This window comes from Carassius gibelio, chromosome B11 (genome assembly GCF_023724105.1).
Source record: "Carassius gibelio isolate Cgi1373 ecotype wild population from Czech Republic chromosome B11, carGib1.2-hapl.c, whole genome shotgun sequence".
Taxonomy (NCBI): domain Eukaryota; kingdom Metazoa; phylum Chordata; class Actinopteri; order Cypriniformes; family Cyprinidae; genus Carassius; species Carassius gibelio.
Genome location: NC_068406.1, coordinates 17,869,221 through 18,157,578, shown reverse-complemented (window position 1 = coordinate 18,157,578; position 288,358 = coordinate 17,869,221). Strand labels below are relative to the sequence as shown.

At 38.0% G+C, this 288,358-nt stretch overlaps 2 protein-coding genes and 2 long non-coding RNA genes across 7 annotated transcripts; 2 read left to right on the top strand and 2 right to left on the bottom strand.

Annotated features, from left to right (window-relative positions):
• Window positions 1-102,162: 102,162 nt before the first annotated feature.
• Window positions 102,163-104,421, bottom strand: LOC127968663 (uncharacterized). Its single transcript, XR_008156043.1, has 3 exons — window positions 104,017-104,421; window positions 103,725-103,761; window positions 102,163-103,115 (listed from the first exon to the last, which is right to left on the bottom strand). It is a non-coding gene; the product is annotated as an uncharacterized LOC127968663 (long non-coding RNA).
• An 8,246-nt stretch (window positions 104,422-112,667) lies between these two features.
• LOC127968119 (forkhead box protein P4-like) lies at window positions 112,668-237,115 on the top strand. 3 transcript variants are annotated; one of them, XM_052569029.1, is made up of 18 exons: window positions 112,668-113,477; window positions 152,212-152,389; window positions 173,223-173,312; window positions 187,038-187,160; window positions 193,540-193,626; window positions 200,137-200,290; window positions 205,403-205,607; window positions 206,200-206,295; window positions 208,092-208,196; window positions 214,322-214,409; window positions 217,695-217,778; window positions 220,731-220,932; window positions 221,028-221,104; window positions 221,356-221,457; window positions 226,289-226,410; window positions 227,764-227,830; window positions 230,617-230,789; window positions 231,595-237,115. In XM_052569029.1, exons 2-18 carry the CDS (start codon window positions 152,222-152,224, stop codon window positions 231,740-231,742), a joined length of 2,091 nt encoding a protein of 696 aa, XP_052424989.1. In that variant the 5' UTR covers window positions 112,668-113,477; window positions 152,212-152,221; the 3' UTR covers window positions 231,743-237,115. The 3 variants fall into 3 exon arrangements, with proteins under 3 accessions (XP_052424989.1, XP_052424990.1, XP_052424991.1); XM_052569030.1 differs by having other exon boundaries at window positions 112,669-113,477; window positions 200,140-200,290; XM_052569031.1 differs by lacking the exon at window positions 206,200-206,295 and having other exon boundaries at window positions 112,669-113,477.
• On the bottom strand, window positions 142,163-149,470 carry LOC127968120 (uncharacterized). Its single transcript, XR_008155896.1, has 3 exons — window positions 149,061-149,470; window positions 148,703-148,800; window positions 142,163-144,810 (listed from the first exon to the last, which is right to left on the bottom strand). It is a non-coding gene; the product is annotated as an uncharacterized LOC127968120 (long non-coding RNA).
• A 6,054-nt stretch (window positions 237,116-243,169) lies between the features above and the next one.
• Window positions 243,170-269,673, top strand: LOC127967806 (myoD family inhibitor-like). 2 transcript variants are annotated; one of them, XR_008155833.1, is made up of 6 exons: window positions 243,170-243,684; window positions 244,307-244,447; window positions 256,286-256,429; window positions 267,692-267,967; window positions 268,104-268,442; window positions 269,293-269,673. XR_008155833.1 is itself a non-coding variant. In XM_052568497.1 (5 exons), the coding sequence occupies exons 2-5, from the start codon at window positions 244,345-244,347 to the stop codon at window positions 268,355-268,357; spliced, it is 777 nt and encodes a 258-aa protein (XP_052424457.1). In that variant the 5' UTR covers window positions 243,170-243,684; window positions 244,307-244,344; the 3' UTR covers window positions 268,358-269,673. The 2 variants fall into 2 exon arrangements, 1 of the variants encoding a protein (XP_052424457.1); XM_052568497.1 differs by having other exon boundaries at window positions 268,104-269,673.
• Window positions 269,674-288,358: the final 18,685 nt, after the last annotated feature.

The following is a 288,358-nucleotide window of genomic DNA, read 5'->3' as shown; positions in this document are numbered from 1 at the left end:
CTGTAGCGTGCGAACAATGTCACAATTCTCCCCCTGATAACCTCTGCATCATGCAGTAACGGTGATGTACCTTACAACTTTACAAAATAGAGCATCATAGATGGTATGCCAAATGATCAAAAATTAACAGTCAGTTAATCTTTCAAGAGTGCTGTTATTTAAACCTTTCAATGTTCCATCACCCCAAATTATAATAGTGGTTATGATCAGAGCTCAGGGTTTCTAATTTGTCTGAAATGCATATTACATGATTCTAACTGATATTTAGCAATAGGGATGCATGGAAATCAAAACTCAATGGGCTGATAAACCACATTATGGCTAACCAATAGTGATATTTCAGTACTATTTTATCCAAATAATTGTTAAATAAAATACTAAACATGACTAAACAAGTAAGAAGATACATTAAATTGATCAAAAGTTGCAATAAAGAGATTTATGTTTCAGAATATTCCCATTTCAAGTAAGTGAACTTTTCTATTATTCATAGAATCCTGAAAAAGAAATGCAAAGCAGCACAACAATTTCGATTAGTGCAATTGTTTATTATTATTGATGATATTATTGATATATTTAAAAAAAAAAAATTGAGCTCCGGATCTGAAAATGTAATGTTTTCTGAAGGTGGAGCCATCTGATGACTGGAGTAATGGAGTAATCATTCAATAACATTTCAAACTTGACCCCAAAATTTGAATGATAGTGAATAAAAATGAAAATGTGATGAGATTTGCCAAAGATATCATTCAGCACTGTTAGTAAATATTTCGTCTTTTTAAATCGAAAACCTTTATTTTGTTTTACCTCTACCTGCACTCTTTATTGTTTGTTATAAGTCAAACTTCTCCTTAAGTTCCACTTCACATGTCGTATACATGTACTTTCCAAATGACGTTCCCGCTCTGGCTTTAGAATGTGATTGGTTGACAGTGCTCTGCTCTTCAGCCTGACTGATCAAGGCCATCTCTCTCTACGGCCTATAAGAAGATCTCCTGCACCTGGCAGACCATGTCACATGAGTGCTATATGCTGACAGGTAAGGGAGATCAGGGCCGTTTTCTCTGTTCTCAGGTTGGCAGGTATAAGGAGCAGGTGACAAGTTACATGAAGAAAGGGGGACTAGTAGATCCGTCATGACCTTTCTGCTAACCAAACCAACATAGACCTCTTAGAAGGGGTGATTTGCTCTCACTCCCACTGCTGCTTACCCTTCCAACCAACAACTGTGTGCTTGTGTTTGCTGTTGCCTTGCTACCCGGATTAATTTTAGAGGCAGAAGGAAGGGGCAGGAGAAGAAAAAAAAAAAAAAAAAACTTGTCATGCAAGTCGACAGGCAGTGATTAAGGTTTTAACTGATCATCCTCTCCCTGACAGCTAACCAGCTATTATCTTAAAAGAATCAAACGAATGTTCAAAGCCCTCGCCGGGCATGGAACATGAAAGGAGACGTCAGCCTCTGGCAGCTGACAAGCCAGGAGGAGAGCCAAGGAGTGCACGAGGAAGAGTGGGAAACCAAGAGAGAGAAGGGAAGACAAAGGAGGGAAGAGAGATCTTTATTTTCGTTTTACTACAGGGAGTTTTGACAAACTGATCCCTGAGCCCGAACACTGATGTATTAGAACAACACAACACAATGGCGTGTTTATATTGTGGGAAATCGGCACAGATGAAAGCAAAGAGCGGTAGAAGGACATGCAAAACTGCATATTTTTAAAATCAACTTAGGATTGTGAGTTGCCTGAACGAAGAGTTGACTAGGCGCCTGCATAATTAGTTTGGTTTTGGTTCGAGGACCCTCAGAGGGCCACAAGGGCACTCCTAAAATCAGTGTAAAGGAGTGTAATAATGAAAATAGTCCTAATACTAAAATAAGTAGAAATATATTCTAATTATTCTACCAAATGTGACATTTATTACGGTTTAATTCTGCCTTAAGAAGGAGGCTGTTATTAATAAATCTCATTTATGAATGAGATTTAATCATAGGAATTCACCTCCAATTTGCCAAATTGTAAAATAGTTAAGAATTGCCATGAGAGTGTGTTGAAACTTACAGAGATGTCAAAAAGTAGCAAGGTATAGTTTTCATCAGAGTTGCAAATTTAATAATAATAATAATAGTTATCTTGGAGTTTATTTGGTAAAGGTTTTTTTTTTTTTTTTTTTTGGTAAAGAATCAACCTCAAATGCAGTATGCTTTTTATAATAACTTAAAAAAAAATGTGTTATAATTAAACACATTAGTATCAAGCTATTTAATGGGATATTCCAAAATTGGCATATAAATATATGGATGAAAAACCATATGGTGTCACACTTATTATGACTAAAAACTTTTCAAATTATTGTTGTTACTGTATAGAATTTTAAATAGTTTTCAAATAGTTTTCTCTGTCTTTCATTTATATAGTTTAATATAGAGATGTTTTTGCTTTGTGAACGGTAAAGTATATTTAAAATTGACCCATTTATTAGTAGATTAATGAAAAGTACTATTGTAAATACTAATACTTCTTATGACACTGGCTCTGTAACTGTTTCTATTGTTAATTCATCTGTTTTATCTACTTAATCTGTGTACCACTAACGCTCATGCTCGACCCAAATGTTTATACTATAATTGAGATTAAAATTGGCTCCACTTTCCCAAACTTTATTTTTGATGTGCGGCAGTGACAATCATGCCACCAAACCTGGGGGAAATGAGCCTGGAGGGTATCCAGCGGTCCACTGATGCGTTTGAAGTGTTGAGAGGGGATTTAGAAAGAGACCAAGTCGCTATTTGTAGGAGCGAACAATCTAGAGACCATAAATATGGAAAATAGTTCATTATAAAGTTGTAAACGGAGCTGTAGATTACGCCATGTCCTTGCTTTAAGTTTGTGCTCTTAGACCCACTTTTCTCAAACTTCTGAGAAAACTTTCTGAAATAACACAAACATAAGAAGATAAAGAGGTTTTGTTGTTCATTGCTTTGGTTTAACAATAAGGCACTTTTAATTTGGGAGTGAATATGCTCTCGCAAGGTTAGAACATCAACTGAACTAGCATAGAAATCACCCGTGAAAGAACACAGCTAGTTCTGAAAGCCAGTTCTTTTACAATTTCTATTCATCTACTTGAATCTATCAAACCGACTGCAGGTTGAGCTTATTGTGGAGTATGTAAGAGTGACTCATCATAACAGCCTGGTTCATTCAGATGGAGAGCAGGCCTGTCAGAGAAGCACCAGGTTCAGCTCTTATAGCCTGCGGGTGTGATAGGATCAGCCTCAGCTGTGGCATTTACTGTTGCTCTCTGTTAACCACTATTGTGTAATGAGAGACTCTCAACTTGCGCTAATGACATTTTAGCCGACATATCCGGAGCTTAATGTCCTTCACTTTCCCTGCGTCAACTTTGTTTCCATGCCAGGCACCAGATTGATACTTTGATATTTGCTCTGATGGAATCATTACTAAATGGTCCGCTTGGGCCAGTGAGCATGTGCGTGGTTCAGCATGGAACTTTATAAATGTGAAAATCTAATTAGCTTAAAATTAGAAAACAGCTGACAAACCTTTTTTTTTTTTTTTTTTTTTAGATCAAATGAGATTATGTCAGCTAAAAGTCGTGTCCTCATTGCTGGATAAGCTCCTGACAAAAGAAGAGACCACCTGAGTGATATGTTATGTGACCAACCGCAGTTCATTTTGTGCCATTTAGAGACACAAATGATCTGAAAATATTTATACAAGGGGTTTTAAAACTTTTTGAATCCATGGTCTCACAAAATTGATGATCTGCTTGTTAGGGACCTTCTTAAAACATAAAGGCAGCTACATTTTTCATATATACAATGTGAGAAAAATATGAAGCATGATTTAACACAACATGATGTTTCCATGGTTATTTGAAGACAATCAACCATAAAGGTACTACTGATATATCGCCAATGCAAATATATTGGCCGATATTTGCCATTTTTCAAATCTCGGCATCGGCCCACACGTTTTTCTGCTTGGTCGATGTGTTCAAGTAAGGACTTTTATTTTGAAAGTGGCAGCACATGAGCAATGAGCACATAGTGCTCACATTCTCCCTCTTGTTCGTTGTTGTCATTAATAGTTCTGTCTAATACGGAAATAAATCTGTCTAATAATCAGATAGAATGGTTTAACAAAGGAATTAATGAATACAAAAAGTATTATAACAACTGCTTTTATATTATAAGTAATAGAAAGGCAAATATTATAATAATTCTTGTTTGCCATCAACATTGAGCAAATACACATTTATATCATTTAAACAAATCTTTGAATGACTAATGAACATTTAATATCACAAACCTTGCAAACTCAGTCGAATCCAGCTGTGAGGTCATATGAAATGTGCATTTTTATCCTACATGATCACGTGTTCTCTGTGTAATATGGTCAGTCTGTGTGAATTGAATGCCTTAAACTTTAAACGTGTGATTTCAAATTATACTGCGCTTTACGCATTTGCCCACTGTCATATTCATGTCATTTTTTTTTCTCCACGTGCTTTATGTAAAATGAGTGTTCCCCTGGCTTTATTTAAAAAATATGATTCCCAATGCACATAAACTTTCCAGAATACTCATTACCCTGTTGGTTACAGTGTTTACTTACTTTTTAATTATATTCTTTATTAAATATTAGTTTTTTTGGGATAAATAATAAAATAATAAAATATAAAAAATATCGGCTATCGCCCCCACTGCTTTCCAAGATATCAGCATCGGCTGTCCAAAAAAACTAAAACTAAAATAAAAAATAAACAATATTGGTCGACCACTAATCAACCATATTAAAGTACTTTTTTTCAATTATGTGAATTCAGATCCAGACACCCAAAAATTTGCACAATTTTTTTTTGAAAATGTGTATATGCTTTGCAATGAAAATTTCTGTCTTTCCAAAAATGTTAAGTATTGATCAATATCAATATTGACATAAATGTTTAGAAAACAAAAGTAAATATGCAAATTTATGTACATTTAATATGCATGTTTTAAAAAATATTTTTACTTGAAAGATTGTAGAGGCTTGTACTTGGAAAAAGTATTCGATACATCACTACTTAACAAGCGAATTAGAAAACCTGACTGCCATTACTCTGGGAAGTTGCATAAAGTCAGCCAGGTTATAAATGGTATTCCTTAATGATTTTTGTGTGCAGCTGTGGATGTGATGTCACATATAACTGAAGGTTTTGCATTATAAGTGTAAAAAGGAATAGCCTGCAGGACTGTGGATATATGGCCTATATATAGCCTTAAGAAATCATTTTCACCTCAACCTACTCCTTCTAAAGCTGTTTTTGGCCATTACACGACTTGGACTGAGAAACATTAACGCAGGGATGTTGGCATTTAATCCAGCACACATCCGTAAATCAGTGTGGGGACAGGAGCCGTGCTTTCTAATTGTCCTGTTAAGTGCTCCAGAGTGTGACATGTTAAACACCCGGTGTCCTTTACAACTGAGGATAACCTTGCAAGAGCTCACCGTAGTAGCCACTATTTTCATTGTCCAGTACCAGCACAGAAATTTTGCCTTTGTCCTATTTGTTCTTTTAAGTATTAGATTGTGTCTCAAATGTGTGTGTGTGTGTACCCTATTTTCCTCTTTCTAATCTCATTGGAACAAGTTGTCCCATGGCGTTGCAGTTTTTAACAACTCTTGGGCGTCTAAAGAACTGTGGTTGTCCCCAGGTTAATGCTTGCAGAAGTGAGGGCTAATAATGGAGACTAGTTCATCAGGTGCCTCTGAGCCTCTGAGCAGGAAAGCCAGTGACCCACTTACCCAACACACAGACCAGGTACTTTCAGTCTTATTTAGCCACAATTTGCACAGTGTCAGTGTAATGCAATGTAATAATAATAATTATTATTATTTTAACAACACATTTTTTTTTCATTTGTAAGTAATTTGAGATAATATCAAAATAAAAATAAAATGTACTGTATTGGATGAAATAGTGAAAAAGGTTGTAGGGCTGGCCTCACAGTATTATTGCTTGTTGGTCCAACTATAAAATCTATCATCTTCTACATTTGCATTTTAATTGCTCCACTGTTTGGACCCATTTTGATTTTGACACGTCTCAGTGTAACTCGTGCATTTGAACAAACAGTAGCGTCTGATGTGTCACACGTTGTCATTAATGTTAAACTCTTACAGCAACTCAGGAGATGTAGATTGTGTGGTAATATTAATTGATGAAGCCTAGTATTTGATCATCTGGTTTCACCAGCAGTAGCGCATTTGATAGAAACCTAACAATACATTTTTTTATGGTTCCGGATCCATTTAAATTGTGTTTGTTGTGAATCGGGTTTCCAGTCACCCATTACATTACATTTTTGTCAGACACATACATGTATTAAGATGTTAAGATGTTAAGTTCATGCATTATCTGGGAATCTAAAACATGTATTTGATGCTGCAAGATTTTTGAGTTACAGCAACACCCATTAACCGGTAGTGTTATTGAATATATTATGTGCATAAACAGCAATGTAATATGCTGTGCATTATATAATATTACACTAACATCAGCGAACATATGTACTCATATGTATGATAATTTGATGTTAAATCATAGTTGTGATCATACGTGTACAGTCATACAAAATTTAATGTGATCTACAATCAATGATACAGACATAAAAACAAAAAAACAGAGGTTTAAATTAGTCTCCAGGTTTTTTTTTCCTTTCGACTCTTTCAAAACCATTGTTATCACTTTGACTCATAGCAGTGTTGAAAAATCTTTCAGCACTTGCTGTCTAGACTTTTGTTGATCTTTACAAATTTATGGGTCTTCTCCAGCACATTCTGAACATCTTGTGTGTTGAACAGAATAGAATAACTATGGCACGAGCGTTAACTGATCTGATCAATTATTTGCCCTAATTTTAACACAAAAACACATGTCAAATAGTGTCTGTCACCCGATCTAAAGCAGATTTATGAAGCAGTTAAGCTTGTGCTGCTGTGCTTTGTCCTTGGCAGTGGAAACAATTGATGCATGAAACATTAGTTATTCTCCATGTATTTTAATCAGGGTGGTTTCAGATCCCGTGTCAAAGAGGGGATGTGTAGCTCCAAGGCAGTTTGCCCCCTAATGATATGGTTGTAGGCTGTGTATGGGTGACATTGGTTTGGCTATTTTTTATCATGTCATATACATTAATTAGTTAAAATTAGTAAATTTTATTGTGACTAGAATGGTACATAATGCTATATATTAATAGTATATTATTAATAGTTTTATTTCAATTTAAATATTTAAAATTTAAACTGTTATTCAGTTTGCCAGTTTTTGTTCATCTTCCATTTCCACAGCTCAAAATGCAGTTTTATATATATTTATATATATTGTTATCAAGTATTGACATGATACACATTTTTATTTTCATGTTAGTGTATCATTTACAAAATCGATATCAAAATCTAGAAAAAAAATATTAATGAACATCTTCATTATTTGATTCATTTATTTATTTTAATACCGTATTATATTTGCAGGGACAGTCCCATGATGCATTTAATGCCTCCAAACCACCCATGATTAGTTCAGAGCCTTCCCCACCATCACATCAGGTTCTATTATTACACAAGTTACATGTCAATGCATATCTCTAACTTGCAGTAATCAGACAGCATTTGCAAATAAATGTACCCCCCCCCCCCCCACACACACACACACTTTCCTCAATGTAATCCCTCAATACCCCCAAAAAGAATAACACAACCTCATTTATCATTATTTGTTTCCCCCCATCACTTCCCGCAATTGATTGACAAGGGCACCGTCGGGGTAAGGGGTATGAATTACCTCACATTCAAGTTATGGATAGTAAATTATGGGTGGCTAATCCCCCATAGGGAAACTCAACCCTTCTATTCAACCCTATTATTCTGTAATGGATGTCTGATTTGAGAATAAGACACTCTGCCTGTCGGCCAAGAGTTGATATAGCGCCGGGCCTGCGGACAGGGAGGGGTCTCCGGCTATAACTCACTTGCAACTTGATCAACGGCATATAAATCTGCCGCCGGCTTCCTGCAAGATGCGCTCGGGCCCCCTTTTCCTGCAGAGTTCTCCCTGAGGCTATGGAGAAAGGGTATACCGTATCCCCCCGGACCCCCAGCTTCCTGTCACTATCTGATGTATAGATACTGTATGGCCACTGTCACTCATTGGAATCCTGTAATTTTACATAGACTGCCTCAGGGCGGAGGGCTTTGTTGTCAAAGGACAGCAAGCTCCTTGGTCTTACCTTCGTTTTTTTATGAATATCTTGACATAGTTTGGACATATTAAGAATTTTGTAGCTCGCTTTGAATATTTTACTCAATATTTATCTATCGAGAGAGATTGCCTGGTGCAGTCTTGATCACTTCTCTTTTTTATTACGTCTTTCTAAGGCGACAAGTTTCTTTGTCTGTTGCAGAAATTGGACGATTATTTTTGTGAGAGCAGGGCACAATGCCATGTTCAAGTTGAGATCACACATCATTATTTAATTAGCTAAAATTCTTGATCTTATGCACCTTAGCTCAAGCACACTACTTTACAGTTGGACACTACAAGAGCACAAACCATTTAGATGAAGTGAACCTCTAGAAGATGATAGGTCATTCTCTTCATTTGAAAGATAATTGGATACACGTAGCTCAGGTTTGGCTGAGAGATCACTCTTAAAAATGCTCTTAAGTATAATAAATAAATCTTTTAAGGAGCAACTTTATTCTAGTCAGTGATGCTTACTTTTAAAATCCAGTGCTGTGTATTATTGATGAAGGCCGTTTTAAAGAACAGACATACATATAAGCCATATATAATATAACCATTTGGGGATATGTGATATATCAGTACAATAGTTATTGACTGTTTTTTAATTCAGTTATATAATTGTTGGATGTTAAAACTAATTTATCCCTGTTAAATAGAATTGTGTGTGCTTGTGGTTTCGTATTATTTATTTAGCCAAAATAGTATAAAATTTTAATATCAGCCATAACAAGCAGACTATTAGTATTCCAAGTGTCATCTTATATTTACTGCCAGTCATATATTTGTGTCCCTGGGTAAAGCATCCTGACCTGTCAAGCCAATCTTAAGTATGTTTACCTGATTTAAAAACTTGAGTTCATCTTTCTGTACACTGATATATCACTGGAAGTCCTGGTGAATAGAATCCGGACGCCTCGGTGGGTAATTGACAGGCTGATTCACAGCACCAGTGTTCTGTCAGTTTCAAAGCCCTGGTCTTACCTGTGGATTAAGTCAGATCAAGCAATGATTGACATGGACTCAGACGGGGGTAAGAGCGGGGTGGGGATGTTCATGCACCGTATTTGGGGTTGCCGGTGAAATGCTGGCTTGAAACCATGGCTACAGAGAGCTGAGTGAACAGACAGAGACAAAGATGAAAGATGTGGCCTGTCTGTCTCTGTCATGTTTTACAAGGCAGCTCTGCCCATTCTGTTATTATCTATTGATTCTGACTGTAGTTTGTCAAAATGACTCAAAATTTTTATAAAATGATAAAGCACTGTTGGTTATATATTTAGGGATGCATGATATTAAAATAGTTAAAATCACAAACTGGCGAGCCCATAATTATTTTAATATCATGGCTGTACTGTTTTATGTAAAATAAATAAATAACAATCAGTTTACAGTAAATTCTGCAAGTGATTTAGACAGTAGAGTAATATATAGTATGAAATGTGCATCTTGTTAATTTTAAGATTTGCTAAAGATTTCATTTAGAATGATTCTTAAATCATTAGTGCTGTTAAAATGTGGTTTGTTTTAAGGTAATGCAAATTAAAAAAATATAGATGTGCATGCATAATTTATATCCAATATTTCCCTTTGGGTAATAATTAAAACTATAGTGAGTTAGAATATTATTTAGGGATGAATTTCAGTTCTCACAAAGCTCCAAGCAGCACCTGTTCACTCAGTGTGTCTCTAAACTAACTGAGACCTATGTAGGCTGATCTGAGATTAGTGCGCGATGCAAGTGTACTTCCCCACAATGCACTGCAAATGAAGGGTGTGCCTGGGTACTGATCATCTCCATTCATAATCAGCTCATGTGTTTCCCTAATGATGCATGCAGCAGCAATCTCTACAGTCTCTCAGTTCTTTTAGCCAGCTCAATGCTACCTTGAGTCTGACATTTAAAGTCATGTGTGACTCAAGTTTCCAATTGGTTTCCTTCAGTTCCGCCCAATAGGCCAGAGGACGTGCTTGCCTCCAAACACTGAAATTAATTGCTTTTCAGCAATGGGCATATCTCTTTTACCCAGCATTCAACACTGTAATCAATCAACATTCAGAGTTAGACTGTGGTTAAACTTTTCTTTCTCTCTTTTTCCTTTGAGAAATAAAATTACATTTCAAATAAAAAAAAAATGTATTCCAGTGTTTTAAGACAGAAATTGAATAGTATAGAAATGCACTTTAGCTTGTTTATGAAATATATCAGGTTTGATCAAATGTATCATTTTAGAGTAACTGTAAGCAAAGGCTTTCTAAATGGTGTAACATTTATTTACTTACTATTTTTGCCAGATTTGATATGTATGTCAAAGTATTTCTGCGTTAATACCTAGGTTACATAATATGTATTTGGTTTGTATTCATCTAGGCCACACTGTGTTAGTTACAGTATTTAAATGTCATTGCTTAGGTCATAAAAGGCAGCATTGGTTATGGAGATGCAAGTTTGAAAGAATTAGCTTTGTTTTGTTAGAAAACTCCTAAAACCACAAGCTCCTTTCACTTTTAGAACATTCCCTCAACATGTGTTCTCTATCCTGAGTCAGAGGAAAACATTTTCAGCCATATTAGCTTAGAATCACAGAGCAGTTGAGGTGTGCACTTGCAAACACAGAGATGTTTATTTCCTTAAATTAAATAGGGAATAGACGCTCAACCCAAATAGTCCCCAATCTTTCTGTCCTCGTCCTGTTATATTGTTATTATTATTGTGGCCTTAATAGGGGCCAGATGGCTAATATTAGATGTAATCTGTTGAAACAGTTCTGTTTATGTAAATGTATTTTTCCAGGCAGATGTTTCCAATTAGGATGTTTGAAAGTTTTAATTGAATTAAATTGCAGATTTCTATATGGAATGGAATGGTACAGTAAAGCAGTGCAGGATATGCCATATGTGTGGTGATGTAATTCAGTGTTCTGCCTGTAATATTGAGCATCTACAGTCTGTCTGGCAGTTCGGCACAGATGTGTTAATCTGTTGGTATTGTACAGTTACACATCCAACAAGCTGACTGCTGACAGATTCCCTGTTATTGTAAGAAACTGTACTTTGTGTACATAAAAGAAGGTCAATTATATTTAATAATAATGATTTTAGTATGATTTTTAATTATTTTTATATTAAATAAATATACATTTATATAAAAACATTTATAAGTTGTATTTATTTATTTATTTAAACAATGACACATTCCTTACTGCACATACATTTTTCCCACTTTATTTCTAAAAGGTGTTTGAAATATTAAAGTGGAGACTTTACTTGCATTTAATATGCCTTCTATGCATATAAATGCACTTTTTTTAGATTCAACGCGGACACCAAAATGGGTACTACAGTGTAATATGTAGTAGTGTTTTTACCACTCTGTCCACTAGAGGCACACAATGACAGGTGCAATAGACCACCAGTCAAAGATCAGCCTGATTCAGCTTGTAACCACTTAAAGTTGCATGAGCATTAGCTTTCTTTTTTATGCTAACATTGCATAGATCAGTTTACTTCAGAGTTAAAGAATTAAGTCAATGAAACAACTCTACTGCCTCTACCATCTTTTCTCCCTCTCTCTCTTTTCTCGACACTCTACACATTCTTTTCGGTGCAGCTCATACTGGGGTTGGCTTCTGGTCGTTTGCACAATAAAAGAATTGACAGTACACAGAGGAAAAACCAGGGGCCTTTGGCCTGAGGAGGGGAGAGGAGGAGCCTGCGGGTTGCTTTGACAGCAGCCAAGCGAATATTGAAAAGGAACTTTGTTGTTGGTAATGTTCATCCCTGTTTGTTTTGGACTTCACACGGAAAGCAAGAAATTCGCAGTGAGTTGCCAGGTTACTGTCAAAGGGGAACATGGTATCAGGTACTGGTTATAGCTCAGTGAGATTGTTTACAAAAGCAGCGACCTGTCAGATGTCCTGGAGAAATCGAGATCACAGCATTCCAAAGAAAGTGGAGAGAAAGTAAAAAAAAAAAACAATATAGGAAGGAATAACAAGTATCCCCGTTGCGGGCATGGAAGTGACTCGCATTGCATAAACACAGATCTTTGTGAGAAGCTGAATGCTGCGCAGTAATTTGTGTTCTCACTCTGGTAACTTTAATATGGATGATTTAACGCTTAAGTGCAATCAGTGTTAAAACGTTCCCAAAAATCCTCATGCAGTCATAACAAGTTTGGGGGCTGTTTATAGAGAGAGGCACAATGCGGAAGACAGATGTGGAAAACTTGCGCCCACCAGACAAGGGCCTCCTTCAGTTCTCTGCTGTGCTCTTTTTCAAGATGGAGGGCTTAAGTTACAGAACTAACTTCCTGGATTACATCAAACAGAGTCCTTCCCCTCCTCCCTGTGCTTTACCCTCCAGTTCTCTTCTCTTCTCTTCTCTTCTCTTCTCTTCTCTTCTCTTCTCTTCTCTTCTCTTCTCTTCTCTTCTCTACTTCTGTTCTCTTTTTGTTTGTTCTCATCTTGACTCTTTTCTTCTCATTGCTTCTTTTCTATTCTCGCCTGTTCTCATATAACTTATTCTACTCTCTTCTTTTTTCTTCGGTTGTCTCTTGTTTGTTCACTTCTCTACTTGTCTTGTTTTTCTTTTCTTACTTCATCTCTTCTTTTCTATCATTTCATCTTCTCATCACTTCTCCTATTTATTTGTCTGTTCTCTTCATATCTTCTTTCGTCTGTTCTCTCTTCTTGTTTGGTCTGGACTTTTCTGGTCTCTGGTCTCCTCTATTCTCATCTATTTTCATCTTTGTTCTATCAGTTCTTTTTTCTACGGCCCCACTCTGTTTTTACATTGTACTTATATATTTTTTTTTAAATAGCTGCTGTGAGTAAGTAAGAAATACTGCTGCTGCACATATAACATATATGAATAACCCCCATAGCATACATGATCACCCCATAGCAGATCTATACAGGTGGAGCTGGGGAAGGTGGAGGGTTTCTGAAGTGCACTGCAAGTGCTACCACAAGCATTAACCAAGTATTTGAATGCTGAACAGCGAGTTCATTGGCTAACGATACAGGAGAGAACTGCGCCATATAGAGTTTCATGTCAGAACTTTGTATTTATATTTACACTGTTGACCCATCCTTTACACCTGGGGTGTCAAACTGAAGGACCTGATTAGCTGGAACATTTATGTTTAATTAGGATTGGAACTACACCGTACACCTTAAGACTAGAGTAATGGCGGCTCAAAATTCTGCTTTGGAATAAATTGCTTTTTAAAATATAATAAAATATTTGATGCTTATTTTAAATTGCAATAATGCGATAATTACTGCAGCCTTGGTGAACATAAGAGACTTCTTTCAAAAATGTTAGAAATGCACAACAGTAATGTACCTATTATCATTGCATGACTCTTTTGAATATTATTATGATAAACGACTATTATTCCACATACTATGTAGCAAAATAGTATTCAGCATTTATTGTAATGTCTTGAAGAGAAGGTTAGGCTTTCATAATTTTTCTTCTTTTCAATCGCAAATCTAAGGGATTTCTTTTGCCTCTACACAGTTGGCTCTGCTTTGCTTACTAGGGTCTTTAACGTAGGCCTGTCATGATAACAACTTTTTGTTGTGTGATATATTGCCCCAGAAATAATTGTATTAAGCATATTATTGTCATTTTAAGATCATTTTTGGCCTCTGAATATATCATCATACTATAACAGCATAATAATGGAAGAAGACCTAGACACTTCCAAATGACAACAAACATTTAATATGCAGCCCTTAATCCAAATTTAAACCTACACATACCAACAAACCCTAACCCTAGTCCCTAACCTAACCCATATCTCACCTCAATAGCAGAAAAGTGTTTCGCAATAGAATATAAACCCAGTTAGTACAATTAAGTAATTTTATTATTTAAGCAAATAGTAGTTAAGGCCACTTCATATAAAGTGGGACCTTTTCTTATTTCTTCTCAGTAGTTCTCATTTCTTATTCACTCTTCTTGTTGCGTCTATACACTTCTCGTCTTGTCTCATCTTGTATGTTCTGTTCTCCTCTCTTCTGTTGTCTTCTCTTGTTTCCTTTCTCGTTTTATTAAGTCTTGCTTCTTTTTATCTCCACTCATCTCCTCTTTTCTCCTATCTCGCCTCATCTCAACTATCAAGTGATATTTCTCATGTTGTCTCTTTGGCAACTTGTCACCTTCGCTTCTCTCCCTTTCTCCCCATTTCTGTGCACCACATGTGATTAGGGTACACGGCAGCAGTCCTCTGCTTTGAGACTCTGTCAGGTTTGTAGAGCGTTATGATCCCGGGCCACACAGGAGAGAGAGGGAGAGAGTTCTGCGTGTGGAGGAGGGGGAGGGGGTCACGGGATGGCACTGTGAAAGTCAAAGCGTGGCTATGATCCGCTCAAGCATGAAGAGAGCTGATCCTGGTCTTAGGGGAGAGAAGTGGATGTGATGGGTCGGGGGGCAACAAGGGGTCTTGCTCAGGAAGGGATGTGGCACGTTATCGGGCCAAAAATATGCAGCTGTATTTACCACCTCTGTTTGTTGTTCCTGTAGAAAGCTCCAGGATGGGAATTTTCTGTGTCACTGCCTCAAAGGATTTTGGCTGAGGCTTTGTTGATCCTGTGTTGTTGTAGAAAAGGGGAATAAGATTTAAGCATTAGCCATGTCAGGCAGGATTTAACACTCTGGTCCCCAGACCTCTCACCATTTAGGCAACTCTTCCCCAAGCGCTTAGCCCTCCGCGGCCTGCCCAGCGGCCCACCGGGTGGAGAGAGACAGGGTTGGTTCTCTCCCTCTCTTGTGTTTCCGCTTTTCCGGCATCCATCCAATGGAAAAATAAGGTTCAAGCCACTTGATTTTGTGTCATGCTTCCTGGAGCGTGCCAACTTTCAATTACAGCACCTCCAGTCCACCTTGCACTTTGGCCATGGCTATCTGACAGCTCCCCTGCTGTTGCTTTTGGCTGGTGGCCAACTGATTCCCAGCGCATTATGTTTCTCCGACCAACTGAGAGATAGTTGGTTGTTTTCTATTAGGCTATAAGTTATCACTATCTGATGGGACACTCTAACCTTGACAGATACCTTGTGCCTCCGAGTTCATTTGCCGTCGCCTCAACATGGGACTTCTTTGTCACAAGAAATTGTTTATTCTCTGTTCGAGTTTTACAGTATACAGTAGCTTATTATTAATATAAATAAAGTAAATGTTGATGAAAGTGTATTTTGTCAGAAGATGCCTGAAGAATACCAATCAAGGCTTATGTTAGTTCATAATGATCATAAGAGGAAAAATTATATGAAAAGAGGAAAGAAAGAAAGAGGAGTAAAACTTTATTTAGTAATACATAGGGACTGAAATGAATCCTAAATCAGCACTCTTGCTTTTAAACTGATTATGTGTTCATGAGAGACTTGATTTGATCTCTTTGTATTAAGCTTGTATTAAGCCACTATGATGTTTGATTAAGACTTGATGTAGTCCCATATCTCATGATTACTTCTGAAAGTCTGGGGACACCAGAATCATGTAAAAGGACCTTTTGAAATAGCTAGATCTAGAAATAGTTCTAGCAAAAGCTTAAAATGAGAAAGAAAAAAAAAAAACTGTTGGTTATTGTAGTTTTTGCTTTGCATCATTAAGTTCTCATATTTATCCAAGCTTTTTTCTGCCCCTATTTCTGATAAAAACTAAGGGCCAGGTTTTCTAACAGCTTGTGTCAGGGCAAACCATATTTTGGTGCATACTGTCAGGATTTACTAAAGAGATGCAGAGAAGAATTAGCAATGAAAAGGCTTGAACACAGTTATTTTTGCACCTGACCATACTGAATATGCATTTGTGGGAGTTTCCCTTTCAGACACAAAATTTATGGGAGCAGAGTATTAAAATGAATCAAGCAATGCAATTTACTAACGTTTCTGCTTGCCAAATAACTGGTATTTGCGCTATTTTTACACCCCAAAAAAACATGTCTTAACTATTTTGAGACTATTCATGGCCTAAGACTATTTTATGGCACTGAATATATATTCATAATATAACAGCAGAATAATGCAAGCAGGCCTACACACTTTCAAATGACAACAAACTTTCTTAAGAACATTAGATAATTGAAATTACATTTCATACATTTTATTATATATATATATATATATATATATATATATATATATATATATATATATATATATATATATATATATATATATATGAAGAGTTCAGATGCAAAAGCCTCTAAGTGCCATCTGAAATTTTCATCAAAAATTAGGATTTTTATCAGGCTCCTATATTTATGTTCAGTTATTTCACTTTAATAGCCTGGAAAAGGACCTTGATAGGAGCTTGATAAAAATTCTAATTTTAGATGAAAATTTCGGATGACACTCTTCATATATATATATATATATATATATATATATATATATATATATATATATATATATATATATATATATATATAATATATATATATATATATACAGTATGTGTTCCCAGGGAATTGAACCCACAACCTTTTGTGCTGCTAACGCAGTGCTCTAACACCGAGTTTACTTTTTAAATAAAGGGTGCACACTGTTTGCTGAAAAAAAAAAAAAAATCCCTTATCCATATACACAAAGGCACAGATTCCTAAACAAGGCCATTTCTGCAGATGGAACTTTTTTTTTTTTTGTAGAAGCAAATTTTTAATTTGAAGTACCACCTCATGACTTCACCAAGTTGCAAAAGACACAGGTGAAAGTGGAATGCAAAAAACATGGTGACATATTTTTTTTTTTTGTAAATATAATGGGCAATATATTGCATAACCAAAAATTATTGTGGTAATAGAAATATATTGTAAGTTGATGTACTGATTATTGCGACAGGCCTACTTTAAGGGATGTTTTACTGTAAAGCTTCTTTGAAACAATATGTATGGTTAAAATGTATATATTATATAAATATAATATATGTACATATATGAAATTTCTATATATTAAATATATTGTCAGATGGAGTAAAAACATACAATATTTACATTTTTTGTTTTAATATTTGTATTGTAAGATAATTTTATAAAACCAATAAGGTACTGTATTGTGAATAAGTCAAGGCTGAAGGGGTTGCAGACGCTCTCCTTTGAAACAATATGCATTGTGAGAAGTGCTAATTTACTGTAATGTCAGGAAAAAATTTTTTTAGATGAAGGATAGCATTTAATGAATTTACTTTAAAAAGTTCTATATCATTATATACAGTTTTTTGTTTTGTTTTAATACTTATGTGGTGTGGTTATAGTTTTATAAAAGCAGTAAGGTACTCATGGCATGCTGTATTGTGAAAAAGTAAAATCTGAAGGAACTGCAGGCACTACGCTTCATATCATGCCTAACAATGCCCTTAAGCCTTGACTTATTCACAACACAGCACAGCCTCTTGTACCTTTAATTGCTACATAGGTAACACATATGGCAGTATCACTCTTGATTAAAGAGCAATATGTGTGTGTACAGAACAAAGACATGCACTATGATTGACAGAATGAAACAAACTCCTCTCAAACCTTCATTTAAAACTCTCTCTTCGTTCTACTTTGAGCTCCATTGTGCAGTATGCTTGTATTCTGTTCAAGTTTTTCAACATTTCAGTCCACCAGCAAGCAACCAACTGTAAAGATCTTTCTAGTCCAAGGTTATCAGCAGTTTCTGATTGATTTTTGCCTGTGATCATTGGGAACTAAGAGTACTGATAAAAGATAAATAAATAAATAAATAAAAAAACTGTAAATTGATTAGTGATGCCTAGGTTATGTGGTTTACAAAAGATAACCTGTTGCAAAACTTACAAAATATTGAATATGGGTAACTTTAATAACTTTAATAATTTAAGCGACTGTTGTTATGAAAACATTCGCATATCAGAATGATTGGGAAAGATCACATAACAGCCTTCTGTCTGTTTTTATCACTTTTGCTTTAATTCTCTGCACTGATTCTTTCACTAAACTGAACATCCAATCAGAGCACTCACTCTCGCAGACGGCCCTGATGTCCCCGACAAGTGGAACACACCAAACAAACTAGCCCGTTACTCACCACTGGCTTGACGATGGCAAACGGAAGATTGTTGGCTTGGTGTTTACCCGGGCTTAAGGAGTTAAGTTGGGGGTTGGTGGTGTTTGAGGATGCAGTGGGGCGTTTCTGTGCTGTTCACTCCCTTGTTCAGCCTGGAAAGCTCTTCATGGGCCCTTGCCTGGGTCACCTGCAGAGGATTAGGCTGGGGCTGGTGGACAGTTGTTGTTTGAGGAGCATCTGGGCACATCAGGGGTACAGGAAAGGGGAGGAACGGAACGGGGTGCAGGGAACAGCACACCAAGGGACAGCAAACATAACAATCAGCCTCTTCACCAATACCTCTGCTTCTGATGAATTTGTGGATTTTTATTTATTTTGTTATTTTTAAGTCTTGTTGAGAGACTTCTTTAAACAAACATTTAAAAATCTTACCAACCCAAAATTTTTGTGTGGAAGTGTAAACATATATAATTAAAGAGATATGTCGTGGTAGTCTTGTGAACACGTGTCGAAGACTGACACAGAAGAAAAGAAAATTGTTGAATAAAGTTATTTTAGTGTTCTTTGCACACAAAAAGTATTTTCATAGCTTCATAAAATTACGGTTGAAGCACTGATGTCACATGGACTATTTTAACTATTTTATGTCCTTACAACCCTTCTCAGCCTTGGACAGCTTAGTTGTGTTGCTGTCTATGGCAGGGTCAAAAAGATTTCATAAAAATGTGTTTTCTGAAGATGAACGAAGGTCTTTTGGGTTAGGAACGACATAAGGGTGAGTAATTAATGACAGAATTAAAATTTCTGAGCCAATCCCTTTAAATATAAAAAGTGTTTCTTAAGAAATTTGTAAGGAATGTTGGCCTGGGACTGACTCATTAATCCAGATTAGAAAAAGATCATCAAAAGGAGAGAAACAGAAGAAACAAAGAGCGCATCCCTGAGCACAAGTATCAGAAACCTCCGGAGGGAATCCAGTATTGAATGTGCTGCAGCTTCTGTACTCCGTGTCCGTGTGAACGAGCCGAGAGGGGCACACACAAAACGAGCGGAGAGCCGCATCACTACACCCGCCTCCGTCAATAATGACAAGACAGCATTCATTGATATTCTCATGGAAAAATAATGTGTTAATAAGGACCCTCTCAGAAGATTACCCAACCTCGCCCCTCTAATCAGCCTCTTTGTAAAGGTCCATAAATCACCAAACTAATAGCGCGGCGGATATTAATAACTCAAATTATGATTTATATCTTTGTTGTCGTCCGTGAAAGGATCCCTTACCTCCTTACATTTTCAATCAATATCATCAAAATGCTAACGAGCGAACGGCTGTAATTACCTTCATGGGGGACAACACTAATTTAGTTTTCTCTCTTTCTTCTGAAATGCTATGAAGCAGACATGTGGAAACTGCATACCTGTTGCACAAACAAAGCAGGCTACGCGTTAGTCCATAAAGAAGACATTAGCCGTGATATTAGCTGTCAAACCAGGATCGTCCTCCTTTTTGCTTCTGAACACAACGTTGATGCACATAAGACATCCGTCAGAAATGAACATCTGCACAGAGACTATACCTGGAATTACAATAGATTAAGTGTAAAGTTATCTACAGTAACGTGTTTTTGCGATTGACTTTGGCATTGCTCAGGTGACCTTTATTTCCTTTGATAAGGGGATTCAGTGAACTTGATTTGAAACCTGAGTACATATACAGTATGTAATTCAATATTCACATCACTGTTCAAATACACACTACCTCTTTCATCTTCAGAACACAAATGGATAGATTTTTTATGAAATCGTAGCGCGGTCTGACCCAGCAACACCAAGACCAAGAAATATGGTAAGGACATTGGTAAAACAGTCCATGTGATATCAGTGGTACAACCGCAATTTTACAAGAATGCTTTTTGTGCACAAACCCCCCCCCCCAAAAGAATTACTTCATTCAACAATTCTTCTCCTCTAAATCACGTATTCCACCATTTTTAGAGAGTACCATGATGCATTCCTCTGCATGTAAACAAAGCACAGCGCATGCGTTGTTCACGTGCAGCGGCCCTCTCGATATTGGGTATTGTTTCTGTAAGAGAGCCTCTTCACACGCAGGTGAGAGTAATGCTTGCTTGTATTTTTGGCATTATTAAAATGGTTAATTTCTTGTTTAGCAAAAGTCACAATGTGATCCTGAGGTTTATAAGGGCTCACCTCATTTGACAATGCGGCGATTCAGATCTCAGGTCCGAACTTTTTTCTGTGGCCAGCATGATGTCAGCCTCAAGCTTTTTTTCAACTTCTGATAAGACCACTAACACAATGGGATCTTCTTGAAAGCTGCTTGGATGATAACCCATAGCAAAAAGGAAAGGCGAAAGAAGGGAGTATGGCAGTTTAATGAAAACTTTCCCTGTGCTGGGATTTCAAGGCTTTTTCTGAGGTGACTGAGGTTATCAGTCTTGTTTTTAGCCCCGTGAGCTGCCCAGCAAAGCAATCACACAAACAAATTAATTAGTCTCCCAACAATAGGGCCTTGATAAATTGAGCCACTTGCATCTCATAGACTGTCGTTCCATGTTGCCTTTTTTAATCTCAGTCTTTTCAACACAGACTTGAGAGGACTGTTTACATTTAGTCTTTGTAACGAGACATTGCACATCGGTTTGCAATAAACAGCTAATTATCATATCTCTAGCTACAGCTTAATTATATTTGCATAAAACTTCTTTGTCTTGCTGTCTCAACAGAGCCTGCATTACGTTGGCTTTTTATTGCTCAGTTATTATTTACATGCATGAAATATGCTCAGATTTACACATCTTTTTTTTTTTTTTTTTTTTGCCTTAGGTTGCCCCTAAAAGAAAATGTGAAGGTCGGGGACTGTTTCTCTCTCATTTTCATTTTCAGCAAACTATGCTAGTTTAAAGATTTGTGCCAAGTTGCTGTTTTCACTCATGCATGTTCAGTGATTCATTTTAATTATTCTTTTTTTTTCTTCTATTCAACAAGAAGCCACATAATTATCAGTGTCTTCAGTTTTTTAAACACGAGTGCTTTGCATGAGCACACGGCATAGGAAATTAGCAAAATAAGGCATTAAAAAAAAGAAAAGGAAAAAAAAAAGCATTCAGCTTCGGAAATGTATTTACAAATTATTTTCTCAGTGCTATGGCTCAGGGCAAAAGGAGACTGTCTTCATTCAAATATCAACTAAGCGGAGTGCAGTCATTAAAGCAAGCTCATTACAGGTACAGCCCACATGATTTAACCCCCGACTGACTGACTGTTCACATACGCTCAAAACAAAAAAAAAGAGCATGGAGTATGAGAGAGTTGGATTTAAAGCGTCAGTGAGTAAGATAATTAATCTAAGATGCTTAATTTTGCTTAACCTAGCCAATATACACTTTTTTTTCATGTATTTAGAAAAGGGTCCATCAGTTAAGGAAGTAAATCAAATGAAACATTAAATATTTACCCATTTTTTTGGATTTTTTTATTGTGTTGATGTCATAATCAGCAGCAAAATAAGAATCTATAATGGAATAGTGCATTAGTAAATAAAAAAAAAATTACTTGTGTTTATTCATAATTTAGTTTGAAAAATTATTCAGTTATGATTCGCCAATGTCAATAAAGATGCAGGATGTCATCCACTGGACTCACATAGCACAAAACATTTTGTTTCACCCATTGTCGCATGTCAGTGTTTCAGCTGGTTCGTTTTTCTATCTTCAGTTTGCACTGGATAAGGTTAAAAGAAGGTGGCCCAAGACTTCATATTCACCTTTCTTTTTTGAAGGTACTTGTCAGTGAATTAAGGTAGATAGGAGCTAAAAGCAAAGGTGGAGAGATGTATTTATGAACGTAATTTCTCTGAGCTGCATGCTGTGCAATTACTGTAGCCTCTATAGGCAGAGTTAAGGGGATTGACTGTAATCACGGGTATAATGAGACTCGTGGCAGAACTCTCTCACACAATATAAGGTCAAACATGTCGTCGTAGGCAGCCTTTCATTTTCTTTTGGAACTGTCAATGCTTTAATAGTTCCCTGACTGACATTAACAGAAAAATGAGGGCCTTATTGCTCAAATCTATGATAACTTAAGAAGAGAATGTGAAAGTGGAGCACCGTTCAGATGAGTGATTGGTAGGAGAAAGTCACACGTTTTTATTCTGACCCAGACCTTCTGTCCACACATGTGAAACTGGTCTTAGATCGCAATGAGAAGACAAGCTTTCCTGCTGGCTTGGATTTAGCCACCATTTTGAGAGATTATATGATATATTAATTCATTTTACTTAGATTTACATAGCAAAATTTCTCAAAGGCATGATGCTAAATGTTTCCTTCCTACAGAATTTCTCTGCAGATTTATGAAAACGAGCAATCTGAGACTTTGTTCTTGTTTTCCGAAAGAAGTCTGCAGGCTATAGAAAGAGCATTTGAAAGACGTGCTTTATATTTTAATGTATTTACAACCCTCATGATACCAGGTTTCAATAACCTTGCTGTAATGTCAGCTTAGATTGTTTGCTTCAAAGCAGCGACCTGCCGAGCTGAGGCAAACACAATAAACAGGCTTCTGTGCGTTATTCGAAGCACTCAGCAAGACCTGTTTCAGATTGGAAAACGTGGCTTAATAAAAGTTTCATATGATTTGGCTCCTCAAGCCACGTAGCATGCTAAATCGTTTATCCCGGGTAACTTCAGTCCAGTCTGTTTTGATGGGACGTGCGCCGTTCAGAATTGCAATAAGAATGTTTTTTAATTTCTTGTTAAATGTCTGAATGTTAGATAAATCTGAAATGAGGCAGCAAACAAGATGCAGAATTTCAATTAAATTTAATGTCAAATCAATTAATCGAGATTAATTGCATGCAAAATAAAGTTTGTATTTCCATGATATATGTGTGTACACTGTGTATACTTGTCTGTATTTTCTATATTTAAGAAATATTTACACACACACACACACACATATATATTTGAGACATTTTTTGCATTTCAGCTATAATTTGATGTTGTTTTATAATCCTCACAGCAAAAAGAAACATGCCTTTTAAAAATGCTTTAAAAAAATGTATGCTTCAAAGCAGTGCTGTTTTTTTGCGTGTGTGTGAAATGTGCCAAAGTTAAGTTGCTTTGTTGCTTGTGTTACCTATAAATCATGTGACTTCTGGTCTTTGAGTGATGATCAAACTTAATTTTGTCTCACAACACTCCATCAGAACTCCTCTCTTGTTTCCAAAAGCTCATCTGTATCTGATACAGCTCTATTTCAACAAACAATCTAACATAGCACAACGGTAAACACACTTCTGAAGGGTGTTGAATCACTGCGCTGTGGCTTAAAAGAGAATGAAGAGACATAACATGTGTTTGTGAGATCTACCAATCTGTGACTGGATTTGATGTTCTGCCAATGCTAATACAGAAGCATTTAGCTTCTGCTGGGAAACAATGATGCTTAGCTAAAAGAAGGTTCGCCTAAACCAGACGAAGCTCTTTTTCATGTACTCTACTTCAAACCAGTTTTTCTCTAGAGTGTAACCAAACATGTTAACGTATCTATATTAGGGCTCGCAATGTTTAGAGTGCAGAAACCAAAACTGGAAAACTTAACCAAAAAGCATGTGACGAAGGAAACGCTGAGTGAAAAAAGAAGACAGAAGAGAAAAGCAGCCCAGATGGTTCAATTAATTGTATTCATCATTTCTCTCCATCCAAAAAAAAAAAAAAAAATGACAGTGGAGGAAATTCATTTGTCTTTACCACACAGAAACATAAAATTGGTCCCAATGACCTACTTTTTGAGGTTTTCCTCATTCTCTCTGGTACGAAGCCTTTGACTTCCACAATGTGCCTCTATTGTCTTTATGCAATGGACCTTTTTCGCTGCTCACCAGGTGAATGAAAACCAATCGACGGGTCCGGCGTTCCCTCACCGAAGTCATCAGGAAAAAAATATTACCTCATTCCGAGCGGTGAAGAATCCTCTTTTATGGAGACATAATGACCTAAAGTTTAATCTCTTCCATGTTCACCTTTATGAAAAGAGCACAATGATCCATTTGAAGTAAGTTAAATTACACATTTAAATGGAGACATGTAATATACTTAGTTAAAGTGGGTTTGACCACTGCACCAGTTAATCAGGGGCCGCCCCATTAAAATTGGACGGGAGCCCAGGTTCTGTGACCATATTTTAGCGGTTGGAGGGGATTTTCTGTTCTGTGTGTGTGTGTGAGAGAAAGAGGAAAAGAAAGTCCAATTTCCCTATTTGTCCACACCCTTCTCTTTGAGCTGTGTATCGTAGAGTTTTGAGTGGAAAGAACATCAAAGCCATTCAGGACTGACACTTTCTTTTCCCTGCCTTTCAGAAGTCTTAAATCCCGCTAAAGCTCAAAGCCCGCTCTGTCCGGTCTCTGCATGCGCGGAGCAGACAGGTTTCAGGTCTGACTTCAGGACAGGGGAGACAGAGCGCCTCAGGGCCTCTCCTCTTCATCCTTCCATGCAAACATCTCCAAATGGCACCTAGTCAGGCATCAGAGGCCTGTGACATCCAGGATCTGGGTGCCATGCAGCTCTGAAGGGCCACATTGCTCTTTGATTCAGCGAGACGACGTTCGTGATTCATCTCGAAAAGCCTCACCTCCCCCTCTTCTTCAATGTCTTTTGTCTTATTGGAGAAAAAAAAAGAGATTAATTTGATACATTCCTCTCCACGTAATTAGAGGATCATTGCGGAGTCTGACACTTCTTTGCGGTAATTCGGTTTTTAATTTAGGAGGGTTTTGGTTGTGTTACATTAGACAGACTCCGGTGAAGTTAGTTAATTATTGTTACTGCTTTAAGATGGAAATGAAATGTGCCGTATTGTTTCTAAAAGATGAGCAGCTTCATTGCATTTAATCATTTAAAATAAGGTTCGGTTTGTTAACATGAGCTAATGCAAGTATAACGAACAACATGTTTCACCCTCTGCTGTGGCTTTTGTGCTTATGAAATATTTATTTTTATGTTACATACTGGGCTTTTAAACAGAGATTTTTGTAGCCACATTTATTGGTCTAATAACATGTTTAATTCTGATAACACAAATCAGCAGTGTCAGTACTATACCTCATAATTATAGTTTTTCTTTGCAAATTTTACCTAGCAGTTAAATATAATAGTTGTTCTGTAAGCTAGATCAGAGATCACTTAAGCATTTTTTCCCCAAATCAAATTGATTTACTGAATAGACTACTGTATGTATTATATCTGCTAAAAATCTGCTACACTTTTGTATGTAGTCTTGATTCTGCTCAAATCTAATTGAATCCTATTGAAATGTGGGGTTTGAAATCAGATTTGGACATGTAGTTTTGAAACTGCATTTCTGAAAAAGTCAGATTACATTTTTAGGTTGTTTCTCGAGTCCGAGAACGCAAGAACAGAAGGAGACTGGTATTGTCTGGCTACTCAACTGACCATTCCAGTAATGTAAGTAGCACAATGCATGATAAATACAACATAACATCACAAACAAATGTCATAACATATTATTATAGACCTGATTCTCTAAAGTCTGCATTTGGTGCGTTTTAATATCAATAACATTAACAAACATCTAGGAACATCTATGTCTTCACTGGTTACCTATTTACATAATCCAAAATACTCAGACACTTTTTAGAGTGTTTTGCTTTCGTCTGTCATCTCTGATATGATTTTGAGCAGCAGTAGCAGCTGCCTCATCTTTTTATGATGGGTGCTTGGGTGTCTACCAGGTTGATTATATACAATATTAATACATATTCAATCGTTTTTGGCCCTATACGTTCCCTATTTCTTTCAAATGTACTGTAGCATTGAGTGAATAAGTGGTTTTGGAAAAACAACAAATGCTACTGTCACCTGATGAGTTTAGAACTACAACAAGCAGAGGCAAACTTTCTTGTTTTCCATGTTGTCCTTTCACAATGACTTTCATATCTCTAGGCATTACTATGGAAACAAAAGTAGACGTATAGACTATTTCCTGCACTGTCTGAACAAATCAATGTGATTCTTTTTATCCTGCACAGTGCTTCTTTCATTGCCAGCCCCGTATTGCTGCCTCTCTTCCACGCATTGAAAACTTGCAGTAACCTCGTACCGTATAAAACCGTCTTTTGCGCTGTTCACTGAATTTGACCATATCACCTTTTAGATACAGTGTCCATGAAGGAATGAACAGGTGTGGGACCCTGGAGGACAATAAAGGCACAGAGATGCTCAAGAGAGCAATCCGTCTAACAGAGCCCCGGCTATAACTCACTGGCACAAATGCTTTTTATCTGCTTTGTCCTCTCTATGTCCCACGTCTCAGTCATTCTGAAGGATTATACTGTGTCTTCTGCAGTCGGTCCCACCTTTGGTGACCAGCACTTAAGCACAGTGTTTTTTAAAGTCAAGGAGCAATTTTTTTTTTATAATTTTCAACCTTACCCGCGCAGTGTCACAATCAAAGATGAGAAGCATAAATCGGTGAATAGGAACGCTTGCAAAATGTATACGCACACACACACACACACAAATGGGCCATTCAGATCACACAGTCGGTCAATCAAAGGCAGTAATAAAGGGGCCCACGGGGCCCCCCTGCATATATACACCACATCTGCACCTGCGGAGACAGTCATGACCCTCTCTCTGAAAAGCTACACTGTAATGATCACATGCAGATAGCATGTAATATCCAGCATTGCGTTATAAATTTGACCCTGAGGTCATAAATGTCATCAACACCTTTTAATACTGTCATGATTGTGGATTTTTTTTTTTTTTGTCAGTAAGACATGCTTTTTACAAAGAACCATACAAAGTGTCATTACAAGCAATTAATCTTAATTTGCTGTTTTGTAGATTGGCCGGCATGATTTCCCTTCAGTTCATAACGACTTTGAATGTATGAACCAACGACATCTTTATGTTTTAATTTATTCAAAATGAATTTGAATATTAACACATCTATACTGTGATGAGCAAGTCAAGCATTAAAAGACAGGATATCACATGGAGGATCTCTGAAAATACTTGTGAACATGTCAAGAAGTCTCCTAAAATATCAACTAATTTGACCTTTTTATGACATGACAAGAATAGTTCAGTTTTTTAAGCATTGTATGTGTGACTCATAAACAAATTATATAATATTTATGATTATAATTAATTAATAATTAATGCTATTTGTAAAAATTACAAATTTGTAATGGTTAAGACAAAGGTTTCAAGAAGATTTTTAATTAAAATAACTCATTTCAAGAGTCATTTAATTAAAATGTTACTTTTGAACGATTTTTTATGGTGGGCAACTATTTGTCATTGATCCTCATACTTTAGTTTGAGTTCATGCATCTGTCTGTCTGCCTGTGTAACACGTGAGATGTATTGAGACAAACTGTAGCAGAAGATCTATGAGCCCCTTGATAATGATGTCACCTCGAGCCACAGGCCAGCCTGAACGCATGAATGGGCTTCAAGCAGATTGAGTGTCTAATAGCTCTCATGTCCGGATTATTACATATTTCCTTTTACGGGCAATCTGAAAGTCTTCAGAATCTTGAGAGCATTTGAAACCGAGGAAGAGTCAGCTGCAGTGTAATTGCGTCAGGCCTTGTACTCCGATGAAACAAACATTTTTACATCTGGTTTATAATTTTATTTGCAGTCAAGCTAGATAACATATCTGTCTTAATCCGAATCAGCTGGATTTCTTGTTTAATTCAATGTATAACATCCGTATGCAGTATGTAGTACTGCATTTTGCTTTGTATGTGCGCACAAAACCATACGTGTTTGTTTTGCTTCACATGTGCTTGTGTGCATGTGTGTACTACGCCGGGCCCCGTCCCTTTGGGAGCATCCCGCCGGCATAGAGCTCCTGACATCGCAGAGAGGCTTTCAATAGCCGCCTTTCAATCCTGATGCAATAATGATGCCGGGTTGCATTTCAGCAAAGTGGAAATTAGGGGACTCAAAGAGGAAAGGCAGCCACCAGTGAGGAGATCCTCTCTCGCTCCCCCTCCTCCCTTCAGCGCAGGGGGACGTGTGGGCCCTGAACGCAGCCTCTGTGAGTGGCAGGCCTGCTATCACCACCATCACACGCGGCTGCCTGTGTTAATGGAGAATGCCCCGGACTGCCAGTGTCTTTGTTTGCCGGGCCACAGCAATAAATATGCATGAGTTTGAGTGGTGTACGTGTGTGTTTAATGTGTGCGTGTGTGTGTATGTGTTGTGGGGGGGGGTTCACTAATTACTAGATTCCTATCATGAATATGTATGGCCGCATCTTTTATTACGGGATTGGCTTAAACATATCACAGGCCGGCGAGAGGGCCTGCACAGCATGCGTAATTTAGGCCTTTTGGAGTGTTTGACTTTGATGGCAGTAAGATGCTTGACAGAAAGAGAAAAATAGAGAGAGAGAGAGAGAGAGAGAGAGAGAGAGCTTAAAGGGATAGTTCACCCAAAAGTGAAAACTCTGTCATTAGTTCCACACCTTGTGTCATTCCAAACCTGTAGACTGTCTTACCACTGAGGAACACAAAAGGGGATATTTAGAAAAATGTGCAAGTGGCTTTTTAACCCTATAAAGCCTACTGTATCATAGTTTATATGATATTTACATTAAATACTGTATATTAACTTGATCACAACTTTGAACAAGCTTATGTCATCTGACTGATAGTTTATAGATTTTTTTAGCAAGTAAAGCAGCTTTTAATATAATTCTAAAAAGGCACCCCTTCAGTTCGAATTAAGTATTTTTAAATCTTTAGATTTAAAAAGACTTTTATAAAAAAATTATAAAGTAAATAATTTTTTTTTTTAATATTGTTAGTAGTATTTAAACATGAACACTTACTAAAGTAAATTAGGTTTGATTGATTAGCCATACATAATTTTTATTTTATATATATATATATATATATATATATATATATATATATATATGTGTGTGTGTGTGTGTGTGTGTGTGTGTGTGCATATATATATATATATATATATATATATTTTTTTTTTTTAATTTATTAAAAAACAATGTGTACTTTCTTTTGTAAACTACGTGAGGTTGAGTTTATTGTATTGTACTATGCAATACATCACTCGCTTTTGCATTTGCCCCCTGAAAAATAAGAATACACCTGCACATCATGGACCTGAATCAAGGTCCGGTATTTTCTCTACAAATATCTGTGACAGACAGAAAGAAGGTCATCAATTCCTAACTACGCTCTCATCCATCTAGGTGTCGACGGATTCCAGATCTCTCATTTCCCCAGGAATAAAGCCCCCCGACCCCTCCCTCTGCTACTCGGCTCTCGCTCCAGTATGACGCTGCTCTGTCCGAGACTTTATCCATTAGATAGATAAATCTCTTTTTCTTTTTCTGTCGTGCCAGTGTCCATTTGCCGTGTCCCACACTCGAAAGTTATTACTAACCTCAGAACAAGAGCACCGTGCAATCTACCAAAAAGCTAGGGAGCTCCTTATCTGTCTGGTTTATGGCCACAGTGTAATAGATCAATCGAAGAAGTTAACTGGAAAGAAAGGAGCTGCTTTTGGCCTCGTGTAACCCCTATAATGCCAACAATGTCTCTGTCCGCAAAAGTCCATAAGACATCATGCTGTGATAAAGGTGTGTGCGAGAGAGTGAGTGAGAAAAGAGAGTGAGTGAGTGAGAGAAATACTGAGACTTTCACACTATCATCTAATTTGAGGACAGTGAGGTATTGGAGAAATCAAATCTAAATTGAAAACCATGATTCCAGCTGTTAAGCTGGTGTCATTTTCTACTCATTAGGTCATTTGTCTAGACTTTTAAAAACAAAGTTACCAGTCAAATATTTTAATAAATGAACAAATAGGTTATTTTTAAGAATTTATAAAAATACTGAGTCATATTATTACATTAATCTGAGGTATTTAAATATTTTTGTAAATTGTTTGTTCAACCAAATATGAATATTTTCTCATCATTGACCCTCACCTGTATTTTCTTAAATAAAACACACACAGACAAAATATATTTTGAATTTATTTATTTTTTTTTCATATAATGAAATCCAATGGGATCCAAAACTTTCAAGCTCCAAAAAGGACATAAAAGTAGCACTAAAGAGACAATTAACCCAAAAATGAAAATTCTGTCATCATTTACTTGCCCTCATGTCGTTCAAAACTTGTGTGAGTTGCTTTCTTATGTTGAACATAACAGAAGATATTTTGAAGATTGCAGTTAATCAAACAGTTAGTGGTTGCCATTGACTTTCAAAGTATTTTTTTCCTATTATGGAAGTCAATGCCAACCAACAACTGTTTGATTACCACCATTCTTCAAAATATCTTCGTTTATGTTCAACATAAGAAAGCAACTCATACAGGTTTGGAGCGACGTGAGGGTGAGTAAATGATGACCAAATTTTCTGTTTTGGGTGAACTATCCCTTTAAGTTAATTTAGTAACATGATTGCGATCTGAACATCAAAATGATGAAAATGGCAACATGATACTTTAGATGACACGATATTTGGTCAAGTGATGTACATGAGCCAGTGAAGTTTGACATTAGTTGGCATTTGAAGTTTGTGTCACTATAGTCAGTTTATTTGACTTGACTGAAGAGCGGCTTGTACATCTTTTCATCATTGCGAGTGATAGTGTTTTTCTTTAGACCTTTTTATAAAGCAGTGAGCTTTATAAAAAAATGGTTTTAATACCATTCCTTATGTGTGGTGACTTACTGCTTTAATAAAGTTCATATTTGAATGCTTAAAATCACACAGTACAGCATCAGCAATCACATTTTTATGTACAGCATAAAAAACAAGGTCCCGTCATAATTCAGGAATTACTTATTTGTCTTGGTTCATAGTGTTCACATATGTCTCTCGACCAGACAGAATGATTTCATCAACAGTTTTATCATTTATCAGAGCGCTGAGGATATGAGATGTGGACCGTTAGCTGTTTAGTAGTTATTGTACCCTCTGTGAGTCAGCTCTGTCCAGAAGCTATTGAGTTTATCAAGGCCATGACAGCTGGCTTACAGCTCAAATGTATCCTGTGTGAGTTTGTAAAAACCATCCGGGCAGTGTCATTTCAGAATTACAAACACAACTCAATAACACATATTACTTCAGATGTGTGGCAGCTTTTTTGGCTATTTCCAGCACATCTGTAATCACAGCTGTAGAAAGAGGATAGGACCTTGCTGGCATTAAGACCCAACGGAATTTTCTGATATTTCAGTACTCCGGTTTTCATTATTGCTGTTATTACTGCTACTCTTATTGCAGTGATTTGCAGCACTTATAAGGAAAGAAACTAATTAGAACTTTATCATTTCTATTTCGCTAGGCCACCGAGACAATTGTTGCATCTAAGTTGTATCTGACTCAAATATGATATTATTCATCTTTGAAATGGCATGGTTTTAGTAAAGCCAGTTCTACTAAATCCAAAGGACAGAACAGACAAATAAACTTTACACTCAGCAGCATAAATTTATCATTCAGTAGCATTAATACAACTCTTTGTGATACACAAAAAACAGACAAAAGTGAACTTGAGCATGCAAATATTTTCTTAAGATCATGTGCATGTTACTTTGGCTTTTCATAGACTACAGCTGTCAAAAATCACCATAAAGGATTGTCCATATCATACTTTTCTGAAGTTTATTATTATTATTATTATTTTAGATTTGTGTGAAGAATGATTTATTTGCTGAAATTCTGCTGCGGTTCTAAAATATCATCCTCCGTTGCTCATATTTGATCTATTACATTGAGATTGGCTACAACATGCTAGAACCATTGCATAACTTTACTGAAATAAGAAACGTAATGCACAAGTACGTTTTTAGGGGTTTTTAAGATAATTGTTAGAGTGGCCAAGGATCAGCAATCAACACGTAAAAACTTTTTTTTTTTTTGAAAACCTACTTTTGCGAACTAGTCCTAGGTTATTTGCCTGATCAGAATCAATCCAGTGCAGGAAGATTCTCTGGAGAGTGAATATCAAAAATTTTCCAAAAAAGTTGAAATATTGACTCTCTGTCACAAAGGGACATCAAAACTTTTAAAAGGGGCAGGGGCTCTTTTGCTAAAATGACTATAACTTTTGAACGGAATGAGATATCTTTGCCAAACTCACAACAAGTGTGTAAGAGCTGAATCTGAGGTCACATGAAAAAAGTCGCAGAGCTTGGACACTTTGTGGCACTCTAAGAGGGGGAAAAATACACAAAAATGGCCATAACTACGCAACCGTTTGTGCTCTTGACATGAAAACCAGTACGCAGTGTCTTGGTCAAAAGTGCCACTAGTGTCTAAGTACATTTGTGGCCCCCATAGTCCGATGAATTTTGAGCACCTATTAGACAAGGTTGACGGAGGTTGATCGGAATCAAACTCGGTGGACCTGTTTGACTAGCGTCCATATAGGTCTGTAAAAAAATTCGAAGAAATAGAATAAGGGAGGGGGGGGGTATCACACTAAATGCCTTAAAGCACTTGAACCCCGGTAATCGCTGCTTGCAGCTGTGTATTTTTCTTAATACACTACAATGGACACAATGAAATGACACTAAAAATGGTGTAGGATTTAAGTGTAAATATAATTACAAAGAAACAACAAGTTACAACAGGTAACAAATTGAATAAATGTGAATTTTAAGTAGAAAGGCTGAATAATATTCCATGTAATAAAAAGATAATGTACTCCAATTATCTTGTTTTATTTACATCTTCGCAAAATAATTTTTACAGTACTGTTATATTCATTGTGGATTTCACTGGACAGAAAAAGTTGCATTGTTAAATTGTCATATATTCCACTGAAAATCAATGTACAGATTTTATACGCATGAATAAGTAACATCATTTTAATCTTAGGTGAACTATCCTTTTAAATAAACTCTCTATAAATTAGTTTAAAGAGCTCAGATTTTACACACAAGAAGACTTACTATACATATTTATACATTTGCTTTTCTACCCATAATAATTGCATACAGTAGATGTGAGCTGTGAGAGCGAGATTAATGTCTGTATGAATCCCTCTTCCATCTCTTGCACACAATGCACAAATGGCCCCAATTTAACTTAACACTCATGTGATCTGACATGTATACAAAATACCAGGCATTAAGTATTTTTCTTGTATGTATTGTTTTTCCACATGGACAAATTCGATTACAACTGCAGCATTTCCAGCCATGGAATATTTTTGTATGTGCACAGTAAAAAAGAATGCCAGCCAAGAAATGGGGGAGTGATTTGCTCTAAAAGGAGAGAACAAACATAAGAGAGACCTCCATCCTCAAAGACAGACACAGCAGGTGATAGAGAGGGCCGTGTCTTTGCCAGAGTTCCATGTCGACTCTGACCTTGATAAAGAGGAAATAAGCACTGACGGCTGAGAAACAAACAGCAAAACCCTGCAAAGAAGACAACACTGATGTGAAGCCACGATAGTTGGCTGTCATTGTCGACACAATAGCACAGTGCCACCACGCATCTGTCAGTAGCTCTACCTGCTTTGCTTTTGCCCTGAAATCAGAGATAGGACAGCGTACAACAAGAGCCCACATTCCACGTCACTCCCATCCCTCCTCCCTCCTGTTCCCCTGACAGTTCTGAATCCTGATCTGAAGGAAGCGAGAAAGGTATGGGATGGATTGTAAAAAGAAGGAGAATGTCAACTGTCAGTCTTCCTCTGATGTCAGAATCTGTTGAAACCATCAAATGAGAGCGAGAAAGAAGAAACACAGATAGAGACAAAACAATAAAAGAAAAGTCTCCATTCTGTCCGACAGAATGTCAGCTATTCAAGAAAAAGTCCCAGCAGCCTGTGCGTCAGTCCCTTAAAATGCAGCCTTGGTAGTCAGATCACTTTGGTCTGTGAAGTCTCCATGCAAGCCATTTTCCTGAAATCTGTCGGGAGAAATAATTTTGAAAATGTATGTTATTGACCATGCTTTCAGAAAAATTTGTGGTCAGACACATAAAAATGGGAGAGGAACTGAATGAATCATATTAAAGGGATTGTTCACCAAAACATTAGCATTTTATGTTTTTCCAAACGTGTATTACTTTCTTTCTTCTGCAGAACCCAAAAGGAAATATTGTGAAGAATGTTTCAGTTGTTTGTTGTTCACATTTCTGGGGTTCTTAGAAGCAGAAGTCATAATTGGGTAAGGTTCTAGTGGTCAATTGAAAACTACAATAAATGTAACTTTTGCTTTCCCATTTGCCCTAATAGAAAAAAATTAAAATAAATAAAATACACATTAGCATTTCCAAAAGAGAAAAAAATTGATTATGTTAGTCAGAAGAGAGAAAGATTTCAAATTTGTCATAATTCCCTCAGCTGTTGTATTAAAATGAATAAATGAATAAAACTGTTCATACTTAGAAAAACTTAAAATATACCAGATGAGTTGTATATATTCATTTCACACTACCTTTAGGTCCTCACAGGTGTTTTTTGCTTCCCACTGACCACTGAACAGCTTCTCTTGATGACGAAATTCTAATTTCTGAATGATCGTTTCCTCTAAAGTGTAAACTACAGTAGCTGATGTGAGGAAACAGCTCCCTCTACCCTTTCTGCATTAATCTGTGTTCCCAAAACCTATTGAATGGAGGTAATAGGAAGGCCCCAAAGCTTTTCTGGGTTTTGATTCACATATATTTCTCGTTGTTAAGCCTCACACAGAGACACTTGACTTGAACTCATGTGGCTGCCTGGGTCAGGGCCATTTTGTACCCTGCCAGCAGGTGGCCTCTTCCCTCAGGCGGTGTGAATGACCTTGGCGCAGCAGGTTATTGAGCTTCCTGCCCCACCAGCTGTATCATCCACCCTGGAGGGGTCTCTATGATCTTATGGAGCGCACATCCCGTCACTTCTGACCTCCTCTGTGCCCTTACTGCACGTCTGACCTCTTGTACACTTTGCTTACATGTATGCTTTTGAAAGATATATGATCTGCTCTGGCTGTGCATGAATAGGAAATAATACTTGAAGCACACTTGAGAAATATTCAATTACTGTTTCGGTACTTAATGGAGAGGCTTTTCATTTATATATAAAGCTCAGTTATGTGGTTTCATTAAATACATTAACTAGAAGAAGGAACACCGTTAGGACTTTAAAGCAACTGTTCAACAAAAATGTAAATTTTGGTTATGTTGTTCAACAACCCAAAAGTATACTAAATGTTTGCATCCAAATTGAAAGATGGCATGTTGACAACCAGGCTGTTGGAACTTTGACATCATTAAATGTTGCTATTTAGGTTATTGTTGACACCACATGTTTGCATCAAGATTCAAAGATTCGTTCACATCCAGATTTAAAAAATGCCATTTTGACATCAGTAAAATCAAATGTTTGTGTCCACTTAAAAAGTGTTTTTGACACAAATTTTAAGATGACATGTTGACATCCACATCCAAAAAATGTTGAGTGAACTATTGCTTTAAGAGGTGCCTGGATTATTATTTATGAGAATGATGGCATGTTCACAAAAGTTTACAGTAGGACAAATTTACAAGAGATCATAAAGCACTCAAGATGCTCTGACCTTGACATGGGTCCACAGGATGAGAGAGCTTCCCTTCCACATTCTCTGACGCTTCTTCCTCAGTCTTTCGGGTCTGACACTACACACACTCCTTTCCCTGGAAGCTCCCTGCTTCACTCCGGGAAGGGCTGAAGAACGGGAAACTCTCTCTCCTAACACTAATGTGTAATAGCCACTCTGTTATTATTATCTGGAATATATCAACTTAATCACAGCTCCATTTTACTAGGCTTCCTCCCTCTACTCTAAAAAGTAAAGAGTTGGAAAGAAAATGAAAGGGGATAAAGTAGTATATATCACAAGGCTGGGGGTTGTCCGAGTTAAAAGATAAACCTGTTAATTTTTCATGGACATCCACCCTAATCTGTGTCCATAGTGCCTTTAGTGTCACGGAGAGAGAATGATAGAAATTAATTAAAAAAGACTTGGAAGATTTCCCCATGTTGTTAAAAAAGTGGAAGTGTTAAATATCGCGCCTGAGTATTAGGTCGTAATATCACTTCAAATTGTAGGCTGGACATAAGTGTTCATTTGACTTTTATTATCAATTTTCATATAGAAGATATAAACTTTAATTTAATGGTTTAAATTGACTGCTTACAGTGAATTTAAAGTTTTTTGCAATATGCAAAGAGAATTGAAAAGTGCCTTTTCTTATAGAAGTACCCATGCAATGGCCAAGTATTGTGCCCAGCAAACTATATGTCCTAAATTATGGAAACTGCAGATCAGAATATTATCCTAGCAAATTTTCAATGTTTTTATTCAATATCAACTCTCATTTTATTTTTGTCTTTTAAGAGAAACTCCTAAGTCAAAGTTAATACTTACTGAGAACCAATTGCGTCTCCTTAGTTATGAAAGAGGAACCTCTAAGCAATAAATCCCCTTTAGGCCAAATCCTCTCTACACTTGCTCTATTTCCTTAAGATGCTAGTTACATAAAACAGTCTGTACAGTGCAAGCGCTGTCACATCTGAACCGTTAAAGCCTTCCCAGAGTGTTGTTTACACTCGGCCTTTAATCTTAAAGGTGAAGCACTAATATTTAACGGAGTGGAACCGAAAGTTGTTTGCCGCAGCCCTGCTGCGGACACACAGGTCTGTCAGAATAAGTTAATAATGAGGGTAATTGTGCGAATCTATTTACCCCATACATAACACACCAACATGCTGTGCACCGCATGCCCATGTAAGGTGAAAACATGGACCTTGTTTACACAGAATTTCTGAATCGCTGAGCCACTGAGGAGAGAAAGCAGATATGTGTTTTTCTTGACAGAGCTTGAGAATCGAGTTTAAGCAGTTCAGAGGCACAAAGCTTTAATTTAGAGCGATGTTAGGTGATATAATGTCGGGAAGTGGACCACTTCTGGCCGCAATCCTGTGGGCTATTTCCTGCTCACTTTATATGCTTGTCATATTTGTTCCTATGTTAAATGTGTGATGACTTTTTTATTAAGTAAAATAAAAAAGAAATCTCTCAGGTTTTGAGTTCTGTTGCTAAGGCACGAGTGTGAATCTGAGTTTGTCAGTCTGAATAACAGTGACACTTGTTCGTTAAAAGCACTTGCCTTTGCTTATTTGGGTTCGGTGTAAGTTACCATGGAAAAAATGTGAGACAGAAAACAATGTTTGGTCTGCAAACAACCTATAAACAGCTGCTCTCCCTTTTTAGGGATTGTTTAGTGGGACGAGACGAGAAAATAAACATTCTCAAGCAGCCCTTGGCTTCCCCCATCTTCTAAATAAAGTGCAAGCGGCTACGTACTATCAGCAGAGATGTTGTAAATTGCACTTGATCCTCACATGAAAGATCCTTTTTGGGACACTATTCTGGAGATCTTTCACCCGAGTGTCCTACCCTCTACCCCTTCCCTCTAAAACCGTTGTAGACACAAGATATGTAGAGTTTACTTAGTCCAAAAATGTTGACAACAGGCACACGCACGCACGCACGCAGCTGCAGAATCTATCGCAAAGGAAATGTATCACGTACACAAATATGATTTAGAGCAGGGGGGGATGACAAATCGCAAGGGTCTCTGTCTGTTTATTTGAACCGGGAGCCATTACTTGAATCTATCAGCTTTATTTATATTGGTGGCAGGAACGCAGCGGCCAAATTATTACAGCTGTACGAGAGGGCCATTGGCTGGAAGATGTGCATAAATATGCTGCGCACGGATAACAAACAGCGATTATTTTGTATTTGTTTTTGTTTCAGCTTTCTTCCCTGATGCTAGTGTTCTCATAATGTGGGCCAGATGGAAAGCCAAGCTGTCACTACGCAAGCAGTGGGGAGCTTGTGCGCTCTATAAGAGTCCCTGGATGCCAGCAGGCTTCAGTGTCATTACTGAAGGGTTACCACTGCTTGTAAAAGGCTTGTTAACACAAAGGCCTGTTCAGATGTTAATTGGCTAATTGACTAATTAATTTTTCTATAAAGGCATGTGGAGGGAAAAAAGTGTGTGCTAATTAAAACCGACTATTGGTTTAATTACGATGGGAATGAGGTGGGGCTCTGTGATATGGCAGAATGACAGCTAAGGTTGGACTCAATGATACAGCACATGATATAACATATTTCTGCTTTTAAACTGTGACATATACATCATATTGCATAATGCATATTGCATTGTCTAGCACTTTTATCCAAAGTAATCTGCGGTCAATTTTGTGTATGTTTGTTCCTTAGCACTGTGTACAATTTCTATCTATCTATCTATCTATCTATCTATCTATCTATCTATCTATCTATCTATCTATCTATCTATCTATCTATCTGTCTGTCTGTCTGTCTGTCTGTCTGTCTGTCTGTCTGTCTGTCTGTCTATAAAATGTTTTAGCATTTTAGCATTAAATTAGCATTTATGATTTGCATTAATTTTTATAATAGCTTGGTTACTGTACTAGCAAAATATGTACTGTGCTATATTGTAAAATTATTATGGCTTGCTTGCAACCCCATTATTTATGTCTGTATTCACAATACAGCAATATAACACCTTTTTTCTGTAATTAAAATGATTATTTTAAATATTAAGCATGTATTTTTTTTCTTTTGATTAAAAAAGTTTATGAACTGAAGTCATCAAGTAAACTGCTTTTCCATATAATTTCTGCTATGCTATGTATTTTGGTACTATATATTTGAAATGCATTGACCGTTTTGAAGCCAATATGTCATTCTATTCTGGACTGAATGTAAATTGCATTACAAATGGCAACTTCCAGTCTGGCCAAAACATAATTGATTTGTCATAAACGCACCTTTACTATGCAATAGTGAATAAAACACTCTGTATGTGCACTGCCTTTGTGTTTACGAGTGAGAGAAGGCAAGAGAGACCGACAGAGAGGTCTCTATTTAATTACCTATCTTTAACTCTGTTTGTAATCTCAGTTGATTTATTGAGCGGCTCAAAAAAATGAATTGAGGAGAGGTTGACAACACAGACGTCGGTGTGTGGAGAGGTGTCTGCAAATTCAATTTGGTTCGCCAGCTCTCTAAAAGACAACCACAAATTAAATCCTCCATCTAGGAAGAGACTAATGAACAGAATTAACAATGATGCAACACTTTATATTGAGGCATATGGATTCACGGCATGTTTTCCGCGTGTCTATGTTCCTTGTGCCTGCGAGCGAAGAGAAGGGGGAAAAAGGCCATTTTTAATCAAGAAATCCATTCCACTTTTCTGCAAGCCTACCCTCCTCCCCTCCACCCGAGCCTTGGCTGTCTCCGTGAAAAAGCTGGATGGGGGGAGAATCACCCAGAAGCAGTCAAACAAAAACATCTTGTTCTGCTCTAAATGGCATTGTATGCATTTTAATTGCAGTGAAATCTCCGCAGTACGTTCTCATCCGTAGACAATACAGGGCACGACTGGAGGCCGATTACTTTGGCTGTGAGTGTAGGAGGATTCCAAGGTTATCTGTTATTGTTAGTTAATTGTAAAACTGATAATATCACTATAGGCTTGTCAGACGTAAGTGGGCATTTCACACAAATTAGCCCCATAATCGCAGATATTGGTGCTTGGCGTTATACAAGCACCAAATCTTAAGCCACAAAGTTTAGGAGTTAGTTATTGAATTGTGGTTTGGAAGTTTGCGGAATTCAATTACTTGTTTTTAATTACTGAAATGCTATCCACCTAACAAATGCAAAGTGGATGTCTTTTTTTTTTATTATGATAATCATAAACCTAGACCTCCGTCAAGCTAACACAAGCTGCACAGAATCATTTTGTTGTATGTTCTTGTTTTTCATGAAAACTTGTGTTCCATGTTTCCTTATCATGATTATTTTAAATAGGGATGCACAATATAATAGTTATTGGCTATTTTGTGGGTTATAAAGTCCCCACCTCCCCACCCCCCCCCCCCCCCCCCCATAATTTATTCTACATAATTGTAGTATTTTGATTTTCATTCCATTAATGCTGTGATGTCCCAGTTCAATCGCATTTGGTATTTTTAGTCTGTCAATGTTTTATTTGTAATACATTTTGGCAAAATAATGAAGAATCTTAATATTGGCCATTTATCAGTTAAGGCCTGTTCACAACAAGGACAATAACGATAATGTAAAAGATAAAGGTATAGTTTTAAAATTCATTCTAAATTTAGAAGAAAAGTAGAGTTCATAGCTATAATGATAAAAACATTGACAGCGAGTTAGGCTGATAATATAACTGCAACATAAGTAGTCGTCCATTATCGTGGGCGCTAATACAGTTAACATTATATACAGTATCCTTATAGTTATCTTTGTTCATTGTTCGTTTGTTCGTTTATCATCCATAATGTAATTATCAACATTGTAGTTATGTGGGTTTTGTTATTGTTAAATTCCAAAAGTTTAGAAAAAACTATTTCGTTTATTCAATGCATTTATTTCCCATTTACCAGCTCTTCCCTAAGCTCTGTAGCCCTGCCGCATGCTGAAATGCGCATTGTTCTGCGTTTGTTATTTATCTGTTCTGCTCAAGGAGAGGGATTGCTTATTTACGCTGAAGTTCTTTATCACCGTCTCTCCCCGGGGGAGCCTTGTGCCTCACTAACAGCCAAAATGGGAGGCAAATTAAAACGCTGGCCCTATCTGATCTGACGCACTCATTTCCCTTAATAATCACATTAAAGATGGCCACTCGTCTCGCTAGGCGAAATTACGCGCTAAATAGCGACATCACTCATCCAGAGTAAGGCTGATGTGTCTTTAAAGAGGTAAATCCTCAGGGTTGTTTTCAGCCTTCATCCACCCTTGCCTATGCATGCCTCTTCAATTAGAGATATTTATGGTTGTGGTCAGGAGTATAGGCTTCCTGCTGAATGCCTGTGTGTCTGTGATGAAATCGGGGGAACACTTGCGCTTTGTTGGCACAGTGACGCATGACAACAGCATAGATTTACAGTGCTCCCTAAGGCTGTTTTAAGAGGTCATGATTCCTGTGTCCTTTTTCAACAAGGTCACCCCCTTGTAGTTTCCAGTACAACTCTAAAATTTACTCAAATATATTTTGCCTAGTTCACCAAGTGAGCTAGGACTGCAACTTCTCTCTGAGAGACACGTGAAGATATGGAAGCCTGATTCTTCCTAAAAATTCAAAAAAGATAATTGTGGCTTTATGTTTCTAAATTACAACTTAACTTTCTTGTAATTGCATGATGTAATTATCTCACAATATGATAAAATATTTTGAAATACAGAATATGACTTTATATCTTATAATGCAACTTAATAGCTCAGAATTGCAACTTTATTTAGTCATTATTTGACTTAATATTTTACAGTTTAACTCTGTTCTACAATGCAACTTACATCTCGTAATAGCAGTTAATTGTGACTAAATCTTTAAAAAAATTTTTTACTTCATTTCTCTATTTTCTTGTGACAATTTTATTTTGTGAAGTGATGTTATATTTTGCAATTGCAGCTTTGTGTGTCAAAATTTGACTTATTTCACAAAGTAAGCTATATCTTGCAATGTGACTTAATATCTCAGAACTTTACATTTTCATTAAATAATTTAGTTATTTATTCACTATTTTCTTGTGACAATGTGACATTTAGCAACACAAATGTATACCTCAGAACTGCAATTTTATTTTCTTAGAACGTTGACTTTGTATGTCACAGTTTGACTTCATATGTCACAATATGTCTATATATGTCTTATATACCTTGTGATGGGGCTTAATATCTCGCAATTGCAACTTGCAACTATTGTATGTATTTTTGTAATTGTGACTATCACTGAATTGCAACTGTATTTGTTTAATTATTACTAACTATTATTATTATTTGTTGTCGTTTTTACAGTTTTTTACATTCTATTACACCACTTTTTATTCTTCAAATGCATCTTCATATGTCACAATTTGACTTTTTTTTACTATTTTTCACAAAATGTAACTACAGTAAATATCTCAATGAGATCTGATAATTACATTAAAAAAAATTTACATAATTGTGGATTTAGAGCACACAAAAAATACTTAATTTCTTCTAATAGTGACATTATATCTCAGTCATTTCTTATTTTAAACCTTTTCTCTGAACAGAAACAGCCGGCCATACTTAGCTCTCACCTAAAATGTCAAAAGTTTTTGCCGGATTTTGCCTGCCCTCTCATGACCTTAAGTGCGTGTAAACGTGGTTTTGTGTTTCAGTGTGTGAAGTGGCCATGACCTCTGTTCGTGATGGCACACAGTGATGAGGTCATTGTCTTTGGACCCTGACCAGCTCTCTCGCTCTCTCTTTCTTGCTCTCGTTTCCTCTCCCAGAGAACAGGTCCTCTCAGTGGTTGCTTCGGGATTCCCCGTCTGCCTCCCACCCAACTCCCTCTCAGACAGGGAGGGATTCAGAAAGTCAGACTCTCAATGCTTTTCCACAAGCCAGAAACTCAAGGGTCGTGCTTCCTTTGGCCCATGTTTTTTCCCAGTTGTTTTTAGTGCCCTCCCTCCCTCTTTTCTCTCCCTCTCTCCCCTGTAGGTCTTTCCTCATATATTCCCTGAGCCAGCCTTTTTCTTTTGACTCTTAAACTCTGGCGGCACGGCGGAGAAGACATCCGAGAGGATGTGGCTTTGCGTGCAGAGAGGTGGCAGAACACGCAGAACTCTCTGTGTGCTCCTACACACAACCAAAGTATGTGTCTGTGTGTGTTTGTCGCATTTGAAAATTATTCACAAAGTAGATGACGCACTCCATGCCATTTCAATTTCATATGGCCTGTAATTGCCATTACCACACATCAAAAACAATGAAGTGCTGAGAATCCACTGGCAAGAAAATCGAAGGACGCCAACGCTATATTTTCCTGTTTAGCGTGAAAGCATGTCTCATTTGGCATTCTATTTTCAGTCTTTGTAAAATTGATATCTTTAAGGGATTTTCAAGGAAATAGTGCTAAGCGGAACATTAATAGCCTTGAGACACTCAGTCCATAAATAATTGTAGGCTCAACAACAGATAACAGAATAAATTGTGCCGTACTACAGTAAGGGAGATACTGTTATCCAATAATTATGTGTGACCCTACAAGTAACTTAACAAATCAATTCACCTTCAGAAACATTTCATAACTGCGTTTAAATGTCATGCAATTCCATGTGCAAATGGATGCTTTATTACCTTTGTTATACAGGTATATCTAACGATATTTATTACCCTCGCTGTCTGTGATCATTATTAACTATACAGTTTATTTTAGTTGTGCATTTATTATATTAGCATTACACTTCTCAACTTAATTTAGTAGTTGTTTTTGCATGCACAACAGAAAGACATTTCTTAGCAAACCTTGTTTGATGTCTGAAATATGCATCGTTATCGTGCGTTTATCTCCACTTCAGAACCTAATCACCCTCAATCAACATCTGTAAATCACATTATGTATACATAATATCATCTGTAAATACATGTAAATACACGTATGCATCAGTAAACATACTTGTGCTGTTTAATACAGGCAGTAGTGCACGCCGTGAACCGAGGGTTCAGCAGCACCATGGGGTGAAAACCAATCAATGGGTCTATTCCTGAAGGAACATTAATTCCTGCCCATATTTCCATCTTATTAGTGTCCAGTTATACCCAGGACTAATTGAACATTAAATATAAAGAAAGTTAATGAAAATGTCCTTTATCCCTGTTAAACTGTGCCTGAGACTGCATTTATTAAAAGGAATTAATTGGCACATACCCTCTGCGCAGAGAGAGGGAGATGTGTGCGCACAACGCTCTCCATAGCGCTGAAAATTAGGATTTTTTTTTTTTGTGTGTGTCCGAGTAAATAACAAAGACCTCGTTGTTCCTTCGTTCCCAGAATCCCTGCATTCCATACCAAATTTCTCATTTTCCTGTCTCTCCCCCTTTTGCACTCGGCTCGGTGGTTGAAGACGTCTTAGACATCTGCCTAGATTCGACCATCACCGTTTCTCCAGCTAAATGTTCAGCACTGATCTCTAGGTCTATTATCAGAAGTGTGCAATTAACATTAGTACTTCGCTCAGATAGACACTATTGTTAGAAGCCCTATAGTGCAGGTGCCATTTCCAGCCATTGTTCTCCACTCTTTAGGTGACATTTGATCATATTCATGTCAAAACACACTCCTGAAGAGCGAATTACGGGCTGATGAAGAGTTCAGATCAAGAATATCTGACTTTAGTCGAGCACAAAGGTTGTTCCCAGGCATTCCTGGTTCTCTTGCCCTTCTAAGGCCCCTGCTCGTGTCAAACCCCAGGGTTCTGATAACAGCAAAAAGGCCAGTGGCTGAACAATGGAGGGCCAATTTCATTTAGATGAAAGAGGGAAAAAACTGAAGAATAAAACGATAATTTAACATTCTCAATCCCAGACCTCCAAAAGTATCCCGTCTTCAGATTCTCTCATTAACACTTCCCCATTGAATTGGCATGAACGGGGTTAAAAAGCCATTTAAGAGGCACCAAAAGAAACAATGCCAGCCAAAAAAGACAATAAATAAGATTCCGTGTGCATTTTGTAATTTAACATCAAAAGACCCTCCAATATAGACCTCTGTAGCTGCTGTTCTTTAATGAACAGACCCCCCCCCCCCCTTAATCACATTCAAATTGGTTAGTGTTCAGAAAATAGAAATATGTATTAGATAGCAATAAATTTTCATCATTGGCTAAGCCTGCTGCTTAATTGTCCTGTCCCAGGGCTTTGAAATTTCATTGTTCGTTAGGTGCTTAAGTCCCCCATCTCATTTTGTCTCTGTGACATTAGTGCTGAGGGCTCTAATACTCGAATAATTTGAATGGGGATTTGCATGATAGAGCGGGGGAGCATTAAAATATAGGGGGGAAAAATGAAAATGGGGGAAACGGCTCCTTTCACTTCAAAAGTCACTTTGTTCAAAGTCAAATCACAATATTTAAAGATGCGTTATCGTTTTTTTTTTCTCTCTCTCACACACATTTTCCCAGGGTTTGCACGTCAGAACTCATTAGTTGTCATGTTAGCGGTCACATCTTTCTTGTGTTGTCCTGGTATTGTATCAGTTTCTCCAGTTCAAGCAGAGAGTGATTTGGAATTAGCAAGTTTGTGGCAACAAGAGTCTTGGGCTGTTTTTTTTTTTAGGATTATTTTGTTTGCTGGCCCTTTCTGAGCTCTGAGAGTACATTTTACAAACTCTTTTGGTTGTTGAAAATGCTGAGTAGGCTTTTGTACTGTAAGCTTCTAACAATACTGCAGCACTTGCTGCATTTTTTTTTATCAGTTTTTTTTTTGGGAGGTAACCTAAATATATACATTATATGTTAAACTCTAAATGAAGTAGTTTCATTCAAAAAATTAAATAAACCACAGGTTAAGCGGTGTTTTCTGCGATTTGCAGAAACAAAACCAGCAGACATAATTTGTTCCCAATGGGAGTGGGTCGATTTCCAGCGTTAAAGACTGCTGATGATATGACAGTTATACTGGGGTCCCAAAGATCCCAAAGGCCTGAAAGAAGGTGTTAGGGGGTCTACAAGAGTATATTATTTATTTATTTATTTATTTATAAGTTAGTATGTTTAACATAAATTAAAATATTTTATGAATGTATTTAATATTGTTTACTACTATTGTATTTAATACAATATATTGTATTTAATACAGTCTATTTTTTTTAACAGTTAATAATAATAATAGTTATAAACAGGCAAACAAATCAGTATTTTTAACTTTTCCTCACATCTGTCACTTTTATCTTGCTCACTGCAGTTTTAAGGCAAATTCTTACAGTAATTAAAGTACCTGATACAAACCATCAGATCGGGTAGAAATTGTTCTTAAAAGTAAGAACTGCACTTTGAATGTGTATTTACATTTTTTACTGTGTAGAGAGGTATTTGAAACATATTTGAGGCAATTTACAAGGAAAAATGCAAGTAATTGTTTTATTTTATTTTATTTATTTATTTATTTTAATGGGCTTTTGGCCCCATAGAATTTTAATGAAAAGAGAGAGTTAACTGAAGCAGAAACAACAACAACAAAAAACATAGTTTTTTCCATTCCACTCCACTGCACTGTCTGAATTTGTTAGCTGACTGGGACACAGTGGCAGGCTGGTTACTGAAGCTACCAGAGTGGAAAAGTTGTTAAAATCTGGCACTGGACACTGGAATCATTGACCACACTGGTCCTGCATAATATGGTTTCACCCTCATTTCCAGTGTCCGTAATTAGACACTTTGAAATCACCGTTAATAAACGGTCAGATTAAAAAAACAAAACAAAAAGGGGAAATATTAATACAATACCTTGAAGCCCCTGAAAGGGATCATTTGCATAATAACTAGGTTAAAAACTAATAATTAAGTCCAAAAAAAAAAAAAAAAAGAATAGAAGGAGAATGTGCCTCACCCAAGACTAGGCACTCGCTCTCTCTCAAACCAGCCAAGCAGAGATGGCCAGGCTTTTGTTGCTGAGATTTACTAAATGAATTTATTATCTTAATGCCCTTCAACTGCAAATTAAACAGACGTCCTGGCCATTGTTTGAATGAGAAGTCATTCCTTGAGGCACTTTTCAGCCTGTCATTCAGCGGTAATGAAGGGGGAGAGTGGCTGAGAGCAGAGAAGTGGTTGTAGAGAGGTTGCTATCCTGATCGTGTGACGCAGAGATGAAGATAAGCATTCCACAAACAAATATCTGTCTGAAAGAATATCTCATATATTCATTCCACTAAGAAGCTGAACTATTTGAGCGGTTGCTTTTTATATAATTTTTCTTAAAGGAAATGAAAACCCCTGTCAAGGTGCTGGGAGTTTTTTTTCTTCTTTTTTTTCTGTGTAATACTTAATAAAGCAATAATCCCCAAGAGGCCGTGGTTTACAGTGAATTTATAACAGCTAATGGGCATTGGCACAATGCAAAGTTGTTATAAATTCACTGTAAACCACAGCTTCATGGGGCTTATTGATTTTATAAAAAGTTTATTCCATATTTGTAGTGAGGTTTCACAGAATTAAACAGGGCAAATAAAGTGTAATGATAAAAAGAGTATTCTTCCACCGAACCATGTAGTTCCTCAGAAACAGTAACCAGTCAGAATCAAAGACCGGAACTATCTGTTTTATAAGATGCATTTTTGAAGCTGATCCAGGAGGACTTTCTGTGTGGAGTTTGTATGTTCTCTACATGTTGATGTTGGTTTCCTCTGGGTTTCTCCCACAATCCAAAGACACACAGGAGAGGTGAACTGGAGATTGAGTGAGTGTGAATATGAATATGTGTGTTTGTCATCTCTGTGATGGACTGGCCATCTGTCCAGGGTCCTTTCCTGCCTATGACCCAGGAAATGCTCCAGCCTCCCCATGACCCTACATCGGACAAGTGCTTTGCAAAATGTATGAAATATATGGATGTACAGTAAGTAGAGTTGCATGGCAAGTGTGATGTAAAGAAAAGTGAACACTGAAAATAGATGATTCAAATGTGAATGGACTGAACAGTTTTGAGTGAGTGAGTGATACCATCTTTGTTATGGATGTTGGTTCGCAGTGAGTTCATGGTTTTAACGTTAAGTTTGCTTTAGTCTAATTTATTTTCTGAGATCTTAGGTAAAATATATATTGAGTTTTCACTATAATACTAATATTCAAACTCACATTAGACACATTTAACATTGAATAGTGAGATTATCACTTGTGACATTTTGTATGTTGTTCCTGCCGTAACGTTGCAGAAAAAAAAAAATCTAAAATAGAATTTCGTGACTTGGTTAGGACAAAAACTACACTTTTTATTACGTTGCGTCACGTCTGGTACTGACAAACGGTGTTACAGTTTGATCACCCAACAAAATCTTAAGTATTAAAATATTAATGCTGACGAATCTAATAATTGAATCCGCAATTAGGGAAAGTGGAGAGAAGAAGTCCAGTCTGGAGATGAGCAGGAACAGTTGATTTGCATAGCAGACATGGAGATCAAGATTTATTTATTTATTTATTTTATTTTTTTTAGCAAGCAATGTTCTTGTGTATCTAAATGCAAACATGCTCATAATTGTTTGAACACACTAAATCTGAATATGTATCGTGTTACCATCTTTTGATTATTTTAACAAAAGTATAAATAATGTAATAATTGTAATATATATATAGGTTAGTGGCCCTTAGCTTGGTATTGTTGGCAGAATTTGACAAATTGAGGAACCCTAGTATAGTGTTTTACAGGTTGCTGAGTATGACTGACAAAAGAATGAGGACTTTGAAAAATGTCCCAAAACTGTCTGAAAGGAATGAAAAATGATTCACAGTTTGTTAAGCATAGACTTCTGTCCGCTGTTTGAAAATGTGGCTTCAGTATTGCACAATGTATGTTTGCAATTGAAAAAGCCTTAGTGAATATCAGCTTAAATATTCTTCATGTTTGATTCGTTTGTCATACAAAGTGTGAGAACTAGAAAATGGATCTTTTTTATTATTAAAGTCCTCCTCTTCAACAACTTCCTTCTTTTTATTCTATCCGTACAATCACTGCCTTTTTTTAATGCCTTTGCCAAATCACTTCGTCCTAAATGAAACGACTCATTTGTTTGAACGTGTTTGTCTGGTTTTGCCCTCTGCATTTGGTGTGTGTCTCTACAGAACCGCCAAACTGCTCTTCAGTCTCTTTCCTTTTCTGAGAGCTGGTGTTTTTTTGCGTCTTATTGGTTATTTTCAGGGCTATTATTTGCAGGCAGACTCAGTTATTAGTTAATTTCATCATGGAATCCAAATGTCATATTCTGGCAAACATAACCAAGGCTCTTTTCCTTTGAAGTCACTGTAGCTTTATTACTGGGGTCTGAGATAATGAGCTTGAGCCGGGCGACACTAGAGCAGACACTTTCTCATTTTTTTTATTTTATGCGGGTGAAGGGCAGGGCGCCTCAAAACAACAACAACAACAACAACAACAACAACAACAACAAGCGATCGTGTTCAGCTCAGCGTGTGCACTGAAGCTTCATGTGGTAGCTTTATTGGATAAACTGCACTCTATTAGACACTGTGAATAAGCTCCTAATTAAAAACAGTTTGGGAGACGGCAGTAATTGCATCTTGTTAAATCTGGCTTTTATTTCAAGCACAAAGGAGGTGGGAAATATGGCAACATGATTTGACTGTGAACAAAGACATGCAACTAAACTATAACACTAATATCTGACCCTGGAGAGGGTCTTGTACTCTTTTACACACTCATGTGATTTTTCCGTATATAATCCCAGGCTTTTTTCCCTTTAAATAAAACTACTTAAGTAAGCTATTATACCTGGACTCCTCTAAAGAAGTCTTTTAAATAAATGTCCCTTTATGACAAAAGTTTGTCTTTTGTTTGAATAATAATGTGTTCTCATAATCTGTCTTTTTTAAGTCTGTACCTCCTCCTACTTATCTCACTTTATTCCAATTCATATTGAGATGCGTCATTCCACCCCCAATATCCGCCTTTTATTCCTTCTCATTATTTTGTCCATGGCTTCTCATTAATATGCATCAGGAATAATGTATCTAAATAATGCTGGAACATGGTGAAAGAATGGAACTGTAAAATGTCCAGAAATGTCTGGTAGATGGGAATTGTGATCTTGTCATTAAGAGTTAAACGAATGTCCAATCACAATTACCTCTGTAAATGTACGTACACTTTGAATGGAGATGGGATGGACAGGGTTAGGGCAATCTTTTTTTTATGCATGAAAAACATTTCAGTCTTCTTTTTGTAGTCAGTGCTTTGCTTTTTTCTTTGTCCCTTTTTATTGTTTTTTTTTTTTTTTTTTTATTGTTCTGAAGTAGAATTTTTACTAGATTCAAGCAACCAGAAATAAATAATTAAAGAAGCACTTTCTCACTAGTTAAGTGAACGTGATAGTTATCCGCAGTGTACAAATAGGTCTATCTTCCTTTCCCCAAGCTGTCTGTTTATATTAATGGGCTTCTTCAGTGCCGTGCCACACAGGGATTCCTGTTTCCTTATTAGACTTGGGAACATCAGGTATTTAAATTCTTTTTCTTTTCAATTTCATTTTGATTAAAAACCCTGTTTATGTAATTTAGGCGTAAACAAATCTTATAAAAGTGTGTATTGTCATACTGGATTTTAAATGAGACTTAATGAGCAAACTGGGAACAGACATTTATCCCAGACTCCTCTTGAATATTCAATGGGAAACATATATATGTATATGCTAATGGCTGAGTTTAGACATATGTAGTGTGCTCTTAGCATACTAATAGGTCATAGAAGACATAGGGCATGAATCGTAATAAGACAATCATAGATGTAAGGAGAAGAGAAGAGGTCAAACACAGAGATATATGTGAATAGGTAATGATAGCGCTTTCATTTATGATTTTAATGCCGCTAATTTATAGAAAATGGTTTGTGTTGGTGTTCTGCTGACGTTTTGAAGATAATATGTATAGGCATTATGACATCTCTAATTTGCCTTATATGATTTTCTTACACTTTAACCAATTTGACTGTTGCTTATGCATATATCAAATTGTGGTTCAGGAGATGTTCAACTTAAACTTTAAGGCATAAATGTAAGATTTACACCAGCTAGCACAAATATAATGAATATATTGTTATATAGTTATAATTGTTTTAAATTATTATTTTATTTATTTATTAGTGAAAAGTTGATACAGGAGGCTCGTGTCCATCTGACAGTAAAAACAAAAGTAGTAACTGCAACCCTTTTTAAAATATATCTACATTTATTAATTTATTTCTTTGCCCTGAAGTGAGGTGAAATGGGCTTCTACTGTATAGCATATTTATGTTAACTTAAATGTGTATATTCAGTATGTAAAATCATTATATTATTCATTATGGCAAGATTAGCATGTAGCATTAGCAGTCATTTCCACCAAAAATACTAATGTTCACACACTGAATCTGCATTTCCCTTTATCTCCTCCTTAAATGGCCAGACATTCCACAGTGGCTCTGGATCGGTACTTTTTTTTAAAAAGAAATTGTACATTTTTAATTGTGCTAACCCCCTGTCATCAAAACTGGCCCACGTTAATCCCTTTTAAGGGGAAAGAGAGCAAATGTTTTGAATTTTGAACACCTTTGCAGTAACTGTTTGATAGCACAGTGCTATGTTGCGGTCAGTGTGTGTCCACATTTGGAGAGATTAATGGAGAATACTGTTCCTGTGACCTTTCTTCATAGAGATGGAGGTGAGGCGAGTCATTAATGCTTCTTATGTGGTAATTAACGAGCCCCCTTCCCCCATCCGGCTGTATTACCCACCCCCATGTCAGAAAAGTGTGAGAAAAAAATAATAAAAAAATTAAAAAATGACCGCAGAATGGAGGTGATCATTTAATTAGGCTTATGTGCATATCTGGTGATAGCCAAAGAGAGGTGTCAGATTTTAACTGCTGCACTAAATTACAAGCCCTACCACCTAGAGCTCACAACAATTGGACACGATATGACACCAACACGTTAGTTACTCCACAAATAGTCCAAGCATGCTTCCTGTGAGGAGATTAAGTGGCATCAGGAAATCTAGAGAAGGTCATGGGTGTCCACAGCTTTGAAGTGATGCTAATCTGCAGGTATTTTCCCAAGCGGGTGAAAAGCAATTATTTTCAACAACCAAAGGCTTGTTTTGTACATACAGTTTATGGTGAAGCAAGATAGATGTCAACTGCTGTTTTTTAACTGGATAGATCAGCCAGAAGTGTCCATCACTAAAACTACACTGTAGAAACAATTCTGTAAAATTTATGGTAAAAACAATGGCAGCTGTGGTGTCCAGAATTTTACCGTAAAAATACGGTCACAACATTTTAGGTTTTACAGTTTTAACTTAAATTTACAGTTAAATACCGTAATTTCATTAACTGATATAATGTTAATATACCAACCTATTGAAATACTGAAATCTGTTTTGTACATTTGTAATACACTGATAACCATCAAATGCAGGTTGTGATGAGAAAGTCAGATGAACCAAAGCCCATCACAAGCAGTTTTTAAATAATTACATATGTATAAAGGGATCACAGTGTTATCCACACAAACACTAAACACCATCATGGTAACTGAATGAAACTGAAATAATGCAATAAACATTAATTTAACAAAATTAGGTGTAACACACAACAAAACTGAAGAACTAAGAAGAAACATAGTTATTTCAATAAAATTACATCAAATTTGAAATGTAACGCAGGGAATTCTGGCAATATTATTTTACGGTTCTTCACCGTATATACTAGGGGAATTTACCATTAACCATTTAACAGGTTTTTACTGTAGCATTTTTACAGTCTTTTACCATTAAATTCACTGCCATTTTTCACAACCATCTGTACGGTGTGAGCTGATTTGTCAAAAACATACAGTGTGGTTGTACAAATACATACAAATTAGCCACAAATTCACCAAAATGTAACTTGGTTATTAATGACAATGTGAGCATTTTCGTTTGTTAGCCCAAACAGTGTGAAATTACAGGAGTGAATGGAAGCGATGTCTGAAATAAATCTGAATGAATTCATTTGTCAGGTTTGACCACGTCACAAAACTGGAGTGATCTGAATCTTGAACTCACTGACCCTGTTTCTGACACTTGAACTGAAAATCCTCCCATCATTTGCTCACCTTTCTTTTTTTTTAGTTGAACACAATAGAAGATATTTTGAAGAGTGATGGAAACCAAAACGTTTCAGTCCATAGTATTTTTGTCTAGGGTTAGGGTTAGGGTTAGGGAAGTCAGTGGGAACCAAAACTGTTACAATATCTTGAACTGCTCCTTTAAGGCCATTTCGACCATGGAGCTGGAGTCAGTGGTGGGTCATGACCTCTGAAAGAGACACTTCAGCACTCCACAAGCCACAGTACTCAGTCCAAACAGAACAAGATGCTAGGTTGGTTGGCGTGTCCTTCCCGCATAGCTACCTGCACTCTGATTACCCCTACAGCTCTGCCTCATCCCCTTTCTTACGTGCTGATGATTGATGTGACTCATGCTTCGACCCAGCTTCATTAGTGCAAATGTCATCCCTGCCACCGCAACTAACGCTTCTGCCTCTGCCATATTTTACCATTCCTCTTCTAATTGAGTTTAGAGTTAAAAATGTATGAGTGTATTAATTGTTTTGTGACATTGGAGGGGAGTTTGGGTGACAAAGAGGACCTTCCATGCAGAGTAGAAGCTCGATGATTCCAGTCCGTTCCAGTCCCTCTGTAAGCCTGTTCCCCGGGGGAATAAAACAAGAGGGACATTTAAATGCCAATTTGGGTCTGACGGATACTAAAATTTACATGCTCAGCTCTTTTAAAAATGCTTTGCAAAGTGGAAGAATTGCACCAGCTACAGTTTAAATGTACTCAGTTGGTGCTTTTTCACTGTTAATTAATTAGAAATTTAATGCACAGTGATTTTTACATTGCATTTCTATTTTTCATTTATGTGATTATTAGCAGCGCCTGCTAAGGCAAAGATCACCCGTACTATTATTCACATTTAAGACTGTTATTAAACATTTCAAAGAAGTATTAAAGTTTTGCATGTACTATTATTTTTTGACACATTAAAGCCAAATTTAAAGACTGAATATTGTATCTTTTCTTTTTTTCTTGAAGAAGAATTATATTAAATACTTTTATCCAAAACAGTTCAAGGTATACAAAATCTGTTTATTCTATGGGAATAAACTCATGAACACATGAGCGATTTAATCAATTTAAATTGTTGATTGAATTCTAGCAATTTTATTGAAAATTTGTTTTAATGCCATTTCAAATTTAAAAAACTGTTAACTAAGTAAAAAAAAAAAAAAAAAAAAAAAAAAAAAAAATATATATATATATATATATATATATATATATATATATATATATATATATATATATATATATATATATATATACATATAACAAGGCAATGTGTGTTAATTTGTTGTGAAATATTGTGACAATTATTAATATTTTATTTATAAAATGTATGAGTGGATATTTCCAGAAATCTCTGTATGAGTTTTTTTTTCTTCACATATATTTTGGGTCATGTGTGTTGCATTGATGGTGTTGAGCCATCCCAACGCTATCTCACAGCCAATTTTTACGTATTTTACGAGGTGGCTTATTCGTATGAATTTGTACGACCTCACTCGTACGATTTTATACGTTTTCTCTAAACCCCAGTGACGGTTAGGTTTAGGGGCGGGGTTAGGTGTTGTGCAACTCTTAAAATACGTACAAATTGGAAAAAATCGTATGAATTTGTACGAGTGTGGTCGTACGAATTCATATGAATAAGCCACCTCGTAAAATATGTATGAATCGTCGCTGTGAGATCGGGTTGGCCATCCAGATTGATTGATTGCATTATGATTTATAATTATCCACATTAAAATATTCTATACTCAATTGAAACTAGACAGCAGGATAACAAATGTGTCCTGAAATCTTACACTGTTCTTTGTCTTTCTCTTCATGTTCCACCTAAGTTCTCCTTTCCTACGTTCAATCCCCTTTCTTTTTCCTCCTCTCTTTTCCAGTCAATTTGAGCCAGCTGTGAAAACTGTGCCGGTGGTGCGGGTACTGTCTGGCAGGTTTGGTCGTGCAGTAGGTGAGGGGCCGGCAGAACGGCGCGGACTTCTGAGGCAGTGTGCCTAATGCTCTCCACATGTTATTGTCTGGAAAACAGCCCTTGGGTTAGGCATCCACGTGGAAAACGCCCCGTTAGCAAACAGCTGGGTCAAACTGTGCAGCCACACACCTCCCGAAATTGTAATTCTACAGCTGTTGGAATATCCAGTACAACTGCACTCTTTGTTTTTAATATAGTTCACGTTAGATATATTTACTGTTCCACAAGTCTTGGTCATCATATTGTTTTGTGAGGACTTACCTCACAGAGGTCACAAGGTCAAGGTGTGCGCATGACCCTAATACGGCTGCCATGCCAGGCCGTCCTTTTGAAGTGCAAGGGAAGCTGTTCTATTCCTGTCCTCCTTCTTCCAGCGACACAAAGAAACTGTTGAAAATGTAATTGCCTCCCTGATCTATCCACCACATGCCGTTCAAAAGCCCCTCACTCACTCCAATGGGCAGCCGCTCAGATGATCTCACCCCAGTGTACCCGGACAAAAGAGTGTTCTTATTAAAGAATGGCGCTGCGGAGAGATGACAAAGACCGTGGAACATGGACAAGAGAATTTTTCTGACATTCTCCAAAAATTGTGTACATGGTCACTGTCAGTGGCGAATTATAATTACTGAGCTCCAAAGGCATGGCTGCTATGAATCGAGGCGACGGTAGACTGAGTGTTACGCAGAGATTTGAGTGAATAAGAGAATAGCTGGTGGTCAAGCTGCTCCAGTGGATGAGGCTGACACAACAGGCCAAGTGTTATTAGTGTTAATGAAACTCAAACATAAAGTAAATGAATACCATTGGAATAACTGGAATTCAAATAAAATGCATTTTCGTCGCTGTAAAAGCAATCAGCAAATCAACTTACAGGAAAGTCAAGATATATAAAGTCCATTAATTCTATGGGAATTCAATGAAACTGTGACAGTTCACTCCACTATTTGCACTACTGAAAATGATGTGTTACCTAGTTGTTGCTTCAAATTTGTGTGTGTAAACATTTTTATTCTTACTGTAAAAGAGTTTTGACTTGTAACTGGAAAAAAAAATTGTAAATAAATAAAACTAGAAAACATTAAAGGAAACGGAATGAAAACTAAATTGAAAACTAAATTTAACTAGACTAAAGGTTAAATTAAGAACAAAAAACAAACAAAAAAACCTATTACAGCCCTGACTTCTGAGGGCCTCCCAAGAGTTCTGTTTATTTGAACATTTAGTGAATTGTTTATGGGAAGTGCTTGTACTTTAGTTTGCATGATGACACAGCTCATGCGGAAGCTTTGGCTGAAAAACCCGACAAGTTCCAATAAATATTCTCCCACGTGCATTTCTGGAACAGTGTGCGTAACTAGTTTATGCAACCATCTTGGATAAACATTTTGATAAATGATAATGTCATTTTGAGATTTCTGTGAATGTGAGGGGGTTCTGCCTGACACACAGAGAAGGGGAAAAAAATGGATATCAAGAGATGAAATGAAAGGAGAAAATCGAGAAAATGAAAAGCACACAAGAGGGAAAAAAAGTGGACGAAAACAGTAATAAATGTCTTGCCTTGTGAAAGCGCGGCCGTGGTATTGCTATTTCTTTCCAGGCTGACTGGTGATGTCTGTGTTAAGACTTGGCAACAAGTGAATTAGCCTCCGGAAGGAATCAAACAAAAGCGAGGAAAATCAATACGGACAAAGTAGAAGTTTTTCATTACGTTCCACAGCTATTGAATCAATGCTGGGCTGTTATCACTTTATCGGTTTGGGGTCGCTGTACCACAGTCATTAACATCCTCTAGCCATGCTAGACTCATCCGCTCCCGCTAGCGACGTCTCATCTTTGCCTTGTGCTGCTTGTACGGTTAAAGTGATGAAATATTGACCAGTTGCTCCAGGATCCAACTCTATTGATCTCAACTTATCCAGCTGTTTATATCTGAACTTAAGGTTTAACTTGCATTGATTTTTTCACCACCTTTGAGTTCTCAAGGTGCTGGCCTCTGCTACCTGCTAATTGGCTTAAACAAGAGAGGATTGTAGTCCGCATCCAAGGCAGCAATACGTATGTCCTCTCAAGGTTCTAATAATCAAAAACTAGAGATATAAAAAGTGTTCTTTGTCCAGGACTGATTATTTTAGTCATTAGTTATTGAAAGGCAACAACCCGCAATTTTTTTTTTCTCATCAATGCATTGGTTTGTGAATGCTAAGTACTTTTTCTTTTCGTAAACTCTTATGTTATACATTATATAGAGGTCAAAAGCACAAAATGTATTAGTAAATGCATATTTCGAAGATCCCTCGCCCTTTTGTTTGCATGCTTTTCGAAGAAATTGCCTTTCACGCATTGAGATATTTTTGAATATTTGCCTTAATGGTGGTCGTCCCTTAATACTGTTAGCTGACCCTGTTATTGCCTCAGTATGTTAGCAAGGTTTTGAAAAGATTACGTCAAGTGAGCGTAGTGTTACACCGACACAGTATTGACCGGCATGAGTAAACTCAATGCAGTATCCGAGGAGATAAAATGCCAGTGCCTTTATTTGTTTTCTGTCAGGTGACAAGGTTAAAATGCAAGCGTAATACAGACGTGAAATCAATTCTGTAGTCTATTTATCTGTCTGTCTGAGGTCATTAGACACCGAGTGCAGCTGGTCTTTGTGAAAGAATTACGATCACATAATTTATTTGATTTTAAACCTTATTTTGCTTTATTTTAATTATTTGTTACTCATTTATTTATTTTTACCCATCAACCTTGGATGCCAATATGTGCTTAACTACAACATGAATGCATGTGCCCCCTCCATGCATGCTCATTCAAGTCTTTATAACACGCTACATTTCATATCTGTTTAATGCTGGTTATTGTACCAATTAAAAGCAGCGAGGCCTTGCCTTAGCTCCATTTGAAAATGCCATTTATACAGGTGATTAATTTGAAAAACTATAAATATGCATTGAAGTTTTATGTATCATTGAAGTGTATAAACGTTCAGATGTGCATTGATTCTGTGATTTTTCTGCTCTCTGAGGACTAATTCAGACATCTTTTGGTTGGAAGAGCCATCCTGCCATATTTCAGTTCTCCATGGGAAAGGTCTCGACTGACTGACTGCCCCCTAATGAATATGAATGTTAAAAAAACAAGGCGAGAGAGGGTTCTCATTTGATTTGAATGCAAACAAGGCACCACTTACTACCCTTTGGCCTCTATTCAAAGTCGCTATGCTTGTGTCAAGCCCTTAATATTCAATGACGGCACTCAAAAGATTTAGTCATGATATATAAAATCATCTTAAGCACATTGACATCAGTAGCGTTTTACTAAAAATCATGCAGTTTGTTTATCAACTGACCTGGAATTTTATCAAAAGAATCTGGCTTTTTAACTTTCTGTTGCACTGTTTTTGACTAGAGGGAATGTCTGATTTGTTCTTTTAGGTTTTTTTCCAGTTCATAAAATTGCTAAAAATGCTGTTCTGACTGATCCGGTTCTACAGTTCGACTCACCAACTCTTAAATGTCAGAATGACCTCATCGATTTTCTATATGCATATTACTGATCTTGCTGATCCAATAAAACTGTATTTTGTATTTATCTAACATAATGTTTAATCTGAATGTCATAACTGATAGACTTCTGATGCACGCCAGCCATCTCCAATCATTTAGTCCGCATAAAGCCACCCGTTTCTTACGATCAATTGCAAACTCGCATTCAGACCTGTTCCCATCCAATCAACAACTGATGAATAGAACAAAACTCCACTCTCCTTTTTTTCTTTTTCACTCGGATTGCAATAGGGAAGAAAAGATCTCACTCAACTGGCCTTAAAATATCGACTTTCAATATCATTTCGAAAAAAGTTCCAGGGGAAAAAAGAAAGTGATTCGGATGAACTATTTCTGTAACGAAAAGTGATAAAAAGCTCTTCTGAGAAGAACTGTAGTTGTAGCTGTAGAATGAGTGTGTGTTTTGCTAACAACTCTCATCAGTGTCTTTATTAAACATGTAGCAATAGATGTGACGTGGAAGTGCCTCAGACAGCATAAACTCACTGTGCCCCCAGAGAGCAGAGTTCAACCACACACTCAGAGCTAGAAACATTCCTCAACAACTGTGTGTGTGTGTGTGTGTGTGAATGTGTTTGCGTATTAGGGAGGAGGTCTGTCTTTTCTCCCCAGCCTGTTTCCTCTGTCGGCCTTGTTGTGTCTGCTGATAAGGCTTTGCTCTCTGTGCCCACTCCTCACACAGATTGTATTTGTTCACCGGAGTGTGTGTGTGTGTGATCAGACAGGAGATTGAGAGAGTGTGTGTGAGTGAGTGAGGGCAAACACACCAAAAATAAACACTTTGCAAATTGACTCCTCCCACTGTGTCACATTTGGATCGAAATCTTTCTTTCATTTCATACACACACACACACACACACCCAAAAGCAATTATTCCCAAAAGAATAGAACACAGCAAAGGATTCTGGGTGAAGGGGGGTTTCAACAGTGTGTGTGTGTGTGTTAAGATCATCATTCTGTCTAACTCTTCAGCCTCACTAATCTCTTTAAAGGCAGAAGCAGGTTTAATTGCCAATCGCTGTTGCATATTTAAAAGATTTAATTTAGGCTGTTTGCGAGGAAGCGGCGGGCAGCAGTGCAGGCCTTTGTTTTGTGACGTGTGTGTGTGTGTGTTTGTGTGTGACATGTGGCAGCCCTACAGACGGCAGGTGAGGCCAGGCGTGCTTGAATGGTATAAGATAAGACCAGCTCCTTTTCTGCTCAGATGGTTGGTCATTATCACGCCACACCACTCATTAACAAACACACATTAGCATCTCTACCGTTCATTATTCCTCTAGTCTCGCTTTCTGTGGCCAGATCCTGTTCATTGCTTCCCGTCTTTTCACCCTGGACTCTTCTGGCCTTGCCTGTCACCTCTTTTTCTTTTTCACATCTTTCTTTCTCACTCTCTCACTTTATTTTTATTTTTGGACTGTGAGGTTTAAGGGATACTAATAAGGCTAAAATAACTTAAATCCATTTTTTCAGCAAACTTTACCAAAATTTACCAAATTTTCTATTTTAAGATATTTTAAAACACGATTTATACCTGTGACGACAAAGTCTTCAGTGTCACACGATTCTACAGAAATTATATTATTATGCTGATTTGGTGCTTAAAAACATTTCTATTTATTCTTAATGTTGAAAACAGTTGTGTTGCTTAAAATTTTTATGAAAAACCCTGATGTATCCCCCCCCCCAAGATTCTTTGATGAATAGAAATTTTCAAAGAACAGCAGTTTTTATTTGAAAAAACAAACAAACAAAAAACAAAAAAAGTGTAAAAAACGGTTTGTTTACTTTTATTACTTGAGAATCACAATGACAACAGGTTAAGGTGAGTAAATTATGAAGGACGTTTCATTTTGAGGTGGCCCTATCCTTTTAATCTTCTCTACTGAACATTTTCTACGGTTGTAGAACCCAGAACCTCACAAAGAAAAAGAAAGAGAGAAAGCATGCTGCTCTATCTCTCCATCCCTCTCTCTTTCTGTTCCCTTGTGCTAAAGATTTATAAAGCCATCCATTCAAATCTGTCACTTTTATTATTTCAGCTCAGAGGAACGTCATCTCAGACATGCTCTTTAATGAGTCAAGGGGGGAAAGGTAATATGAATTATTAATCCTCAATCACCATACCTAAAATGAATTAAAAATGACCAAGTTCCGAAATAATCCCCACTCACAGATATTCTGCTGTTTAATAGTCACACACAAAAATGAAATCTTAATTGCTTATCATACAAAGAAACCAATACCAGTTTCGATTCTCACGTCATCTAAGCTACTTGATTTCTGTCCATCCACGGCAAAAAAAAAAGATACATATTACATTTTTATATTATTTTTTATATATATTGAATGATGCTTTTACAGTTATATAAGTGAGTTAAAACACGACAAGCAAATGACCTTTGAAAGGAGCAGCTCAATTGAACTAACCAGATTTAGACAATGATATAAATTAATTGTTTTTTATGATTATTTAAGTAATTTTTTGGTAATTTGCTTTTAATATCCGCTTGGCTCAAAAATGAACTGGCATGACACTTCTGGACATGATTACCCTCAGACAGCAAATCAATCAACTGAAGCATTGTGGCCATTTGTGTTCAGTGACCAGCTGACCTACACTATGTGTCTGTTCATTTACAGCACAATACAGTTGACTGTGCCCAAACACGCACAAAGAGCATTTTTGTTCACGCGTGTGAGGTAAGCAGTGAGGAAGACATCCTTCATCTCAAACTCCTCCCAGCACACTCGTATTTACTGCTTCAGAAGAGACTCAACGTCCAGCACTCATATTTTTCACAGCTCTTTATTTCAGGGTGAATTATTACGCACATCACACATCCTACCAATGAATAAAACACGCTTAAAAGATTTTTATTGCTTCTGACATCGATTCTATGCAACTCAGATGCAGAGTAATAATAATGTTAGAGAAAGAGTGTTGTGTAATGTTTTTCTTGGACATGTACTAAGTGACACATCTAATGCAAGTGGAATTATTTAGGTTAAAGGTGCCATATTCCAAACATTTGTTGCATTTTTCTCCCTGAAGTCTACTTATAATGTTAGTCAAGGTTTCCTGGTCCAAAAGCAGTCATAATTTATCTTTGTCTTTTTTTTCTGCTTTTGCTTCTGTCCCTTTAAGTCTTCAATATGCACAATATCTCTGGTTTGATTAGCCCCGTGCATACCAGTGTAGTTTTCTTTCTCTCTTGATATTTTATTATCTCTCTCTATCCATATTCCAAACATTTGTAACATTGTTCTGTGAACTCCACTTGTAATGTTAGACAAGGTTTTTTGGTCAGTCAGAATACAATACAAGTCATCAAACAGTCATAATTTCTCATTTTTGCTTTTGGTGCTGTACCTTCTGTATGTAAATGATCTCTGTTTTGATTGAAGTTTTTCTTTCTTTCAGTTTATATCCTACTCTTTATCCAAGCATTTGATGTCTCTGAGCATCAGCAGCTCATAAAAGATCTCGATGGAAAACAAAAGAACCAAAAGATGTTTACATGGAATACAAACTATGAGTCTATAAATAAGCGACACAGCGAACAAGGTGAGAACACGGGGTACAATGACCTCACAAACAGAAGCACATTTCCAACTTCCCAAAACAAATACTTTTGTACAGACAAACAATCTGCTCTCAGACACATGGTTTTTACAGAGTTTTACCATGCAGATGAGAGCCCTGGTTTGTTAGGAGAGCAGGTTTCATGTGGTGTTTCAGTTCGATTAGACAATGGAAAAGCGTGAAATCCGTTGAAACCCAAGTCCCACGTCTCGTTTGCGGTGTCAGATTTTGTCACTGAGTGGTCAGACTGGGGTTTATGGCTTATTGAAATACAGTCTTTTACAGAAGTTTCTGCCATAAACTTCGGCTAAATAGGAGTTTTAATAACAATGCAGGCTTGAAACACATTTTCCTATTCTCATTAAAGCTTCATGTTTGTTTGTGGTGTTTACTGGTGCATTTTACAGGCTGTATTACGGTGTTCCTGTTAGACATTTATGTCAGCCCCTGCCCTGTGAGGCTGTGGTGTGTGGGATGTCCAAAGAGTGTGTGTGTGAAGTTAGCACAAATTGGAGAGTTAGTATAACCAAAGACTATTGACACACTATGCTCTTATACAGTATGTACTTATGCGCCATTTTATCATTAATAATCAGAGGCTGATAGCTCCTCCACCCTTCACAGCATAAATAAAGTAGTGACATTGAGTGCATTAAGTGTTCAATATTTAATACAGCTTTTTTTTTTTTGTGGTAATTTAAGTGCAAATCAAGGTATTTTTCTTTTTTGGAATTTTCAGTGTGAACGCACTACTGTACTCACACCATTTACACTACAAAACATCAGAATAGTGCAGAAGTACACAATTTGGGATGCACCTATAAAATACTCAAGACATGTCACTTGTATAATTTTGAATGGGGGGTGGGGGGAGCAACATGCTGAATAATGCCTCATCGTCACAACAGGAAAGAGATGGACTAGATTGGTACAGGCTGTACAATCTTCTTTATTTCCTCAAACAGAATGCCAAAAGGGTAAGTCTCAAAGCTCAGCCAATGGAAGATATAAATCCTTTTTTCTTTCTTGCAGGTAAATCCAACAGGAAAGTCACAGTCCAGCAGAAATGGGATCTAAATGGCAAGTAAAGAAAGCTATGGATGACTACAACCTCAAGACTAGACAACCATGTGTGTTTGGTGCTGGCTCATGAAGATGGATTAATAAGGCTGATAGCAGGCAGGTGTGTTGATTGATGAGTGTGCCCAGGTGGTAACCAGAGGGGATGATGGGAAATGTAGTGTGTTGAGATGGCTGAACTGGTGGCTGTGACAAATATACGCATTTCCCTTCAATTTATAACCTTTCAGCTTTTTGTAGATCTGTCTTTAAAGGTTTACACAGAATCATTAAATATCTGTTTCTCTTTGGAGAAATTAATAGGATTTTTACTTCCAGAATCTAGCTGTTGCACTCTGTTGATATCCTACTAGTAATCCCCATTTGTACCAAATTAGTTTTCTGAAGTCTTTTTTATGTAACTACAACAGTACTAAACTGTTTTGTGTTTGCTTGCTTGCTTCTTTGTTTTAAATTGCAGAACACCATTCCATTTTCCGAAGCCTGGAATCAAGAAGAGAGACAGCAAAAGAGTGGTGCAGGAGGAGGTTAGCTGGATGTTTCGGAGATTATTACTTAGAAAATCAGCATGTCAGATGTCAACCGCTGTGATGTGGAGGGGTTTGTGTGTGTGTAAGCATCCTCACTGGGCTGTATTGATATTCAGATGCTTATCATGAGGGACTCCTACAGGGGTCTTTAATGTGGCGTTCTGATAAGTTGCGCAGTGAAGGCCATGAAGCATGTAAACGGCTGTCAGCGGATCCGCATCTCTGATCCTCCCTGTCAGAGCAGAATTGAGTTAGCACATAACGCAGGAGCTCATCCAGGTTATCTGATACAGGAAGATGTGTACACAAATGATGCTACGCTCACTGGGGCTCAGACACGCACGTCTCCACGCGCCGCGGATTTAAAGACGTGATTAAAGAGCGATTGCGAATCGGCCCATGAAAAGAACTGGAATAGAACTTCCCAAGAGTACATTTTCTAGGTAGGAAAAAAAAGAAGCTAGGTAAGCTTGTGTAGTGTCTTCCCACAGGGCAGGTCTGGCGACTGGAGTCCATCTGAGGATCTTGACAGTGTGTGTTTGTGTGATAAATGCTTATCAGCTCGTCTTTGTCCAGATGGACAGCCTTGACAGCTATATCTGTGCTAAATTTAATGTAGATCGTACTGATGTATATGCACAGGGGTTCAATTGGGATTTTGCAATTGGTGGAACCCAAAGGTCTATTCTGGGTTCTAGTTCAGCGATTTTCACACTGTGTTCAAGGAGTCGAAGTAGGGCACTAGGTGATGCAGTTTTTACATTTATTTATTTATTTATAAAATGCTGAGATTTTGCTGTTGATAATTTTATATATATATATTAAAAAAAATAATAATAATAATTTTTAATACTAATACTAAAATAATAAAAAAATATTTGTGTAATGTTTTAATTGCATGCTACTCTTCAAAAGTTTGGGGTCAGTAAGATTGTTTGGAAAAAATGAATACTTTTATTCAGCAACATATATAATGTCAGAAAAGTTTTCTATTTCAAATAAATGTTATATTAAAAAAAGAATCGCTAAAAAAAAATTAAAACAGTTTCCACAAAATCATTAAGCAACTGTTTCGACATTGATACTTATAAGAAATGTTTTCTGAACAAATCAGCACATTCGACTGATTTCTGAAGGATCATGTGCACTGAAGAGTCATGGCTGACTCCAAACTTCTGAACGGTAGTGTATTTTATAAGTTATTAATTAATTAATTTATTTTATATTATTTAATCTTGGAAACAATATCTTACAGATCTCATGCTTTATAATTCGCTGGTAGAGTTTAAATAGATATTTAATGTATAGTTGTCTTTCTATTTTAGAAAATAAGAGGGCTTCCTGCCCAAATGAAGCCCTCTATATTCTTGAGGTCTGCCTCACACAGATTCCCCAAACAACTGTAAACAGTTTATTTCTTGGTTTATCATTACACACACACACACATCCATCCACTCTTTCTTTTTCACATGGCTTTTTGAGTACGAAACCACATTCAGGTAATACATTCCTCTGTTGGAGGACACTTTGGCGTATAGTTTGCTAAATATGTTGTCAGAGTAGAGCTCGATCTATAAGTCTAAATGAGTGTTTATAAAAGGTAATTTTATCAGCTAAACTGCGCCAAAGCAACTTTTGAGCGTTTGAGCTGTAAGACACGCATGAAAACTCTACAAAGAACTACCCAGAGTCTCAGTGGTTTCCTCCAGAGTGCCAAACCACACTGTTACGGACACCTTGCACATACCGTTCACTCTTGTAATCACTGACTGTCTGAGTCCTCTCGGCCAGTTCATTAAGGGAGTAAATATTTCCGTTTGGAATGGGGCAAGGAGCTGGAGAGCATCCAGGGAGCTCTCAGAGCAAGACATGAACCCGCAACTAAAACAACTATTACAGACCACTGTGCTGCCAAAGTCTACTCATTTATTTAGCCAACAGAAACCCTAAAAGTAGACATTGAACCATCAGCACACCAGGTATGCGGCGAAGTGAAGCTGTGGAAACACAAAGTCTTCAATGTGTGCATTAGACAATGGATAATTAAAATAAAACTGAGCATTTTGTCAGCTACGCAGGAAACGTGGCTGAAAGCTGAGCTCGGATCAGAAGTAGCAGACCCCCGTGAGGATAAACGAGTGCGTAAAAAGAGAAATAAAGAGCGTAAATGGAAGAATACGTTATTCAGTGGTGATTGAATAGTAGTTTTGTTCAGGCCTTGTCCAGATGTTGAGTCTATGTATTTTATTTTTACATTCTTGGCCTCTGGCCCATATGTATTTTGGATACGGCCTGGGAGTATATAATATCAGTGGAAAATGATGTGGTCTGGTACCTTTTAAATAACATTTCCGCCTTTTTGTGCTGCTTTCTTGTTTTTCTTTCCATGTTTTCTTTTATTTTGGAATCAGGTCGAAGAGGTGCTGTTTAGAAATGTGCTGAAAAGGGAGAGAGTTTGGAGCGCTAGGGGCTTGGACCACATTCCCCGCTCTCCGGACACACTGGCCCCCCTTTTATTCCTCTTCAGAAAATATATGAGATAAAGAAAGGTGGGGGTCCTGATAGATGAGGACAAACCGGTACAGCCTGAAACCCAGCTGTAGTTGGAGCACAGACATTTACACCTCAGAGTCTAATTGACTAGTCTTGGCAAAGAGGGGATTACAGAAGAGGAAATTTGTGCCCCAGTTGTTGTTTTTCCAATTTTCCTTTTTTTGTGTGTGTGATTTATTTCAGTACAAATTTCAGGGGAAGCCGGGTAAAATCAGCGCAAGAAAAGTTAATTGAGTCATAACAGTGTGGTACACTCTTGGGACAAGGTATAAAACTCAAAGCCTGAGGTCTGGCCACAAACTCACACACATACACACGGCCCTTTGAGCCAAGGTGACAGAATGAAGAGGTGAGGGAAGTGTGAGGTGGCCTGTTTTTTTTTGGGGGGTTTTCTTTACTGCATTTGACCGTGACTGTGCCGTGTCCCTCTACAGCTCAAGCCTGGATGAATTTAGTGGCTAGTGAATGTCATGCATGGTTGAGGTGATGGGGCAGGAGTTGCTTAAGCATGTCTAGAGAGTTGGATTTGGCCTCTGCAGTTGATCAAAAGAAAAATAGGATATTTATAGAAATCAATTTCCATAAAAAAATAGGAATTATGAGATAAAAAGTCATGCTTTTGACAATGTCCGTATTTTTATATGTTTACTTTTTGTATCATAATTAATCATTTTTATGTCATAAATTTAATTGACCAAAACCTGATATTTAAACAAATACAGTATATAAAAACACACAAACATTCCAAGGTTGTGACAGTTTGCCCCCCTTCCGGAAGACGTGTCTTCATGCAGCAGGACCAACGAAGGGAGGGATGAAGGGGAACTCTGGAAGAGGTTCTGGTGGAGAACAGACACCCGGGAGGAGGATGGCAGGAGTCCAGGGTGGAGATGACGGAGGTATCAGTATTTTATATCATACTTATGACTTCAGTTGTAATTTCAGTTTTTTATGCCAACAGATTAACTTTTAGCTCATAATTTATAATTTTTTTATGTCACATGAAAATTTAAACAAATATTTAAAAACATAACAACCGTCCAAGGGTCCTGAAAGGCGTGTCCTAGCGGCACAGGAACAGCAAAGGGAGGGACGGAGGGGAACTCAGGCTCAGCTGGAGGACAGACAACCGAGAGGAGGATGGGAAACAGAGTCCAGGGTGGTGACAACAGAGGGAGGAGCCATGGAGAAGCCAGGTCCGACCAGATGAAGGGAGGAGCCAGGGAGGAGATAGGAGGAGCCAGGGAGGAGATAGGAGGAGCCAGGATGGACCAGATGGAGGAAGGAGCCAGGGAGGAGATAGGAGGAGCCAGGGAGGAGATAGGAGGAGCCAGGGTGGACCAGATGGAGGAAGGAGCCAGGGAGGAGAAGGAGGAACTTGAAGCAGGTGAAGCCAGGCGGGACCCAGGCTACAGCCATGAAAATGACCCACGGTGGAGCTGGGGCGAAGGGAGGAGCCATGGTGGAGGAAGGGCTGACAGCTCCAGGGGGCCAACTGATGGAGGCGGAGCAGGTGGAGGAGGATCCCGAGGCCGAGACTGAGAGCCGATGAGCCAGGGCAATGAGGAGGATCCGGAGGCCCAAGGCGGAACTGATGACCAAGGTGGAGTCTGACACTCAGATGGTGGAGGCTGAGGCAAGGGATTCTCCAGCCACTTCAACGATGGAGAATGGCAGACCAAGTAGATGGTAGACTGAGGGTGAGCAGAGGGGCTGCCAGATGACAGCAGTGGAGGAGGCAGGAGAGGGAGAGTGGGTGTACATTTGTGAGCCTCCGGGATGTCAGGCCTGGTGTGCACTGCCCACACACACCAAATCGCGACTCCCAGCACCAGGAGTGCGTCAGACTGGGGAACGAAAGGGCTGGCAGACAGTTCAGGGCAGACTGGTAAGTCAGAGGAAGGTGAGAGGAGAATGGGCATGTCAGCATCTATATCTGCCTTCCCATCTATAAGGTCCCCTTCAAAGTCCAGAAGTCTTAGATGCACAGTAATCTCACCCTCAGCCATGGTGCAGTGGGCGGAGCTTCTCTTGCCGCTCTTGCTGTCCACGGCTTTTCCCCTCATGGTGGGCTTTGTAGCCGGCTCTCGCATCTGGTCTGATGTCATAAACAGCTATAAGGTTCCCTTCAAAGTCCAGAAGTCTTAGATGCACAGTAATCTCACCCTCAGTCATGGTGCAGTGGGCGGAGCTCCTCTTGCCGCTCTCGCTGTCCACGGCCTTTTCCCTCATGGTGGGCTTTGTAGCCGGCTCTCGCATCTGGTCTGATGTCATAAAAAGCTCTGGCTCCACTGTGATCCTCATCTCTGTAGCTCCATGAGGCGATGGCTCGTCGGTCGCAGTGGTCTCAGGCTCTCTGTCAGCTGTGGGCTCGGGATTGAGCTCCGCACAGCAGGGTTATGGTGAGCTAGGCTCTGGGTCTGGCTGTGCTCTGGATCGGGGCCGACACTCTCCAGACACCGGATGATCGCCTCCCGCCATTTCAATCCAGTGGTGTCTGGGATGTCAATCCAACTGGGAGGAAAATTTGCCCCAATCCAGAACAATGATTTCAGCGCAGCATCGTCGAAACTGGCTGAACTCAACCACATACTCCAAGAGGGGCTGGTCCTTACAGGCTAGGTAGATGAACAATTTGGTGAAGGGGTCCATAGGGAAAAGACAAAGCACTGTGCAAAACTCTGAAAACAAATGAAGGGGAAACACGCAGATAAACTATATTGTAGGTCTGGTGATTTTTCAGAAGTGTCTGCTGTGCAGAAGTGAACGAGCGTGGAGATGAAGGAGCTATACAAATCTTTTTATTTGTTCAACTAAATACATTTTTATAAAAATAGATATGTTTTGTGTTTTAGCATAGTGGAAAGACCTTATTGACCTATTAGCAATCCAGGCACCAAATTATTTGTTTTAAAATAAACTGTACACTTGCAAATAAAAGTAAAATACTATCTTTTTCATAATGTTAATCTGTGAATGTCTCCTCCTGAGCCTCTTTAACTTTTTAACTTAATGTCACCCATGTACTTATTTATTTGTATTGCTTCTTTACAGATATATGTGTGCTATATACCTGCTAATCATGAAGACTTTTAAAAAAATCCACAGAGAGTCCATATGACTCGGAAAATAAAACCTTTTTTGTTTCACATCGGAGGAAAGCGAACAGGAAGAAAACAGATGTGCTAAAGGTCGAGAAACTTTGAGCAAACTATATGCAGGCAAAAGCTAGAGGGGAGAGGAGTTAGCAGCTGCCTGAAGCTGAGCTAGCGATAAACACCTGAAAAACAGCTTTCAACTTTCTTTTATTTGGAGCGCTAATGGAAGACTACTGCCAGGAGTGGGAGCTCCCCGGTGCATTGCGTCTGTTGAGAGAGTATCTGTGCCTGCCACTCCAATTAAAGCAATCTACAGTGCGAGAGAGGGGGGAGCCAGAGGAGTAGCATCTGGATCCAAAGCTCTTTCCCAGCCAAGTCACAATTGTTTAGTCTGAAAGAGAAGAGTGTCAGGGGAAACGGCTGTGTGTGTGTGTGTGTGTGTGTGTGTGTTGGGGGTAAACGAGAACGAAATAGAGAGACAAAGATAGAGAGAGGATGACTGTATATGTACATGCTGTTGTAGGGCACGGATGACTGCTGGTGGACATGTTTATAAAATGTGATGTCTCATTTCAGTGCTGCTGTGAAATATAAATGTTTTTGGGTATGTAAATGCAAATACTCTTAATGTCTTGCCAAATGTAACATCTGCTCGAAGGGTGGTGACGTTCCTACTAAGTCGCACACCAACAGACACATGCGATATATTACACTTGATTCAATCAGCACATGTAGCTAACAGCTACATCATGTTCACTCAATACACAGCAAATGGCTTCTTTCAGACAAAGCACACAACTGAGCCGCTCAGCCAATAATAAACATGTTTAAAATAATTTAGCACAGTTTGTGCTAAAATGTGTGATTTTGGTGTGAGGAAATTATTTCTAATTATATTTTATGGCCTACTAGTCAAAGTTTCCAATGTCCACTTGACTACTACTTATAGTACTGTTCAAATGTTAGATGATCGCAAAGGCTGCATTTATTTTGAATCAAAATTACAGTAAAAAGTAATAATTTTAAATATTATAAAAACTTAAAATACATTTAATTTTAATTAAAAAAAGTAATTTATTCCTGTGATGGCAAAGCTGAAATTTCAGAAACATGCAGTTTGCTGCTCAAGAAACATTCCTTATTATTGTCAAATAGTAATGAATTAAGCATGGCTGCTAACTAACTGCTTACTAACTTACTAACAAGGTAACTGGACACCTTTCTTCTGTCCTCTGGTTGTGTTATTCCAATCATAAAAGAAATTGCAGAGATACACAACGAAAAGTTCATCTCATTTTTCAAAAACCTGTTGGCTGCTTTTGATTACGTCAGCCACGAACAATGAGTTTTTCTTTTGGCAGATGATAGGAGTGCACTAGCATTAAGATACCTAAGATAATTTAACTTTCAGGAGTGTCAAACTTCTGTGTGGCCTTTTATTGATAGTGGGCGTCTAGGCCTGTGAGACTGACAGAGTGTGTTTGTGTGTCTGTCTGTATGTGTTTTTGCCTGGAAGACATGTGGAGAGCGCTTCAGGCAGCAGCATGCGAGGCTTATGGAATGCAGGGGTCAAGAGGACCTGACCTGCCCTTGAGGCCTGGAGTCTAGGTCAGAGAACAGTACTACTTCCGGCCCAAACATTCTGTTAATGAACACCTCGTTCTCTGACACAGGGCAAGCGTGTGAGATGTTCACTGTCTTTGCAAGAGAGTCTTTGCGAGACTGAATGCATGGGTCTGTGTGAGATTATTAGTGTGTGTTTTTTGCAGTAGTGGGAGAGGGGTCGAGATGGCCTGTATGTGTGTATGTGTGTGAGAGAGTGTTAACTGCTGTGAGCCTTCCCATGGCCCTGCATTCAGTTGAGATAAATGCATGCTTTGTGGATGCACTGTGCAGTCTTTGTGAGTGAATTAAGGGGGTGAATAATAGTGGCTGTAAAATAAAAAATATAAAAGTGAGCAGGTATGAAAGATATAGTGGCACATCAAATGACCGCATGAGGAATTATGTGACCGCATTACACATTCAAGTGGTATGTGACTGCATTATTTCTACAGAAATGCATGTTTGTGCAGAAGGTACTAGGCTCGGAGAGACAAATCTGGCCCACTTTAAAAGATTGGCCATCTGTTTGAACCTGACAATTTTGCTAAAAATTATGAGGAAAAAAATCTGAAAGCTCCTACTTGATTTCTTTCCAACTTTTTTCAAACATCCTTCCATCAGAGCAATTTCATATTTACATACAGTACATACATTCATATGCATACAGTACAATGTAAAAGTCTTAGGCCATTAGTATTTTCACCATCAAAAAAATTGCAATTTTTGCTGTAATCTTTTGCTGTTGTGTGTCAGTAGGAAATATCAGTTTACAATTCCAAACATTCCTTTTGCTGTAATAATCCAATAATAAGCCTTAAAATCCCCTTTTGCAAAGTATTGTTTTTACACTTGCATAAAGTCACATTTTAAGGTCACATTTGAATTTAATTGAACTGAAATTAAGATCAAATTAAAATTATAAGAAAGAATTTTAACGAATTACACTTAATTAACAACATCATTAGCAAGATAAAACAAATTGAAAAATGTATTAGTATTCAGTTCAGTTCAAGTTTATTTGTATAGTGCTTTTCACAATACACATCGTTGCAAAGCAGTTTTAGAGAAAATTACGTCAGTAATAGTCAATGGTATCTGTGCATATGAAAAAAAAAAAAGCAAAGATTATATGCTGCAATCACACATAGCAAAATTTGGTAGTTCTGTTGTTTCAGGGTTAGCATCATCTGAGGTCCTCTGATGGGTTGGCATCATCTCTTCTCAGGTGTTCTGCATCCAGACTGAAGCTTGTGTCAATCCTAGTTACAGACATAGGGAAACAAATAGAAACATAATTAGCATTTATTTGAAAATTGTAATTAAATGCAGTAGTTTTTAACAATGCAATTTGTTACATGTCAAAGCAACTTTTTGTTTTGGCATTGAATTTAAAGGTTAAATAATAACTAATTACTCATTTCAAAACTTTTGAATTTGTTTTACTTATGTAAGGAACATTTTTGTTGAATCACTCCCTGTCACATGGGAGTGTCCTTTCTTAAGTCTTCCCGGTGTCATGATGGTTTCATCATCATAATTATCATTATCACAGTCATACATTCTCATATATATTTCCTGGAGCCTCCACAGTGCAACCATCACAACTTGCAGTGTGTTCAGAAACCAGACAATTAAACTGAGTCCATGGGATTAGACTTAATGGCTGTAGGTAGTGCTTCCTGTCTAAAGTGGATTATCCTCAAGTCAATAAATGAAAACCCCATTACAGAAATGGCACTCATGGCTGACACTGTACTCAGCCATCATCCAACTCTATGCCAGCCTAAATACACACCGGCCACAGTCCCAGGCCCTTATTAGACAGTGGAGAAAATGTTATATATTTCTTTGGTACTGATCTCTAGTTCTTCAGACCTGAAGCAGTGCTATACTTCTGATTTCTCTATTGGTTTTGTAGAGGTGAAATACTTTGCTATAACAGTTCTCTTTGTTAAGCATTGACAATCCAGTCACAATATTAGTTTTATCAGGCTGGCAAATGCCTGATACAACATTTCTCAGCTATGCGTATTTCAAAAGAAAGCCTACTAAGAAATATAAACTAAGCCAAAAAAAAAATGTTTTTTTTTTTTTTTACTGCACTGTTATGTATCTCATCTTACCACCAAACTGACTTTAGTTACATGCTAGTCAGTTGCAGGTGTTACCTGGGGGAGAGGCATTTGATTGGACAAAGTCTGCGAAGAGCAATTTGTGTTATTAACATTTCTGTAAATGTTTATTGTATGTTAATTTTACCTAAAATCTAAATGCCAACCTTCAATTTGTCTTTCACAGAGCAAATTAAGTCATACAAGTCTGGAATGTCATAAAGGTGAGTAAATTAGAAGCATGTTAACACACATGAACACAAAACTCTCATTTTGATTCCAACTGAATGCATTTTTTACATGCATTAATACCAGGTGAAACTCTTTCTATGTGTGAAAGATTTAGGTCATCTCCGAGCAAGGTAGTCAAACGCTAAAAAAAGCAAATATGAACATCTTTGCTAGTGTTAAAGGGTCCAGTATTTTCTATTCGGCCAAATTGGAGCTAGCCACAGGAGGTTAACATTATACCTTCTCACACTCAAAATGTATATGGTTAAACATGCAAGCGTCTGCCCAGCGGCACAAAAAGAAGGAGAAAGATAGCAGGGTAACTTAAGCCTAAAAGGTAAAGAGACAGAGGTAATGGCTCCCTGATGAAATCTGATAAAAAGCAATTGAGCTGAAGCATGCGTGCTGCCTCGAGCCACACCTGAACTGTACGTGTGCACGTGTGTGAGTGCATGCATGTGTCGGAGGGGCTAATCAGCACGGCGCTGAACACCCTTAGAGACAGGTGGAGGGATATGTGTGTGTGTGTGTGTGTGTGTGTGTGCGCGGTGGCAGGCCGGCCCAATGTGGGGGGGGGGGGGATGGTGGGGTTTCCAGAGGTCTAGCTAACTAATGAAGCGCAGAAAATTAAACTGGCCTCTTCTCTCCTCCTCTGGGCGGCTGTGGAGACAAAGCACTCGACTAGAGTTTCACATTTGCTTGGGTCTCATCAAAGCTCACACTGAGGTATTTCCACCCCAGAGGGACGGTGCTCTAAATAAGAAATAATTACTCTATTTTTTTGTGCAATGTAAGCCTTAGATTTAGAGCTAAGCAATTAATCTATAAAGTTGTCAAGATTACTATTACAGCAGCTTTGATTACCTTTTAAGAAGTCTTGTTTACCTAATTCTATTTAGGTCTAAAGCTAGTCTATATTTGTTTGTTTTGCATTTGCCTTCTTGCATTTATACATTACAACCAATCATAGACATATATCAGAATCCACAGAGCTAGAAAAAGTCAAAGGTTGATCTTTTCTTTTTTTTATGATTTGCCAAAATGCTTAAAATAAAGAAAAGTAATAATCTCGGTTAAATATCGAGGTGAATAATCAAAAATCAATTGTTCAGTATATGTATTAAGAATGTGAAAGTTGGTGTGTAGGTTTGAGTGTGAGTTGGCCGCATGTTTCATTTGTAAGTGCAGTGGATGAAAAGCGTTTCCTCTTCTTTTCCTCTTCGCTGTAGTTAGGAGGTCTGTTTTTGCTCAGTGGCTACACAAATAACAGAGCTGTCATTGGGAGTATCTCCCAGGTACACTTTATCTTCCCCAGCTCTTGAGAAAGAGGTTTGACCTCTATTTGCAAAGGTAACTGAGAGTGTGTTTATTGCAGCTGTGTTTTTTCCAGGCACAGGAAGCAAATACAGAGATGTGATATGGTATGTGTGGGGAAATCAGCTTCACATAACATCCACATTATGTCAGGTATTTTATAAACTCATACAGAAAGGTCCTTTATTTGCCTGAATGTCCTCCCAAGCCTTTGATTTATGAGCATTTTTTCAGTGAAAGCCAGGTATTTGCGAAACAGAATTGTGAAAAATTAATAATGACAGTGTATTGGCCAGTTAAATGCTGTCAGACCTCCAGCCATTGTCGCCATTATGAGATCAACAGCAACCACATTTAGCGTCTATTGACCAACAACTGGGAATCTTTTTTGTGCCCCTACATTGTGGCTTCACAATATACCGTATGTTGTCTTCATCATCTCTCTCCTTATTTTCTTCCTTTGTGCAGTTTGTGCGCGTTAAGGTAGACATTGTCAGCCACTAACGCTTTTTATAATTGCAGTCTGAGACCTATTGGGCCGAATAGATTGATTTTTTTTTTTTCGTTTGTTGAAGCGAGAAGCCTTGTGTATTTGCTGTGATTCAGACGCTCCCCGCTTGCTTCTTACAAGCTAACTTTGTTGCCATCAGAGCAAAACACTCTAAAATCTAAAAGAAAATAACTAGGGGGAAGGGGGTGAAAAAGAACGTTGCCATTCTTCGGCATCTCTTCATGTTCTGCTTTAGCATAATGGTTTGGGTGTGATCTAAAAAGAAAGCAACACTAAGTGTAATAGATTTGATTTAATGTGGTGCATTTATCCAGCGTGAGGCCTTGTCCTTGGTCAGTGAATGGTATATTGAAAGTTTATGGATGTTTTTGGAGTAAATCAAAAGATGCACACCCTGCCTTTTTAAAAAGGTTTGGGCAATGCATTTTTGTGTAACTGCTTGTTTGGATACCGTTGAGTCCTTTAGGGATGGTTTTTAGTCGTTTTATATTGCAAAGGCAAACTCCCCAATTGATTTAGACAGTAGATCCCTGGTTGTAAGGAATAATAGAAACCTGAAGCTCAAAGACAAGGCCGCTTTGAGTATCAACTTTCAGGCAGCAGAGTTCTCCTATAAGAGTCGCCCACTTATGAGGCTCTGCGTCATTCAGTATATCAATAATAATTTACAATCCGAGCACCTGGAGGGATCTTGCCTTCTCTGAACCACATAAGAGAAGATTGAAATAAGAAGACTTTGGCTTGGAAACCTGAGAGGAATCAAAGTAGTACCTGCTATGAAATTGGATAAAAAGAAATTAAGTGGATGCAACAAGAACAAAGAGACAACAACAGATCAGAGCAGAGGCATTGCGACATAGGGTGGAGGTGGCTGGCGGCAAAAAACCATTTCTATTGAACTTAAATTCTCCTCACACGTATATGTGGTTCTGTACGTTGGCGTTGATGAACAACTGTTTTCTCTCCAACTGCTGCTCAGTGGCTAGGCTCCCAAGCAAGTGGTCAAGGTTTGACTAGTTAATATAGTCCAGGTTGTCCATGCTAGTGGAATGACGATGGATAGCTTTAACCAGGTATCAATCCTTGTTTCCAATAAAGGTGGACTTGGGACACTCCTTAAGAGACAAATACATTCCTGCTGTATATTTTCATTTGTAGTCTTACAAAAATGTCTAAAGTGCCCCTGGAATGTTATTTAAAGGTTCTTAATTTTATTTTGGAGATCTCCTACACTAGATCAAAAAACACTAATTTTCTCATAATATACATCGTTGCGTTTCCTCTTTTTTCCCCCATAGTTTCTGAAACGATTTTTTCAAGGTCTAAACTCCTCTTTTCCGAGAGCTTACTCCACTCTCATTGGTCAGGTGGTCCAGTCTGTTTTGATTACTCTGCTGCTTACAGCACATATCAGAAACAAAACGCCACTGTATTAAATATCAATTTAATATCACCAACTGTAACCATGGTGTCAGTTGTATCATATATATTTGAGTCTAATATATATTGTAGACAGGGCCCCTTTTGTGAAACCGCAATAACAGGTGGTAACAGCGTCTTTTTTATGAATTATGCACATTTGATACAGTTTCTTGAAGGGTTGTTTATTAAGTAAGGCTGCAATTAATGGTGACTCATTTCAGGCAGTTCAAAATTAGTTATTTATTTTTGGTGGCAGTAACTTGTCATGCACTGTGTTATACAAGAAGCAAGTAATATCTGAAAAAGCGCAATTAAGGTCATTTAACATTTTTTCACTATTTCATCATTAATATCAGGATAATTTTACTTGTAATTCATTTGAAATAATTTAATTGAACTTAATAAAATGGCATCTGCTTTCAATTGACTAACATTTGTTATAATTTATTTTAGATCATGCAAATCAAGACACCAGTGACATTAGTTTTAAACAATCATATTTTTTCTTGTAGCGCCATACTCGACTCCTTCAATCTTATCCATCTCTTGTGGCCATCGTCTTTCTCCATCCCCTCTTTCTTTCTCTCAGTCTCGGAGCTGTGCACATCAGAGTACTTTTTAAAAAGCAGTTGATGTTGCAACTGGAGGAACACATACAGTGTAAAGCATGTGTGTCTCATACACACCTCCACCCACACCCATGAATCCTGCTCCCTCTGTACCGCATCTGTATCGACACCTCGTTAATGATCTGGTGGTGTGTTGATGGAGACTGTATTTGGAGAACTGTTTTTGGCTTCTGCATGATAATGAACATCTCTTCCAAAGTGTTGCAGCAACGACTGCTTCTGGACCTCCTCATAATCTCGACAACAGTCTCTCGTGCACTAGGGTGTTAAAGCAAAATCAATATACTGTACGTGTTTTCACTTGCATCCTGACAGTTCTTACCTGATTAAACCATTGTTGACTACTACAAGGTGCAATATTATATTATATTATATTATATTATATTATATTATATTATATTATATTATATTATATTATATTATATTATATTATATTATATTATATTATATTATATTACTTATAAAAAATGAAGCTTTGATATATTTACAATAGGAAATTTACTAAATATCTTGATGGAACTGGATCATTACTTAGTAAATACTAATGATTTTTGGCATAAAAGAAAAATCTGAAAACACTGGCTGGATTACACTTCGGCTGCGATTCTTTTATCCAGGCCCTTCTGAGCACTGGTTTGATTTTCGATAAGCTCTCGCCCCAACTTGCGATAGACAGAGAGACGGAGCGGTAGATTAGAGAAGGGTTCTGCTCCCGTCTGACAGATTTAAGACACAAAGGTACGTTGGGCCTGTGATTCCAGCTTTCCCTGCAGGAACTCTCTCCACACTCCGTCAAACTCAAAGCTATAGCTGTGTGCAGGTAACACAAGTTTGTGTGAGAGTTCGCAACAGCATAAACCAAACAAAACATGAAACGCCGCTCCAGCTCCGTTTCATCTGTACAAGACTCCCGGGCTGTTTGGGAAGAAGAAAGGAAGTTATTTTTCTCCGCTTTTTTTTCGCGTGAAAGACAGATTGGGTAGGAAAATGAAGAGATGATTGTTTTAGAGGAATGTTGTTGGTTCAATAGCAACATTAGTGTAGCCTGTTCAAACCGTTCGCTTGCAGATAAACGCACACTCCCTTTTAAAAGTTTGCACAACTTGGGCCTGATAAGCAAACATCCTTTTCAGTGTGTTCATTGGTGTGCCTCGATGAAAAGTATTTCCACGTTGCAGAATTGTAAAACCTGGGGAAAAGTTAGAGCTGTTTGAGCACAAAAAACGGAGGCTTGTTTCTCTCCCTGTACTAGCTTTCATCATTTGCCGCAGTTTTTCGGTAAATAAGACGACGTCTTTGTAACCCCACTTCCCCATTTATGATAAGACTTAAACAGAGGTCTGTGTTCCTACATTCATACACACGTGTGCTCACACACTCAGATACTATTGTTACCGTGGCTATAATTGCTAAAAGACAATTGCGGCTGTCTGCAGGGCTTTGTTGTCAGTTGGGTGCCATGCCAACCGCAGCAGGAGAACTGTCTTCATGTTATCTGCCTTGATATAGGAATTAGCAAATTATGCAGAGAATTCATTTCAATACATTTGGCCAAATGAACAGCTTATGTGAGCGGGCCCATATTCTGTGCGGAGAATGGATTTAAATAAGAGCACCACACTATTATTGATAGCTGAATCATCAGCATAATCAAGGTACCTGAAATATTTATTTGATAAATGGATAGTTAAGGCTTCTGGTTTGTCAGTTTTCCAATTTAACTCAAATCCACAATATACTATCAGTTACAGTATGATGTGAAACATTTCTCACCATCTTCTAGCACCTGGAACTGATTGGTGGTCTCCTGTCCAAATACTTACCAAACCAAACTTTACATAGCTTCCGAAACCATATGAGATTTGGGATGCCAGTGATCACAAAAACCATCTTCCAGCAAAGATTCTGTTCCACTTTCCATGCAAAACATTTACCATGTCAGGTTTACAGTTAAATAAGGGCATACAAAAGGAATGTTTTTATGGTTTTTCATTGTTTATGTGAAAAGGTAAGCTGATGAATACTCGTTTACTCACTTCGTATGATTTATGTAAAAAATCCACATTTAAGATAGTTTTCAGGTGCTTTAAAAATGGGAACCTGTCCAAAAGGACCAGTTTGTGGAAAGAATCGGACTTTCTTGCCAAAATATAAATTTTTTTTATAATATGCCATGCCATGTGTTGGGATTCTCATTGAGATGCCTAACAACACCCCTTAGCCATGACTGTGTTCAGTTCATTAATTCAGCATGGTAATGGTAATGGGTAACTTTTAACACACTCCAAAACATCTATTAAACCATGCCTTGTGTATTGTGTGTATTGCATGTTGTTTGGTTGATCTGAGGTGTGAAGATCAGACTTCTCCTGTTTTTACCCTCGGCTTTTGTGTGGAGTTAGTCATAGGGTGTCCATTTCTGGCCAGTGGCTATGAGAGCTGAGCTGTGGTTATTGAGGTAATGTCAGCATTGAGAAGAATTATCACCCCCCCCACCCTCCCCTGTGCTGTTAGATGCCACACTATCTTCTTTTTGTCAGGACAGTCGCCCAAGGCTTGTTTGTTGGGTCACCATTTGAAATGCATCCACAGATGTGAGGGATCTTTAGGGCCTTGAGCGATGTTTTATCTCTGAGTGTGTGGCGAGTCTTCCGTCTTATTCTCTTATTTTTGTTTGAATTGTCAGTCAACAACATGTGCCATTTATCAGTGTTTATGGAGAATGAAATCGTCTGTGAAAGAGTGAAAGCCAGCATTTTGCCTTAATGATGCTCGTAGTTTAGATCCATATGGTGCGTTTGCTGTTAACAGATTAGCATACTTTCTCTCAGTCATATATCACACACGCAGAGATTTTATGGTTTACCACAGTTATTGATTTCACTCCGTTAAGGGTCTCATTTTTTTCCCCCTTCACATGAGGTTCACATGTGTATCTCCAAGAGGTTTCATGCGGCTCTATTTTTGTTCCCTAAAACTCATTTTCATTGAATGTGAAATGATTTGAATATGCAGATGTGCCATTTTGACAAGGAAGCACTTTGATAAGGTTTGATTAATAATAATTAACATGTTAACCTTACAGTAATTGTCTGCCACACTGAAAGACATTATTCACGTTTAAGTGTATATGGCATTTTAGCCTTGTTGCTAGGAACTTTTTGTTACTGGTTGTTCGGTAGTTGGTGTTATTAGTTTTGTTTACCAAAGTAAAGGTTATATATGTCGTGGACATGCTCACAACTAGTCACACACTTGTTGCATGCTCATTTATTCGGAGGCAGTGAAGGTAAGTGTGCGAAAGTGATTTCTGTGATCCATTTATTTCAAACAGTTTGTTTCAATTAACTGCACTGTAAAAAATAAGTGTAATTTTAACTGTAAAATTTTGTAAAAACGCTACGGAAAAAAACTGATAATAGGTTAACAGTAAGTTCCCGTACTATATACAGGGAAAAACTGTAAAAGATCTAACAAAGCATTTAATGTAAATTTACAGTAAAATTCTGTTAATTATACAGCTTTTAGAAGTAAAAAAAGAACAAATCAATGTATAATTTACAGTCTAAAACTGTAAACTGATATTCCCAGAATTCCCTGCGTGACACTCCACGTTTGAAAGTATTTTGTTTAAATAATCATGTTTTTAAATAGTTCTTGTTATCAGTTATGTACATTTGAGCTTTATGTTACATCTTCTGTTGCTTAATGAAAGTTTTTTGCATTATTTAAGTATCAGGTGTGTTACCATGATGGTGTTTTTTGTTTCCATAAATGTGCACCTTCTATATGTTAATATATACTTCTGCTTGTGGTGAAGCTACTTGTGATGAGCTTTGATACTTCATGTGGCTTTCTCTTATACAGTACCATCTTTATTATTATGGTGGTTGTCAGTATTTTCAAGGTACAAAACAGATTTAATTTTGTGTGTTGTTGAATTTACTGGTTTATATTCACATTTTCTTGTTTGTAAATTACAGCTTTATATTGTAAAATTAACAGTTTTTGACGTAAATGTGTTTACAGTTTTCTGTATTTTTACAAAATTATTCTGGCAACCACAGCTGCCAAAAAGTTTTTGTAAAAACAACAAGAAATTTTTTACAGTGTGTTTAAAAGCCCTTTCAATAATTATTTTACTTAAACAAGCCTTGCACATATATATATATATTGTATATGTAATATACAGTAATTTGCAGTACTTTTGCCTCTGGCTTATCTGTTGTGTATGTGTGGGAATATACGTGGGAATAGCACAGGTACAAGAGAAAGTTTTGCAACAGTTTGTGCAGGTGGGTTCGAAATTCATTTTGAAAGTCAAAAGAAAATTCCAGAATATTTGCATTGTCTGTGTAACATGTTAGCACTTGTTTCTTTGAGTGACAGCTCTTGTAGCTCTAAATGCATCTTGCACACTACACCCTTCAATAAGACACTTCTTCAGTTTACACACATTGTCTTCACATCATTTCCTAAGAATGTCATAGGCAAAATGCAATTATGATGCCTAATAATGCAACTGAAACTGGAAGATCTAAACAGACCTGCTATATGTGTGTCTCTACGCTCACCAAAATAGAGACATCAACTCTGTCCTAAAAATATGTGAGCACTCATATAAGTATCAATTAACTTGTGCACTGTGGTTTATGGTTCATAAAATCAGTAAACAGAGCTTTCTAAACATCTTTATTAAACCATGATGCCAAAAACTACCTCAATGGATGTCTCAGATTGAGAGTAATTATTAGATTTATGATATCCACATGACAGTTTTACACCACAATCATCTGCTGGTGATGTCATCACACAGCAGATCATAATGCAACAGTCGGGTTCCGGAAGTAAAAAACTTTTTAAATTCTCCATAAAGAAATCACTTTACACTCGCAGAACTTATAAACCTTTATAAAAAAGACCTAATGTGAGTGCTAAGGTTGTTAATAGATGGTTTTGATGGCGCTATCTGTTTGCATTGTTTTAACTAATGTTTTATATTATTGTGCTTAACAACTGAATTTGCGTAACTACACTACATAAAGGTTCTGTATTGGAATCTGTGGTTACATGAACAACCTTTAACATCCATGGAATCTTTCCATTCCACGAAAGTTTCTTTATAATGATAAATAATAATACAATTTAAATTCATATATTCTTCACACTAAGAAAAAAAAGTTATTTTAAGAACTGATCGCTAGGTTTCTCTATGTTATCGCAGAGAAAGCCCTGTTTTTGGACTTTTATTTTAAAGAGTGAATGATGCTGTACAGAAGATTCCACCAATCAGTCACAGAGAGCAAATGGTGCCAAAAATCTTGCAGGAAATTTCGCAATCGAGTTGATTTTGCAATGCTGTCCAGAATACTGTCATATTTTGCAATAAACTTTCTCTAGGTAAAATAAACACCTTTTAATTAATAATTACATTTTTATTTGTTTTTTTGCAATGCTTCATGGGATTGTAATTCTTTCACTCACTAAAAGCTGTTAAGTACACAGTCTTATACCTTTGTCTTTATGTCCGATTTTTTTTTTTTTTCAAATTTGCTTTAAAAATAACAATTTAAGTTTGTACAATTCAATCCCTTGAAAAAAATATTCCTACGGTGGTCCCACAACCAGAAGTAAGTGCTACAAACAGATAAACAAAGATCATTTTGTGATCTGATCATTCAGTCACATTTGAAGACAGTTGAGAATTCATAATGAAGAGTTTTATTTTATGATTTGGTGGTAAAATGTGTGGAGGATGGGGTTCGGGACCCCCAAGAGCCCTGACCCAATTTGATCACTCGCTATTATTAATGGTAAAAATGTTTCACACTCATTATATCTCTATTTTTTCTCTTTCTGCCTGTGATTGGTGAGGTAAAACGCAGGTCAGTGTGTTACTCATCAGACTGCAGGAAATGACCCACTTCCTCTGACTCTAGATCAGCGGGGTCTAGTACAGCTGAGTCAGATCACTCACCAGCTTCAGACCAGCCCGTTTTGTGCCGCTACTGTAGATCCTGACAGAAATATCAAATATAAAGTGAAATATGTAGTGATTTGGTTAATGTTTGTAGTGCACACATTCATTGACAAGTAAACATCTCTCCTGTGTGCGGTTTTCTCCACCCGAGCAGCTCCGGAGGTCTAAAGGCCAGGCCGAAACATCTGTTTTACAAATACAGCTTCCCAAAAAATATAACATGCATATTTGGAGATAAACAAATAACGCTGTCGACCCATCTGGAGGTTTCCTTCCAATGTGAACTGACCGTTTCCTACATTCAACTGTCAGAACAGGAGCGTGTAACATGCTGAAGTGTGTACAGATACGCAAAGGGTCGAGGCTGTGGCTGTCAGCTAGAGTGACGATTCCCCCTTCGATGTCAAGAGGAGGCCCTGGAGGGTGTGTTATGCTCACCGTGTACAAAATCATACGGTGACCCACTCTCTCCCTCCCACCGCATGAGACAGCTCGCCATGCCTGGCAGGCCTTTAAGGAGCCCCCTTTAAAGACTCCCAGAGGGAAAGACCATCAAAACAATTTGGAGGAACTGCAAGCACACTGTCATCCGTGAGACCCTCAGACAGAATATCTCAATGGAGTACTCATGGTCTTGAATAGAAAAGGGTGGGGTATTAATATTAAACAGGGGTCTCTAATAGAATCCTGACCAGCAGCAGGATGGGGGATTTGGGCCAAATATGCGAAACTAGGATGAATAGAGAATTTGCATACACGTGTAGATGGTAAGAGGCAGTGGAACCACTTAACGTGTGCTTATTAGCTGTGTGTGCATGCAAGTAAGAGTGTGAGTGGCAGCCGGTTTGGGACGGTCTTTGTATACCACAAATCAAGATGGTTATGAAACCGATTGACGAAACTCTGGTTGGATGAGCTGTTCGAAGCCATAAATTGCTGATAAACTAAGTTATTCCTAGGATTATTGTTTGTAAATTTGACGATGAATTAATCATTGGTTTTTGACCTGCGCTAAATATATGCATGTGAAAGTTTGTTAAAATGCAATTTAGTCCTGATTGCTAAGCTGAATTTTCAGCAGCCATTATAAAATAAAAAATGACTGATTCCAAACTTTTGAATGGTAGTGTATGTGTATATGTAAGAGAAATGACTGTTTCAGTTATGTGTTTTGTGTGTGTGCTTATTTCTTTATTATAATCGACGGGGGTGAGGGGTTGGGGGTTGTGGTCTTTGAGCAGAAAGACAGAAAGACATGGAAGAATCAGTTTTCTATTGATGTCGGGTTACCAGGTGTGTGTATTATATATGTGAGGCCCACATCCACCAAAACATAAAAGGCAACATTTTAATAGCTGGAGAATTAGAGTTGGCACATCAAATTAAGTTGTTATTTAAACCACACAAGGGAGAAAGTCAACATATGCCAAGAAGTGCATATTGTGTCTATACAGGTGTGTTTACAGTCAGTACACACTTGTTTTGAGAGCAGAAGGGCTTCTATTGAAGGAATAATAGTTAAGTCAATAGCTCAATAAACCCTGTGTTATTTCATCCGTGAATTTCTAAAGATATTTATTTACAGTAACTACGATTATTTTATTGATACTGTTTGTTGCATTTATGTATTCTTTTTTCATTTTCTTTTTTCATTATATATACTTCATTATTCTGGCCCTAAACACTTTCGTAATTTCACAAGTTACTTTTCACAAAGATCTTAAAAAGTTGATCATCTAATTTTGGAAGTTTTAGGTATTAACTTACTAGTACGCTTGAAGTAGTTCAGCAGAAACACGCATATTCACACATGAACACGCTCAAATGCAAAGACTTCTAAACACTACCAGGTATAATAAGACAGTTTGCCTTAAAGCAAAAGTTCCTTTTGTCTGTCTAAGCTCTTAGCATCTACCTGCCCACTTAGCTACAGATAGTCATATCATAAAGCCTTAAGCACAATCTCAGAGGACAGACCCTATTAATGCAATCCCACTTCTCTAGCCACAGGAAGTCTTATCCAGTATGTAGATAGGGGGATTTAAACTCTCATTGCAGTGTTCTACATAATGCCGTTGCTCACTTGGGAAGTTGTGTTTTGCTCGATTTGACTTAGCCCTCGCTAGTAGATAAGGAACCAGAGTGTGTTTTTAGATTGAACAACTTTTTTCAGTCAGTTGTGATGAGTTGCTGTCACCTTGTGTCCCTTTGGTGGGTAACCAGGGTTGAAATGAACAGGGGTTTGGGGCCATAATATCACCAAAAGTGACAAAATGTCCTTGAAATGAAAAATACCTCGAAATCTAGGCTTAGATATGATTTTAGTATTCTTATTAAGAATTCATGTTAATGAAGAGATTTGACTGAAGTATTTGACATTAATAGATGTATATTTTTATGAGAACAAATCAGAAAAAAATGTCTGCATTAAATTTGACCTTAAAAGTTCAAAAAAGAAGATAAGTATAAACAATACAATGATCCGTTATACAATTTATAGAATATTAGGTACATTATATCATTTATAAATAATATTATTTTACTTAATGGTCGGTTATATACAGTAATTCGGTTTATTCCTAAATAAAAAAGCAAGTGACATAGCACTTTCCGTAGGTTGAGTGTTTTGGATTGGACTGTCAATTCATGCTGTAGTTGTTAACAGCAAAATATTCGCTTGTGGCCTCTTCATATTCTCTCCCAAATTGATTCTGTGCCTCCTCAACCCCTCGATTACAAAGGGTTGACAAGCAGTGCTTTTGTAATAGGTTGGTGTTTGTATATAATCTTGTTTTGTCATGGGCGTAAATAGGCAGTTTATTTAACAAGTCAAATGGGAGGAACAGCAGCAAGTGTTTTTCTGTCTTTTTTTTATTCCCCTTTGTCCCATTCTTCTCTCTAGTCGAACGTTTAAAGCAGAAAATAATAATGGCAATAATAAACAGGACTGGAGATAACGCTGGCGCAATCGTCTGAGACTTCCCGGCACTAGCGTGAGGCTTTGTAGTGCTTAGCCACACGGGCGAGAGAGGAGGAGAGCGGTGGGCGCCAGTTATTTTACATGATATTAAACACTTGAAAGCGCCCAGCCATCGAGAAGCACGGAAGTCACCAAAGTTAAATGAGCGCTGGAGAGAAAGAGAGAACATAGGGAGGAATAAAATTGTAAATATGCTAGGGTAAAGGGATGCTAAAGTTATCTGGCTAAGCGCTGTCAGGCCGCCCATTGTTCGGTGAGGTGATAAAAGGCAATTTCCCACTTTTTTCTCACCACTGCACGCGCGGCGCTTAATTTGAGGACCATTTTCTGTGACAGTGTTGACAGTTTAAACATATCTCCCCCTTTTTTCTCCCGGGCTTTGTTGTCTTTTCCCCGCAAAGCTGCTTGTTGTATTCACGCTGCTGTTTATTAGTCTATAACCCTCTTGTATCGCATGTTCCTCTCAAGGCTGTAACAATGCTTGCCATGGGGCCTTTAATACCTGTCAGCTCCTGCCAATGGGAGCCCATTTTGTTTCATATTCAAATTCCCTGTTGGGAAGATTTGTTTTTCTCTTCTGCTTCCTTAATCTTCTTCCCCGCAACAGAGCTGCGCCTCAATTTGAGGTGACACAGAAAATATGGCTTATCATCGCACTGTGAAAGCGATCCCATTAGGTTGCTACAGCTTTCAAGTGAGCATGTAAATAGTGAGCGGGGATCAGGGGAGAGTAATTGACATAGATGCTCTCATTCAGAGCAGGGCTTCCCCTTGTAATGCCTTTTTCGCTGGAGCAAATAAACTCTGCTCCCGCTGCTGTCAGTCGTGGCATGCGCTTTTCAATGGACTGGAGCTTTATGGCACGATTTTCATCCAGAGACTCTTAAATGTGCTTTTGATGCTGCTAGCTACAACCGCTGTTGTTGTCCTGAGAGCAATGTTGTCAGTTAATTAGACAGCCGTGTTAATTTCTAATGATTAATTCTCACTTTATTTGGGAACAACCAGATAATGCTTTAACTGCGCCGCTGCTGAATCCACCACAGTGAAGCAATTTTATATTTTAGCTTAAATGGACAGTGCAAATATTAGGCAGTAAGTATATTTTACGTAAATCTGCCTGTGTGTGTTTGCGAGGTGTGCGTGTGTGTGTGTGTGTGTGTGTGTGTGTGTGTGTGTATATATATATATATATATATATATATATATATATATTGATATATATATATACACTGTATGTACAGTACTGTTCAAAAGTCTAGGTTCTGAAATCGTTTTTTGTTCTTATGCTCGCCAAGGCCGTATTTATTTGATCAAAAATACAGAGCAAGGCTAATTTATTTATATAGCACATTTCATACACAATGGTAATTCAGAGTGCTTTACATAAGTGGAAATAAAATAATCATTAAATCAATCACACCAAAAAAAGCAACTTTTTTATGATTTTAAAATGGTTTCCAATTAAATAAAACAGTTAAGAATAGAAAATTATGATACATAAAACACAATACCGTAAAAATAGTGTTAATTAGAATTTAAAATACCTGTTGACTACTTTTAATATTTTTGAAAAATAGCCATCATTTTTCTGATATTTTTAAGCAGTAAATGGTATTTTCTTCTCTTTTAGTTTTTTTGTTTTACAGGTGATTTTATCAAAAACTGTAGCAAGCATTTAGTAAATAATAGTTTTAGGTGCATAACTTTCCTGGTGATTTGATTCAAGACACCACTTTGTGCTTATTTATCAAAAAACTTCAACCATTTTCAAATCCATCTCTCTCTAAATACCTAAACCGTTGCTCTTTCATACACAGTCCTTTGACGTAATGTCCTCTCTCCTGAAAAATACAACAAACCGCACCACAAAGAAGAGATGCCGGCACGCAGTGTGTTTGAAAGGTGACAGGTTCCGTTTCTTTGGTTAAGCCTCAAAGTAGATGAGCTGACTGGCCTCATTTGAGTCCAACTAACTTATTATTATAATCTATTGGTGCTACTCAAAGAGAACAGAGACACCTGGATATATATCCTTCTTTCTATTATCTGCTCTAGCTCACTGCTTTATTTTGCTCTGAGGATTTCCATTCTTTTTTTAAAAGATATATTTATTCGTCTTTTGTCAGTGATCTCCGGTAGAAAACCGGTGTTTTGTTCCTAGCTCTTCATAATAAGTGACGTTATAATAAAGTATGATAGCATCTATCAAAACTGCGAGAGACAAAAAGCAGGCTTATGACGGCATACGTGTATAAAACTTCCCAGGAGTAAAATGAGATGTAACACATTAGCTCGGTGCGCACGAGGCAGCCATAAGAGATCAGTATTAACTGCTATTCAACACTTTCTATCTCTCTTACTAATTATCTCTCTCAGGAGTGTTTGTAGTTGCACTCCAGGTGTCACATCTATTTCTGCTTTTTCCTTCTAACGAATGTTTACACAAGTAAATGAGCCAGTTGTTATTGCTAACTTAATAATGCTATACAAGTTTATCAGCGCGCTGCTGCAAACATCTCTGAATCTGGTGGGAATATTTAATCATCACCATGCAAACTGCTACGGTACATTTAGGTGTAATTTTCATTCATGCAAAGGTAATTTGTGTCTATATTATAAATTAATTAACACTAACAATGATGGAGAATGCTTGTGAATATGAAATTGAGAGCTCACTCCAGACACAGATTGATTATACTCGTCCCTCCTCCTGTTATCCTCTGCCTCTCCTGTTTGTGACGCCAAGTGCATTTGCCTGCATCTTCTCAACAGACAATTGCAAAGACTGGAATCATTCAAAATTGTGTTTTTGATCCATTTGTCCTTTCTGAATACAACCAACAGATCTCTGAGGGAATCATTAGCATTGTCACTGTAGCATCCATTATCATTATGGGTTTTTAAAAGTGATGTGTGTAATTTCATCATTTGTAGCCTCACCAAATGAAAATGCATAAAAACAATTTTTTTTTCAATAAATAAATAAAAACAATCCCAAAACCTCTGTATGTCTCCCATTGGTTAAATAAACTGATAGCCCAGCTTCAAACATATGGCCATCTAGAAAAGCATATATTCTATCCTATTCTATTCTATTCTATTCTATTCTATTCTATTCTATTGCAGAATTTTTATATTATATTGCAGACTCTTCCACTTTAACCGCGACTGAAAGCTCGGCATGAACTTGCTTCTCTGCTGTACCTTTCACTTTAAAGTAGTCTTTAATGAATATCAATGGCTTTGCATTGTTCCAGCTGTTCAAGATAACAATCTCCTATGGTTTCATCACACTTGATCAGATTGATGACTTTAGCTTAATGTTTCGTGCCGTGGTTGTATCTGTTTGTCAGTCTCTGTGTGCATGAATGGGGTGTGATGTAATTCCTTGGCGAAATCAGTTTCCCTTGATGGTTGTGATAAAATTGAGCTACAAAAAAAAATCGCTTATGTTTTTTAAATGCAGCAATGGATCGTTTTATGTAAACATCTGTGCAGGGAGAGTGAGAGAATTACCATGATGCATTGAGAAATCATTTGGAATAACTTTTACATGTTTGAGTCAGGACAGGACATGTAGTGTGTGTGTGTGTGTGTGTGTGTGAGAGAGAGAGAGTGTGTTCTCCCATAGAGATGCTCAATGTCTTCAGATGCTCACTGTGCTCATTGCTCATGAATCATAAGCATTAAAGTGGTATGGATGAAGTCTCCACCAGTCAACACATTACTGTTTACTGCAGAACACAGGAGACGCAAAGGAATGTTTCTGTCGCTTCACCAGAAGAGAGCGGATTCGTTACACACATGCAAAAACTATTTCACTTGTGCTTTAGTGAAAGTTTCTGCAAGGAAACAGACGGCTAAAAACGAATTGTAACTGGTAAAGGCACAGTTGACTCAAACATGAATCGATGTTATTGAAAATGAAATTATTTGTAAACCAATGATTCAGATTTTGGTGAACTAAATCAATTGATTCATTACAGAGATCCAATTTCTGAGAATGGTGTTTTCCCAAACTGAACATTGTCTTCTGCACAAAACTTCTCCTTCTCAATTTTGTTGTATGCAACAAAGTTAATTAGCATGTGGTAAAACTAATGACGTTTCTTTTTTAAGGAATATTTAGTAGAAAAGGAAAGGTCCACTTCTCTGTGTTTTGCTGTCTCATTATTTTGTTGTTTTGATTTGTAGTAGAAAAGGGCAGGCCCACTTCACCTGTCGTTTTGTTTTGTTTTGATGTGTTTTTGTTTGTTTGTTTGTTTGTTTTGTGTTTTGTTTGTTTGTTTTTTGTGTTTGTTGTTTTTTGTTTTTGTTTTTTGTTGTTTTGTTAATTTCATTTTATTTTGACTGATTTTATTTATTTTCCTTGTTTTGTTTTGTTTTGTTTTGTTGATATATTCTGATAAAAAATTGCTGTTTCCTATTAAGCAGTGCTGCATTTTAGCTCAAAGCTCAACAGCAATAGTAATTTTTTCTTTAACAGGAGTGTTAAGGCAAGCTCACACCAGTCAGGGGTGCTCCAGCAGCTGTAACACAGATGTTGTGACATGTTTGCGGGTCCAGAATGATTTGTGTATGTGTTCTGGTTCTCAGTGATTTTATTACATATATCTATATCATACATTTTTATTAGTTTGTTTGTTTGTATACTTACTGTTCCGTGTTCAATACAAGTTAAGCTCTATCAGAAGTATCTGTGACATGCTTTGGATTATTACCACAGAAAATCATTTTTCATTGTCCTTCAGTTTGTAATAATAAACAAAAACTGCCTTTACGATAAATAAATTTACAATTGATATCCACAGGGTAAGTTGTTTTGATCTCGGAACACTTTCTATTTTTCATTCCTCTCCTTATAACATGTGGTATGTTTTTCTAGGCCCTCCCGCACGGAAAGGATATAAAGGTTGTTTGAGCAAACACCCAAATTGTGTCAAATGAGGTATATAAATAGCTGTAAGCTCCCAGCCCCCCAAGCCAACTGTAAATGAGGAAATTGGGATTAAATGGGCATTATTACCTTTGACTCACTGCAGGGTGGAGCTAATGGAAACTCTTACAGACCCTCTACAAAGCTTTGTAGTAAAAACTGCAAAAAAAGTTCTCAGATAAGGATACCGAGGCTGGTGTGGCATTGAATTCTCAGAGGTACATTCTCTCACGTCTGCACGGGTGTGAACTGAACCAGCCCCAACCCGAGCAGTCCTGCATGCCTGTCACTCACATTTGCCTCCTCTGGGCTGTGCTGCCCCACGTCCCGAGGGCAAAAAAAGATGCCTGATGCTTTTTCTTGCACAACTCTCCTGCGTCTATGTCGAGGGCCTCTTCCACACGGAAGGGCACCAACGCACACATACATACTGTTAAATCACAGTAAGACAAAGACATGCCGACTTGCACCTCTCACGCAGAGGTGAGTGCACTCATGTGTCAAGCACAGCAGATGCGTTCTTTTGCTTCCCTGCAAAGCGGGCCATAAAACGACAAGGAACGACATCACAAACCTTTACAAGCCCACTGAGGCAATTTGCAGATCCTTAAAAAAGGATTGTTGTAATTGCCCAAAGCATTTGTTAGGATTTGTTGCCGTTGGTATTTACATGTATTCAGCTTCTATCTGGCTTATATCTAATAACACACAAAAATCTGCTTCACACATTCAAGGTTTGATTATTCATCTGTGACTTGCAAAGATCTAAATAAGAGCTTTTATCTTAATAAGGCCGTTTAATGCAAGGCTGCACAAACAGGTTTAATAGTTTGCACTCGTTGCTTTGTGTATGTGGATGTGCACGTACATGTATGAATGTGTTTACAAGTAAATGTGTGGGTGTGTGTTTCTATGTGTGCAGCGGAGGGCCTGTGTGTTGTAGCGTTCAGATAAATCACAGCTTTAGAGCAAACATTGTTCGGTGACAGGTCAAGGGAGTGGAGGCGAATGGAATGTTTTCTGAACTAACCAACAAGGAAAACAACTTGTCCTCTTGTTAAACCTCTGACTAAGAGCAAAAGTAGCTTTGCTGAAGGTGTTAAGTGTTTACCCAGCTCTGTTCTCTGTGGATGTGAGCTACAGTAGATGACGGCGGATAAAGACAAATAAAGACAGTCGCTCTGCTTTTTTGTTCAGAGGTGTGAATGACTTAGACAAGGCTTTCAGAGAGAAAATGCTTTTGGCAAGTTGCTATGTCATTTCTTATCTACACAGTCAGACACACAGTGTGAACCAATCAGCTGCTTGATCCTGCACATATATGGGTGTTTCTTCAAATATAGGGGCCCTCTTGGACCTCCAGACTAGGGAATAAACTCTTAAAGCACACTTTTTATACTCTTAACTTAATTTGTCCTCTTATATTGTTGAATGTTTTATATACATGCATCACAAAACCACTATACCATTAATCATTTACTTATTAACATGCATATTACTAGCATAATGTCTGTTTATTAGTACTTATAAAGCACATATCAGTGCCTTATTCTGCATGACCGTATTTTAGATCCTTTAACCCACCCCATGCCTAAACTTAACTAACTATTAACAAGCAGCAAATTAGGAGTTTGTTCAGAAAAACTCTTAGTTAATAGTGAATATGTGGTCCCTGTTCTAAAGTGTTACTAACATTGTAAACATTTTTGGAATAAAATTGACTATTTTGGTAGGTCTTGGTTTTGAAAAGGTACATTATATAACTATTTCTGCATAATATTTTTAATATGTTTAATATATTGCATTGCAAATTACACACACACACACACACACGCACACGTGTGAATTTATTTTACAAGATTTAACTAAAATGGAAGCTTTAGCCTAAGTTCTGCCAGGAAGACTCAATCACTTCGTCACTAATTACCTTCATCATTATCCAATCACGTCTTTATACTCCTGTATAAAAGATCGTACTTACACATGTTTGAGTTCGCAGATGCCAACGCGACAACAACCTCCACCCTCCCCACCACCACCAGGATGGTCCTGTCCTTACCTTCCAGGGGGGGTCTGCTGCGCCCCTGCCTTCGTCTTCAGGCAGGAAATGCAGATTCGCTACCCTCGGATTACGAACCATGGACGGGGCCTTCCGCCAAAGAAATTTATAATTGTGCTCGCTGAGCTGTCAATAAATGTATGCTTCGTACATTCCTCTATCTCCCGAGTCTTTCTGGTAGAACTTATATTTACATACATTCTCCTTTTTTTATCTCAAACCCTTCACTGACTAATTGACTCTGGATTCTGTCTCCTTAATAACTAACTCATTTTGACACTTTTAAGGTAATTAATAACATAAAAGGCATTAAAAAATAAATAAACCATGAAGACATGGTTAATAGTTTTAACATTTAAACAGTTTTAACATTTAAGGAGTGCCTGGGACAGAATGTATTTGAAGAAATGCCCATACAGCAGTGAACTCAGAGACGGATGTAGGCATACCATTGTTATTTACTCTTCCCTGTTCAAACAGAGGATGCATGCATATTGTGTGGGTCATTTGTCCATTACTCACAAGATAAACAGTGAGAAAAGCCACCACCTCAGTTCCTATGCTCAAGTCATCATCTTACATAACCACAGGTGCTGCTTCTGTACATTATTGCTAAACGTCTGCCACACGGTTTCATTGACTGCAGTAAAGGATGTCGCGGTTTTGTCTGGAGGGCTGTGCTCTGCCGGCGGAGCGCGTTCATGTCCTCCTCCTCCCACTCTCTCCACAGCTAGATTGAGCCTCACAATTATGCTTTATTAATCTGCATCCCTTAATTGAAAATTCCCCTGATGAGGAGCGATACTCCGGGGCTGTACCTGGAATACGCCACTCATTATCTGCCAAGGTGCCTTTGTGGCCTGACGGCACTTTCCACCACGTCCAGGCGCTGCATGCAAATCAGAGTATGGTCTGTGTCCCTGATGACTAGAATGAGAGAGAAAGAAAAGTGTGAGGGGGAATTAGAGACACCATTGTCGGTGTGTTTAGTGTGATTTAATGTTTATGTGCAAAGAAGTGAAGAAGCATCATACCCACAGCATGTGTAAATATAAAAACATTCTTACATATATGAATGCACATGTGAATGTAAAAATTTTTTTTATCTTACATAGGGCTCCAAGTAGGTCATGACTGTCATACATTTTTCTCACACCTAAAATGAGCTTGTGGCAAGATTACAGCTAAATATGCCTCTAGCTCAGTTTTTTTTTTTAATATAATTTTTAAAATAATACTGCATATATCATAATCAGAAATTGCCCATTTTTTTTAAGTTTATGAGCTAAAATGATATTAGATTAAATACCATGCACATTATTATTTATATATTAAATATATATTATTACTGTGATTATTAAACATTATAAATCTAAAAGTTGGTTACGACCCTTTATATCATGTGTCATATTCTATTATTAGCATTATCGTTATATTTTTTACTTTGATGCCATACATTTTAAGCAAAGTAACTGAAATGTATATTGAAACATCGATCTACTAGTAATACGTAAGCTTGCTTGTAATAGTAAATACATATTTACTTAATGATTAACTTGCTTGCTTGCTGCCTTAGGGCAGAGGATGACATAAAGAGAGAAAGATACTGTTCACAAATGAAGGTACTTTACCATCTGCTAATTCCACCATCACATCTGCACTGCCAGGGCTTTCAGATTAACACCCAAAACATATTAAATGAAAAGGTACATTGGTAGGAAATTAAATATGTGAATGGAAAGTGATTGTTACATAAAATTAATTAGGAAGAAGAAGAAGAGCTAATAGGTGATTAAATATTAAGCAAACTGTTCAGAGAGGTTTCAGTGCAGACTTTAATCACCAAATCTCCTCGCTTCATTTTCCATATTTTTGATAAATAATAAAGCAGTTCGTCTTGGCCATTACAGCCTCCCCGATTACTCTTCCTTTCTGATGCAAACAGCTGAGAAATGTGGGTCAGTTTGTCGTTTAAGGGGCAACGCATATTAAATTGTATTTACCGTGCCATGTGAGAAGAAAAAAAAAATAGAAAGAAGAAGAATCCTATTATGAGTTCTTTGAAAGTAATTACCTTAATTATAAGCTCTAATATAGTAAGACAGGGAGAAAAGGGAAGTGTGGGAGTCGTTTATGGACCAATTCTGGAAGCGTTTGATTTAATGAGGCAGCAAAGGCACAGGGAGCACTATGTAGATGTCACACCATCTCTTTTCCTTCCTCTCGTTCCCTGGAAGTCTTCTGACTGTTTTTTCCATGAAACAATGTTTTTTCTCTCCCCTGAGAACTCTGGTGACGGTAGGTGGCCCTATTGTGTTCTCCTCACCTTACCAGTGCTTTCTCAAATCCTTCTCCAGAAAGACGTGGAGAAAGTGTTGCATCACTCGCCAATGTCATCACTCTTCAGTGACATCACGTAAGCATCTTATTGGTGCCCCCCCCCCCCCCCCCCCCCTCATCCCGACTCTCCTCTCGACCCTGTCATTAGTTGCGAGTTGCATGCCTCTCCGCTTGTTATCAACAGTAACACACAAAAGCAAAGGTGGAGATTTTGAACATAAACCCTGGGCGCCACAACTTCCTCCCTGCCCTCTTTGCCCACATGCAGGCACGTCTGATAACAACTCCTTTAAAAGGGCTCCTGTTTCACAGAGGGCTAATTGAGTATAACACGTGAAAGTCTGATAATATTTTGTAACAGGGCATTTTTTTTTTTGCTCACTAAGAGGCTGTTTTCTTTGATACAGAGGCCAGAGGTGCTAAGCTCTCTAAATATGTCATTTGAGTTCTCTGTTAGTTATGTGGAAAACTAAAAGTAGCAAAATAGCTTAGCTATATGTAGTGATTACGTCTAACTATATTCTGTAGCAAAATAGCATGTTCTATATATAGCAAAATCTCTGCATTGCTGTTTTTATGTGTTGTATTGTGGATAAGGTTGACAGACAAGGAAACTAAAGTAATATTCAAGTGCACAGTAAGTCTGCTCTCTCTTATAATGTTTGTAGTAGGCCTTTTCATTTTAATGAATCAGTTCATTTGAAAGGTTGATGTAAATAAAGTGGTTCAAAAGAAACGGTTTGCAGATTTGAGTTTCTGTACATAGTTTTGCCATTTTATTGCAAAATACATTGTTAAATGCTGCTGTTGTTGACTTGTTGATATATTATGTTTGTTGTGTTTGAAGTAAATTGATATATTCAAGTCTATTGCTTGGACAATAATTAAGATTCATTTATTCATGTAATAACCCTTAGTTTTTGAAGCATATACTGTACTTAAGAATACTGAAGAAAAAAAAAGTATAATGGTTTCACATATTTTGCATATTAAAATGATTTCTAATAACCATGTAACAATGAAGACAGGAGTAATGGCTGCTGAAAATTCACCTTTAGCATCACAGGAGTAAATGACATTTTAAAATAGTTATTTTAAATTGTAATAATAAAACACACTATTGCTATTTTACTTGATTTTTAAGAAAAATGTATGCAGCATTGATGAGCACTAGAGCTTCTCTTCAACACACACACACACACACACACACGTATATATATATATATATATATATATATATATATATATACATATATATATATATATATAATAGAAAGAGTTTGAGAAAGACATGTTTCTGAAAGATCCTCCTCATTTCTCCAGAGCAGCTGCTCTCTTCTTGTAGTAATGATTAGGTGAATATTTACCTGACGTGGATGTCATAATTTGTGTGTGAGAAGCTTTGCGAAATAGACAGGAAATCACTACCTACATACTGGTCAGATTTGCATCAACCCACCTGTCCACCTTTCAAAACCAATATAGATCTCAGTGTGTCAAGACACAGCAGCAAAACAATAAAAATAATTGCCACCCTTGAGAAAAAAAAAATGTGATGGAACAGGCATATGTTATTTTTGAAATACACATGATATGCATCTTCGGTAAAGAAGAAGAAAAAAAAAAAACACACAAAGCGCAACCCTCAAATTATCAACAGCATTCACATTTCAGTGATAGCATAGATGAGGTTTTTTAAAAAATGGACACACAATTATGCTCACTTGTCGTATATTAATACAGATTCTTGACATCTTCCATAGAGCCCGTGCTGTCAGCTCTTTGTCTGCTTTAATTGAAAATTAATGGTTAGTGTGTTGCCTTGGAAACCAAGGCAATGGCCGCCAGTGGCGTTCACAATTCAAGCAGACACCAGTGGCATTCGTTGTCCTGTCTGACCTTGGAAGTTTGAAAAAAAGAAAAAGAAAATAAATAAGGAAAGAATGGCAAGAAAGCAATGGAGAAAGAATGTGTTTGGAGGGTGGGGTCGGGGGTGGGGGGTGATTATTGTGTATTTTAGCAGGTAAAGAAAAAACACGTGGAGTTTGACAGAGAAAGAAAGGAAGGAGAGGAAAAAGAATGATGGTGTCAAAATGGCAAAGAGAAGAGAATTATGTTCGAGGGAGAAAGAATAAAGGCTCATCTCTTCATTCAATTCTGCCTATTACCTTTGTGATGCTACAGTGATGATGTTGCCAGAGGTTATATTATAGCGTCATAATAGGCCAGCCTTCGAGGAGCAGCCAGTGGCCTCTGAATAGGCTAGTCAAGATTGTATCTGTCTGGCAGAAGAAAGAAATCGACTTTGACTTCTGAGGGCATCGGCGCACAGAGCAACAAAAGGCACTTCGGGACGCCAAGGTGCACATCATGTGGATTTCAGAGTGGTGGTCTGCCTACGTGGATTGAGGGTTTTGAGGTTTCTTGAAATTTCACAGGCCTTAGGGGGAGGCTAATATTAGATTTAGATATACATCTATTACCTATAATTCTACAGAAAGCAACCCAGTGTGTACTTTCATCCACCTTCCTGATTGACAATAGCTGTTCTTTCTGAATTTATCTTGAGTGGCTTCCTCGTGCCTTCTTCCTTCGCCATTCGATTGAATGGCTGCTACCAGTGGAGATCTACCACTCTGCCTTTGAATTTTCTGCATTCTTCTGACATGCTCTCTTTGTTTGAGTGCCCTACTTGAATAGTGCAGGCACCTTTCGCTCCTCAGAACAGGAAGCTGGACTCTGACCGGCCACAAAAACTCTGCATGAGGGTCTGATAAGGCTCTTAGAGACTCTGCCCATCTGACCATTCTGAAGAAGAACTAAATCCCCTCAGTTTAAAACCAACCGTAGGCCTTAACCACATGCCAGTAAATAGCTTTTAAAAGGCACTAGGTATAAAGTGATTTTGCACTTTTTTAGTGTTCAAGTTTATGATTCTGAATTCTGATTGGATGAAGCAGCTGTAAAATGAAAGTTTTTTTTTTTTTTTTTTTTACATTTGTGACTTTTGTCATATAATAGCTTTATAATGTTAAAAAATGTCTCCGTTCCAAATAAATGCTGTTTGTCTGTAACTTTGCATTCATCAAAGAATCCCCAAAACTGCATTATAGCTTCCGCAGGAAAGAAAATAAATAAATGTATTAAGCTGCACAGCTGTTTTCAACATTGATAATACAAAATGTTTCTTGAGCACCAAATCAGCATATTAAAATGATTTCTGAAGGATCATGTGACACTGAAGATTGAAGTGTTATTTATATATATATATATATATATATATATATATATATATATATATATATATATATATATATTATATGAATTAATTTATGAAAACCTCACATTTTTGTAAGTCTGGAAAAAAGGATTCATATATATTTATTGCCTATAATTCTGCAGAAAGAATCCCAAGAGTTAAAGCAGAAGCCTCTCATTCTCATTCCTGACTGACAATAGTTCTTTCTGAATTTATCTTGAGTGGCTTCCTCGTGCCTTCTTCCTTCGCCATTCGATTGAATGGCTGCTACCAGAGGAGATCTACCACTCTGCCTTTGAATTTTCTGCATTCTTCTGACATGCTCTCTTTGTTTGAGTGCTCTTGAATAGTGCAGGCACCTTTCGCTCCTCAGAACAGGAAGCTGGACTCTGACCGGCCACAAAAACTCTGCATGAGGGTCTGATAAGGCTCTTAGAGACTCTCCCCATCTGACCATTCTGAAGAAGAACTGCATAAATCTCCTCAGTTCAAAACCAATCATAGGCCTTACTTTAAAAAAGTTTTTAAAAAGCTTTTAAAAGTTACTAGGCATAAAGCAGTTTTGTACATATTTGTGTGTTCAAGTCTTTTTGAGCATATTGCTGTTTCTACCATTTTATAAAAGCAATAGCCCACTCTAGTCTGTGTGTTATTGTGATGTTCTGAGCCTATTTAATTACTTTAATTACCTTTTTAAAAAGGAATTACCTGCAGGGGCATTTTTTGTTTTCACATTTTAAACGTATTAAAGTCACTTCTGGTGTCATTTTCCCCCAGAGCTCTTGTTAACTTCTGACAACGGTCCCTCTGATTGTAAAAATAGAGCATGACACGAGAAAAAAAAAGTTTTTTTTTTTAATAACAACACACATATTACTGTTCAAAAGTTTGGGAAAGAAACTAATTTTTATTCCACAAGGATGCAATAAGTTGATAGTTGACATCATTGCATAAGATTTCTGTTCCAAATAAATGCTGTTTGTTTTTAACTTTCTTTTCATAAAAAAAACTAAATCTGCAAAATTGCTTCCACACACACACACACACACACACACACAAGTAAGCAGTACAGCTATTTTAAACAATAATAAAAAGAAATGTATCTTGAGCACGAAATCAACATATTAGAATGATTTCTGAAGAATCATGTCACACTGAAGACTGGAGTAATGGCTGTTGACAATTCAGCTTTGTCATCACATAAATAAATTACATTTTAAACCATGATGACAGTTATTTTAATCGTAACATTTTGTGTATTTTAGAATTTTTAAGAAGGAGCCTTGGTGAGCATTAAAAAGACTCATAACTTCCTTTATTTTTACCAAACAGCATGTTTTAATTGGGCTATAGAGCTGTTTTTATTTGTGTAAATACATATCAAACCACCAACAAAATGATGCATGCTGTATCGCATCTTAGGACACAGTGTATGAACACCCCTTACCTGCAACGCACATCTCTTGTGGTGTACTCCTTTATTATAAAACGGTCTATAAACAATATTTTTTTCAGCACATAATTAAGCTTGCTCTAAGCCCCTCCGGACTTTTACATGAGTAATATTAGTTCAGATCTGACCCTTATTTGGAGTTAAGCATGGTCGGGTGAAATGCTCTAGTTTATTTTGATTTACAGGGTTATAATAATATTCCCCTGGCCTGTCTGATCCCAGAGTCCTTTTATGAATCTGTGCTCTGGACCAGCGCTCCGGCATTCTGTTTGTTTATTTGTCCGCGGGTCAGATGGACTTGTTTCTGTACTGAAAGAGGCCTTGGGGGATTATGTTTTACAGAGCCGCGAGGGGGGAAATTTTCCAAGCCCCTTTTAAAGAGGGAAATGCAGAGACAATGGAGGAAGACAGAGCGATTGCTAAATAGAATCTGCACAACTGTGGGGATGATCCATGCTGCTATTCCTCAGGGGAGAGCGAGAGAAAGACAGAGAAAGCGAGAGGTCATGGAGATTCATTTTCATTTTGCCTTGAGGGAAGGCACAATAGCAGACTCACACAACCCCTGAAGGCACGTTTGTTTGAGTGTGCCACAAATTCAATTTGCTCTTGTTGAGAACATGTCACATTTAAATGATCGGCATTAACGTTGTCAACAAGAAGTTGGCAGAACAGGGATCTGAATTGGCATGTTGCCCCAAGACACCTGGCTGCTTAGCGCAAATGTAACCCATGCTATCATGTGGCACCACATTTCATTTTGTATATTAATTTTTAGGAAATAAGCATCACTTGCTTCTTCTCAGTACTTAGTCATTTTAAATAAGTACCATTATAAAGAAAATGTGACTGAATCTGGTACATTTGCTATCCTTATTGTCTGTTAATCTGATCTCTGACTCTCATTTTGTCACTGCATTTTATGTTATGCATTATAATTTTTTTATTTATTTTAAAATCATTTTATAAGTATTATTTTCCTTAATTATTATTTTCCTTAATTCTTAGTCATTTTAAATGTAACTTTTCAAAGACAATGTGACCAAATCTGCTAAATTCCTTATTCTAGCTGACTTCTAATCTGAGGACTCTCATTTAGTCACTGCATATTATGTTTATTTTATTTTATTTTTTTATATATAAATTGATATCATGAAAACAAAACCATATATTTTATGTACATCTAGATTAGTTTATATGTAACCTATGCTATCTATCTATCTATCTATCTATCTACCTATCTATATATATATATATATATATATATATTTAAATTAAGCTAGTTTCATTGCCTTTTAATTATTTATTTTCTAAGAATGAAGCATTGCTTTCTTCTTAGTTTTTAGTCATTTTAATTTTAAATAAAAATTTAGCTAAATGTGCTACAATTAATCTGAGGACTCTCAATGTACCCCCCCCCCCCCCTGCACATTTGTTTCACCATTATGCAAAGTTAACATATGACTGATGAAAAAAAAAAAAAAAAAAAGAAATAATGCAAAAATCCAATTCTTTGGAGAGTTTGACCTGAGCATTCTCAGTTCTCAGTGTTTTTTGTCATGTCTTTTCAGACATTTCGTCCCTGCATTTGAAGTAGAGTGAAGGGCCTTTCAAGGCCTTAATATTTCAGTTGAGTGTGAATAATGAAAATCATCAAACAGATTGGAGGGAATATTTTAATAAATGGCAGAAGCATCCAGAGCGCCGGTGCCTGTCATTGTGCTCCAGAGCATTTAGTCACATTGAAAAACTCTCTCGAGGCCAATGAGGTCATGGATCATTCATTAATCCCCCATTCTTTGGCATTAGTGCCGAATTTTGAAGGTCTTCTTCTACTGTATCGATGATGTTGGATACACACACACACACACACGCACATTTTTTACATGCACTCTAAGTGAGACATGCAGTCATAGTGCAAGTCCTTGCCCATGCGTTCCCTCCCTCTGTGCTATTTAAAGCTTCTAAACGCAACAGTTAATTCTCCCTCGTTTAGTTACCAAAAGCTCTCAGCCAGGATGTCATAGCAGCACAATAAATCCCAATAAACATTTATTGTGCACAAATAGCATCATCTAATATAGCTATGTTTTTTTTGCACCCTTAAGTGTCTTCTGGTTCTGATGGAGTGAACACACCTAAGTTTAGGCTGTCACCACGTTAAGCTCAAGTCGTGTACTCTTCTGTCAGCGGCTTGTCAAACTAAGTGCTTGTTGCAGTATTTAAGGACGAGTCTGCAATGCTGTTACAGCCCCTTTGTGTCTCAACATGCCCTGCTTCCCTGGATACACTCTGTTGTCAGTACACACAAGTAAGATGGCAGTGTTTGAGATCATCTAGTGCTCCAGTTTGTAAGATCTGCAGGTTTTATAGCTGTGGGAGGAACACATATCATATCCACTGCCGTGTGCTTGTTTGCATCCCCTCTCTTCTTTTCAGCCGACACAGTGACAGCGAGCAACCTGCGGAGGCGACGGGGGTCATCGTGGTTTAATTGCCATTTCGTGTGCCCACCCCTCCTCGATCCCTCTCTACGTTCTGTGTTAACACACGCAAACCTTTGCAAGCAGGGGGAAGGAAAAAACAGAACCGTCCGTGATGAGGCGTAGGCGGACGGTTGCCGGGGCCCCCTCTCGTCAGCCAGGCACCCAGCAACCGAACACAAACACAAGTTAAGAAGAGGCCAGCGTTCTCACACAAAACACATGCTACGGATCCCGGCCTCCAGACGCCAGAGCATCTGTATCTGCACGCTGTAAAATAATAACACGTAATAAGCTTGATTTTCTTTTTATATGCATGTGTGGCTGAAAATTCCCATGCCTAAGATTTCTTTTCAATATTAACCATACCGTGCAACAAAAGGACGGGTTTAAAGTGTGCGTGTGTGTGTGATTTTTTAAAGGGATCGTTCATTCAAACATTCTGTTATTATTTTCTCAACCATATAAATGTACTGCTTCTGTTAAAAAAATATAAAGGAGAAATTCAGAAAATTGCTGTAGTTGCTCTTTTCCGTGTAAAAACAATTACTATGGCTGGAGATTTAAAGTTTCTAAAATTATGTCAAATCAAGATCTAAGCAGCTTTTGCAAGGCTTTTAAAGTTATGTATTTTTTGAGTAATAGGGGTTATTCTTCACACACACACAAAAAAAAAAATCTTCATTGAAAATTCATTGGATGAATAAAGAATGAATCGGTTTGATTTTTAAATCAGATCAAATGATTTCTTAAAAAGGAAGATTTGCCTCCAAAAATGTTCATCCAAGATGCTTATATTATCAGACAGAAGAAAATCAAACAGTGGATTTACTTAAAATACTTACCCAGTTACTACAAGGCATTTACTTTTTTACTCACCCTTATGTTGTTCCAAACCTGTATGACCTTCTTTCTTCTGTATAACATAAAATAAGATATTGTGAGAAATTAAGTCAATGGTAAGCGAAATGGTTTGGTTACCAACATTCCTCAGAATGTTATTTTGTGTTTTGCATTAAAAAAAAAAAAAAAAAAAAACATGAGCCTTTCCCTTTAAATCAGTTCTTATAGTTTTAACAGGCTGCGATATACAGCCCTGAAGGTATCTGACTAGCCTTTCCTCCTGTAGATTGCTCTATCTTACTAAGCACATGTACATGTGTTTACTCACCATGCTACAGCGTCCAGAGCATGAATTATTCACACTTAGATGTAATGAACCCTGCTGAGCGGCTTAAAGACTGAAGGTTAGTGTGGGAGCGGGGTTAAACACATATGAAGGGGCCAGCGATGGCTCTTTAAACTTAGCATCTACATCACTTAATCAATCTATCAGCTAATCAATCAAATCCCTCTCTTTCACATCCGTTTTCTTTCCCCTGCTGGTCGCTAGTTGATGGCTTACATGTCCAAGCTTCAATCAATTGGCTTTTCAATCAAATCAAATTGGTTTACATCAGTCTGATTGGCCCACATTAGTCAGCACAGATGTACAGGCTTTACATCAATCCACCAATCAATCTGCCAGCCCGCAGACCGCTCAAACCAGTCACAGGGACTCATATCATTACATGCACAAAAGACACACGCATACACACACTCCCAGAGGACTGTCCTGATTTCTGTCTCTCTCGTGATCTCCTTCAGATCCAGCCTCTAAAGGGGACTCTAAGGTAGACTTAGATTTTAGAGTGGTATCACACACGTGTGTGTGTATTCATGTGCATCACTGTGTGTATTTGAGCAGGTGTGTGTGAGAGAGATGTGAAAAGTCCTCAGACTTGTAGAGGTGGATTCGCTGAAGAAATGTTAGTTATTTAGTTAGAGATGTTTGCTGTGTGTTCTTCATGCCTGTGGCTACTTATGGGATTTGTGAATGCGAAAGTTTTTTTCATTGTGCAGTTGACAATATTGCAAATAAATGATACTGAGTAAAGTACGTATAGTTATAATGACAATTATATATTCAGACTATGTCATATTTACATATCAGTATACAACAGTCATCATATAAATCTTAAAAAAAAATAAGATTCATTAATAATCATTAATCAATAATTCACAAGGCTGTATTTATTTGACCTTAAAAATCAGTAGACATAGTAATACTGTGAAAGCAGGCAGGACTCCAATTTTAAGTGTCATATGCTGATTTGGTACTCAAGAATTGTTTCTTCTTCTTCTCCTTCTTCTTCTTCTTCTTCTTCTTCTTCTTCTTCTTATTATTATTATAAATTCTGAAAACAGCAGCTTTTTGTGGAAATCAATGGTACATTTCTAGGATTTGGTCATGAATAGAAAGTTCAAAAGTTCACTTTTGATCAGTTTAATGTGTCCTTGCTGAATAAAAGTTAATAAATAAATAAATCTTGCAAGCCCCTAACATTTGAATGGTATTGTATATGTTTTAAAAACACAGCCTTCTATAAAAAATATGACTTATTTTACTTTTATTCGCTTTATATATATAAGAGTCCTTGAATGTTATCTCACAGTTTTAATTTCACAGGAGTCTCTCTCCCTTTTCATTAAGAGTAAAATTGACACATCACACTAATGTATGTTGAATCTTGAAACATAATCTCTTTCAACACTGAAAGCTCCAGATTTCTCAAAGTGTGCATGTGTCTACGTGTTTATTAATTTATTTGTTAATGATATGTCGGAACCCAACATTAGCCCATTAAAAAGGTCTTGAGGTTGTTCGATGGAGTTTAAAGCTGTAAAGGTAACATTACAAATCATGGCGCACTTTTCTGAGAGCGGCTGCCAAGGCGACGGCCTGTGCACATATATAACCATCAAAGGCTGCGAGGCTTTCTGGCCCACACTCCGGCTCAGTGGGAATAAAGCTGTCTTCTACTGTGCACTGTGGGGCTGTAAAAAGTTTGGACGGGTAATAAGTGGCTCGTTTTTAAATGAATATGCGTCAGTCAGAGGGAGCGGGTCGGCCAGATCCAAAGCTTTCATCCCAGTGCTCACGGTAATGACTCGTCATAAATGAGAAAAAGAGGGAGAGAGAGAGGGACAGAGACGGGAGACAGAGGAAGAAATGAAAGGACTTGTGGGGAGAAAATAATGCACGTTTCCGCATTTTGGATTTGGGGGGTTGGGGTTGTTAGTACTGGCATTGGTGATAAGTGAAAACCCAGACAACTCACTTCACACACACACACACTTACAGATGAAGTCTGCTTTCATTCAGACATTTTAACTTGCGTGCGAGTGCACATTGAAAGACACGGCACTCAAAATTAACATATTTTCTCACATGCTCTAGACTAAATAAAGTTAAAACATCCACCTCCGTCACCATCGGGGTTCACGGCAAACTCCGTCCATCCGGCAGGATTTCAAGAACCATCTTCAAGGACACTTCCTTCCTTCAAACTCAGCCAAATGTGTCTTTATCTAATTCCCTGTCCGCAAGACATATCCCCATCCTCTCATTATGTAATTTGTCTCCTATTTCTCCTGTGTTTGATTTTGACAAATATGCGGATTATCTGAATGTGGGATTTTTAAATATATGGCTAATGTTAACTTTCATGTCTGTCTTCTAATCTGCTGAATATTCATTATGGGACTCAAGGACAAGCAGAATTGCAGAGGTCGTGAATTCTGTGCAGAGACAGAGAACAGATAGATGGGGAGAGGAAGAGAAGAAAAAAGGCGAAATAATTTACTTTTGATTAAAATTTAAACAAGGATTCACTCTTGAATCACTGAAATTAAACGGGTGACCAGTCACACTGAAATTATTCTGAAAGTGTACAGATTTTCTTCAGAATACATACAGTGATCTTTAAAGGGCTGAACACTTTAGTAAGACGTGTAAGGAAACACTCTTTTATCAAGATGATAAAAGCTACATTACACCATTTGGCTATAGTATGTAAGCACAGAAATAGTCAAAACAGTTAATAAACAGTCTATTGCAGCAAAAATATATAGTATTATAGTAAATTAAATATTTAAATGTGTCCTGTATTTATATGTTTTATGTATGCAATTTTATTTAATTGTATTTATTCACTGTTTGCTCATTTGTCTGTAATTTTGCATTATGAGATTTGGGGTGGAAGTTAAAAATACATTTTTTATTATAGAAACTTATATATACATATATGATTCAGGTTATATAATATTTATATTTGTTTGTAATTTTGGATTTTTACATTTGGCCTAGTAATGGAGTGAAGGTTCAAAATATATGCTTCATCATAGAATTATATTTTAAATAAAATTAGATATTATTTATTTGATGTATGTGCTTTTATATCATATTTATTACTTTTTTGTTTGTTTGTTTGTTAAGAATTTTGGATTATTAGACCTCGCCTAATAGTAATGGAGTGAAATGTGAAAATCAATATTTTATCAAATGATTATATTTGTCTAAAATTAATTATTTTATCATTATTTTATTTTATGTATGCAATTTAATATAATATTTATTTGTTTATGGTTTGTTTGTATTAGTATTTAGAAATTTTGAATTTGGCCTAGTAATGGAAAGAAAGATTAAAATATATGTTTTATCATAGAAATATATTTTATTTATAATTGTGTATTGTATGTATATGTTTTTATAATATTTATATATTCCGATTTATTTGTCTGAAATTGTGATTATTAGAGTGTAAGTAAAAAAAAAACTGTATTGTCATTGTTGTTGTTGATGATGATGCAGTTATTTCTTGTTATTTTTTTGCTTATTAATAATGTATCCAATCTTTAATATATTCAGTGCTGTGGATGCAGTCAAAGATTTTGAAACGGAAAGGTTCTTTTCTCCTCTCCTGTGAAAAATGATAAAATAAAGAATATGTCAACACTATCTATAGGTAAAAGCCAACAATAAATGCTCCCCTTGTGGTCCCTCGTATCAGATCCAGATGTCTCTTTGACACCGGCGCAGAGAGACAGAACTCTGATGTATTTTATATTGAAACCAAATCCAGCATTGAGAGTGGAAATGCCACGGCCTGCCCCGTCTAACAGCTCCTGAAAGAGGCGCGAATCTGAGTGGGCTGACAGTACCTATCCTAACCCAGCATCCTGCGTGCCAGGCCGCCTGCGTGACAGCTGTCCTCGCGCAGTGAAAAAGTCAGGTCTGACTCCTGTGGGATCTCTTCGCAAACAAAGAACAATACCGCTGGAATTCCTCTGAGAACTGCAAGTTTGGCCGGAAGATTTGGGCATGCTGCAGATTGATAATGTCACTCGGTTGAGATATGAAGTGTCATTTTAGTGAATACCGGATAAAAAAAGAAAAAGAAAAAGAAAGAAAAGGCGGGAGGGAGGGAGACAGCATGTCATTTGTTTGCTTTGATACAAGATCGCACCCGAGGAAGAGAGAAGTGCGTGTGTGTGTGTGTGTGTGTGTGTGTACAGACACACCGCCTCAACAAGAGACCTTTTGCCGCCTCCTTTTGTACGATCGGCAGCTCTCCTCATATGTACCGCCGCTGGCCCCACCTCCAGTGAATGAAAATTTAGCAATCTCCACTTCCCCCTCCCACAATCCCACAGCCCTCTGCCTCTCCCATCACCCCCTCACTATTCTCAGGGGAGCCAGGTGACACTTCAGCCCGCTAGCAGAGCCTCTGTGGCTGGTCTACAGCTGCGTCGAGACGGGCCGAGTCGGTCAGCTCCTTAGTGGCCTCAGGCTAGATTTGAACCCCTTTTTTCTGTTTGAAAAACGCGGCACCTTAAAACAGCTCGTTAAACGGCGGCCTCATCCCCATTCCTTTTTCCTTCCTGACTGATCTCTCTTTTTTTTTTTTGACAACTTTATTCATGGTGAAGTTCCTCACATGACACGGACCGTTAGGATCAGTTACCGCTCCCCGAAGACAGCTCGGCCATGTGCTTTATGCGAGGATGGATACAGTGTTGACAAAAAGACAAGTGTGAGGGGAAAGACTGAGAGGGAGAGAGAGAGAGAGGCACAGAGGAGAGGAGTAAACAATGCCGCGCTGCTTTATTTAACACCCTCTAACCAAAGCCAGCTGGGCCTGTAAACACGTTTATGGCGATTTAATGAAAACATGCTGGTGTGTCTATGATCTTCCTCACCAATCAAACGGTGTAATGTGTATACACTGCCACTGTCTTGTGGCATAAACAGTGGCTTGCAGCTGTCCCCATAGTGTCTTATTCAGAGGTACAGTTTCAATACTGCTAAACAGCACTTTTGGGGCAGTTGGTTATGTTTCAATTTCTTTTGCCATTAAGGACCTTGGGGTGTGTTTGTAAACAGTAATCATTTTTATTATATATATATATTTTTTTTTACTACATTACTCCCATGTTGCAGTTAATTGAGTTATAAGCTTAATACCACACAAATACAGTTTTAAATAAATGCAGACAGGCTCACACTAAACTTGATGCTATACATCATCAGGAAACGGCCTGTGTCGCCTGTAACTGAGTTGGCCTTTATGTGTGTGTGTGTGTGTGTGTGTGTGTGCCGGCTGAAATGCAGTTTAGGCCAATGACACGTCACAAGTGACCTTATGTTTAGTTTAGTCTCACTAGTGAAGATTATGACAAAACCTACATAAATAATCCCAGACACTTCTTCTGATTTACTAGTTGTTATTTTATCCTATGAACTTTTTAGTTTTAATAACAGCTGAGACTGAAGACTCAATTAAAAGCATTTGTGGCAAAATATTGATATCACAAAAATTAACTTCAACTTTTCTACTTAAAAAAAAAAAAAAAAAAGCAAAGCAATATGTTACAGTCAGGCACTTATAAAAGTGAATAGAGCCAAACTGAAAGCATTAAAATACTCACTGTTGTAAACAATATGCATGTAAGCATGATTTTAGAGTGAAATACCTTTTCTGTGTAAAGTTATTTTAGAACTTCATTGTTATTATGTACTGCCTAAAATGTTTTTGTGAACAAATCAGAGCTCATATAATGCATACATTTTACCAGAAAAGAAGGAATGTTAAGTGATTTTGTAAAATTATTAGATTTCATTATTAGATTCCGCTTTTAAATTCTGAAAAGATTGACCCCATTAATTTCTGTTGTAAGTGCCACACCATTATATTTTAGAGACAGTTATTTTTGTGATAATCAATATTATTCCGTAAATGCTTTCAATTAAGCATTGAATTAAGAATATTCCATTAAAGTGGTTCGTTTACCAATTAAATAGATCGCTAAAGTTCAATGCTAACTACTTTTTATCAGTTTTAACAAACCTCGTAAGCATCATCAAGTTCTTTAGTGTGACCAAACCACTTTTTTGTTTTTAAGTCATTCTCTCTCTGAATACTGACATATTTCTCTTTAATTATGTGGGGGAAAATGTTGTAGAACAGCCAATTCGTGTAGCCAATTATGTTTAATTTAATTACCTGTCGACTTTGATAATTATTACCCCTGATTAACCACAAAGCCTGCTCTTAAATGTTAATCGAAAGTGCTAGATGAAAGTGCTGAGGAGTTTTTATTTTTTCATTCATAAAAGAGAATGTTATTAGATTACAGTGACTAAGATACTCACCTTTGTCTTCGACTGTAATATGTCTGAAGAGCTGCATGGCTCTTGTTCGCTTGCAGTGTCCTTGCTTTAGTCCAGCAATGCCCTCGTAGACCATGAAGGTTTTTCCCAGCGTTGTTGGTCTTGTTTACGGTCCCTAAGGTCATTATGCCAGCACAAACAAGTAAACAAACAAACAGACACACGCAGATAGCATCACCAAATATCTGACTGCCTGGCAGGGGTGAGGAACAGAGTCTGAAAAGAACAAACGGATGAACAAGTAGACAAACAACGTACAGTAAATAGAGGTGTTGTTTTCAATGTCCCCGGGCTCTGGTGGTTCTCAGGGAGTGTAACGGTGTGTAACCTTGATACTTTTGGACTTGATCCTTAGCTTTGATGTCAGCTTTGGGACTGACGAGGTAACAAACATTCAGATCTTTAGCCCAGTTAGAATTCACCCTCCTTGTGGTCATATGATGGCATGTCACAACAATATTAATCAAAATGGCTTACCAAGTCTGTGTGAACGGATGCAGTTTTAATATAAACCTTTTTTTAAATTTGAAAATTCATTAGTTCATCATTTATGTATTGTATGTAGAGACAAAAGACAAATTATGGATCTCAATGCATCCATGGTATTGATTACACAAACCAAAATACATATACACTTTAAAAATATATACTTTTTAAAAGTTGTAAATATAGGAAAACTTATTACAGTATTTTTTTTTTTTTTACAAATAAACAAATAAATACTGTTCAAGTCTTTATACTTCTATATTCACTATAATTTGCTAATTATTTGTGATATTTAGCAATTTTTGCGTTAAAATTATTTCAAAGTAACTTTTTCGGTGTTTTTCAGTGTATGGTCTCTGGACAAGGGGACATTTGTGCAAATTAATTTTCCCTGGGAATTTCTTTTTTTATATATTCAGCTGTAATCTTGTTTGCAAGTGTCTGTGCTCGTGTGAGGTGAACTATATACAGGTTAGTTAGAGATCCAGTCATCCTATGAGTTTTTTCGTAATCCTCAGATGAGTACCTCATTAGCCTGTGATGGCCAAACCACAAGAGTGTTTAATCTTAACCCCGTGACGGGCTCAAGGTATCTGTTTTGGACCACAGACTTTGTCATGCTTGACCATGTGCGTGAGGCAAAACAAGTTTTGTAATTCTTTGTTTGTGTGTGTTTAATCATTATAATCGGATAGGGAACTTTGCAAACATGCACACACACAAGATCGAAACAGTTTAGCATGTTCTTTTTTTCCTCAAAATATTCAATGTAGTTCTAAAGTGTATGATTTGTTTTATTTTCCCCAGATTGATGTGATCAAACCCACAGTAGTACTGTATAACAAATTACTTTTTTCAGTAAATCTAAAGCTATAAATACAATCTTAAAATGTAGTCCTTTTTTTTTTTTGGCCAGGAGGTCCATATGGCAGGACATAGAAGTAAAGTCAGCATTGTTTTATGAGCCTGCTGCTTTCATTTTAGGCCAGCATGGCTACATCTTGGATTATTGATTTTTCTAATGAATATGTCTTGACTAATGGGGGTCGTATCCCATTGTCCAGTGGAGATGTGAATGATTGCTTTTTTTGATGGTAGAAGTAAAAGAGAATTTTTGCTGAGAGAAAGTTTCCACTGACCATAAAATAAATCATATTTGGACATTTTTGATAAAATGACACGTACTGATTAAGCATCACCTTGACTATCCATTAAAAGTTGTTCCACAGAGTTTCATAGATCTCTATGTCCCATAGAAATATTTTATAAATGTCCTACCATAAATATACCACAACTTAATTTTTGATTAGTAATATGCATTGCTAATGACTGCTTTTGGACAACTTTAAAGGTGATCTTCTCTTTTATTTAGATTTTTTTTAACCCTTTTTTTTATCTCTGCTAAATATTGTTCTATGCTAACAAACCTTATTTTGAAAGCTTATTTATTCAGCTTTCATATAATGTATAAATCTCAATATAAAAAAAGAAAATACACTTATGACTGGTTTTGTGGTCCAGGGTCACACACACACTGTAAATGTACTTAAATAGCCTAATAGTATTATAGCAATATAATATGTAGCCTATATGTACTGTATATATGGTATAAATATATTAGCCTACTTATTATGTACAATGTTATATCTCTATATATGTATATATAATATTTTAACAAGGATTATACACGTTTTAACCAATAATTACTATTATAATAAGATTAATATTTAGCCTACTACTACTAATAAAAAAAATATATATATATTTTTTTTTTTACAATTATTGACAACAGCAAAGGTATGATTGAATGATGGCAAGCAGCAAGAACAAACTTGTTATTTGCTGAGGAGTAGATGAGGAGCAGGTAACGGTTCCCGTAGTGAGTCTGTCATTTAACTATCTGTCTGGTGCTCGTCGGGAACCTCAATGGGCAAACTAAACCCGTGATGCGCGCGCAGGTGAAGAGATCAGCCCCTGCAGGGCGCGAGGTTTTGTGTTGTGCCTCAAGAAGCAGCAGCTCAGACGATGTGTGCGCCCCCGTTCTAGACGCATTACGGTAGACCAAACTGTCCCCTAACACATCGCCAACACAAGACACAAGCCGAGTAATTCAACACTGATTTCTCTGCGAATGAGCGAGGAACAGACGAGATGCCAAAAACTCCAGCGAGAAGCATTATTGGGACTTTAGGAAAACTCACCGTGTGACTAACTGAAAGAAACAGAGAAGACCTGAAGCGACGAGGAGGCGCAAAGAGCCGCGTGCTTGTTCTTCACGAACTTTGCGGAGCGCTGTGACCATGCAGCCTTTGAGCTAGTGCACGATTATTGTTTCCACTTATCACCCTACTGAGTGACCAGCCTGAGAGAGGACGCCAGTCAATAAGGAAAAGAAGACTAATAAAGACAGTTGTCGTTGAAAGTAATGGTCTGAAGACATCACTCATAGAACAGGATTTTTTTTTGTTTTTTTTCCTTCTGCGTTGCTCTGCTGAAGGTTTCTGGGATCACTGGGACATTCACGAGAGCTGGAGGGACACTCCACATGGTCCAGCCGTAGAGTGAAAGTAGAGTTCTTCACAATATCCTAACAGGTTCATATCCACTTTTTACTTCTTGTTCTTTCTTTCTTCCTATTTGCTACTAGCGAGATTAAGCGTTTATAATATTAAAATGTTACGCATCCCAGATTTGAAAGCATGGGCGCATTATCATACACACTTATTTAGATCAATAGAAAGGAATATTAGAGTCAGTGTATTTTTTTTAGACCTTTGCAAACAGGATACTAAAGCTCTCAGTGTCAACAATAGATTTGACGACGTAACTTTTTTACCTCACACTTTTAAACAGGAGACGAAAGCGTTTTATTATTCTGTAGCCTACGAGAGAATAATAGGCTAACGGAATATGAAGTATAGATCTGCAAATTTCTGATAAAATACATAATTAACAACGTTAAGAGGTTTTAGATAAAAAGTAACCCCGATTGTGAAAAAAGACTGAAAACAAGTTTAGTGAGCATGTGCAACGGAGTTTGAAAATATCACCTGCTTTGAAATCTATACAAAACGAAAAACATAAATAAAAAATAGTATTAATTTTTGACAGTGCAGATAAAGTAGCCTAGTTTGAAATAAATCTACGTTAGTGTGCATTTATTTATTTTATTTTATGTGTTTATATATTTTTCCTCCTTACGCTGCTTCCACAGGAACGTAGAAATCAGATATTGTTCGGCCTTGGCAACAAAACTTTCCTTATAAACAGTTTAAGTTAATAAACAACACAGAAGCATGCACATATAGAAAAAAGTTAAATTACGGTTGTTTTATGTAAGTTGGCTTCTTATTATCCGTTAAGATGATTGTTTTTAACAGCAAGTTTTTTTTCAGCAAGTACTAATCTGATTTTAAGCATATAACCCATAACTTCTGACTGATAAGTTTGAATTTATATAAGACAGAGTGTTAAGAAATAATAATTTATTATAGCTGAACATGAAGAGAAATAAAGCGAATGTATCTATTTAAGATGGGCCTATTGTTTAGTGTCGAATGTACCGATGTGTTACTGAGACCATTAATTATATATACAAATACAATTTTTACGAATTAAATGAAATAATTATAAAAATAAGATTAAGTCGGCAAGTATTATTAACTTATGATCATTAATTCGAATGCATCAACTGCAGCGAGATACAGTGACATTAGTAAGGTTCGTATCGATGCAAAATAAAATTTCAAACAGAGATGAAAAATTATTAACTTTGCACTTCAAAGAGATAATGTTATTTTTTCTATTAGGCTATTATTTTAATAAGTCAGTTTTCGTCTCGCCTATAGGAACTAAGAGACAGATTGTTAACTATCTTAAGTGATGCAAAACTTAATGTCTTTATTTAGTGTTTCATTTTTACACAGATGCATAAATAAAATAACTTTTCCTTTGTTTTTAAACCGTAGAGTTTAATGGATTGATATTCTTTTGGTGATCAAATCAGCGCTGTTAGTTTCGCCCTCAAACACTCGCAGCTAACACAAAACAAACCAGCAAACATTTAAAGATGTCAGTCCGGGGCATTAAAAGTGAATCTGCAGAGGGAACTACAGCTCAGGAGTTGAACCAAGTGAAATTAAATTTCGCTCTCTTTCTGTACTTGGGTTTTTAAGAATAAATCAAAGTCAAAGAAAAATACATATTTGCATCATCATCTTCTTCCTCATAATCTGACAGTGTGTAAATCTCATGTTATTAAGAACTGATTGATGGAGCTTTGAACACAGTTTATTTAAATCTAATATAAAGTAAAGGTGAGTCTTTGCTTAATTCACTGTTGAGATTTACTGCACAATGCAACTATATTGAATCACAAGATGAACATTTTGCTATGCTTAATTATTTACTTTGATGTAGTAAAATATTTCTGACATTTTCATTTACTTGAATCTTTTAATTATCTAATCTTCATCTTTTACTAGCAGCATTTAAACTTACACAAAAGGGCTTTGGCATTTATTTTATGAAAGCGTGCTTATTTAATTTTTCATATACACACTTGTGTATAAAGACAATATTTTTTTGTTAAATTACTGAAACACTTTTTTTTTTGTCTCCGAGCTATACTTGTTTGTTTTTACAATCTCCGTTCTTTGATATATTGCCTCTTATGATAAACAGATTCCCTGCTAATTGAAATGTGACATGTGTAAATGTAGAAGAACATAAGCATAAAGTGATGAATACGATTTCCATTTGATCTGCTTGTGTGACAGATGAGTGGAATGATTGAATGGTGTTATGTGCTTAGAGTAAAAATGATAAATCATGAAGTTGATAAAGAATACAGCATTTCGTTCAGAGGGGGCATGAAAATGGCAGTAAAGTGGGTAATTTAGTTACTTGCATAGCCGTCAAGCAGCTGCAAGCGGCAACAGCAACACCTCAGCTGATAGTTTTAGCACTTTATTTCCATCGGCGGACACCAGACTACTTTAGAGTTCTGGTTATAATTGATATATCACTTGCTCTGTGATAAGTGTTTGTTTTATGCTGTTCTTCATGTTCATGCAGACTACTAACCTCACTTTCGGAGGTCTTTTAAATATGTTATTTTGATGAATGTGTGATTGCATGGCAGGCTGGTATTCAGTCCACTGTGGGTATTTTTCTGGGTAGAGAAGGTCTGGAATGTGTTTGTTTTGGACGTTGATGTTGAGACTAACCCTGATGCCAGGTGTACATTTAGGCATGTTGCTTTTTTAGGAACGTTTGGTGATTGAAACTTTATTTGAACAAATAGGTTTTCTCAATGCAAATATATGTCGGTGTGTGCTGTGCAGAAAGCATTTAGTGCGTGTGTGTGTGTGTGTGTGTGCTCTCTTTTCAAATTCAGATGAGCCTCAGTCAAGTGATTTAGAGGTAAATTTAAGTTTGTCGATATCACGGGTGGTTTTAACACAAAGCACTCTGGTTCTCGTGAAGCACTGTCCCTTAGACCCTCACATGGCATTCCCACCATTAAACTCTTTTACCGTTCCAAAAATAATGTTAGTTTTCACACGAGTGCATTTTTAACCAAAGCATTTTGAAGAGCAATACATATCCATCTCTAACTGATTAGGGATTTTTTTTTTTTTTTCTCAACCGTACTTTTAGCCACCTCTGCTCTCCGAAACATGTTTGTGTGAAATATGTCATGCCTGCGTTCTCCCTTTCATATTTCAGCTGACCTTACGGGGAAAGGTCAGGCTGGAATTTTACGCTCGTTTGCGTCTTTGAACGCACCAGCACTGACCAGCGGCAACCACCACCAGCCGTAGATTAAACATGTGGTTTTAATTTAAGATGTTTTCTGGTGGAACGAGGCTGAGGCTGAGCATTTTTTTTTGTGGATGTGAATAATAAATTATGCACGTTTTAAGACAGTGAGGGCTGCTTTTAATGCTAGTCGGAGAGTGGTGTCTTTTTCTCCTCAAACTCTGAGCCTTGAAAGGGAAAAAAGGAGCTAACTGCACAAAAAAAAAAAAATACACTAAAGCAATTTCAACCAACTTCTGCATCTGTAAATTAAAATCCCAAAAGAGACCAGAATGACGGATGTTTTCCAGATGACAGTGATGATCTGATTAGTTAATATCGAAAAGGTCTGGCATTAACGGTTTTAACTTTGAGAGAGACCAGACTGCAGCGCGGAACTGTCAGCCTAAGATTTTTTGATGGTGTATTTAGTCCCAATTTCCACTTGAACTCTTGAGCACAGTTTTTCTTTACCGTGCTCTCAGTGGCACTTTATTTTTTTATTTTTTTCAGTTTTTTTGGTTTTTGCGCACAAGGTTTCCTGTGTGGGGAGGCTTCACGCCGGGTTTCGGGAGAGTGCCAGGCTGTTATGAGGTGATGACTGTCTTAAAGAATGACCCTAGCGTTTGCTTAGAGAGAGGAAGGGCCCATTTCCGATGAGCTGGGGAAATGTGGTAGAGGGAAAAGCAGGGTGTTCACTGGACGGAAATGACAGTACTTGAGTCTGAGACGTTGATCATTACTTCTCTATATCCATTAGCCGAGCACCTCAGGAGACATTATTGGCAGTTCGGACGCCGCAGATGCGTGTGGAAAGTGAACTAGTGCACTGCACGGTCAGTCGCCAGTTGCAACTAGCCTTTTTTGACTGAAATTATTCAAGTACCTGTTGGTTTGATGAAGAACATTGTGCATTGATTGTTGAAGCCTAGATGGTGTCTAAGGGAGGATGCAACCTGAAGTCATAAACTTGCTCCCTGTGGCCACCGAAGCTGCTTCTGCTAACTTTGCGTTCCAGCTGACAGCTGTATTTGTGTTATGGATTTTCTCTCAATTCGCCGTCTCCCCCCTCGAGCCTTCACCCCCTCCACGAAGGTCTTTATAACGCCATTCGCTGTATATTTTAAAAACCCCAGCGTAACGCTGACAAGCCATCATGTCCATCAGAGACAACAGGGAGAGCAGGCGCATCAGTAAAGCTCTTTGGGAGAGATGCGAGCGAACTTTCGGCGCTGTCACAAAAGATGTGACGTGATGTCAGAGTGACAGCTGCGGCTTGTTTGAATGCGTCTTAGTAAAGTTTTCCAGAGAAGCCCAGTTCTATCGCCGATAAAATCCCGCTTGTGACGCCTAACGCTAAGCTCTCAAAACAGTGATGGTGATTACTGAAAACTTCTGCCTAAACAGGAGAGGAGAAAACCTCTGATGTTTTATTCCTCTCCCCATTGCCTGGCTTTGTTGGGCGGCAATGGCGGGAGGAATTCCTGTCAGTGTTGCCGGCCGCGGTAAACCTCAGTCCCGGTTTAAAACTCTAATCCACCTCCAGCCGCCGAAGGTGCGAGCGGTTCGTTCCTGAGGGAGTTTCTGGCGCTGCACTGTACGCTTGGATAAATCCCCCTCCCCATATAAGTAATAACCATATAAATGCATCTAATTTTCATTCGCTAATCCGTAAAGTAGCAGCGGAATGGAGAAGTGTTGGTTTCTTTTATGGTATTAGTAATGGGTAACAAGGGGATGCCTACTTAAGTTATTTGCATTTGAAATGGACGAACGTGATGCATCTTCTGACAGAATTATCTTTTAACCATGTGATAAAACAAAATCAGATTCGTCCTTCCATTTTTGATTGAAGCTCTCTGACTCTTTTTCTTCTGTCCCTTTTGTAATTCCTACTCAACTTTTTTAACACACTTTGCATTTCCCTTCCAAAAAAAATAAAATAAATAATTAACATTTTCAAAATGTGTATCATGTTATAAATAGCCAAATCCATGCATTTCTTTGTGTTGTGTAGGGCTTGTCTTTTTTTTCCTCTCTGACGGTTTTGTGGTGAAGTGTCTTGTCTTGGTGGGGGGTGTAGAGTACGAGAAGCGCAGCGCAACACACTCGCGCTGCAGGAAAAAGCACGTTATCTAGCGCTAACCATCACACGGCAAATAATGCAAGGGCTTTTACACATGGGCACAGTCTCAAAGACAGAAAATAATTCTTCAGGAAGGTTTTGTAGACAGAAATGTGTATTCAATGTGAATCCAATTTAATTGTTTATTTTCTAAACACATGTATTAATATGTTAAAAAGTTAATTGTATTACTTTTTTTTTTTTTTTTTAAGGAGCATTTGTTAAGAGACCCGGAAGAAGGAGCAAATATAGTATATTTTCATGTTTTCAGAAAAATGAAGAGACAAAAAGAGGATTGATTTCTGCTCTTAGTTTTAAATTGTGTGATGAGCGCTGCTAACCGTTGGTTAGAGTTGCCTTTTGCTCTTGGCTGTGGTCTGTGAGCATTGTTGACCAGAGGACATCTGCCACTATATTATCCCCAGCTGTTATCTGAATAATTGTATAGTAACCCCCCTTCACACACACACAGAGAGACAGCCCCTCACTCTCCATTCATCTGAGCGCTAAAGGGAGAAGTCAGGGAGAGTATTTTCCTACTGAGGGTCATGGAGTGAAGGAGGGGTGGAAGGGTTCGGGGAGCCGGTCAGACTTCATACCGGTTGAGCTTTTCTTGCCGGTAGGTTGGGGGCACGATGGGGCTCTGTCTGCCCTCGCGGTCACTGCCAGTCGGCTGACATCTGTAATGGGATTCTACATCCGTACCCCCACTTCCCTGGGAAATAACCCAGCCGCTAAACCTAGGATTACCACTCCTGTCCAGGACTTTTCCTCAGGAGTGGATAAGTTTTGTGCTTTGTTTTTTCTCACACACACTTTTTAATTCACTCACAGGTTTTTTTTTTTTTTTTTTTTGGTATGTTTGGTATGAATATACAAAGTGCTTTGGAAAATGTAAAAAATAAATAAAAATAATATATATGTAAAATAAAATGTACTATTTATTTAAAGTTATTTAATTCGAAGCTGACTAAATAATTATTGCATGTACTGTACTGTTTAAATCTACTTTTTTAAATATTTACTTTTACAATGTTATTGCAGCATAAAAAACTACATTTAAATCAAAATTTGTTGTTTTGTAGTAGTTTATGATGAAGTTTTAACTTTGCATGTATAAAATGTGTGTGCGGAAAATTAGATAAATGCATACCTTACAAATCTATCCTCACACAACATTTGTAAAACTTTTTGTAACATTTTTAAAATGGCAGATTTAGAAAAGGCTGATGTGTGTGTGTCTTTTTCAGCATAGCTTTAATATACTTTGTACTTTAAAGCGGAGCTTCAATGGATGCTGGCACCCACAACTGTCTATATAGCGATATCATTTGAACTAAATTAGCTGTAGCTAAATAAATATGTCATGAGCAATTTTCCATTGATGTCCTCTTTACAGCTATTTGATAGGCTTTAACCAGGCTTTCACACTCGCGCCCACCCACATACCGAAAAGGCAAACTCCAGCCCTGGTCTGTTTTCAACCCTGATCACTGGATGACACCAGGGCGACTTGAAGTGTTGTGACCTCTCGAACTCTTTCTTTCTTACCTCTCTCTTATTCCATATTCTTTAAATCTGTGTGTCGGAAGACATTTGTGCACAGACATCGTACCTTTTCAAATTAATTAGTCTCCTGGCATCCTTGAACTCGTGTTGAAAGGGGACTGAATGCTTTAATTAAAAAAGGAATGATGGCCAAATTCATGCTCCTCCGCACACATGCGCTTTTTATGGGGAGGAATTGCATTGCTGTGATATTGGGATGACATGGCATTCTATGGTATTTTTTCACTTTAAATTTGAATTACCTCTCCTGACATGACCCATGCCCCGATTTTATTAAAAGGAATCTACATGATAAAAGTTGCAGATAACTCTAGAGAGAAAGGTGTTGTGATTGTATGCTTAATTTTGAAACTAGCATACCTAATTTTTTACTTCATTTCATTTCAATCAAGTGATCTTTTTTTTATCTGATAAAATGATGAACGGATGAAAGGCTGAAGCCTCAGATGTAAACCCATTCCTTACATTAAAACCTGATTAAATTTGTTTGAAGAGTTTGCATGCATTTTATCATTTTATCACATTCAGAGACGTTTCAACAGTTGGGTTTTTTGAATAGGTTGTGAGGAAGGAGTTTTTCTTGTGTGATCTTTTGTAGAGTGTTTGGTTGCCATAATTGCTGTGCAGTTCATAGAGAAAAAAAATAATAATTTCTGAACAATTAAAAAAAAATGTTTTGAAATCTGCAGATAAGAAAAAAACAGGGCATTATGACCACTGTAGACAAGTGAGCTATTCTCCTCATCAACTGTTATCTTTTTTTTTTTTTTTTTGTACCTCTCCCCCAGATTTCTTTTGAAATTTTTACAATCTGTTAGTAATGGATAAAAAACAAAAACAAATGCAGAATTTCTTCAAGGACTAACATAATTTTATCTTTTGCTTTAAAGTTATGAGCAAAACAACCTGAACCAACAATCCCAGTGTGCAAAAGAAGTGTAAACTTGTAAATCTAAAAAACTTGACCGATAGATGTATTTTTTAATTTTTTTAATTTTTTTTAATTTTTTTTACATCTACAGCCAGTTTTGGAGTCGAAGGAAAGAAGGAAACGTTTACAGTGGTGAGTTAGGCTGAAGTCGACATCTCTGGCGAGTCAGTTCTTTTATGAGGCTTTATGCTGGGCGTTTGTAAAAAGCTGGCCGGAGAGAAGTTTCCAGCACATCTCCTGGGGGCTGTTAGGCTGAGACGTCTTCGAGTGCAAACCTCCACCGTCCCTCCCGGTAATGCTCCGCGGTTTAGAGCAATCGCTTTCCGCACACCAGCTTGCCATGGCTAATTTCAAAAACACAGCCACGGCTTGTCCCTCACACTCCCCCTGAACAAAAAAAAAAACCCTGCATGCAACACGTTTCATAATTCAGATTTTGTTTCACTTTGGATTCTGATGTGAAAACATGTCCGAACCTGTTTATAAGTGGTCCAATCAAGTACCATTTTTTTCCTGAAATGTTTTGACAATAGATTTTTTTTTTTTTTTTTTTTTTTAATATTTAATTTTTTTTTTTTTGTAATATTAAAGAGGTGACGTGTTCAGCCCATCCGGTTACTTTACTTTTCTCTCCTTCTTGTCCAAAAGGTAAATTTTATTTGAAACCGATAACGGTTTTCTGGAAATTTGACAGGTCTGATTTGTAAAGAGAGTAAAAAAAAAAGAAAAAAAAAAAGAAAACCCTGAGGTGGCTGCAGTAGGAACCACAGTTGTGCTTGATTGACTGGCAGTAAGCCGAACCCCTCAGTGGAGTAATCAGCATCCCCCAATCATTCAATAAACACCTAATCAGACTAATTGACCCACTCCCTGTAGGAAACAGAACTCGTGGTCTCACTCACACCTTGAGGGAGACCATGTGGATGAAATGAAGCCTCGCTGCCCTCCGTTAAGGTCTCCTTCTTTTCGATAAACGTTCAATAGTTCTTGTAGTTCTCAACTGGGGTTTATTATCCACCGCTGTGGTTCAGTAAGACTCATAGGTTTGCGTGTGGTCAGTCAAGCTCTAGAAACTCTGTACTCCGTGTTATGGAAACCCCCCAAAATAAACTCTGAATGTGAGGAATTTGATAAATGCTCTGATTAGTTGGCCACCCTATTTTACAGATAAAGAATGAGCGTAATGCAAGAGGAGGAGGGGGAAATGAAAGAAAATATATGTGGCTATTCCAGTAAAAAATAGAATTAGTGTCTCATCACCTGTTTTATCTCCGTTTATTAATGTGTCGTCCTCAGCAGCTCATCCCAAGGTTGTCTGGCGAAATCGTTTTAGCGCCGTGTGTGTTGGCTGACTTTCAGAGCGACGTACCTCTCCAGCCGAAGCCTCCTTCTCACCCGACTCTGACATGCACTGTCTTATCTTCTTGACAACTTTGTCCACAGAGACATTCCAAAGATATTGATATTACAATGTATTTTATTGTAATGAAATATGTGTTAGGCTTTACTTTGTCAAATATGACTTATCGCCCCCCTTAGATCCTCTGTCTGAGGAATCTGGGATGCCGTACTGTTAAGAGTTGCTCTGAAAAAACTAAAAGGCTCATAAAAAAAGAGCTGCTTTTCGCTTGTCTGAAAAGCACATTTGTATCTTTGGCTTCTCCTCTTTCTTTAATTTGGCTAAAGGTTCACCTCCAGCCGAGACAGCAGTTCAGAAACACCTCAAATATATATACACACACACACACTCTGCTGGATTATATGAGGAAATAATTCCATACAGCCATCCATTTTGCAAAAAAAGTATTATTCTCTCGTTCTGTCCCCCAACAGACACAAACACATACACACACACTCTTTATCTTCCCTTTTCCCTATATTCCTGCCTGGTAATGAGAATGTGTTAATGAGAGTGAGAGATCTTTCGGGTATAGCGCAATTTATCAGAAAGGCATAGTTAAAAAAAAAAAATAAAGAATGAGAGAAGAGACAGCCCTTCAAAGAAATTCTATTCTTCTTATTTCTGAATGTTTGATGAGACATTGAAAAGTTTTCTAACGTCATGTGGCCCGAACAGTACGCTGTCTAATCACGCTTCACAGAAAAATGACTTCCAACCAGATTTAATTAACTGATAAGAGGGGCTTCAAATTAATTTTTCAAGGATGTTAGATTTTGATTAAGAAACTCCTAAAAGAAATGGACGAATAATCAATTTTTTAATCAACTTACTCAAATGGTAACTGGTTAATATGGTAATTCTGGCAATTAGGCCAAATGTTGTAGAGCAGCATTTTCAATACATCCCTGTAAAGAAATTATAATATCTTTACATCTAATTATCACGGTTATATAATTTTTTTGTGTGGCTACCTCTCAATTTCACTATTCAATTTCTTTTTCTCTTCTACACCTCTTCCATTAGGACCGTATTCAAATGAGAAGTTTGGAGCTAGTATTAAAATTAGACTTTGAGAGCGCTGAATGGAGTCTTTCAGAAATCCATATTGGACAGATATTGGGTTGAAGGGTGCGTGGGGGTGGGGTGCCAAAAAGGGAAGTGTTAAATTTAATCATAGTCGTTTACATTTAAAGCAAAAATTACTCTTGAGATTTCTTAAGCTTTCGTCGCCTCTGTAGATTACATGAATTAACGGCGTGAACGTATTCATTCTGAATGAATGCTTGCCTGTGAAGACACAAGAAAATGACTGCGTTAAAAGTTTGAAAGTTTTAATCAGCTCCCTGCTTAAAGCCACTTTCTGAGATTCATATGAGCTTCATATAAATGTTTGGAAATTATAGACTTATCGTATCGCCGTACACTACTGTTCAATGTTGGGGTTGTTAAATTTTTTTGTTTAAAATAAATTTCTTTTTTACTTTTTATTAAATAAAAAAAAAAATCTAAGTTTGCACAAATATATTTTTTGTTTTATTCATTGATACTGTTATGAACTGTTTCATGAGCATGTTAAACAAAGATTAATGGCTGCTGAAAATTCCGCTTTCATAACAGAAATCAATTACTTTTTTAAACAGAAAGTAATTGTTAATTAATATTTCACAATATTACGTTTTTTTTTTTTTTTTAGATGCAGCCTTGGTGAACATTTTTAGACTTCCTTCTAAAAAAAATATTTTGAAGGCTGCATACATTTAAGCGATTTGACAATTTCACTTAAGCGCAGTTGTATCATAGTTTTTTTAAAATGTCAACTACTATCAAACGCGTATTTGTTTCATTCACCGACCATTACCCACGTGCCTCGAAACAAGTAAATATTTACAAAACATTCGAGTGCTGCCCTTAATGGCACAAGACTGACTTCCTTTCCCTTTGAACTCGATTGCACAAGTGGCTAAGTAGCTTCTTGAACGGGGCCCGGCTAGCAAAAACTCAATATTGAACGTACATATTCAATTAGCAAAACTCATTAGCAAAACTTGGCGTTTGTTGTTGTTTTTTTTTCTCTCTCTGGCACAGAATTAATGGTTTTGATATGCTAATTAGCGAGTAATTTAATTTCAAAAGGCCTCAATTAACAGCGCCGTTGTGGACACGATGAAGTTAAGCAGCGTAATCTAATTTGCATTAGTAACGAGCAGGGAGTAATTAGGGGACTAATTAGACACTTCAGACAGCACTTGTGTTTACTTTCTTAATGAAGTGGAGGGCTTTTTTTTTTCCGTGGGAGCCAGAGTGTGCCAAGCATCAGAGGGGTGGCAGGAGCGGGTGGGGGCGGAGATTTGGCACTAGGAGACGAGTGGCATATGGCGTACTGATCGGCTCCAATTACAAACCCTGCTACCTGTCACGTTAGTGGGCTGGCGACGCGTGTCGTCAGCAGTGCCCGCTCTCGAGTACCAGTATGTGTCGGGATAGTCGCACAAGACGTCATGGGCCGAATGGAACCTTCTGGTGGAATTTCACCGCTCTGTGCCCTGGCTCTGCGTACTGTCTGATGAGGTCATAGCACAGGGACATGTCAGAGCCATTACAGGCCTCCGCGCGCCTGGCCGGATTGGTTTAAAAATTTGTACCAGGGAAGGACCTTCTGCAGAAAATACCAGATGGCCCTTCGTTCATAGAAGACGGAAAGTTTTTTTTCTCTCTCTTCGAAAGAGATCCAGGATTCGGGACAGTAGCAGATGGAGAGGTATCGGGGGCGCAGACTGTTGATGCACGCTGTGACCTGGGCTGTAGTTTGTCTTGCTCTCAATGGTCTCATGTAGCCACTTTATCACATGAGTGGCAGGATGGAAATTAAATGAAAAGGAGAGAACACGGCAGAGGAGGTCTCTCCGTCTCCCCTTGCTCTCCCATTTATCTGTCTTTCACTCACTTCCTCTCTCTCTGTTTAGCTTGCTGTCTGGTCATCTGTTTTCCCTACATCTCTTCTGGGGTCTAAGCAGACTCTCTGATAAAAGGATTTTTTGGCCATGGGCTTGATACACCAGCCAGTGATATTTTCTCAGCCGTTGCGTCAATAAGAAACGCTGCTTCTCCAGGAGTATCCAGGCCGCTCGCAAACATTCCACCAGCTCTTCCAGCCTTTGTCCTGCAGGCGAGTATAAATTATAGCTTTGCTTTTGTTGAGCATTAGTTTTCTTAAAGTGACCACACACTGAGGACTTCTTCATCCTTGGCACCGGATTAGTATATATATATATATCGCATGCCAACATTTTAATTGGCCCCACCAAAAATAATGATCTTTTTAAAATAGTTTTTAGATTTATTATTAATAATAATTTATATTTTTTGACCAATTTTGACTGTACACAAATATTTTTATATATTTCTATATTATAGTAGTATAGTATACTATATTGAACAAAATATTGTTTTTTAATAATTAACTTTGGTTACTATGCAAGAGTGAGTAGTGTATGGCATGTACATATTAATCTTAAAAAATTCTTAAAAAATATTTTTTCTTTACTAAATGCTTTTGTTTCCAAAAGTAATTTTTTTTGGTCTTTACAAAAACAATTAGCCATTTTTGTCAGATAGATCCTGAATTTGCATCTCCAGTGTAAGAATGTAGTATAAAACCAAGTTTTTTAAGGTTTCAAAGCATAGGTGGATGTAGAAGATTAAAAGAGAAATTTAATGCTTAGTTTGGTAAAATGGTCTGAAACTCCCTCACACTGGCCCCAGGCCAGCAGGTCATCCTTATTGTTGAGCCATGCTGATTGATGCGAGTGGCACCGAGGTCAAAAGGGAGGCCATAGTAGATAAACAGTAGGAAAGCCGGGAGTCATCATCTGAAGTTCTCATTTATTTGAATTTGTGCTGCATCCCATTAAAATGTTAAGAAATGATGGTAAACAGTGTGGCTGTGAGTGTATTCACATAAGTCTAATTGAGCGCTCGAGTCTGTGTACTGTTAAAACGAAGGCCCCCTCAGGATGCCAGGACCAAGCTCGATTTCCGTACAAAACACAAACTGCGAACAAAACAGCCTGAAAATTTCCAAGTCTGCAAGCCGTCTGTGTGCTTAGTGGCGGATGGCATCAGGTTTCGGGCCGATTTGTTTTGGGATACAGTAGAGCTGTGAAGTTGGCCCGCCCATCAGGAAGGGTGGAGCTGTAGGTGAAAAAGAGGGCAATTTTGATTGACAGCTTTAAAGTGGGTGGGATTAAAGCGTTAGTTGTGAGGGTTTACTGTGTGCTTATGTGCAAATTATTTTAATATTGCGACTAAATAATCCCATCCACCCCAAATGCTGCTTTTAATTGCAATACTAAATTCCAGATTCGCTCAACCTTTATATGGTTCCTGGAAGGGGACCAGGTTTTGATTTTTGCATTATGCTTTTGAAGTGGAGGTGAAATCCGAACCCTTCCTTGTTTTAACAAGGCGACTGACTCATTGGCTGCTGGTTCAGCAGTGGACCAAGTAGAGCTTAGTTACTCTGTTTTTCACCCAACTTTCTCGCTTTACGACCATCCGCCCTGTTGATGTGTCTAAACGCGTAGCTCTATTACTTCTGACAGGCATGAGGAGTTAATCAATGCCGCTAGCGGTGCGAGATCTCCTCGGCCGGGACAGGGGGTGGGACTATTTCTCAGATCTCATCCTCTGTGTCGACTTCACACTGAAAACAATGACAGGGCACTGTAACTACAGCTCACATGAGCTCAGATTACTCAATATTGCCAGGATTACACACTTTCTTTTAATATTTATATGATAGAAAGCTACTTTTTATGTTGCCTAATAATAGCTCGCTTGTAATGGATGTTAGACTTTTTCTCCAGGTGGGGCTCTTCCCTATCAAGACTCCGAAACAGAAGGCTACTAGCAAATTACCCTCGCAGAAGGGATCAAACCGGTTGTCCCAGACACTAAGATCACAAACAATGGAGGAACGGGAGGGGAGGGGTTGGGGGACTAATGTGCAGCTGCTTCAGCCACCCCAAATAGCATTGTTATTGGAGTTAGAGCGGCAGAAAAGAGGAGAAAAAAACAATAGTGAAAAGAAATGGTTATGTTTGTCAAGTCCACAAAACCAAAGCAGCTGTAGCATCAGAAAGCCTTTCACTTAGAGCCATCCTATCACTCAAATGCAAACTTAAACACGCTTTAATAACAGGTACTAGCTCCAACCTGTGGTTGGATTTAGTGTCCACCTTGTAAGACTCGTCCTCTCCCTTCCAGAATGTCTTAGCCTTCACGCTAACCTCCACAGAGAGAAATGAGATGGGGGTCAGGATGTCTGCTAGTCTTTTGCAGAAATAAAGGGCGTCGTAAATGGGGTCTGACTCGAGGTTGGCAAGAGCAATCCGATTCATGTAAATGACATCCAGGGCCGTTACGAAAAAGAGAAAGAGGGAGGGATTTCGTGTACTGTAGTTTCTTTGAATGGCTAGTTGTGTTTAATGGAAATGCAAAAACGTACGTCTTGGTTTAAAAATGTCTTCACGCATGAGAAACGTTAAGGGAAGCATGCAAGCCATGATGAATTAATGCTCTTGCTGGGATTATATGGTTTTTCTGAAACTCTGTAATTCACACGCTCTCTGTACGAGCCTCTCTCGTGCACTGACACACATATCATACACACATTCATTTTTATATAATGCTCTGATTTATTCACCTTTGGGTTGCCCTTTCCCGGTGATGGGTTTACAACCACAACCAATGCCTGGAGCAAAAAGAAAATGAATATTCATTAGCACCTGAGCATGAGCCTTAAGTGGCCACATTTCTATTGATTATTATGTGTAATTCATGTGCCTTTTATTTTACCCAGCCAAGTTAAGGACCACACCGGTTAAGCGAACAAGGCCCTCTGATTGAGCCGTATCACTTGCGGTGGTGGTTTTGATATAGCGTCTGTTTTTCCCAGGTTCTGCAGGAGTGTCAGGTGAGGGGAAAAGGTGGGAATGATAGTGGCACTGCATCTCCCCCATCTCGCTTTGCCTGAGATTTGGTGTAGATTTAGTACCGTGCATTAACCCCAGCACGGTTTATGGAGTCGCCTCACATGTCCGAGAACGTTTCATGAGAGGAATATTAATCTTGGGCGCCGTCATACAAAGCCCTGCCAAGCCAAACTTTCTCTCTTTTTCTCTTGCTCCAGCCATCTTAAGACGGAACTGAAATTGCCTACCCGAGGTAAATAAATTACTTTCATCGATTGGTGTAGTTAGAAACTGACTTTATCACAGTTTCACTTGACAAGAGTCGGATCCTGGCCTGATAAAGCGCTTCAGTATTAGGGCTTGTAAAATCAGCGCTCTGTTTCTCGATGGCTATCGCACTATATTAAAATGGAGGAAAATGCAAAAGCGATGGCCTCCGCTATCTAAGGTGTCCAACTACACACAGTCTGAGATATGCAAATAAGCGTCTGGCTTTCGCTGGCTGCTCTGTTGAATATTTTTGGGTGAAGGGAGGATTGACAGGCCTTTGAATCTCACTGTGAACCTGTGACATTATAATTTAGGTGTTATGCTTGGCATGTTAAATCTTTCAGTGACACTGTTAATCATTAATGATTGACAGCTCAACAACCTCAGGGAGCTTTTAATTAGAATTTAGGAACACATTTACATTTAATGGTATATTAAAAAAAAAAAAGTCACTTTTTTGGACTTATTTTTGCAATATACTGCACTCTTGTGATTTGGCCATATGATTTAATTAACAATATCAGATTATTTAAAATGATAAGTTTCACAACTGAAATAGATTTTTTTCTGATTTTGACCCCAAAATTAACCCACCCCCCCAAAAAGTGAATGCCATTGTGTCACAAGGCCATGAGACTTTGGTGTTGGCACCATACAGAACACCCTACAGCAACCCCATTGCACTTTGAATAACTTGGCAATGCTATATCAACCGCCCCCAATGAAAAAGCTGCCACATGGGGCTTGTATTGAGGTGGCAAGTTTGGCACAGACAAACAGCACTCATGAAAATGTAAAAATGTAGTTACGGACTCGGACTTAAACCCAAAGTGGTTAAAGGTTCTTCCCAAGGCAGTTTGTGCAAGTGCATGACATAAAACAGATGAACAGTGAAGTCCATTACACTTACTTTTTTAATAGAGCCACTGCTAATGGTACTCTACGCCAAGCATCCGAGAAAGAGAAGGAAAAACACTGTGAAGAAAAGACATACCTATGACTAAATTAATGGTGTGCAATCTCTTTCCACACATAATTCAGTTCCTCCATTGTCCGTCTTCCCATGTAACAAACAAAATCCTTTTTTCTCATTCTTGTATTTAGCTAGGCTAAGTTTCATTTACAATTCGTAATAAACGTCTTATCAAATGGCAGGGGGTATTGCGTCAGCGCCGCTAACCTCAGTCTTAAGGTTAAATTCAAAGCCGTCTCTGATGTTCGCAGTTTGCGGAACAATAAATCCAGTACACACGCTCCCCTTTTTCGGTTTTCCCTTTTTCAGTTTTTTTTTTCTTTGTCCTTACGCAAGACCTGACAGGAAAACTGTGACAGAGGCCTGAGCGCACTATCTATTAATTAGCTCCCCTTTGAGGAGTCTCTCTCAACACACACACACACACACACACACCCCACAGCTGTCAGCTTCATTCTCTTATGTCCGACGTCTCTTTCTGTTGCTCCTCAACAACAGCATAAATATAATTTTTTGTTGGAATAAGTCACAAGTACATTCAGCGCAGGACAAAACAAGGCCTGTGTGTTTTTATTTACACTTATTTAGCCCTGTCCAGGCATTGATGTGCTGTCAAACAACAAATGGTGTTTCATTATAAAAAAAGATGCAGGGGATTCTGGAATTAATTAGAAAGGCAGCATCTTAAACTCAGGGATTTTCAGTTTGTTCATCAGTTATTTTAACAGTTAATTGCTGTGTGGGAGGGTGTTAATTGGAATTCCTTTAGATGATGTGAACTTTGCTTCCCCTTTCTTCCTTTTAAAGCAGACTGTAATATTTAATTGACTTCTGCCTATTGAGAGAGCGAAAGAAGTTTCCAGATTCTGAATTATTTGGAGCACCGAGAACATTTAGGATCAGCTTGTGCATGCAGAGAACGGCATGTAAATAATTTGTAATAGAAAATAATGTTTAAGCTTAATAGTAGGTCTGCTGTATCACCGCTGACATGATCTGATATCCTGCAGGAATACGTTCAGCTATACGCTGAATGATCGTAAGGCGGCTTGTACATGAAACAAGGTCAGCGGAGACCCCGCCAAGCATGAAGCTGGCATATCCGTCACACAGAAGTCCCTCAAGACTTTTCTGATGTGAAATGTAGCGTTCCGCTGCATGTCTTCTCCTCCTCTGTTGTGTAGACATGTGCAGCGGCCAGCTGCAGGCATTCCAGTGCAGCGGTCGCAGGGTCTTTGTAAGTGTTCCAACTTGTTGGCAAAGCTTAAAAATGACACTGTTCCTGGAAGACTGTCTGAAGACGCAGTAAAAGAGAAGAATGAGACGTGAGAATTTGATACTCTCTGATGGATGATACGTAATCTGTACTTGCACGCTCGCACTGTAAGGGAAGTTGTGTGATTTGGACCGTCTCTTTTCTCTGATTGGCTTGAGGGCAGTGATTTCCCCAAAGAGTACTTAAGCATGTTTCAAGTTGTGCATTGCTGAAAAAAAGCCATGCATTTTCTCTAAAGATGTAATCCACACACATATATAAAACACATTACAGAATTTAAAATTAAGAATAATCATAATTTGTTCTTTTTACTGATTATTTACTTTACTTTTTATTTTTTTGTTATTTGTTCATATGTATTAATTGATATTAAAGTTAAAAGTAAACAACAACAACAAAAAAATAACAATTATTTTGGGTGATATAATACTGTATATAATTTAACATTATTATTAATATAAATGCTAGATTATATAGTCTTATTTTATTTGACTATATGTGTTGACATTAAATGTAATTATAAAAGATACCCTGTGTTTCTTAAAATAAGGAAACATCTTGCTTATTGTTGATATTCAAACCTTATTGATGGAGTTGTGGGGGCACATAGGACAAAAAAATAAAAAAAAATAAAAAGCTTAGGAAACACGGAGTGTTTGCTAGACTGATGGTTACCAGGACACTGAGATGATAACAGTGGTCTGCCAGCTGGTACCATGTTGTTGTGTGAGTGTAAACAGAATCACTACTGTGTATCTCAGTGAGTGTGTGTTATTGTTTGTCTGCCCGTGTGAGAATGTGTGTGCGTGCACTCTTCTGTGACGGTCTACTGTGAGAAAGTGACATTTTGTAATCCACTTGGATCCCCAGAGGATATTGACTTCTTTTCACTCCCTGCCTAAATGCTGCTTGTTACCTTTCAAAGGAACAGGAGGAAGGGGGAATAGAAAAGAAAAGGTGCAGAACGGCTCCTTGTAGCCGTGTGCCCATCGCTGTTCTACAGCCAGTGGCGATAAACTTTAAACAGGGGCTGCAGATCATCCTTTTGAATCCAGATTCCTGCTCTTCACAGACTTCTTATTTGGTTTCACACTCTGTGGCAGATGAGATATTGTTCCAGTTTGGGTGAGAGAGAGAGTGTGTGTGAGAAGGTTTGGTTCATAAAGCATAAGCTTTCATCAAGATTCCCACAATGCTGATAGATGTCAGTGTGTGGAGGAACAGCTTCACACAGCTGACGGTAAGCGTAGGGCACTGCATTTTTTAAGTCTTCACTTTTCAGCTTTGTATTCCATTCAGATTTTTTTTCTTTTTAAAAGAACACACACACTGGCGAATGAGCTCAGAGAGGTGAAGCCCGTAAGGTGGAAGTGGAACTGACGCACACCCACACACACACTATCCCTCCTGGCAGGCACTTCCAGTAACGATTGAGCTTAAAAGGAAGGGTCCTGGCAGGCAGGTTTTGGGGCAGCCGGGAGGCAGACTTGCACATGGCTGAAGTGTGGCTGTGAATGGCTGCAAATGGCTGTTAAATGTTTATAGAGTTGCCAGCCGGCCGTGGACCGAGTTCCTCTTGCATGGCGAGTCAAGACCCTTAAGATTAAGTAGTGGAAAAACTGCTTTGATTTGTGAGCTTGAGCTTGTGTGAACAGTAAGTTGACCCTCAAACTGAGTGGGCTGTCCTGTTTTAGCACTTTCTGACCTTTTCTTCCAAGTTATGTGGTTAGATCAGGTACATGCGAGCATTGTGCTGCCTCAAGAACTTCCTATTTGGGTTGTGCAAATACAGTTGCATGGATTCAAACTGGCAAATGCTGGTACTACACACACACACACACACACACACACACACACATGCACACACTTCTGCTCATTATATATGCATGCCTCAATGTCTATTATTGATGGGCTTGCATATCTTTAGGGAGTTTTCTTGTGTAAAAAAACTCATGCTTTACTAAAGATGCATCTTATTTTAAGGCTTTTCTTGCCTGTGGTGTTCATGTCAACACTCTTTAATGTAAAATGCAAAGATATAATAACTGGGATGTTCTTTGAAAGTGCGTACAAGACAAACAAAGCTTGTGCTTAATTAGGATTAATTGATGAATAAATAAACATACAGAGCTAATTTTTTTTCATAGATGTATATTTTTTCTTTTTTTTTAAATACTTAAAGCAGTTTTACAACTCTACATTTTCTGATGCATGGACATGGATTTATCATTAGGGTAAAGAAAATAAATATATCTAAAAAAATAACAATCTTTCTAAAATAGACAGCAGACACTTTCGTAACATAAAAAAATCGGAACATTTTAATTGATATATTTGACCATTGACTGTGAAATATATATATATTTTTTAAGTATACTTTTTCACATATTCTTCTGTCCTTGCCTGATTTGTTTGATTAGTTCAACTCCGAGAGATTCTCACATTCTGTCCGGGATTTGTGTCTAGCTTGATGATGGTCCCTAACCCTAACTAAATTCCACACATTTTCTACATTCTGATTTGCCCCATTTCTGGTCTTTTCCCAGGGTTCTGTCTCCTGGCTGCTCCACCATGTGACTGCCCATTGCAGACTGTAATTCCCTTTATTTCCCTTTCAACTGCTTTGTTCAAACGGTAACAATCGGCGTAGATGTTAATCCGCGAAAAGTCAGTCTCCGTAAGGGCCACGAGACGCTTTGAGACAGAGAGCGTCTCGAAGGCTACCTAAACTTTTGTTCCTCCCTTCCTCCTCTCACGGGAAAGAAGTGCACAAGCACAAAGGATTACAAGCCTTTTTTTTGTGGTGTAACATTCGGAAACTATTTTTTTTTTTCAAAATTTAGCTTTTAGTGTGTAGTTTAATAGATGAAATCAAGTTTTGACAATCATGAAAACCTTTTGCGCACAGGTTTTGTGCACATATATATCACCAGGTCTAGATATGCGTTTTACACACACACATGCATACTTCTTGGATCACATCGACCCATGATAATGTGGAATGCGTGTTCGCATCGCAAGTCATCACGCTAAATGTTAGTCAGTTCAAAGGTGAGAAGCTGTGCTCCATATCCCAACCATGTGCAGACTGGCTGGAACACGGTCTCCGGCTTCTCCTCCATCTGCCCGGCCGGTTTCATCTTACACGGGTAAATTACACTCAATCACTGTAATTGCATCCTACACAGCATGTGCCTTTGTGTCAAATTTTCGAGCAGACCCTTCTCTGCCTGCCTTGGGGAAACAGTTGAAATTATGTCAACGTTCTGGGATATTTTATGTCTGTTTTGATTAAGCTGAACAAAATCCAAATGTTTTTCCTGGTTGTTTTCTACATTTAAGGGAAGGAAAAACTTAAGTGCAGCTGGTGGGTGTGCATTTGTGTGTAATGGGGGTTAAAGAAAGACCATGCGGAGAAGCTGGTGAATATTTATATGGTTTACTTTACTATTAAGTGGTGTGGACATTTTCAAAATCAATGCGATAAGCCTCTCATGGTCTGCTTAGGAAACGTGTAAAGTCAATCTGATTTAAAGATGTAAATAAATAATGTCTGTGTGTGTGTATGTGAAATAAATATGTGAAATATACACACACAAGACACACACACATAAACTTATTCAAATATTAAGAATTTATTTATAAAAATATCAAAATGATAAAATATGAATACAAATATATGACCCTACATTTTATTTATAAATTGACAATTTATAGCACAAAAGTCTTGCATTTAAACTGTAAAGTACATGTTAAAGTTTAAACTTGACTTTGGAAAAAATATATATATATATATGGCCATGTATACATAAAGGTGCATGTATTTATTTATTTATACATTTAATATAAAATATATTCAAGATTAAGTAAAAGGGAAAAATGTACAAATGTAAAAACATTTTTGTAGTTCAGTTAGATTTGGTATACTTGTTTGAATTTCTCCACTCGGTTCTCCTCAATTTTCCTGTTATTGCTGGAGCACTGTTACGGCGCCTTATTTTTCGTTGAAAGGCAAGTGGTGTGCGACCGATGAAAAATGAGTGGAGAGCGAGCAAGTTTCAGGAGAGGAGAGAGCGAGAGAGACACAGAGCCGTGAGTTGTTAGAGTTTAAACAATCCTTTTTTGTGACCTGGTTCCTTATTACTCTTCTGGCACCTGCAGTATTTTTCAGTGTTTTGGAAATGTAAACAGACTCAAAATGCCTCCAGATGTTGCCAGCTGTTCTCGCCACTACCACAGTATACTGGGAAATGGAGATCGAGATTTGTGTGTGTGCGTGTTTGTTCAGATGTGTGTGGACGTAGCGAAGGCTGAAAGCATCGTGGGTTTCCAGTATCTGTCTTATCATATGGTTTGTGCTTCTGTAAACTCATTGTACATGTTTTGTTTGGAATTCTTCGCTGTTGCGATCAAGACCGAGCGCTGCGTCATCACTGTGTTTTTCAGGCCTGTGAATAGCCACATTGTGTCTTTTTCAATTCAACCCAAGACCATTTTGGCTTAATCGAGTACAGCGAAATTCAAAGTGCCTTTACAATACATATATATAATGTGAAAATACAATTAAATGTCATTTGATGAGGAGAGAAATATGACGGAAAGCTTCCATAAAAGACACTGACCTTGCAAACCTCCCATTACATTGGAGACACCTAACTTCAAAGAGGTGCGGGGTGTTAAGGAAATGTTAATTGGTTGACACTGAGGGGGACTGGTGCTGTAAATCGCCCAACAATTTGATCCAATCACCGGCGATGAGCAGACCTCCGTGACACCGGTCCCAGCTGTACCTGTGAGCTCCGCAAATATCATTTTAATTTTATTAAGCCTAATTACGACACTGAACAGATTCAACCACTATTTCCATGCAAACAGACCCACATAATCACTTAACTACGTTTTAATTGTGTGCTCTTGGTGCTTATTTGTATGTAACAGTTTTCTAATAAATACAACTGTAATTCATACGAAAAGCATGAAAGGATTATTTTAATTAGCCAGGCAGCTTTGCCCGAAACTGTGTCAGTATTTGGAACCAAGTTGAAGTAAAGTCAGTTTTGCACATGGGACTGTGCATTTGTGCACCAGAGGTGTTTGGACCACCTTGCACTGTCCTCTGGAAGTAATTAAAGCACTTAAAGTGCATTTTTACATTCGTCCATTTCTAAATGGAGCATGTGGGAGATCCAGATGCATTTTAAGCAGACAGCTCTCAGTAGCCAGGATGTGTTTTATCATGACGAAAAGAACAAAGTAAGGAGTTTACCACCTCCCGCTGCTTTGGAAAGACGTGGTCCTATTATAGCAAATAAATAAGGATTTGTCTCTGCTGGAGCATTGATGAGGTTTTTAATTCCCGAGAGCCTTTGAACATGTCCCTGCACTAAGAAATGTTTAGTCATGCCGGTCCATTTAGCCTTTTAATCTCTGCTGAAGTTCTGGGGGTTGAGTGATGCTTCCAGCTCAACGGCTTTTTGAGATCTACTTTTAGAGGTCTCAGGGAAAATAATTCCCTTTGTTTTTTGTTTTTTTAGGAGTTGTACATGCATAGACAATAAAAAGGCTTCACAGCGAGAAGGGTGACAGCTTTTGAGCTTGCACCATTTTTTTTTTTTTTTTTTTTACCATCAAGGCCTTCAGAGAATCCATATGGATTCTAGATGTTTGCCTTTTGCATGCAGCATCTGGCTGGCCTTTTTTTTTTTTTTTTTTTGTCGGATTTGCTTTCTGGCTACACAAAATTTGTAAAAACCACATTAGTGGATAACTTTTGCTAAATTGAAGTGCTCAGACTAAAGACAAATATATATCATGCAAAATCCTGCCCACTTTCTCAATGCGTGATATCTTGTAACCTCTTGTTCTAAAACTTTTCTTAAACAGTTGGGGCTGTGCTAAGATAACAGGCTAAGCTGTTAGCATACCAACCAAAGAAACCTCAAAGGTAAATGTTTGATTTGTCCATTTTAGTAATAAAACAGTGTATTTTCTTGATCAAGAGCATATGTAAAAAAACAACACATTTTTCAGAATGAGATATTGATATCATGATATTGTAGTTAGCTAACAGGCCTAAATTTTCTCTTACTAAATTTCAAGTCTAGCAGCTGTTAGTAGACATTTCTGCACAGCAAACTATTGTTTAGTGCTTTTTTTCTCTGTGAGTTTTGGCCTTTTCTTGCATTTCTTTTCTTACACGCAGATGGCGTATTAAAGCACAAGTCTGAGCAATAGAAATGGCCTCAGTACACCAATTGTGTCTCACACGCCAGACACAATTCACAGCAAAACGGCTCATTCTGTGTGTGTACAGTGTGTGTGTAAAATCAGACGTCACTCCGCTTCATCATCACGCGGCCCTGATGCAAGAGTCATCCTCAAAAGTCAAGTCAAATTCAAGAAATGTGAGGAAATGATAAAATAAGATTCTTTTAAACATGCAGGCTTGAACTCGGGGAGAGAAAAAAGAATGCATGCCGGAATTTGGGTGATTGAAGAGCAAGTGTGTGTGAGAGAGAGAGAAACAGAGGTGCCTGGGACAAAAGCGGTATTGTATCATTTAAATGACTTCTGAACTGAAAGCTTTAAAACTTCTCCAGAGGTCTAGGTCCATAAAACAGAGAAACAGGGGTTGGCAGGCCCACACCTAGACGCTTCCAGGAAAAGGAGATGTAAAAATCAATTTGCCGTGAAAAAGGTAAACAATCGGAAATGACAAATATGCAGGGTTTTTTTTTTTTCCATTCCTGTATTTTCGAAAGTATTAAAAAAGCCAAAGGAAAATGAGAAGTCGGAGACAGAAGTCTCCGGTGAAAGATAGCAGATGGTGTTTGCCCCGAACCCCCCACCCTTTTGTGTCTTGATAATTCCAAGCTGTGTTTTTTTTTTTTTTAGTTGTTTTTGAACCATTGGATCGTTTAAAACCACGAAGACAGGTCTTAAAAAGTTGATGATTTCTACCAGCGGAGAGGGTAGTATTGTTTATTCTACAGTTGAGCCTTGATACATGGCGAATAACTGCGGCGATACGTGGAATTGTCGGCAACAGGTGGGCGCCATTGAGGAGGAAACGATCACAATAACTCAAAGAAGCGCCACAGATTGCGTTTGAATAAAACAGGCAAGGTCCCAGATGCTCTGGAATGTGTGTTGTTGAAACAATGAAGAGAAATCAATGTGCTTTAATTGTCTTTTAAAAGCATCGACTTCCTTTTTTCTTTTCTCTCAGACCCCCCTCCCTCCTCTGCTCATACCTTTTAGCCCAAGTGTCTAGTTTGATGTTGGCTTTGTGCTGGCGCTCACCTCCTCCTGACTAAGGGCGTTAGCTCTGCCTGGCTGCCCCTGGGCTCGGGCTCGGGGGCTCTGAACCGGACTAGAAGCCTTTCTGAGTCAGTCATGCGAGCTCTCCAATTAAAGCCAAAGGAATGAATATGCCTCTTACACGTCCAGTCTATCCGCCGCTATCATTACAGAACCGCTTCTCTAAAGATGGCCTTTCAAGTGCGCTTGGTGTCAGAAGTAAGGAGATTGGAATGAGCCCTTTTAGTATGCACTTCATTAGAGTGTTATTGCCCGAGGTTTGATTGAAGATGGAAGCCTTTTTCCATTATAAAAGGAGAAAAAAGACTCCAAGTCCCACTAGCCATCATTTTGGGCTGGTGTTTTGAGATTCAGATGAAATGAGTTGTAAATTCAGATGTTTGCGCGGTCCGGTTTGACGCTGTCTAAACGGACTCTGCTGATAATAAGGGTATTGAGAATTCCTTTGTTGTGAGACGATTCTTTTTTTTTTCTGTGCATGTCATGATTTTTGTCTTAAGAAACATAATCCTCTTTTCATTTTTCCCTTGTTGAAAAGAAATAGAACTCTTAAAAACTCCCTTGGGAAACAAAAAAACGGGAGGGAAAAAAAAGATTGGGAAAAAAAATAACAAATACATTTTCCAGGTCCTAATTAGCCTGTTTTTTTTTTTTCTCCCTCTAGATATTCTCGATTTTTTTCTCCTTCACTCTGCCTTTCTCTCTTTCCCGTTCCCTCAGCATTTACTCTCCCCGCATAATTGAACTTGTCCAAGTATCCTTCTCTAGAGAAGGACAAAGAGGCTAGTCTTACAGTACGAGTACAGAACGGGTATAGAGATATAACGAGATAATGCCATAAAATCCATTTTTCTTTCCCTTAAATCTCCCCGGCATGGCCTGTCAGCACCTGTAAGTGGAGACTTGTAAAATGAAGAGGACGAAACTTGATCGTCAGGGCGATTACAGTAGCGTACCGTCTGCGTGCTGTTCATTAGAGTCACTCTCACTTTCCACCCGGCGCCCAAGCTGTTAATATCTGCTTGACTTTTAAATGCCACAACAAGCTGACTCACGATTATGATGGCAAGACTTGCTCTAGCCTGTGTTTTATTTTTCTTATAGCGAGCAGATAAACAGTTAAACAGTGCAAGATAGGCATTGCGCAAACACATCGCAGCATGCAAGCCATTAATTCATAATGAGATAATCATGTGGAGGGAAACATTCGTTAGCATAATATTTAGACAGACAAAACACAAACTTTACAAAAAGAAGAAGCCCAGGCCATATCTTCCATTCTTCAATGTGGTTTCCTTTTATTTTGTTATTTAATTTTTTTTATATTCATAATTTTTGTAAGGGACGTTGAGATCCTTTTGATTATTTAGACTTACTTATTTAGTTGGTTTGTCCTGGTGGTTCTCAACTGGTATTACGAATGAAGTGGTGACCCAATGCAATACTAATATGGTTTATTGTGCAAAATCCACACATATATATATATATATATATATATATATATATATATATATATAAAAAAATATTATTATTTTTTTTTTTTAAGCATAGAAAAAGGCATTAATTCACACATTGTTATCATCACAAAATAGCTTTTCATCTCTGCAGTTTATTTTACTTTGGTCATTAATTTCAACGATGACAATCTGTCAGTGTAATTTGTCTAATGTCTATCAAATGACATATGAAATCTGCACCTAAATATTGTATTTTGTTTTACGTTTGATTGGACACGCACAGCTAATGTATAACAACAATTGAGAAAAAAGAAAAAAGAAAAAAAAGGAAATGTTTGAGTTCAATTTATTGATTTTTCATCCAGACTCACCAGTTGAGAGCCATTGCTTTAGATATCACACTTCAACCCCAGTCTTGTATGCATCAGAAACATTATAGCACAGGGCCATATTTGTCTTATCAAATAAAAATTGCATCCAGAACCTGTTTTCCACTTAAGTTGCCAAATCTGAGGGTTTCCTACTGCAGAGTCTTTCTCCTTTTTTTCCCTCTTCAAATGAATCAAGGCTAAAAGGGATCTCCCCCGCTCACTCTCTCTCTCTCTCTCTCTCTCTCCCTCCCTCCCATGCATCTTCTGGCTGGAGGGCTGTATTAATTTGGCACTTTGAATACCCACATTTCTTTTTGTGCTGTATTAGAATGATTGGCACAATGGACTTACCTCATGTTTAGGGTTTTGTGAAGAATTTAGCATTATGTCACATTGCTTGCAGAGTATTTATTTATTTGTAATGGATTTTAAATTTTTAGATCATTGAAATTTTTAGATTACATATTCAACTCCTTAACTCTAAGAAGTGAAAATGTGCATTTTTTTTTTCAAAATCCCGTGGAGCTAATTATACATGATCTAACACTTAAATTTGACTTTGATGCTTTAACCTAATGTAGTCAGGTAGATTGAGTCATTAAATAATGTTTCTGACTTAAAACCACTTGTAAGCGCACATTTTAGTGTGTGGCACAATTTGAATATTGTAGTTGGCAATGAATTTATTAAAGTGAATGTTATTTTATTTTTTTATTTTTTTGTTGTGTTATGTCAATTATCCATCCATCAATTTTACCATTATAAACATATGTTCTGAATTTTTAGAGTAGAAAGTCTTTTTTTCTCATTGTGGTTTTGTTCCAAACACAGCTTAGTGAACTTTAAACTAGGCTAGGAACAACTTTAAACAACCTAGATGGAACTTTAAAACATGCATTCAAATACTTTAACCTTGAAATTTCCCCTCGCAAATGTGGCAGTACTCTTTTTTCATCTTTTAAATGTTTGAGTGTTTGATAGTTTGAGGTCTATAGCAGAAACCACTCGGGAATTAATGTCATTCATATGCCCTGCGGAAATTACTTTTGAAATGCATATAATCTAAAACATGCAAATGAGGCTGACTTTATGCACCCTGTTTAATATGAATTATCATTTTCTGAATACCTATTATTACTGCGTACATTTCTCCAATTATATTGTTCTTTTTTTGTCACTTCTGCGCTCTCGCACACACACGGGCTCACCCCCAAAAGTGTGACACGCGAGGGAGAGAGAAAGTGAGAGAGTGAGTGTGCGTGGTGTGTATATTTCTTCTGGAATGTTCTTCCAGTATTTTAATGACGTGTAATAAGGCTGATAATGACACAAAGGCAGCTACTCTTGTTCCATAGAGAGGAACAGAAAACGAACAAGGTGAAAAGGCAACATCGCGTACTGATTTTTAAGTCATCCTAGCTCAAATTGAATTGATACATGAGCTGCTGTTTTCATAGCGAAAAAAAAATTGCTTCACGCAGGATATAAAGACAAGTTAGTGAGAGCAAGCATAATTCATGAATATTGAATAAATGCAGTGAAAAATTAATGTAATATTAAAGCGAACTCCGCATGTTTAGTTTCTTCCCTGATTCTACACGCATTCTGACACCTCGTAACAATGACTACAGTTAAGCAATTAATGTTCTTGTCTATGAAATTGGTGCATGTGCCCTCTTTTTTGGTTGGGGGGCTTAATTGAAGGCATCCATTTTCAAACGAATTACCTCTTTAATTTATTTATATTACATTATGAATTATTCTATTGATATTATTATGATTCAAATTAGTAATGCTTTTCCACTGTTCGTTCTAGTGATATCAATTTGCATTCAAGTCACTTTAACAAAGATTTTCCTTTCTGTGCTAAATAATAAAACAGACGTTTTTTAATGCAATCAGCACTGCTGAAGATGGAATTAATATTTTAGCTTTTACTCTTGGTGAGAACTTTATTAGGCAGTGCAACTACTGGAGAATATAATATGGAAAATACTGGCAATTGATTGCTCTCGGATACTTGTTATAAACTGTGGTGGTTTTCTCCCAGAAAACAAGGAACTGAAAGTGTGTGTGCATTTGAATATCTTTAGTCATGGAGCCATTTTAAAGATGGTGTTGAGTTATTGCTTATGAGATGCCTTGGACCAAGTTCAGAAGTACTAAAATTCAATTAATTTGAAAAATGGAGATGCTATCATTTTTTCCACATGCCTCCTTCTAAAGTGTTGTTTTTTATTATAGAGTTATAAAATTTTATTTGATTATACCCACTCTGATCCAATCAATTAATTAACTCAGAAATCCAGAGTGCCAGTCATGAAAGCAGATGTGTAAAATTATATCATGTCCACTTTGAACTTAAGGCATCACTATGCCCCACCACCTCATTTAAAGCCTTGAGTTAGTTACATTTCCTCGTTCAATTTCATCAGTTTGTCATTTTCATTTGAAAAACCTTTAATATTATGAGAATAGTTGTGACAGTGACAAACAGAATAACAGAAAAAGATAATTTGATATACAATTTTATATATATATATTCACTGAAATTTTATTACACTTTTCTCCTCCAGCGAGTTCCATGCTTTCAGCTTTGAGTTATCCTTGCTTTGCTGAGTGGAGCAAAAACACGAACTGGCTTCACTCCAGATTTTCCTGTTCCCACTGTCTTTAAAAAAAAAAAAAAAAATCCAGATCAGCCAACTCTCAAACTCTGCCAGTCTTTAAAACTTTATCTTGCATATGAAGGCCATGTTCATAAAGCAGGTTTTGCATCTGGGTGCATTTAGGCAGTTGTTGGATTGCTGGCTCCTCATAGCTATAAAGTTCCACCTCTGTTCCACCATGTTAAATACAATTTGGGCATTAGTGCCTCATGCAGCCTTGAGACTGCCCTTGCTCCATCATTAGCCTCTTAAACCATTACATGACATGAGAAATGGCTTTATTCATCTTGATGATCACAGGATAATAACCACCAGCTATTAACACGATCCACAAGCCCCTGCTGACCTCCACCTTCTTTCTTTCTTTCTTACTTTCTGTCTGTCTGTCTAATCGTTTGTTAAAATGAAGTAGTTAAAATCATCTATCTTTAAGTTGATCTCTTAGTGAATGCATCTGTGTGCATTCAATGTCTGACAAATAGGCCGTTTGTGAAATCCCAGCACCTATTCCAAATGTTTGGCATGATCTGTGCATCTGATAGAGAGGAGGCCTCGTATAGAAATCTCCAGTCTCTTAACCATCAAGGGCAGACTGGAAAATCACTTACTTTGGGCCAAAGGGGAAAAAGGCAGAGGGTGGTGGTGTCAGGGGGAGTAAATGTTTGCTCTGGACATACACACACATGGGAGTGATCTCATCGGTCGGGAATGCTTCGGTGTTTACCTATTGCAACTAAACCCATCTGATTGAAGCTAATCTTTATGGGCTCCTCAAACAGGACTTTGCCTCCTTCTGCATCAGGTGTGCATCACCACAAGAATACATTAGATCACCATATGGTACATTAGATATCATATAAATGCATATCTTGCCTCCCCCATGCACAATTTCTATGATTGTCTCCTCTGATTTATTTGGCCTCGTTTTCTTTCCCCCGTGAGAATCTTTCTTACTTTTTTACTTTCATATCGGCATGTCCTTGATAATTGAATTGTCCTTTAAGTGTCTCTGATTTTGTGAAAGTCGTCGGGTAAGCAGTTCCTTAATTGTTGTCAGCTATAGTTTAGATCGAAGGGAAAAAGAAAAACCTCAGCTGGAAAAAAAAATCTCCCATAGTTTAAAATTAGGACACCAGCTCTGAAACCTGCTGAAAATGATCAGAAGATCAAAGTTGTGTCATTAGCCCATGAACGCAGATCATTCCGTTCATTCCATTTTCTTTTTCCACGCTCCCATTTTCTCTGTGCCTCTTGTCTCAGCCTATGCCGTGGGGAAATGAATTGGTTATTTTTGGACATTGGTGGTCCTAAGCTTTAGTAATAGGAGCGAGGGAGTTCGGTTGTGAGACTAAAAGCAGTCGAGTCTGCAATAAAACCTGCACCCATTCTGAATGTTTACCTTTGGGGCTCTTTAAATCAGCATGCACACGGATATATTTCTTAGATGTTAATTCAACTCCGAGGCAGAGAAGTGAGCAGGTAAGATCCACCTATCCCACTTGCACTGGCTGGAACTGTTCCATGTGATCACAAGAGGAGGCTGTTGAGTTCAAATGGGTCTGTAGCTTATTGAGGATCTGGGATTTGAAAAGAAAATACCAAAAAAAGTATAATCTTTACAGGGCAATTATGAGTTTACAAGGACTTTGTATGTATTGGATTACCTGGTATTTAGAAGAAATGTGTTTTATCCAAGGAGACTGCAGTACACTAATTGCAGGGATCTAATTGGAGCAATTGAGGCAGCTGGGGTACAATATTTTGCCCAAGGGACAATTGGTGTCCTTTACCTGAGATTGATTCCAGTTAACGAAGTTGAATCAGTCTAGAGCTTTAGAATAAAACAATCAACATTTTTTAAATCACTCACATTTGTGTGTGTTTCTCTTTGGGTAGGTGAACAGACATTGGTTCATTTAAAAGCCAACATGAAAAAACTTCCACGTTCCTATTATACATAATTTAGTTCATACTGGTTATTACCGACTTTATTCTTAGCTCAATTTACAAATTCATTATTATTCAACACCGTCTTATGACAATTCTTAACTGTTTAGCATTTGAGCAAATTATTGACAAATTTATGTAAATTCATATAGTCATTTGGAATTTGTGCATTTTTAACTGTAAGTACTTTTATAGCGCTATTTTGTTCTCTTTTATTAAATTTCAGTTTTTATTGATTTTCAGTTAGTAATTTTAGTCCTTCAAACTGAATTGTTTCACTTAGATGCCATGACAACATTTCACATTTTTGTCTAATTATTTAGTTTTTTCAACTTTGTCAATTAACAAATATTTAATCATTTTAGTTTTAGTTGGTGATAACTCTAGTTAGGCTAATTTTTTTTATTATAAAGTGTACATTGTCTTTTGGATCACATTGTATGACTTTTTATAAAACTTTGACCTTGTTTTGGTACCAGTCAATTATTATTTATGACCCAGTCAATTCCTGATGAATAGAATAAAAATAATCATAAAAAAAAAAAAAAAGAACAAATAAATAAATGTCAACCATTTTTCTCATGGAATATCTTGTTTCACTTCAAAATGTCACATTACATCAGTAAAATGGGTTGTGGATGCCATTTCATGATGAATTTAAAGGCCTGGGGTGAGTGAGTGTATAAGTGGGTGGCAATGTGAAGGGATTCTGTCATAATGCCAAGTGAAGCAGTGTGCCACTTCCACGGAGGGAAACCGCTCTGGAGTGGAGTGGAGAACGGCTTTGCTCATAAAAAGGGAGTGCATAAGTGCTCGGCTAAGCAGTCTTCAAACGAGGGTCTCTTCTTTACTGTCAGGATATTCCAGTGCACCGTGCCCCCCGGGAGGAGCGGGTAGTTGATCTCTTTGAAGTGGCCGGTGCTGGGCCAAGGTTAAAACTGCTAAGAGACACCCAGCAATTCAGGCTTTCCTTTATTATTCTATCAGGAACACTTATTTGTCTCAGACCCTTTCTTGTGGTGACTTACTTACGGTACCCTGCTCATTACATCTCTCTCACTCTCACGCTCTCTCTCAGCTCTGGGTCTTCCTGCTATCTGTCATCATGGCAGACAGTGACAGACTTCCCCTGGGCCCAGCCTTTTTAGTTGGTGTAGTCATACCTGCCTCCTCCCTTTCACCACCACCACCAACCATACGTCTAGGGAAGACAAATCTAGAGGAAAAGCCACAAGCTGTGTGTTCTAACCGCTGGGACACACACATACCTGCCCTCTGCCCCGTGGGCTAGCAGTTGGAGTTGCTAACACAAATACACCCTATCCTTCCGTAGACTGCGTTCCTGAATGTTTGTGTCCCAAGAGCAGTTCTTCCTGGTCAGGCAAATAAACAAACACAATGAATGTGCGTTTGTTTCAGAAACTGCATCTAACTGCATCTAAAGTATATATATATATAATACATATATATATTTTAATACATATATATTTTTTACTATAGTAGCATGTCAATATGCATTATGTCCCAAAGTGAGGTATCGTGAAACATGGCCTAATTAAAAGCAACTTTAGGTGTGCTTTCAACAATAGTATCTTAATGTTCCCCCTTTATAGACAGCTCACTAGGTTTTGAAATAAAGCAGGTATGTTACGTGTGTTCAGGTGGACTTTTATGTTGCTCAATCAGATTTAGTGACAAACGGGGCGGCGCACTCCTGATGAAGCGTTTGCTTCTCTCTGGGACTGTTGTTTCGGTAGCCTGAGGGAGAAGACGTGAGATGTGCTGGCACAACTTTGGCTGTCTCCACTAATCATGTTGGGTCCTTCTTTTTTTTTATTAATAAGAGCATTCTTGCTAGCTGATGCAAGGCTCTAGAAACAGCCTTTGTGGGACTTATATAAATAGACCTGTATAAGGCTTAACATGATAAAGAGTTATTAATCTGGTAAGCTGCTGAAAAGAAAAAAAAAAATCTACTGAGAAGGTTGTCTGTGTGTGCTAGCGTGTGCGTAACGTGCAGAAAGAGCTGTTCCACAGGTGCAAAGGAAGACAAAAAAAGTAAAAAAAAAAAAAAAAGTTTAGCATATGCTTTGAAAAGTTCCTATATAGAGAAGAGGACAGGGAAGATGGAGTAAATGAATGAGTCAGTGATAAAAAAAAAAAACAAAAGTGGGAAAGGACTGTCAGATTTAGGCGGTATTCTATTTTTATAAATATTGTTCAAAGTTGTCATCTTCTATTATGCCCGTTTTGGTTTCTTTTTAGATCTGGGTAATGTTCTTTGTAGTGAAATGGAGCTCTGGTGTGTGCCGGAGAGCTGAAGTTTAAGCAAATTTAAACCAGTCTGTCGACATTGCCAAGTAAGTTACAGCTTGAATCCTCGCATTATTTTAAACCTCACTCCTTGAGCAGAACTTTTTAATGTGAAAGAAACTCTTTAGCCGTTTTAATGTTTGCCATATTTTCTTTCACTGAGACCCAAACAAGACGGAAAAAAGCGGAACATGTAAAATTTAATTTCAGGTATCACAGTCAATTATCCGTTATAGAGCTTTCAATGTTTTAGAGGCCAGTAATAAGCTTTTATGTGAAGGATTTGAAATATACTCATTTTCATCTGAAATAATAAAGACTGATTTTGTTAGCTGGCACTGGCCGTCTACTATCTTCTCTCTGGTGAAATGATCCGGGCTGGAAGTGCTGAATTCAGGGGGCATTAGTAGGGCTTGTGTTTTGGAGTCGGACCGGAACGCAGAGTCCAATCCGCAGTCTGGGGTTGCAGATGTGCTGATCTGGGATCAGCCAGCTGGATCCGACAGCCTCAATCCTCTTCAAAGCTCTCGGCATGCCGAGCGGGCCATGAAAGACTGTAAAAGCTGGTACTCGGGTTCAGAGGTACATTCACTTCCACTTCAACGAATCTGTGCTTCAGCCGTCCTCATTCGAACATTACCAACTCTTCTGCAGAAGTGTAGCTTGAATTAATTTGTTAGAAAGTATATTAATTATCTACATTTACAAAAATACACATTGGTATTCAATATACATTATTTTGTTTAATTTATGGGGTAAAATGCCATGTTGGTGTAATATTTTATGAAGTAATAATTCCTTGTGTTAACATTAATTATTGAATAATTTAGGTTTTTATTATTTTTTTATTTTTTTATTCAGGTTGTAAAACATGGTGGGAATCCCCAAAATGTAGTCATATTTTTAAAAATGTTATAAAATTATATATATATATATATATATATATATATATATATATATATATATATATATATATATATATATACTTTAGTTTTTTTGGGAGAAATTAAGATCTTTATGTATATATGTATGAATTTAAGGTATAAGGAAATATATAGTTTACATATTACTATTAGTTAGACCACACAAACATTCCAAGACCTCTACTTGCTTTCAATTAGATTTTTTTTTCTTCGTATGCCATTGACTCATCTGCTTTTGTTGCTTGCAAAGGCAAAAACAGCTGTAGGCAGGAACACCTGATGCTTTGTCTATGGTTTACAGTGTTGACGTCTTCAGTAAATGGTGTTCCCTAAACAATAAAAAAGGGAGCTGGGAAAAGACAATCTACCTTTCACCTCTGACCCTGTCGGAGTACTGGAAGCTTTTAGTCCCCGCTGGGCTTGCTATTTTTTGAGAGGGTGTGAAGTGACGGCCCACCTGTATGAGATTTACCCAGGAGACATCCGCCCCTTGGCCTACCTGGCTCAGACGGCGTCTTTTCAACCCTGCTCTCTCTGAATCCTCTGTTCCCGTGCCAGCCGCTGACTCCGACCCAGAGCACAGGAACGGAACTGCAGCTGCCTCGGGGGTAGATGGAGAGAGAGAACGAGAAAGGAGGGAATGGAGGATCTTTGCATCGGCAAGGATGGGATTTAGTCATGAATGAGATCAACTGTGGCTTGCTTCGCCATCTCTCCATTTCCTGACCTTGTTTGTTTTTGTGTAACTTCCTTTTTTAATACACGTTTGGAACAAAAAAATCACCAGAACTACAAAGCTTTGACTTTTTTACAAAAATGCGCTTTTGGAGTCTAATCAGAATTCATTGCAGTCTTACCTTAGCAACTCACAGCAATATAAACAACGTTTAACAGGCAGTCACAGAAGTTCCCATGATCCCTTGTTGCAGCCTCAGTACTTGCAGAAACAGGATAGAGAATGAATCACCACCCCTCCACCCTTTCTTGTAAGTGCCAAAGAAAATCTGCTGATATTAGAACATAAATGCATTGCGTTACCATGTTGCAAAGACGCTGGTCCTGGGATTTTTGTTTTGTGTGTTGCAAGCTGTTTTTTTTTTTTTTGTCCCTGAAGCCAAGGCAAGTATGGTCTCATTTCTCCTCCGTCCCAATTAAAAGCCAAACGTGCCTTTTTTTCTTTACCTCCCCCTTCCACAAAATGCTCATTTTATCTATTCAATCTGAAAAAGAACGCCCATCCTTTCTGTATCCCTCACTCCCCCTTAGAAGAAAAATGCATCTTCCTCTGTTCTCAAAGGTCAAAGTTCAGCTAGAGGGGCTTCAGGGGCTAAACAAGATGCAGCAAGCCTCAACACTGGCGGCTTAGATGAGCTTGCCAAAAACAATTACAAGACGCTGCAAACTTCTGTCTCACAGCCGTAATCAAAGGTTCCCTGTGTAGATTTATTGGGCGGCTTTATTTACGACCTTCCATTATAGCGGCAATATACACCCATTACAGGATATGACAAGGCTTCATGCTTGCTTACACCCCAGGCTGGTTAATAGGGCAGTGATGCACTCGCTCAGCAGCTGCTCATTCCTTCAAGTCTTGCATATCTCAAAGAGCTTGAGACTTTTGCATACTGTATGATGAAAAAGAAGCTGAAGAGTTTTTTGGGGTTTAGTATTGTCCCCTGCATGGTATGGGTGGATGTAAATTAACCGCACATGGTTTAAAGTTTCTCACAAGTCCACAGACAATAAAACCACCCACATTTTTGGTTTGCGCCCCCCATGATACAAGACATGCCTGCATCCTCTTCAGTCATGCAAGTTTCGCGTGACTGCCTCAGTTGACAGTTTTGTGTGAAGTATATAACTCCTCAACCAGGTGCATTTAAGTGATTCCTACTGTGAACTTGCTGGACCCATAAAAGCACCCTTGAGATTCCAAAACGTCCTGATGTAGATATGGGTGTAGAAGCAGGTAAAGAGTCTTCTCTATCTGCGTCTTCAGCTGTTGTTGTGGCGAGCTTTACTGCACGGCACGTACTACATGTTTTGATAATACCATTCCCACAATCCAATCACAATGCAAGTGAATATCTTGGGGTTTTCATAAGCACGTCAATGATAAATAAGGAGGCAAGGTTAAATAAAGCAAGCAAAATGTAGTGAAAATCTAGATGAAAACACACATGCCGAGTTCTTAGAAATGTACGCTGTGTGTTCCTGTTTGCATTATGTAGTTAAAGTATGTAGTTAAGTTCAACTTTAAATTAAATGAATTTCATGTGGTGTTCCTTTTGATTAATTTTAAATATGATTTCCAAGGTTAAACACGCACACAAAACATTTGATTTATTTACACACATCATTAATTTAGTAAATGTATTTTTTAGGAATTGTACAATATGATATTATACAGTCAGATCTAACCTTGACAAACTATTTAATATCATATTACTCAATTTTTTTCTTCTCAGGAATCTTGATCTTTTATTGTCTTTTTCTTCTTTATGAATATGCATATTAATATATAAATGGTTATATTAACTCACATAATAAAATCAAATAAAATAATAAAAAACAGAAGAGGTGTATTCAAGTAATTTTATGTTTGAATTGCATGCTTAAAGTGTACCTATTATGGATTTTTGAAACTTACCTTTCATGCAGTGTGTAACAGCTCTAAGTGAATTAAAAAATCCGACAACGTTTAAAATCTGAAAGTGCACCATGTATATAGTTATTGTCTCTCAAAAGAAAGAATTGACAAATCATTGAAAGGAGTCCTTTTTTTTTTTACGAATCCCAAGCCATTTCATGTTGAAGTCAACATGAAACAGTAGCATATTACCCGCCCACTTGTTGGTCTGTTTGTATTGGCCTGAATGAAAATGCAAATTCATTCTTTGCCACTAGGTGCCTCTTTTAGAGTGGTAAAAATAGCGGTTTACCTGTATACGCTGTATGCAAAGCAGCACTGCGCTCACAAACGCCGCTTTATCAGGCATAACGGAATGATGACATGAAAATGAGACAAATCAGACCAATCACCTTAGATAAGCATCATGCAAAGGAGGGGTTTGGAAAAATTAATCATTGAGCGAATCATTTGAGAGTCGTTAAGCAATAAGGTAATAATAAACACATATTATAAGACAATGAAAGTGTATTTTGACATTGCATGCATGTCAGCCTGTTTTTGGGGACTCTGAAAAATAAAATATTAACCTTTCATTACCCATAATAGGAGCACTTGAATGTATTTTAAATAAAAATGACATCACAATTGACACATTTCCCTTTATTTTTTTTAAGCAGCTCAATTTTTCTAATAATACCATAAACATCAATAAGTCATCGCTTCACTGAATCGTTCACTTATTTGAAGGCTTATTTCTTTCTTCTTGGACACTCATCACCTCTTAAAGACAGTAAATGCATTCCTCAAGTTTCTTGTGTTTTTGTACGGCTGATAATAAGGTATACGTGAGGTTAGGGTTTCTTTTGAGAACAGGTTTTCTAATTGAAAGGGCTTCTTTGTCACGCTGGTGGATGCATCAAAACTTTCTGTCAAAGACAAATGTCCTTCGATCAGAGCTGATGCACTGTATTGTAACCTTTGGTAAAAGTGAAAAGCATTGCACTCTTTCATGGCACAATGCCATTTTGGTTTGACACAAGTATCTCTTCAGACAGACTTTTGTTGTGCCTTCCTCCGTGTTTGTGTCCTTGGCTGCCATTGGCTGTTCAGAGGCTCAGGTGGTTCTTTAGGTATATTTTAATGGATGTATGGCGTACAGCTTGTTTATTTTGTTCTTATCAAGGTTAACACCTGTGTCACTGTATTTCTACTGCATTTAAACGCTTTCTGATGGGGTTTATTGTGAAGCTGTGCTATTGGTTAGTGTGTATATTTGCTTTTGTGATAAAACACATTGCCTATGTAGATTCTAATATTCTTTCTAGGACTTCCGACAATGCTTGATGGTCAATCAATATCTTCTATGTTTCCCCCAGGTGCCACGTGATGATGGTAGAATCAGCAACTGAGACCATTCGAACCACACCCTCCAATCAAAATGGAGTCAGCAGTCTTAGCAGCCAATCAGATGGCGGAGGAAGAGAGGGAGGGTCCAATGGTGACACCAATGGGGAGATCAGCCCGGTGGACTTACTGCACCTTCAACAGCAGCAGGTGTGTGTGAGTGTGTGTGTGTATGTATGTGCGCAGAAGACACTAAGTCCTCTACCCAGACTTTCAGGAAGTGTGTTTAGCTGTTAGTTGTTAGTTGTGCAATTTCCACATCTTGCGCAAACTATAAACAACCAACTATGTGAACCAAACTGTATTGCATTGGTTTCAACATCTCAAAAAGTTTATTTGTGTGGTGTATAGTATTACAGCTTGTCATTTTTCAGTCATTTAATGGGAAAAGTATAAAATATGAAAGACATATTTCACCCTGACATGGAAATTAATTTTTGAATTGATGTATTTAATTATTTAACAATTAGATTAATTCAGTTATTAAAAGTGATTATAGTCTAGAGGTGTTTTCAAGTCATTGTATAAAGGAATAATTTATTTAATGTATATTAATAGATCTGGACAGAAAAAATACAACAAAATTGCTTCTCTTTATTTACTAAATGTATGAATATATTGAAAGTGAATGAGGCTTGAGGCCTCTGAACATGCCCCCTTAAAATATCACAAATGTAGTTCATACAACTTGTTCACTTTCCTACAAATCTTCTAAAGCCATATGATACTATGGCTATGTGTAAGAAACAGTCTGAAAACTCAAACAATTCATTCTTATGAATCTGATCTTTTCAGCGAATCAGTTAATCCTGTTCACAAACTGATTTGTTACTGAATCACACTGAATAAATTACCCATTTGTAGAAGCCTGCGTCTTATTCAAAGTTATTATATAGTTTCAGAAGACCTGAAATATTGGGCTTCACTGATGATACACAGTCCAAAATGTCTCTATTTGTGTTCAGCGGAAGTAAGTTTGTACAGGTTTGGAATGACATGAGATTGAGTCAGTGATTACTTTCTTGGGTGAACTAATCTTTTAACCAAATCTAGTCCTCTAGGTTTCATATTTCCATGAGATCTTCCAGAATTACTAGTTCCTGTAGATAATGAAAATAGATAGACAATGACACTTTAGGTCCAGTTCTAGCAGCAGCCTCAGCCTAGCCTGAGTCACAATAACCCTCAAAGCGACTGTTTTATGCAGTGACACGTCAGCGTGCAGAGGCTTGTGCTGTTTTTGCTCTTTGGCCTATGCATCAGTGTCTTCCATATCCAGTTTGTCAGTTGGAATTTCCTCACTTCCTGGACTTTCTTGGCTGATATAATTTTTTTCTGTCCAGACTCTTCCCTAAATGCATTACAGATGCAGAGGGTAACAGGACCCCTCAACCTTGTTATCAATGACACCGGCTGCACTGCATGCCTGTTAACAGATCCTAGTATGTCTTAATGTAACATTTATTAACTATTACCAAAAGTGGGATCTGTTAAACCAAATTATTTACCTCTCCCAATTGATTCGGTGTGTAAATCTAAAGTCTTTGACACTGATGTTCTCAAATATTTGTCCTCATTAACCCTCTGATGCTGGTGACAAATGCTATTCATGTGTGTCGCTACATCCAAACCACAGTGGGTGATCACCTTTGACCCTTACCCATAATTCTTTATGACCGTTCACTTTATATAGTCATTGTGTTTGACTATATAGTGAAAGTGAAGCAATGAGTAACTGGAATATTTCCCACTGTCTTCTACTGTAAGACATTATTTTGTTCTTCAAAAATTATACAATTTTATATTCTTATACAAATGACTGGTAATGTATAGCAATATATAGTTAATTATTATAAAATACTATATTTAAATATGTTAAATATTTTTTTTAGATTATATTTTAAAGCAATTATATTTTATTTATAATTAATAATTGAGGCATCAAAGAGCTAGAAGACCCACACACAATTTGTATTTCAAGCTAATATTTTTTGTATTTTTTTTTATAAAATCGAAAAAATAAATGTTATAAATCTTAAAAAAAGGTTAAGCTTTTGATTCAATAGTTTAACCATATATTATCTATTAGTTGTAAATTAAAAAGTGACATTTTGTCTTTCAAAACAGTAATTTTCAGTTATTTTGTTGCCAATGTTTTTTTTTTTTGTTTTTTTTTGTTCCTCTTTCAGTCAGATCTTGCAGTTCATAGGGTTCCATAAGAATATCAAATGGGTAATCTTAGTAATCTGACCACTGGAGTTGCTCAAAAACCGACACGAGTAGCCAGTGAAGTTGTTTGGAGAGTAGAGAGAGTTCATGAGCAGAACAGGAAAAGAGAAGGAAAGAACTTGTAAAATAACAACTACTTTGCATAGTTTTTTCTGTCACTTGAAATAAGGGCTTGAAATCGTAGTGAAGGTAATGAATGTGAATGTTTGCACTCCTTGGCTGCATCCTCTGTGAGTATGTGTGTGTGGAAACTCCCGCTGAGCGAGCATGGCTTCACCACACACAAGGAGGCCTTTCTTCCCAGCTCTGCAGTCTGGTGTTGGTGCACCTGTACATGGTCATGTGAGCCAAAGCCTTTAATTAGAGAGAGAAATTGCCAGTTCCTTCTGTTCTAAACCATTTCCAATGTCAAACATATGGCCGCCGTGCCCTCAATGCCACACTCTGTCTCTCTATTTCTCTTCCTTCCTCTCTGTCCCGCTTTATTTTCCTTTTCCACTTTCTCTCTTGCATGCCCATACTTTTGGTCTTTGGTGGCAGCAGTAGCTCCTTGTAAAAGTAATGTTCAAAACATTTTACATCACGGTTTTCATAATTCATATGTCTACAAGAAGCTGACAGCTTAACTGTAACTCTATATCATAATTATGCAATAGAATGTTGGCCTTTTTGAGGTCAGAAAAAAGCTTTTGTCTAGTTGTAAACTGCAATTTAGCTCTATTTGTTTTGAGAGGCTCTCATAGTCAGTGACTTTTCTCATAATTGCAGCTATATTTCTTGTAATTTACAATTTAAAATAACAACTGCATTTTGCGTAACTGTGACGTGAAAAATCGTACAATTGCTATTTTATCTCACAATTATGTCTTAAGTCACATTTATGAGAAAGTTACACTGAGATTATTTCAAAATTAGATGTTATATAAATTTTTCAGGATTTTTGGCAGCAGCTTGTTATTCCGTTTGAGTTGTCATACAATCTGACTTCAGTTCTGAAGTTTAACTTCAGATGCGAAATATGCCACCCAGAGACCTTCAATGGTACAATCAATCCTCTTTAAGGATATTTATTGTGGTTTCTTGCCTATAAATGCATATGTACATGCCTGTGCCAGCATTTATGTGTAGGTGTATTTTATTTCTCCATGACCTTGAGCCTTATGGAGTGAGGCTCCACACACCTGCTCATCTTCCAGTAGCAGTTTTATACATTTACTTCAGTGTTATTTGAGTTGCTCTACAGACAAAAAAAAGCCAGGCTATCTCATTGATCTTGCTGTCACTTTAATATGGCAAATTTACTATTGCTCAAATATTTTATTCATTTTCCAGCCTCTATAGTTACATTATTCAAAATCAGCATCCAAATACCAGGAATAGACTTTGTTACTTGTTTTTTTTTTCACAACGTTTGGTTTTTAGACTGAATGAAAATCATGACTTTTTTATGCAGTTTGAGTGAATGACATTCCCTAATCCCTTTGTCCACTGAGATATCCCAAATGTTATTCTCATTTCTTCACTCCTCCTCTTTTTTTCTTCTTCAAATGAGAGTTTTGTGCCAACGAGCGATGCAATGGGTGGCAACGCCATAGAAATCTGCCTCCTTTATTCCATCTCAGATAGCCATTGTTCATAAGAATCTAATGAATGAATTAGTTCATCAAGTTACCTCATTTGATAATAAATGAATGGAGAATTTGGCCTTGAAGCCAAATGACTTTAATGAGGAAGGCTCTGAAAATGGCAAAGCAAGCAGTAAAGTGTTATCATGGCAGAGCCTCCTAAAAAGTCATTTATCAAGTTTTAATGTCTTGCTCCGCTATCCTCATCTCTTACAGCTTTTTTTATGGAGCAGGTCACTATAAAGCCCTGCAGAGATAGAGGAAGGAATTGAAAAAGATTATTGGTTGTTTCAGCAAGGCCTTCACAAGCCCCTTTCATTTGCAATGTTATGCAGATTCTTCGATGTATTGACATATGTCAGGCTTTAAGTGAAGTCATACCCTTTAGTGTTATGCAGGATCCTGATGTACTTCACAAGGTTGTTGCATTAAAATTTTATACATTCAATTAAATGTATAGTCATAGAGAAGCAGACAGAATGTTATAATATTAAAGGGGTTGTGACTATTTAAACATCCGGCTCCAAAAATGGTTAATTTGGATATTGTGGGAATTGTGAAGATTCCCAGCTTTAGAAACTGTGCTGTGCCATACTTGTTTTATTTAGAAATGCATTAAAAATATCACTTTAACCCAAGTAACCACACTTCTGTTTCGCTTTTGATTGTTTATTGTCTAGTCTAGTGTAGTCTCTTCCTCCAGGCCCAAATCTTTCACCTGGAAGCAGCACAGTGCACCGATACTGGTTAAATACCCTGCCAAGAAGCGCTGGAGCAGAAAAAAGAGTCCCAGCTCCCTCCTTGCAGGCCCACGTTTTCAGAGCACAAAGCACTCTCTCCCTGGGCCCCTCGGGAGCCTGGGAGAAATCATAGGCATCTACAGACGTCAAAGACTCAACAGCCTTTACCAAACAAACAGAAGCCCAGCAGAGTGATGGAGAATGTGAGCAGAGGGAGGGTGAGATGGCGAAGGGGCGAAAGAGAGCGCTGGGATGGGTTTGAGTCAGAGGAACGGAGGCAGGCATCTCAGGGGAGGATGGGATGGTGGGTACGAACAGATATGAGGTAGCCGAGTCAGAGAATGTAAGAGAAAAGAGTCGAACGATGGGGGGAAAGTGGGGCTGAAGTGGTTGGAGAGAGGGAACCAAGGGAGGGAGGGGGAAAGAAAGTGCAACACTGAGATGTGTCAAGAAAGGGCGCCTGGGCCCCCCTGAGGAATGTTCCTTGTCTGCTTCACAACCCCAAGACCAGCAAAACCCTTTGCTTTGTAGGGAAAAAAAGCAAGACAGGAGAGGTAGAGGAAAAAAAAATCAAGAGTGCACACTAGTGGAGTCCTCATAGAATTTCATCCTCTTGTTTCACAAAGCAAGGAATCCAACCAAGGGTTTTCTGTTTTTCAATCCTTCGAGTGTTCTTCACTTCAAATGGTCCCGCTCCGCAGCCCCTCTACAGCTACTGCAGCCTGGGCAGGGGGAAATAGCCCTGACAGTCCCCTCTTCTGCTCTTCGTTTCTTTAATAGGGAAGTCTTATCTCTCTCTCGCTCTCTTTTGGGATACAGTAGACCTGTGGTTTCGCGTCAAAGCAACCATTTAGATAGGATGTGACCCAAATGGTGCGTAGCAGGTTACAAAACTTGTTGGGTCCAGACCAGCTCTCTTGAAGAACCCGGTCACCCATTCTTTTGCTACTAGTATGCCGTTTAATATCAAGAGAACCAATTTCCCTTGAAGTTTTCACGGTCTTCAGGGTATATCTCGTCCTGCTATGTGAGTGATGAGAGCGACAATGATCAACAATTCATATAATTGGGTTTTACCCTGATAAAATGGGCAAAACTTTCATAAATTAGTATAATTTCTAAAGATCACGTCTCATTTATAAAACGTGTCTGATAATCGAGTATGTATCATCGAGTTTGATGGAAAATTCAATGCAAAATCATGTTTAAGAAGTGAAAAACTGCTATGAAAATGTTTTTATGCATTATGCTGTTCAAACCAATCGATTCAAATGACATGCTGGTAAACTGCACAGGCAAACACCACCATCATTTTCTTTTTAGAAATTTTACATATGTTTTTTTTTTTTTTTTTTATCCCTATGAAGTTTTATAAAGTTGTTGTTGTTGTAGGAAAGTCTTTCTTTTTGAGTCTCTGGCCAAGTTTAACACTAAATGCCTGATTCCTGTAAAGACCTGATGCTCCGGAACTTCTTTCAGATCAGTTTTGACAACTTCTGAGTTTTGGGTTAAACTCTCGAGGAGTGAGAAGGAGTGAGAAGATGAGCAACTGCTTGCCTAATTAGTGGAGAGCTGAGAAAGAGCGGTGCAGAACGGAGATGTGAAACACACCAGAGAGAGAAACAGACAGTCAGACTTCTCCTTTAGGCACAGACAAACACTGACAGCTTGACATTGGTTATGGTTTGGAGCTGATGCATATGGAGACCACATCGTTGTAAAGCTCAGGCTCTTTTGATCAGATGGTCTACAGACAGGAGATAGCAGATTATTTTACTGTCTCTCTCACTTCCTCTTCTCTTTCCCCATTCACTTTACATTTAAGTCTTTAACTTTTTGGGAAAATAGATTTGTGTTGACAAGTACTGGGTCACGGTGGTCAACTTTCTTACATATATTAGATGAATATGTTTAGTTTTGTGCATTTACTTTAATGGTTTCGGAAATGGGATTCATCAGTACATTGAAAGACATTTGAACATTTTATGAATTGTATTTACTGTCATTTATATAAGTTATTTTATTAAATATTCAGTATACTATTACTTTTAATAATAACAATTATACATATTTAATATATATTTAAATAACTATAACTTTTTGTAATTTTATAATTAGATCATAACTTCTCCTATTTCTATGTTCTCTCACGTCTGACATTTTGTCTTCCTGTAGTCATTTTATCATAACCGACCCCCACTTTTTATGTTATCACAACTCAGCATTACTCATGTCCGTGCTCGTGTGACTTTTGCTTTACTCTTTGTTTTCTCTGGCACCATCCACCATTAAGAGGCCATAATGGAGTCTGTAAATTGGTTGTAATGGTAGCTTTAATTAAACTGTCCACAGCGCAGATGGAAAGAGCGGATAAAGGCATATAGATCTCAGATGTCTGGACAGATAGGTCATATTGAGTTGGCTATCCTGATGGCAGATCATAGGTACCTGTAAAGGCAGTCTAGACGCTCTAATTGGGTTTCTGCGTGTGAAATGCTAAGCACGGTGAGATAGGAAGTTTGGCCGCTTTGACAGTCAGGGTGTTTGGCCTCTCTCCCGTCTCATTACCATCAGGAACGGCCTTCTGTTCAGCACTTGGTGGACAGTAATGGCCATATCACGTCCTTCGTGTGAAATGAAGCTCATTTGACCAGTTGCAGCCCATCGTGTCGGCAGTCTCGAGGCCTCGGGCCCACTTGCACGAACAGATCCGCTCTTTCTCATCTTCCCTTCAAGCGGCTTAAGTCTAACGAACAAAAACGGAGGGAAAGGGGAGGGGGAGACTTAAATACAGGGATCATATCCCTTTTAGACAAGGATGCTAGGTGATGGGGGCCAGGCCAGAAGCCAGCTTAATAACATCCAGTAAATTGAACATTGTCAGCCCATTGAAAGGTGTCATCGCTTAAAAGCATTCCGCACGTTTAATTGTGGCCTGTCTCATTGTATGGAGGTCAGTGTAAAAGAAAGGTCAAGCTGGGTCACGAAACGCTGGTGGTGACCGAGATGCAAGGGTGAGGGGTTTTGGGTGGAGTGTTAAGGAAGGGTAGTTGCCTAGCATCTGTGGAAAACCTCAATAGATGCTGCAGCAATACAAAAAAGACCTCCGGCGTGCTGGCTTCCTGTAGTACTATTGAAAAGTTGGTCTGGCTTTGAGCTTCTTACACGGTTAAGAAAGTATTTGAGAGGACTTTTCTTTACTTGTTTTGTTGTGTTCCCTCCAAGCTCACGGAATGAAGAATAAATGCTCTTTAAAAAGTTGATTTAGCTGGATAACGTAACTTGATAACTAAAGTTTTTGTTCTGGTAAAAGTTATCATTTCATTTGATTTTAATCAAAGTCGCTCTCTAGTATTGGTAACGCACATTTCCATAAGGAAAGGCTTATACGAAGCGTAATGTATTTCACATGTGTTCAGAGATATTTCATATTCTTCATCTAATGATTTTTTCACACATTGAGTCCTAATTCAGGAATGTGGGAATGTCATATTTATGGGACGATAATAAAACTAATTTATGGCTTTTCCAGAGAAACCTTTGAGAAGGCTAAATAGGGCCGCCGTTAGTGTGCATTTACATATGTGTGTGTGCTGGTATGCTTCTCTCTGTGTGTGTGGAGTCATTTTAAGACAGCTGAAGTTACATTAGGAGCAGTTGTGGCAATGCACAGTCGAATGTTCCTGTATCTATCCAGTGCGTCTGTCTATGAAGAGCATCTCAGAAGGACTGCCAACACAGCTGGGCTCAGATCAGTTCCAAACGTACAGCCAGACCACAGTAGCACTGTCAACCAACACAGATCACTTTACAATAATTACTTACAAACTCATATGGGAATAATTGGGACAAAAACAAGATGTGAAATATGATTTCTGGTAACGTGTTGGTTGAATGAATCAAAGCAGTACATTTATATATTAATTTCTTCATGTCTTTTTTTATTTGTATTTATTTATTATTTTTTATTTATTTTAATTAGAATTTTAGTTTTATTTATTTTAAAGCAAAACATTGGACAAGTGTGTCATTTATTCTGCTAAAAGCAATAAATTACATACATACCTTGTAAAATTATTTTTGGTTTACAAGTCCCTCTATGTATTTTTTTAAAAAACTGTTAAAATGTAAATACATTGTAAATATTAGGATAACATACTTTACAAAAAAACTGTGACTATATATTTGCATAGGACCCCATACACAAAATTCACTGTCACACTATAAAGTTTTATTTATCATTTTTCTCCATCTTATTTTCACTTTCTAACTCTCACAAGCCATTTAGCCTTTTGTTTTTGGCAAACATGCTCAAACATAATAGATTTGCACCAACAAACACTCACTTCCCACTGTCTAAAGTGGTGCCACAAAGCCACCTTTTATTCCGCGCCTGTAATTTCCATGGCCTGGGCAGTTCATAGACAATACTTGAAGCACATCAAGCATTGACCTTCTTCTAGTCACCATGGCGATTATGAAAGATTCTCAGCTGGATACTAATGTGTGGGCATTTGGAGGTATAGCTCCCTCAGAGCTGATTGACAAACCACTGGGGAGGAGAGAAAGGAAGGAAAAGGAAGGGGACAGGGAAAAAAGAGGGCAGGAGAATGGATTTAGTGATTCGGAGAGAGCTGTGAGGAGTGGGAGGGGGAGATTTAGGTAAGAGTTGAAGTGGAGAGGAATTGAGGAAGGATGGAGAGAATGAGGGGAAGAAGGAGGAGGGCAGCAAGGAGGGAATTTCAGTTTGGAGGGTTAGTAAGGCAGAGGGAGGGCTTATTTTACCCTGAGTACACTTCCTACTGGACTCCACATCAGGAAACAGTAGCCATAATGGACGCTAATTGGCATGTGTTTTTGCTGTCTCGGCTTTAATGAGCAAATGAAGTGGAAAGAGAGTAAATCGTCAAGGAAGGATTGGCGCTACTTCTGACTTCTTAAAGGAAAAGTTCCTCTAAAAATTAAAATGGTCAAACCCCTATAACTTTACTTGATTGCATAAAATACAGTACCAAAGACAATTTTAGTAGTCAGACCTTGGAGGTGAATAAATAAAATAATACCATAATAATCATCAATCACAGTATTTGATTTGTCAGTATTAGTTAGATTAAATGTCAATAAAGATAATCTTTCAAGGCATTTTATTGTAATAATGCTTCAAAATATTACTTTTTTTTCTTTTTACTGTATTTTTTATCAAATAAATGCAACCTTGGTGAGCATGCATCTACATAATGGGTTTTATGTTAGGAGTAGCTAGTGCTGGGTGGTATACCGGTTCATACTGAATACTGGTGTGTTTTTCTCTTATGATATGAATTTTTTAAATTGTGTGTCATTAGATAATGTTCAGAATGCGTTTGAGGGGGTCTCTTTTCACTGTGGCGAGGACACAGCTGTATGTGTTACTAAGCGTGAAAGTTCCGTAACAGAAGTTGTAGAACTAATAGAACGTGATGACAGAAGAACTCGTCCACAATATTCACTGACCGCCACACATATCCAGCACCCGCTGCCATAACTGTATAAAATAGGGCATTCTAAGTCAATCCACTGCAGTAGCCCATTTCCTCTCTCAATCTCCTGGTCATGCATGAAAAAAATGCTGTCATATACAGTGAAACTTGTATCATTTAGAAAAATACTGTTATATACATTTTGGTCATACTGCCCACCACTAGGAGCAGCCTAAAATGTAAGTCAATATTGATTGAAAATCTTGCACATTTTCAAACCAAATATGACATGATATTTAAATATGCAAATGAGTAGAATGTATTTTTGGAGCAGCTGGTCAAAATATGTTTCCGTTTCCGTTTTTAAAAATACCTTAGTTTTAGTTCTATGGAACGATAAAGTTATATGGTTTTGATACAGGTGAACTATCCCTTTAACCATGGGGAATAAAAAACACACATACTTACTAAGCCCAATTTCCTTGCCTTCAATGCCCACTTAGAACTTTGTATTGTGCTGTGTAATGCAGAGGCCTAACCTTACGCCATCCCAGAAGCCCCCGCTCTGTGCTCGGGATAAGAGACCCCTCCTCTCTCCATCTCTGTCCTCCCAACGGCCCTCTCCAGGCTCCAAAAATGGAGAACCCCCAGGGGCAACAAAAAGAAGATGAAGAAAAAAGCAAAAGAAATATGCGCAGCACCACTCTCAAAGTTGTTGCCCTGGTAACTGGTGAGGGCGAGGGACTGCAAACAATGAAGCCAGATCCCTTTTTAAGTGTTGCTAATTAGCTTGCCTCCGCTTGCTCTTTGTGTTTGCCATCTTAAAAGAGACTAAAGTCAACAGGGAGAGGCGTTGGGGTAGTGAAGAGAGAGAATGTTGGTCTCTATTTTTCTTCCCCTTAATAGCTAAGGGTGGGGATAGAAGCGAGATGAAGGCTGCATTGTGCCGAGCGACGCGGATTGATGATATAGATTGATGCTACTGATGTAATTGAATATTGATGAAGAACATGTGAAACCTGCAGCTGGTTTGGTTTTGTTAAAGGTTTGCTGAAAGAAAGCGTGTTTGCTTTATCGTATTCACGTGGTGCCATTGTTGTAGAAGATTTTAAGTTTTGGGAAAGGACAAACGCCGTCGGCATTTGTGCTTAAAGACACTAAATGAGTCCTCATAGCACTCGTATGATTTATTCCCTCCTAACTCGTCTTCAAACCTCCGCACTCCCGTTTAAACACAGGTGGCAGAAACTTTCTATATGCTGTATGTTCTTTCTGGTTATTTTCTGAAGATCGGTATCGCTTTAGCCACTACCAGGTGTGAAATCAAAATCAAACAAAAAACGTGATCTTTAGTTTTCTTCGTTGTTCTCCAAGCAAGCGGTTTCGATTGTTCCTCTGTTTTAACAATACAATGCATGTGTCTTTTCTTCTAGCAAACTTGCATTTGGCAACATTCCTAGCATGTATTATTAATTTTTTCTTTATTAATAATAACAAAGAAATGCGTCCCATATGTCTGGTTTGGACGGGAAGCCCTGCTGCCAGTTAGTTCTATCCTCATCATGGTCAGTCTGTTTAGCATGTGTTTGTAAGAGGATGGTTTTGGACGGTGTCCCATTGGGTTAGGTCACTGAAGCGGTGCCTCACATTGAACCCCAACACCTTCGTATCGCCCCGAACCGTCCCTGCAGACCAGCTCCAAGATCTTGAAAAGCTCTCAAATATGACAAGACCTTGAAAGTCAATTTTTCCTTATTAGTTTTTGCAGTCCGCACAGCAGAGAGATGTTGAAACCCTATCAAGTAGAACTTTGTTTGGCTGCCAGAAGGGTGGTGTTAAGAAAACCACAGCAAAACTGCCGTGCAATTGCCATCAATTAGCCGGCTGTGCGGCTGCCGAGGCTGGAGGATTTCGAGACGACCCGTATCCTGAACTCTCCGAGCTCTCTCTTTCTCCGAGCTGTCTCAGTGTTGAACTCTTGCTAATGTTGTGGCCCTCAGCACTACAAAGTGAGCTCACGGTGCCAACAACGAGGTAATGATGCCCAGAGAGCCCAGCCATAGTGGATTACACTTCCTCTTTCACTCTTTTAGTATGGGACATGGGGATAAGTTACTGCCGAGAGAGACACCAGGTACATATGAGCTCATTTGAGCCTCTTTCACCATTCAACTTCACCTAATGAGTTCAACAGCCATGCAGTCCACACTAACTTTTTCACAGTTTTCAAAAACAAAATCTCTCTGACATTCAAAACGCTGCTGCTTCTATCGTGTTGCAGCTAATATTTACTTTTTTTCCAGCAGGTTTTTTGTTTTACATTTTTGGGGACTTAGAGGTGAGCAACGCACATCTGGAAAGCAGCAGAGGCAGCAAGTTTCAAACAGGTCCCCTTTGTGAAAAATAGGAAGTAAAAAAAACCAAAGCGGTCAGGGTTTTCAAACATTACAGCATATTTTGAAGTTTTTTGCCTCGCTTAGTTTTATTTTTTTTTATTGACTTGGCTTCAATTCACCCTTTCCTTCTTTTAATGGCCGATGGGAGTCTGCTGTAGACGTTTAAATTTTAAGGTTTTGCCGTAGCCTTTATATTGCGGAAACATTACATTAATGGCAAAAAGGGACAGCGGCGGGTGTTTTTAGATTATTTCGGCATTGAATAATTCACTCGATTTCGCCATTTTCAGATGTGTGTTCTAATGGATCTGAACAAAAACAAATGTGACGAATGAGTGCAAACCGCACAATGGAACAGGAAGTGGCAAATTAAATCCAGCTTGAGCCAAAAAGGAGCAAGAGGAGGGGAAAAAGGAGAGAAATATGGGCTGAAGTGCAGTTTATTTGTAACCCACCGTGAAATTGGACAGCTCTGCAGGCTACGACTGTAATGAGTCATGGGGACCAAGTTAAGATCTACGAAACCTTGGCCCGGGCCTGTAAACCCGATCCCATCGAACAACCCACACCTCGTCCCGTAGCCCGGGGTGGACAGCTGCTAACAGGCCCAGTATGTCTGCCTGAAGCCGCTAGCTGTAGACGAAGCTCATTTGGTCACCAGCTGTGTTGGAGCGTTCCAGCATTAAAATAGATCAAGTCTGGTTCTCAGGCAAACAATAATTCATCCTTTAGTAATTACTGGTGTGGATAGTCTCTCTGGAAAGTTAAGGTCATACTGGCCAGGCCAACACTCCATAAGCGACGGTGCGTAACACTTTCAATCGTGTGGACAAACACATCTGCGGTGGTAGATTCCTCTGGCAGCTGACAGTGATGCATTTGATACATTACAAGCAACCGCTACCGAAAGCCACGCTTCACGTAAATATGCCATTCAGATACAAAGCAATCCCACAAGTTGTCACACTCGTGAGTAATAAAGCGGCTGCCGTCAGGAGTGGCGAAAGGAAAGGAGCGGGCGCATTGTGCGCCTGTAGTTACTCAGGGTTTGAAGAGGTTGTACAAGCAGGTATGATTATTTTTGCCAAATCCCTCACATGAGTGACATTTTGGATGCCAGTTTGCATTACATCCATGAAACTTTTCTTTCATCTCGCCCCCCCCTTTTCTTCTTCTGTTATTCTTATCCAATGCATGCAAGCAAAAACAGCTCAAATCTTTATTTTAAGACACATTACAGGGAGAAAACTGAACTTCCTAATTCCATGAGGATCAAGCCCGAACCACAAAAGAATTAGCTTTTGGAATAGCTTTACTTTTCCTTTAAGGTTGAATGGCACTGGTTGGGGAAAAAAGGGCGCCTTTGTCTTCCTCTCTCCGCTCCTGATTTGGAGGTGGCTATCATGCAGGGTGCATGCTGAACAAAAGCACCCGAGTGTAACAAGTCCCCCTGGTTTGTACCACTGAAAGAAGGTTAAGTTTGGTTCTTTTTTCCCCTTGGTGCAACGCAGGATGTTTTTTTTGTAGCAATGTTCACATTCCAGTCCCGCCTTAAACACCGTTGATGTTGAGTGAGAGGAAAATAAGCTTTGCCTTATTATTTATGAACTGGCATTTTGTAAATTGGAAATATATTCTGTCTTCACACCCTTAAAATAGACTTTTTGTGGCATGTTTGGGTTTGTTTGTAGAGCGTCTGACCACATCTGTCTGTGCGTGTGGTTGCAGCATGAGGTAGGTAACATTACTCAGAAGAGCACACCCTGTTGCTTTCCTAAACAGTGTGAACAAATTACAGAGTACATTTAAAGCGTTTTTTCTTCTTCTTCATTTTAATAGAAAACTGACCTCACCTATTTATGTTTAGTCTAAAATTTCACCAGGAGTTACTAAAATTTGTTAGACCATACTGTGTATTTTTTATTTATAATAACGTATAGGAAAGGATAATCTGTTTAATATCTCAGTTGTTTCTCCCACACCGCAATGAGATATGGAAAGCTCAGATTTTTCTCCTGTGTAACAAAATCTATGATTTAATATAAAAATTATAAAAAATACATTTTTTTTTCCATTTATTTACTTTTTAGTGATCTAATTTGTCTAAAGTCTCCTGATCTTTTGTACATTGGTTGCTTTTTGTTTTCTCATCATGTCTCTTTTTTATTTTTATGTGAAGAAGTTAGGATAAAAAAAGTTGTTGTGTCAAGTCACAGTGTGTGACATACTAGCCCAAAGCAGCTTTGAGTGCGGGTAAATAGAAGCCAGAGTGCAAGTGGAGCATGTTGACGGGTTTATTTAAGAATGAATTAAAAACGCAGTGCCGCGGCCCTGAGGGAGACCACCACTGTTACTTCGTTGACCTCTTCTAAAAGGGTCCTCACTAGCCAACTATAAATTACTGCACATCATATCTAACTCTGATTGGAGGTCACACACAAGGGGGTTTGATTGGTCGAGTGTTTCCAGCAGGTAGATCTGTTTCATAAAGTTGATGTGGGCAGGAACTCAAAAGTTTTGCATAGAATGCAAAGACATTAAACATGATTTCGGTAAGGTCTATTAAATAGCTCATTTCTTTTTTTCTAGACGGCAGTAAGATTGAAGTGAAAACTATATATATTTATTCATATTTTATCTCTTGTTTTAAGAAAAATACCCCAATAATCATTCATGGGATTTCTTGAGAAACTGTTAAACCAGCAGTGCAATCAAACTGTCATTTATATATATATTTTATTATTTTATATACATGTATAATATTGTATTTTTTTAATCATTATAATTAAGGAAAAAATACCCCAAAATCTGTTTTGAAAGAGATAACGTATCTTACACTATGATCAGATTTAGTTTGATTTAGTAAAAAAGAAATTCTCAAATATTTTTCTTCAGACTCTTCTGAAAACTATTCTGAAACATTTCTGTTCACATTAATTTATATAAACTCCTCCTTTGACAAATTTGTATTTTCTCTTCTTTTCCCCCAGTTTCAGTTTATTTATTTTTGCTTTTGTCAAGGACTACACTGTTTCTTACTTCCTGCTTTTTTCTACTCTCCTCTCCATCAGTATCTCCTGAGCTTCTCTTAGCATACAATGGCAGTCTCTCTCTCTCAGTCTTCAGCTCTGGATCCGCCAAGTCCAGTAATATGATTCCCTCTGACCCTTCGTGCCACCCTGCCCCCCCACCACTCCACCATCCACCCACCCACACCCATGGACGGCCCACCGTGGGCTCTGTTTTTCTACGGGGGCGGCTTCAGGGGGACGTTGCAGGCGTCAACAATGGTTCTCTGTCAGCGATGATGGATCATTCCAGCATATGGTGCCCACCTGTCCACGGAGGAGCCGACTTCACTGTTTAGATTTACAGGAGAGAGAGAAAAAGCGAGGGAGCGCCCCGCGTTCTGCTCACTCCCACAAACACAGGCGGATTAGGGCTCCGATTCATCACCTCTGAGTTGTGTTTATTTAAGCAACCTGAGCGTAATGAATAGAAGCTGGGACATCCAGGAAAGAGGCGCGCAATCACCCTTGTTTGTGTGTTTTACCGCGTTGTTTTGGAACGTCCATCCTAGAGCGGCTCAAAAATTTCATCGGCCTTATTATTATTGGACACGGGTACGTCTGCGCGCACGGACGCGACTGTCACAACTTTGCGAGAACGAGAGCGAGTAGTACTACGTGCGTATGCCAAAACGAATTCTTCCCTGTTATTTTCCCATAATGGACCCTCACCCGAGGGCCCCCCTCCTTCCCTCTCTCCTGCAAAAAGAAAAGAAACCCAGTTGTCAGCCATTTTTTTTTTCTGAAGCCTGCTAAAGAGGGGAGGGTGAGAGCCACAAGAAAAAAGGAAAAGAAAGAGGGGGGAAAATAAGTAAGAAGAGGGAGCCCCCCTCCTAAATCTCCCTACACCCACCCTACACCCCCCCCCACACCACGACCCTGCTGAATTAAAAAATGCTCTGTTATTAAAGGCGATGTCAGGAGTGTTGATTTACGGGGGGGCGATGACAAGTCAGAAGAACTCACACACTGTGCTGCTAAGGCCGCCAAGCTGGGCTCTGACCTCTTCACCCTCCCCTTCCCCTCTCTCTCTCGCGCGCTCTGGCTCGTCCGACCGCCCGCCCTGCGCTGCAATAAAACCTGTCTAACTCAACAGCACAATGGAACTGTTGTTGGACCCGGCCATCCGCGGCCTCTCTCATATTTTCTTTAAAGGTGCAGCACTCACCAGCGAATGCCACAAGGCTTTGGGAGAGAGAGAGAGATAAGATGAAAGTAGGTGAGCGAGAAGAAAGAAGCAACTCATGTTCACGTTTGAAATCTGGATGTGTTTTTCACTCCCTACTTAGATGTATGGATGGAAGTTATAAAGCATTTTTTCCCCCTGTTTGTACTCCAAATCTTTTTTTAACCTCCACTGTTCATGAAAGCAATAAAATTGGCAAGTCAGACTCAATAGATTCTCCAGCCACAGAACGGAGCCTCTCCCCTGTTGCTCAGAGAGACTCACCGCCCCAGACACTCTCATTCTGGGCCCGTTTAGTGCCGCCAGTCTCCGGTCCCGCTGCTGAGCTCAGTGCATCATGATTAAGACCAGCCGTACTGACCACTTGTTCATCACTAGGTTTTGTGCCTTTCTCCTTAAAGGAATAGTTCACCCATTTTTTTTCTCTCTCTCCCCATTTCATTCCATACTCATATTATTACTTTTTTTTCAGTGCAGCACAAAATGAGATTTTAGAAAATCCAAGCAGCTCATTTCCATGCAATGAAAACAAGCTCTATATAAAAGCAAAAATAGAAAATATCATTAATATGAAAGTATTGTAAAATGGTCTATACAATTTATGTACTACATTCCAGACCTTCTAATATTTAAAGTCTTTTCCTGACATTCTGTATTGTCTCTCCAGATTTCTTTCAATTTTCTTTTCAGTGCGGAACAAACACCAAAAAGTGATTTATAATGGCAAAAAAAAAAAAAAAAACTTAATAAAAGTTCCTGAAGGTCATTTATAATGGCATAAATTACAAAACATAAAAAAAAAAAATCATAAATATACACTTTATGTATTATATTCCAAGTCTTCTGCTGTTTGATAAATTTCCATTGCTTTTATGTTACTTGTACAGTATTTTTTTTTTCTTTATTTTTGTCATTATAAAACACTTTTATGAAAGTATACAAATAAATCATATAGGCCTGCTTTAATGGTGTTTTTTCATTGTATGGAAAAGAGCTGCTTGGACATTCAGCTCGGCATCTTATTTTGTATTTCAAAAGAAAATGAAATAAGATTGAAATTATATGAGGGTGAGTTAATGGTCCATGCTAGAAAGCATGAGACAAATCTTCGGTGGTTTTAGATTAAAGGGTTAGTTCATCCAAAAATTAAAATTATGTAATTAATGACTCACCCTCATGTCGTTCCAAACCCATACGCCTCCGTTCATCTTCAGAACACAGTTTAAGATATTTTAGATTTAGTCCGAGAGCTGTCAGTCCCTCCATTGAAACTGTGTGAATGGTAAACTGTCTATGTCCAGAAAGGTAATATAAACATCATAAAAGTAGTCCATGTGACTACTGTGAATTTGTTGAAGCATCGAAAATACGTTTTGGTCCAAAAATAAATAAAAAATTACGACTTTATTCAGCATTGTCTTCTCTTTTTTTAATGTGGCTGACACTCCCTCTGAGTCAACTGAAACAGAGCAGAGCTAGATAACGAACATACACGCCCACTTCTGGAACAGCTCTCATTCTCGATTCAAGAACCGGTTGCATCTGTTTCTGTCGGACACATCCGATACGAGAACCAAAGAGCTGATGATACTGCGCATGTGTGATTCAGTGTGAAGCAGACTGACACACAGCGAGTATGAACCAAACTGGTTCTTTTGGTGAGTGATTCTGAATTGATTCTTTGCTAATGTTATGAGCGCGGGTAAACCGAAGGCTTGAATGAAGAGCAGTCAACGCCAATGACGTAATTAGGTCGAGCGCAAAAGAACTGGTGAACCGTTTTTTCGCACTCACAACAGACGCGGTGAACCCTTTTTTACGAACTCGCAACAGACCCGGGAGAGAAAACAATGCTAAATAAAGTCATAATTTCTGTTCTTTTTTTGACCAAAATGTATTTTCAATGCTTCTACATATTCTAACTGACCCACTGATGTCACATGGATTACTTTGATGATGTTTTTATTACCTTTCTGTACATGGACAGTTTACCGCACATACATGTTCAATGGAGGGTCAGAAAGCTCTCTTACTAAATCTAAAATATCTTAAACTGTATTCCGAAGATGAACAGAGGTCTTACAGGTTTGAAACGACATGAGTCATTAATGACATCATTTAAATTTTTGGTTGAACTAACCCTTTAATATTAAAGGCTGTACTGGAAACACAAATTAAGGGGTGGTCCTATTTAGGGGTGACTGCCAAATTACTGATATCACAATCTATCACTATTGCACCCCTGAGCAAGACACTTAACCTCTGGTAGTTGCAGAAGGGGCTGTGCATTAAATTAGTGCACTGTAAATTGCTTTGGATTAAATGTGTGCACTAAACGGCTACCATTTAATCCAGATCAAAGAAGAGTTTAATAAAGTGGTAATCAGTGCGGCAGTTTTGTTCAATTGTTGATCATTGTTGCCAGACAACCATCTGGTCCAAGTTGTCTCTGGTTGTGTGTGTGTGTGCGCGTGTGTCTGTAAGAAGTAATTCACACCACATGCCATCAGTAGAGTGTACTGTATATTCTCAAAGCTAGTCGTAGCTGGGAGGTGCTGCCGGTCACCTTAGCTTATCCAGCCCTCCGCTGAGGTCATGTGAGCAGATGGAGGGGGGTTGTGGGGTTCCTGCACAGCATGTGCGTGTGTGCTCAGTTGCGACCTCAGCAAAAGTAGCAAGTGCTCTTGATGCAGATGGTTTTCATCACACCGACCACTGCATGTTCTCTCTCTCTCATGTGCCGATTGTATTGGGGGCCTCTCGCCTTTTTTGGCCCCCTCTCTCTCTAAACCCGCCACCACCCCCTCTACAATAAAAAAGACAGAGATGTATCTCTCTTAAATGGATTGGCACCATTTATTTAGAGGGTCCTGGACTGGGCTTTGTAATACACCCTCCCACACATGTAGCCAGTAAGTACTTCTGCAATTGATATAATGGTTATTAGCACTAACGGTCTTTTACTGATATCAGATCAGTGCGAAGCGACCATGTTTTAAAGGGATAAAGGGATTCACCCAAAAACGAATGTTCTGTCCTCATTTACTTAACTCATAAGACTCAGTGTCTTCTGTATATGAATATGCATGCTGCTTTTCCCCTCCAACAATAGCAGAGAGTGACCAGGCATTGTGAAGATAAAAAAAAATAAAAATAAATCGGTCTATACATTTTGGCATACATACATTGGCTCTTTTTTAAGCTCTAAAGTCTCATTTAGGTTTGACAGAAAATACCATTAATTCTCACAGTATTCATACACTGACATTAAAGAGTTTGAAGTATTATATTATTATATCTTTTATGCTTACCAAGTGATTTTGCTAAAAAATTGAATTAGTGAATTAGTATTATTGATATTATAATGTTTTCTATTTTAATATATTTTGAAACATAATTTCACTTTTTTGTTTGTTCTTCACATAAAGCTGTTGCATGAATATTTGAATATACTTTATATTAATTTTATGGACCACTTTTATACTACTTTTATGGTGCTATAACCCAACATGAGAATGAATCAATGATAACAGTGGTCATTTCTGGGTGAACAATCCCTGGCAGTGAATTAAACCATAGATCTGCCTTCAAAGTGGGTTTACAGCTGGGGGAAATATTAAAGCTGGCTGAAAATGTCTAAAACTTTTCAGTCTAGGACCTTTTTTTTTTTTTTTTTGGTTAGCATGTACATCTGAGTATGACTCTAATGATTTATGTTTGGTGTCAGGTCATTTTTCTTTCTTCCTTTTTTTTATTTTTTTAAAGAGGGCTTTCCCCCCCTCCATCTTTTCATAAATCAATATTTACTATGTAACCTTCCTCTCTCTCTTCAGGGCCAGGAAGCAAATGTGCATCCTGATGGTGCTCTTCAAAAAGCTTTTTGCCCACTGATTTACTGTTGCCTGGTGTTTTTGTTTTGAGAGGCACATTTTGCCATTGGACCAAAGATCCTGTGCGGGTGCAGTCTAAAAAAAATCGCCTTCGTCTGTTTGTAGGGTAGCAAACCACATAGCAGGCGACCAGATGATCTGAGAGAGCGTGAAAGAAAAGAAAACGGGTGCGGTAGAGTTACAGAATTGTATTTTCCCTCTCTTAATCTGAGGAGAAAGCTGGCTCTGTACAGGAGGGGGCCCCACACACTCAGGTTGTGAACAGGTGGGGCCCACCGTGCAGTGCTAAGTGTATCTCTCCTGTGATTTTGAGGAAATTTAAGCGGAGTGTAAAGGTGTGTGTATGTGTGGCGCTCACCGCTGTGTTGTCTCTGTTTCTCGTGTCCACAGGCCCTCCAGGCAGCACGCCAGTTCATCCTCCAGCAGGCCACAGGACTCAACTCCCCCAGCAGCAATGAGGTCAAACAGAGCCCTGTGCAGGTACGAGTGCCACACACTCACATAACTACATGTATGGATTTACAAACATATAGATACAGGCACATATAATTAACAAACTGATGCAAGCATATTAATAAATAAATCATGTTTTTGTCCTTTGTTATTACTTGTTTTGCTTTACCATTAGGCTTGGGCAGTATATTTAAAATATAACGGTAAAACTTTAGAATAGGGAACGTATATTTACTGTTAATTAAGTAATCTTCTCTTGATAAACTTTAAATTTGCTGGTTACTAATAGTAAGTAAGGTAGTTGTTAAGTTTAGGTATGAGGTGGAGTAAGTATCTAAAATATTGGCATGCTTAATATGGCAACAAAATGGTTATAAGTACTAATAAATAGCCCATATGCGGTTAATATGCATGCTCATGAATTGGTCTTTAAAATAAAGTGTTACCAATATAATGTATATATGATGATTTTTTTGTTTGTATGTTCGAATCAAGCAACATCATGGAAATCATGCTTTTTAATGCGTTTTATTTGTACAATCATTTTTTTTATTCTTTAAGAAAGGTTAATAGTTTTTTCTGATAGAAACTTTTAAAAAGTTGATCATATCTTTCGATTCATTTTCTTGAATCATTTTAAACTGTTCTATTAAATCAATTCAAAACTCAGATTCATTTTTTCATTTACATTGGCACATACAAATGAAAATGAGAGTAAATATTTTGTCAATATATGGACATTGAATAAAGTGGAATATAATTCAATTAAATAACCAATTAAATAAAAAAGATTCAGTATCACCCACCCCTATGTGTCATCATCATATTTTACTTTCTCAGATCTTTGTCTGTTAAAGTTCTCATTCTGCCTGCCCCCCATCCCCCCATCTGTACTGTATTAAAGAGTTGAGCTGTGAATGTGGCTCTTTGTAATGAAGAACTGAACAATGGCACATCTTGAACTTCATTTCTCATTGAGCAGAAGGTTAGCTGGAGTGCACGTTACTTCAGCATCTGGTCACACACACACACACAGTTAGATACAGACATACAGGAATCTTAAGTATAGTGTACAGAGGGCTCAGATCCATATTTTTCACTTTCAATACAATATCAGGCAAACCAACATGCACGACAATGTACAGTGTATTAGTAAAGTGTGTGTGTGTGTGTATGTGTGTGTATATATATATATATATATATATATATATATATACACACACACGCACACACACACACACACACACGTTTTTCTCAATAAATTAGAATGTCGTGGAAAATTCATTTAAGTAATTCAACTCAAATCGTGTATTAAATAAATTCAGTAGTTATAGTAGAAGTAGTTTAAGTCTTTGGTATTTTTGATTGTGATGATTTTGGCTCACATTTAACAAAAACCTACCAATTCCAGTGTGCATGCTTTATCTTTTTGTTCCTTGCTGTCTGTAAGATAAGCTGTCTTCAAGCCTGCCATGTTGAATTGGGCCAGTGGTGGTGACTGCCTGCTTTAGCACACTCGTTTAATGTGACAAGACGCACTCACGTTTATAGCAGAGTAAAACTGAGCTATCACAGTCATGAAACATTCTTCTTCCTGTAAACACAGTTGTAAGGCTAACACAGACTGGCATATAGGTACAGATTAAGGTGCGCTTTTTATTTAGCCTGATAGAGATGGAGGAGAGAGGAAGACAAACAAGGCAACCCCTAATAAGGAGCAGGAAAAGGGGTGGATGCAGTCAATATAAGCTCGGAGGTGAAAAGTAGAGAGTGCAAGTGAATGAACGCGGAAAAGGGGTGTGGGAGAGCCGCCCAGAGTTTTTCAAATCATCAATAATCCAGGAGGAATGCTAGATGACAGTTTGAATGACCGTGTTGAGAGGTTTTCCCTTCAGGGTAATTAACATTATCAAGGAACAGCAGGTTACCTCGTTAGTGGCGCACTCATTTAATTAACAAACCACACTAATTAGATTGAACCCTGGGCTGAAGTTTGCTTCGGTGTGCTCGTTGATCTAAAGAAAAGTCAAAAAGAGGAAAATCAAGGGAACATTTTTCCCACAAGTTGCTTTTTCGTCGATGGCCTTTTTGATGATTGATGTGGCTTATTGAACAGGTTTCGCTCCTTTCCTGTTTAAATTGTAGTGTTTGATAAAGCAAGCATCACTTTTAAAATCGCTTATACTTAGGGGATAGCTCACTTAAAAGGATAATTGACATAAATATGTACTTACTTTCATCTATGGAACTCAAAGAAGATAAAAAATAAAAAAGTCCAAAAGTATGTTTCTTCAGAATATCATGTCTTGTGTTCCACAGATAAAAGAAACCCATAGGTTTGAAAACATCTTTCCCTTCAAGTATTGATTAAACTTCAGTACGTAACTCATCCCATATTGTTTAGGCTACAGACATGAATGATATCTCAAAACATGCAGTTTATTTAGAAGACTTTTTTTTTTAAAGACAAGATTTGCACTGAAAAAAGGCTCTAAAAATATCTAGGGATCAGAGGTGCCATTTGGTGCATTTTTACACAAGAGCTGATCACATTTTCCATCTAAAAGTAGTTACAGAATTTATAGACTGCTGTGTTCTTAGGCTGGATGTTATAAAGCAGTGTTCACACACCATGATTTGATGTGTACTAATGAACTCTATAGACCTCTGTCGACCTATGACCCTCAGCAGAGCCGCAGGTGAGGCTTTTTGTTTGGGCTTCTAGGGAGAAGTCTTTCCCATCTCAGCACAAGGCCAGCCTGAATACTGATAAAGGTGAGCCCTGAGATTCTGCTTTGTAGTGTCACTTCCTCATCCACTGCTCCAGGGCATCAAGCCTCAACCCTGACCCTTCCCTGCCACACTCTCTGTACATTCCAAGTTCTGCTGTAGAGTTTAAGGGACTGTTAACCGGCCCTTGTTTGTCTCGCTGCAAAGTGTTTTCATTACTCTTGACTCTGAAACAAGAAAAATGTCTGGTATGTAGATTTATTTTGTAGTGACGCATCATACCACTTGGATGCTTATCCGAAAAGGCCTTTAGCCATCAAGTGACTCTTACTGTTATATCACCTCTCTTTTAAATCCCAGGGTCTTATTTCAAAAGGTTCTTTATATATATATATATATATATATATATATATATATATAATTTCTAAAAAGCCTAAGGCTCAGGTGTTTGAAGCTGTTGTCAGGTAGCAGGGAACACAGTGCATGCAAGGCATTTAAACTAGTCAAGAAACTTAGCCCTATAGAAAATGGCCGCCTTTCGGGTTGACTCCTTGCAGGGTCTTTTTGAAGATGTGCATGCAGTGTGATGAACAAAGAAATCTTTTGGTGCCTGATAATTAGGTTTTTCCTCTTCATCAACTGACAAAGGAGGCCGAAGTTACATTACAGAGGTTTTTGACTGAATCTTCCAGAACCTTGGTTGTCACCAACAGATTCTTCCCTAAAATTTTATATTTGGCTGTCTCTAGTTCTAGTAGTCTTTGTTTTTTTTTGGGACAGTCAGGGCTAAAGAATCATAGATCGCCACTCTTCTGTAGATGTAAATACAGTATCTACAGAACTATGGTTCAATCTATGGTTATATGTATATATGTATGTGTATATACATTGTGTGTTTGCTGGCTTAGTCTGATTAAAATATTATTATTTTTTATATTATACAATATGAAATATTATAAATTAAAAATTATTGTTTTGTATCTCAATACATTGTAAAATTTAAAATGTTCCTGTGATGACAAGGTGCTCAAGAACTGTTTCCCATGCTGTAAACAGTTTTCTGCTAAATATTTCACTGGAAACTGTGCTATTGTTTCCTGATTCTTCAATAAAAAGAGAGTTCAAAAGAACAACATTTATTTGATCTTTTGCAGCATTTTGTAAATGTCTTTAATGTCACTATTGATTAATTTAATGTGTTTTTGCTGAATAAAAGCATTAATTTATGTTTTTAATTATTATTATTAACCCCAATCTTTTGGTTATGTTCTTTCAGTTTATTTATTTATCGTTTGTTTTATTTTTAATTAGCAGCATAATACAATCCACACTTTTTAAAGGTTCTATTACAATGTATGAGTATTTTTATGTGTGTATAAGGTGATGAAAAGGGCATAGAATTTATCATTATGTCTATATAGACCCATTTTACATGCACACACGTGGCTCCAGTCCCATCTCTGTTGGTAATTGAAAAGAAAAAGTGTCCTCTTTTCATGTATTATTGAGGACCTCGTTTAATTAAAAAAAAAAATGAAAAGACTCATTAGAGACATGCTAATTAGTTTCCTTCTCTTGAGCGTTGATGGAGAGGCTGCGTTGCCAGGGTAGCACTGGGTGATGGGGGCCCCGCATCCGAGATGATCCTATGGAGAGATGAGTGATGCCAGCTGGAACCTCCACCTCTGTGTGGTCAAGAGCCTAGGGGCTCATTTTTACAGCATGAACTTTGAAAGCCCTTTGACCCTAATGAAATTATACCTCTTGTGTTTGTTCTTCATCACGGTAAAACACAATGCAGCACTTATCATGCAAATAGCCACTTAAGACCAGGTTTTGATAAGAATTCTTTGGTGTTTTTTTTTTTAAACCGACACGTAATCAATGGGGAAAAAGACCATCCCTACTGGACGGAGCCCTTTTTCTTGAACTTTTGTTTTTGAAAACTCTCTGTTTTGTCCATTAAGTGGAAATGCTTAGTTGGCAAAAAGACTGTTTTGAAGAGAGAGAGGGTTAGAGAGGGTGACCCGGAATGCGAGAGGCCTGACAGATTGAAGACGGCGAGAGAGAGAGAAAGCGAGAGGAGAAACACCCAGGGCCGCGGTTGCCGTTTCAGAGTTTGGGTTTGAGCAGTGGAGTGTAAAAGTCCATTTTTTGATCTGAAACATGAGTGAAAAGTGTAATGAACGCGGTCGATAATGGGCTTTTATATTTCCGCACCCCAGTCATCTCTTCTGTTGTGTTCCACTGGAAATTTGTTGTCATTTTTATTCTGGGGCAGTGAGGCGTTAGATAGAGCCACAGATGTGTGTGTGCGAGGGACGTCCGCAGAAAGCAAGGGACTAATGGAAGAGGGATATGGAAGACGGAGTGGTGGGGAGATTTTCCACTTGAACTTGCCCGACTCGGGGCACTCGCGCAATGGCAGATTTTCATTTGTCCGAATGCTGTCCGAACGCTGTCAGAGAAAGCGGCCCCCAGACGCCAGCTCTGAACTGGGTGAAAATAAGCGAGTGACAGCCCAGAATTCTCTGCTTCTCTGGAGTCGCTCAGCCCTGTAGCCCCCGGTGGCTGGCGTTTATTACACACCACGAACATAACAACAAGCCATCGCAAACAAAACCAACCGCACTGGCACCATGTAATGTACAAAAATCACGATATGATAAATACCTGTGTGAGGTTATGGGGCTAACTTGGGGGTTGGGGGGGGGGTGTTTTTTAGACAAATTAGCTTGTGAAAAGGTGGCCGTGTGCTCCAGGACCCCTCTATATAGTCTGGAAGACATCATCACAGAGCCACCTGGTAACAGCGCCTGTAGCCTTTCAGCGGGCCTGTTATTAAAATGACAGGCCTCTTTAGCGTCACATCCCGTTCAATAGTGACCCTTCACTCTCCACATGCAGGCTAATATCTTCCAGGCTTTTTGAAGGTGGCGTTGTGACTGCTTTAAAGCTCCACCCACCATGCTAACCCCATCTAGCTTCCCTTATCGTTTCCACCTGAGAAATGTGACCTCTTGGCCCCTCCTGTCAGGATTAAGAGAAGAGAGTTATTCTGGTTAAAATAGTGCTGGCATTTTGTTCTCCTTTTCATGTGTTGATGAACACATTCTGCTTTAGCTTGATGGGGGAAGGGAGTTAGCATGTAGCAGTTTAGCATCGTTGCAAAGTGCATGTGATATGGTGCAGATGAAAGGTGATCATAAGGGTTAGTAAAGAGACAGAGGCAACAGTTTAGATGTATAACTGCTAATGGGGTTTGCTATATCCATGTTATCAAACACTGCTACCAGTTTGCAACATTACAAGTAGTAAGGGATAATGTATATGTGGACATTATCATAAAATAAACACTGACAGAGTGATGCTAAGGGGTCTGGCGGTGTTATTTTGCTGTAATGGCTTTGCATTTTCAATCTTTGCATTTCAGATTTTAAGCAGTTCCTTGAGGCTTTTTCTTGTGGTACAGTTTTAGTAACTCTCTCCTCCATATTTTGTATCCCGAGTCCCTTACCGTTTTTGTTTGGGTACACCCTTCCTCCATCCTTTCTCTCCCTGTTTGCCCCCTGTCTCAGACCCCTCCAAGCCTCCACAATCCCAGCCTTATCCTCCATCCTCCCTCCCCAGAGTTTCCCTCTCGCCTCACGGCCCAGCGCTTGGTATTTGTTTGCGAGGCGATTAATGGCACTGTTGTGTAAATGAGATGTGACGGCTTGTTTACTGGCTTGAGCCCTCGGGCAGTAGACTCATGAGCGCACCCGTGAATAAACTGATCATAATGGTCATCAGCACAGACTGCAGGTACCCTAGTGCAGGAGGAGAGACAATTAGAGAGTGTGAGTTGTGGGTTGCGGTTAGGCAGTCTACCAGTCCTCCATCGCTGAGGTGAGTAATTCTTTTTGATGGGAGTAAACAGCGCTAGAATGTTGTCCCTCGTGTACATGGATGCCTGCGTGTGATGTCTCCTCTAGTCGTCTCCTTGTCATTTTTTTCAATTATCCTTCCCACTCCAGGGTCCCCGCGGTCTGCTGGTGAGCTTGAAGACGGATTGTTGAGACTGACTGACAGTGGTGTTTATATTTTCATTATAACTTTATAAGCCTCCATCTTTCTCCATTTACACTTGTGCGCACACACAATAAATGTTCATATTTGCCATGTTTCACAGCGCCACCTAATGTCAGATCCCCAGCTTTTTTCAGAATCATGCATTTATGTATATTACTCATGTTTTGTGAGTATCACATATATTAAAATAGGGATGCATGATATATTGGTTAACGGTTTATATTAGAAATTCTTATATAAAAGTTGTATTGGATATTTACTGCATTCATTTTTTTTTGGTAATGTTCACGTTGTCCAACATTCATTTTAAATAAATCTTGAAAAACACTAATAATTAAGAGATCCTCAGAAAATCGCTCAATTAATATCTATTTTTATACTGTGCATCATTTTAAGATGCATAAATTCACTTGTAGCATTTAAAAGTTTGTTTAGTTTTTTTTACAAATAAGACTTAAAATCTGCCATTGGTCATAACACTAAATTAAATATCGGTTTATTCCTTTGGATACAATTTTAATATTTATGCATCCTACAAAGTTTGGTGACATTTGGGTTCAAGACATGTCCAAAACTTTGTCGTTTTCTTTTGTGGAGCATTTAACAAATCTTGGATGTCCAAGATGCTCTTTCTAAGACTTTCTAATCATCCTCTCGTTTCTGGCTCACCACAGATGAACAATTGTTTTACTCAGTTGTTATATGACACCCAGTCTTAGCTTTCTAGAAGAACTAAACTCTTCCTGTGTGTTAACCAGGATTTTAGATTTGGATGACCAGAACTATGCACTCTTTACATAATCAAAGTGATTCTTTGGCCACCTTTCAACATGAGCGTTGCTCAGTCGTAATTCATACTCCCAAGTCTGAGCCGAGTTCCCTTGCAGTCTCTAAAGCACTAGACCTCTGTGCTCTTCTCTAAATTCTTCAACTTTAAGGGCCGTTTATCAGATTTCCCCCCTTTATATGGACGAGTATATTATTCCTCTCCAGCTATAAAAAGCCTTTCAAGAACTCAGCCAGACCCAATTACGGCTTTATGGAGCTGATTTGCCACGTCTGTCCAAAGTTTAGTAACATGTTTTTATATGCTTTCACTTGAGGCTCTTTTGCTCACTTTTTCTGCTGCTCCTGTCTGTGTGTGTGTGTGTGTCTGTATGCACCATGGCACTACATGTGATAATTACCCTGTAATATGGAATGGCAAAGAATCCTCTAGAGAATGGAGATGCATTCATCATCTTCCATTTATTTAAATACCATAATTTAGTGTACGGCTCATTACTGGGAGGTTGACCTTTCCCAAAATGAAGATCCTCTATACTTTTGAACTCGCTGCCTTTTTTTAAACATCCTGAAAATGCTAATAGGGATAAATAAAAAAGGAGGTTATGAAGCAAAAGGGTGTAGCCTACTCTATCTATCCCTCCATCCGTCCATCCATAAATCCCATATATGTATGCCATTTTATGTATATAAATTAATATATATTTTGCCATTGGAAAACTTTCCAATTCTAATGTTGTTTTACTACATTTTTAATCAGAAAGGCTATTAAAACATTTCTGTTTTAATGCTCTCATACTTGTAAGTTGTGAAGAAATGGTCGGAAGGAGGAAACATAATCGGCAAATAAAAAGTGCATAATTTTTTTTTTGCTATGTTTATGATGTTGTCTAATTAAACATTTGCAGATGAATCATCAATATTCAGTATATTGCCCTTCCATCTAACATGCTTTTCCAGTCTTAAGCATCTTTTTAAAACATTGTTGCTTAAGCTTAAAAAACTCCAACTAGCATTAATTACCTTGCAAGATGTGCCGCAACTCACAAACCTATTTTTAAACGACAAATAATTTGAGTGGCCACTTCATTAGAGCAGAAACAGTTACAATTTATCGCTGAATGCATTGAGACGTTCCATATATCCACACTAATGGAATCAGATTGAATCCAGGAGCACAGGTGAAACAGCTCGCGGGAGAAAAAAAAATGCTTTTAAGTGCGGATGGTTTTAGTTTAATGAAAGCGAGTCATTTGGCAGACTGACAGTATATTGTGCTGAGGAGGATTTGGTATTAAAACACTCTCACTTGTTACGGTTCAGACCCCGCATAAACCACACAATGTCGTGCTTTGGCCGTGGGTCTGTCTGTAGGGTCACAAGAGATTCACATCTTTGTCCTCGTGTCTGTGTTTTAAAGAGCAAAGGGTGGTTGATAAGACTGATTGTAATTTATCAAGCTCCAAAAAAAAGGAAAAGTCAGATTAAGGCTCATTGGAATGCATTCTCTGTCCTTACTACTTCCTTTATGACCCTCTGGGACGCATTGCTCTTCCAGCGGCTCGGCTTCCCTCTTCTCTCTCTCTCTCTCTCTCTCTCCCTCATTTCCCATCTCTTCTCTTTGTTAATCAGTTAAACTCGCTCTTCAAATAGCCCCTCTAATTACTGCTCCGCTCCCTGCGAACGGCCATCTCCCCCGCTGCTCTCTCTCTCTGTATTGAAGCTGACCCCTGTCAGTAGTGGGTAGCTCTACGTGGTGCATGCGGACAGCGCTGGTGAATCTTAATGGTGGTGTGAGGCACCAGAGGTGCCACTGAAGCTGGCTTATTAGCAGACAGTCTCAGAACCTTGTGGAGATGGCTTTAGGGGATGGTCATCAAATGCACACTATATATTATGCACTCTCTCACAGACAGTTGTGTTCAGACGCCATGCCACTTACAAACTCAATTGTGTTTTTTTGTGTGTTTTACCCCTACCTGAGCCACTCTCTGCAAATGACCCTTGAAATGTGTGCCACTGATTGGTAGAGGCTTGAAGGTTCACCTGCCATATTATATCATAAGCCCTGTTATTATATGCTTTTATTGCAAAACAAGCTGTATGTTAACCTTTCTGTTCATATCAGTGGCAATTTCTCAGCCGGAGTAGGACTCTTTAAGGATGTAATCTCCATGGCAGCTTTCCACATCTTTTTTTTTTTTTTTTTTCGAGCCAGTTACCTGAACAATAATTGCCATTTAATTTATTATAGACATAGAAACAATTGTGTGTTTGTGTGTGTATTGCTTGAAGCAATCTGGGAAATGTCTAGCAACTGCACATTTATATTAATGTATAAAATATATATCCTGTGGCTCAGTGGTAGGGCATTGCGTTAGTAGTGGAAAAGGTTGTGGGTTCAATTCCCAGGGAACACACATACTGATTTTTTTTTAAATATATAACCTGAATGCACTCCAAGTTACTTTGGATAAAAGTGTCTGCTAAATGCATCAATGTAAATATTTTATCATAAATATATATAGATAATTTTTTTTTTAGTTTGTTATTTTAAAAATATTTTATATTAAATGCAATGTTGTTGTTGTTGTTGTTTTTTTAATTACATTAATTTAGTTTCTAAATATTGCATCTATATATTTCTAAGCCTCTATTGCAGTTCCACTATAGGCCAAGTGCTCTTCCTATGGTCAGAACGTGATCTCTAGCCCTTTATTGGCAACACACCACAACTAATCTTTCTTGTTATTCGCTCTCATTACATGCAGACAGAATGCTTTTTGTCTCTGTTTTTAAAATATAGTAAATGAGTGTTCGGTCCTGATAATTCACAGCAAGGTGGTTGCCGCTGTGCTTCTGCTCATCGAGCTAAATATCTCCCTTGCCTATCTTTCCCATTGCATGTTAATTTAAAGAGAGAAAGTAAAAAAAAATTAAAGGGAAAAAATTAAATGCATTTAATAAATGCCTGACTTCAAATGGTTGGGGTTTCGGGCTCCTCTATTACTGGGTCTATTCAGCGGCAAATGAATGGGGGGAATCATTTATGGGCCAGAGACAAAGCCGAATGAAAATATAATTCCGCATTGTGCTGCGCTTTTGTTAGCGGCCGTCAAGTCTCTAATGGCGCGCTTTTGTTTTCCTGCACTGCTCCGAAACCGTAGTGTCGAATTGCACGCTCTGTTCACGGTGTGTAATGGCCCGCCTTTGTGATATTAGATTATAGGGGCAATTAATGGCGTCAAACCTTAACAACTCAGCATTCAGGCGGCTCGTCAATCCCACTGTCGCGCCGCAATAGAAGGTGTTATAACTCTGGTAATTATTACGCCTGCAACTTGAAAATGTCAATGAACGTGTGTATAAAATAGAATGTATGGGTTGTCACCGCGGTTGAATGGGATGCAGAGGAGCAATTAATTACAGGTTTTCATTTCGCTCTTTCCTAGTGACAAGCAACCGCACATGGCAAATTGGCGTGACGCCAAGTGCCCGCCACGCCGAGCCCCCTCTTTTGCCCATTTCATGTTTTGTCTCCCCCATTGCGCGCACAAACAACACACACGCATACGGCACATCCCACCCTCCCCGGATGGCCAGCCTGCTGCACGCTCTTGCCTCAGATGGCACCATGGCTTTGTTTCAGACGCCTCTTCCTACCTGAATGCATGTACTCTCTTTCCAAGCTGTAATTGTAGGGTCCTTGATGTTTTAACTTTTGATAGAAGTCATCAAACGTGGGTACCTGACTTATGGCAAAGAGCCGAAATGCTCTAACGCTCGCCCTCGATGGCATCAGATGCATGATCTCATCAGCTGAAATGTGTCCGTGCTTGTTAGTTTGTAGCTGTAAGCGCTAGTCTAACATAGCCTCACCTGCGTCACGCTTGTAATTAATCAAGGTGAGTGGCACGCCAGCCCATAAAATGCGTCTGTCTTGTGGCGCATAAGTCATAGAGGCTAAAAGAGTGCATAATTTTGCCTCTTTGTCTCTGTCATGGATTCTGGTAAGAGTTCCCCCTTCTTCATAGTGAAGGATACGGATGGCTCATTTGATGTGATAGGGACGTTTGCAATAAAGTATCGGACAGTTGGAGATAACCGTTCGTGAGCGCCAGCTTTCATCCCTATTTCCGGCGGGAAAAAGAGCCAGTGTTCATATTTACCGCCAATCTTGTTTACAAAGTCAAATCAGCCCTTTACAGATTTAATTTGTGTCTGACAGCTCTCTCTCTTCGTCTTCCCTCTCCTTATCTCACCCCCCTTCTTCCACCCCTCCTCACGAGCCCTAGAGCTCCAAATAGATAAACTGCTGAAAATATGAGCGCTCAGGCGCTACATGAAAACAAATGAATGCAAATATCAGATCGGACTGGCAGTGGACTGGGAAGCCGTCACGGCAATGCCTGTCTTTTTGATTCACTTTGAGTGGAAAATGTAGATAAATGTACGCATTATGTGGAATTGTAGTTTGCGCTTGTATGTCAGCTTCAAGCCAGCTATTGCCTGTAAATAGCTTTATTTTTATTGAGCAGTTGCAGGGAGATGATCAGTTCTGGCCCTTGAGCAGTAAATAGGAAAATAAATGGAATGCCACAGAGCAGCTTTGTGTGTGTGTGTGTCAGTGGAAGATCGCTAGTTGCATTCGAGGAAGCAGCCACAAATTGTACTGGTGGAAATTGCTGGCCCGTTAAAAAGCTGCCTATAAGTTCATAGAGTGGCCGGTCGCACTGTATTAAAGGATGTAATGGTACTGGAAGCCTGCCTTCAGGCTTTTTCAAACCATCTCTCTTTCACACACACACACAGACACACCCACATACATAGTAAGGACAAACATGACCAATATGAATTTCTGGACAGTCGATGGACTGCCACTAGCCATACTGGACCAGAACTGCATCTGTTGATGTTTGCATATTTATATTCCTTTTAAAAATGTAACTTAAAGAATTGGTTTTGTGTGATATCTTAAACATTTGTATGAATTTGATGAATTCAGCAGATTTAAATCAAGTTTGAGGTTTTGGTTCTTTTTTTTTTTTCCTTTTTTTTTTTTTTTTTTTTACTTAATAGTCATGGAAGCATCAAACAAATCACTATTTTTTTGCAACGCATGTCGACAAATATGTTTGTGTGAATTCATAACTTCTGAATTCAAAATGAAACATTTATATTTTTTACAATTTTCGTTTTATTTTGCTTTGATTCGATACATTTTTTTGTTGTTGTTAACATTATGGTCAATAAAAAAAATTCCACATGAAAAAAACTGGCAACTGTGAGAAATATAAGAATTAAAGTTGCAATTAAAAGTTGCTATTATGAGAAAAAAAGAACTGTTTAAATAAATAAAAGGCACACATATATATATGTATGTATGTATGTATGTATGTGCCTCCACTGAAAACATTATGCTAAGGGATTAATATGAATATGAAATATTTTGCTAAAAATAATATGGGGTTGTCTGAGTGGGGCCATTGAAAATGTTTGTAGGGCAAGTGTACATCTGAACGAACGACCCTGACTGGGCTTGCAGAGAGAAATCCTTATTGTTGAGTCTGGTTCTCTTTCAAGTTCTCTCTTTTTCTGCATATTTATCATATGATAAGAATCACGCCTTCCATCTTTACGCCTCGTTCTTGTCTAGCAAATTGCGCTCTCAATTCCAGACTGTTGCAAGTTGTTTCCTGCCGATAGCTATCTTATCAGACTGTTTGTTATTTTTGCCAAAGATGTGATTCTCTAGATAACAAATCATAATATTATGTTTATTGAAGTACTTTCAGGCTGATAAAGACTACATACTCAAGGGAAGATTTGATCAACACGCTTTCTCGCTCTCTTTTGGAAAAACTGCCAGGGTTTTACAATGCAAGCAGTGTGGAGCTCTATTGTGTCAACAGAGCTGATGTTATGTGTACTCTCTTTGGCATGACAGGATAAAGAGTTAATTAAATTGAAGTACAACATTCCTTTATGATGCTAGAGAAACAGAAATGGCTTTGTATCACGTTCAAGTTAGGGATATGTGCTTATTTCTTTGTAAAGGTGTCATTAAGTACAGAGATTATGTTTTTAGGCACAGATTGGGCATCTTAACAGTCAATATGCTTGTTTATGCTTGTGGTCACTTATTGGTCTGTCTTCTCTTATAAGGTGCCGGTATCCATGGCGATGATGACCCCACAGATGATAACTCCTCAGCAGATGCAGCAGATCCTCTCTCCACCTCAGCTCCAAGCTTTACTCCAACAGCAACAAGCCCTTATGCTGCAACAGGTAACACACACACCGACACACATCACAAGTCACCACACACAGAACTTATATTTGTGAATGTCTGGGCTGCTCAGACATGACATTCCCACACAAACCACACAAAAGGTACATTTGTCCAAACCGATTGGCGCATGTTTTATTGGCTGATCAAAATATTACTGAACTCTATTCGCTACATCATGTTCTTTAAAACCTGTGCTGTGGGTCCATATGTCGTCATTTTCCAGCAAAAGCATGATACGATAGCTTTCATGAAGATTTTCATGGAGTTTCATGATAATGGACATTTATTTGGTTCATTTTAATTAATTAATTATTTAAGGCTAACCATATTTGTTTATTTGGAGTACAGAAAACTCTGAAAGCCTGTTTCTGCAGGTAATTATCATATAGTTACAAATATCTTACTCCCACCCTGGCTGAATTTATTTCATTACAAAATAGTAAAACATACTATTCTACAATTTTATTAGAAATAAAAAAAAAAACTGTAATTTTAGGAAAAAAATTCTGTATATTTTTCACCCGCCATTACTCCAATGTCACATGATCCTTCACAAATCACCCTCATTTGCTGATTCGGTGATTGAGAAAATGCTTCAAAATTAGTTTTTTAAAAGGTTTTTATCAATGGTAATATATTAACATATTTTTAAGGAAGATGAATGATTCATATAATTTTGAGGGAACTGTGACACATTTTTCAGGATACTTTGATGAATCGAATGTTCAAAAAAAAAATTATTTGAAATATAATTTTGTGTAACAGTTATTATTGTTTTGCCTATTACTTTTGATTAAAAAAAACTCTTACCGACCTCAAACCTTTGAATGGTAATGTGTAAATTCACATTTATGAGAAATATTCTTTTTTATACTGAGGAAAACTATTGCTTCCATACAAAACTTAATGTTAACTGAAAAAAATATTAAGTTGGCGCCAAGGGGTGCAAACTGAACAAACAAGAATTCAAAACCTTTTCAAATATACATGCACTCAGACATAAAAAACACAAACGCTTTGTTCCATACTTCCTTAAGAAAACGTCTTCCCTCCTGTCCGGACTTCTAACTGCTCAAGCCACACATTTTTTATAGAAGAATCCTGCCAAATTGAAGGAAATCTCCAACTGACGTCCTTCATTCCAACAGCTGTTGCCAGCGTTTTTATAGAGTACCGTCGGATGGCACAGTAAATGCACATTTACGTGTGATCCCGTTAATAGGCCCTGAGTGTATATGTCAGATTGTGTAATGTAATCGCCTTTTGTGTGACTTTGATTGCATCCTCACAGGGATGCCCAGAATGATATCTTCCCCAGCTTTGATGATACATGGCTCTGGCATTTACTAGCATACTAGTGTTAGCGACGCCTCCTTTGGCTGGTGACACTACACGTCGACTCGCCAGTGGTCGGGGGAACGCTTATGTTAGAGCGAGGGAAATGTTTCTCACGCAGCTGCTGAGCCAGCCCAACTCTCTCTCTCTCTCTTTGTTTATTAGTTGCGCAGACTCTTCTATCCCGTTGCGATATCGCCTGGAGGCCAGAGGTGCGGCCCCTGAGCAGACATGAAGAAACAAACAACCCAATTTCTCTCGCATCTCTCAAATATTTAACGTCTTCCCAAAACTGCGCACCCTTGACCTTTTCAAACATGCCGTTCAGGCAGAAATCAGGTCTCTGAAACCTCCATGCTTGAGAACATATGATTATTTTTCACAGCTAAAAGATGTAAAAAGATTTTCTGTTGCATAAATGATCTTGACAGAGAGCAGAATTGATTTAATAGTAAGGAGGAGGAGGTTGCTTTAGGCGAGTATAAATTGCGGCAAGCTGATCTGACAAATTTATCAAGAGTCGCTCGCTCGCAGAAATCAAAATTCAGCTGTTTGAGAAAGAAACTTAGCACTTTGTCCCCCTCCTCCCGCTTTATTTCTCTCTCTTTTTTTATTCTATATTTAATGAGGATATTGAAATTGAAATAGTCACCGTTCATGGGCCGTTTTACATCTCCAGTAAAAGCCAGTGGGTTTAATGGTTTGCAGTGGTGATGAACCACGTGAGAAGTGGCTTTTAATGCTCGCTCTTTCGCGCACGGCAAATGGAGCAATCAGAGAGCCTGCCAACACACACGTACAGCTATCCGTCCCTGATCTCATCCCAGCGCGTGTGGGAGAATGAGTGGGCTTTGGCTTTTTCTGCATGTGAATACCCTTACAAATATGACTTTACATACAAAGACCACAAGAGCAGGAAAGCGAGAGCAAGTGCATTTTTATGTATACGTGTGCACTTATGCATGTGTGAGTTAACCTTTACATCCCCCCAACCCTTAATTACAGTCCTGCTGATATATTTTTCCTCTTTTATCCCCTCTCTGAACTGTTAAGTAAAACCAAGGTCACAATAATGGGAATCTAAGGTGAATGCCTTTCAGAGCGTGCAGTTAACGTGAAAGGGACCCACTGAATCAAATCATTAAAAAACCCTTAATTATTCTTTAATTATTGCTGCAACTATTCAGCTTCATATTGGCATGAATTAAAGGGGTAATGAGTGGGCGAGAGGCAACAGGGCCAGGTTGGCGGCAGTGAGGCGTGGAGGAGAGTTTAAACCGAGAGACGGGCGACATATTGCCAGCCAAATGCCTTTAGTGTGGTAAATGGAGTCTCGCTTCACACCTTACGGCTCGCTGACTTCCTCTGTTCGAAAGGGCCGTGGCTCAGCGTCACAGGCACAAGATAGCTCACCTTCAATATCCTGTAAAGCCGCATGACGACAGGTAGCCAAATGGACGCAGTGGAGTGAGATGGCTTTTGTAGAGGGAATGCAGAGTTTTAGTGTTGCATGGTAGAACCACTCGTCTGGTTAGAACAGCAGGAGATGAGTGAGTTCAAGGCTCGTTTAAGACTAGAGTTGTGTACACTCAGGTCAGCCCGAGAGAAGTTTTCTGAGGACAGACAGCCAATCAAATGAAACCTTTCTGTCTTTTGCAAAGTAATTTTGTCTGATGAACATCTGGGATGTTGGTTTTGGTATAAAGTGCAGGGTTTCTACAGAAGTGGAAAACCTTGAAGCCTCATTGAAGTTTGGATAAGGAAAAAATGTAAATTAATTTTGTTTTATTTCATTAAAATTAATAGAAAAAGCCATGGAAATGGTGCTTTATGTAGTATACTTTTTTTTCCTGGTCTGCTCTAAAATATGCAATCAGTTCTTGCACTTGTGTAGAGAAATGTTTGAATTATGAGTGAATTGTTCTTTTGAATCAGTTCATTTTAATGAGCAATATGAATGATTCATTAATGAATCTGTGTAAAAAAAAAAAAAAAAAAATTCAATAATCACAAATGACTGGAAAGAACATAAAAAAACATCATGCATTTACTTGAATCCATATACAGAGTTTCCTGCTTTTTAATTTAATTTAATATAATTTTATTATATTATTTTCCTTTCTGGCATTTCCATAAAAGTCAAACCCAGGGATGCATAATTTGAGTTTTTGGTCAACATTTTAGGTTAAACATTTTAGGATATTATGTTAACAATTGTAAGAAATTCATTTTAATAAGTTTAAAAATGTCTTGTATGGTGACATTAATTTATTGAAAGTACAAATATTCCAGTTAGCCTTTTTTAATTAATTTGAGGTTGAAAAATCTGCATGTGTAATAGCTATAAAAAGACTCGCCATATTAAAAGTACATAAAAAATGTACACTGAAAGTATTTTGTGTCAGCACTCTCTTTTTAAAGTTATACAGTGTTGTAAATTGGTACGTAGCCCACTGTTAAGTACCTCATTCCTTAAGTAAGCCCGCATTACATCTGTAAACAGTATGTGTGATAAGGAGTTAATGAGGGTATCATTATTCTCCTTTTCTCCAGCAGCTGCAGCCAGCGTTCCCCCAGGCGCTCCTCCGCAGCCTCTGCGTGTCCGAGGGCCTCCGTGCTCTGCTTCTTCGGTCAACATGAACTTCCATGTCAAATAGGTCATCCATGCAAAGCTGAGATTTTAATCTTAATAGGCTTAATAGGGTAAATTAATAATCTGAAAGTAAAACAAACAGCGGTGGGTCTGCGGTGGCCGCTGCGGTTAGCCAGAGCTACGGTTGGAGATGTGTAATGACAGTGTTAGTGGGTGCAAGCCAGTCCCACTTAGGACTCAGTAAAAGAGTAGCTCGTTGAAAGTAGCAGCTAGTTCAAATAGGTCAAAGTAAACATGGTAGCATAACAGGAAGCCTTTCTCATGTAATATTTTTTCTCTTTCAAATGTAGAAAAGGATTGAGTTTTAGGGTGGTTTCACATTTGGTTCACTTGCCCCTTGTCCGAACCCGAGTTTGATTGCTCCCCCTCCCCCTGCCCCCACTGGACTGTGTTCATATTATTTTATATGGGTCCGAACCACGGTTTGATGGTGTCATCAAGCCAGCAACTGTTTACCCCATTTCTAAGTAACAATGGAGCAGGAGAATGCAACTAATGTATAACATTGCTCTCTGCACTTTTGTATATTATTTTTGAACCAATCTTTTTTTTTTTTTTTTTTTTTTTTTTTTTTTTTACTTCAGTACATAACTGCACTTACATCTGTCTTACAAATGTACTGCAAATTCTCTAATGAATGCTGAAGGCGAACAGAAATTAGATTTTATTGATTTGATATTTTAAATAGACCTTTGTTTCACAAAAGTAAAAAGTAATAATAATGTTTCTATTATCAACTTGTGAAAACAAATCTTAAGATTTGCACAGAATATGTCATTGATTATTGTAAATGATTAATCCCATCTCTACTCTTCTGCCCCTCGCACACCTGTTTCTTGCTTTTGTCTAATAACCTTCATTGTTCTGAGGAATTTAGTGTACCCCAGCACTACTATGAACACTTAAAATTATTGACTCTCACATGCTTCAGTCTGTTCCCAAAGCTTTTAATCAGAGCAAGGTGTGCCATTGCAAGGTGTTTTTTTGCAGTGATAAAGCACATACAGTCTGTGTTTACTTGTGTAGAGGAGATAGAGAACCATTCAGCTGAGCTTTGAATCAGTAACCAGTGTGTAAACACCTTTCTTGTGCTTTATTAGCTTAACACAAACCCCTCACGCAAGCAAACAGAACAAGAAAAACACACAAAAGGTGCTTTTCCATTTGACAATGGCATGATTTTGTATATAAAAAAACGTACTGCACATAATTGAAGGATAGTGCCAGGAGCATCTGTGTAGGAATCAGACAGGTGTCTGTGTTTCAGATCTCTCAGGTGCTTAAGGCATAAATTGGCTTTTTGTGCTGATCTCTGGCTGGTTTCTACCACCTGTGTCCTAATCGTAACTGTTATTCGGCAGGTAAAGAAAACTGCTCTGAGATTAGAAGCAAAGGGCACATTTTACCAGCTCCTTTTTCCAGACAGGTGTTGTGTGTTTTAGTTCAGTCAGTCATAAATAAGGAAGCCTGTCTCCACGCTGTCAGGTTTGCCACGCCAATAGAAGGATGGACAGATGATTTATAGGACACATGCATACGCCACCTGCCAGGTGTTTAAGCTGCCTTTTAGAGTAATGCTGAAAAAAGTAGAATATGCCTTATTATGGAGGACTTTAGCCCTTAAGCAAGAAGCTGATCTTGTTTTATCCTGTTTAGATTTTTTTTTCATGCCTTTAGACATATGCGACTCTTTGCACCCGACTACCTCATTTGGATGCCCAGTATCACGTGACTCGTTTAATAGCACCACAGGACAGTTTTGGGCAGCTTATTGTGCCATGGTGTCTCTTTACAGAAAAAACACTGATGTTTAAAAGCCTCTTATCAGGTTTATGTAGAATAATAAAGAAGATGGAGAGAAAGGGTACAATACATGTAACCTTCATACTAGATTCTGCAATACAGATTAATCTGGACATTGTGAAAGTGTATGGTATCGAGGTTTTATTGAAGTGCTCTTTTTTCATATATTTGTGCTGTCTCCTTGCTATATTGAGGTTGGGGTTGTTGTTGTTTTTTTAATCTCACATTTAAAAAAAAATATTGTAGTAAAATATTTTAATAAAATAAATTGATTTACATAAGCTTTACAAAATATCTTAAATATTTATTTATATACTATATAATAGTATATAATAGTATATAATTACTATTTAATAATTTTATAATATTATTATTGTTTTCAGGCAATATCTTGAATTAAGAATATTGTTAAACATACATTTTGTAAGTTAACAGTAAGATTTATGCTTGGTTTATTATTATTATTATTATTATTATTATTATTATTATTATTTTTAATCTGATGCATTTTATTTTATTTTATTTTAGCGCAGTGTTACAATTCCATTGCATTAAAACCAATTTCTCTCTTTCTCTTTGTCTAGCTGCAGGAGTACTACAAGAAGCAACAGGAGCAGTTGCACCTTCAGCTCCTTACCCAACAACAGCAAGCAGGGAAGCAGGCCAAAGAGGTGAGACACCCCTACCCTCTCCTTCTGTAGTGCACTTCACAGTGTACTTCACCCTCATAGCACCCCGATGAGCATCCTCAAGATGGCTGACACATCATTTGTCACACAGCAGAGGCCAGTTCCTCTTGAAAACCAGAAACCAGCTCTTTGAAAATAACTGTATTCTCATGTGTGAGATAATTGAATGACTGATTTTGTGCTGCATTGAACGGCACAGACCTTATAAAGGCTCTGTAATCACTGAGCATTACATCAAATCCTCAAAAGGGAAAATAGATGGATGCCATCATGTTTTTTTTTTTTCCCTCCTCTCTCAAGCACTCAATAGCATTTTGTGTATTAAGCAATTCAAAAATGCGGATTAAGACGTTTGGGGAATATGGATTTTCATTTCTCTGTCATTGACCAAAGTCATGCTCCAAACCTTACCAAGGGCTTCCCTGCTAATACTCGTTAAGTATTAATTTACAAGTCGCCGCTTGCTAAGCCTAGTGGAAAATCCCTATTACAACCCACTATGGTAGAGCCAACGTGTTTCTTTAATTGTCAATTAATGCACTGGAGGAGGAGAAGGACCTGTTCTGGGTAATGACTGTGAGGGGGAATCATGTTGGATCACTGAGGATAAGACTGCAGCACAACAAAGGCGAAATCGCTTGTCTTCGCACTGCGGGAGAGGAGATCTGCGCTAATCTGGTGGTCAAATGAAATCCAAACTTTTGTGGTTTGTGTGTCAGTGACATGAGATATATCTGATACAACTTAATCAAGGAGTTTTCATGAGGGCTTAATGAACAGACATCTTAGCGCAGAGATTAGCGCGTAGCTGCTAACACAGTTAGCAATACAGCAACATGCAGGTTACAGTAGCTTGTGCAGGTAAAATGAAGGTAGGGGACTATGTTTGCATCTACCCGAAAACAAAAGAAAGAAAGTTTTCTTCAAGCTGGTTTAGGATAGTCTATTTAGTCACCCAGCATTCCCACTGGTCAGTCTGGGATTGCAGCCTGCCTATCTAAATAAGCCACAAATAGCAGTCATTAGCACATAGCTGCTAGCAAGGTTACAAGAAAGATAGCCTGTGTAGCCTTGCTAGCTGCAGCCTCCACAAGCTGGTTTAAAACTGGTTTAGCTTAATTGTTCCCCAAACTTACTGAAATAGTGGTAAAAATGGTTTACCTGGTCAGTCAGATGCGTTTACAAATCTGAAAAGTGTCTAAAACCATCAAAATGGCAGAGATTAGCACATAGCTGCTAGCACAGTAAGGCTCGGCTGCAGCCTCCTCAAGCTATGTTAAATTGGTTTACTAAAACCTTATTAAACTGATTTACCTAGTCAGATAAGGTTTACAGATCTGAAAAGAGTCTAAAACCATCAAGATAGCAGAGATTAGCACATAGCTGCTAGCCAGATGCAGTAGCCTGTGTAGATGAAAAGAGTGTATTGTTGGATTGAGGTGAGCTCTTCAGGTTTAAAATGGTCTAGATTTTCTTAAGCTTTAATAAAATGGATTTCAGCAGCATTAACTAGTCTTCAAGGTGGCATTCCATCTGAAAATGCCCCCCCAAAAAGCAACCAAAACAGACCCCAGCACTAAGTATGTTAGGAGACTAGCTAGCTATCTCCAGCTGGTTTAAATGAGAGGATAATCTACAGTCCAGTTTATGGACTCTACTAACAACTCCACTGCAAACAGCAAATAGGCCTCAAATTCTCTTCTGAGCTATATGGGGTTGAGTGTGTTTGTGACTGAGAGGATCAGAAAACGAATGAGCTCTTGACTTCATAGCAGGTGAGAGAATGAGCCAAGCGGGGGTGGATAGACCATGGAGGACAGGGATTAAGACCAGTTAGATATGCCCCCAGACAGCATTGTGACTGATAGAGCAAATGCGTGGCAAATGCACGAGGTGCCCGAAACACACTTACACAGAGTGACACGTGCACGCACTCTTCAAATAAGACCAGTATCCTGGCATTTCCACAGATAGTCAAGGAACGTGACAGAGACCAAGGGAAAAAATAAAAGGAAAAAGATTGAAAAGTGCGAAAGGAGGGGAAAGGTATAAAAAAAGCATGACTATCCTTATTCAAGGCCTCAGGAGTTCTTCAGACATTTTCCCTTATTAAATATTGGAGCTAGGGAGATGGTGTGCTCTCAGAGAGGAAGGAGAGCAGGGAAATTAAATTGGGAGGGCAGTGGTCAGCTCCTCTTCCCCGCGGATCAGCTCACGTTTGTTCAGGGCCTCTTTAGTCAGCCTAAAATATGGCCCTGTGCTAAGTATGCTAATGTGTTTGGCAAACACATCATAGACATATTGTAGATGCTTAACATGTGCATTAGGAAATCAGAGTCTGCTACCGCACCGCACAGTTATGTTAGATTGGAAGTAGGCTGTACTACCTCCTATAATTCTTTACTTCATTTATTATTATTTTTATTTTTTCTCAATTAGTTTTAATTATTTGACTTCGCTTTTAATTTTACCATTTTTTAATGTTGCATTAAAAGTATTTCCTTATTTTATCCTTTATTTTGTTTTATTAAATAAAATAATACCTTTCCACATACATATATACTCTACTATAGAGTACATTGTAAGTGTTAACATACAGTCCTCGTTTTGGAATGTTAACTTTTAAATGGATGCTCTCCGGAGTATCTATGCAAAGAAAAATGGATATAAGTGCACTATATTAGGCCATGTTGAAGGTTTCATCTATTTGAGTCTGTTAACACGTGTGTTGTCTGCTGTGTATTGGTGTTCCCCTCGGAACGAGTGCACTGACAGCACTGGACTAAAAGTGAAGCAGTCAGGCGTGAGGAGAAGAAAGATTATAGCAACCCAAGTATGTGTAGTGTTTCTCATCCCTCTAGTCCTCTTTTAAAGCCCTTCATCCTCTGAAACCTCCCTTTTCTTTATTCTGCCATGCTGTTGGTCCACATGGCGCAGAAAACGCCCCCTGAAGCCATGAAGCTAACTCCATCTCTGGCCATAATAGCACCTTCTCGATTTTGTCATCAGTGTATTTTATTTTCCTTTCCTTCGTCATGATTAGCACAAAGTTTCAACATGCCTGTTCATTTAATCTGTGATTGAAATTGGAAACTCAAACTCTCAGGACTTTGTTTTTGTATAGGCAGTTGAAGATGGAGGGATGACACTTTATGCTTTGTAAAAGACACTTTAATTGCCGCCTATATCGCTGCCAGTCAGCACGAGCAGGTTGAGAGGTGAGATAGACAGAAAGAAGAAAGGGAGAGATGGTTGCCACTCACATTTTTGCATCATCAGTCCCGACTTTTGCTCTTTTTCTGTTTTTTTTTATTGTTTCACCCACTCTCTCTATCTCTCTCTCAGTTTGACGGTTGAGCTGTGGAGTCACCCTGGAGTCAGCCTAATGAAGTAGCGCTGTCAGTCGGGCCTGGCGTGCCCAAACTCTGTTTGATGTGCTCATAAATCAAGCTGACAGGCCTGTTACTCCGCTAGCTTTAGCCACTCAACTGCATCTAATGTAAACAGCGTGCAGACACAATGTGTTAAAGAACTTGAACTGTGTCCCATGGGATCCTAACAGGGAGAGCAAGAGAAACGAGAGAAGACAAGGATGAAGAGGAGGAGGAAGGGAAGAGGGATAGACATGCTGAATATTGGCGTTACCTCACTTCTTTCGGTTACGTGTTAACTGAAGGTTCTCTGCTAGCTCTTTTATCAAATCTGTCATTCTCAAAATTTAGGGAAGAGAACAAGTACGGCCCTCCAGAGAGAGCTTGGGCTGGACTCAAGAAAGAAAAAAGTTTAGACAATTCTCAAGAATTGCACTTGACATTCTCAGAAATGTTCTATTTTTGTATGTATGTGCATTCTTTTTTGGCTCTCTTATGTGTGCAGTGTGCACCAAAATTAGGCTGCAATTATAAAGGTCCCTATTTGAGTTGTTTTTGTAAAGTTGTTACTGAATTTCAAATTAACATACATAATCATGATAGATCATTGTTTACATTATCATTCAGGTTTTGTCACCTCAGAGTACTCAATCCTTAGTTATAGTAATATGTCATGCATAGCAAGTGTGTTGCTGCAGTGCTTAATATTTTTAACAACCCAGTAAATCCATTAAATATCTTAACTTTGGTGATTTAAGACTAGTTGAAGGAAATCACAACTATACATGGCAGGTCTGTCTATGGAAGATCAGAAAACTCTCGGATTTCATCAAAAATATCTTCATTTGTGGTCTTTTTGGTTTGGAACAACATGCGTGAGTTACTCAAATCAGAATTTTCATTTTTGGGTAAACTATCACTTTAAGAGGTTATTTGCAATGATTTTTAAGAAAAGTTTCACAAATTCAAATTCTTACATTTTATCTATAGAACAAAATGAAGGGAAAAGTAAAAAAAAAAAAAAAGTTCAGTTAAAAATATATATTTTTTAAGAATTTGTGACAGTTACTCTGTTCAAAATTTCTAGTGATCTCCCATCATAGTTACAAAAAAGTCCAAACTTTATTATGCTGCCATTTATAAATACTTCTAAATGTTTCATTATGTAGTGAAAAATATATGTATATAAAATAATAATTCAGTGTAATTTATTTTCATTTTATCTTAGCAATATTTATGTGTGCAATGTATTTTAGTTCTTTTTAGAGTATTGTGCTTTTAGTTTAGCAGCTTGTTGATGTCAGACTATAGAAATCAGCTCACTGTCGATTCTCATGTGCAAAGGCAAAGCTCTATTTGAGTTGTTGCCTTTTTCATATTGTTAATTTATAAAGATTTGTTATTGTTAGGATGCTGCTTTTTGAAGACAGTTGCTTATGTAGGGAACAAAGCAGCTCACTAGGCTTTGGAAAGAGCTAGTGTTTTCTTTCTTCTCTGTTGATGTTGACCCATGTGGCCCTTTCCCATGGGGCCTCAAACACTTCTCTGACAGTGAGATTAAGAAACTACCTTTAATTATTTTTCTTTTTTTATTTTCCTTCCCTCCTTCAACATTTTTTTTCTCTCTCCCCTCCACGTTTTTCACACCGTTATCTCAAAGGAGATAAGGCCCATCTCTCATTGAGGGAACATCAAAAAGTGTGTCGCTGGAAAGAGTGGTTTAACTCAGGCCAGTTCAGGAAGGAGGACATTTATCACCACGACACCAACTGACCTTATCGCCACATGCCATGTATTCCATAGCACTCACCCTTACCCTTACACACACAAACGCACACACAGCTCTCCAAATCTGTACCTCTCTGCTGGAGAAATGAGTGTGTAATGGTTGCTTTATTGTTTTAAAAGTGAAATGTATCATGCATACTTTGAACAAGGAAACATGATTTAAAATATATATATAATCAATGTTGTGCTGCTTAATATATTTTTGTGGAAACCATGATAATTTTTTTCAGTATTTGCTGGTAAATAGAAAGTTCGAAACAATAGCTTAAAATAAAAAAATCTGAAATATAAATCTTTTGTAAATGTCTGTCACTTTTGAGAAATGTGAAGCATTTCTTTCAAAAACAAAAAAATCATACCATCCCCAAACTTTTGAACGGTAGTGTTGCCCATCCCCGCTTCAGCAAGTGTCATTGGTTGAGTCAACGTTGCCATGCAAATGACATTTTAAACATCAAAAACTATATGCATCACCTTTAAACTGAACTTTTTCTTCCCACCTTGGACCTTTTTTATGTCCCTTACCACCTCTGGCTGAAGATCTGACGGTTTTTCTCACTCATGTCATGTTTTTATACGAGTTTAGGGCTAGTCTTGGAATACAATGTGCTTATGTCATAGCTGATAAAATGGTTTGCTCATTTTTCATCTCTTTGTTAAACGTCACCAGAAGTCGGCTGGAACAAAAATAAATCTCTTGATAGGTGAATAATGACTATCCACACACACTGAGACCTGTTTATGAAACAGTGAAACAGGGTTTTAGAGTCATGCTTCTCAGGTTTCACAAAGCACATTTCATGCATAGTGAAAAATACCATGTCTTATCGTAAAATGATAAACATCTGATGTCATATAATCTGGAACTGTTAACTTAACATTGTGCGCAGATGTTGTTAGTCACTGTTTATTGCTGTGTTAATTGCGCGCCAACCACATGCTAACAGATTGCTACATGCAGGAATGAACGAGCGTGTTTGCGAGCTTGTCTTTGGTGTCGGTCCTAGACCACATGGAACTGTCACTAACAGATTAATGCTTTATCTCCTAAAGCATGAGGTTTCGCGATGCACTTTGACACTTTGAACCAAGTCTCAGCATTTTGTTGTCTGCTTGTTGTCTACCTCCACAGGAAGTGCTTTGGTTGAATGGAGGGGATAATGTATCTATTTCAGGATGTGTCCTATCTAAACATGTCCTAGACGAGGTTGAAGGTTTATGAAAGCCAATGAGCCCACCCTCTCCATCTGAAGCTCTCCAAGTCTCTTCCTCTCACTTTTCCCATCCGTTTGTTTTGTTGTGTAACATGCCTCTCCCTCTCTCTCGTTCTCAGCAGCAGCAGTTGGGGAATAAACAGCTGGCTTTCCAGCAGCAGCTGATCCAGATGCAACAACTACAGCAGCAACACATTCTGAATCTACAAAGACAGGGCCTGGTGAGCCTACAGCCGGGCCAAGGAGCAGTACCCATTCAGAGCCTGCAGCAAGGTAAACATAACAATGCAATCATGCACAGTATGCATACTTATCTGTGAAACACGGCTCGATATTTAGTTTTCCTGCAAATGAGTAAGATGATCTGAATACTCTTTGTGATGCAGTATGTGGATGATTTACTGCATCTGCTGAGATTGAGTTTCTTGAGATTGAGATTGAGATTAGCTTTTATTTTGAGTTTTCATTTTAGTTTTAGAATTTTTTTATCTGCTTTTCATTTATATTAGTTTTTCTTAACATAACTATTTAGGCTATAAAACTTTTACTTTTCTTACAGATTAAGTTCATTTTCAGATTTGATTGATTTCCAGTTAGTAATTTAAGTGCTTGTGTTTAAACTAATTTCTTTCTTTCTTTTTTTTTTCTTTCCCCCTAAAGTTTTTCACTTAATATTTATATACATGTTTTTAAAGGTTTTAGTTATTACTGCATAAAATACTAAGACTTGTTCATGAGGTGTATTTTGTATTACTGCACTTGCTGATTTTTGTTTATCTTGTTTATAATGTATACAACTGGGAACATACTAAGACCGAATACTGTTATATTTTAGATCTAAATAGGTATTTTATTTATTTATTTTGAAAATTATTAATTATTTTGAATGTCAGTTTTATACCTTGAACCTTTATACCTAGTTGAATGGAAGAAGAAAAAAGTCAAACTAACATACCAAAATTGCAGAATGTCAAACTATTTAAGTCATTCTTCTATTGTAGTATTCACTCTGAAAGTAAGGGAATTTTAATGAATTGAATATATTGTCAGACATTTTTATTACAGATACTGAATCACTTGAATTAATGTGCATCTTTAAAGGTGAAAAACTCTTCCCCTGCTCCATTAGCTCATCAATATTAATTCTAGGTGCTACAACCACAGGCCTCTCAACCTGGTGGTCTGTCTCTTTCACAGCTCTCTTCAACTGTCCTCAACAGCCAGAAAAACACCACAGAGTGTCTGATTCGCTTCTTTAGTGATGCCTATTAAAGGAAAGTGGAGCTCTGGAGGAAATACTGCGTGCTAAATAAATGCAGCATCTGTGTTCATACACATAGCCCAGGACCAGATGGCTTTCTCAGGCTGTGGCCAGACCTGCGTCCAACGTCCGCTTATTCTTCCTTAGTCAGCCCCAACTAGACACACACACACATTCTCATATTGCCCCCATACTATATGCACAATGTTGAATGCTAATAAAGCTGGCTGTAAAATGAATCCCTTATTCGTCTTCCTCCTAAATTTGGCAATGAGCTATCATCTCAATCTATTAGAGCGGGATGGAGCCCTCCGGAGACTAACAACAGCCATGTCCATAGAGCCACATGTGAAGCTTGTTAACTTAATCAGCTCATAAAGAGATAAAAGCAAAGCTTGATTGTTGGTTTTGTGGAAGGCAGTCATTTGGATAATAGCTAAAATATGCCACAAAATTCACCGGGCTTTGTACAGAGGAAAGGAGGGTGCTTATCTGTGTGTGTGTGCGCCCATGAGTTTACACACTCCAGACGCACTTATCCTACAGAAGGAAATGGAGGCTTTGGATCATTTCTGAATGTATTTTTCCATTTTTCCCTTTTTTGTCAAAGAGACTCTACCAGTAATGGATCCTGACTGCAAACTGGCCACCATTCGCCAAAATTAGACACATCAACTTTTACAGGTTCCACAGCGGTCGTAACATTGCAAGAGCCTCAACAGGACAGAACAAACAGGGAACCGGCTCCAGTTTCCATGCCGAAATCCCTGCCACTCTTGCCGATAGGGCCTCCAAAATGATCCCAGTCTTTTATTAGAGTTCTTGACTCTCATTTTCACCCATTGCTCTTGACATCTCTGATTATTTCAGTCTTAAGAAAACATAGACTCGTCATCCGGAATCCTGAGTGGGCCTGCCACACACACTTACACACGGCTGCTTTTAAAAAAAAGTTGTCTTTTGGGAAAAAAAAAAAAAAGAGGGAGAGAGCAAGGAACAAGGCAGAGGAAGGTTCACAGATTGATTGAAATAATTTTTCGCGACAGCTGTAAACTTTTGGCTTTGGCATCTTTCTGGCATAGACCCTTACACCCCCACTCCCATTGCTTATTGCATTGTTTCAAGGGGTCTGAAGAACAATAAACTCTGGGCTCTTGGAATCCCTTCAACAAATCCTGCGACAGAGCAGAATCATGGAATTTCCCCACAATCCCTCTCTGAAAAGAAGTCCTCCATTATGACTGACCAGCCAACCATGCGCATTCTTCTGGCTAGTCATGCTTGGCTGTAGCTGCTGCTGAAAAGGATTTGTTCTCTGATCCATGGGTGGCGCCAACCGCTGTTGTTGTTGTTTTCGTGTTTGTTTGGCATGCCTAGTCATTCCTGCAGAAAACCTTGAGTTTCGAACCCAAGCATTAGACATTAAACAGACTGCTAGTCTGGATGACTTTTGTTTCTTTGTAAGATTCACTTAACAGTTACAGTAAGACATTTTAATTCCTGTCCAAAGGGCTCAACCAGATCTGTCGGACTCGGCTTAATTCTTTGTGATCACCGTGCCAAACTTTTCTTCAGTTTTTTTCAGGATTTTTGATGCATGTAGTTAGAAGGTGGGGGCAGACATTAGAAACCAAAGGGGAATTTGTAATGTTGCCTCGTGAGCATCGGACATCTACTTACGAATCAAATGTAAATGATAATCAGAACGTGTAATGTAGTCTGATCTGTAGTGCATAAAAGAGTAGCATAAATGCTTATATTTTATATTATACTACTATAAAAATGTTTGGGGTCAGTAAGATTTTGATAATAATAATAATAATAATAATAATAATAATAATAATATTTATGTATGTCTAATTAGCAAAAAATGGCTAAGAAATAAAAAAAAAAACACTCCTGGACAATAACCAGTAATTTGTAAATATTCTATAATATTTTTGATATATATTTTACTAATGACAATTTTATGAATGATTGTATAATCAGTATAATAGTTTATATACTACAAACACTTTTTGGAGAAGACTTGAAAAACACACACAAAACATTCATTGTAGCAAACATTTATAGACGGTTATCGGTTTATACCTGTTATTAAGCTTAGATACAGTGAAAACAGGATGTCCATATTAGGGATTTCCTGGCATGTCAGAAGTTATTATTACTATTATTTTTATATTATCACATGAGTCCGTTTTGGACTTTCTGCATGAGAGCGCTCTCCGTCTTCGAGTATGAATGAAATAAACAGTGCATGAGAGTTTTCAGCACTCTGTGATATTCACATCATTTTGGATACAAATAAAACGACATGACTATCTTGTCTCTTTTAAATTAAATCGAAAGATGACTTAAGCTGCATCAAGAAGAATTTCAAAAATAATGTCCGTTTCCAAGCAGGTTTCCCTAACACTTGTCTGCCATTGGTCAGAAACCGTTAGCCCCACCCCAAACTCACACTATTGGTTGACACAGTGTTGCTATGCCAGGCTTCTAAGACTAACAGAGTGATGTTTTGAAAACACAGCAGTGTTTATACATGTCAGAGAAATCGACCTAAGAATGGTTTACTCATAGTCTCTGCACATAAAGTAAAGTTTTAACGTCACAACACACATCAGCTTCAATAAACCAACTATTAAATGTTAAATATTAAACAATTTCAGGAGCACACACTGGAAATCTGAGGTTGGTTTTCTGTGAAATGTGTGTGCGAGAAATAGAGAGTGTGTGGCAGACCACTGTAGGAAACGCCTCACCTGACCCTGTGTGTGGAACTGTGTTGTGTGTGTTTGGAAGAAAATGAGATACAAAAACACTTCACTGTAGGTAAACCGCCTACAGTAAACCGTAATCTCTACCCTGCGTCCTCCCTTCCACTTCCTGTGTTCTGGCTGCTCTTTCACAAAAGTAGAAACTTGCAGAAATCACCTCTCGTTCCTCGTCTAAGGCAACAGCGCCACGTCACCAAGCTGGCTCGGTTATTTGCAGGGTTAAAATACATCCGTGGCCCTTTGGTGCTCTGTCAGGTTGTCTGTGACTAGTGAACAACAGCCTGTAGCTGCAAGTGTGGCCATACATCATTTCCCTGGCCCCAGGCCTGGTGGTAAGAGAGGGAGGTGGGGGGATGAATAGAGCCAGGCCAGGCGAGGAGTTTTGTTTTGGCGGGGTCCGGGACAAGAATGCTGGCGGACCAGACATAATATTTAGATTGCTATTAAGTCTTTGCCATGTAAGATAGCGTAGCAGGCTGTGGCTTTTCGGGAACAGTGTGTGCCAGACGAGTTTGGGCGGCCCCCCTTCTTATCCACTTTTTTTTACTCCCTCAAATCTCCCTCCCAACTTAGACCCCCTCTGCCTTTCCAAGAGACAAAATACAATCCCGAATTCAGCAAGTTTAAGAAGAAAATAAAACAAAACAAAACAAAAAAAAAAAAATGTCAAGAGTGCATCTCGCTAAGATTAATTCACACAGTGAGTTGCAGTGCTGGTCGGGACAGCGAGAATCACAAATGCAGGTAGCCAGGGGGATTCGCAGATATGTTGAAAGATAACAAAAACACTCTGAAATTAGCCATTTTCTTCCTCCGATTTGGATGGGTCCCTCCTTCTGCCATCCCGTGAACTTAACAAGTCCCATTGGCATGTCCCCCTCCTGTAGTGAAGTGTGGCAAGGTGTGTGCCTGGTGTTTTATGGCTTGCCACACTAATGTCAGCGCATTGCCAGGCTTTGAGATCTCTGGGGTGAGATGCGCTGCCAGCTGGCCACTGTTCAAGATGCGGTGAGGTGGGGGGGGGGGGGGGGGTGCTATGGAGGTGTGATAGAGAGAGATACAGGTTTGGATGCTTTCCAAATGAGCTATCATCATTCAACATTGGGCTTATAGTACACAGAAGAGAAAAACGGATAAACATCCTGAAAAACTCACTGTCTAGAAAAGGTTTCATGATACGGCACCTGTTGTTGACTCAGGGCTTTTAAAGCACCTTTTTGTGTTTGTGTTTCAGTGGAGATTATGGATTATAGCACTTCTTTTCTGTCTAAGGGCATTGAGGTTTATGGTAATGAATAATGATTTATAGTTTGTAGTAATCTTTCACTTGCTTTCTGTCCATCTCAGCCATGTGTCCCACTGACCTGCAGCAGCTGTGGAAGGATGTGACCGGTGTTCAGAGCACAGAGGATGTCATGAAGCACGAGGGCCTCGATCTGACCACCAACAGCTCCAACACTACCTCATACTCGGCCTCCAAGGTCTCACCTCAGATCCCCCATCATCCTTTGCCAAATGGACAGAACTCTGTGCACACTCCAAAGAGAGACAGGTCAGTGGAAAATGCACAAGCATACTTTGTAGTCCACCTGAGAATTTTATTCTATAATCAACGACATGATAAATCAAAAAACGTATAAATGTATAGGTGTGTGTGTGTGTTATATGTATATTTATTTTATCAAAGCATCTGCAGCAGGTGGATAGTAAAATCTGTGCACTGGTTGCAACTACAAACAGCTAATAAGTAACAACTAACAGTATATTGAAAATAACCAAACAAAGAAGTGCTATAGCTACGTGCTACATGACAGATTTCATAAATAGATATTTTTGTCACACATGTCGTATTTCAAGGTTTCTGCTGTCAGTTGCCGTTTGATGAGCTGATGTAAAATGCCTGGGTTCATTTGATATTTGGTGCTCGTGTGAGTTCCTCAGAACATAGCATGCCCTCAGCATGACTGACGCCCCTGTGCCAGTTCAGCATGAGTGTGTGTGTGGAGTGGGTGAAGGTGTACTGTGATAATTTCATTGAGAGGTGGGCAGCCGTGTGTGTGTGTGTGTGTGTGTATGTTTGAGTGAGAAAGAGAGAGAGAAGTGGTCCTACTGTGGGGTACTCAAGCCTTCTTTCCATTCTTAAGAGCAAGACTCTTTGAGTGGATCTCCTCCTTCACCAAGGAGTCCAGTGATGAGCATCTCACGCCTTATTCCAAAGGCGCTCCCATGCAGAGCACCCAGTGAGTAACAACACACTATATATATATATATATATATATATATATATAATATATACACACCCACACAAGGTTACCTATCCATCTAAATGAGTACATAACTTAGACATTGTTGTTATATAAAAGTAATTTATCAAACCTTCCCAGGCCAGTCCCCTTTATACATACACACATAGACACACTATAAGATATGTATACTATGTATGTATAGTTTGCATAAATATATAAATAAAAACTCCAAACAGCAAAAGGTTTTTAATCAAGTTTTTAATGAATTTTTGCCGTTCACTTAAATGGTGCCTCAGTGTGACGTTTATAGCAGTTCTGTGGATATTTTATGTAATATGGCCATTTTCCCACTGGGGGGGCTTCCAAACTACAGCTAAATAAACCTCCACACACTAGCAGCACTAACACACGCCCCACCCTGTCATGCTACACGGGCATGGCTAAACAGGAAGAAAAGCACACCTTCCATCATGTTTTCTTCTAACACTGTTCTCCCTGACTTGGCCTAACACATTTACACACAAACACACACGTACATGCAACTCAAAAGGAAAGAAAAACTGTGCGGTGAGGCTAATGCATGGCACATGTGGACAGTGTGGTTGCCAGTAGTTTGTAATGTCTAGCACTCGAGCAGCTTCTGAATTGCGTGGGCCGTCCGCTGCCAGCACATCTGATGAAGAGGAGGAGGGAGTGTGTGTGTGCGCCGCATCGGGAGGACCTCATCTGCTAGCAAGCTGCTTCATATTAAGCAGTACTCTGATGTGGAATTGGGAAGAGTTCCCCAGACCTTCAACCGCCACAAGCCGCGCTCCCCCCTTTAGCCCCCTGCCCATGCTTAGCAACAGTCAGACACATGACAAAGGATTATGTGGTCCCTGCCCTCACAAAAAAACCCAAACTACATGCTAGCCCATGGCGGTTGGCCAGGCCCAAAATGAAAAATTGCTGGATAAGACTGCTGGTGGGGGTTCGAGGCTGATCTGTTATGGGTCTCTACAGAAGTCGGGGCCAGAGAGACCCGAACTAAACTTCTCAGCCATAGAGCACACAGTGGCTGTATCTCAAACGAAACAAGACCATAGCATTTATCCCCAGGCCTCACCAGCAGGCCCTGTCAGCACATCAGCAGCCACCTTATCCATGCTCCCGCCATTACGAGAAACATGTGAATACCGTCCATGTTCATTTGTAATTAGATGTCGGCTTATTGTTCCTGGCTGCATCGGACGACATTCGAACCGACATTCGGTGTCATAGTACAAAATGCTAATACAATGATACGCACTTACTATTGGAACCCTGTCAGTCACACTTATGGAAAAGCTATGTTTTTTTTTTTTTTTTTTTTTTTTACATTTACCAGATCCTCTTGAGCTAGATTTGTTCGAAGCTTCCTGAAGGACTGGCTCAAAGCTATATCGGCTTACCCAGACAGTGAATGTTCGAGACTGTTTCCATTGCTTCATTGCTTTGTATTGGTTGCATGTGTGTTAGTCTACCATGCCGACTGCCTGGAAAAAAATTATATTGATATTGACCCCAATGGGTCGTTGTAATAAGCAGGAGTTTAGATGATTTTAAAGAAAAAAAAATATTCCAATACAGTTTCCATAAAAGTATTAAGCAGCACAGCTGTTTTCAACATTGAGAATAAGACATTTTTGATCAACAAATCAGTTATTAAAATGATTTCTGAAGGATCATGTGACTCTGAAGACAAAAGTCAAAGTTCAGGGTGACATGATTATTTATAGTTTGACTAACCAAATCTTTGTTGTCTCTTTCAGCTCGACTCACGAGGAACACACGGCCTCTCACCCGCTCTATGGACACGGCGAATGCAAGTGGCCTGGCTGCGAAGCGCTCTGCGATGACATGGGCCAGTTCATTAAGTGAGTGACAGGTGTCCGTCAAATTCTACTTCACGAGCATGTAATGTGCTACATTCACGTCAAACCTCGTAACTCGCGTAAAACCCCTACTGGGCAGCAGAGCATTCGTCGTTACCTGCTGCGTCCCACAAAACAAGTCTGTGGCTATTAGCATTTCCCTCTGTCAGTGTGCATTCATCCTTTTTTCGATGAGCTTGCAGATCACTTGTAAACTAAAGGCCTCTTGCTCTTAAGTAAATGTGGGGATGAGAGGACAGGCAATAAGCAATCCAGAAGAACTGACAGCTGTGTTCAGATGTGATGTTTGTACAGACCAGAGACGAATGAATTCCACAGGGAGGTGGGGGGTGCGAGGTTATTGCTGGAGACAGCGTGAGACATTCACCAGTGCTGTGGGACTGTACTCGTGTCTGAAAAAAGAGAGCTAACGCTTGATAGACAGGTATTTCACAGTCATAGAACACAATCAGCGTAAACTAGAGTGCACTCTGTAGATCTGTAGATCTGTAGATCTGCAATATATATATATATATATATATATATATATATATAGAGAGAGAGAGAGAGAGAGAAAGAGATAGAGAGAGAGCGAGAGAGAGAGAGAGAGAGAAAGAGAGAGAGAATGGTTAACATTAAAATATTAAGAAGCAACATTTTTCAAAATGTATAATAAAAGGTGTTTCTTGACATTCAGATTCAGAAGGATCATGTGACACTGACGACTGGAGTAATGCTAATTTCACAATATATTTAATTTGATAATATTTCAAAATATTACTGTTTTTACTTTATTTTTGATCAAATAAATACCTTGGTGAGCATAAACACTTTTTTTTAAAACAAGCTGAGTGTTAGTGTACAGTATACAGCTAAATGTTTAAAATCATTTTACATCACAGTGTTCCTTTATTAATGAATTCCAGGAGCACAACAATGCTTTATAGTCTAGAAAAAGTTCTAATGTGAGTGTGTATTGTAGACCTTTTGTGTGTGTGTGTGTGTGTGTGTACTAATAGTAATAATGCTAATTTTAAGTATTACTTTTTTACACTAAATTGTCGATAGACTAAAGTTCTGTATTCAAATGGTTGCTGTATGGTTTTCACAAAACGTTTTCCCAAAGGTTCAGCTTAATACTTTTGCACAGGAAGCTAGTTCACACATGCCCCACTTGTAACCATAGAGACAGATGTTCTGTTCCCTTCCTGCTGACCCGTCCTGTGTTGTAGAGGAAAAGAATGTGTGTGTGTGTGTGTGTGTGTGTGTCTGATCAGGTAGCTGAACGCAACTCTTCAATGCTGTCAGAGGCCGATTAGCTCCCCGCTCCCATAATTCCACCTCTCCATCCCTGAGCGCTCCACTGCTGGGTCAAGCAAATTGTTTTCACGCTTCGTTAGTGGTTTACTTAATTAGCTAATTTACAATTAGAAGCTTTTGTTTCTTGGATACAAGCAAAGACATCAAAAAGAGACTCCCTCCCCTCCTCTATCTCCCTTTTCCCAATCTTCTTTCTTCTCGCCATCTTTTTTCTTTGCGCGTGTGTTTGCCAGTTTGGGGTCTTCAGGGATGCTGGGGTGGGGGGGGAGGAGATAAAGAGAGGAAGAGATCAGACAGGGAAGGCGATGTAAACAGTCCCATTGTCTCTGTGTGTTAAAATAATGAGACTTCACAGTGGAAAGTCCTGACATGTCCGCCTGTCACAGGGGTGCGAGCCAGACTGTTGCCGCTGCCGTTGCCCCAGTGGACTCGAGGCTCGCAACGCACATTCTCTTTGCTGTTTATTTTCTCTCCCTCAAACACCTCCTTTGATATCCGGCAGGTCAACTTCGTCCGTTACAGTAGCCGGGTGTTGTTGTCCGTTAATGAGTGGCGGTCACGTCCCTGTGTGTTTATTTCCTTTGACGAGATGCTAGGCCCTCGCATCGCCTTTTGACTCCAGAGCTGTGCTTCCTCGAGGGGACTGCTGTATTGACAGGCCGGAAAGATGTGTATGTAAATTTCCTCTGCTCGTCCCTGGCGACGGGGGTGAGGAGCGTTGTTCGGTGCATGCGGGCAGGAGCTGAAAGAGTGTATGATGGTCGCTGACACGCACATCAAAGAGCCGGAGAGTCTGGGAAAGTTTTAAGAGTAAAGCTGTTGTTTGGTTGCGCTGTGTCTCATTTCACATAGCCTCGGGGCAAGCAGAGAAGAGGGGGAGGACACGAGATAAGAAAGGAGGGGGCGACAGATATTGCCGTCAGTGCCGTGCACCGTGGCCTGGTCAGAACACTTTAGTCATCACTAAAGACAGGAAGAGAGGAGTCTCTCTCTCTCTGTCTCTCTCTCTCTCTCTCTCTCTCTCTCTCTCTCTCTCTCTCTCTCTCGTGTTCTGTTCTTTTTGACTATTCTATAGCCCCATCTGGCTGCCTGCCACTTATAGTAGGAAATGAGTCCACATGGATTCGGTGCCCGCTGAACGAACGAAATTTTGCGAAATTTAAATATAACACTATAATAATATATTAATATAGCACTTGCATAATATTGCTCTTGTTGGTTTTGATTGCTTCTATTGTCCTTATTCCTTAATTATAAGTCGCTTTGGATAAAAGTGTCTGCTAAATTACAAAATGTGATTGAAATTTACATATAATGTGAATGTAAATAACAAAACTAAATTGACATTTTATAGCAAGCCCCAAATCAAATAAACAAGTAACACAAACAAAATAAATCTCTTCATATAAACAAAATAAGGTTTTGTCTGGGCTCATTCCATTTGAAATGAGAGGCAACCACTTCAACGCTTAAAGCCTTTCCTTGGATTCTGTTGTAAACAAAGCACTGCGATACTTATGAACTTTAATGCGCATTATACACAGGCAAGTAAAAAAAACAAAAAACAATCTAAACTTTTCTAAAGGCATGCATTTTTATAAACTCCAACCCCTAAATGAATCACGATTTGTTTAGCATCTCAACCAGTTTGAATCATCACGTATTTGAATCAGTTTTCAACTGGCTTGCAGTTAATCGTTACATCCCTAGCTTTTAAACAACCAATGGTAATTTTTATAAATTTTAACAGTTCCTATATATATATATATATATATATATATATATATATATATATATATATATATATATATATATATATATATATATATATATATATATATATATATATATATATTATATTTTTGTTGTCCTGGCCATAGCTATGCACCACTTTTGAGATCAAATAATTAGCAGTTGCTACTATAACACATTGGTAATGTTTAACCCGTCCCCCTGCTTCTTCTGATTGGACCAGTGTTTTGAAATTAAACATGATGAGCTGGCATGCATGTCAACAGTTGACCTTTTTATAAGTTGACTTTGTTTCTTGTGGTACTCATGCGTAAGACGCAGAAAAAAGTAGCAAGATCTAGCAAATGTTTACATAGAAAAACTATTAAAAAGCACTCCAGTTAAACACATTCGACATGAACCACTAAGAGTATAGTACTCTCAGCTCTGTCTCATGCCATTTTATATATTTTTAAAATCCTTTTCACAGAATTCAGTGCAGGAAATGCTGAAAAAAAGTCTTGTCAGTTTCATCTGGACATAATAAGAACACTTTTTATCCCCAGATGAAATCTCGTTTTTTTTTCTTTCTAGCGAGAGTAGTGTGAGAATTTTAAAACACTCATTCACTCTTAATCTTCATCCTGTCTTTTTTCTCTTTTGTTCTATTTCACACACTCTCGTCCTGAGCTCTTTAATGATGTTCGGTTTTCTCTGGCATTCCAGGGTGACATGTGTTAGAATACTCAAGCCCTTTGTCGGGGCTAGCTTGCAACTTTTTTTCAGTGACTGTTGTAAATGCTCCTCAAAATCCTGTTGGGGTGCGGGGAGTAAACACTGCCTCATTGTCGGGTCTCTCGGAAAAACGCTGCTACTGTTTATTATGAGCCATAAAACTTGTGGTCTGTTCCTTTATTCAGAACGAGAGAGAGACGGGGGGTGTAGAGGGAGAGTAAGATGAGATCATGTTTTTGTTATTATCATCATGTGCTTGCAAGGAAAAAATGTCTATCTCCGCCTGGATTAGTCGAGTGGGTGACATCATTGTTTTTGTTTAATTTCTCATGAGAGCGCAAATGTGCACCCCTCTTTTCCTTCAGTCGGACATTCAAAACGGTCGTGTCATGCGCCGGGTGTCACTGAGATAAAGCAGGCCGGGATCATGAGGATGATTGTGTATTGCGAAGGTTAAGATTCTGCCACTCACACTCATTTCCGTTTGCCGCTCTCCCTTCGTGAAGAGAACTAAACACGATGGGCCGCCCACGCCAGAGAGGAGGGTGCTAAAAAATGCAGGAACTCCCTCATAAGAATGGATGAGATTAACTGCAACAGTATTAAAATTCCAGCTGATTCAATAAACTGAAAATCATTTTCATGTCGTGGCTAATAACTGATAATTGGATTATATAAACATTTTGCATGTAGAACTAAAAATGAAACATTAAAAGCTTAATTGACTGATTTTAGGCATGTTCGCAACATTATAATGTAAATGATCAAAAATGGATATTAATTTAGTAATATTTTATAAGATTTAATTAAATATATAGTATTAGCCAATACTGACCAATTTTGAAAAAAAAAATAGCTAGATAGTATATTTGCATAGCTAGATTATATTTTTTAGTCTGAGACAAATATATGAAGTAATCCTCAGGATTATAATTTGCTTTATAATGAAAGGGATATCTTATCTTCTATAATACGCTCTTGTGACCCCTGACCTTGGAGTCATTAAACCTCAGCAGGTGTGTTGTTAGAAGGTGGGAGGGGCCACTTCCACACCTGGAGAGATTAATAACATCATCACTCAAATGCTTCATGACATCATCGTTTGAATATAGGAATGTTTATTGGATTATAGAATTTGGTTTATACGTGCAGGGGTTGAATTGTGTGAATGCAAGCGTGGGGAAGTTGTAAATAAAAAGTAAAGGATGAGACAGATGGTGTGAAGGAAAGATTCAAGATCGCAGACCCTAGAGTTCATCTTGGTGTCCGAACTGACACCATCACTTTATGCTCTTACTTTTCTTGATCGATTTTTGCTTTCTCGTTTGGTTCTCAGCATTGTATCATCTTTTTGTTTTGTTGTGTTTTGGACTGTTGTTTTGGATTGCTTCATAAAGAAAACATGACTTGAATATCTATGGGCAGAGCTCACCCATCTGAGGCAGCGCTTGATGAGTAAAACAAATGAAGTCATATCCAGGTGTTTTTTTCTTCCCTTTTTCAACTCCCACTCAGAGTTCATGGCCTACAGCACTTTCTGACAAAAAAACAAAACCGCTTCCAAAATAATATCCCACTCCAGCTGCATTTCAACTGAATAACAGAGACATTAGGACACTCGTTCCATCCTAATATAGAGAGACGTTCATGTTTTTTTCATGTTTTTTTCGATGTGACAATAAATACAATAAAACTTATTTTTTCACTTCCAGCATACAGCATGGTCACATTCGCTCATGTGACTCAGTCCATAGCGGAAAACTCTCTTTCCACATCTTTCATGTCCTAATATTGTTTTTATTTTCTTGCGAGAGGAAATTGAGTTTATACGCCTAGTGAAAAGTGTGTTTTTGAGTGGAAATCCACTATTGTTAGGGGTTTCCTCTGAGAGGGCCGTTGCGATCCCAAAAGAATTCCATTTAATGTTTCTTCTGTGGAAAAATAAACTGTTATCTGTGCTCGTATTTTGATGTGGTTATTTATGTGAAGTCATGGTTTGACGCCGCAACTGGATCTCTGATGCCTCAGTGACCTCTGTATTTGGGTTTAAGTGTGTGTGTCGTCAGGACATGATGCCCGGGCATGTACAGTAGTGTTGACACGTTAGCATACGCAGCACAAACTGTGAGACAATCCCAAAAGGCTGAGACACAGCCGTAAAGTGTGTGTGTGTGTGTGTGTGTGCACATTGTATCAGGCAGGTCAGCGACACGGTTTGTGGCAGATGGTCCAAATATGCTTACAGATCTCCCTCTGGGAGTTTAGATAGGGTCGCGGATTGATCTAGTAGACTGTGTATCAGGACATGTCATCACATGTTTGCGTTTTTCTCTCTCTCTCAGGCACCTGAACAGTGAACACGCCCTGGATGATCGCAGTACGGCCCAGTGCAGGGTCCAGATGCAGGTCGTTCAACAGCTGGAGATACAGGTGGGATGCGCGCACAAACGCAAAATCAACATTTCTCTAAAAATCTTGCGAACGCAATATTCAAGCTGCCTGACTATCTCTTTCCCTGTGTTTTCATTTACATTTATGCATTTGCCAAATGCTTTATCCAAAGTACATTTTGGACTTGTAATTATGTTGCAGGTAGAGTAATTGTCAACTTTAGAGGATCAAGGCTTGAATTAGTGTTTACTGATGCTGAGACTTGGTCTTGCAGAAGTCTCACCCAGCTGGCATGATTTTCTGCCCATTACATGTCACATGAGTTGATAGAGATCACTGGAGCTTGTAAAATGAAGAGTGTGGTGCGAGAGAGGAGGCCAGAATATCTGCCTTTGATGGATCCCAATTAGAGAGTTTCCCAGCACCTCTCTCATCCCTCATGCCACGGACTCTCGGCAAGCACCGCGGGCTGCCTGTCGCGCACATATACACGGTGTCATCTCTAATGAGAGAGCTGATAAGGAGAAGGGTGGACATGGGAAGTTCAAGAGACTTCCTTTGACCACAGACACCCTCTGTGCCCTGCTTCACTCTCCTGATGTTGGCCATGTTACATTCATTTTTCCAAACTAAGTGGTTTTGTTATTTTCAGTAGGGCAGCACTATTAGAAAAAATAATCGATATTAAAATTGGGTTGTCCCGATTAATTGCTACTTAAAATTAACATGGCAATCTTTTATCATTCAGTTAGCATTTAACTGTCCCCATTTTTTTTATCATTGTTATTAAGATGAATTAAATTATGTTAACTACATTTTAAAATAATATTTTTTTTTATTAATAAATATTTAAATAAATGAAAAATTTGAAAATAAATCACTTGGTAAAATTGAACTTAGATTTATTCATGTTTAAAATGTTCCTAACAAAGTAAAAAAGTAAAGTTACTAAAATAATCAAACAAAAAACATATTATATACAGATGCTGTATATAAATTATTATTGTGGAGTGTAGACTTTGTTGATTATAATTGGAGTGTGTGCAAAAGTCAACAATGTTTTGTAAAAAAATAAATAAAAAAAAATACTCATTTAAAATTTTTGTTTTGAATTTTCGATATAAGACTGTACTGTCCAAACAAGTAATGTAGGGTGCATTACATTATAAAGCGAAATCGTTCATGACCCTGAAATGTGCTATGTTTAGTTGTGGGTGATGTTTTATTGTCCTTGTGAGTAATTTGTTTGGACGCAGAGGCTGTCAGAAGAGCGTCTAGTGACAGTTAGGATTGGCAGGCGCTGACACGACATCGGTCGGTCACATTAGGTTGCATTAAAGAGACCGTTAGCTATGGGGGAGTTGCTCACCCCTTTCAAACACGCCAAACTAAAACGCAGGTCAAGTAACCTTACTGTGCCTGCAGCAGTAGAATTCCTCTGCTTCCGAAGCTGTAAATCAACATCCCTTAAAAAAAAAAACCTGTCTTGTGGACGGACTTACATACAGACAGGCACTTCAGACCCTCCAGCTTTACGTGGCAGAACAACTTCCAATCATGACTGCCAGTCAGACAGACCTGGTAATTGGTCAGTTTCCCTTTTCTTTCCACGCCACCTCCCCTCCATGTTCTCCATCTCGTCTCGTTCCCAAAAATAAACCCCTCACAACAAAGAGCGTTTCAAAAAAACACTGCCCTGCCAGGCACGCGGGCAGCAAGCTCACTTTGTGATGTTTAAACACGTGTCCAGATAGATGTAGGGTGATGAGAAGTGACAAGAGAGTCAGTCCACGTCCAAGCGGATTTCCTCTTATGTCTGCCTCCGTCCTGTCACCTATTCTACCCCCACCACCCCAATGCCAACCCAGGCCGACCAGAACCACCCTTCGCCGACCTGCTGTCTCTCCCAGCACACCAGCTCAGTTTTTCCACTGTTTTTATTTCCAGGCTGACCAGCATGGAACTCATTAAACACACATATCAGCTAATGGGTGAATAAACAGCCCAGATCTGTGAATGACTTCAGCAATACCAGCCATAGCCGCAGAGCACCAGCACAACACAACAGCAGTCTAATCACATCCTGAGATTGAGTTCATATTATGGGGCTTTTATTTTGAACACCCAGAAACCTTAGCATCACCTAGCTATGCCCAGCAACCATGCAGAATACCATGGCAATCCATCCTGCATTTGCCTCATTTTTAGAATATTTTTTGTTTTAATTTTCAGTCTCGTATGAGCAGTAAAATGCAACAGTCTGTGTTTTTCTAGCACTTTTAGTGCCACTCAAGTGTATGGTGCCAGTCTCAGAGCGTTCTGAGGCAGTGTGTCGCCCCCTGATTACAAGGGGCCGCCTGCCTCCACACTTCATCTAAATGCGGTTAGGAATGTCAAACGAGGACGAGTGTGGTTACAGGGCAAGTGTCTCTGAAAGAGACGCAGCAATCGAGAGAAGGATGGTGAGAGAGATGTTTTCTCCCGGAGGTATCAAGAGCTGTGAAACGGCATGTCAACATCCCTGTGAGCTGAGTCAGTTAACAGGCACAATGCAAAACTATCCTCACAAGAGAATATCTGGAGTCACTCCCTCCTCCTCTCCACGGCGCCTAAAAGAGCACTAAACACACTATGACGACACTTTGTTTTTAATGTGCTGTATTGGCATGACAAATAATTGTGCGCTTATGTTGCCAAAACTTTAACAGCTGCGTACAGAGAAAACAGTGTGGTACAGAAATAGTACAAAATAATATACATAAATTACGGAAAATTAGACAATATTTTGACATTATTATATTATACAGAAATGTTACTTTTTAATCATATGTACCCCCCCCCAAAAAAAAGTTTAAAAAAAAAAAGTTTAAAAAAAAATATATATATATATAAGCTTTCTATTTATGTATGGTTTATTAGGATCGGACAATATTTGGCCGAGATAAAACTATTTGAAAATCTGAAATCTGAGGATGTCCTTTTAATTTGTCCAAATTAATTCTTAGCAATGCATATTAATAATCAAAAATTAAGTTTTATATATTCATGGTAAGAGATTTTTAAAATATCTTCATGATACATGATCTTTACTTAATATTCTAATGATTTTTGGCATAAAATAAAAATCAATCATTTTGACCAATACAATTGCTAAAAATATACCCCGGGGACTTGGTTTTGTGGTCTAGGGTCACAAATGACCTTCTAGTAGATGTCAGTGCACTTTAAACTGGAAACATGGGGAAAAAGTAAACACTTTTACATATTCATTTTATATAAGAAAACAGTTTTTTTCTAATATATGTTTTTATGTGTGTTCCCTAGTTGGCCAAAGAGAGCGAGCGTCTGCAGGCCATGATGACCCACCTGCACATGCGTCCATCAGAGCCAAAGCCTTTCCACCAGCCTGTAAGTTCTTAACTTCCGTCTCGTTTCTACTTCCTCTGATAACTTGCGTTTTGATAGTGTGTCGCATGTTTTTCATGTGAAGTAACGGTTCGGCACAGGGTATGAGCAATGAATCGGTTGTGTGAGGCATTAAAGAGCGCTCTCTGTTGGAGAACAGCGGAAGTGCAGTGCTCTTAGCTGCTGTCTTCATGGATCGTGTTCCTGGAGAGCAGCTATACTCAGTGCTGTCTCAATCCAGATTCATACATTTACCTGTTCAACTTATCCTTGCACTTTACAAAAATAATAAATCACTTTTTCAAGCAAGCCATTGAGCACCTTCAACTCAAGTGTGATGGACTCTTATAGATAGAGTTCTCTTTGAAGCAGCTACAGCTGGCCTGCTTTCCTCCAATCCACTTTAGAGGAGTGTTTTTGTACTTGTATTTATGCCACAGTGTAAATGAATGTGAGTGTTTTGGGCTAGACTTTCTAGATATTCCACATCACTGCTTCACACGCAGCCATCACAATGCGTTTCCCCCTTAAGCCACCAGCTGCCTGTGCAATTATTAGGAATCTAATGAATATTTCATGCTGAGATTGATGAGGAGTCTTATTAAAATACGAAGATGTTGAAATTAATTGTCAATTAGAAGTGGAGTGTCTTAATTTGAGGGGATATAAATGGGAGGGCGAAACTAGGCCGCGTCTCCTGTTTAGAGACAAATTCCAAGGATCAGCTGCCGTTAGACAGTAATGGGAAATGGTGACCGGGCCGGGCCGAGCGACCTAGATGAGAACAAGGGAGAGAGAGAATGAAAAAATGATAATTGTGAGTGTGATCAAGAGAAAGAATTAGCATTAAGTGGTAAGGGTGAGCATTAGGGCGGAGCTTAGCACAAGCTCAAACCTGTGTGTGGCACTGACCGCTATTAAGATCATTGGGTGTTTGGCTCAGCAAACTGGCACAGCTCCAGCGTTAATTAAGTACCTGTTAAACCATTTTGCTCCCCTAATTACTGGAGATGGGCCAGGTTGGCTCCTGTGGCAAAGAGAATGGAGTGAAAAGAGGGCTGGCGCTGTTTAATTCGCCATATTAGCGTCAACCCCGCTTTGCACGCCCCTCCTCGCTCGCTCGCTCTATCTCTCGCTGCTCACACGTGCACATGATGGTTTTAATTAGAACAAAACAAGCAACCCCGAAAAAGACTCCCTGAGCGATGGGGAAAGCTGTTTCCTAGCGCTCCGTGCCCACCGAAGCTAATTGGGCAGAGCAGGGCCACACTGAGGGGGGGTAACCGCAAGTGTTGTTTGTTGCCAGATTGTTGTTTTACCCCCTCCTACCATGTATCGCTTTGTTTTGCTCCTCTTGTGTGGCTTTAATTGCAGACAATGTGTCACCGAGGAGCCTCGTTTGTGCGCCCGTGCCGGCATGTGTCTAAGAAATGCGATTTGTGGGGTGCTTTGTTTGAATTTCACCGGGTGAACGAGATCATCTTATAATGGAGTCACCGTGCCAACTGCTTTTGGCATGGATGTGTTGCCAAGGATCGCAGGATGCGCTTCTCACAGCGGGAGACCAATGACAATTTGAAGATGATTATATTTCCTGGTTGGTAATTGCAATGCAGGAGATTACTGTACACCACGAAGATGATGGGAATTAGAATCAAAGCTGCGCTGAGACTGAACGTGTGCCAAATAGAGAGAGGAAGGGCATTTGTGTTTTGCGCTGTCATTGTTTCCTGTTATTTCTGGTATTATGTATACGTGTATAAATGTATGTTTATGTGAAAAAATAAACGAGCAACATAAAGTAAACAACATTAATAGTCATTTTATATATTGAATGCAATACAAATTTTCTTCTTCCCAAACATATATATATGTATAAAAGCTTATAAATGTATGAAATTTGACAGATACAAATACACAGCAAATATAATTATTAGTATTATAAATATGTTATTGTTTATAGTATATTATCTGTTTATTTATTAGATATTGTTGTAATATATAAATACATAAATAATATTCTTATTTTTACAGCAAATGCCATCATTATTGTAATTGGATAATAAACATTTAGATTTTTGGAGTGAATTTCAGTGTTGTGTACATTATTAAAAATAAAGGTTCTTTATTGGCATCGATGGTTCTATGAATAACATCCATGGTACCTTTTAAATGCAGAAAAGTTTCTTTATAGTCAAAAAAAGATTCTTTAGATTTCTAAAATGTCCTTCAAATGGTTATTTTAGGAACTGTTTACTGAAAGGTTCTTGGGGATCCAAAAATGGTTCTTCTATAGCATCACTGCAAAAACACCCTTTTGGAACTTTAACTTTTAAGACTATATGACTCATTTGATATCATAAAATTATAGTTTACTAAGAGTATATAATATTTATTACTTTTCAAGCGTTTTTTTCTTTTTTCTTTTTTCTCTCAGCACGGAAGCATTAGTTTGATGATAAATTGACAGTAAAGGCATTTATAATTTTACAAAAGATTAAATAGATCAAAAAAATTATACTCTTTTGAACTCGGTTCATCAAAGAATACTAAAAATGTATCATGGTCCACTTAAAAATATTAAACAGCACAACTATTTCCAACATAATAAATGTTTTAAGCAGCAAATCAGCATACTGGAATCATTTCTTAAAGATCATGTGACACTGAAGACTGGAGTAATGGCTGCAGGAAATTCAGCTTTACCATAACAGTAATAAATTACACTTTAAAATATTTAAAATAAAATAAAATAAAAAGGTTACTTTAAATGTATTTCAAACAGTAATTAAACAATAATATTTCACAATAAAAAAAAATGAATAAAAGCATTACCCCCACTTTTTGAAAAAAAAATAGCCTTTTGAATGGTGATATAATATGCTACTGGTGAACTCGTTTTGATTTGTCGTTTTTATTATAAATAAGTTTTCCCTTTTGTTTCCTCCCATTTAGCTGAACCTGGCCTCTAGCATGTCGCTGTCAAAAAGAGAAACTGAGGGGTTTCCTGAGGGCTTGCCTCATCCCCCCACCTCTGCCGCAGCCCCCATCACCCCCATGAGGCAGGGACCCTCCGTCATCAGCTCCTCCAGCCTGCATGGAGTTGGGCACATCCGTCGGCGCAACTCCGACAAGTTCTGCACCCCCATCGCTTCAGGTTAGCATCCCCCCCATAAAGTCTAGAAAAGCTGAACTTACTCACTTCATACGACACTGAAATACATATGAAATAATTGTGTCTGTCCATTACAGAACTTGCACAGAATTGTGAATTCTACAAAAATGCTGATGTCAGGCCTCCATTCACCTACGCCTCCCTCATACGACACGTAAGTCAGCCTGTAAGATGTTGAGATCTGGACTCCGATGCTCTTGAGCGGAGTTCAGAGGTGTGTGCTGATAGCTCAGGATTTATGCGCATCTCTCAGCTCAGTGTTAGTTATGCTGAAACGTGCGGCCCTATCCATAATGCACTGCCTACCTGTCTGGAAACAGTCCATCAGTTAATGTCTTATTATAACAGCCTCTTGACACATGCTCACTTTCTTTCTTCCATTCTCTCTTGGATTTATTCATCCAGGCCATTCTGGAAGCCCCTGACCGACAGCTGACTCTAAACGAGATCTATAACTGGTTTACACGAATGTTTGCCTATTTCAGGAGAAACACAGCAACATGGAAGGTAATGTCAATACATTTTTCACAATAATGCTTAAAAAGTACTACTTTTTAACTTTCCTGTTCATCACAATGGGAGGTGTTTGGCTACCGCAGGAACTACCTGAAGTTTTACACATATTAACATAAAAAAAAATGAGGCTCAGTAAAATGTATACTTTTATTCAGCAAGGATGCGTTCAATTGATTGTAAGTGACGGTAAAGACATTAATAATATTACAAAAGATTTCTATTTCAAATGATCACTGTTCTTTTGAACTTTCCATTCATCAAAGACTCCTGAAATCACGGTTTCCACAAAAATATTAAGAAGCACAGCTGTTTTCAACATACCATTTTTAATAATAATTTATTTTTATTAAATTAGCAAATTGAAATGATTAGTAATGGATCATGTGACTCTGAAGACTTGGAGAAATGATTTTTGAAAATTTGCCATCACTGGAATAAATAAAAATGTTTAAAATTTATTATAACAGAAAAAAAGGTACTTAACATTTTAATAATATTTCACAATATTGCTGTTTTTAGTGTATTTTTAATGGGAAAAAAAGAAATCTTTGAAATTCATTTGAAAAACCTTACCAAACTCATTTCATTTGAAAAACTACCAAACATATATTGCTTACAAAAATCAAAAAGCCAAGCAAATTCTTTGGCCTGCAAATGCAGTAAACGAAACTCCTTTGAACTTTTTTTATTTGTTCAGTTTTTACATTTTTATTGTAAACTCTATTTGGATAGATTTGTGAATATTTGATCTCAGATCATCCCAGTCCTTTATACCATGGGAAAATACCAGTCTACAGCAGTCTATACTTGCCTTCTAGCAATGAGGCAAGTGGGTCCTTCTTTTATAAGTCTCACAGAGATAAAAACAGAGCAACAGACACAGACCATTGTTCAAAATGACCCAAACAACAATAAATCCACCCTTCGTGCCAAGGGGTACAGCGGGTACAACAGAGATACGGCTTTCTGTAGAGTTCCAATAACAGTGAGGTTATTAATGACGCCTGGCATCACACAGACAGCCAAGATACGACCTGGCCATTCCCAGATCAGTTTTTCTTTGTTTTTTTGGTGTCCTGATGTGCTCTCCTTATTGTTTTGATTGTGTTATGTGGCGTCGGCCTGCCTAATGGTGTTTGGTAGATGGGAGCAGCAAGTTCAAGTCTGACTCATTCGAGATTTCCTTTGCACGCTGTGCTATAACTTTCACTAAAAAGTAGCAAAATCCCCTATTTCAGTTATGCATAAATTAGTCAAATGGCTGCCTACTGTGTGTATGCATACACCAACACAGTCTGTATTTTATCAGTCAATGGGCACGTAGCATTGTAACTCTTTATCAGACAGTTTAATTTGAACTGGTTGATTAGCATGCAGCTAGTTCTGTATCAGCTCAACATCTCCTGACCATCTCCGACATGCCGAAATGCACACACATCCCGCCACAGCTGCTGTCATCCCTCTTTCATTGTCCACCTGTATGTTTTGACTCCAAGCTGTGATGCCCAATCAGCAGCTTTACCCACATGACACTCTGTCATGCCACCCGAGGTGGGCAGAGCCGATACCAAAGACCAACAAATGCATGGACGAGTGTTGCGTGTGCCCTTTTTAATATAAAGATAATACTTCAAGTCAAACTACATTGATAAAGCGTATTTAAAAAAATAAATAAAAAAACAGAAGCTGAAGCTGAACAAAAATAAATTAAAATCTAAAACATCCTCTTCTTATTATTATAAATATATATATTAATTATATATATTAATATATATATATTAAATGATTATAGAAAAGTAATAATACTATGTATATATTAATAATAATACTAATTTTTTATCAATAACCATTTTTTACTTATTTTTAAACTTTTTTAGTTATCTAAACATACCTTTATACTTTCACATTTTATTAAGTAATAATAATAATTAATATTAATAGTAGTAGTAATGGTGCTGCTAATAGTACAATTTAATTTAATTACAATTAAATGAGGTAATTCATCAAATAAAAAATAATAATAGTAATAATAAAACAAATCTTTAACATTGTTAACTTTCATGTAAAATTACTTTTATGATATTTTAATGATTATTCTTAATCGTTGTTTTCTTCATCTTTAATATAATCATAGGTTTTACTTAACCAAGTTTAACTTTTATCTTACCTTTATGAAATTTAGCCTCCAGTCACCTCTCTCTCTCTTTGTCTCTTTTTCGGTCCAAAGTGAAGAACGACCATTAAAGGCCTGGGACGCCCATGTAACCATCCCATTTAGAGGGCCATCTCCCCATCACCCTGCTTAGCCAATAGTTCACCCCTCAGAAAAATGTGCTAATACATCCCTCCCGTCCTCCCCCTCCCGCTGTGGACCTTGGCAAGGTGCTGTCAGGCCAGAGAGGAAACGGACACCACAATGAGTAGCTCGCTTCCTGTCAGTCAGTCTCCTCATTAGCCATTCACGTGGCCTATAGCCTGGAGCCTGGGCTGAGGAGGTGCTGCCCCACATTCAGCCAACACTGGCCCAAGGCTCATTTGTGTGCCTGAGCCTCTGGAGGAGAGAAAGTAGGGAGAGAATCGGAGAAGGTGAGGTGAGAGAGGGACCGAAGGAGGCTGAGGGCATCGAGACAGAACAGCGGGCTAATAGTCTTGAACCGTAGCGGCACCCAGGAGCAGTTAGTGAGCTTAGCCAGTGAGAGTTGAGAGGAACGAGGTGAAAGTGGCAGGAATATCTTTAACAACTCATTTCACTTTTATGAAATTAACAATTAATGGATCCGTCTACTTTTCCTCCTCCACCAGAGCCAGATCTTTTTTTCCCCCTTCCTATAGTACCTTTTTACACTCTCTCTCTTCTTTTTATTTTAATAACTGCACGTTCTCACTTGTCTTCCTCTCTTGCCAGTCATTTGGCCCGGTATTAAATATAGAAATGGAGATGCATGTTCTCCGGTGCTCTTAATGGCCATCTATATTTCATGAAATGTTAGGTCCGGAGAGAAGGGGAAGTCATTGATCAGTTAGAGGGCAGCTTTTATTCACAAGATGAACACCAGCTGGGTCATTCTGCAAAACTGCTGCTTTTTAGACTTAAGTGTAGAGCTGATGCTAACTTTTAGTAATTGCAACGCTTAATTTCCCTATCATTTATTTTGATAAATTACAACAATTTTTTAGTTTAATATATTTCAATTTTAATTAAAATCTATGATGGCAAAATTAAGATTTATCATTAATATTCCTGTCTTCAGTGTTGCATGATTTTTCAGAAATCATTCTAGTATGCTGATTTGCTGTTCAAGAAAAATTTCCTATTACTATCAATCTTGAAAACAGTTATCAATAATTTTTTCCAAGATTTTTTGATGGATGGAAGGTTCGAGTGTGTTTATTTTAAATGTTTTGCAACATCATAAATGTTTTACTGTCACTTTTGATCAGTTTGATGCATCATTGCTGAATGAAAAGTAAATTCCAAACTTTTGAACGTTAGTGTATAATACAAAATATGCATTTTTATATTAATTTAAAGTAATGGGCTTTTCTATTAAGGACATTTGTCTCATAGAAGGTTTAAAATCACAAAGTGATTTATTATCGATCAGGAAAAGAATGACGCAGCTGTAAATGCCTATTTCTCAGCACACCTTTGTCTTATACACACTTCTTAATATCCAGTTTCACTCTGAACCTCTGAACACAGTTTCAAGCTGTTCATTACATTTACTGTCGCTGCTCATTTCTAAGCTAAAATGGTGGCCATAGTGTCGTCTCTCTTCATGTGGACGCCGTCACCAAAGTAACCGAGACGCCTTTGACATCCACATCAAGCATGCCATCTTTCTAATATAGCTGCCACCCCTCCAGTCACTCATACACACACACACACAGTCAGGCGGGCATTTTGTTTATGTCTGCAGAGGCTGACCCCCTTTAAATTGCTGCTAATGTTTTAACTGGAAGAATTAGTCTTTCATCACGGATGGGAATGCAAATAAAATCGGTGAGGTGGCAGGCTGAAATTGGGGTCATACTCATTTGCAAAACTAAGCATCATCGCTCCTGCACGCGGAAATTTATTCAAAGGAGGGAGGCCTCGCCTGATTATGGCACTTGTAATTATGGTTAGGAGTGATTCCGGCATCAGCAGTCCCTCCCTCATGGATTCAGGAGGGAAAAAAAAGAGTGCGTCGGAAAAAATACACAGGATTTAATTATACACGAATTAAAATTGGTAATGAAATTGGGCATGAACAAACTACAAATAGCAGATGAAAAGGAAGGGGCCTCCCTTGGGGGTGTTATTCTAGATAGTGGCTGATTAGTGAAATTTAAAATAAAAAGCAGGGAGTGGGTTTGCTGATGTTGGGGGGGAGTGCGCATCGTTTCTTATTTTTTTGCCTTCAAAGATGGAGTTTTTTTTTTTTACTCCCCACTGTTATGATGGTGTGGCACCACATTGTCACTTCCCCTCAGTAGAATGTGCACTTAATTGGTTGTGTGTCTGTGAGATGGTGCGGGTGGGAGGGGGACGGGTTCGAGATGGAGAGATACGCTCAGTCGATACGTCCCTGTCTGAGCCGTACAATCTTTTGTGCTCATCATCACGTGCACTCTTTTAATTAGAAAGCAGGTATAAGATTTATGCCATTATTAAAGGCTGTTTATATCAGGCCGCGCTATAATTGCGTTTCCAGCAATGACAGCGACACGGTCGCGATTCTGCTTAAGATACCTAGAGCGCTGAGTCGTGGCAGGAACGGGAGACTGACTGCTACTTTTTGCTCTCTTGTCTTCTCTATGTCCCGCCTCTGTTACCCAGAATGCTGTGCGCCATAACCTGAGTCTGCACAAGTGCTTTGTGCGGGTCGAGAATGTCAAGGGTGCTGTTTGGACCGTGGACGAAGTGGAATACCAAAAGAGGAGACCACCAAAGATGACCGGGTATGTAGACTCAAGACTGGTCACCTTTAAAAAGTGACCGTTGACCCATAGAATTAATTTCTTGTCGTTTCAGATTATTCCATAAAAATGTTTACAAAATAAAATTGCAGTAAAAAGGGAAAAAAGGCAGCTGTGGTTTCCAGAAATTCAATAAAAAAAAAAAAAATTGGCTGACAATGCTTATATTTTAATAAGTGATATAATGTTAACATATAACATGGCCAATAATCATATATACAGTAGATTGGCCATACTGTACACACAGAGACAAAAGGTAACACACAACACTAAAATAATGCAATAAACCTTCTAAAATGTAACACAGAACACCCTAATGTACGTTACTGATAACAGACATAAAATGAAACAAAATTATTTATACAAAATATAATGTGATGCATCACACAGGGATCTCTGGCACTGTCCTGTTTACCGTTTTTGCCTTAAAGTATATGAGAATTAATAGTTTTTACCATTACTATTCACTAATGATCTTCACCTCAAATCAAATATTGCATCTTGAAGCAAGTTGCATCGAGTGTGACCTGAAGAAAGATGATGTCAAATAGTTGTGCTGCCACTCTTGGCTTTCTTAAGAATCCCTACCGAGACTTTCTTTAGCTTTAAAGCTTGAAATAGGAGTCTGTTCTGAAGGCACACTAGTTGCAATAACCTGTGAAACACCGGATTAAAACGGCACTTTTTAAGTGAAGGCTATTTATTGAGCAGAAGTCCCAAAAACAGGCTTTATTCCTGTAGCAAAAGCGTAAGCTTGTAGGTCTGAACTGTAAGTGGGGCTATAATCGTTATTGGCATGTATGATTACCCTAATGGGCTTCCCATCATTACCCTATTACTGACTCTCTAGTCAAAAGCACAAAGGTCTCTTTTGTGCCTCGCCTGCTTGTGTTTGGCAGTGCGTACATGTGTGTTTGTGCGGCTGTGTATTTTTTCCGTCTGTGTCTACACTGTTTAGGGTACATTGTGAGCAGATGCACAGCAGAAAAGCGTGCCTGCTTGCATTTGTACAAACAGATGTTACACGCCGTCTCAAGCTCTGCCAGAGAGACAACGGCAAATTACCCAGCCGACGGCCTGTGTGCCAGATTTCAGCCCTGTAGCGCACCGGCACAAAAGTGAACAAACAGTAGTGTGTGTGCAGTATATGCTGTGTCAGATTGCATGTGTTAGTCTCCATTGTTTAACTTTTCTATTTATCTCTTATAAATAGAATAGTGCCTCAGCATTTTTCACAGGTTTGGGAGCTTTTTTTAACATGCGCTCCGGTCAGAAGTGTTTTGTTGTTATCCACACATGTACTTAATCACCCTCTCTCTTTCTTCTCTTCTTCAGAAGTCCCACTCTCGTCAAGAATATGATTTCTGGGCTGGGATTTGGCTCTCTGAATGCCAGCTATCAGGTGAGTGTCTTCATTAAATCAAATTGACACCTTTATGCATTCATCATTGAAAATGATGGAGAAATGTAGACTTTGAAACTCATCACAAATAACCTTGTGTTTATTCATAAATATATTATTTATATCACATGTGAGTGAATCATTCTTTTGAGTTGGTTCATCGTTGAATCTTTTGATTCGTCTGATTTGTAAATGAATCTTTTATGTTCTCTCAAACCAGTTCAGAGTCTGGACTAAATGATTCATCAGCAAATCGGTCTGAATTAGAATTTGCATCGAAAATAACGTCATAAAAATTTCTAAATATGACTACATTTTTCTAGAGCTCAAACATATTTTGTCTACTAAACATTAAAGTAGAAGTTGCTGTAGTGAGATCTGATATGTGAATGAATCATTCTTTTCAGTTTATTTCAGTTGGTCTGAATGGTTCATGAGTGAATCTTTCTGAACGAGTTAAGTAGTTATAAACAACTGGAAAGATCCTGGAAAATTCATTCCTCAGAAAGTATGGGAATCTTGCACGGATCAGGCCAGATCAAGCGTACAAGGGCACTGATAATAATTTCCTCTTCTAATTAGCTACTTCTCCCAAACCTCCTCCGTTCTCCTCCCTCCATCGCACACGCGCTCCCAGCCAGCCATATGTGATTTATAGCATCAAATATTTGTCAATGAAGGTCACAGCATAAAATTAGTGTCTGTCCTAGAAAATCCATCTGAAACCCACGGTGTCACCACCACTCTCGTTCTGAGCTTTCGGAGCCTGGCTCTGTCTTTCCAGGTTTGTGTGTGTGTTTTTCCCAAGAACGCTGTGTGATGAGACAGAGATGGATCTGGGAGGTTAGTCTTTGTGCTCGAGTCCTGGTCTGGGTGTGTGAGCGTGTGTGGCGCTCTGTCAGGTCTGCGCCCATCCATCTCCTCACAGGACAAGCAGTGTCAGCGCCTGACAAACAAACAGCCCAGCTAATCAAGGGGCAACACACACACACACACTTCCAGCAGCCTGGCCCAGTTTGTCCCACTCTGACCCCGCAGGCCATCTCTATGGAAATGGAACTGCTCATCCTGAAAAGGCCGCACATAAACTAGCCTTTAACAAAAGAGCAGACACACAGTGGAGATCTCTGGCGTGCACAACAACGCCCTACCAGAGTGTGAGAGAACTGTGGCGCTCTGCTGTTTTCCTTTTGTAATTCCTTGAGTGTGTTTTTGTCTGTATGGTAGGCACAATCCTGTCCGAAATTGACCTTTTAAAAGTGATTCAACCTGGACATCGCATTAAACCGGCATTAAGCATGTTTACCTACTAGATCTGTCTGTTTTTGCCAAAATCGTAGGTGGCTTCCAATTAATTATAGTTAAAGGGTAAAAAAAATAGTCCTTATTCGGTTCACATCCTTTAAACCTTGTGTGACCCTGATCATCTTTCTCGCCACCACCCAGTCTCCACAAAATCAGAATGGATTTCCCTCAAACAATTTTGTTTCTCTTCTCCCCCATCTCTCTGTTGCTCTTTCTTTCTCTTGGGTGGCATATTTTGGGCAGTCACTACTGTTACCACATCAAATTTCAGTTCAAATGATTTTCCGTTCCACCTTTCCTCATGCATTAAAATAGCCATATGCATAGTTGTTTATGTAGATTTGTACTGTATGTAGTAATGGTAATATGGATGTAACATTTACTTCTGCCTTGGATCTTGAAGGTGGTTGTTGTTGTTTTAAGCAGTTTATGGTAATGTACGTATGTGTCTATAAAGCCAGTCTGATTTTTTTTAATGTAGTCAACAGGCAATATGGATTTAGAAAAAGAAATTAAATATGTACAATGTAGTTCTAAATAATAATTCAAAGATGAACTATGCAATGAATGATGATCTATTTAGGATTGTTATAAATAATATTAAGTCAATAAATTAATTTAAAATGAATTTCATTTTAATTATGCATATATAAAATTAAAGTTACACTTTATTTTAAGGTGTCATTGTTACAGCATAATTAATTATACGTTTAAGTGCTGGGTAATATTAATTACTCATATTAAAGTACAGTACATGTACTTACTATAAGGTTAGGATTAAGTTTTGGCTTAGGGGTAACTTGTATGTAATTATGCATATTTAATTGTTATTAAAATAGGAATCACATGTAACGCATTACAAAGACACCTTAAAACAAGGTGTTTCCAAAAATTAAAATTAAGTGAAATTCTAGTGAAATACAGTAGCAGCATTTTTACTAGTGGTATTTTTTTTTTTTTTTTTTTTTTTTTTTTGGACCCCAATGTAAGTCTTCTTTTACAGTTTTTACATGTTTTACCCCCTTTAAAAACAATGAAGAAAAAAAAAATATTACCAAACAATATAACATAATGTAATGTATTTCATATGTTAATGAGTTTTAGAGATGAGCACTTTGGTGCGTTTCTGGTTATTTCAGCGAGCAGTCAGGTCTTTTGTGTGGAAGCGAGGAGACCCCTAGTGGTGACACTGACTAACCTGCTGCACCACTGCTGCCAGATTTCTCTTAAAACACACCGGTTAGATCTATCCAGTCAGCACATTTATCTTTTATTAGTTCTATATACATTTAAAATCAATAGTATACACTGTTGTCTGTGTAACAGTGGCACCAGAGGGCTTTGTGCTCGAAGTTTCATACAGTATGAGAATATTGTCATTACAGTGACCTTTGTGCTTTATAACCTTACAGCAACATAGCCATCATTGCATCTCTCTTAACTTTTGAGAAAGTCTAAATACTTTCAATCTGTGTGTGCAGGCTGCACTTGCGGAGAGCAGTCTTGGTCTTCTGAACAGCACCACCCTGATGAACAACAGCACAGGTGCGAGCCTCAACATGCTGCACATCGGCCACGATGATGTCAGCAGCACTGTCGAACAAGTCAACAGTAACGGCAGCTGCAGCCCTGGCCTTTCTCCACAGCAGTATGGGTAAGACTAGTCAACTCCCAGCTGACTGATTACTAGTGCCTTGATACCTAGTGTGTATTTCTAATGAAAATTCAATGAATTCTCATTCCAAAGTTTGAGATCTGTAAGATTTGTAGAAATGTTTTTGTCACTTTGGTTCACTAAGAAACATTTATTTCATCCAAAAATACAACAAAGACCAATACCAAAGAATAATATTGCCATTCAAAATAACGGTTTTCTATTTTAATATATGAAGAGTTTCTTAGGTAACTCAGTTTTTCAAAAATCATGTTTTTATTTTATCACTTTTTTATTGTGTTTGTTAGCTGTATTTTTTACCTAATCAAAATAAACCAACTGCGCTTTTGAACATTTCTTAAATGGGGAATTACCTGTTTTTGCAAATTCATATATTTAAAATGTATTTTATTTTTACTCCAGTCTTCAGTGGCACATGATCCTTCAGAAATCATTCTAATATGCTGATTTGGTGCTAAAAAAGCATTTAATTTTATTAATAATTTTGAAAACACTGAATATTAATATTACTGCCCAATATTTTTATGAAAAATCATTAAAAAAATATTATTATTATTCTTTGGTGAATAGAAAGTTCAAAAAGTTTGAAATATAAGTCTTTTGTAACATTATAAATATATTTAATGAATATATTTAATCTTTCAATATATTTAATGATTACAAATGTCTAGATTTAAAGTAGTGTTTTCTATATTTGAAAACAATTTAACCAGATTTCAAAAATGACATGTTTATCATGCCTCTGTAATCACAGACTGACTTTTGCGTGTTATTTCTGTTTCAGACACCAAATCCATGTGAAGGAGGAGCCAGCTGAGATGGAGGAGGACAGCAGACCCATGTCCCTTATGGCATCTGTCACTCAAAACATGAGCATGCCCATTGATGAGCGCGACATGGAGGAGGAGCTTCCCACAGAGGAGCTGGAGTAGGAGGAGGGCTTGATGGAGGCGGAGCCTGTCCCTGTCCCTCCCTCCCTCATATTCAAGATGTTCAAGATCAAGTGAGAAACAAAGATTTAAAAAACCAACTACAACTTCAAGAACCAAAACAGGGTTAGACCTCATCAGTTCACAATCCAAAAACACATTTCCCCCTCTTAATTTTTGTTTCTTCTGTCAGTAGCCTCAAAAAGGCCCTTTGAGCAGCTGTGCATTGTGTCCTCCTGTATTCTGAAACATGGTCTGATAGAAGTATGGACCACTGTATCTAAAGCTACTGAGGGAAACCTAACATCAGTATACAAGCTTACTCATTTATTTTTTTTTTTTCACAAGTCTCTCAAGGTTTCTTTACCTTAAGTCTTTTTTTAGCTTTATTCTTTGTTCTTTGGGCCTGAGAACACTGCTTTTCTATGGGATAAATACACAACGGAAAGATGTTTGAAAGAGATGACAAACACACATCTTTAGAATGACTTCTGATTTCCACCGGATTTTTGTACTCGTTCAAGGTGATGCTGCAAGACTTTGCGGTCTCACGGATAAGTTCACCACTCGCGACAAAGGCAAAGACTGAAAGGAAATGAGCTGAAAGACTGGTGACAGCGTCCTTGGCCACCTGACCAACCCTTTTTTTTCTTTTTTGTCTCCCTTACATGACTGGACTAGAGAAACGGGGGGCGTGTTCTGTCTTGAGGCAGTGTTATCCTATGATCAGACTTGTGGATGCTTGCGCTGTCCCTATCTTTATCTGATGGCATCTGCAAGGATCTGCCCAACTGTGTTTTTCCCCCTCGCTCTTTGTCAGACTAAACGTAGAAAATGTTGCTACCCCCCAAAAAGGCATATTTCAGGAAAAGGAACTTTTTGGCTGTTGTTCTCCTGTGGTGCTGTTACGACAGCCAGACTGACACGAGGCTTGCGGAGGACCGGCTCAGAGACTCTATTGACTGTATCGTTGATTATAATATGTGTGCAGTAGCTTTCGATTTCGATTTTACTTTCATAGTCATCTATTTCTAAAGGATCGATTTTTCGTTGTGATGTAATTCGACTATTATGTCTTCTGTTAATGATTGTTTTGTTTTGCTTTTTAAATTCTCACATCATTCCAAAAAGGGGTTACATTTGGGAGAGAAGTTCCAAAATCTTTTATTCTACAAACTCCACTCCAATAGTCCTAAATGTCCTAGCATTGGTTCACGAGTATTGAGGATGGCACTTAGCGTTAAGTGAAAACTTTCCAAAAACAGAACCACGGATGAAATATAATGTGAAATACCAACAAAACCACTCAAACATTTCTATAGCAGAGAGAAGATGATACTGAAGAGACAGAGGCGGAATACGCACTGTAGGGCTCCCTGTAAGATCCTGGAGGAAAAAAAAAATCTCTTTTTTTTTTTTTCTTCACAAATTTGCTTAATTTGTTCATTTATTTTGAAATTTTTGATCTTATTTTCCCAGATTTGCGCCATTTCCCTTTCTCGTTTCAGAATTTTCTGTTGTAGCCAATTGATATCAGCTGCGATACAAAATATTGCTTTAAGGTGAAAGATAACAAGGTCACGGAATACCTCAGACCACAGTGTTTGCCCCCTCACGCTGTTATTACAAAGGGGATTTGTACTGTGGCTAACCAACAAGGTGACTCTCACATTATCAGTTCAAAGTTCTATAGTGACTAGATATATAAAAGTTATTTGCAGTTCACTGTGTGAGTAGAAAGTGTCTGATTAGCATGTGAGATTTTGCTTTCACTGAACTTAAAAAACAAAACGAAAAAAAAACGTTCTCAGTAGTGCCATGCCAAATTCCGAGTTTTAATTTAATATATGTTGCTTTTTTAGTTTTTTTTTCCCCATTTTACTTTTGTTACAGGTAACCAAAGAGATATTTAGTAAACCAAAAACTCTTTTTTATTTATAATTTTCTTCTTCCTAAAGAACTGGCCAAAAGAACACAAATGCGTCATATTTAATTTTCCTCTTTTTCCAGTTAAATCATTTGTTTTTTGACTTACACTACAGAGCATTCCAAAAACCAAAGTGTAAAATGCAATTTTTTTTATTTTTTAAGAAAACTGTTTTAAAATACGTTAACCTAATGAGTTCTTAACACTACATATGTTTAAAGGCCAAAAAACAAACCGAAAAGGAAACAAAAAGCAAAAAAAAGCAGTATTGACATGCCTCACGCGGTTCTTTAGTTAACGTACAAGCACTTACAGTCTGAGAAAGGAAGCTCTCTACCCCATCTTGTGCTCAGGCAATTGCAGTGTTGAGTTGCAGTCTTCACCATCTAAGATTGCAAAGGACTTTACATGCAAAAGGCACTTAAATAACAGCTGATGTCCTTTTGTGACATTAGAAGCCAGCAGCAATTACTCAGCATTATGGTTTACTTCAATTACCAGTATTTCACAATTAAATGCAGTTCAACGAATACCAAAAAAAGCAGCCATGCACTTGGTTGTTATGCTTACCCTGCCTGTTGAACAGTATTATTTACCACACTAATAAGGGATGACTGATAGGGACTATATTCTTTTCAAACCTTTCAAGTTTCCACTTTTTTTTATGTTGGAGGATCCTTCTTTTCGTTTTTTTAAGCATGGTCTTACGTACCTGGTCTGTATGCTCATACACACCTTCGAAACACCTTCAAAGAAATAAAACCAAAAATAATGCTACCTCCTTTTAAAAACGGTTCACAAAATAGATAGGCCAATGAAAGTCACCAATAGTCATTCAAAAGGTGTAACTCCCTTCTAGTTTTTCATTCATCCACAAAATACGGAAAAAAATCAAATGCAAACACACATTTTCGGGAAAAAAACAAAATATGTTTATTCTTGCATAGCTGTGAACAGAGCTCGTAGATTCTTCTTGATTTCAAATTCATTAGCATGAATGGAAACAAATAAACGAGACACAACGGGCTGGGGGGTGGGAGGGATGGGAGACGACTACCTCTCCATCCCCTCCAAAAAAAAAAAAAAAAAAAAAGAAATTGCTGAGTCCTGTTAAGTATGAAGCATTAAGTGGTCAACATATTTAAAAGGGTCTACTCCAAATCACATATTCCCCACTTTAAGTGATCTATTAGCATAGTGTCTATGTACAGGTCCTCTGTGCGGAGGCTTAATTGTGTGTTCTAATTCCGCATGCATAATGAGAGGCCAGGCCAATGAGAGCCATTGAGCTGGCCGGTCATTAGAGCGTACTCAATGGGCCAGTCAGTTGGGTGTCAGAAATGATGATAGGCAGAATGCATTAACGCAGGCCACTCTCACACGGACCCCGCTTCCCAATTAATGCAAAGTGTAGCTTCGTGACGGCGGTGGAAATACAGCACGCACACACACACACACACACACATAGACCATCCCTAAGAGATCCATCACGCTCTGCTAAAACGGGCTTTAATTTTTACCATGCGACGAAACCAAAATATCCAAAGAGAACCAATGAGCTTGTGCTACAAGAACTGAGGATTGCGAAGGAATTGAAAAACTAACGAATGAATTGCTGCATTCACTAAATGGACTACAATTGTGCTTTAAGGTACACGTGTAAACAAAGCTGTTTTGTAAGATGTGGACTGAAACGCATCAGTGGTGATCGCCATGACTCCTTTGTTACTTTTACACACGTTGTAATGATGTATTCTTGTATAATACCGCTCGGCTTAGCTCTCAAGGGCATTCCCTCCTTTTTGTGTTTCCTTTTATTTGTTTTCTTTTGGCTTTTCTTTTTTCTGCACCTGTTTTTAGCTGTTGTAAAGTTTTGAGCTCAGAATTCCTATACTGTATTGCTTATGCTAAAGTGTATGTATTTATCATATTATGTGCTGCAGGTATCATGGTTCAATTTTGGTTTCCTTTTTTTGCGTTTCGCTTTTGTTTTCCCAGTTTTTTCTGTCATAAAACGTCTGGGACGATGATTTGTTTTTAGTGTATTATCTCTCGCGAAAAAAAGACAGATTAAGAGTTAGATATGTGGTTTAGGTAACACACCTGTTTGTATATTTATCTTAGCTAGGTCTATTTTGATACTTTTTGTCTCGGTAGTGCATTTATGCATTTTTAAGGAAAAAAGATGGAAAACAAACTAAAAAGTTGAACTCATTGTGTAATGATACCTCAGAAGGACTTTTCTCATAAGACAGGACCAAAACTTCAGAAAAACAATGAAAGAGAAAAAAAAAAAAAAACATTGAAGAAAAATGTGTAGCCCTCTCTTGCTTATAAGAAAGAGCAACTTTAAGGTGTTTTTATTATTATTATTATTATTATTGGTCCTTTTAGGTGCCAATATGTGTACAGACTCCCTTTAAAGTCAAATCATTCCTTTATTTACCATGAGCACTCAAAGCTGTCTCTCATAAGGCAACAGCGCTCCAAATTTGTATAGAAATTGTCTGAGAAAGTGGCTCTATTGGTTGGATTATGCCTATATAGAGCGTCTTTCTTATTTTCTGGCTCCTCTGCACCCTTGTGGCTCTAAAATGCCATGCTTTCAGGCACTCAGATAAAAGTCACACAGGCTATTTTTGACCACTGTTTGCTGTGAACTTGGAGTGGCTTTTCCACAGTAGCATACCAAATAAGCTTGTGAGAAGGCTTTTAGAAATGAAATGCAGTTCATCTTCAGTGACCACCAAAGGGATTGTGGTTAGATTTTTGTATTCCAAATCGAACAAGTCTGCCACAACTGTAACCAAACAGATGCGTGATGAAGGTGACAGCAGTATTTTATGTCTTCTCCACACCCTGACGCCGCCTCAGAGCTCCATTGCCCGGTGATGAATAGCTTTGAGCTGCTGTTTTCTAAGTAAAGGACCCTTGAAGGGAAGCTTTTGCCTGATGGTATTAACTTCTTTGGCCAATCAAATGGAACTACCACTTCGACTCCTCTCATTGTATTTTTACGAATGTGTGTACATTTCCAGCAGTGACTTATGTACTTTAGTTTCATTTTAACTTGTTTACTTCTCTTTCATTTTTTTTTTTTTTTTTTACATTTGTTTTGCTTTTTCAGATGAGACTTGGGGGAAGAATAGGTGATGGCTTTTGAAATGGTATAGAAAATACAATAAAATAAAAAAGGCATCTAGCCATCCACCTTTGACGTTCTAACCCCCGGTGACCATGTTTATGCCAGTCACTGCCGTTTTTCTTCATGCTGTATAGAAAAAGAAAAAAAAAACACACATATATCTGTGTATTTGTAACCTGAATCTTCTTGTGTCTGTCCATGCAGACAATAAAAAAACTGTACAGTAGGTCTAGTTGCATGTAATCTGTACTAATTATTGACAATGGCATTATAAAATGCAATAAAAATACTTATTACACTGTCATTGGCTTTGTATGGTAACTTACTTTCTACATTCATCACTTAAATTAGAATTAAGAAAATAAAATAATTTCATCATTCTCAATTCTTTTCAAAAGAATACGCAGATGTCCCTATTGCTTTATCTGTTTACTATACATGAAGTTTTTATTGAAGTTTACATTATTATTATGATGATGCATAATATTACATAAAAATATATCAGTAGTAAATGTAAAATATATCAATTTTATATGTTATGTAATATATATTTTTAAATATATTATTAATGTGTTGCCTACAGTGAACTGACATTTTCATTAAGTAAATTGCAGCCAGCAACAACAACATTATTATTATTATTATTAATACTATAATAATAATAATAATAATAATAATGCCTGAACAAAAATGTTCCTTTATCTACTAAAAATGTCTCAGGTAGATATTCTGTGAACCATTTGTAATTCTTATAATTCTAAATAAAAACTGACACATAAAGAGTACAGTCAAATATATATATATATATATATATATATATATATATATATATATATATATATATATATATATATATATATATATATATATATATATATATATATATGAGAGGGTGATCACCCTTTGGTGGATTAGATGGAAGATGTAGATGTAATATCACACTGTGAATGGTTAAAATGTTTTTTTTTATTATTATTATTATTATTGTCATACAGAGGATTAATGTCTAATTCACTTTTAAACATTTGTGCATCTTTACCTGCATTTGGCAAGAGAGTCCTGCCTGTTCAAACACTATTAATCTCTGTGGTGACAGCCTGTTGGAGCTTGTGCTGTTTCTCTCATACTGTACACAGCCTCAAAAGTAGTTCACTGTGAGTGAGGTGCAGAAAATGTGCTCTCAGTTTAAATCAACCTTGGGAGGTGGCTTCCCCTAAAACATGGAACATACCTGTGACACTTTGTCTATGGTGTAAAGTGGGTGATTGAACCAGAAAGCAGGGGCCTCAACTTCACGGAAACGGGGTGTCTACAAAGCACTTGTCTTTCCAACTTACATAAGAAGAGGAACATCATGGCCTTAACCATGATGGTATTTTTGAGATAGGGGACAAGATCGATCGGAGCACAGGAGAAGAAAACAATAAGACAGCAGTTGTGTCTTTGTGTGAGCTCTGTCCATGGAGCATTGAGTAATAGGGTAATGTTTGCAATTACCTCTTTGCCTAATAGCATCCAGCTAATCTCTGTTATATAATTTACTGCTCATATTTAAACTGAGTGCAAACCCCCCTCTCACATACTTTAAATTCTATTGAGTAAGCTGTAGACTGACTGCCAGAGTATGAATAGAGCATTAGATAAAATATTAGAATTTAATATATATATATATATATATATATATATATATATATATATATATATATATATATATATATATATATATATATATATATATATATATTATCCATGAGACATCAATCATGTGAGAACAATCCATATATTCTGTATCGCTTTGTATTTTAATAGCTACATTAAATATTGATCTTGTCAGTTAAGTAGTCCAAAAAATCCAAAGGATAAAGATAAATAAAAAGCTGGGAACATTTTATAAAATCCGATAGATAGATAGATAGATAGATAGATAGATAGATAGATAGATAGATAGATAGATAGATAGATAGATAGATAGATAGATAGAATGTTTAATTTTTTGTCTTATTTTAGTTTGTTATTTTTTGTTTTATTATACTTTTTTTTTTTTTTTTTTTGCTTCTGCTGTTGCATTGTCTAGTAGCTGTGCAGTCTCAGACTGACAGTGTGGTGGCAGTACATCTGGTTCATTCTGACCAGCAGGATGAGAACTTTTAGGCATGTGTTGAAACCCTACAGAAGTGTGGCCATGTGGCGATCTTGTTGTTGTGTTACAGGCTCTGTCCACCAGGAGGGGTAAATAAACCAGACAAAAACTGAATGGGGCAGATGGAAAAAAAAATAGAAAAGGAAAATAACAGGACAGGCCCAGTCAGAGAGTTCTTTCAGTCTTCTGAGAAAATCTCTCATCAGACAGGGTGGAGAGTGTTATTCCAGCCCATTTAGACTGGATCAGGTTCTCGTCTTTTTTTTTTTTTTTTTTGCCATCTCTTCTCTTAGTTTGAAATCTGCCCTGAAAGCTTATCTTTAAAGCACACAGGCCTTCTCTCTGAAGAGGTGTTGCCGCAATATTAAGAGTAAAGATGGAAAATGTGGGTGCTTTCAGGGAAGTTAGATTTTTATTTGATTAAAGTGTTTTGGAATTCTCTCTCAGAGTTTGACAGGCGGGGAACTTGGACTGACTGTCTTATTTAGTAAAAGTTTAGGAAAAATTAGTTGTCTTTTGTTGGAACAGCATTGAACTCGGGTAAACACTTTATGACTTGCAAGACTAAATGACTCAAGAAAAGTCTGACTGATACTGTTTGCACAGTGACTCTACTACTGAGTGTCAAAATCTGCCATTTAGACCACTTACTGTATCCACCTAGATGAATGATAAATCACACACACAAGCATTTAAGTGTATCCTGCACCCTGCAACCCAACATAATGAGTCTAATTAAGACTCTCTGACAGAATACCTCAGCCCGGACCGCTGGCTTACAGAAGGCCCGGACAGAAGAACAAAAGCATCTTTGTGAGTGATTAGAAACACATTTTCATCCCTCTCGCCTACCCCATTCGTGCCAAAATGTTCAATTCTGCTACAAACAATCAGTGTCAAACGTTTAAAATAACATCCAAGAGAAAAACACTGTTGAGCATGAGTAATTTGTGACTCTTTGACTCAATGTTTCTAGCAGTTATCTTGGAGAGGTAAATTCACATTAATATACTGTAGCTACTTTAAATTATTGCAGCACAGACACTTTTTATTCTCTCATAAATCTATCTATTTTACACTCAAAATCCTTTTCTTTTTTGTTTCACCTCACACCTATCTCGCTCTTCCTCATTTGTTTTTATCATTAGTGTTTGGGCCATCACCAACACTTGAACATATATCAGACTGTTTTTTTACATTCTACAAAGACAGTCTCTTACTCAGTTCTCAGTGTCTCCAGATTTCAGCACTCACTGATGTTGACCTAGATATGGAGTACAATGACCTATAATCATGGAGTGATGCATAATCAAGCACTTAAAGGGATAGTTCACCCAAAAATGTCACCATTCATTCACCCTCATGTTATTCCAAACATGTGCAACTTACTTTCTTTTGTAGAACACAAAGGAAGGTATTATGAATCATGCTACAACTGGTTTCGTCCAAATAATGGAAGTCAGTGGGGTATAAAACAGCACTAAACCCCTCATTTGAAAGTTTTATGGGTTTGGAGCAACATGAGGATGAGTAACTATCCCTTTAAAGATGCTGATGATTGGCCATGTGCTGTAAGATCTCTCCACAAAACCATGCAGTACATAAAGGCCTACAGGACCACAACATTCTCATTCCAACTAAGCATTGTGGCACCTGGTAAATTTTAGGTTAACCAAGACAAAAATACTGAAAGGTTGAATAATCACTGAATGAGTTTCAGATGCTGTCTTAGGAGTGCTGAGTTTTTTGCAATGTGTATCACTGTGGATTTAGTTTTGGGTGAGGGTGTGGACATTACACCTTACTCAGTCATCAGTATTTTATTTGATTACATCATATCAGTTTGTATTACACATACATACCTGTATACAAAGCTCAAGTCTGCACAGTTCTGATGTGTACTGATGACCGTGCGATCCAATGGGAGGACATCAAAGTGTAGCATTCTCTTTAAATATGCGAAGACTTAGCAAAAAAATAAAATAAGAATAAATATTTGTATACACTAACAATGGTAACATCTCCAAGATGCTTCAAGAAACCTACCTGAAAAACTATACTGTTAAAAGTTTTCGGTACTTCTGTAAAAATGCTGTAAAATGAGGATGCTCCCAATTTTTTTTAAATGTAAATTCTTTATCAATTAACTTCTATTAACTAAATTACAATTGTGAATTTGATTTAATTAAAATTAAAAAATTTGATGTGGCCATCCTTTGTGTTCAAAGCTTTTGCCCTAGGTGCACTTGCGCATCGTTTTTCAGGTAGCTTTGTTCTTCTGGATTTAGTCTGTCTCCGTTTGTTCTGTTTCTTCATGTCATTCCAGACAGACTGGATGATGATCAGATCAGATCATTGTGTGGAGCACTGGCTGTTTTGCAAACAAAATTCTCATTGGATTATTACAATTAATGGCAAAATGAATGTTTGGAAAGGTAATCTGATATTTCCTACTGGTACACTACAGAAACAGATGGAAATAACTGACTTAAAACCATTTTTTTTACCTAGTGAAATTACTAGTGTTCTAATATTTTTGGCCACCACTGTATTGTGGTATGTACATTGCCTTATGAAAGTATTCCTACCCCTTAATTTATATATTAAGCTGACAAGCGACATACAATTGCTATATATGTCAGAGGTCGCATGCCCCTGGAGCAACTAGGGGTTAAGTGGTGTCTCACAGTGGATTCGAACCCAAGTCTCTCACACCAAAGGCATGTGTCTTAACCACCGCGCCATCAACACCCTTTTATTACACATTATGACAAAGCAAAAACAGAACTGTCAAAACTTTGTAAATTTATCAAAAAAAAAAAAACTGAAATAAGTAAAGTACCTCAACAGTCTCAGGTCCTTTGATACTGCTAGTTTTGCACTTCAGCATTATTGGAACACTAATGTTTTCACCAGGTAAAAAAAAAATAGTCTAACCAAAAAAAAAAAAAAAAAGTCAAAATCGCAATATTTTGGTGCATTGAGCTTTTCTTCTACTCTGATGAGTCCCTCAGTCCCTGCTGCAGAAAAACAGCCCTGCAGCATGAGGCTGCTACCAGCACACTTTACTTTTGGGATGGTACTGTTCAGTGATGAGCAGTTCCTGGTTTCCTTCAAACATTATGCTTGGAATTGAGGTTCATCAGATCAGAGAATCCTGTTTCTCAGTGTCTAGGTCATTTAGGTGTTATTATTATTATATTTATTTATTTATTTATTTATTTAATATTATTATTATTCTTTATTTATTTATTTATTTTTATCTTGTATATTTTTACAAATTCCAAGTGAGTTTTCGTATGTTTTCACTGAGAAGAAGATTGAGTCTGCATATATGATCGTGGAGCTCAACTAAAGTGACCATCAGCTTCTTTGGTCCCCAGTCTAGACAAGGCCCTTCTCCATCAGTTTCTCATTTTGGCCAGGAAGCCAGTTCTAGGAAGAGTTCTAGTTGTTTCAGACGGCTTCCATTATGGATAATGAAGGTTACCTGATTCTGAAGCAGAAGCAGAATTTAGTTTTTTTCTGAACTCTTCCCCAGATGTGTGGCTTGACGCAAACCTGTTTCTGAGCTCTACAGGCAGTTCTTTTGACATCAGGGCTTGGTTTTTGCTCTGATTTGCATTTTCAGCTGTTAGACCTTTTATTAAAACATGTGCCTTTCCAAATAATACCCATTGAACTGAATTTGCCACAGGTTAGCTTCACTTGAAGTGTAGTAATATCTACAAACAATATGAATGCTCCTGAGCTAAATTTCAGCTGTCCGGGATAAGGGTTTGAATACTTATGCAATGGAATTATTTAATGTTTTTATTTTTTTTACGAAAGTTTTTTTTTTTTTTTTTTTTTGCTTTGCCATTATGGTGTATGGAGTGTAAAATTATGTAGGGGGAGAAAAAGTTATTTAAAGCAATTTAACTTAAGGCAGCAACATAACAAAGTGAAAAAAATAGGGGTATGAATATTTTCGCAAGGCACTGTGTGTGTGTAGGTGTGTGTGTGTGTATTTATATATATTATATTATGTTATGTTATGTTATGTTATGTTATGTTATGTTATGTTATATTATATTATATTATATTATATTATATTATATTATTCTTTTCTGTTTTGTATTTACGTGTTTTTGTTTATAATGTGGTCCTGGAGAGTGTAATCAGTGTAATTGTAGAGTACATGCATCTCTTGCCTGCAGGGAGTCAGTTTAATCAGCCCTCAATGTCATTTCCTGTCGAACAGTCTCGAGCTGAGTGCGCGACTGCTGCGGCTTGAGTTCTGAGCGACTGCGTGAGCTCTAACACTGGCGAGCGAACTCAAGAGTTTTCATCAATACTGGAAATTTGGGCGGAATTCAGAGGAAAAAAACTTTTAATATCCGTTTACAACTTTTAATTTCTTGGCTTTATTTAGTGTTGTGAGAGTAACGGGCTCTTTTTCTACTCTACGATGCTTTCTGTCAAGTTTTTTTGGCTCTGAGAGAGTTTGAAGACGAAGATAAATCTTTTCATGTATTAATCGCTGGAGTTAACTAACGAGATAAACTAACAAATGAGGAACAGCGAGTGTCAACATCCATGTAAATAGTAAAACAACTCAAATACTCGAAGAGAGAGATACATGAAGAGAAAGAAAAGACTTTTCCCCGCTCAACGGGACTCTTGAAAGTCTGTTTTCTGCGAGCACTAGAAGATGCATCACTGAAACAACACTGGTCCCGCTAACGTTGCAGGTAAGACGTTTGGTCAGTTTTGTTTTACATTTCAGGATTGTCTATAAAGCGAACTGTGGACACGTTCAACAGGTTTGAGTGAGTTTTAGCAGGAGCGTGCAGAGACTCGTCAGAGACAAACCAACAGAGTCATGGTGTTCTTGTGCTGCACGTGATTCATGCAAAATTCTAATATTATACTTCTCAAGTGAAGCTTTTAGTAGTTATGAGGAACTTTATCATGTCTTGAAATGCATGTTTGAAGAAGCTAAATAAGTGTTCATTTAGCACATGACATTTTAATTAAAGAAACTCTTGAAATTGCTTGTTCACCACAGGAATGCCATGGTCTGAGCATCAATATTGTTTATTTCTTTTAGTTAATAACTTGAACGTTTGCACAGGTCTATTGTATCATATCACACCCTATACTTATAGTTTCTGGCCAAGTTCTGTTTCATTGTGCCATTTTAGTTTCTTCTTCTTCTGCCAAGCATTATTTCCCAAGCCGCTGGTTGTTTTTTAAGTACTTTGGCCCACTGACGTGAGCCAAACAATAGGAGGGAAAAGCGATAGTGGGAACAAGCACAGCTGTGTGTTCGCAAGCTTTAGCCTGGTTTTCATCTGTATGTTTCTTTTGCAGGGTAATTTCTAGTCACTTGGCACCTGGCTCCAGAACAGATGTCCAAGGAGGACCACAGCCACAGTGTCAGCCCGCCCGAACTTCCAGATGGAGCCCAACTGGACAGCCAGCCCATGGAAACTCTCACCGCGCCATGTCCAGGTACTACAAACACAGCTAGCAGATCTCTGGATGTGACTTTAATATGTTTTTAATAAGTGGATCAGAAGCTTGATTTCGATCAAAGGCTACTTAGCTCCATGTGTAGCCATCATAAGCAAACTTCAGAAATGAAGGCTATATACCAAAAGGTAAAATAATTTAATTATAATGACTTCCAAGGTACATTTTTAAAGGGGGGGGTGAAATGCTATTTCATGCATACTGAGTTTTTTACACTGTTAAAGAGTTGGATTCCCATGCTAAAAATGGACAAAGTTTCAAAAATTAATTTGTACGTTTGAAGGAGTATTTTTGTTCCAAAAATACTCCTTCCAGTTTGTCACAAGTTTCGGAAAGTTTTTTTCGAGTATGGCTCTGTGTGACGTTAGATGGAGCGGAATTTCCTTATATGGGTGCTAAGGACACTTCTGCCGGAAGAGCGCGCGCTCCCGTATAGCAGAGCACTGATAGGCTGAGCACAGACATTCATTCACTGATCAGAGCGAGAGCGTCGCGAAATGTCACAGAAGTGTGTTTTTGGTTGCCAGGGCAAGACAACCCTGCACAGATTACCAAAAAAAAAAAAAACAGCATTAAGGGACCAGTGGATGGAGTTTATTTTTACAGAGCATCAACGGAGTTGTGCAAGTGTTTTTGTTTGTTCCCTGCATTTCGAAGATGCTTGTTTTACAAACAAGGCCCAGTTTGACGCCGGGTTTGCACATCGTTTATTTCTTAAGGATAGTGCAGTCCCAACGAAAAAGGGTCACGATCGTGTGTTGGAACCGCATGCGGTGAGTAAAACTGCTTAAAATATCTCCGTGTTGTTAACTTAGCTATCGGCGCGTAAGCACATCAAGTAAACAACATGCGATGTTGTCATCAAACTGCACTTTCCACATGTACAGCTTAAAAAAAAAAAAAAAAAAAAAAAAAAAGACGACATAAAGTGGAACTTAGTCATTTTCCAAAACCGCTAAGCAAATATATACAGTTTTAGTACATACCACATAGAGACGTCGTTTGCTGATGCTGCTCTTGTTAAATTTCAGCCTCTGGATCTGTGTCACAGCTTCCAGACGCTCTCAACGCAAAAGCCTACTCGCGCTCGTGATTCTTTAGCTCCGCCCACACGTCACGCCTCCAGCCTGTCGTGTTTTTCCGGGAAAAATTGGTACAGACTATCTTTCTCTTATGAATATAATAAAACTAAAGACTTTTTGGAGTTATGAAGGATGCAGTACTACTCTAGGTACTCAAGATTAACAGGATATTGAGTGAAAACGAGCATTTCACCCCCCCTTTAAACCAAATTACAAGGCAGCATCTCATGTATCATACGTGGAGATTACAGTCCCAGAATGTATTGCTTTGAGCTCATTGAAAAAAAATGGCTCCGCAACAGAAATGTTTTTTATAAATATTATTCATTCAGTACAATTATTAAAAACTCTATTTAAACATAGATATAATAAATGCAATATATATGTATAATAATGGGAGGCATGGTGTGTAACTGCTGCCAGGCATTCAAAATTAGGAGGCAGATGTCTGCTTCTCATCTGATCCTGTACTGTGGTCAGGTCCATGCGGTGCAGTGGCGATGCTGTAATGAGATGCAAATATATTAAGATGATTATGATTTTTGAACACCTTTTTAACCTATTTTAGAATAGAGATCTACAATATTAGCTGAGAAACCTCTGTAGGGAGCTACTTGATGCTGCTTTTCAAACATTTTCAAACTCTTAATTAATTTTGTTGGTGAGTCATCATTTACTCACCCACACGCTGTTCTAACCTGTATGAATAAACAGAAGATATTTTGAAGAATATTGTGAAATATTTAATTATTAAAATAATAATAATTAATAATATAAATTATATATTAACATGTAAATAATTTTTTTAATATAATTTATTCCTCTTACTGTAAAGCTGAAATTTCATCAGCCATTACTCCAGTCTGCAGTGACACACAATTCTTCAAAAAAATAATTCTAATACATGTATTACAAATCATTTATTATTATTATCCATACTGATTTTATTTTACTATTTTTTTTTTAAACTGTGAGAATCTTTTTCAGGATTTTTTCTAAAGAACATAATTTATTTGAAATAGTAACTTTACGGTAACATTTTAGTATAGGGAACAATTCTCACTTTTATCTAGTTGCTTGCCTATTATCAACATATTGGCTGTTTATTAGAACTGTACATATAAAGTATATATTCTGCATGACCATATTCTACATCCCTAATCCTACCCAATGCCTAAATGTAACAACTACCCCACTAAATATTAATAAGCAGCAAATTAGGAGTTTATCGAGGCAAAAGTCGTACTAATGGTTTGTAAATAGCAAGAATTGGACCTTAAAATAACATGTGACCAACTTTATTATCACTTTATTATCACATTATCATTAATTTAATGCATTTTTGCTGAAGAAAAGTAGTAATTTCTTTCATTTTTTTTGGTTTAGTAGTGTATGCTATAAATATATGTGTGTATATATTATAAATATAATTCACTGACTACTTATAATCTTAATAATCTTTTCACTTGCATTGGCTATTTGAGATTCCCTTCCATTTCATTTGCAGACTACTGTATGTAGGCAGCAAGGCTGCTCACTAGATTTAGAACAAAGCTAATAGGAGTAGACACTATTGTTTTTGTGCTCGGCTAGTGGAAGTCTGCAAACAGGGTTCACAGGGCTAGTGAGGCGTTTAGTGGTTTAAAGAATATGTGTTTTGCTTAGCTTTGGAATCATGCTTTGCAGTGAATGGGGTTCAGTAAGCTTTGGTTTGTCAGTAGGGCACACAGGGTCTCTGAATTGCAGGCACTTGGACATGCTCTTCAGATCCACCATACTGTCCTAGTAGCAAGGCGTCAAAGTTCCAGATTAGTCATGGTGTTCTATACAAAGGGCACTGCAGAATGTGCATGGCCTGTGTGTGGACAACCAAACTGTCTTTGGTATGGGAGTCTGTGAACATGTGTATTCATACACACAAATGTGTGTGAACAACAAGTGGCTTTGAGCACACCACCTCTGCAAACTGCCACAGTCCTCTCCACAGGAATCAGATCTGCTGGCAGAGGCCTCATAATTACTTTGGAAGAGGGCAAGTCCTGGCCCAATCCTCTATTTGAATAACAGTGCTTCAAAAACAAGTGAGCGTGTTGATTCCTGTGTGATTGCCAGAGCCAATGCACCATGGTAATCCAGCCACAATCAAAATTAGGCCACCAGGCATACATGCGATCTGCCCAATAACTGCTAATTAGATTTAGCTCTAAACTGTTCCTAATTATTTGAGGTTTTTGCCTCAACATGAAGCACATTCATTTGGGCTGTGAGGAATTCTCATCTCGGGGCGTTTAAACATTAGCTTATGGTGTTTGTTTTTGTCTAAAATTAAATGATCATTTTTGCTTTTTCAGTTTTTACAGTAAAGTCCAACAGGATCTGGACTCAGTCTAAAGAACTTTATGAAAACTCAAGCTTGCATAAGGCTGCTTGATTACGGATATGGCGCCTGTCCGAGGCTGAACACTGCCTTTATTGACTTACCTTCTTTAGCTTTAGTGCCACAGTTCAGTGTACAGGCCTGACTCACTGTGGGAGATGAAACATCCACACTAACTCCTTGCTCTCCTGAGTGCATGACTAAATCTGTTTTCACTAGAGACACTGAAGGATTTGCTATTTCAAAAATCTTTTTTTTTTTCATTAGGTTTAGAAAGAATTGAGACTAAAGGCCTTTTTGTGTTATTTAAAACTTGACAAACCGCCAGCATCTCTAATTCTGCTTGAATTTAGTTATGATTTGACGGCGATGGCAGAGTTCTGTTTGAATGTGTCCACAGACCCTGTTACAGTTTTAACATGATGTGCAAATATAAGACAAATTCATAGATATAAAGTACTGTAGATGTTGTAGACTGGAAGAGGGCAACAAATTCCTTTAATATCTGTGCATCTCATTTTCATCTGATCATTTTGCATTATCTTTCACAAAGCTGTGGTCAACAGTTATGATGGGGATGGAATGTTTTTTACATAAAACCGCAATTTAGTGGTAGACAACAATTTTTAATAATCAACTTCTTAAGAACGGTGCAATTCATTTGATCTTAGAACTACTATATAAAAAAAAATTAAAAAAAGTTTTGAATTTTCATGTTGTGATGCAAACTCTAACGCAATCCAGTAAAATACTCTAGTGTATATTATATTGGCATGTGACAGTAGTCACAGATGGGTCACTGATGTATATTCTGACACACTTGAGCTCTCTCGTTCAAATGACTTGATATTCACGCTACATAATTATTTGCAAATGCTCAGCTGGCCTTTTAAGATGTATATTTTGGCTCCTCTTTACATGTCTGGGGCAGATATCACTTGCTGGTCTCCTTTGTATGGGAAAAATTGAGATTTCATCATGTTGGATCATTGTGAAGTCTGTTTTTGATGCCTAGCCTGATGGTTTTAAGTTGCTGTCGAGATTCTCATGTGGGGGGACTCCTGCAGCTTTCGCTTCAGCCATAAATCTTTCTGTTAGAATGGCAAATTAGCAAGCATTTTTTAAGAACATTTGGATTTTTTCAAATGAGAGAGCAAGTGAGAAAGAGAGAGCGAGCACAGATCAATGCTGACCTATGAGGCAGCTGTTGGCCACTCACCACTGTGTGTTAGAAACATCCTGTTGCTGCTTTGGAGCTAGCAGAGGTGCGTGACTGTGCAAAAGTGAATGTTTTTATGTTAAAGAGAACCAGGAGACGTGGCATGTCACGCATGGAGATGCCAAGCCTTGAAATGGAGATACAGACCCCCCACTTTCTTCACACTGTTTTTTTCTCCTCGCAGAAACTTTCAAGCACAAGATATAGTGCTGTTAAATCCTCCCTAAAGCCTGTTAAATACCAGACATTTTCTTTTTTAATGAGCTTACAGTGTTTTTCCCTCTCATCTATTGTACTGGCTAAATAATCTGTGAATTTGGATAAATTCCAAAACAGTTCTTTGAAGCCCCCACCCCCCACGCGTGTTTTTACTCTTGGCCAGTTTACAAACCCAGATTAGACTCCATTGTTTCAGAGCCAAGCTTAGTGAAGATGTTACCATAGTTATCAGCATGTCTCTTCAGAGGATCAACCACAGACGATGGCTTAATTATTTTCTTTTTGCTCCCCTAATTACATCCCTGAGGGGTCATCGCTAAAAAAAAATTGTGTCAAATTCATGATGGGCTCACAAATGTGTAACAGGGGAGGATGAATGTGGGCTTTAAATGAGGCGCTCCGCTTTAATCCATCTGAGATGCTCCACTAAGTGGCACCACCTGTTTCCTGTTGCACGAAATGCTATTGCAGTGTGTTGAGTAAGATACAGAAAAAATGTGAATAAATATGGAACAGTCAGTGAGTTTATGTTTCTAGGAGCTGTGATCAAGGTTAATTGACTCAAGGGCCTGGCAAAAAACAACCACATGGATGAAATATAACTTATATGGTACACAGTTCCAGATTGTTGATCAGCAAAATAAAATAATGTGGAGGGAGATAGATTGGCTCACATCTGGTGCAGTAGGTTTTGATCTAGTCATTCCAGGGCTCTAGGCCAGGGTTCCTCAATAGGCGGCCCGCGAGAGAATAATGTTTGGCCCGTGCTAATTTCAAATAACGGGGCTTGAAAATTCAAACGCAGCATCAGAAAGCGACATTAACTTAAATCGTGTCTACACCAGATGATTGGGTGTGGCACGATGCAACAAAATACAGTAAAACGTATTATAATCATTGATGCTGTCTACACTGAATGCAGTGTGGCACGGCGCGACAAATCCACGACAGAAAACTGCTGACTCGTTCAATTTATGACGTGCTGACAGAAAGTTCAAATGATTTGCAATGCTTTGTCGCATCCAGTGTATATACGAAGTGACAGCACAAAAACATGGCAAGTGTGAAGTAAAGAAAAGTGGACACTGAAAATAGATGATTTAAATGTGAATGGACTGAACAGTTTTGAGTGAATGAGTGATACCATCTTTGTTATGGAGTTTGGTTCGCAGTGAGTTCACGGTTTTAACGTAAGTTTGGTTTAGCCTAATTTATTTTCAAGATCTGAAGTAAAATATCTATTGTTGCTTTCACTATAGGTATAAAGATCACACAAAATAATATTCAAGCTCACATTAGACACTTTCAACATTGAATAAAGCACATAATCACCTAAGATTATCGCCAAATAGAATTCTGTGTCGCTGTCAGGGGTGGTTAGGACAAAAACTACATGGAAAATATACTTTCTATTGTGTCGTGTCATGTCTGGTTGGGACATGCGGTATTTCAGTTTGACCCCCCCCCCCCAAAAAAAATTAGTCGGTCGGTGGCCCTTGGCTTGGTATTGTTGGCAGAATTTGGCCGTCGGCTAAAACTAACTGAGGAACTCTGCTCTACGCTAACACATAAGACAGTTGCCACTTCTTTTTTTTATGTTATTTTTCGAAAAACTAATATTAATATTATATATAATACAAGTATGATACAAGTTTGGTCAAATTAAAATTACTAATGCAATATTTTGAATTTGCATCAATGCAAAATTTTGTCACTTCCACGAAAAATGGTTGCAAAACCATTACAGTTTAGTTTAGAGCCCTGCATCTACACACTTCTGACCCCTTGCACACACATACTTAATACTGAATCAGATTTTAACTACAAATTAACTTATTAACTTTAACTTACAAATATGAAAGCTCATGAAAGCACAGCTTCCACTTTACCTAATCTATAGCAGCTCCCATCTTGTACTGATACATTTCACATTTGGCACATTATACAATTTAAGAGAGACAAATCTCAGTTATTATGCAGACATGATACAACACATTTGGAATCTGCCCTTGATGACCTGTTTTCACCCTCTATATCTGCATTTTAACATGAAATTAGGTGTTTATCACCTTCTTTTCTCAAAATGATCTTTCAAGTACACCAATTGTGAATTTGAGGAATGTAGCCCGCAGCGTAGTTTGATTCTGCAGCCTTACAATTCCCAATGTATCCCTAGGTTCTCTGTGCCCCATGGCCAGCACATTGTTCCAGATGCCTGCAGAGCTACAGCAGTCCTTGTCTGCCAAACCTGAAGCCGATGATAATATTAGCCCACAGCTGCATAAAATAACCTAATTTTTATGCCTTTCATTTCATCTGTACTTTTTCTTTTACCTCTCCCCCTTGCTTTTTCCATCCTCACACTGTGCTAGCACGATATCACCCTCGGTGGATTCTAAAGAGTGATGGTTTTAATTAGTCAGGGTAATGACAAGTAATTAACTCCCAACACAAGTGGCCGGTGCACTGCTCCTTTAGGCCCGCCTTCTGAGATTTCCTGATATTTAAGTGTTTTTTTTTTTTTTTTTTTTTTTTATGTTACTCAATACATTTTTCTCTAGGCACATGCTGAATAGTGAAGATGCAAATTTTAAACTTCAACTTTGCAAATCATCTTTAGATTGAAAGGGATAACATTTTCGCTGCTGCACAAGAGAAATAGTGTAATCTCTTGTATTCCATTAAAAGCTGAATTTACAGTCACCGCTGTTAGGGGAGGTCTCATCGAGTCAAAGGAGAAGTTCTGGATATCAGAGTTGGAGAAAGTTCTAATTCAAGCATGTCTCTCGCCTAGTCTTCAGTTCAGCTATTCCACTGAGACGCATGGGGGTGTGAAATTTCTTTAAGTCTCTTGTCAGTCTCTTTCTGTTTCTCTTTTGTCTGTTTCTTCTGAAAGCGCATTAGTAAGGGTTGGTGAGGACAGAGCAACTCTGCCACAAAATAAAGAAAGGCTGGGGCTTGAGGGTTGAGCGTATTTCAAAGTGTCGCTGTAAAGCCACATGGCTGCTCAATCTCTAATACCAGGCCTCATACCTGACTGCTCGAAGATTATAGAAAGTCTCAGTGTGCTCTCCCAGACCTCAGGAGTAAATAAGGCAAAACCACAGAAAGGAGAGAAAGAGATTGCGAAGAAGAGAGACACAGAGGTACATGGAGTTCTTCAGGCAGGCAGACTGACTCAGAATCAGACGTGCATGAGTGTCTTGGCCTGGTAACCGACGGATGTTATACACACCCGCAGAACATTCGTCATTCTGCACACTCTTTAAAGGTGAAGTGTGTCATTTTTTTGGATGATATACTTTTGTCCTAGTTTAATGTTAAACTCAGTGGTTGTTTGAGCATCCAAACTCATTTGCTCAAACAGTTTGTGGTGTGAATATATCTATTTGAAATATTCTTTTTGCAGTTCTGTTTAGTCAGCGGCTCTCAATTCCAGTCCTCGTGCCTCCCAGCTCTGCATATTTAGCATGTCTCTCTTTGTTAACACACCTGATTCAGATAATCAGTTCGCTAGAATGCAATAACTGTGTTCCCATTGACATGGTCCCTACATAGTGTTCATTGCTCCCTACTCCCTGAGAAGGGGAAATCGGTTGAAGTTTAGCTCACTTCGGAAAAATTCATTCACTGATATGCGCAGTGCAACGTCTTCACACGGACAAGTGTGACATCATATACCTCTGTAAATAAATGATTTAAATTCACATCTCGCACACTTCAATGCACTTTGAATGGAACATATAAGTTTGCTTTGAACTGGAATCATGGCAGAATATTCTATGATGTCCACTTCGCAGGGCGCTTACTTTCGAATAGAACAAACGTCTGAAGCCGTAAGAGAAACATACAAAATGTGCAGGGCAGCGGGGCATGAGGACTGGAATTGAGAACCACTGCTCAAACTAATTTGAATGACTTTCTTCCGTCTGTGAACACGGTAGATATTTTATAAAATAAATAAATCCCCAGTGATTTCTTTCATTCTGTAGAAAAAAGAAGTTGAAACAATACTCAAATCACCCACTTTTTTTTTTCACAGAAAACAAAAGACCGAAGATTAATGTCTTTATAATTTTTGGGTGAACTGTCTCTTTAAGAAAGAATGAGTGCCAGTGTACAGAATAACGCTGTAAAAGTTCACTGGGGTTGTACCAATAGGATGCTGATGTACATTTTTCCAAGTGTTCTTTACCACAAGACACCTCATTCCTGTTGTCGTGGGAAAAGTACTATAAAATTGAGGTGCCCCCCACCTACACAACACCGAACATTACATGTAACACCATGCCTTTCATGCCATAAAGTCTTTATGACCATTACCCACATACAATATTTGTATTCCTATGTTCTTATGTTGTTTACTGGGAAATGTATGAGCCCTGTTTATGTAAAGTTTCCACACATTTTCTGCCTCTGGGGTCCACACACATTGCATGTAGAAGTAATAGGCTATATACACCCCATAGTCCATCACATTTAGCAAAATTTATTATTATTTTTTTTTTATGTACTTGGCCAGCTCTAAAACAACTAGCATGTCTAAAGCAGTAGATCGTTAACCCAGACGTCTGATTTCGAAAGGCTTTTGCAAACGTGGCGTAATTGCTGAGATCATTAAGTGCAGGTTCTTGAAATTCCTCGCCACATAATACGGAAGGCTGAGCTGAAACTATGATGCCTGCGCAGTAAATCTCCCCTGCCTGCTGTACGCCTTGATTATGATGAGGAATTAAAGCTCTGCCTTTGATAACTGCTGGGTTCTAGTTGCTAATGCTCAGTGATCCACAGCAATGGGAGAACAGAAGGAGCGTACGCACGCTTCAGTGCCACAGCGGTATAAAAGCAGACTTCTGTTGAGCAGCGTTACTGAGGCAGGCTTCAGTGGTCTGTGTTTTAAAGCTAAAATGGTTCATAAACGTGATCCCTGTCTGTCCACAGCCCCAGCACTGCTCTCACACACACCCACATCAGCTTATAAACTCTCTGAACCCTGCAGGTTTTTCTCTTTCTTTGTCTCTGTGTTGCTTTCCTCTAATAATTGAATGTGTTTTATAAAACTGTTTTCTTGAATACTTTGATTCTGATTGGTCAGTCTTAGAATTCCGTTGTCAAATATGTTGTGCACTTACTGCTAAATCATAGACTTAGCCTTTCTTATTACCCTGTTTGTTATATATTTAATATACTAATACTTGTATTTACTTTATTAATTCGCAAAATAAATAGATTTAAGCTCACATGTTCTTTGTCGTGGTTAGAGTTTGATTTTAGCGACTTTTGCTGGTGGTATTGTGACTTTTTCTGCCCTGTCAGCAGCTGCTTCCAGATGTGGACTTACCGATTCCAGCTCCTTCATTACTACACAGGCACATACAGGATCTATGGCCCAGGGGTCTGCAAAGAACCACAAGATGCTTTGAGACCTCAGCTGGCCAAGTGTCAAGGGATATTTGTGCCGCTGACATGAAGTGTTGCAAACGAGCTGTACTTTTAATTGTCATTGAGGTTGGGGAGGAGAGAATGTTGACAATTCTGTGAGCTATGCGCTCGAGTCTGTTGTTGGAGTTTTGGTTGAGGAAATGGGGGATGGAAGCCCCTCGTGAGTCGTCTTGGTTTGCCTGCTGAGAGGTGAAAGAGTTTAGTAAAGAAAATAAATAAGAGTGTATGGTTACAGTTCTGTCAGCAGCTAGATCTGTCTGATACTGATACAGTAGGTCAAGATCCCTGTCCCTCTAACTCGGCTCTCTCCCTTTTTTTTCTCTTTCTGTCTCTCTCTTTCACCAAGGTCAAGGGATTTCATTTGTAATATAAAAACTACATGTTCAAAAGTGCATATAAAAAATATATATTTTAAACTATATATATATATATATATATATATATATATATATATATATATATATATATATATATATATATATATATATATATATAATTTTTTTTTTTTTTTTTTTAAATAGACTAGTCTGATAATTGGTCAGGAAGCTTTCTATAATCAGGTTGGCTTGGGGTTGGTTTGGCACGTTTTTAGTAGTTTAAAAATTGTTTATGAACTTTTAACTAGTTTACACTCAAAAACAGTGCAAGATGCTATGCAATGGCAAAAAGACATCCATTTGAATGTTGTTTCTGCAATGCTTTACAGATCTAAAACATTCTGAGAGGGTTTGACCTTTCAAAACTCCTAATAGCCCTTTGTGGATGGCTAATCAATTGTCGTCAATCTTGACCCTGCTAAGGTAACATCTTTAAAAAGTAATCCTCGTCAACAAAAATTATGAATATTAAGTTAAGAAAAAGGAATAGAATTCCCTTAATACAATCGCACAAAAAAGGTAGAAACTGGAGTCTGCCAAAATCCAGTAAAGCAAAACAAGGCAGAGAGTCACTAAAGGAAATAAACAGAGAGCAGTGGACTGATGGTCTACAGGAGATGCTGTATGTTTATCAGACAGCGAGTAAAGCCCAGCTGGCTTCCATTTGGGTAGGTATGGGCCAGAGGCCAGGATGGAGCAGTGCTCAGTTGCACTCAGCTCAGCTAAACACAGCGCTTCTCCTTGCTAAGGCCCAGTCCTGACCCTCTTTGATCTCATGCTGCTCTAGCCTCCTCAGACAGTCCTGTATAATTACCAGGCCACATAATAAGACCACTTGGCTCCAGCTCTAACTTATAAAACAAGCACACACAAACACATGCTGCTGACCGCATGAATGTGCTTTCTCAGATACGTGAGCACAGCGTGCATGCAAAGTGATGATCGAGCAAAATAACTTGTGCAAATATAAACCCATTTCTAAACATTGTACATTGTTGCATCAAGACACGTTAGAAATTGATATGAATGCAAAGCTCTGTGTAATCTCTGTGTAACCTTTCTTTTCTTTCTCTTTCCTCTGTTTGTGTTTTTTGGCTTCAGAAGGGAATAAAACCGGTGAGCAGACAGCACAGAATTCAAACACCCCACCCATGGAAAAGACAGGAGATGTGGAGAATGGCAGCAACAACAACAACAGCTTGTCCCAACCGGACCTCACTAGCAATCCTGGCAAAAGCATAACATGTAAGCATGAAACATTTAGACTGCATTACTGAGCAGCCCTTTACAGTTTGTTTGTACTTGTCTGTCTGTTCCATTTTTATAGAAGCAGGTGAAATGATGAGGAAATTACGACTGATGACACTGACCAGAGGGACAGAGATGTTAAGGTCACTGTTATAAAAGAATCTGGGTCATAATTAGGATTTGATCCTAAATTCTGTGCATTTCATACTATGTCGAGAGAAGAAAAAAATGGGTATTTATAAAGACAAAATCTGATGTGAACATGTTCTTATGCATATAAAAAGGACGCATACAAACATTTATTAAAATGTATTCAAGTGTAAAGACAAAAAAAATAGACACAATATATATCTAATATATTACAATATAGATTAACATTATTACATGCACAAATTAACAACTGCTTTGTAATACTAATCATAATTACCCTTTTAGCTACAATTCAGACTTTTTCTGAATATTCTGACCAAACAGAAAGAAATACTTTTTGTGAGAGATAAACTTAAGCAATAAATTGGCAGAATGTTCTTTTATGGAAGAAAGAAATCCTTCTGAGATGTAAATTCAGAATTTAGGGGAAAAGTGTCAATTGTGAAAAATAAAAAATAAATAAAAGGTTTACATGAAAAGCTTATATCTTTGTATTTGGACAGTTTTTCTCAGCTTTTTTTTTTTTTTTTTCGTAATTACATCATAAATTAATTTAACTTAAAGTCATTGCTAGTCTTGAGGTCAACAATTAACCCATGCAAGTTAATCCTCTGAAAAATAAATAAATAAATTGTTTTGGTAATCTTTAATAAAAATCGGAACATTTACTTCCGCTCTGGAACGACATTCCTTCTCTGATGACTTCAGTTTGACGGTTTGGGCAGAATATGCCTAGCCACGCCCCTCCGACCCGTTATTTAGCGAGTGAAAGAAGAGAGGAGCACAAAAATAAAACCCCAACCTCTACTCAATATTCTTTTTCAGTTGGAAATATGTCATCATACTGAAATAAAATAGCAGCAACTTCCAGTTCATATGGACTTTAAATTTAAGATGAACTGTGATTTATGAAGTAGGGTGAATTTAGGAAAATCTTTTGTCTGTTTGTTTGATGTTGTATAAGTTTGTTCCCAAATATGGGTTTGTCAGTGAAATATTTTTGTACTGCTGTATTTATAGGACATTCGAGAGACAGGAAATGATGTGGGGAATGGGATCAGGGTTTGAAGTAGCCCATTTATGAGAGCCTCATCTCAATAGCTCAAAGCAAGTGCGCTAACTACAGGGCCACGTCTCTGACTGATCTTGAACAACAAATGTTTTGGAGATGAAGCAAAGACGTGTACCGGTGCTAAGGAGTCTGTGATATGTCTGTGACTGTGTAGATATAGACTGGGTGTGTACTAGTCAGTAGGCTGTGACTAAGTCCTCTGACTAAGGGGTAGGTTGTTGATATGTGCCGTTTCTGAGTCACACAGCACCAGTACTCTCGGTTAAAGCTGACCCACCCATAACCTGAAATAACTACATGCACATTATGAGCACGTTGACTAATCACACACTCAGCTGTGTTATTTTTTATCTACAGCTCTGTTTATTAAACACATTTATAAAATGGTAGAGCAGAAATATTGCTCAATTTGATTCAATTTGGCAAGACAATGACAGAGGCTCTCATGTCAGCTGAAGTTGGTTAAGATGTGTGTAAAATGGCTCACATTTACTTTATTTAACAACCAAGATTTGATAGTTTTGGAGTTAACTGCTATTGTTGTGATGTTGCCTTGGTTACAGTGCCAGGTGAGTTATAGCACTGTGTTTTTGGCAGTCAGTGCCAGCTTACTTACTGCTCTCCAAAGCATGTATTAGCGATAGTCTTTCAGCTTACTTCACATGAAACATGGGCTTTTGGGTTTGTATGATGTCAATTTATTTGAAGTATAATAGGGCTGAGTGGTTTATATGAGCAATATAACGATTAACAGTGCGCTATGTTGTATATTGGCACGGCTATGATTCAGCTATAGGTAATCAAAGCAGTTCTATTATCAATAGAATATCACACATTCTTATCAGCCAATCAGAATCAAGCAGCAAAGAACTGTTGTATAAACCAGTAAGTATAAAAATGTGTGACCAGTAGAGATTTTGCTGTAGCATGGTAAATGTTTTCTTTAAATGTGAGGATGACCAAATATGGATGGTGCTAATGTACAGAGTAGAACATGCCTCAAAACAAGTAAATATGAGAATTTGTTCTTAAGGGATGTTGAATTTCATACTATTGCTTATGTATGGTACGAGTGTACAGTGTGAGGTATATTCTTTAAATTGATTCTATAAAACCATTTCATTTAAGTAAGGAGTTTCAGTGAAGTTAGAAAGATGTTTTTGAAAGAAGTCTCTTTGAGGGCTCGCCAAGACTGCATTTGTTTGATCAAATATTCAAAATAAGCACTGTAAAATATTTTGATTTTAAAATGACGTTTATTCATGTGATGGCAAGGGTGAATTTTCATCAGCCTTTACTCCAGGCTTCGGTGTCACATGATCCTTCAGAAATATATTTTTTTGGACTTCATATATATCTTTACTGTCACTTTTAATTAATTTAATCCATCCTTCCTGCATAAAAAAATATTAATTTATATAAATAAATAAAAATCTTACTGAATTTAAACAGAATTGTATAAAAAAATCTAAAATTTCACATTTGCATTTCAACTTAAAGGTGTGATCTGTACATTTTGCCTATTTCCACTGATAACTAAATGCAGGTTTCTTCAAAAAAGAAGTCATCAAAGCCCAGCCTTAGCCCCATTGCACTGGTGCTGGTACGGGGAAAAAAGCTGACTGTGACTTCCTGTAAGTGTTATTCCATGATGAATAAATAGATCCATGCAAGACCCCAATGAGACAGCTGTGAGCATGTTTGCACACTGTCACAGGTTATGTGAAACTTACTGAGAATAAGTAGGCTAAGGACAGGCCCTCTCTGTGTGTGTGTGGTTGGTGAGGTCGTGCTCTGGTTGTCCAGTCTGAGCCCGTGCGCTGACACATTCCAGACACCTACTGCTGCTTATTTACAGGAATAATTGTGCTGGGGCGGCTGGTACTGAGCTCTGCGGCCATTTCCTCTCTCACATTCACCTCCTCCTGGAGCCCATTACAGTTCATCTGAGCATATGACCAGCTAAATTTTATCTTGCAGGAAACCAAGGCACCGACTAAAAACAAAATTGGTTGCGGTGGTTGCAAGTACCGTGACTGGAATTCTTACGGAGACTTTGAGAGTGGAAAGGCTTGTAACATGATCTCATTGTCTCTTCACAGTCTAGCAACAGGTAATTTAGAAAAATTATGTTCACAAAAGTTAAATGGTCTTGAAGGCATGTTTTTAATAGGCATGTGGAAGGTGATCACGCTAGCCTGGTGGGTGTTGAATGCTCATATGGCAATGATTCTGAAAGCGCAGTTCATGTTTGCCCACTTCCACAAATCTGTCACACTTTAGGGTGTCATATTGTGTAGATTTGGTGTGATGGTATGACATTACCTGTCTAAAAGTTCCCAGTAATGAGCTGGCCAAGGTGCAGTGGAGACTCTCTACAGGCTGATTTGAGTAAACGCTTGGCAACAGCATCAGGGTGTTTAAGACCCCGCAAAGACCCAGCGTTCCGCGTCAGTAAGAAGAAAACATAAAAAGGAGATCATGCATCCTGCATTTCCTGGCTTGTCCCTTGCACATTTTTTAAAATGGCCATAAAAATGGCAGCGTTACTATTGCATAACAGATTAGACATGTTATGTACAAATGTACAACTCCTCAACCTCAATTTTTTCCCCTGGAAATGTGTCTCCCTTGACGCATGTGGTTTTATTTGCAGATGGACCCGTGAGATGTGCCTATTTGGGTCTCGTTAAATGTTGAACACTATTGCATCATCTGCTTTATAAGGAGTGTGCAATCCTTTATGGATCCATATGTGCTTTGAGGCAGGCGGTTGCTTATTTATCTTTTGTTTTATTAGATTTTTGCATTTATATATATATAGAAGATGTGCTTCTCGATAGTGATGTAGCAAGTTTTATTTAGTGCAGAAATCAGCAACTTTTGTTGAAAACAGAAGTGTGAAGTTTCAGCCAGGTCCAAATGCTCCAGTTCAGGGCAATGATGTCATGGATGTTGCATGCATGTCTAGACTGAATGCCTTTGACAGGCTGTGAGAGTGCAGAAAAGGCTGTTAAATTCACTTTTTACTTTGGATCAGTGTTAGTGTGAGTGAGAACTAAAAAGTGAGCGCATGGGTTCAGGTCCTCTAGCAGAGTCTGTGTTGATTTCAAGTGAAGACTGCTTTTTACAAAACCATTTCCTGGTTGCCTTTTAAAAAAAATGCTCATCATTGCTAGTCAGTGTTTTAGGGTGTAAAAAGGTTAGTACTTATGCACTTAATTCAAGGTCTGGTTAATATATTAACAGTCCTGAAAAAAACAAAAACAAAAAAACAATCTGAATATGAGACTAATTGGTCTTACGAAAGTCCTTCAGTAACGTTTACATAAGGCAAGAGATAGGTCCATCCACTGGCCTGAAATTCTCTCCTTGGCCTTGGACCACTGGATCATCTTTATTTATGTGCCATGGGATGAATTTAAAGACAATACTTTTCTCTAAAAGCCAATTAGCCTAATCTACCTATGACATCTGGTTTTAAACTCACTTTGTGATGCAATTACATAATGACTGTTATCAGTACTGGCTGTCTAGGCTGTTGTGCTTGTTCATGCGTACACTTACTCTTACACTCTTATCAACATAGAGATATTTATTTTATCAGTGTGAGATATTTATTTTATCAGTGTGTTTCCTCAGAATCGATCACATGACCTGATGATGACCGGGGAGGTCCATATACTGGAAAACGGCTTCTGAGATGGCTTGATAAAAATTGAATTTGGTCAGAGAATAGTCTCATTGCATATCCCACCTCTCTCAGTCCCATTCTGGCTCTTTCAGTGAATTATTCAGCTTCAGCAGGGCTTAAAGCTCAGTTCCTGTGTCTCACTCACATTATCTATTATCACTGTTCAGAGGGGCCGGCATCAGGGGAAATAAACGACTTAAAGGAAGAGGTGAAAATGCTGGCTTAAATTACAGTTTTAAAATTCCCTGATTAGAGTCTTCATTGCTGGAGATTGTCATTGAAATGAGCTCAGGCAGAATGGGATAAAGATTGCTTGGTCTCTCTTCTGAACCTACTGTATGCTGTATTTTTTGTTTGAGGCCACCCTGTAAAATCTGTCTCTGCTTTTCAAAGAGCCGTATCATTTATCCCTTGCCACATTTAGATGATTCTTTTTCTTTTCAGTTTTGCCGACAACAGACGTCCTTGTTTAAAAAGTAGGGGATTTCTTCTCTCTAGTGTGAAGATATGGTGCTTTTATTTTCACCATCTGTCCTACACTGGTATTCTTTAGTTATTTATTTTTGTTCCTGAAGCTGTCACATGTTTGTGTTTTCATTTTGTATTAATGAAAAAATGCTGACTCACTGGCTTCTGTGGCCCTGCGGGTTTTAAACAGAAGGTAGTGTAACTCACGGCTGTTTGAGGCAGTGGGGGACTTTAAATGAGGTGTTACGGGAAGCCTGGGGCCCTGGGCAGGGAATTTAAGATGAGATAATGCAGTTGACGTCTGGGCGTCTCAGGGGCCCAGAGAGGCGCGTGTATAGTGGGTCCCGAATGGTTCTGCAAACCTAGAGAAACTCGACATCTCAGGGCTGAATTGTGCATTTTTGACAGAATGGCCGATGCTGAAAGCTGCTGATCCATGTGCTCCATGGATGATTTAGGAAAATATATAATTCTTTTTTTTTTTCTTTTTTTTTTACAAGCAACCTGAAGATGATTCACCCATTGTCTGATTGTCCCCACCCACAGATGATTGCAGACTGGAGTGTAATGCACCAATGTAATATTATTTAGCAACAGAAGACTTTTTTTTCATTCAAAGCTGAGAGACCTTTAGTAAAGCCTCTTCTAAAGAGAACCTCAGTGATTTACTTCCTGTCATTTGTCATCAGTTTCACATCCACATCCATTTCTTTACACACTCATTCTGTTCACCTCTCCCTTTTTTCAGTTTTTTTTTTTTTGGTTTTTGGGAGCATAGTAAATGAAAGCCGATTCAATTGATAGCAGTTGGATACCCAGTCTCATTCAGTATCATATATGTATATACATTTTGTTCTGGATATGAGAACACAAGACGTGTCATAGTTTTGCCCTCTGATTTTCAGCAGAGAAACTTCTGGCTTCTGTAGAAATTTCTGTCTTTCTGGCGGATGCCCAGGAGACCGACTGACGCTGCCTGTTTACTGCCCTAAACACAAATGCGCACAAACAAAGTAACATCGCCGAGTCAAATACCTCATCCAAAAACTGCAGCACAGGATAACACAAATATGCCCCAGTGTTATTGTGGATTCAAATCCTGACCACCAACATTCCAAAAAAATGCCCAGTGGTCTTTAAATATGTTTACACCCTTTAACCGCGTGTGCACTTTTATTTAGGTCAAAAAAGTTTGAAATGCTGTGGGTGTAACTCAAGCAGTGTACAATACAGTGCTGTTCTGAGAACCACTAATGCATCTATTTAGCCTTGAAATAGGCACTCTGAAAGCAAGTTTGGATGAGTCAAAGTGAAAACAAACTGTTTCTTAAGAGAATATGTCAGGACATAAGTTTTAATCTTTCTTGAAAATGTTTGATTTTTCTTTGGCTTGATTTGAAAATCCATTGTGTTATTGTCTTAACAAGTATAATTTTTCATCTTCTTGAAGAGTCACTCTGTGTAAAGACTCTTAAAAAATTCTTACCCTTACAAAAGAGTGGAACTTTCATTTCATACAGTAGCGTTCATTGAGTGGCATTCACACTTAAATGCATTTATGCATTGTTATAGGAGCACTTGATTTTTAGTGTCTATTGTTTATAAATATATATATACAGTACAGACCAAAAGTTTGGAAACATTACTATTTTTAATGTTTTGGAAAAGTTTCTTCTGCTCATCAAGCCTGCATTTATTTATTTGATCAAAAATACAGAAAAAAAATAATATTGTGATATATTTTTACAATTTAAAATAATTGTTTTTAAATTTATTATACTTTAAATTATCATTTATTTCTGTGATGCAAAGCTGAATTTTTAGGATCATTATCTCATGATCCTTTAGAAATCATTGTAATATGATGATTCATTATCAAAGTTGGAAACAGTTCTGCTGCTTAATAATTTTTCAGAACATGTGATACTTTTTTAGGATTCTTTGAAAAAACACTCATTTCCAACACTCATAATAAATCAGAATATTAGAATGATTTCTAAATGATCATGTGATAGACTGGATGTTACATGTGACACTGAAGGCTGGAGTAATGATGCTGAAAATTCAGCTTTGCATCACAGTAATAAATTATTTTTTTAAGTATATTCAAATAGAAAACTATTATTTTAAGTTGTAATAATATTTCACAATATTACTGTTTTTTCTGTATTTTTGATCAAATAAATGCAGGCTTGATGAGCAGAAGAAACTTCTTTCAAAAAACATTAAAAATAGTAATATTTCCAAACTTTTGGTCTGTATATATATACATTGATTTCCCCATACTTCTGAATGGTAGTGTATATTGTAGATGCCGGACCCCAGTTGTGCTTTGAACCTCTCCAGCAGTTGGTGGTGATGTAGATTAATTAGAAATATTTCAGGTTTACTCTCTTTGTCTCTGTTTATGAAAGAATCAAAAAGAATCACACATCATAGCCTCAAATGTCAGATGTAAATCCATGGTGAACTGTAACTGTTTCTGAAGGGCTGATCCTTCAACTAGAGCTGGCAAGCTCAAGATCATACACATTAAAGCCTGGCAAACAACGGGGGTGGAAGTTCATTATAAACACCCCGCCATTCCTACACAGAACATATGGACTCAAGGGTGATGTTTACCTGCTTGAAAGAAAGAACTGCTTTCGCTTCTGAAGAAATGCTGGCTTTTATTCTTTTCATAGACTACATGACATTTAATGCACTTCATATGAAGTTATCTTTTTACTTTTTCTTCTTCTTTATTACAAACCGAACAGCTGAAGTAATGTTTGAAATGGAAAAATATCCAGTCAGAGTGAATTTGCTTGTGGTCTGACCTCGGCCAGGCTCCAGCACCAGCACACTGTGGACATGTGTCCTCAGCCATTATCTAATGTAGCTGATGCCAGTTCTGTCTTCTAGACATTCGAGCGTCAGACTCTGTGAATAGAACAAGGTGTGTTTGTGTATGTTTTTCCTGGACTCTATCAAGTCCACATCCCTCCGCATGGGCACCAGACATCTTCCTATGAACTCTGGCTCTCTTAATATTCCCTTCAGTCGTTTCTCATATGAAACATGCGTTAAGGTCAAGAAAATGTTTAGTGCAGCAATATGATGGGATTAAACACTATAATCATTCACAAAAAAATATCACAAAACATCTCACGTAAAAGGTCCATTTAGCCTCTCTCTGATTTGGGGGTTTATTTCCTTTGGCTCTGAAGGTCTGCATTTCACATAGTTTTTCATTCTTCCAGAATAATTAGTCTTTTGCGGTGCTCAAGAGTAAAATATACGAAGTGGTGTAGACCGCTTGCCAAAGTCAACTCCACGAGCAGTTTGTGGAGGAACACTAGAACATTTGTAGGCTGTAAACTCACAGGGAGACGGTGTCTGAACTTCAGAACGCCAAACGTTTGGCCTCATCCTCACACCCAATGCAGAAAACACTGACGTTGTAATTATAACCTTAGTCGTAACTTCTCTTCGAACGCCTCTTTGTTTGTTTTCATTACCCTGATCAGACTGCACTGTGGCGTATCGTTGTGCGCACTCTTTTGTTTTCGATGACAGCCTACTTGGATTGTGGTCTGCTTTTCAAACAGTTGTCCACCATACAGCGCCCAGATTCAAGAGCTTAATTGAGTATTTGTTTAATCAGTGCCTGTGCCCGAAACAAAGCACTTATTTTTAATTAGAGCCGAAAAATGTTTCTGACTTTTACTAGACATTCAAATTAAAGAGAGAGGCTGAATTCAGAAAGTTTACAGATATCATATTTTCCAGAAGATAAGTTTCACCTGGTTGTGCCATTGTATTATTACTATGTTCAGAAATAATGTCAAATGCCAATAATTTTAAGAACACGACAGGAATGGTCATTATAAGTATGACAAATATGAAACAAATATGAAATATAATGGCATTCAGTATGAACAGCATTTATCAGAGGTGTAAACAAATACATTTCAAATAAAACTTCCAGCATGTGGGAAATATGCTGTACAAATAAACTTGGGTTCATGCACCACTTCCATTTATCTCTCATTAATTCAATTATATAGGTCACTTTGGATTATGTTTCAGAGGCAGAAAATAAATTACTGACTCGTATTGCGTGTATTTTAAAGCCATCCTCTACTGTAAAATCACTAGTATTTGGACCTCTAGACATCTGCAGTTTTATTTATTTTTCATTTTTGAGGCACACAGTAATGTGCTTGATTTGTGTATGCGGTCTTGTCATTTGCTCTCTGTGGCAAACGAAGCATAGCAGTGATCTCATGTTGTTTGTTTGTTCCTTTGTGTACTCTTCCTGCAACTCTCAAGCAATAATATGCAAATCCATTCTGGTCTCTTGATCTCGGTTTATTAATTCCGGTTTCTTTTGTTTGTTTGCTTGTCTGTTTGTTTTGGACTCTTTCGCTTTGGTCCTTTGAAGCTGGTTGCAGGGAAAGCCATCATACTGAAACGATACACAACCAAAAATGAAAGGAAACATTATGAGTAAACAAACAGATGTACATGATAGAGTAACAAAGACCGTAAATCTGAAATAATGAACCGTATCATTGTGTCTAGTCATAGTCAACAGTTTAGACCCCACATTTACTGCCGACCAGCAAGCAGCAAGCGGATATTGTAAACACATGTGCTTTTCCCGTCAGGACCCCTGTCCCTACTGAATGCTGAAGGCTCTTTCCCAGAAACAAACTCTACATTGGCATAAATCTCAGTCAGACTTGCCCTTGTTTCCTCCTGTGGTTGACCTGTTGAAATCACTAGGACTGGGAGATAAATTGACTTGCTGGTTTTGTTGGTGATTTATAAAATTAAGCAATATGTGCTTTTTATATACTCATTAAGTTTCCTAAAACCTCGTTAGACAAGTTTTGTGATCTGACAGATGTTTTAATAGTCTCTAAATTTAAAGTAATTTAAAGTTCAAACTTTTCTATTAATTAAGAATTTATCTTCAACAATTTATAACTCAATATATATATATATGTATGTCCTAATATTTTTAATAATAACAATAAAAATAAATTAATATAATATATAATCAGTTAAATGTTTTATAAATACTGTAAAGTTAATGTTAAAATATGTTAAAAGTTCAGAAATATTGAGATATTTTACACACAACTTTTTAAAATCATAATAATAAATATAAATTAATAGTTCTTCAGTAACAATGTATTAGAATGACCAAAATAAACACAATAAATTAGAAAATTGAATTTAACAATAAATTAAATTAAATAATAATAATGTATTATGGTTTCCAAAATTAGGCAAAACAGCTGTTTTCAACTCTGATAACAGTAAATATTTTTGACCAATAAATCAGCATATCGGAATGATTTCTGATAGATCACGTGACCCTGAAGAGTAATGGCTTCTGAAAATTGCTTTGCCATCACAGGATTAATTACTGTTGTTACTTTATGCTGTGTGTGTGTGTGTATATATATATATATATACACACACACACACACACACACACACTGTGTATTCTATATAACTTTTTATATAAGATTTGCCATGAAGACCTAATTACAAAAAAATTGTAGCACATACCTCTCCCTTTCTGTACAGTGGGATGTTTAAGTAAAGTTCTTGGGTATTACACAAGAATCTGCCCGGGGCCCTTTTCTGGAAGTTGATTGGTCCACGTGAGGAAACGGCTAATTCCATTAGAAGAAACAAGATGCTAACTAAGTTTACTAGCCACAAATATGCAGCTGCTGTTTTTTTTTTTTTTTTTTTTTTTTACACATCCTCAGGCTGCAAATTGAGAATAATTACACAGCAGCAAAAAAAAAAAGCTGATATAAAACCCAGCTGCAACTTTGCTCACCTTTTTGTTTGTTCTCTCTCTCTCTCTCAGATCAACCTCAGGCGCGGTCTACACCCATACACCCCACGCTACCTAACTCAGCCGAATCGGCGGCGCTGCTGAGGAGGGACAGCAAGCCACGCAGCAATGGGGTCAGGAAAGGAACCTTTACACGAGCCGCCTCGTCAACCTCCTCGTCTTCATCCACAGCCCATAAAAACCCCAAGAAACTGCAGTCGAACCCATCCATCAACAGTCAGAGCAGCAAGAGGAGCAAAGGAAGCTCCAAATCCAACAGCTCCCAGATCCCCACAGAGGCCCAGGATGGTGAGTCAGACCTCACTGCACATTAGCCCTCATTGTTTTTACACACTTTTTCATTTTAAGGAAGTTTGATGAACACAGATAAACCTCTCTAGCCAATGACGTTTTAGTTGTTACTAACTATCTGTGCTTCTTCCAGATTGCTGCGTCCACTGCATCTTGGCCTGTCTGTTCTGCGAGTTCCTCACACTGTGCAACATCGTGCTGGACTGTGCCACATGTGGCTCCTGCGCATCAGACGACTCGTGCTTCTGCTGCTGCTGCGCTTCAGAGGAATGTGGCGACTGCGACCTGCCCTGTGACATGGACTGCGGCATCATCGATGCGTGCTGCGAGTCTGCAGACTGTCTGGAGATCTGCATGGAGTGCTGCGGGCTGTGCTTCTCCTCCTGAGACTCCTGTAGGGGGCGCTGCCTCTTTCACTGATTTGGGACCTGAGAAGAAATAAGCAAAGAAAGACATCCGATGATCTGGAGTTGTGAGTTAGCTTTCTTTTGAACTGTCTTGCTAGGAGAAGGTTTAGTCATCCCACACTAGTGGTGTTATCCTGCAGTCATCTTTATACTTATGAACTCTTTCTGGGCTGGTTTCCGCTTAAAATCTTTTGTTGAGTCTGCACTGGCATGAAGCTGAACACAAATACATCCAAAAGACTTAAGAGGCCACTGAGAAAAGCCAAAAAACGTTCAAAAATGTCAGTGTTTGTTAGTTATTTCAAATCGCCTTGGTGCCAAACTTTTGATTAATGCACAATCCAAAGCTATCCAGTGGTTTAAGGATTTCGCAATGATGCACACCATAAAAGAGCTTGAATTGCAATTCAGACCTGTTGTGTCCTAAAAAGGAATACATATCCAAAGATCACATACACAATAAGAAATCAAATCCTAAATATCACCTCTCCATACGCACACTTACTGTAGTACACTGGTGTAGTCCTTGGAGGATTACAAAAGCCATAAACTGTGAGTGTGAAACGTGTATGCGAGTGGGTGAAAGACATATGACGTATTTAATATATGGTGCCATACTACAGTTATATCCTAGATTGTATATAAACGTGAAAAGAATCCTGTCACTCTCTACATTTGGTCCTGTGATGCTCTTATTGTCACTCTTTCACTCAATCTTCTTACATACTGGAATATTATACTGTAAGCGGTTGTGAATTGCTCCGTATCTTTTCCAATGTGAAATATCTGTTTCGCAATTCCAATACTTTCCATTTAAATCAGTTGTGTGTCGATCTAAATGTTAAATGTATGTATATACCTATTATTTTAGCAGTATTATTTTATCCTTTCTTAATTATTATTTTTTTTAAACAGGATTCCTTACTGTCTAGTGTCTACATCTAGAGCAGCACATGACTTCAACACCCCATAATCCAAACCATAAACTGTACATAATCATCTCACAGAATGATGGTGAATAGCAGTGCATTGATTTCAATTGTTTACATTTTAAGGACACATCTCTATTCTGACTTGGAGGATATGTTTTTAACTGGACAAGACTGTGCAGCAATGGAATAAAAGAATAGGATTAAAGAAATCTATTACTGTTATATTTGGTGTCTTTTATAGCAAAGAGTTCAAACCCCAAAATATATCCAAGGCAGCGGTTTGCGTTATTTAAATTTAGCTGAATCTTATTTTATGATGAATTAAAATGTTCAAAAACGTAAAAATAAAGATGTACAACATTAAGCTGTCACCATATTTTTGAGTTTAATTACAACACAAGTACCAGAAGTACATAAAATTGGGAAAAAAAGGAGCTTTGGAGTCAACGAGGTTGAGAACCACTGTTCTAAGGTCCTTTCATGCTGGAAAATACATTTGTTCTCTAAACAGCGTCTGCTTCATTTGCTCATAACTGAATCACATCATCCACACTGGCATCTTGTTAGCATTTGTTACGCATAATCCTCATATTTTCATCTTATTTTGCAATAGTTGTGTGTTAAAGACTGCTGTTTGGACAGGCATCGCCTCCAACCTCATTTATGTTGCCCAAGAAAGTTCTGTGAGGCTTGGGCAACAGAAAACAGTGCGGTTTAATAGGCTCTTAAAGGGCTGCCAAAGTTGTTGAAGAGGAATGTCTGTTCGGGGCAACAGTGCATTGTGTGATAAGACCTTCTCTGTTACATCTCTTGTTCACTTTGCCTCTCTCTCTCTGTTTTTGTCTCTCTTTTAAGTCTATGGTCTATAAATATGGTCATAGCCGGTTGTGGGTGGTGGATTCTATCCCTGGTTGAGACTTAACCACACACATCTATAGATAGGGACTTGACCGTTTTAACCTGGTGGTCAGAACAGTTCTGGTCTCTAGATGTTTGTGTGAACAGAGGGTCCATTCAGGCGAGGGGAGAGGTTAAACACATTCTCCAACATCTGCATCTGTTTTTAAGACTCCAGTGTCTTCATACACGATGCATCTGTGCAGTTTCTCGTTTTCTCACGAGTGTATTCATACTCGGACACACATCCCATCCAGATATTCTCACAATCCAGCAATAGAGGACAAGTTGCTTTTGAATATTAACTGTGAAATTACAAAGAGCGCATTATAATGGAGGTGAAGAGGTCACCAGCTGTGATAGGAACCGTAGATTAATAACCATGACGTGAAAACGCCACTGGCCTCAAGCTCTGATAAAATTCGACTTTTCTTTCCTTCCAGAAGTCACAACGATGCCAAACAGAAGACATACTGTCTGTTTTATTAATGCAGAGGTCAGCAGAGGGCAACAGCGGCCATATTTCGATTGTTTTTCCAAGTAATCCAGTTCATGCATGCTGTTCTAGAAGAGTGAAAAAACCCCTTGGTGACTTTAAATAAGTCATAATAAAGGGAGAGCTTGCATGCTGTGCCTCATTTTTAAAGAATTTAGAAAATCACACGCACAAAATTTGCAACTCCGATGTTTCTGATAAAAATGTGATTGTCATTTAAAAACAATTTGTATTAATATTATTACCGAATAAAAGGATCAAGCATCAATAAATATTAATATTTGTATATTTCACTGTAATTTTTTTTGCTCATTTTATTTGATTAAAATAATATTAAAATATAATTCTTACCCAAACTCTAAAGTTACTGTGCCTCTTTGTAGGGCACAAAAATAACAGTAGTAATATTTGTAATTTTGTTGAATATTTTTTGTAGTAGTAGTAGTAGTAGTAGTAAAATAAATAAATAATAATAAACAAATTAAGAAATATAACCACTGTAATATTTCACTATAATTATATATATAAGAAAATGGAAAAGATAAATTTTGTAGTAGTAGTAATAATAATTATTATTATTATTATTTATTCTTCTTAAGTAAAATAAAAATAAAAAAATGTCCTTAAAATTGTCAAAAAACTTCAGGGAACCTAATAATAATAATAATAATAATAATAATAATTTTATTTTAGTTAACAGTAAAATTACAAAATATAGTCAGAAAACGACAAGGAGCCTAATAATAACACTTATAACTATAATTGTTTTAATTAATGAGCCGAATAATAAGTTGCTCGTATGTACATGAACACAGTGCTGCAAATATTACAACACGCAGTGCACATACAAGTACAGACAATTTGATTATTGCATTATGTTGTAACTTGATTTCAGTTTTGTTTCGATTAATCGTGCAGCCCTAGTTTTACATGTGTGTGAAGTGTTCAGAGGACACTGGAATGCTTACTTGCTTTCAAACAATGGTCTCCTTATTACTTGCACAGTTCATCCAAACCAAACTGGATAAGACAGAGGAATGATTGGTTTTGCTTAATGCATCCGGCCTCGCTAATCAAACGATCTGCAAATGTAGGTCTAAGAGACTATAATAAACATTTTGCAGAGGGAGTGGGTATATTCTGAGTGTAATATAATATATTGGTCAGGTTCTTTTGGTTTTTCCTAATGAGGACGGTTCTCAATCGACCACATCTCTCTGTTTGGATTTCACTAATACCGAAAGGTTGAGCACTGCCCGTGGTTTTATGATCATTTTGTGGGATTTGTGCATATGTACTGTACATGCACAACCACAGTCACACATACCACCAACCCACCCACACACACATACACACACACACACACACACACAGAGAGAGAGAGAGAGAGCAGAGGGATCAGTGCTGCAGAGGCCTGGTGAGTCACCAGATATGTGGGACCAGAGCCAGTTGCTTTCTCTACAGTGCAACATCTTGTCCTCCCACAGTAAAAGAGCTGGCTCACACACTCCAGTCGCTCTGAAAACTGTCTTCAAGACATCATTGTATCGCAAACACACATAATAGCTCAAGTGCACTCGTGAGATTTTGCACGCAACAGCAAACAAACACAAATACACAGTCGTAACAGCATGTGTAGCACTCCTGAATTCAGAAAATATCAATGACATCAGTAAATGATTACTTTATAAAAATGTGGAATATATGTAGCAATTAAGCATTAATTGCTTCTTAAAAGGTTGCATCACATCAAAAAAATGTTTGGTCAGAAAAGAAAAGAAAAAGTGTATACTGTATATATATCAGACAGATAGATAGATGTAATTACGCATTCCACAATAATACTATTAAATTATTAAATAACAGAAGCTTCTTTTATTCAATTTCACATACGCACACTGAACAACCTTGCAGATGATAATTAAAGCAACCAACATGAAAATTAGCATGAGCATCCTACACATATTTTCAACCAAAATTGAAGCAGTCAGGAAATCACTGTTGTATGTGCAGGAGGTGAGGGAGATTTCACCAAGTACAACATGTTCCTGGATCAGCATCCTTGTTGATCATGGTACAACATTCCAGTCAACCAATCAGAATTGAGATATAACTATTCAGAAAATATCTGTTTTAGGCTTAAAATCGGGGTTAGGTGCTACTACATCCTTGTTAATCAGCAATCATTTCCCACTGATTCAAGGAATAAATTATGGGTAGGGTTAGGTTTAGGGGTAGGGATTGGGATAAGTCTATATTTTTGGACAATAAAGTTGATCCAGGATCATCACAAGATCCAGGAACATGTCTTACTTGGCAAAATCACGGTGACCATGTGCAGGATACATGACAGAGATCTGCTTAGAATTACTTTGCACACAATAGAGCTTATTACAAGAAATTCGTATGAGAAGAAAATGATTTCAAATAAGAGTGCAATGTGTATTTTATTGTGGCTCCTTTAAAGCGGCACAGCCTGGCAGACGGTGATGGATTTGATTCGGTCTGGATTTGTTTAACTTGCACAATGAAGCTTGAACATAACATGCAGGACTGAAATGGCTCCTTAAGAAATCACTTCTGCGCTTGTGTTCAATTTACTTCCAATAACAGGTAAATTGGCTTATGATGAAACTAGTAAGTGGATGTCTGGACGTTGGGAAAGTGAAATCACTTCCTATTAAACAGAGTTCCAGTGTTGTCTGCACCAAAAAATGAATGACATTAAATCTAATTCCCACCAAAAATGTACTTATGCCTTTTTCTTTTTGAGGCCCTTTAACATGGTACTCAATAATGTAGTACATTATTTGTAAGAAAAATACTTTTTCAGATCTGATTTTCTTTCGTTCTCATAAAGAAGCTCATCTCAACAGAAAAGACAAGAGCGTTCGACAGTGTCATGAAGCAATGAATATGAAGGAATTTGCAAGGAAATCATAAGCTTTTGCGGCATGCCTCTCTTGCTCTTCCTCCTCTCCCTTCATGCTTCTGTCGCTCTCACTTTTTTGTCTCTGAAATTCTGCGGTACGGCACAGCAGTCCTGCGCTGCTCCGATGCTTTCATCAGAAACACATGTTGAGCACAATGCTTCCCTTTAGTCCTGGGAAACAATGAGGCTTCACCGTCAGCAGAAACACAAGCTCTTCTGACCGTCTTCGTGTGGTCAGTCAAACACATTTTTGGCACCGCAAAAACACTTAAATGTAATCAGAGATGGTAGGTTTTTGTGTTTCTCACCCTTTCGATTTGCTCTGAATTATGCTTGAAATGATTGCTCAACCCAATGTTTCTCATGCCTGATGATGGTCTTTTTTTCTTTTCTTTTTTTATTTGTAGGCCTAATCATCATATATCTTTATAGATGCATGACGGAGAGATTAATCAACCTATCCAAATAACTATGATGGGAGACGGATTGCAGAATAATGAATCAGTTGATGAATGCCCAGATATATTCGTCCTCTTTTAATTGAAGTTTGGTAGTTGGACAATGGGGCTACGTGACTGCACAATAAGAGCAGGGGGATAACGGTGCTTTGAAGATGAAGGGGAAGATTATTTCCGGTGGACTGGAGCAACCCAACACTGCAAAGTTAAATTAAAGGCAGAATTTGCACAACAGATGAGGGGGGAGCAGCTCGGAGCGGAGGGGACCGGCTGGGTTTAATGACCTCTCCTCTGTGTTGATTCAGCTCTCGCACCAGCCCCATGCAATTAACAGCCATATCCATCCCTTCGGCTTTTTATTTAATCAAAAACCAGAGAGAGAGAGAGAGAGGGAAGGGGAAAAAATTAAGAAGTGGGGAAAAAATGAAAAGATGGATGAGATTACTGTAAGTGGCTTTAATAATGAACCTGCCATACATACAGTGAATATTAGAGATAATGCAACAATGAGAGGAGTGTTAGTAACGCCGCTCATGAGCTTATAGAGTTCAGTGGCACTCACTTTTTTATGAGACGTTTCTCATAAACACCCTCTGAACAAGATTATTATTCCTAAATTAAAATCTAACATTCATTTAAAAAATTATAATTTTGTAATATGTATAACAAAATGTTTTTTATATATATATATATTTGTGCTTCTTATAGTCTCAGTGATGCTCTGTTCACTGATGTACCTTCAGACATTCCACACCTTCAAAATAAATTTGTGTAATAAAATGTATAATAAAATATATATTTTTAATATATGTCTCTCATATTATGGAGACCTACAAAATACCGTCTAGTGCAACAAACACAAAATGATTGCTTCTTAAATACAGTCGAATCTTTCTTTATGTTATTGCAATAAGAGCACTGTAATACCTGAAGATGTGGAGGATGCTTTTAAAAAAAAAACTGATGATGTGTATGAAATCCATTATAAAAAACCTCTCACTAAATTTGTTTAATTATTATTACTTATGCATCAATATCTACTTCCGAAAAGAACTCAAGCCATTAATTATGAAGTGTAGTGTATATGAAATGAAAGCCTGCTGAATTTAGGTTTGAATATGATGAAAATGCTTTTGTTTATTTATTTTTTTGATGCTTTTTTCCAAAGCGACTTAAAATTGGGGAATACATAAAGTGTTTCTTCTTAAAAAGGCAAACAAACAAAGTAGTAGTAAATATTAGCATTTTATTTTTAAGTTTATTTACTATAAAATAAATAAATACTAGGACTGCTTTTTAATAATATTATCACACACTATGATTTAGTTTATTTACTATTATTATTTAATAAAAAAAATAAAATAAAGTGTAATAATATTATAACTATTATTAATTCATTTTTTATAGTTGCATTCAATGGGTCACGCTATATGTGAGGACTAAATCAAATGTCCAGGTTCTCTTATGAGAACCAGGCTGAAAAAATTATGTGCACCCCTGTCTATGTCTATGGTATTGCTCAATTTTAGGTTATGAAAAAGCAGACATTGGTGTGTAAAAACAGACATAACAGCAGGGTGGCGACTTTGATCTTGGTAGGTGGGTGTTCTGAGGTACGTCTACTGCACAAACTTCCGCTCTGCGTGCCGCTCCAGTTTGTCTGTCATTAGCCGAAATGGAAGACTCTGGGACAAAAAAAGCAGTACAATATGCACCCTGCTGTTTTATGGCTAGAATGTTACGCAACCGCTGGTCCACAGCCATAAACACTGCATCAGCAAATGTGTGCAGGAGCAGCTAAGCGTCTCAGGTGCACTGCCCTCTCAGTTGGACAGCCACATTAGATCAAATAAAACAATAAAACTACATATTAAAAGTGCATATATTTTAATTTACATGTTTGTTTATATATTTGTTCATTGAAAACAAACCTGAAAAACAATAACAATAAATGCAACTTTTGAAAAATGTGCGTCACTGATATCACACGACATCTGTATAAATTATGTAAATATTGAAAATTAAATATTGAAATTCTATCATTTAAAAAATGTCTATTAAATATGCTGTGTCCTTGCTTAAAATGATAATCAAAGACAAAGTCAATATGAAAGCATGAAAGTGGCATCAGCAAAGAAGTGCTTTTTACTGGAAAAGAACTAGTATTTTTATCACCGTTCTGCAATCTCATACAGTATCGTCGACTCAGAACTGTGCTTTGTGAGTGTCTAAGCCCAAAAGAACACAGCATTTTATGTATCAGAGCTAAATGTCAAAGGGGTGCTTGGTAGAACGTGAAAAAACAGGCCCCAGTTTAACCTACAGTTACTCAGTGCAGCTTGCGCAAACAAGGAGCACAGACCATGGCTTGTAGGACGTCGCAGCCCTTCATGGAGGCTTGCCACAAGTAAACATTTTTCAGGGCTAACTGGCTCTCCGATTTCACCTTGAACTTCAGCTCATCTTAAACACATGGAGATTTTTGTCTTCTCCAATATTTACACATGCTTGATTTGAAGTATTTCACTGTGCAGAACGATCGCCGGGCTTCAAAACGGCAAACTAAATGCACCAGGTGAGTCAAATTAGCATCTATCTGGCTCGTTTGACGCACGGTCCTGTACGTTGACCGGAGTGCTGGGTATTGATTCTGGAAGCGTGAGAATGAGTTCATTTCTTTCAGCCTTGAGGTCCCTAAACGGTCTCAAAAGAAGCATGTATTTGCACAGCTTGGTCAAGATGTGTTGCAGATCAGCAGTATCTACAGGCCCAGTGTGCTGATACTACGAGACTGCAGTATGTTCTAGGTCTGAGAAGGGTACTCATAAGCGCCCTCTATTGTGGCGGCTATGTGCTCTTGTCTCTTTTCCTGAGCCTGCCTGATGTGAATTTCTCTGTGGACTATTACCCAAAATGTCATGAGGTGTAAGTTCACTAAAGTGAGGCGGACCACAAGGCCTTGCTTTGAAGAAAACTACTGTATGATGAAGGGAGGTTTGAGAGCTGAAGTGCTTTTCAGGGTCTCCCTTAAAAAGAAATCTCTACGTTATACCTTGCCCCCAAAATACTGCTCCCAAAATACTGCTGTGTTTGGGTCATAACACATCTATTTCCAGGGAGACTACAGAGACTCATTCTCCAATCAGACGTTGCATTAGATTCTGAAGCCCACCCACCTGCTGACACCCCATTGTTTGGCAACAGGCTATAAATATGAATAAATTATATGTTAAATATTAAAGAGAATTTAACTACATAGTTGCCTTTTCTTATATCTATTTGACATCTTAGAATATACTTCTGACGTGTTAATATTTAAATGTGTTCTAGTTTAAGGAACTACTTGCAGCATATTTTAATACTGAATTCCACCCAGTGTCAGTCAAAGGGGATGTTGAATGGTAATATCAAATCTTTGGAGCACTTTGTTCCTTTTGAAAGCATGATCAATGTCTCAATGGAAGATTTAGTGGGAAAATCAAATAGCTAATGGTAATATAGCACAGAGCGTGAGACTCTGGGTAACAGTGGCCTAAATATCGCTCTTTCTGGGAACAAATGTAATAAAATAAGACCTTAATTTTATTAGGCATCTTAAATTTTAGAGTAGATGTTTGTGGAAAATGCTGATTGCTGGCATCTGTCCATCTGTCTGTGTGCATATAAATGAATGACAGCTGGAAAGTGGACGACGGGGCTAGAAAGATGGAAAAATGTCACTAGGTCTACTTAAGTTTACAAAAGAGAAATAAACACAAGTTTATTTCTCTTACCCTCACGTGTGTCAGGTTTCTGTATTTGGCATAATGCTGCCAGACTAAAAGTGCAGAATTGGCAAATGTCTCGGAAATTGGGTGCTGAATAGTATTACCGAAAACAGTTCAACATCTTGTTTAACAAGAAAACTTGTTGCGTCTGGACAGCATCGTCAGGGTTTTAGCCCATATTCTTGTAGATAATGTTATCAAATCAATCAAACAATGGACCATTTGTGATAAAGCAAGAACCACCACTCGCTAGGAGACGTTGTGAATGTCCGTAAAAGATGTTAAATGATGGCTCAGCCCGCAATAGCACTTATGTGCAAGTGAAATTTATTTACAGGGCCAAAAAATAAACACGGTCCAATAGTGAAAAAAATATATATACAGGTGCACAAAGTACCAAAGAAACAACAAACAGAAAAATAAAGAGGGAATAGGGCTTGGGCACCGCGTTCCATTCTGGGACGTGGCGGTCCTGCTGGCAGCCTCGCGAATGTAAACATACATGAAGTCGAACGAGAAGAAGCAGAGTTACGAGAAAGAGAAAAGATGATAAAATCGTGAAAAGGTTGTGGGATTTATAGGGATACGCTAAATATCGATGCCAGGGACCGGTATTTGGACAAAATCTGCACTATTAACGGTTTGGATCCATATGAAATTCCCAACAAATAGTGGAGTACCTAGAGACTTGCTGCCGCACTTTTGCATAATAGATATCTTCGGCTACCTTGTTTGTTTTGTGAGCGCCTACACTTCAGAATAGTTCTGAAGCTACAAGTCATTGAAGTCTCATGTACAGTTCACAAATGGATGGGTATTTTCCTGTAAAATATCCCGTTAGCTCTTCAATCGGACTTGTCAAGTCTCTGTGTTGTTGTTCTGTTGCTACTCTTTGCCCTTCCAGTGAAACAGCCGTTTCCAAAGCATCGTTTTGCTTACTTGAAAGCAACCTTAGCGTGATGTTGGGCTTTTTAAGATAGCGTGGTTGTTGTGAGAGCACGATTTCACGCCAATCTGTAACTAAAGTCAGGTTAGACCGTTAGTTAATGCAGCAGTTTTGTAGTTCGAATTTGTTTATGTCGGCATAGCAACAAACAGATGAATGTTGAAATTTCCCGTATTTTGGATGAGTAACCCCAAAAATTTCCCTTATTTTCAATTTTGACTTAAGCTATATAAATGAATATTCAGATGTTGTGGTCTCCGTCGCGCCTCCAAGCAGGATAGCGCTGTAAAGTTAATCCATTCTCATTTTATTTTCCCCATGGCGATTATATGTTGCGCTATCTACACCCCACAATACAGCAACGGTTTACCGTGGTTGAAATAGATTTTTAATTAATCAAATTAAGACACACGGATGAGAGGATGTATGTCTAAACACTGCGCAGTAGCCCGAGTAGCAGTAAAGGAGGTTGTCAACGTGGTGGCCACGCCAAGTAATGACGTCACGACGCCCAAGCCCTATAATCCAAAAGAAAAAAAGGCAATATACAGGAGTTGGAAAGAAGGCCTGAGGCACCACAGTTGCACTCTTGCTCCTACTTGGTAAACAAGTGATGAGTTTTAATCATAGACAGTAAAAGAAATGGACACAGCGACCCCATTGGAACTCAATTGAGACAAGTGAAGCCCATTTTTAGCGTTTTTTAGCACTTCCGTTTCTGACGCGCAGACTCAAACGAAGCTTGACGACGTCAGCAACCTGTCTGACGGATGTAAATCTTCTAAGTGGCGGTGCGTGCAAACTGCCATCGTTAATCTTGCAGAGACGGCGAGCTTGAGCGGGGAGTTCTTTGTCGTGAGTGAGCAGGAGTAAGTATTCTGATTAATTATTTTGTATAGTATTTTAAAATGTAACGCCACTATGCCATATTAAGTTAATTGTCTGCGAGCTTCTCCTCCTGTCTGTACGGTAATGTGACAGAGAGACGAGTGGTTATGACGCAATCGTTAGCCTGTTTTTTACAAAAACTGTTTATACAGGGCCATAATGTAACATAGAAGGTAATGGAGCCCTTTATACATTGTTGTGTATCTTTAGAAATAAATAATGGACAAACAGAGTCTTTAAACGCCTCAGATGTAAAGTTATTCGCTGTCAAAGTGACGCCAAAATGAATGGGAGTCAATGGGAATGCTAACGCAAGTGAAGTTCTGCTAAAAGATGGCAGCCCCCACCCGACTTCAACTTCCGGTCGAGTTCCTTGCCCCTTGGTTTTAATCTGGCCTGCCCTTATATAGGCCAGACTCCACCCCCTTCACATGGGACTTTTGAAATGGGTAATAACAGACGATAAAAACCCACTACTTAAGGCATTTCTACTTCTTTTACACAAATAATTAATACTAAACACAAACTCAAACACATAATAAACAAATAAGACATTAAACACAAAAATAATACATTTAACAATTTAATATATATATATATATATATATATATATATATATATATATATATATATATATATATATATATATATATTTATATACACACAAAAAACAAGGTACCCCCTACTAATATAAAACAATGGTTTGGCTGGTTTCGGGTGCGCTGCGGCAGCGCGGCGCACAGTCAATGACGTCATAACCGATCGCCGCTCGATCGCTCTGTTTGGCAGCGTCTCACACAAGGGGCAAGGAACTCGACCGGAAGTTGAAGTCGGGTGGGGGCTGCCATCTTTTAGCAGAACTTCACTTGCGTTAGCATTCCCATTGACTCCCATTCATTTTGGCGTCACTTTGACAGCGAATAACTTTACATCTGAGGCGTTTAAAGACTCTGTTTGTCCATTATTTATTTCTAAAGATACACGACAATGTATAAAGGGCTCCATTACCTTTTATGTTACATTATGGCCCCGTATAAACAGTTTTTGTAAAAAATAGGCTAACGATGTCGTCATAACCACTCGGCTCTCTGTCGCATTACCGTACAGACAGGAGGAGAAGCTCGCAGGCAATTAACTTAATATGGCGTACTGGCGTTACATTTTAAAATACTATACAAAATAATTAATCAGATTACTTACTCCTGCTCACTCACGACAAAGAACTCCCCGCTCAAGCTCGCCGTCTTTGCAAGATTAACGATGGCAGTTTGCACGCACAGCTACTAGAAGATCTAAATCTGTCAGTCAGGTTGCTAACGTCGTCAAGCTTCGTTTGAGTCTGCGCGTCAGAAACGGAAGTGCTAAAAAACGCTAAAACTGGGCTTCATTTGTCTCAATTGAGTTCCAATGGGGTCGCTGTGTCCATTTCTTTTACTGTCTATGGTCTCACACCGGAACACCGACCATCTTACGCCCAATTCAACATAACAAACACTGACGAGACAAGACAACATCAAACACCGCGCAGTGTGAGTGTGTGAAATGTCCGGGGTTATGAATGTTGACGGATGTGGAGGGGAAGATGAAATAATGTCCAACGCGTGTGTGCCATCGGGACCGCGTGTGCACCCGCGCTGCCTACGGCGGAACAGCAGGCGGGAAACGGGTGTGAGTTATTACAAAGGTAAGTATTTCTGCTTAAAGGTCCCTTTTTTCGCGCTTTTTTGAAGCTTTGATTGTGTTTACAATGTGCAATATGACGTGTGTTCATGTTTCGCGTGTAAAAAAACACAGTATTTTTCACACAATTCACCTATCTGTATACTGTCACAAAAACGGGCTGATGTCTTCCTTGTTCTATAAACAATTCAGAACAATTCTTCCTTGTTCAATAAACCTTCAGAAATACGTAACGAGTTCTGATTGGGTCAGCGGTTCCTGTGCTGTGATTCGACAGCAGCTGAGAGCAGGCGGCCCTCCTGGTAACGTGATTGGGCTAGAACGTGCTGGAGATGTATTTATAGTCACAGGAGCGTTTTTACTGAGGAGATGCGCATGAAAACCGCATTTGTTTTTTTGCACAGCCCTAACATCTAGTTAACAAAGCTAAACAGTATTGCCCTTTGTGTAATAAGTTACAGAAACTATTAAACGCACCAACTTAAATAATAAAATACACTTACCAGTTGTGGTCCAGACAAAGAGGGAACTGCTCCATCTTTCAAGAATAATCTTTGTGCAAATCCAGCATTAAACTGATTGAGAAAGTTGTCCTCAGCAAGCTGTCCTCAGCAAAATGAGCTGCATATAGTTTTACATGTGCATATTTAACTCAGGAACCGAGTTAAACATAAATTGTAACCATTAATCTCAAAGTACAGCGTTCCTGGGAAGCCCAAACAAAGGTGATTGGACTCAGAGATGAAAATAACAGCGTTTCAAGGACATGGTGACAAAAACAAACAGCTCTTCCTTCTTCTCCGTCAGATCGCAACAAGGCCACGCCCCCTGTTTGTTAAATTTATGTCGGCGGTGGTTAGTCAAAAAACTGTTTTAGTGACGTCATTCCTGCAGGAACTAGAGGGATGTAGTCCAAACGGGTCGTTTTTTTGTAGGCGAATTCTGTTACATAAAATATCTCGCTTGGCATTGAACTTTGAGCTTTAGAATTTTACAGATATTATTTATACTCTTAACAACAACATTACACACTAACTAAAGTTTAAAACATGGAATCACGAAGAACTATTGCTTGATCTATTACTTTTCCTACATAATTTTTAACAAAAGATATTGGTAAAATATATATTTGGGAGTCTTAGACCTTTCCAACGATATATAGTTTGTCAAGATTAGATTAGATTTGATTGTAATATAGTATAGTCAATGTAGGCGTCCCGTATACGGGACAGGGTGACAATTAACAGGTTAATTATCTACTCTTAAAAGCTACCATCCGTCAAGGAAGTTCACAAAAGAGCACTCCATATTCTGTCTGCTAACTCATCCCATAAGTTTGGTTGCTTACAGTGAGCTGTTTTTTGGGAAACACACAAATTTGGGAAGAACTATTCATCTTGTAGGGCCATATGTGGACTAAGGCTCAGGATTCTTGGCTACACTATACTATGTCTAAAGTATAACATTAAAAAATATATTGCAATTCAAAAATTACAGTTTACATTGCCTTATAGAATTTTGCAGGCAACTTTTAAATGACCACGGCCATAGTCTTAAGCAATTCTCTCTAAAGTAAACTCCATGTGATATAATTGAGTATCCCATGTGCTGAAAATCGTTTACCTAGGTTCAAGTTTATTATAATTCTTTTAACTCTATCACCGCCAACCAGAGATGTATAGTAACGAAGTAGAACTACTTCACTACTGTACTTAAGTACTAAAATGCTGTATCTGTACTTTACTGGAGTATTATTTTTTTCTCCTACTTCCACTTTTACTTCGGTACATATTTTCGCTGAGTTTAATACTTTTACTCCGATATTTTTTTTATGTGCTGCATCGTTACTCGTTACAATTATAATAATGTTACGAATCATTCCATTACAAACCACTGCCAGAACTGTAGATGGCAGGTTTGATGAAGCTGGCACATCATTGAGCGAAACAAGCGATTAAGAAGAATGCGCATGCTGACTGAACTGCTGTGAAGAGAGAAATGAACACCGAGCCGAGCCAGATAATGACTCGTTCACGAGTCAAGAATCGGTTGCATCGGTTCTCGGATGACCAGTAACGTTAGTTCTTTCTGACAGTTCGATTCAATAAACCAGTTGAAGAAAACAGTTCACCGATTCTTTTGCGCTCGATGCAATGGCGTCATTGGCGTTTACTGCACCTGGGCTCATGACATTAACACAGAATCAGTTCAGAATCAATCACCAAAAGAATCAGTTAGTTTCAGACGCTCTGTGTGTCGGTTTGCTTCACGCTAAATCACACATGCGCAGTATCATCAGCTCCTCGGTTCACGAATCGGACGCGTCTGACAGAAACGGTTCTTGACTCGTGAACGAGTCAGTCTATTGTTCGTTATCTGGCTTGGCTCGGTGTTCATCTTCAGTTCTCTTTTCACAGCAGTTCAGTCAGTGTACTGTTTGAGTAAATGAATTACTCCGGGATATTGGTTTGTTTTAACTCAGAGGGAGTGTCAGACACATTAAACAAGTTAACAGCTTAATTCATCTGTGGATTAATGCGTATTGGAGACGCGAACTGTTTAAAACGATTCAATTCGATTTGGTGGACTGTTTCAAAAAGATCCGGTTACATCGAATGATTCGTTCGCGAACCAGATATCACAAACTGCTTTGTTTTTAACTGTCTTACAACAGACACAGAAGAGAAGACAATGCTGAATAAAGTCGTAGTTTTTGCTATTTTTGGACCAAAATGTATTTTCGATGCTTCAAAAAATTCTAAATGACCCTCTGATGTCTTACGGGTTTGAAACAACATGAGGGTAAGTTATTAATGACACAATTTTGCAAATTGGGCTAACTAACCCTAGTAACCGTTTTTTGTTTACAAGAAGTTACAGTCAAAGGAATTGTGATTGTCCTTTAGGTTAATAATTTGAAATAGTAAAAACAATATGTTCAAACTTTTGACTACTTTCTTTAATAGCTACATAACACAATACTTCTACTTTTACTTTCAGTACTTGAGTAGTAAATTTTAAAATAGACTACTTGCAATACTTAAGTACAAAAATTTTTGAATACTTTAGTACTTCTACTTAAGTGTAGTGCTTAAAGAGCACTTCAACTTCTACTCAAGTCACTTTTTTGATAGAGCACTTGTACTTTTACTCAAGTATGGGTCTCTAGTACTTTATACATCTCTGCCGCCAACACTAACCCTATGCTATATTATCACCAAATCTTGGATTCAATCTTTTTGTCAACTTGTTTCCTTTTAATTAGAAATTTTGTTTGTTTTTGGAACTAACTGATCTCATTGATCTGGGCTTGTGCACCTTATTTGTGCTTATCATTTGGGCAATATTCCCTCAAAATATAAAATATTCGGCAGTAGCACAGCATAATGAAAAATGTATAAGTAATTTTTGCAGGCCAGTTATTTTTGACCGGGAAAACAACAAGTGTGGCAAGGTGTAAAAAAAAAGTACCCAAAAAGTACAAAATTGATCAACTTTTTTTTTATTTTCTTTTTCTTTTTGGTGAAGTTATTATACCGTGTGATTTTCAGGGGAAAAGAGAATCCCCTCTGGGTCAAAATGACCAGGACACAACATTTTTACATTTAAAATCACAAATAAGGTCAACAGAGGTGCAAAATACATTCATAGCTTTTATATATCCAGCTAAACCGCATAAAGATGGGCACCATCACCCATTCTGAAAACTCTGGCAAAGTCTTCAAGGTTGTCCAGAGGAGGAATGAGTAATGACTGCCATTGTCCAACTTCACATTAGAAATGACTCTGGTATTCAGCACTATCTGGGGCAGGGCGAAGAACATGTCCAATCTGTCCCTTTGTCAGGTGGGAATTAGGCTTTTCTCACCTCATAGAGAAGAGCTCCAGAGAGCTGGAGGAGAGAGATAATTCACATACCTCCCCACCAGAAACCCTGACCCATGATTGTCTCTCATACGGAAAGTTCGAATGGATCAAAAAAATCATCCTTAATTAAATATATACCTGTTTTTAGAAGCCACATCTTAAATATAATCATTTACTTTTTGCATTTTAAATTGCCGGCATGATTTAGCTGTTTGTGTGATGCGTCACTGATGCTGATAGCAAATTAGTCGCAGTGCAGTTGACCAGAGGTTTTAAATTGGCCAGCGAGGGCATATCCCTACCTTTTAATGAGGTCTGTATTGTTGCGGATGTCAAGCTTCTTGAAAGGTATAAGCCACTTTGTGCCAAACCTCAGCCCTCCCCAGCCCCGCTCTCGTTGGTTCAGGCTGAATGGTTCTGTGATGTGCTGTGCTCTAGTGTAGTACAGAAGAATTACTTTGTCTTATCTTCCAGTGGACAGGGGTGACCTTGGTGAGAAATGAGAGAGGCAATTAATACGGCAATCACTTGTGCCGCTCAGTGAGTGCCTCGCCGAGTCCTCTCTGTTAACCTTTTGAGAGAACAGGTAAAAACACAGGAAAAACAGGGTTGACGAATGCTCACCTTCACACTAGTTGGTGAGATTTCTGGGGGTGTGGTAGGTTTTATGGCGTTCAGTGATGGTGCTGTTGCGAAAGGAGAGCAAAGTGGCATGTTTTGCTAAATCGGGGTAATGATATGCATTTTTTTTTTTTAGTGCACAAATTATTTTGTTCAATCAAGATAAATTTACCGGAGCAAAATGTCATCAAGTTGACTTGTTTTGTAAGAATGCATATTGAATTAAAAGTATATTCCTTACTCTATTGGTAAAACTTTTTTGTTTTTAAACATAAATGTAACTACATTGCTTAAGGCTATTTTTCTTAGGATAAAATAAGTTAAAGTCAACTATTTATTCATGTATTGAGTGTTATGGCAGCAGCTATTTGCACTAAGTGTAAATAGCAATAGAGGCTACACTAAGTGTAAACGGCAATTAGATATTTTCTTAGCGATAGATTCTATCTAAACTAAGTTCAAATAGTGATGAATGCTATTTACGCTAAGTGCGAATAGCAATAGATTCTATTTACACTATGTTAAAGGGGTCGTATGATGCGATTTAAAAATTTTCATTTCTCTTTGGAGTGTTATAAGCTCATGGTACATGAAGAAGATCTGTAAAGTTGCAGAGACTAAAGCCTCAAATCCAAAGAGATATTCTTTATCAAAGTTAAGACTCTGCCATGCCCCCCTAAAACAGCTTATTCAAAGGCACCCCCATGTCTACATCACTGTGTGGAAATGTATCGTAATGCTGCCCAAATTGTAATGCAAAGAAAGAAGGCGTGGTTTCAGTAACCGCAGTTAGCAATCATGTCAGGGAGATGCTGTGTGTATCTAGGCGAAAGCAAAAGCATTTCCGAAAGTAGATGCATTTACAGATCTTTACTAACAACAGACCAGCAATGCATTTTATGGACGACCGTTTCTTGAACCTAAGAGAGGAGGTAATTCTGACTTTGCTACGACAATCTGGCACTTCTGAATCAGCTAATGCAAGTATGTTTTGTTAATAGTATTTGCTATTACATAGTTTTGTGCATGTGCGCTCACGTGTGTGTGTGTGTGTGTGTGTGTGTGTGTGTGTGTGTGTGAGAGAGAGAGAGAGAGAGACTGGGTGACACAATGGAGTCAGCCATCTTAACCGTCCGTAGCTTGTGTACTGCAAACACATGCAAGCTTCATCACTGTGTCTTTCACACGACTCTGTTCCCCTTTTTCGGGGCTTGAACTGATGGTAAAACAAATTACATTATAAATGGTCTTTGCATTTATTTGGAGAGATGAAAGGTGATTTTCACGATTATGGAAAGGCGTGTTACATTTCCGACGAGTGCTTGTGGTGTTCAGCCAATCACAATGCACTGGGTCAGTTGGCCAATCAGAGCAGAGTGCGCTTGTCAGAAGGAGGGATTTTGTAGAAAACTACGTGTTTGAGAGAGGCGGGGCATACAGGACCAACAATAATGTACAGGATTTGAAAAAGAATGTGTTTTTTGAACATTAAAGTATGTCAACATATTCTGTTCCACCAAATACACAAAATAACGATCTTTAAAAAAGCATCATATGACCCCTTTAAAATCACATGATTTTCTGCTATTAATACTTAATGCAAATAGTGGCAGTTATCAGCAACCCAGAATTTTAGTATTAAACAGCATGCAATAATAACGTATTGAGTGTAAATTATCATTTTAATTCAAATTATTAAATGGATGGCACCTTATTGGGACAGTAAATCCCTTCCTACACCTTACCCACCCACCAAACACCAACGTTTTGATTATATCCTTCATTTTTATTAAAAATAAATGCTTTTCCGATGTGATATGAGATTTGAAAGGGAGGGGGAAAAGTTCAGCAAAAGGCGGGTTCGAACCCGGGTGGATTGCGTCCAAAAAGCTACATTATGCACTGTGATCTACACCACAGGAACTGATGATTAATAGCTATACTTTGTAATGTTGAGTAGGTCAATCACAGTGTAAATAGTGTAAATAGCCATTCTAATAGGTTCTCGTTTTAATATTCTTACTGCAAAAAAAAGACAAATGTACAGACAAACGGAGAAGCTCCGTGCCAACAGTGAATACGGAGTACCATCATGCAGTCATGGGAAAGTTGTAATTTTCCAGTTGCCAGATACACCCAATGCTGATTTAAATTACCATGATCCATGTAATCTGTCATGTTCTCCATCTCTAATGCTGTTCAATCTCTGTTCCACTGTACTCCCTAAAACAAACACACACTCTCATTCAACAGTCCCTAAGCGATACTCCACAACACTAATCTCCGATTGCAGACAACAGAGATCAGGTATGCATCGACAGACCCTGAGATTACTCCCTGTGCACACAGATTCAGTCGATTCACTTCAAATAAGACACAATCACACCAAGTGGAGAGAAGATGAAATGTATGAAAATTGAGTAGGTGCAATTTACCTTTCACGGCAGAATAATAAACCACTGTTTTTATTTACTGCATTCTGTTGGTTGAGATCTA

Excerpts from the sequence above, each read along its gene's own strand:
- LOC127968119 (XM_052569029.1), top strand. The coding sequence starts at position 152,222 with ATGATGGTAGAATCAGCAACTGAGACCATTCGAACCACACCCTCCAAT. Across the intron at positions 221,105-221,355 it reads ACGCCTCCCTCATACGACAC|GCCATTCTGGAAGCCCCTGA; the intron begins GTAAGTCAGCCT and ends TTATTCATCCAG. Across the intron at positions 221,458-226,288 it reads GAAACACAGCAACATGGAAG|AATGCTGTGCGCCATAACCT; the intron begins GTAATGTCAATA and ends TCTGTTACCCAG.
- LOC127967806 (XM_052568497.1), top strand. The coding sequence starts at position 244,345 with ATGTCCAAGGAGGACCACAGCCACAGTGTCAGCCCGCCCGAACTTCCA. Across the intron at positions 244,448-256,285 it reads TCTCACCGCGCCATGTCCAG|AAGGGAATAAAACCGGTGAG; the intron begins GTACTACAAACA and ends TTTTGGCTTCAG. Across the intron at positions 256,430-267,691 it reads TCCTGGCAAAAGCATAACAT|ATCAACCTCAGGCGCGGTCT; the intron begins GTAAGCATGAAA and ends TCTCTCTCTCAG.